Source organism: Bubalus kerabau, chromosome 11 (assembly GCF_029407905.1).
Source record: "Bubalus kerabau isolate K-KA32 ecotype Philippines breed swamp buffalo chromosome 11, PCC_UOA_SB_1v2, whole genome shotgun sequence".
Lineage (NCBI taxonomy): Eukaryota > Metazoa > Chordata > Mammalia > Artiodactyla > Bovidae > Bubalus > Bubalus kerabau.
Window position 1 is genome coordinate 9,499,779 of NC_073634.1, and position 286,510 is coordinate 9,786,288.

Here is a 286,510-nt window from a genome sequence, read left to right on the forward strand (position 1 = left end):
TTCTGGGTTCCCCAATTGCCAAATGGGCATAAGCTTTTTTTGTTTTTTTCAACCATTTACCAATTAGACGTCTAACCGTTTCCTTCTTCTAAGACATCATTGCATCCCTTATGGGTGTGTCCCTATATAAGAGCATTCACCTTATGGCATCTTCAGGGGGTTTTCAGATGAGAGTGGAAGCACCTTCAATCCATCATACTTAACTCAGTGCTCCCTGTTAATTTTCATTAGTATTTGCTTGCTCTATCTTTGCTTGTTCCTGTATTTTAAAACTTAAAACCTGTCATTCTGTTTCAGCTGTCTCATAGAGTAGCAAGGGCTGATACCTCTTGACACTATCTGCTAGGCACTTACATATACCTGTGTCTTATTTATGACTCATGACAATGCTCTGAAATAGGTCCTGCATGGTATTCTTATGCTCACGTTACATGTATCTAGTAAGCAGTGGTGTGCCCAAGATGCAAACCCACAGCCTGTACCACTGTACCCATCACCATAGTACCAGTAATGGCACCTGGGTTTTCTTTTTAACACACTAGAGTCTTTGTCCTTTAATAGGGGAATTTCAACCCATTGCGTTGATTGGGCTAAGGTATGTATGAATGTATTCTTACTGTCTGTGGTGAATTATATCATTACTAGTAAATATTCTCTCTCTTTTCCAACTGAGGGATGGTTGTAGTTCAGTGCTCCTCAGATGCTGAGTTTAGATATGTCTTCGTTTTAGTCCGCTGAATGTAGGTGGCTTCTCTCTTCTTTCCCCTCTGGCATAAACAGGCATATCTCAGATAAGGATGCTCCTTCATGGCAAGCCCCAGAGTGAGAAAACAAAGGAAAAGGCCCACAGCCTGAAGTAGAGCCATAGCCAACCCATGGCCCTCATACAATGTGAGCTGAAAATAAATGTTTACTGTCATACGATACAGAACTTTTTGAATTGTTTGATATGGCAGCTCTTTTAGCTTCCTTTAAAAACTTGTTTTCTCTTGCTGAAGTACACTCTTAAATACTGTCTAAAGGGCTGATGGGATATAAAATTTAATCTTTGAGTGTCTAAAAATGTCTTTATTTTGCCCTTCCACTTGAATGTTAATTTGACTGGGTATAAAATTTGACATATTCTCTCTTGGAATTTTGAAATTATTTTTTTCTTTTTTCCCCTTTTGTGTCTATTGTTTCAAACGCCAACCTGAGTATCACTTCTTTCTGGATAACCTGTTTTAGTCTTCTGGAAGTTTTAGGAATTTCTCTTTATCTTTGGAGATTTAAAATTTTAAGATGACACTTCTGGATTTTTTTTTTTTCTTTTTGTCTCACTCTGCACACAGTGAACTCTTAAATATGAAAATTCATATTTCCCACCAGTTCTGGGACGTTTTCTTCAGTTATTTATCTAACATTTTTTCCCTTCTTTTGTCTCTTACTTTCAAATTCTTGTAGGAAAAAATGTTCAGTTCTCTCTCTTCCATGTCTTGTATTTTCTATCTCCTAATTGAAAATTATCATTATTTTATACTTTAACACTATATTGGGGGAGAATTTCTTGGGTTGATTGTACACTTTCAGTTGAATCCATGCTTCTATTTAGCCCATTTATATTTTTATTTGATGAATTTTATAAGCGTTGGAGCCAGGATTCAAATCCAAGGCAGTGCTATTAGTTACTACATGACTAGTAAATGGTATAATGACCTTTTTTTTAGCCCAAAGAGAGTCTTTTTCCTATAAGAAAGATATTTTAACCCACCAACATTTATTGAACAATTGATATGTATGAATGCACATTAACAATCTTGATTTAAGAACATGGAAACATTTCTCTGAGTATATCATTTATAAAGATTTTTCCCCCCTTCCTCTATTGATGGTATTTACCCAGGGTTTGTTTTTTCCAGTGGGATGACTTTGATGTATTTCTTTCCTCACTGTTGCTTTTTCACAAGTAAGTATTAGAGTGTTCATCCTTGATTCCCTCTTCACCTGTCATTGAATGTCTTGATTAGGATAGTCTGCCTCCTTCTGATCATGAAGAAGGATTGGAATTTAGGATTCAGTGTGTGTGAGGGGCTGGCTTCTGCATCTCCGTCCCTTCTGCATTTTGCTAATTTTCTGAATCCTTAGCCCCATTACCTATGCTATGGGTCTCTGGTGTCAGATTCCCACATAGGAGAAGTACTTTTATCCTCTGGAAATAAATACTGAATCAGAACTTCTCATGTATTTCCTCCAATGTCCCTGCAAGGCTCTGGAGGTGCATCCGAGTTCACCTGTATCTCCCTTTGCTGCTAAGTCACTTCAGTCGTGTCCGACTCTGTGCGACCCCATAGACGGCAGCCCACCAGGCTTCCCCGTCCCTGGGATTCTCCAGGCAAGAACACCGGAGTGGGTTGCCATTTCCTCCTCCAATGCATGAAAGTGAAAAGGGAAAGTGAAGTCGCTCAGTCGTGTCCGACTCTTCGCGACCCCATGGACTGCAGCCTCCCAGGCTCCTCTGTCCGTGGGATTTTCCAGGCAAGAGTACTGGAGTGGGGTGCCATTGCCTTCTCCATCTCCCTTTAATTCACCCAATACAATAAATATCTCTGCTTTGAGAAGAGTTCTAAGGGCTCTAACCTGGGAGCACGTGCCGCTGCCACCACCGCTGTGCAGAGTGAAGGAATGGGAAGAGAGAGCACTTCTCCGATTAAATTCACTTAACTGATTGCCCTGCCAGTTGATGGAGGGTCCAGGGCTGTTCATCGTAATTGTTTACACTGAGTGCGGAGACATTTCAGAATTGCTTCTGCGGCCCTGAATGTTAAACAGGATTTTTCCTGTGCTTGTTTTGCCATCCATGCAGTCTTTAGTCCCTCTTTGTCTTCTAGGAATCCCTAAAATGTCTGGACGGTGGAAATTTCTTCTGTGTTTCTTGTGCTGTTGTTGTTTTAGCTGTTTCTTTAATGGAGAGAGGGATAAAACATGTCTTCCATTTTTCCATTAGTCACCTTGACTCAGTACTCGCTATTTCATTTTGAAAACGTTTTTTTTGGTCTCCGAAACAAAGGAAATAGGGGAAGAGAAAAAGGGTATATTTGTGGGTAAATTGCCTCATCACAGCCACTCCTGAGGGCTCATCTGAGGGACCTTTCTCATCAGTCTCATAGCCCACACCCAGTGGAGACTCTGATGCTTGGTCAAACCAGCCAACTAGCTTTTTGATATCGTAGAGCACTCTCCCTTCTCACTCATCCTTCTCCCTCCACCGCCTTTCACTTCACTTGAATGGTCAGAGTTGTCAAGTAGCCTACTTTCTCCTGTAGAGCAAATCATCCGAGACACCAACTTGCATTAAAATGTTAGCAATTTAATATATTTTCCCTACCAGTCATATGCGTTCTTTGAAAATGATGAAAGAAGAAAGCAAGGCTCACGATAAGGGATTGCTGTGGACTGAATGCTTGTGTCCCCGCAAAATTCACATGTTGAAATCCGAATTCTGACTTCCCTGGTAGTCTAGTGGTTAAGAATCTGCCTGCCAATGCAGAGGACACAGGTTCAACCCCTGGTCCGGGGAGCGACTAGGGTGATGTGCCACAAGGACTGAAACCCGTGCACCCTGGAGCCTGTGCTCCGCAACAAGAGGAGCGACTGCAGTGAGAAGCCCGTGCTCCGCAACTAGAGAGCGCCCCACTGCTACTGAACCGGCATGCAGCAACAAAGACGCAGCACTTCCAAAAAAAATCCTCCTAATGCTAATGTGAGGGTATTAGGAGGTTGGGCCCTTTGGAAGGCAACTAGGCATCAAGGATGGGATGAGGCCCAGGGATGAGATTAGGGCTTCGCTGGTGGCTCGGATGGTAAAGAATCCGCCTGCAATGCGGGAGGCCTGGGTTCAGTCCCTGGGTGCGGAAGATCCCCTGGAGGAGGGCATGGCAACCCACTCCAATATTCTTGCCTGGAGAATCCCCATGGACAGAGGAGCCGGGCAGGCTATAGTCCATGGGGTTGCAAAGAGTCGGACACGACTGAGCGACTAAGCACAGCACAGAAATGATACGAAAGCCCTTGCTTTCGCTGTCTGCACTCTTTCTGCCTTGAGGATGCAGTCAGTCAGCAGTCAGCAACCTGGAAAGAGGCCTGCATCAGAACCCTGATCTGACTTCCAGCCTCCAACTCTGTAAGAAATGAATTCCTGCTGGTTATAAGCTACCGGATCTATGGTATGTGGTTACAGCAGCCAAGCTGAGACAGGAGTAAATAGGCATTAATAACAGTGGTACTTCAGGTATTTTGGAGGGAGAGCTCATCAGTGCACAGTTTTCAGGCCCCTGTCACTGTGCCTGCTCTTAAAGGCAGCCCTGGGACTTCCCTGGGAGTCCAGTGGTTACGACTCTGCACTTCCAGTGCAAGGGACAAAAGTTCTATCCCCAGTCGGGGAATTAAATCCCACATTCTGTACAGATGCAGCCAAAAAAATTAAAAAACAAAGGTAGCCCTGACTCCTGCCTTCTAATAGGAGTCTGCAGGGTGGGTTAAACTGCTGATGGTCATTTATGTTCTCTCTTTAGTCCTTTGTAGTTAAGGATAATCATGCTTAACTATTAACATTTTAGCAAAAAGTCAGGGGAGGCCCCTGAATACTTGTTGGGGTGACCCGTCAGGTAGTTATAAACGGGCAACTCTGGGTGGGTGGAAGGCACGGTGGGTGTGCTGATGGAGGTCGGGGCGGGGTGCGGAATGTTATTTTTATTTCCATTTCTTTTGACTTTTCTCCAGAAGTGAAACAGAAGCCCCACTCTCTGCTTTGTGGTTTCCCATTGTAGGAATTCTCCTGTAAGGAGGTGATTGCACTCTGCACCCCTGTGGTTGGGAGGAGGAATTCATATTGAAGTGGTCAGCCTATCAGGTGCATCACTTCGCTGGGCTAGGCACACGAAACATGTCAGTTACTCCTGATAATTCTCCCTGGTTATTGGATCCCCTCTGGGCTTCCCACGTGGCACTAGTGGTAAAGAACCTGCCTGCCAAAGCAGGAGACATAAGAAACAGAGGTTCGATCCCTGGGTTGGGAAGTTCTTCTGGAGGAGGGCATGGCAACCCACTCCAGTGTTCTTACCTGGAGAATCCCATGGACAGAGGAGCCTGGCAGGCTACAGTCCATGGGGTCCCAAAGAGTTGGATACAACTTAAGGACTAAACAACAACAAAATACAACACAAAGGGTTACAGCATCTGCGTTAGCCATACTGTTTCGCTCGTGCCCCTCCCCTGCCCCCCAACAAAGTCAGCATCAATGGTCAGGACAGTCTTTTCCCCTCTTGGGTCACCACATCAGAGGCACCAAAACCCAGGCATCAGCCAAGCGCCTGCAGAGCTGCAGTTACAACTCATTTCATTTACCACTTGTCTCTTGCACTTTAATATCGTGTAAGGGAAGAAGGTGTTCAGTAAAGTTTAGATCGTGTGTGTGTGTTTCTGTGTGTATGTGACATATCAAACACATCTGAAATGAGCAGGCAAATCAGGGAATACTTTCCAAGGTTATCTTTTTGTGCATCTTTAATGAATTTAAGTGTACATCACACAAACTGATCCCTGACATTCCAAAATGGCGCACAGAGTCACACTTAGGGTCCAATCTGTTTGCCTTTGTTCAGACCAACAAACTGGGCATTGTCTTTGCACAGTCAGTCAGAGCTCCAAATAGCTGGCAAGAATGTGTAACTAGACATGTAATTACCCAAAGTGCTCCCTTTTCAGACAGCCACGTTAACGGAGTGCTTTCCCCTCGTTTCTCACGTTTGCCAGCCTTGCTGGCTTCTGAAGAGTGAAAGCCCAAAGGACCAGAACCATCTGTATCTAGAACAACATCTATTATGTGGCTGGAATTCAGCAAATGTTGAAAAATAATGATAATTACATGTAGAGCAGGTTCAAGGATTCCTTAATATAATGCCAAGTATTTCGCTTGTCAGGCAACCGAATCTCTGACATCGAGGCTTTCTTCTTGATGAGAGGCTGTTGATGGGCCACAGCGAGACAAACCAGATGTGGTCCAGGCTCCTTTGCAGAGAGAGGTGTGAGTTTCTTCTCTAATTTTTATTTTTTAATTGAAGTATAGTTGATTTGGGGCTTCCAAAGTGGCACCATCTGCCAATGCAGGAGAACCCACCTGCCAATTCAGGAAACATAAGAGACTCGGGTTCAATCCCTAGATGGAGAAGATCCCTTGGAGAAGGGAATGCCAATGCACTCCAGTATTCTTGCCTGAGGAATCCCATGGACAGAGGAGCCTGATGGGCTACAGTCCACTGGGTCGCAAAGACTAAAGCGACTTAGCACACATGCAACTTGGTTAAAATGCATCAGTTACCTGAGCTTACTGATCAGAGGCATGGGTTGTTCACATGAATCTGGGTTTTAGTCCTGGATTTGCTACTTTCTGAAGGTGCCATCGTGGTCACATGACTTCATGTCTCCAGGTCTTGGTTTTCTCTTGTCTGTGAAATTATGAAAACGGGAGGGCTGGCTGCATAAGTTTGTGTGAGGCTTAAATGAAATGAGCAGGAAAAGTGCTGAGCTGAGTGCCAGGCACAGGCAAACAGCCAGCCAAGGGGAGCAGCTCGTAGGAAGCGCGGTGGTGCCTGGACTGCCAGCCGTGCCTGGGTAGCCTGTCAGTGTAACCGAGGCCCTTCTTGCAGAGCCCAGAAGAGGAGTCTAAGAGTCCAGGGACTCAGGAAATCCCACATCCTGGGCACAGAGTGGGGAGAAATAGTATTCTTTGTATCTCAGCAGTCTTCACTGCCCCATGTAACTTTTCTGACATACCACGTTCAGGGTAGGCAAACACCAGCTGCTGGGAGAGCAAGTCCTAATTTCCGGGCATGTGCGGTGAAGCTGCCTTGCACTGACATGGCTTTGTGTTTAATTTCCTTAGCTTTTTAGACACAAAGCATTGTCTGCAAGAAAGTGGAACTAAAAAGGAATAACTGCACAGTGGGAGACACATGCTGATCTGAAGATGTCACCGAGAGTCTCAAAAACACTCATTGTGTAAATGTGTGCATGTAACCAATGAATATTTCTGCTTCTGAAGGCACAGAGCAGCAATGGAATCGTCTTTAGAAAATATAGTCATGCTTGCTTTATCTGAGCCATACTATAGTCCCTTATTTATATTTTTATATCAAGCAAATTCTGACAAACTTAGCAAAAGACAGCATTTTTTTGAAAAATTAAATAAACATGCTGAAATTTATATTAAAAAAAAATGAAAATATCTTCCACCATGCTGGGGGTAGAAGTCCCCCCAAATAGTTCAAAGCCAGCAAGACACTATTTTAAAGCATTTAGCTAATTCCTAAATATCCCAAACAAACCCCAAATTACTCATTGCTGAAGAAACATTCTATCTTTACAACAAGCAAAATTGATTTCTACTTGGATTTATTTTTACTTTAGTTTTCTTCCTTCTTTTTTTCTCTATCATCCGTTTTATATTTGTAAGAATGTCTAAGAAATTTTCTGTTACAATCTAACTTAAAGGTAATTCTTTATAGTGATTTGTGGACTGAAGTCATTGATTATAAAGTCAGACTGCTTGAAAATTACTGTGTAGATGAAAGCAACTTGTTAGAGTTTTGTGTGATTTTTAATTTTGATAGATCTACACAGTGCTATGAACTCAGTACGAGCTTAAAAAATACACGTTAAGAGACTGAGAGGGGGTGGCAAGAGAGAAGCTGAGGAAGTCTTAGCAAAACCTACCAAGGTGACCCTTCCTGAACGTACCCACGTGCTAAAATGTGGAAACGAATAACGGTCCTCAACTTCTGTAAAAACATCAAAATTGTTAATGTGGTTTGAAAGGATACGTGCACCCCAATGTTCACAGCAGCACTGTTTACAATAGCCAAGACATGCAAGCAGCCTAGATGTCCATTGACAGAGGAATGGCTAAAGAAGATGTGCTATGTACATACAATGGAAAACTACTCAGCCATACAAAAGAATGAGACAAGGCTATTTGTAGCAATATGGATGAACCTAGAGACTGTCATACTGAGCAAAGTAAGTCAGACAGAGTCAGACCCAGACAGAGAACTATCATGATATTGCTTATAGGCAGAACCAAATGATACAAATGAACTTACTTAGAGAACAGAAGCAGACTCACAGACTTAGACAAGGAACTTGTGGTTACCAGGGGAGGAGGATGGGGGCAGGGATAGTTAGGGAGTTTGGGATGGACATGTACCACTGCTATATTTAAAGTGGATCACCAACAAGGACCCACCATATAGCACAGGGAGCTCTGCTCAATGTCATGTGGCAGCCTGCATGGGAGGGGAGTTTGGGGGAGAATGGATACATGCATATTTATGGCTGAGTCCCTTTGCTGTGCACCTGAAACAATCACAAGATTATGAATCAGCTGTACCCCAATATAAAATAAAACATTTTAAAGCAAAATTATCAAATCATTGTTACAGATTTAATTGTGTCCCCCACCCAAAAGGTATATTGAGTTCCTAACCCCCACTGTCTCAGAATGTGTCCTTATTTGGAAATGAAGTCCTGGCAGAGGGAATTACTGTAGTTAAGTATAGCCATCATGGAGCAGGCTGGGCTTTCCACTCCGACTGAGGTCCTCATGAGAAGACGGCCTGGTGAAGACTGACACCCAGGAAGGCCCTGGCCTGGAACTAAGGTGCTGTCAGCAGCTGCGCTGTAGATGGGCAGCCGCCCCTGATTAGCCAGAAGACGCAAGGAAGGCTCAAGTCCCCTGCAGGTGTGGGGAGGATGTGGCCTGCCAACACCTGCTTTCAGACCCCTCACCACCAGAGCCCCGAGACAGCACATTTCTGTTGTCTGAAGCTACCCAGACTGTGGTACTTTGTTAGGTCAGTCCTAAGGAAATGAATGCAATTAGTCTTATTTATTTAAACAGTGGTTTCTTTTATTTATTTAAATTTTTATTTTATTAAAAAAAAATTATGTTTGGGTTGTCCCTGGTGGTCCAGTGGCTAAGACCCCATGCTGTTAATATAGGCGGTCTGGGTTCCATCCCTGGTCGGGGAGCTAGAGCCCACATGCTGCAGCTAAGGCTCAGCTCAGCCAAATAAATATTTTCAAAAAAGAGAAAAGTTTAACACAAAATTTAAAAAAATGTTTATATTCTTTATATCATAAAATAAGACATGGTAATAGAAGAAATTTTCAGAATTATATGTCCTAAAAGAAGGAAAAAAAGTTACAATTTCCATCTGTCAAAAACTACTATAATTTGATATATTTCTTCCTTGTTTTCCTACACATAGTTTTAAATTTTCTGCAGCTATAACTATAACCTCCTACCAGTTTTGTAAAATGATGTTTCCAATTAACATGACAACACACATCTCTACATTACTACAAACGTTTTGTAAATACCTCTTAAGTTTTTCAGTATAAACAATGCCCAGATTATTGTTGGATAACTCTGCTATTTTCATCTTTTCAGTCAGTCTTTTGGTGCTAAGGAATTAAAAATATTTTTTATTATCTCATCAATTCTCTGTAAAGTGTGCTGTGAGAGACAGGAGTTAGGTGATTTTGTAAAAAAAAAACAAAACAAAAAACCAGGCCCTTGAATAGACCCTAATAGGTTTCAAGTGTACAGAAAAGTGATTCAGTTATACATATATATGCAAATATTTTTTCCAGATTCTTTTCCCTCTTAAATTATTACAGAATATTGAATAGAGTTCCCTGTGCTATACAGTAGGTCCTTGTTAGTTATCTGTTTTATATATGGTATGTGTGAGTGCATGCTCAGTTGCTCAGTCATGTCTGACTTTCAAGACCCTATGGACTGTCGCCCGCTAGGATCCTCTGTCCCTGGGATTCTCCAGGCAAGAATGCTGGAGGGGGCTGCCGTTTCCTCCTCCAGGGATCTTCCCGACCCAGAGATTGAACCCACCAGTGTACCACATGTCCTGCATTGGCAGGTGGATTCTTTGCCACTGAGCCACCCTGGAAGCCCCATCATAGGCTGTGGTCACACTCAAATAGTCGAGACACAGCTGACCCTCACATCTGTGTGTGAGACCTCGTATGAGACTGAAGCTTGTGCTAATGACTGAAACAGCAGTTAGTGAATGTTTGGTCCCGTGACACCAGGCTGCCCCCTGACAGCACAGATTCCAGTAGCACCAAATCCAGGGCCTGGGTTCCCAATTCCTCCCTGGGTATCTTCTCTCCGTCTCTGCTCAGGTCATAGCAATGATTTAAAAAGTGCCTCCAGGGCTTGGTTTTGAACTCAGCAGAAAGAGATCTCATAGATACGTGCCATGGGATCATGGAAATCTGGTTCCAAGGGTACTTTAGCTTGTGATTTGCAAACTTTTCTTAGTGGTGGAAATCTTGTCTTGGTAAACTATTACTCATATTCCTAACGTATAAAAACATCTGAAAGCAGAACCTTGGTGGTGGAAGGAGAGAGGACTGAGCGACCAGCTCAGCGGTCCCCTTACTAAGTCCCTCTGACCCTCCTTGGGAGACCCAGGGAGACCCTGGGAACCCAGTTTGTAGTACAGAGCACACATTCCAGTTCTTTATCCACTCTGCACAAATGGCCCCACAGAAAGGAACTTTCTTAAGGCCCAATGTGTGTAAAGAATTAATAGTTATCACACATGGCTTTTCAGTTTTTCCGAGGCGCTGGTTCTCCCTTCTGAGTGACTGCCATGTTCCCATTTCCTGGAAATTTCAAGATGGGGGTTGACACATACAAGTGGGTGTCTGTTGAGTCCACATTCACATGGCTCCCTTTTCAATTCCTCTTGCCAACTACTGACATCCCACCACCTCTGCGCTTCTCCTCTGCTAAGGAGCTAAGTTGTGATTCTAAAGACCGTTATTGTGTAGAACTTCTCCACAAGTACTATTTTAACTCTGAATACATTTTTTACAAGCAAGGCAGCTAATAATAATTATACATTCGAAAGCCATTAAAGATGCAAGTTTGTGAGAATAAGTGGTCTTCCCTTTTTGTGATCCTGAGGTGCATTTACAGAAGACCCTCCACTGATCCAGACACACTTTCTTGTCCAACTCTTCCCCTCTCCCATTCCTCAACCTCCAACAACCTCAAGGAGCCGTCTGTAGCCAAGAATTAGGGCAAATCTGGGTGATCCAAGTCAATTGGTCAAGGCCAGCCTCTTGACCTGGCCCTGACTATATTTTCTAAACTAGCTGGCTATTGAACATGGGATACAGACAAGGAAAAGAAGATGAAGCTGATAATTATGTTTATTTAAGAGAAAGGGACAGGCATCACAATTTTGTAATTCATCAATGACATGTATGGTTCAGAGTTTATCATTGGTGTATCGCCACTTAATCTTTTATCATAGGATGTAGTTTAGGAGATTTTGAGACTGGAGTCAGTATAATTAATTTAGAACTACAAATCAATAGGCCTGGCCAGCTTGCAGGATCACTAATGGAGCCTTGTGGTTCATTCATTTTTAAAGGGATAAACTTGATTATGACTGACTCCTCTCCAATGGCAGTGCTGATGCAGGCTGATGTGTGTCAGATCCCAGAATCTGATACATCCTATTCAAACTCCAGATTCTTTCTTGGTTGTGACATACTCAATGGCTGAGCATCAGAGAGGCCCACTGCTCAGGTCACTTTCTGAGATTTAGCTGCAGAGGCTTAGGACACAAATATGGACTCAAGGATAGAGAAGCCTGTTCTCTTCAGCTACCAGGACTGACTTGCCTTTCCTTTGTCAAAGCCTGTTGCCCACTCAACTTTTGAAACTCGACAAACCTGCAAACTATTTAAGGTCCCCACCCAGCTCCTCCCAACCACTTCCAAAGGCTCCTATCTTGATTTCTAAAACTGTAAGGCTACCTCTGGGCTTCTCAGGTGGCTCAGTGGTAAAGAATGCCTGCCAATGTGGGAGTTTGATCTCTGAGTTGGGAAGATCCCCTGGAGAAGGAAATGGCAGCCCGCTCCAGTATTCTTGCCTGGGAAATCCCATGGACAGAGGAGCCTGGTGGGTACAGTCCATGGGATGGCCAAGAGTTGGACACGACTCAGCAACTGAGCACACACACACATACACAAGACTACCTGTGACCTCATTTTTGAGGCCCCTGTGAGATTTTTGCAGGTTATGGCTGAACTTGATTTAAACTAACCTTACATATAAAATAGAAACTTACAAAAGAGACTGAGACTTCCCCAATAGTCCAGGAGTTGATTCCATGCTTCCACTGCAGGGGGTATGGATTTGATCCCTGGTGAGGGAACTAAGATCCTGCATGCTTCATGGTGCAGCCAAAAAGAAAAAAGAGAGAAAAATGAAAGGCTAAATTAAGGAAAGTACTTCTCTTTACAGAAGTTTCGAATAGGTCTCTAAATAATTCTGCATGCAAAGAGCCAACTCATTGGAAAAGGCCCTGATGCTGGGACAGATTGAAGGCAAAAGATGAAGGGGGCGACAGAGGATGAGATGGTTGAATAGTATCACTGACTCAATGGACATGAATCTGAGCAAACTCTGGGAGACAGTGGAGGACAGAGGAGCCTGGCGTGCTGCAGTCTGTGGGGTTGCAAAGAGTCAGGTATGACTTAGCGATTGAACCACAACAATGGTATTTAAGATACCATTTATGTTTACAAAACCCTTTTCTGTGATCACAGGTACACATAAAGTAAGGTCAATCGGCAATTTCTCATTTCCTGACCAGCTAAATACATTCAGCCCAGCTGCCCAGTGATAACCTGTCTGTGAACACTCTCCTTGTTGATGCGTCTCCATCCCAGGCTTCTCTTTCCCTTTTCATTCACTTATGTTTCCTGGCATTGCCTCCCAGATAAACCACCAGCACCCAAACCGTTGTCTCAGGATCTGCTTTTGGGAGACCTCTGAGCTCACACCACTTCCTCATCACGGAAGTGGCAACCGTAGGGCCCTGGTACCGTGTCTGTCTGGCCTCTGGCCTGCTTCTTCTTTTGTTGCCCTTTGATCTGCTTCTGCACCCCACGCCTTCCATCCTGTTGTGTACTAGAGGAGTTACTTCCTTTTAAATTAACTGATCAACTGGTTTGAAAAGATTCTCTGCCAATGCTCAAAGATAGCCTTTAAGGGTTGAGCTTGGCTGCTAAATCTACAGCATGCCATGGGTTCTAGAAACTTCCACTGGCCCCATCAATCCTCTTCTACTCAGATAGGAGGGGTGAACAGTTCCAGGGCTGAGGCCAAGGTTCTAGAAATCCGAGTCTCTAAGTTTCCTAGAGGACCTTTTAATCATTTCCACCCAATTCCATGTGACAGACAACTGAGGGAGGTGGGAGGGAGGTTTAAGAGGGAGGGGATGTATTTTAGCTGATTCACATTGCTGTGCTGGAGAAGGCAATGGCACCCCACTCCAGTACTCTTGCCTGGAAAATCCCAATGATGGAGGAGCCTGGTAGGCTGCAGTCCATGGAGTTGCTAAGAGTCGGACACGACTGAGCGACTTCATTTTCCCTTTTCCCTTTCATGCATTGGAGAAGGAAATGGCAACCCACTCCAGTGTTCTTGCCTGGAGAATCCCAGGGACGGGGGAGCCTGGTGGGCTGCCGCCTATGGGGTCGCATAGAGTCAGACATGACTGAAGCGACTTAGCAGCATTGCTGTGCAGCAGAAACCAACACAATATGGTAAAGCAATTGTCCTCCAATTAAAAAAAACAAAACTGAACGGCAGGGAGGGTGAACATTTGCAACACTTTGTCCATCAGAGAGTCAGAACTCAGATCTCTGACCCCCCAAATCTCTGCTTTTCCTTTTCTGAGCTTCTGAACACACTCCACCATCATCTCCTTGTTCTACTCGGCTCCCCTCACTGATCACTACTTCCAGCATTTATTTCCGGTTGCTCTAAGGCTTCAAAGACCCTGAACCCTTGAATTACATTCATGTAGTTCCGTTTCATGGCTCTGCAGCCCCCCTTTCCCTGCCCCATTCTGAGGTTGAAAATCAATTGCTACCAATATTTTTGCAACTAAGAAAAACTAAGAAATAAGTAAAGTGGATGTCCAAGGGACTGTCTGTATAGACTGTTTCCATAATTAAGATCCCCCTGGAATTTCTGTGACTGGAGGGAGATTATTGCTAGTCTGGTCCACTGTACCCTGAGAAGATGCAAATGTGAATCCGTGGCCTGCTGAATTCAAGAGCATCTCACCTGCCATCTGAGCTCCTCAAAGCCAATGCTCAGCTGTTTTTCCCTTGACTTGGCTGATAATCTCAGGTCAGCCAAGGCCTTGGTTTTGTCCCCTGTTCCCACCTGGCTTTCTCAGAACTGAGTTCCCCTAGCCCAGAGTTGGAGAAGGCAATGGCAACCCACTCCAGTACTCTTGCCTGGAAAATCCCATGGACGGAAGAGCCTGGTAGGCTGCAGTCCATGGGGTCGCTAAGAGTCAGACACGACTGAGCAACTTCACTTTCACTTTTCACTTTCATGCATTGGAGAAGGCAATGGCAACCCACTCCAGTGTTCTTGCCTGGAGAAGCCCAAGGACGGTGGAGCCTGGTGGGCTACCTTCTATGGGGTCGCACAGAGTCGGACATGACTGAAGCGACTTAACAGCAGCAGCAGCAGCAGCCCAGAGTAGCCAGTTTCCTCATTCTTTCAACTTCTCATTCTTTGTCTAAGCAAGCTGTTTTTTCCTCCAACCTAAAATGCCAAATTAGTATTTATTTTCCACATTCTTATCTTGATCATCTTTTGGGTGGGTTTATTTGTGTTCTCAGATGCTGGAGGACAAAGCCCTGACTTTGATCTGCTTTCTGGCATCACATGTAGCTTGTTAGAGACCAAATATGTCTCCCCCACCCCCTTCCCATGCTGAAATCCTAGTTCCAGTGTGGCTGTATTATTAGGTGATGGGGCCTTCACAGAACTAATTAAGGGTAAATTCATAAGGTCATAAGGGAGAGGCCCTGATCTGATAGGATGGGTGTCCTTATAAGAGACACCAGAGAGCTTGTTCTTTCTGTGACGGTAGCGCTGAGGAAAGCCAGTTTCCGGACAGAGTAAGAAGGCAGCTATCTACAGGCTAGGAAGAGAGCCCTCTCCCTGGAACCAAATCAGCTGGAACCTTGATCGTAGACTTCCAGCCTCCAGAGCTATAAGAAAATAAAGCCCTTTTACTTAAGCCACCCAAGGTATGGTATTCCGTTATGGCAGCCTGAACTAATACACAGCTGTTGATTGAGAATGTGGTCCCCAGCCTCAGAGCTGCTTCTGCATGAAAAGCTAAATTTGTAGAGTCCCAAACCAAACCTTCCTTTGCTACCATCGTTCAGGAACTCCCATCCTTGCCTTGCTGTTTGTGACAGCCTCTTCCCAAGTGTGAACAAGGATCTGTGCTGTGCTAAGTTGCTTCAGTCATGTCGGACTCTTTGCGACCCTGTGGACCGTAGCCCAACTGGTTCCTCTGTCCAAGGGATTCTCCAGGCAAGAATACTGGAGTGGGATTGCCATTTCCTCCTCCAGGGGATCTTCTCAACCCAGGAATCGAATCTGTATCTCTTACGTCTCCCGTATTGGCAGGTGGGTTCTTGACCACTAGCACCGTTGGGGAAGCCCTTCCCAAGTGTGAACCAGGTTCTGAACCACAAGCAAATCTTTTACCTCTTTGTCTGTGCTGCCTCTGGCATTCCATTAGATGCGCCGTCTTCAGAGAGCCTGGCCCGACACCTCTTGTATCTCCTTTTTCCAGGCCTTATTACCCTGCCCTGTGCTCTTGAGATGTCCTCTTAACAGTCCTCACTGCCATCATTATCTAGCATACAGAAGAGGAAATGGCAGGGGCTCAGAAGTAACACGTGCCAGCTTGCATAACTGATAAATAATAGAACTAGGTTCAAACCCAGTTCAGTTTTGCCCCCAGTCCAGTATACTTGCTGCTAGACTTGTTTAGTGCTCTTTCTACAGCGCTAGAGTTTTTAACGTTCTGCCTTTAACTGGAGTGATTTATGAAACTGACCTACACCCGTCAGCAGATGGTAAGCTCTTGGAAGGTAGCTTGTCCTGATCGCCCTTATACCCTGGGCGGTGGCTAAGCCCTTGCCCTGGGGAGGGACTTAAGAAAAGGTACTGAATTGAAACTCAGAGACAGTCATCACAATGCTGATACAGGGAAGAGTGGCGTACGAGATTTAGAAGGAGCTGGTAGAAAGAGGAGTCGGTTTCTGGATTAAACTGGAGGTGATGAAGAGAATTTGGCTAGGCAAAGAAGCGGGTGGTCTGGGGTGGGCCTCAGCGTCATGAAGTTACATTTGAGGCAGACACTGAACTTGTGGGCTTCCCTGGTGGCTCAGGCAGTAAAGAATCTGCCTGCAATTCAGGAGACACAGGTTCCATCCCTGGGTCGGGAAGATCTCCTGGAGAAGGAAATGGCTACTCACTCTAGTATTGTGCCTAGAGAATCCCATGGACAGAGGGGCCTGGCGGGCTGCAGTCCATGGGGTTGCAAAGAGTTGGACACAACTGAGTGACCAACACACTAACAGTGAACCCATGGAAAGAGGCTGACTTGATGGACCCTGGCGTTTCTGCATTGGGTTCAACTGTGAACACCGGTGAGCACCGAGCAGATCAATTAATTTCTTTAGATGCTCGTTTCCTAATACAGGGGTCCCCAACCTGTGGGATCTAATGCTGATGATCTGAGGTGGAGCTGATGTAACAATAATAGAAATAAAGTGCACAAGAAATGTAATGCATTTGAATTATCCCCAAACCATCTCCTCCATCCCCCGTCCATAAAAAAATTGTCCTCCACGAAGTTGGTTCCTGGTTCCCAAAAGGTTTGGGGCCACTTTCCTAATGTGTAAAGTAAGAAAAGTAAGAGTACCTCCCCTTTTGGGTTAATGTGAAGAATAAGGAGGATAGCACACGTAAAGGATTTAGTACATTGTTTGGACCCAATACATGTTGAGTGAGTGAGTGAGTAAAGTTGCTCAGGCGTGTCCGACTCCTTGTGACCCCATGGACTATAGCCTACAAGGCTTCTCCGTCCATGGGATTCTCTAGGCAAGAATACTGGAGTGGGTTACCATTTCCTTCTCCAGGGGATCTTCCTGACCCAGGGATCAAACCCGGGTCCCCCGCATTGGAGGCAGACACTTTAACCTCTGAGCCACCAGGGAAGCCCTCTTGTTAATAAGAAATACTACTAAAATATTATTACTAATACTACAATCTGAAAGTTCACACTGACACCAATCTAACTCTCTGAGTACATTATTTACTTTATACTTATAGATAAGTCCACTGCTGTTGGTAGATTAAAAACCAAAACTATTTAAAAGCACCACTAAGAATTCCCTGGCAGTCCAGTGGTTAGGACCAGGTGCTTTCACTGACATGGCCTGGGTTCAATCCTTCGTTGCGGAACTAAGATCCCACAGGTTGAGCTGTGCAGTGCCACGCCCCCCTCCCCCCCAAGAAAGGCACCCTTAAATTGACAGAAATACTTTGCTCACTACGATTTTCCTGATCAGTGGATTCCAGGAGTCCCTGAATATGTTTTAGGAGAGAGTCTCAGAGTTGGAAATCTTGGAGTTTTGGGAGACAGAGGAGTGGGAAACACTGTTTGGTCCGAGACTAACTTGGCTCAGGCACTTGGTTTGGGAACAGGCTGGTGGGAGCCCCTGCTCCACTTATGGGCTACGCCTTTAAAGACTTTAGGAAAATCCCTTCTCTTTCAATACTTTGGCCACTAGATGTGAAGAGCTGACTCGTTGGAAAAGACCCTGATGCTGGGAAAGATTGAGGGCAGGACGAGAAGGGGTGATAGAGGATGAGATGGTTGGATGGCATCCCTACTCAATGGACATAAGTTTGAGCAGGCTCTGGGAGACAATGAAGGATAGGGAAGCCTGGCACGATGCAGTCCTGGGGTCACAAAGAGTCTCTCAGACCTGACTGAGAGACTGAACAACGACTTCTCTTTCAGCTTCCTCAGCCCTAAAATGAGGTTAACATCACCCTAGGGCCATAGGAGGGGTTCAGTAGACACTGTGTGTAACCTAAGGATTGGTAGGTTGGTAAGATTGGTAGGTTGGTAAGATTGGTGAAGCCTGATCACAAGGGCCTTGGAGTTTCATCCTGTGAGGCCCCAGTTCTCAAACTTCCCATCACAGCAACTCAGCATCGCCTGTACAGAGAATGAGGCCTCTCTGGCCTACCCCACACTTGGTGGATCCAACTCTGAAGGTGGGGTGGGCAATCAGCGCCATTGCAATCCCTTTCGGTGATTCTTGGACCCTCACGTTTGACACCCCGCTGTGAGGGAATACGGAGCCATTAGGGTGTTTGGCCAGTGGAGTGACAGCGCTGCAATGCCTGCAGACCATTTATTCACGGTAACCAGGATGAAACTAACTGCTGACTGGCTTCCAAAGTTGGCGGAAGAAGCCTGTCCATCGCTCCTCAGCGATCTCTAGGCACAGAACTTGGGGCAAGACTCCTGGTCCACGCCTCGTCTACAGTGAGGGACTCGGCACAACGCAGTGAATGGAGCGGTTCGGATTGTTTCCGCCCAAAGTCTCGGGACGCGTCGGCCGAGTGATGCTCGGCGAATCCCCAACTACAACCAGGTCACCGGTTCAGCCTGGAAAAGAAGAGAGAGGACCAGAGAAGCCGGTTCGGAAACCGGAAACGAGGGTCTTCAGGGGCCAGACTCGGCGGTGGGGGATGCGATGGGAAGAAGCCGGGGCGCGGGGGCCGGGAGGACCCTCTCGCTCGGGGATCCTGGCGGGGCGGGGCGCGGCGGGGCGGGGCTCCGCGGGGGCGGGGGTCGGCCCGCCCCTCCGCCCGAGGCAGGGAGGTGGGGGGTCCGGGCCGGCTTCCCTTTGTCCCGGGCGCGCCCCCCTCCGGCCCCGCGTGCGGTCGCCGCCCGGGCCCCACCCCTGCTGGAGATTCGCGCGGCTCCCCGTGCCCCCCGCCCTGCCGCCTCCGGGCGCGAGCGCGCTTCCGCCCGCTTTTCCTGCCAGAGGAGGAAAGGGGGAGCTGTTCGCTCTCCTCCGAGTGCGATTTCGGTGTCCCGTGTCTCCTCCTCCCGCGCCGCCGCCGCCCCCGCCCCCCGCTCATCTTTGTCTGGCGGCTTCGCGCTCCGGGCTCCACACTCGGCGGCGCCGCGGCCCCTGCTCCGGGCCGCTAGTGCAGGCGCGCGCGGGGCGCGGGGCCCGGGCCTGAGGCGCGGGCGACGCCCGGGGGCCTGCCGGCCGCCCCGGCCATGGAGTGAGCGCCGCCGCCGCCGCCCGCCCGCGCTTGCCCCGCCCGCCGCCCCCGGCCTCGCCCGCGGGCCCGCGCCGCCGGCCGGGCCTCCGACGCCCAGAAACACGCCGGAGACCTACTGATCGTGGCCGATCCGCGGAGGCAGAAAGGGAAGATGGCGAACGACTCCCCTGCCAAAAGTCTGGTGGACATAGACCTGTCCTCCCTGCGGGTGAGTGGCGGCCCGGGAACACTCGGGCGCGGGGCGCGGGGCGCGCGGGGACCCGGGGCCGCGCCCTGGCCGCCCGGGCGCTCGGGCGCCGCCGCGGGAAGAACCGCGGGCACGGCGGCCCCTTTGTCTGCCCGCGTGGACGGGTGCGGGGGCCCCCGGGGCGCGACCCTTCGCCGGCGCCGCTGCCGCCCGAAACCCCCGGCCCCCGGATCGCGGCCCTTGGGCTCCGGCGACCCCACTGCGCGAAGCCCACCGCTGGGGTCGCCGCCCTTTCTCTCCGGCTGCCCTGCTTCTTTATTCATTGTTGTGCTGCTTTCCGACGCTCACCCCTCCCCTCTTTCTCCTCCAGGATCCGGCGGGGATTTTCGAGCTGGTGGAAGTGGTGGGAAATGGCACCTACGGACAAGTCTATAAGGTCGGTGCGGGCGCCTCCTTTGTTTCCCGGGGACGGGTTGAAACTTCTGGTCCGGGGGCGCGGGGGGATGGACACGCCGCCGCCCGGAGGCCACGCCGCGCGGCTGAAGTTGGGAGAGGGGGCTCGCCTCGCCGTCCCGCTGTTTTTTAGCCGAGTTTATATTCACACTGGCCTGAAAAGACCTCATTTCCTGGCTCTCAGATAAGGAAATAACGCTCCACTCTCAGGCATGCACTTCCATAAAATGGGAAAGCGTTGTGTTTTTTTTTTTTTTTTGCATCAGACAGCCTACATGTCCCCTCACCGCCGCCCCCCCCACCCCGTTTTTCCCAGATGTGGCCTTCGGAGTTGGTGTGTTCATTAAAATTCAGAATAGGCAGGCCTCGCCTGTGATTATCCCAAAGCACTGCCTTCTCCTCCTTGAGAATTGTCTTCGTGTTGCCCCGTTTGAATGCTCGCCGGGAGTCCAGGGAGCGGAGTTTGCTGATACCTGGTTCTGCTTTATCACCAGCATACGTTCTACCGATGGGCGCATATTTTGGGGAACAGGGGAGGGCTGTGTGTTTGGGTAGCAGGAGCAGGAAGAATTACAGGGTGAGGATTATACAGTCTGAATTCCAGGAATAACCTGTTTGACAGGTGTGTAATTGAAACAGAAATGAGACAGAGCTCAGGAGTGGCGAGGGTGCCCAGATTTCACACCTACCCCAGGTCTTTTTCTCTCTCTTTTTTTAACATGATCTCCCCCCACCCCCACCCCCCAATCGCTTCAAACTAACAATTCGGAGACTCTGAGTGGGCCCTGAGTAATAGGCACCTGATGAGACTAAGGGTGTTGCTGGTTTTGTTCAGTGCACACTGTGGAGATTACCCAGAGCTCTGGCTAATGGAGGCAGGGCCCTTGAATGTTTGAAACAGAACGTGAAATTCTCCCTTTTCTGATTTGTTTCTTATTACTGAAGGCTCTCTCCAAGTTATCTGTGTCCCACCGGGGGTGTTCATAGCTGTTCCCTGTTTTCTAGTTGGATTGGGATAGGAAAAAAAAAAATCTTATGAAGCAGGGCTTTGTGGTTCGCTGTGAAGAATTGTCATTGTCTGGTGAAAAGTGGAGGAGGGGGGTGTTGGAAGCTGACTGTAGACATTTTCTTCGGCCAAATTAAGTGTGGATCCCATTGTCCCTTTTTCTGCTTTGTGAATAGGGTTTATCTATCCACAGCCCCAACTTTCCCCCGATCCCGGCCGTGTACTGGCCTGTGGTCTGAACTGGACGGAGTCCGTCTTTTTAGGTGATCTCAAGTGAATCAGCATGTGTTCTGTTGGCTAACAGTTGGGGCCAGGGCCAGGTTTTTGAATTTGAAAGAGAGCCCTGTTAAGCTCGGCCTGCCGGGCTCAACTGAATTTGGAAGCTTTTGGAAAGTTTTGGAAACGGTCGTGTTGCAACTCCCTGAGTAGCCTGCTAACTGGCTCCGAGACCCTCCCCAGCCTCAGCGTTTGTTTATGCACTGGTCGGTTTTTCCTGACCGAGTTTTATTGGCCAGGTCCGAGTGGTGACCATCTTCGTCCAAGTGAGTTAGCCAGGGCTTGTTTTTGACCTGGTTACACAGAAGTTGGATTGTTTGGGTCTTCAAGGGTCAGCACGAACGTGAAGGCTGGTGGAAGTAGACCAGAAGCTGTTCTTGTTTTTAAACTGTAAGAGAAAAAGAGAGTGAACCGTGGATGTGTCTTCATGGGTTTAGGAGCTGGGGGTTCTTAACGGGAGCAGCTGGGGCAGGTTCACTCCCAGGGTTTCCCCTGCTCCTTCCCTCTGGTTCCACACTCTCCCCCCAAGCTTTTGGGATCGATTTGCTAAGCACCAGGTTTGGGAAGCCGTTGGGATTGGGCAATAACAGGCTCTCTGGCTCTCTCCTTACAAAGTACAATTGAGAAGAAATTCTCAAATTATGCAAAGCCGAGGAAACTATAGGAAATCTGTGCAACAATGGCCTGCAGTCTGAAGCAGGAGCACGACGGGAGCTTTTGCTCGCTTGCAGTTGTTTTATTATTACAGAGAATTTGAAACAGACACCGGAGAGAGAGGGAGATGAAGAGGCAAGCACCGGCCTCACAGTGACCAGCACGTGACTGATCTGGTTTTCTCTGCTGTCCTTCCTCCCACCTCCATTATCTTCACACAAAACTCAGATGCCATTTCCCCATAAATACTTCAGTTGGTGTGTTTTTTTTTTTTTTTTTTTTAGGTAGTCTCCATGCTCTTCTCATACCAAAAAAAAACCCACGAATTCCTTCCTAGCACATGTTCAGTTTTTTTTTTAATTGAAGTCTGGTTGATTCCCAATGCAGCGCTGGTTTCAGGTGTACAGAAAGATGATTCAGTTATGTGTGTATATATGTATGTACGTAAATATTCTTTTCCAGATTCTTTTCCCTTGTAGATCATTACAGAATATTGCATTACCTGTGCTATGTACTAGGTTCTCATTAGCTGTCTATTTTATGGATAGTAATGTGTATATGTTAACCCCAAACTCCCTAATGTATCCCCCGTCTCTGCTTTGGTAACCATGTTTGTTTCAGATGTTGAGCGCTAAATTTTCCTGATCGTCTCATATATGTTTTCTTACTCTCATGATAAAGTCTTTCATATTTTTGAACTGACCCTGGGAGGTGGAGAGAGCAGAAACTGCTAACATCTCCATTTTCCCCCTCCCTTTGTTGTTGTTTCAAGAACCATTTGCATCATGCCTAGAAGCGTGTTTAGGGTTTCTGCTGGTATGATTTGCATACAGTGGTTTTGTGATTAGATTATTGACACTCTAGCATTTGTTTACTCTTCCTGAACTTCCATCAGTGTGACTAGTGTCAGAGTTTGGAAATTAAAAGAACAATTTTAGGTGAAACACCTGTAAGCTGAGCAACCTGTAGGCCTAGTTTATTTCATTGTTATATTTTCTGTTTTTTTTTTTTTTCTGTGAACTCTTTTAGTGATTAGTGGTTGCTTGTTTTTAGAAGATTGTGTTTACATGAAGTGAATGAGTTGAGAGAGGGAGTTTGCTGAGTTTTGAGATGTTCTATGAAAATGGCTTTCTTGGGGAGTTTAGAATTTTCTCCATTCCTGACTAAAATGGTATAGTTGAACAGTACATGACTTTGTTTTTAAAAAAGGATGTGAGACATAGGCTGTATTCTATTTAGAGAAACTTAGTTTTTGCTTTAGGTTTTTGAGTGATCATAGGGAAGGATACTTATAAATTAAAAAGGGGAAAACATTGTGAATTTCTGTTTGCAGGGTTTCATTCAGAGTACCATAAATTTATAAAAGAAGTGTCTGTAACATGTTCCTGTGCCTGTCGAGTAGTGAATGTAGTAGATGTAGTGAATTTTAATTATTGTCATCAAAAGGGGATGGTGATAATGGGAAGAATCCAAGTCAGGATTGATAGATCGAAGTTCATTTTTGTGTCATTGGAGTTTGTTATTTTTAAATTTGGCTGCCTGTGTTTCTTTTCTTGGGATAGCTACTCTTATTTTGCTTTTTGTGTGCATTCAGTGGCCAGTGGTCCAAAATGTCTTGGCTAAAGACAGGAAAATCCTGCACCGGCGAGGCCTGGGGGGTGGGGGTGGGGTGAGGGGGTGGTTAGGGAGCTGAGAATCCAGCAGCCCCCTTGCCTGGAGCCAGGGCTTCCTCACTGGAGGGACGGATGAGCATCTTGACTTTGACCCTGTCCTGGGCTGGAGGCCTTGAAGGTTGAGGAGGAGGCTCCTCCAGGCCTGAGGATGGGGAGTAGAGTTAACCTGAGAGTTGGCTACCTGTTAGGCGCTGTGCTGGTGCCGTCCCCCTCTTTTATTGAAAGTGGGGTATGTGTGGCCAAAGGTGACCCTCTGGGAGTGGTAGGAGGGCTAGGGAGTGGTGGGCATCTGGAGGAGGGTTTATTCCTGTTGATGTTGAGGACGCCCCTCATTCCTTGGCATCAAGGATCCACTGGAAGTTTGGGGGTCTCTGAGAATAGGAGGCTGGCTCAGATGAGATTTGGAGAAGGAGACGGTGAGATGGTTGGCCTGGGTCAGCAGTCCAGGGGAGAGGAGGGGAAGGCCAGGCCTGGGCAGGGAGGGCATCAGAGAGGAGAGTTGGAATGAGTATTTGGGCTTCCTTCTTTGATCAATTTACTCCATGTCTGCAAGCTTTGGTGTGGTCCTTTACATGGGTCCGCTGTTTGCCCGCTGGATGACAAGGAGCCTTGGGATTTTTGAAAGTGCTGAAATTGCTTTCGATTGCTTAGCAATAAAAGTGCCATGTAAATCGTGTAGCTTTAAAAAATCATCAGTGTAACATTTTGGAGCAGGCACTTAAACTTTTGTTGTGGGGGTGGGTTTCTGCAAGTGTTACCTTGTCAGGATAGCGACTCTTGCTCTTAATTGAGGTGAAGACATTCACTGGGGCACAATGAACTTTGTAGAACTGCATGTTTTCCTTAAGAGGAGGGTTGATCAGCTTCTGAGTGGCATGTACAGACTTGTTCAGAGGCACAGAGTTCTTCCTGCTGGTAAGATTCTGGGCCTGGGTTGAAGGGAGGCGGAGAGGACACACACAGGCGAGTGGCTCTCTTAGAAAATAATTATCAACCCGAACTTCCAAAAACTTTTGAAATGAAACTAAATCAGGAATGTCAAAAGTCTTGCAGAAAAGCCAACCATCAGATGACACCCTGCTGATGATAGGTTGTTTTAAACTACTTATTGTTTGAAACTTTGTAATACAGTGTTTATTTCTGTAGCTTGCAGACTTGTATTTTGTCTCCCCCCCCTTAATGGATCTCAGATATATCTGTTTCTGTGTATTGACATCATCCAAAAATATTATCCGGGGGCCCTTTTGGTACAATGTGTGTGTTCATTGATTTTTGTGGACTGACCCTGGAAAAGCAAAGATGATTTTTGGAAAAACAGATCCTACTTTGGAAGTAATGAGCAGGTGTGCTAAACCAAGGAATAAGGTGTTTGTTTCATCCCTAGGGAACAAAAAAAAAACTATAAAATGCATTTTAACCTAAAGGTGGATGCTTTGACACATGCACTTCATATATGGTCTTTTATTTTGTTACTTCTCTTTCTTAGTAAATATATACTTTCATCTTGTTATGAATAGTAGCTTGAGGCAAGGTATAAATCCAGAATTGGTTAAGAAAAGGGCAAAAAATGCAAGTTTGCAAGCCGAAGGGCTGCCTGCCCTCAGAGCTGTTGGGCATGCTCTGTCTCTAGGCTGCGCTGACTTTAGGGTGCCTGTGCTTCTCATCGTTAGCAACAGTGCTTTCCGCTGTCTCTGTTCTGATGACTTACATTGGCAGACAGCAGTGCATACAGATTATCTCGCAAGTGCACGACTTGCAGACCCAGGTGGCCCGGGTACCAAACGGGACTGTTGCCCAGAGTGCAGCACTGGAAGCTTCACTCTCTATCTTATAAAGGAAAATGTGCAAGAGTGCAGACCAAGAATTGATGGTAGTGGAGTCAGGAACTTAATCCGCACTGGGTTCTCAAAATCGAACACTGCCTGTTTAGAACTTTTTGTGATGATTTTAATGGTCGAAACAATTTTAGGTCGTCACCTTACTGTTTGAAAATCAGGGTTTTAAAAACTTTATTTCTCCCACAAGTAGCTAGATATTTAGCTAGTGGATCGCAGGTCATCTTAAAAGTACTTGCGAATAATTGCTGTAAATATTTAGTATAAACAGATTTTTTGTGAATTCAGGTTGGTTTTAATACCGCTCTGAATTATCAGTGTTAACATATTAAAAAGCTGTGTTGAACGTTTAATTTGGGACCTGATTTTCATCGGAACATGATTATCAGGGGGTAGAGATTCCCAAGTACTTTTAGAAGATTCTGTTTACAGTTATTAATATTTTGGGCTCATAACATGACAACACAAGAATTGAATCATCAGGATACATTTGTCGGTCACAACTGAACAACGACATTTTTCGGACTTAGGGGAAGGATGGTGAGGAAGAGAATGGAGACCAGGGCAACGTTAATGTCACCGGTGACCAGCGTGGTGGCTGAACGAATGGTCTCAGGTTTTTATGATACTCTGTTAGGAGGCTGGCTCAATAATAAACGTCAGCTGGCATCGTTCACAAGCAGAGTGCACGATGTATTGGCAAGCGCTGAGTTGCACGGCACTGTTTTCTGTAAAAATTTCAAAAGGAAGGACCAAATGGTAAGTTTTAGAACTTCTCAGCTTTTAAAACCTGGGATCTTAGAAACTGACATCTGTGTAGCATCATGAGGAACTTGGAGCTAATTTCGGGAGACAGGTTAACCATACGGGGCTGGTGTCCTGCCTCTCAGGGCACTCACTGCCCTGCAGCCCGAGCTGGGCCCTGCCTGATGGTCAGGGTCTGCGCACGGTGCAGGCAGAGCGTTCACCCTCCAGGAGCACAGGGAAGACAGGGTGGACACCGTGTGCCAGACGTGTGACATCCTGAGACGGCTCTGTCTCCCCAGGCCTGCACCCAGACACAGCCCATGCACCCAACCCCAGCTTTCCAGCCTCCACAGGGCTTGGGCCATAAAATACGGTACCAACTAGACAAGGAAAGAGACAGAAAATCAGGTACAGAAAATACCATCCCGAATCTTTTTTTTTAAAATTTAGTTTATTGGAGTATAGTTGATTCTACAATGTTGTGTTAATTTCTGCTGTATAGCAGAGTGATTCAGTTTTATAAATATATAATACACATCCTTTTTCATATTATATACACATTCTTTTCCATTATGGTTTATTATAGCGTATTTAATATAGTTCCCTGTGGTATATAAAGTACTACTATTTAAGGTCCTACAAAGATAAACAGTTTCAAAACTTAGAGTTGTCCTATTCCAAGATGCTTTTAGTTGATCCATCTGAAATTGACTGCCGTATTTTTAAATTATATGCTTGCATGGCTTTTTCTTGGTTTATTAGTTTTGTAGACTTAACTGACTTCTAGAGATGGTAGTTATGGTTTTTGAACTACTGTTGTGATCTTTTGTGAAGAATTAGCTGTTATACCTGCCCGCCTCCCTTAAATGAGTATATCATAATTTGGGGTTAAAATGATAATTGCATTATACCGCTTATCTCTGAGCCAAGTAGTCTAATAGGATTCTGTTTTCTGTTTTAAACACTTGAAAAGTTACATCAAATGCCTAGCAGAGTTAAGCTTTTACCAACAGTTTTTTTTTAAAACACTTAAGTATGACTAATGACTTATTGTTTCAGATAACTTATTTTTTGTTGTGTGTCCAGCTCTTTGCGACCCTGTGGACTGCAGTATGCCAGGCTTCCCTGTCCTTCACTATCTCTTGGAGTTTGCTCAGATTCATCTCTATTGAGTGGGTGATACCATCCAACCATTTCATCCTCTGATGCCCGCTTCTCCTTTGGCCATCAAGCTTTCCCAACATCAGAGTCAGAGTCTTTTCCAATGAGTCAGCTCTTCACATCAGGTGGCCAAGGTATCCGAGTTTCAGCTTCTGTCCTTCCAATGAATATTCAGGATTGATTTCCTTTAGGATTGACTGGTTTGATCTCCTTACTGTCCGAGGGACTCTCTAGAGTCTTCTCTAGTACCACAATTAGAAAGCATCCACTTTTCGGTGCTCAGCCTTCTTTATGGTCTAACTCTCACATCTGTACATGAGTACTGGAAAAACCATAGCCTTGACGATACGGACCTTTGTTGGCAAAGTGATGTCTCTGCTTTTTAATACGCCATCTAGATTTGTTATAGCTTTCCTTCCAAGGAGCCTGTAGACTCACTTTTTTCTCCCTGGAGGGGAGCTGTTCAGGTATACGTGCCCCAACTTTGGTGTGTCATAGCTCTGGTCCCAGACCATCTATTTCCTGGATACCGCAGCCTTTTTTTGTTTTTGGTTTACTGCCTTAACTTTCCTGAAGCACATCCTCCAGGTGCAAAACTTTTGTCTTTGGAGAGCTGAAAATGTTTGCATTCTACCTTTGCATGGGATTTATATATTAGCTGGTGGAAAATACTGTTGGCTGGAAATCCACTTTTCTCTTGGGAGTTTTGAAGACACTGCTCTTCTATTTGAGTGTGATCTGTTGTAACTTCTTTGGGGAAGCTTTTAGGATATTCTCTTTATTCCTGATGTTCTTAGATTTTGTGGTTGTCGTGTATTGTCATTCACTGTTCCAAGAGCTTGGTTAATTCTTTTCATTAGGAGCTGCCCTTTTCTTCTGGGAAATTTTTCTTTTTTTCCCCCTCCAAATTCCCAGCCTTCTCTTTCTGAAAGTCCTATTAGTCACCTCTTTGATTTATTTTCTTATCTTTTCCTCTATTGTTATGTAGTTTTCAGTCTTTTTTGTCCTACTAGTATGAAATGCCTTTGACTTTCCATTTCAATGTTTCTATTGAATTTTAAGCCTTGTCATATTTTTAATTTATGAGAAGGCCTTTTACACAGGTTTTTTTTTTTTTTTTTTTTTGTAAACTGCATCTATTCTTTCTTGGATTTATTTCTTATCTCTCTTAGGGTGTTGAGTGTAGATATTTTTGGTTGGTTGGTTTTCTTGAGCTCCTGTATTATTTTCCCTTTTCCTCCAGATTTCATTTTTATTATTTGTTTATTTGGGTCTCTGTCTATTCGTGTGTGTGTATTCTTTTTCAGATTCTTTTCCCTGATTGATTATTATAAAGTATTGAGTATCGTTTCTCGTGCTATATATTGGCTATCTGTTTTATGTGTAGTAATGTGTATACGTCATCCCAGCCTCGTAAGTTATTGCCGTTGCTCCACACCGGCCTCGTCCAACAGGTTTGTTCCTTTAACCAGCTCTATTGAGGTACATTTTATGTATTCTGGGGTTCACCCGCCGCACGCCTGCATCTCAGGCATCTTTGGTAACGTGCTGAGTGGCGTGACTGTTACCACAAGTCAGCGTTCAGCATGTCCCTTGCCCTCGCAAGGTCCCCCCTCCCCTTTCACAGTGAACCCCCCTGTTCCATCCCAGGGCCCCAGACAACGGCCCACCTATTTTCTGTCTATAATTTGCCCTTTTTGAACATCGTGTATAAATAAAACCATGCCGCATGTGGTCGCTGGTGTGTGCTTCCTTTCTCTTCGCACGATGTTTCAAGGTTCGTCCCGCTGCTGAGCGTGGTGGTGTGCCCCTTTGGCAGGATGGCATTCAGGCTGCGGACAGGCTGTGTTCTGTCCACCGGTTTGCCAGCTGACGGATGTCGCAGTTGTTCCTAGGTTTTGGCTGTTGGGAGGAGCGCCTTCTGCAGGTGTCTGAGCCTGGCCTCTGAGATGCTTCCCGAAGAGCTCCACCTGGAGCCTTCCACAGAAGAAGAGAGGGGGCGTTGGTCTGCCCGGGTCTCCTGCCTCGTTGTCAGCATAACTCATCACCTCCTGGTTCTGATGACCCAGCCCCTTCCCTTGAAACCATTACCTTTCCCGCCCTCTGTGTTAGTCATCACTGTTAAGTTTAGCTCATTCCTTTAAGCATGAAGAGTTTCTTATCACTGTAAAGACACACTGTGCACTATCAGTGAGGTCAGTGGTATCGGGAACTAGACCAAACCAGTTCTTCCTTCTCACATGTGTTGGGGGATTCCCTTGTCCAGAGCCAGCCATTTGCCATGTGATGCTGAAGACTGGAGTTTTCCTTTATCTCAGACAGAAACCATTGACTCACCAGGATTTTAAAAAACATAACAAAATCTATTATCCTTGGTCAGAAGGGTGTATATGAAGTTAAAGAAATGATTTGTTGCATTTTGTGGGGGAATACAGGACTTCCCAGGTGGCTCAGTGGTAAAGAATCCGCCTGCCAATGCAGAACATGCAGGAGTCATGGGTTTGATCCCTGGGTCGGGAAGATCCCCTGGAGAAGGAGGAAATGGCAACCCACTCCAGTATTTCCAGTATTCTTGCCTGGAACATCCCACGGGCAGAGGAGCCTGGTGGGCTGTGGTTCATGGGGTTGTGAAGACTTGGATGTGATTAAGCATGTGCGTGCGCACACACACACACGGGGTTGGGGGGCATACAGTTACTCATTTGATTATCCTCAAGTGTACCTTTTCGGGTATTTTTTCATCTTTCACTCTAAAGAACTCTTATGCTATCTTTTATTAGAGACTTGAATGCATTCAGGTCAAATCTAAATTTAATACGAGGGTACTTTTGGAAAATTCTTGTACTTAGAGCTTTCAATCTTACCTGCTTATGATACTGACAGTCCAGAGAGGGTTGCAGAGAGTCAGACATGCCCGAGCACACACACGTAGATAGTAATAGAATGCTGTTAATGGGGACTTCCCCGGTGGTCCACTGGTTAAGAATCCATGCTTCCACCCTAGGGGCAAGGATTCGATCCCTGGTCGGGGAACCAAGATCCTGCATGCTGTGTGTTGTGGGCAAAAAAAGAAAAGAGAGTACTGTTGGCAGTCAGAACCTACGCCACATCAGCGACTCTGGGACCCTCTGTGTAACTGCGGGGTGGTTTGCTGACTATTCAGTTGGGAAGTCTCAGGTCAAAGACTAAGTGTTACCCTGGTCAGGTCTGTGCATCCAAGGGACATAGGACTTACTGGGCCCCGAGTCAGGCAGTGAGGACGGCCAGGGGTTGAGGATGTGCACTCAGGTGGTGCAGGCTTTTCTGGCTGTATTCATTCACCTGCGGGGGGCCTGCCTGCTGTTTTAGGGCCTTTCCTGTTTGAACCTGGCGAGTGAGAATACCTCAGTTTTCTCTTTGTGTGTCTCCTTCTCTTAATTCCCAGAACAGACTTGTAGATGTTCAGCTCTTTATTCTTCCTGACTTGTGGGCTTAGCGTCTGTGCGGTGTGTTGCTGTTTGTGAGAGATCTGAGCCTGCTTTGCTAGCAGCAGCCCTTTAGCTCTTGCCCTATTGCTGGCTGTGGACATGGTGTGCCAGGCACCGTGCCGGGCTCCTTCTTGGTTTTGTTCAGTCGCTCAGTTGTGTCTGACTCTTTGCGACCCCATGGACTACAGCACTCCAGGCTTTCCTGTCCTTCTTTGTCTCCCGGAATTTGCTCAAACTCATGTCTGTTGAGTTGGTGATGACATCCAGCCTCTCCTTTTCTGTTGCCGCCTTCTCCTCTGGCCCTCAATCTTTCCCAGCATCAGGGTCTTTTCTAATGAGTTGGCTCTTCACATCAGGTGGCCAAAATACAGCATCTGTCCTTCCAATGAATATTCAGGGTTGATCTCCTTTAGGACTGACTAGTATGATCTCCTTGCTGTCCAAGGGACTCTCAAGAGTCTTCTCCAACACCACAGTTCAAGAGCATCAATTCTTTGGTGCTCAGCCTTCTCTATGGTCCACGTCTGTATGGACCTTCTTGGTGGCAATGAACAAGAAAAGTGTTCAGTGCGCCATCGGGCAGCAGGTGGCCCTCAGTTTGAGGCGGGTGATGTGGCCGGTGGGAAAGAGCAGGGGGCCGTGGGAGCCTATTACTAAGCTAGATCTGATAGAGTAGACATTGTGATATACGGTGACGCTTTATGATTTAAATTCTGTCTCTGGCTGAGGCAGAGAAGGGTGAGGAGCCTTGGAGGTGATGACTCATCGGCCTGGTTAATGGAATAGAGATAAGAGGGTGTGTCCCATTGATTATGGTAATTCCGGCCCTTTCTGCTTTCCCGGAGCACCTGTCTCTTTGGAGACCTTGCGTCCTCTGTCCGCTGCTCTTGTGGTGTCTGGACTGTGCCGAGTTAGCAGCTCTCCGTGGAGCCCTCCTCAGCACCCCCATGGGGAGTAGGGTGGGGAGGGCGTGCTTGTCAGACCTCGGGGTGCCCTGTGAGCAACCTGCGGCGCTCATAGTTGGAGATGAGCGACATCTTCTGTCATTTTTTTCGCCTCATCTGTGTTGTAGTAGGGCTTCCCTGGTAGCTCAGCTGATAAAGAATCCGCCTGCAATGCATGAGGCCCCGGTTTGATTCCTGGGTCGGGAAGATTCACTGGAGAAGGGATAGGCTACCCACTCCAGTATTCTTGGGCTTCCCTGGTGGCTCAGCTATTAAAGGCTCCGCCTGCAATGTGGGAGACCTGGGTTTGGTTTCTTGGGATGGGAAGATCCCCTGGAGAAGGGAAAGGCTACCCACTCCAGTATTCTGGCCTGATGAAGTCCATGAACTGTTTCACGGGGTTGCAAAGAATTAGACACAGCTGAGTGACTTTCTCTTTCACTGTGTTGTAGTATGTATTGGTACTTCATTTCTTTTTGTTGCAGAATAACATTCCATTGAATGTAAGTACTAGTTTTATTTATTATTCAGTGGAGGGTCTTGTGGACTGTTTCTACTTTTGTTCAATTAGGAATACTGCTGCTGTGAACACTTGTGTGCACGTTTTTGAATAGACTGCTTTCCTTTTCTTGGTTGTCTACCTGGGAGGAGAATTGCTTTTACTGTCACGTTAACGCTCACCTTTAGAGAAACTGCTAGTTTTCCAAAGCAACTGGACCGTTCAGCATTCCCACCAGCAGTGTATGAAGGTTCCAGTTTCTGTACCTCCTTACCATACTTGTAATTATCTAATTATCTATTTGATTAGAGCCATCCTAGTGGTATTTCATTTTAGTGGTTTAGATTGTTTTTCTTTGATAACTAATAATGTAAGCATCTTTTCACATGCTTGTTCGTCATTTGAATATATTAGGAGAAATGGTATTCATATCCTTTGGACATGTTTAAATTGTGTTTTTTGTTTTTTAAAGGTTTTCGTTTCTAAGAATTCTTTATGTATTCTGGATACATGTCTTTTGCCAGATGTATGAGTTGCAAAGATTTTCTCCCATTCTGTGAACTGACTTTTTGGTTTCTTGATGATGTACTTGGAAGCGCAGAAGTGTTTTTCATTTTGCTAAAGCTCAGCTTACTGTCTCTTTCGCTTTGGTGTGCTCGTGGTGTCATATCCAAGAACCTACTGCCTAAGCTAAGATTATTGAAGATTTCCTCTTATGTTTTCCTTTGAAACTTCATAGTTTTGACTCTTATGGTTAGCTGTTTGATCTACTTTGAATTAATTTTGTGTAGATTCTGAAGTAGGGGTGCAGCTTCATTCATTTGCATGTGGATATCCGGTGGCCCAGCACCGTTTGTTGAAAGGACTAATTCCTTTTCCATTCAGTTGTTTTGATACACATGTCAAAAACCCATTGACCTTAAATGTGAGCATTTCTGAACTTTTTTTCCCTTATTTAAATTTCTGAACTCTGAATTCCATTCCACTCCATCCTCTTGATCTCTGTATTTATCCTGTTGCCAGGGCCACACAGTTTTGATTACGGCAGCTTTGTGGAAGGTTTGGAAATTGGGAAGAGTGAGGAGTAGTCCTCCAAGCTGTTCTTGAAAAGGACTACTGAATTTCTGTGGCACATACTTTCAAGATGCTTTTCTGGCACTTGACAAAAGTTCTGTCGGTTAGGACTTACTCCTCTCATGATGGAAGATCTATTGTTTTGCAGACTAATGTGTTCACCTCCTCAGTTGTGCCCAACTCTTTGTGACCCCATAGAATGTAGCCCACCAGGCTCCTCTGTCTATGGAATTCTCCAGGCCAGAATGCTGGAGCAGGTTGCCATTTCCTACTCCAGGGGATCTTCCTGATCCAGGGATCGAACCCGTGTCTCTTGTGTCTCTTGCATTTGCAGGCAAATTCTTTACCAATCAGATCACAGACAGTTCCCACCCCATCCCCCAGTATTGGTGAGAGAACATCTAGAGATACTCTCAGTTCCTCCTGCAAATGCCTTAAGGAATGACTTGATAATGTCACTGATTCTTTCAAAACCTTTATAAATTAAGTACCATACAGTACAGCAGAGGGGAAAAAAAAAAGAGGCAAGGAAATGGAACCACACCAAGCTGTCTAGATATGAAATAGCTCTCCCTAGATTATTTTATCATCTCTTACAAAATTTTCAATGTGGAGAATTTCACTGTAGAAAGTCTATTCCAGATATGTACAAGTATATACTTAGGTAACATACCTATCATTATCAGAAGCATAGAGAACTGTGTTTCTTAAGGAAGATCAAAGACTCTGGCCCTGAAACACTAAGAATAGTTTGCCTTGAACCTCAAGGGTTGATGAATGAAAAATGTCTGTTACAGCAGAATCTTTGGTATGCCTAAAATATGTCATCTAAGAGGAAAAAATGTGCATTGCTAGTGAAGTATTTCAGTTTGAATGATAAATGAAGAAGTTCCTACCTCCCATCACCAGGAGTAACAAATACCCAAGGATCTTTCCATTGCAGTTACAGTCTGGAAACTCAGCTGGCCTTGGGACAGAGCAGGTTGTTGAAAATCTTCAGGGCCTTACTCATACATGAGTGCAGATAAATCTCAAATCTAACCCAGTGCGGTGCTCTAAGAAACTGTAGTGACTTCAAGGCACTTTGGAAATCTGATGGTGCTGTGTAAATGCTACATAATGGTCTTGTCAGATTTAGTTTAACACTTACTATTCTTATACTCTCAAAACATAGTTTTTAACTTTTTAAACTGCTTGTTTATAAATAACTAGCAAAAGAGGAACTACCCAGAACACATTTCACCCATGCAACCTGCTCAGACTAAATTACAGGGAAGGGAGCTTTTGCTAAAATGCATTTCCTCTACTTGTGAAGAAACTGTTGAGAAATGAACTTTAACTCTGAGAAGATTATGCCATCTCGTACAACATGTTTTGGGCTTCCCTGGTGGCTCAGTCAGTAAAGAGTCTGCCTGCAAGGCAGGGGATCCAGGTTCAATCCCTGGGTTGGGAAGATCCTCTGGAGAAGGAAATGGCAACCCATTCCAGTATTCTTGCCTGGAGAATTCCAAGACAGAGGAGCCTGGTGGGCTACAATCCATGGGGTCACTAACAGTCAGACATGACTGAGTGATAACACACACACACAATGTATTTATACTTAATGGTTGTAATTATCTTACATTTCAAATGAGCCCCTCTTCCCCCAAAAACAGTTTAAGAAATATATTCCTCAACCGTCTTCTGTAATTAATCAAAGAAATGTGCTTTCATCAGCAAATTGTGCGAAAACTATGAAGTTCATCACTGATATCAATCAACCCTGAATAAGCATGGAAATTAGGCATTTATGGCATTAGTGCCCTTATAAGAAGAAGAGACCAGGGACATCCCTGGTGGTCCAGTGGCTAAGATTCCACACTCCCAATTCAGAGGGTCTGGGTTTGATCCCTGGTCAGGGAACTAGATCCCACATCCCACAACTAAAGATACTGCATGCTGAAACTACAATCTGGTGTAGACACATAAATAAAAATGTAAAAATCTTCATTTTACAAAAAATGTCTAATCAGTAATTGCAGTGTTATCAGCTGAGAGTTAGGAGTTTCATCTGTGTGTTTGAATGGATGATAATAGGAAAAGGGTAAGTCAAGTCATGGGGCTTCCCTGGTAGCTCAGATGGTTAAGAATCTGCCTGCAATGCAGGGGACCTGGGTTTGATCCCTAGGTTGGGAAGATGCCCTGGAGAAGTCAGTTATATGTCAGCTTTGGTTTTAGGTGGTCAGATGCCTGGATTCATATATGGCAACACGAGACCAGCTTTACTTAGCTCAGCAGGAAATGAGAGTGGGGCCTGGAGGAAACCATGCGTCTCTGGCATGTACTTTGCAAGCCTCTCATTGGTGTTGAGGAGAGTAAGTGAAGTGTACTTCCTTCCCTAAAATGCTGATGATGAAGTGGAAATAAGATCTATATACAGGTGAACTAACCAGATTGTGTCTGATGTTTACATGTCAGAAGATGGAATTTGGAGATGAGTTCCAGTTCTCAGGAAGAATAAAACAAATGATGAGATTTGAGGGTTGAGTGCCAGAGATTAAGGTTCTCCCACATGACGCTTAATTTCTTTATGTGGATTGCTTTTTCATGTCAGTGGGTCACACAATGGGGCAATGTCCAGGGTGCTTGAGAGCTGAGGGTATTCTGCACACTGATTTTGGTAGGTTTAGGGAAGAATCAGGATGTGCTGAGCCCAGCGAGGACTCCTTAGACTTTGCTCTAGAAATGTGACTGTATAAATGAATGGGAATGTGCAGATGAACACTCACAAGAGAAAACAGGTTGGACATTGGAGACTGGACGGATCTGTGGGAGTTTTGGAACCGATATGATTTATTTGAGTTAGTAAAGAGAGGGGCCATCTTGGTGGTATGTTAAAAAGATAATTGCCCTCTTGAGTACTGACTCCATGAGATCTTTTGTGTATATATATATATTTCTTAATTTTAATCCTTATTTCACATGTGAATAATATGTAAGGTTAAATAATTTGCCTACAGTCACATAGCTAGCAGGCAGTGGAGAAACTGAGTGTTAAGGCTTTTCAGTTGACTTAAGTTTAGCACTTACCCATTTTCCAGGCTGTTTCCCAGAGTATTGGCAGGTTGATTCGATAGGCAAGGTGTGACCAGGTGGGAAGGCGTGGGGCCCTGGAATCCCAGTGGGATGAGGGACGGATGGGAGTTGGGCAGGGGTTGAGAGGCAGAGGGGGCAGAGGTTGCCAGCCCTGAAGGCGCCCCCCCCCCAACCCTGGTTTTCTGTGCCTCCTTTATTGCTGTTGTTCAGTCACTAAGTCGTGTCCAGTTCTTTGCGGCCCCATGGACTGCAGCACGCCACGCTTCCCTGTCCTTCACTATCTCCCTCAGTTTGCTCAAACTCTTGTGCATTGAGGTGGTGATGCCATCCAACCATCTCATCCTCTGTCACCCTCTTCTCCTCCCACCTTCAATCTTTCCCAATCTTTCCCAGCATCAGGGTTTTTTCAGTGAGTCAGCTCTTTGCATCAGGTGGCCAAAGTATTGGAGCTTCAACATCAGTCCTTCCGGTGAATATTCAGGGTTGATTCCCTTTAGGATTGACTGGTTTGATCTCCTTTGGTGCTTTTCAACCTTTTTTTGGGAAAAAAAAAAAAAAAAATTTTTTTTATTTGATTGCACCGACATTATTTGTGGCAGGTGGAATCTAGTTCCCTGACTGGGGAGCCAGTTCCCAGACCAGCATCGAACCCAGGCCCTCTGCATTGGAAGCGCAAAGTCTTAGCCACTGGACCACCAGGGAAGTCCTGGTGCTTCTCAACCTTTAAGGTGCACTTGAGTCAGCTGGGGAGCTTGTTAAAACGCAGGTTGTCATCCAGCTGTCTGGGATGGGGCCTGGGAGGGTCTGTGTGTCTAAAATGCTTCCTGGTGATGCTATAGTGGTTTTGCACTTGGCTTACTAAGGACCTAGAAAGAGGTTCCAGGGGGAAGTCTTGGGAGGCAGCTGACTTAGACCGACCTTTCATTGGAACACAGCTGTTAGGGTGGCCTGGTCGGGCGGGGATTCTGTCTGATCTGTGTGGTGTCACGTGTCTTGTGTTGTGGTTTTGTGAAGGGACCTTGGGCTTTGAGCATCACAGAATGTGGAGGTAGAGAAGGTTGCTAGAGATTCTGCCTCCTGACCCCGTGGGTGACAGGTGAGCGCAGTGAGGGATCTTGGGGCCTGGTCAGGACTAGGGTGCCCCTCCCCCCCACCTCGGGCGCTTCCTTTCCGTCTGTCTGGGTTGAAGGCAGTGCAGTGGGGCGCTGCCCCACCCATCCGGTTTGGTGATTTGGTGACATGATGAAAGGCAGAATAGGAAACCGATGATGGTTCTCACTCTATTTCAGTTTGTAGCGAGCTTCCTGACACAACAGTTAAGTGTTTCAGAGGGTGAGTGAATAGAGGGGAGAGCCAAGTTTCTGGATGAGGTGGTCATGGAGTGGCCGGCGGCTGGGATCGTGCCGGAGCCCTGGTGCTGGTTCCTGGTTAATGTAGACCCGATGGTGGGGGCCGCGGAGCCTGGCAGGAGCCTGCCAGACGGCAGCTGGGTTCTGACTTGGGCTGGGGCAGGTGTGACTATAATCAAGTGGAGAGCTGGAGAGAGACCTGCTCTTGATCACGTGCTCTTGCAGAACTGGGGAGCAGGCAGCAGACGGTGTCCTCTGCCTGTCGGTCGTTGGAACAGAGGGCAGGTCGCTGGAGGGAGGGTGGGCAGAGTGTGGAGATGTAAAATGCTGTGCAGAGAGAAACGGGAGAAGTGGGCGGAGCGATGTGTGGCTTGGTAGTCTTTAGGTGTGGGTCTTTTGTGGGGCCTGTGGGTGAGGCCAGTGGTTTTTATGCTGATGTCTCAGAATCGTATTCATAAGATGTTACTGGGCTGGCCAAAAAGTTCATTAGGTTTTTTCCATGAGATGCTGCAGAAAAACCCAAATGAACTTTTTGGCCAACACAGTAGTTCTGGGAAGAACCTGAGGCAGCCTGTAGTTCCGTTGGCCCAGAAAACCCCACCGAAGGACCCTGAGAGGTGCGGGGCACAGGGGCTCACAGTAGGAGAGGCGGACAGGCCGAGGGGGAGGTTGCCATAAAGGACGTTGACCTTTTTTGCCTAAAATGGCTTGTTGCCACTCTCACTCTTACTGATTAAAAAACAAAACAAAACACACTTTTGCGGAGTGCCTGTTACACGCAGGCACTGCCGTAAACGTGGCTCTTGCTGTCATTTTCCTTTGACTTTTGGATGGTGCTTCCTGAAAATTCAGGGATGCAGGCTCATGAATTCAGTCATCTTTTGTGACTGTTTGCTTAATATAAGAATAATTACTACAATTGTCTTAGGCTTTAATTTGGAAAGCAAGTGGAATTATTGCCGAATTTCTGGTTTTGGCAGGATTAATAGCATATTTTGCAGTCTGCTGCATCAGGCTGGTCTTTAGAGACCATTTTTTTAAAAAATTTAAATTTATTTATTTTAATTGGAGGCTAATTACTTTACAATATTGTATTGGTTTTGCCATACATCAGCATGAATCTGCCACGAGTGTACACGTGTTCCCCATCCTGAACCCCCCTCCCACCTCCCTCCCCATACCATCCCTCTGGGTCATCCCAGTGCACCAGCCCCAAGCTTCCTGTATCCTGCATTGAACCTGGACTGGCGATTCGTTTCTTATATGATATTATACATGTTTCAATGTCATTCTCCCAACTCATCCCCCCCTCCCTCTCCCACAGAGTCCAAAAGAGTGTTCTATACATCTGTGTCTCTTTTGCTGTAGAGACAATTTTTATTACTCGATTTTTCTGTGAGGCACATTAATAAAAGCCATGTTTAAAATTCTGTCCTTTGAAAGCTTGGTGCTCTAGGTGGATTGTCTTTAGCACTAATCGCAGGGGCTTTCTTACCACGAATTCAGCAATCTCAGCATCTAAAAAGCACAGAAGTAACTCTTCCATTTTACAGATGTGTGCTCAGCACTCAGTTGTGGCCGACTCTTTGTGACCCCCATGGACTGGGGCTCGCCAGGCTGCTCTCTCCATGGGATTTCCCAGCAAGAATACTGGAGTGGGTTACCATTCTCTTCTCCAGGAGATCTTCTCAACTCAGGGATTGAACCTGCCATTCTTTACCACTGAGCTACTGGGGCTTCTCTTATGGTTCTCTTGTTGTTACTGAAGTTCGTTTATAATAACTCACTGCAGGGGAACACAGGGCTTCCCTGGTGGTTCTTATGGTAAAGATTCTGCCTACAGTGCAGGAGACCAGGGTTTGATCCCCGGGTTGGGAAGATCCCCAGGAGGAGGAAATGGCAACCCACTCCAGTATTCTTGCCTGGAGAATCCCATGGACAGAGGAGCCTGGTGGGCTACAGTCTGTGGGGTCGTAAAGAGTTGGACACAACTGAGCGACTAACACTTTCAGGGGAACACACAGTTCAGTAGATTGTGGAAATCTGATTATTAGCTGTTTGAGAGAAAAAAGTAAAGCAAAGTCTGATTTTTTTCCCCCCTTCAACCCATTATCCACCGCCTCCCTGCCCCCCGCCCCCCCCATCCCCTGGATGAGAAGTTCATGAATTACTGTTAATTTTCTGACTAGCTTAGTTTTCAACTGTGTTATGTTGGAGTTCCTCCCTTTGGGAGTTTGCTATTGATTTCTGTGGTTTATGTAGACGTCTCTCCTCATAGCTGTGACTTTATATGTATTAATATCAGTGCCTTTATTATTATTATTTTTTTTAATTTTATTTTATTTTTAAACTTAACATAACTGTATTAGATTTGCCAAATATCAAAATGAATCCGCCACAGGTACACATGTGTTCCCCATCCTGAACCCTCCTCCCTCCCCATTCCATCCCTCTGGGTCGTCCCAGTGCACCAGCCCCAAGCATCCAGTATCGTGCATCGAACCTGGACTGGCAACTCATTTCATACATGATATTTTACATGTTTCAATGCATATCAGTGCCTTTATTTGAGGGTATTTCTGGAGGGTGCCTGTTCTGTTTCTGGGGGAAGAGCTGTGGAGTCTCTGGAATAAAAAGGTTTCAGAACCAGCCATTTCCTGCCCACGTTCTCTGTGATCCATGAGATGGGCTTGAGCTTGCGTGCACCCAGCCTTAACACAGTGGTGGACGTGGACCCATCTTATCTGAGGATGTTGCCCCATGTTTTTTGTGTATAATAAGCATCTTGTATAAACTAACATACTAGTAGTTGTAAATACCTGTAGTAGACATGAAGTAAATGAAGATGTTCAATTGTATATAGTAAGAAAAATAGGCTTTGGATCAGCAGACAGCATGGGTCAGGCAGATTATGATCTGCTTTTTTGCACAGCCTCTCAGGACTCCTAGAATCACCATTTCTGTTTTGAGGGGGCGATGCCTGCAGCAGCGTGCGCCCTGTGTGGCTGGTGTGCCTTCTGTGTGGACCCCTCACCTGGAGGGTGCAGCCTTCAGGCTTCAAAGCTTCACGGCATTAACTACTTATTGCTAAATTCTCTGTTGTCAGCCCTGTTCTGTTCTCAGCTTAGTTGGGAGAGGTTGAGAAGGAAGCAGTAAGTTGCCATGACGGTGTCAGATGGGCTTAGTGGCGAAAGGGCCCTGAGCTAGCCTGTGCCTCTCCCTCCCCTCCGCTTTCAGAAAGCCCTCCCCAGCACAGTGTCCTGGCTGGCCCCTGGTCCTCATTCCTGGCCAAGTCAGGGTCCGGAGCTCACGGTCGCTGTCGTGTGCATCACTTATGGTTGGAGATGGGGGCTAGTGTTTTCTTCTCTGCAGCCTCTGCCCTGGTGAGTGATGACTGACTGGCCAGGTGATGGAATCCTCATTCCTGTGTCCCAAGGGCTCCTTAACATTAGACTGGGCATCTTCAGTCCTTCCAGCGCTCTTCGTGTGTCTGTGCGTCCCTTGTAGGGATGATGGCTCTGAATGTGTTCCAGTGGATCACGACCTCGGTGACGCCCATGGTGCTCAAGAGTGGACCTGTGTCCATGGAAGCCCTGGACGGTTCTGATGGACTCCCATAGCAGGCAAAGCCCTGAGGTCCGTGCCTGACAGCTTCAAGGTCAGGGATTTCCTTCAGTGCTGCGGTGATAGGATCAATTGTGTTGGGCTGGTCATGTCCCCTCTCTGGGCCTCAGATTCCTTTTCTACAGAAGGAAGCGGTGGGCCAGTGTGGGCCTGTTCATTTCTAAAATTTGGAGTGCTTGCACAAGGCAGCCTTTTTTTTTTTTTTTTTTTAAAGCTTTTTATTTTGTATTGGAGTAAAATCAATCAACAATGTTGTGATTATTTCAGGTGAACAGAGAAGGGACTCAGCCATACATACACATGTATCCAGTCTCCCCCAAGCTCTCCTCCCATCCAGGCAAGGTGGCCTCTTTTGAAACCTCTAGTACAGGTTCATTAGGTGGGATTGAGACTTAGGGTACCTGGTTCCACTCACAGGTGATCGGTCTGCAGATAGTGTTTTAAGTCTAAGTTGGTTTCTTGGTTTGGTATTTTTGCCACATTTTCTGCAGTCCAAAGATTCTCTCTTTTAGAGGGAATGACAGACAAATCAGCTTTGGGTCTAGAACTTAAAGGATGGTTCTGTCTCAGCTGTGGGACATTGACCCTAAGAAGTTACAAAACCCGCCCCCCCTCCCTCCCAGACCTGTGAATGAGATGAGGCCCAGAAATGGGTTTTTTGTTTTTTTTTTTAAATAAGGCTCAGTAAAGTACTTGGAGAAGGCGATGGCACCCCACTCCAGCACTCTTGCCTGGAAAATCCCATGGATGGAGGAGCCTGGTAGGCTGCAGTCCATGGGGTAGCTAGAGTCGGACACAACTGAGCGACTTCACTTTCACTTTTCAGTTTCATGCATTGGAGAAGGAAATGGCAACCCACTCCAGTGTTCTTGCCTAGAGAATCCCAGGGACGGGGGAGCCTGGTGGGCTGCCATCTATGGGGTCGCACAGTCGGACACGACTGAAGCGACTTAGCAGCAGCAGCAGTAAAGTACTGCACCTGGGCTTCCCAGGGGGGCACAGTGGTAAAGATTCCACCTGCCAGGGCAGGAGATGTTCGATCCCTGGTTTGGGAAGATCCCCTGAAGGAGGAAATGGCAACCTACTCCAGTGTTCCTGCCTGGAGAATCCCATGGACAGAGGAGCCTGGTGGGCTGCAGTCGCTAGAGTCAGACACGACTTAGCGACTGAACATACACACGCAAAGGACTGAGCAGCCAGGTTCGGAATATCCTCGCTTCAGATGCACTTGCTTCTTCTAACTAGTGAAGTATTTGAGTATGAAATGAGACCTGTCTGGGACTGACTGCAGAATAGCCCAGTGCGAGGAGGAGGTAGTTGGGAGCAAAGAAGCCGCCATCACGGCTGCATGTTGATGGATTAAAGCTGGAGGTCTCATGGGTGTTATTCTCCTGCTCTGTGCGTTTGTGGTATGTTTGACGTTTCTCAGACTAAAAGGTAAACAGAAAAAAGTTGTACTTTTTGAAACCATTTACTCTCGCCTGTCATTGATTCTGTAGTCACAAAAGGTAAACGGTGAGGTAGGCCCCGGGCTCATCTCACCCGAGACTGAAGTCGGGTCTCCTGGGTCCAGCCTTTCTTCCCCTCGGCCCCTGCACACACGCCCGGGATGTGTTACTCACTGCCCCCATCGCCGTGTTGGCTTCAGGTCTCCAAGATAATGCGAAGAGAGACGTTCTGGCCCACGAGCAGTGCCCGCACCGGCATCGCAACGCTGTTGGGTGCGAAAGGAGACCAGCTGGATGGCACGTGTGGTTGATGGCTTGGGGAGGAGCCAGGACTCCTGTGGTCAAGTGGCGTTTGCACTCGGGCTCAACATTTTTGCAAGACCCAGCACCTCTCTCAAGATTATCCGCTCCTCAGAGCCTGTTTTTTAAAAAGTTATTTATTGGTTGTCCTGGGTCTTGGTTGCTGCTCAAGGGCTTTCTCTAGTTGTGACGAGCAGGGACCGCTCTCGAGTTGCAGTGCGCAGGCGTCTCTGGCTGCAGCTGTAGCGCACCCGTTCAGTGGTTGTGGTGCAGTACTGCGCTGTTCTGCGGCGCGTGGGATCCTTCCGGCCCAGGGACCGAACCCGTGTCCTGTGCATTGGCAGGCGGGTTCTTATCCACTGCGCCACCAGGGGGTCCAGCGCCCGTTTCTTGGTAGCCACCTTCTGTTTCTGGTGGAAGTCTGGATAAAAGTGAGTGCTGCATGAGTTCCTTTGCATGTCCGATGACCCGCGTCGGGACTCCTTGCCCAGCCCTTTCTCATCTTCACAGCGTCCTCGGGTTTGGGTGCCCCTGATGCGATTAACTTGGACTCTGATTGGGGTAACTGAGAGCCCTTTTGTCTCTCACACATTGTGGAGATAAGCCAAGCAGATGGATTTCTGTGTTAGAGAGGTGTGAACTTGAGAGTTTTGAAACAGCTTTATTATCTCTGGGTGAGGATTCAGAATTATAAGGGGTCTTTGGGACTGGCGTGTGTTTCTGGTGGTTTCTTTGTAGGAATTGTCATGAAAATTGCCTTTGAGTTAGAGCAGGTTCATCACTTTGCTGTCACAGGTCAGTAGGTCTTTGTTAGGTCGGCAGGCAGAGAACTGCCAGTAATCAGCTAATTTATGAGCCATTCCCTTTTCGCATTTTAGTTGGGAATTTATTGTTGACTGAAAACCCATGAGGTTTAGCTAAATAGCAGCTAACGTTAGCTGACTGTCTTGGAGTTAATTGTGGGTTTTTACTGGCTGTGGGTGGAGTTTTCTGCTCCGTTTTCTGCTTTGCAGTTGGCCTGGCTGGGACTCTCACACAACATCATCACCAAGGCTTCAAGGCTTCCTTAGGACACAAGTTACTTTATTTTAGAATTAAAGGGTCTTTGTGGACAGGATTATAGAACAAGTTCCTTACACCAGGTGGGAAGGGCAGGATGTTCCTGTGATGTGTTTGGCCTGATTCATGAGATAGAGGAAGAATTAGCCTACAGATAATCTGTAGAAACAAACAGAACACTCAGCATCAACTCATGTAGTTGCTGTTTTCAAAAAGGAAAATTTATTTCTGTAAAACTCAGTGGAGTGTACTTTAAAGGTCCTGTGAGAATTTAGGAAAAAAAATATTATTTCAACAAACACTGTTATCTCAAAATACCTAGAAGTATAAAGAACCTTGAATAAGTCAGTGAGATTTGTCTTTCGATAGTTGCTGAACTGCTTAAAGTAAAGCCAGTTTTATTTATTTTATCTGAAAAAAACCAAAACCAAAAACAGTACTTTTTGTCAAACAAAGTGTAGTGCTAGTAACTCAGTTGTGTTGTCCGACTCTTTGTGACTGCATGGACTGTGGCTGTCCAGGCAAGAATACTGGGCTGGGTTGCCATTTCCTTCTCTAAGGGATCTTCCCAACCCAGGGATCGAACCCAGGTCTCCCACATTGCAGTCAGATTCTTTACTGTCTGAGCCACCAGGGAAGCCCTTGTCAAACACAGCTTATTGTCAAATAAGTGATCTCTGTTTTAGACTCTATAAATTCTTTTTCTGTTAAGTACAGATGAATAAAGAACGAGAGGACTAGGAAGACTTGTTTGTTGGTTTGGCAGTTAGCGCTCGTGTAAAACATGGTAAAACAGAAAAACAGTGGTGAGACTACAGAAGTACATTTAGGGCTCCACACAGGAAACGCATGGAACCAGAGAGCTAGGAGATGATTGGTTCGGTTTGCTCCCATGAAATAGCCGAAACGCCCAGGGGTGGTGACTTTAAGGTTACAGCCGATGCCATTTCCCCGTCTAGTTGTGGCTGGGTTTTGGGTCATGCTGGTCTGTGCGGCATGCTGGGACCGTCCCCACCAGCGTCCTTCAGCAGGTGCCAGTTGCATATGGCTCACCAGGCCCCCTCCACAGATCTGGTACAGTCGGTCAGCAGTGGGTTTAGAGTCCAGTTTCCCACAGGCTGCCATGGAAGCGGCTGGTCTGGGCACTGCACTTGGAGGAAGTGCCTGTATGTGATCGTCTGGGGAGCTTTCCTCCCAACGTTTTATTCAGAAAAAAAATCTAAGCCTACATGAAAGTTAACTATGAAATGAACACCCGTCCCTATCTACTTCCTAGATTTTATAACTATCGTTTTATTATATTTGCTTTCTCACAGTTATCCCACCTGTCTGTCCATCAGTCTTTTTTTTTTTAATATTTTAATTTGTTTATTTGGCTGTACCACCAGGTCTTAGTTGCAGCATGTGGGGTCTTTTTTTTTTTTTTTTTGGTGACATGTGGGGTCTAGTTCCGTGACCAAGGATCTAACCTGTGTCCCTTGCATGGGAGCTTGGAGTCCTTGCCACTGGACCACTAGGGACGTCCCCTTTTTTGTTTTTTTAAAGACATGATTTTCTTAGAGCAGTTTCAGGTTCACTATAAAATTAGAAGGTCCAGAGATTTCCCCTAGAACTCCTGTCCCCCCGCCCCTTCTAGCTCATCCCCTGTATCAACATCCTCTCCGAGGTGGTACCTTTGTTACACTTGATGAACCTCCATGGACACATCATTGTTATCAGAGTCCAGAGTTTACCTTAGGGGTTCACTCTTGGTGTTGTGCATTCTCTGGGTTTAGAAAAATGTATAAGCTGTGCATCCACCATTAGGGTATCTAACTTAATGGGTTTTTTAATTTTAATTTTTTTGTTTTTTAAATTATTTGGCCCATGCCAAGTGGCATATGGGATCTTAGTTCCCTCACCAGGAATTGAGCCCTCACCCTCTGCATTGGAAGCATGGAGTCTTAACCACTGGACCGCCAGGGAATTCCTGAGATTCCTTTTAAATGAAATATGCTTTGGTTCCTGTTGGTGGGTTTTACCTTTCTTGCACCGTCCAGTAATGAGTAGGAAAGTGATTAAAAGTCCCGTATCTCGTGTGGTCTCACAAGTACAGTGATTCTTCCCCTTGGTGTTGAGTTACTCTTCAGAATTGGGGAAGGAAAGCTGGTTCTGCAAGTTTCTGTGCTAACACGTGTAGTCAGACCAGCCTTGGAGTAGGTGTGGATTTTAATATATGTTATCATTAATTTTAAAGTCGGTGGGAGGGACTTCCCTGGCAGTCCAGTGGTTGGGACTTGGCTCTTTCACTCCTGTGGGCTTAGATTTGATACCTGGCCAGGGAACTAAGATCCTGCAAGCTGCCTGGTGCAGCCAGAAGGAGATGAATAAGCGGGAGATGAAATGGGCTCAGAAAGTCTGCATGGCTAGCTGATGTGTGATGCGGTGCTGTGCCAAGGTTGGTCGAGACTGCATGAGAGAATTGATTCATTATCTATTATACAGGATACAGGGACTCATACTGTAGTTTCTTTAATAATAGAGAAGATCAAAATTTTGAAATTACTTTTGTTTGAAAATCTGTATGAAATCAAGCACTATAAAAATAAAACGACCTGGTACACGTTGTTTACCTCAACTCCTTTATTTTTTATGATTGTGTTTACTGTTGTATTAAAAAAAAAAGACCAGAAGACTCACAGGCTCAGTTTGAGGCACATATTTATCTGTATGGTGCTTTTGTTTTTGTTGTTCAGTCGCTAAGTAGTGTCTGACTCTTTGTGACCTTGTAAAGTGCAGCATGCGAGGCTTCCCTGTCCTTCACCGTCTCCTGGTGTTGGGTCAAACTCACGTCCTTCGAGTCGGTGATGCCATCCAACCAGATACCCTCTGTCGTCCCCTTCTTCTCCTGTTCTCCATCTTGCCTAGCATCAGGGTCTTCTCCAGTGAGGCGGCTCTTGTGCTGAGTGATAATTTAGTCCAACCGTCAGGCAGTTCACTTAAAACATTATAGTTAGCCTTATCACACAGTCATGCAGAATTCATACATGTGCTCACACTGTGTGTATTTTTCCCTCCCCATTTCCATTCTGTGGTGTCTGTGCTCCTGCCCCAGTTCAGCCATCACTGATTTACCAGGCACACAGGGCAAGGGGAGCTCGGGAAGACCTGGGCGTCGCTCTCAGGGCCGCCTGCCCTCCCCATGCTCCTGTGGCCCCACCTGCAGAGGGTCACCTGATTGCTGTCTCCCCTGCTTCTCTGCTAGCCTTCCTGGGCTGCTTAGGGAGAGAGGTTTTGGGTCTATGCACGGGTTACACTGTTCAGGGAACAGCATGGTCACGCTGTGTTTGGCTGGAGCTGAAATGAAGCCTGGGGTGGCATCCTCAGCATCCCAGACGCTCAGAGTGTTTCTAGTGAGACAGTTGAGCTTCTGTGGCCCCTCAGGGAAGGGATAGGGGTCAGAAGTGCCAGGCCCAGTCAGCTTAGGTTTGGACTTGTGTTTGTGGCCAGGGTGATGTTCAGAGAAGGCACCAGGCTGAAATGGCACCTCCCCTCTCCCAGGCCAGAACCAGAATGTCTTGTCCAGCACCGAAGCTCTCTAGGTTCCCTTTATATACACACAGCAAAAGGCTCAACACACAGATATGTGGTATAGCGGCTGGGTTTCAGTTCCTGTTTAAACAACATAAAGAAGACTGAATGCCGAACAATTGATGTTTTCCAATGTGGTGCTGGAAAAGACTCTTGAGAGTCCCTCGGACAGCAAGGAGATCAAACCAGTCCATCCTAAAGGAAATCAACCCTGAATATTCATTCATCGGAAGGACTGATGCCGAAGCTGAAACTCCAATACCTTGGCCACCTGATGTAAAGAGCTGACTCATCGGAAAAGATCCTGATGCTGAAAAAGATTGAGCGGTGAAGGAGAAGGGGACGAGAGAGGATGAGATGGTTGGATGGCATCACGGTTGGATGGCATTCAACTCAATGAACGTGAATTTGAGCAAACTCCCAAGAAATGGTAAAGGACAGGGAAGCCTGGTGTGCTGCGGTCCATGGGGTCGCAAAGAGTTGAACATAACTGAGCAACTGAACAAGGCATAAACAAGATCACATTAAGATGGCACCAAGGAGGGCTTAGGTTGGAAGTTCTAGGTCAGAAATGGGGAGGGTGATGGGATTATAGGGGCATTCTTGCACAAATGGGGTTTCCTGGGGCAAAATTTAATTGGTTTGGCCCTATTTATCTTTATCTCTGTGCTAGACCCAAGATAGTTGGCAGAGGGGAAGGGTCTTTATCTCTCAGACAATGGCTGAGCAGGAGGCCTCTTGCATAGCCTGGCCAACTGGGCACCACCTGCATTATTTCTGTACTTGGGTTTCCTGCTGAGGTCAGATGAAAAATCTGTAGGTTTTGGAGTAAACACTTCCCAGAACACCCTACGTCACCCTTAGTCATTCCTTGGTGGGTGGGGCAGGGCCGAGGCAGAAAGGCGGGCAGGGCCAGTGGCCCTTAGGAGGGCCCTGAGCGTTTCAGCCAGGGAATTCAGGCTTCGTCCTGAAGTTACAGGATGAAGGCTTTGAAGTGGGAGAAGTTTGTACTTGGGAAGAATGCTCCATCTGCAGAAGGCAGAAGGCAGATGGCATGAGGTGGAGTGTGGCTGAAGGCAGGGAGATTAGCGAGGATGTTGTTGGAATGGGAAGCAGAAATGGAATAGGCACTTCCATTTACACCTGTTACACCTTCTGGAAGCCTGCTATTTGTAGGTGTTTGACTCCACTAAAAGCACGTTGATATCAAATCCATTCAAAGCTAAAAATCCTAGAACTGCTGCTGTTCTTGTTCATTTGCTGAGTTGTGTCTAACTTTGTGACCCCATCAAGCCAGGCATGCCAGGCTTCCCTGTCCTTCACCATCTCCCACAGTTTGGTTAGATTCATGTCCATTGAGTTGGTGATGTTATCTAGGCATCTCATCCTCTATCGCTCTCCTCCTGCCCTCAATCTTTCCCAGCATCAGGGTCTTTTCCAGTGAGTCGGCTTTTCACATCAGGTGGCCAAAGTATTGGAGCTTCAGCATCAGTTCTTCAGTGAGTATTCAGGGTTGATTTCCTTTAGGATGGACTGGTTTGATCTCCTTGCTGTCCAAGGGACTCTCAGGAGTCTTCTCCAGCACCACAGTTCCTTCCCACTGGTTCACACAGCCACCAGCAGGCGCCTTCATTCTAACCAGCTTCTCTGAGAGCATCTGATCTGTTCTCTGCAGCTCAACTAGAGAACTCTGTTCAGAACAAGACACAGATGGTGTCATCCTCTTTGAGTGGTTGCCCATCACTCATGGGATCCAGATACTAATGTGACTCTCGGGCCAGGCTCTGCCAGGTGCCACAGTCCGTCTTCACGGTTGTGTCCCCACCACACTGGTCTTCTCGTCCCGCTGCCGTCTCCAGACATTTAGGACCCTCACCCGTCTTGCCCCGATGCCCCCAGCTGGGTCCTGGTCACGGACGTATGCTCTGAGCACTTGCTGTCGTGGCACTTGGCAGAGTTGCGTTTTCACATTTGCTGGTGGAATCTTTTGGTTTGTGTAAGAGAAGGATCACTTTCCTTGGCCTGGCACATACCTGGTCCTTATGTGTTTTGAATTCACGTCCAGCGCATTAGAGTAACTCATGCTATTCATTGCAGACCCTCAGTCATTCAAAAGGGTGTGTTAAGTATGTTATTTTTCCTGGTTGAAACTCCTTTGCAGTGACTCCCCAGTGCCCACTCTAACTTGGTGCCCCTGCTCACACTTTGCTGAATGGATGCCCGCCCCCCTGCCCCCCGCCAGGATGTCAGCACTCTGAGGGCTTCAGACTCGGTGCTGGACACTTACAGCACTGTGTCCCTGGTGGGTGCTTGGCGCAGGTTGGCTGAAATAGCACTAGAGAAAGGTATCCACTAAAGTAAAAGTAAGGTGAGTCCTGGCATCAAAAAGGTTAATCAGTCCCTCTCCCCCTCCCCCCCTCCCCCTCTCCCTTCTCCCCTCCCACTTCCTCCCTTCCTCTCTCCTGACAGCTCATCTTTACTCTCACACTTCAGCGTGCCTGACTGCGCCATCCTGAGCTGTCCGCACGCAGGAAGAAGGGTCCATTGGGCAATTTGGAGTTTTGATTGTGAGAAGTTAGTCATCATGACAAACCCGTGAAACCCAGATGATAAAGCCACTAATAGAGCTTAATCTTGTGAAATGATGTGTCACTCGGAAGATACCCAGGGTCCTTTCTTGCAGTGGGGGTGTGCCTTTCCATGGGTTGTGAACTGCGTTGGGCCCCTGGGAGATGCGAAGTGGGGTCAGGGCTGTGCTTTAGTGCTGCGGTGATAAGCCGCCATCCTCCCTGGGGTGATGAGATGAGCCGGATCCTCTTTTTAATTCTTGGATTAAATTAAGTTGGTTCCGTGGTTCCAAAGAACTTAATGAATGTACGTTATTGGTCCAAATGACTTTAAGTTGTGGTAGTGGTTTAGTCACTAAGTCATGTCCAACTCTTGTGACCCCATGAACCATAGCCTGCGAGGCTCCTCTGTCCACGGGATTTTCCAGGCAGGAGTACTGGATTGGGTTACCATTCGTTTCTCCAGGGAATCTTCCTGACCCAGGGATCAAACGCGGGTCTCCTGCTTTGCAGGTGGATTCTTCACCGAATGAGCCACCAGGGAAGACTTATTTACTGTGAGCTTTCTCCCCCTGTTGCTAACATTGTGTGTATTTCCTTTCACTAATAAATCTTGTTCATGGATCTTAGTGTGAGGTTGGGGAATGTTCAGAAGAGAGCTAGACCAGGACCGTCCTGGAGCAGCCCGAGGGCTGGGCTGCGTGGCGCCCCGTAAAGCATGCCGGTGAGCATGCACATTAAAGACTGCAGGCGAGTCTTTTTCTTTCTCTGCCGCCCCTTGGGAGTTGCTCCAGGCTGGAGGCTGTGTCTGAGACAGGTGACTCAGGTGAAAGAAAATTTGAAAAGGAAAGAGCCTGTCATTTTCTCCTTACTCACGACCATTCAGGCCTCAATTATGCCTTTGTCACTCCTCTTTCCTCTCCTTGCTCCTTCATTTATCTTTTTTTGTTTTTCTTTTTTAACTGTTTATTTTGTATTGAGGTATGTAGCCCATTAACAGTGTCGTGATAGTTTGAGGTGCGCAGCTAAGGGACTCAGCCATATGTATACATGTATCTGTTCTCCCCAAACTCCCCTCCCATCCAGGCTGCCGCATGACTTGCTCCTTCATTTAGATTTGTGTCTCCTAGAACCTTTTCTGCGCTTTTCCAGAGTTGACCAGTAATGAATGGAAATGGGAAAGGAATGCCACAGACGAGTATTTGTTGATCCCTTGCTCCACTGTGCCGGCGTCACACAGCTTGTGGGTGGTGGGGTGAGCTGATCTGGACTGAGGTGGGCTCAGGGCTCCCCTGGACCACATGCACACTCATCGCCAGGGAAGATCCATTCACTGACAAGTCAGCAACGGCCACTGCCTGCCCTGCTCATTTTTTCCACTTCTTCTCTGAAGTCGTTAAGATATACCCCCAGATAAAGACTGGGCTTTTCAAACACCAAGAAATAGCGGCATAAACCTGGGTCCTCTCTTAATCCACCGAATCACAGGAATTAGAACCTCACCTTCCGACCAGGAATTCACTTGGGCTCCTTGCAAACACAGGCCAGCCAGAGGGATGACATCCTCCACCCGGCATCCTGAGCGAGAAGTGCCTTTGGTCAGATCGGGCAGAGCAGTAACTTAAACGCTGATTGACAAAAAGGCAGCAGGATGCCTTTTTTTATACAGGGCAATTAAAGTCAGTTTCAGTTGAACAGAATTGATAGTAGTTGCCTCTGGGAGGCGATTTAGTGCTTTGAGATTCGTGGAGTGAAAGAAACGGGATAATGATCAACAGAAAGTTTTTTCGGTTCAGTGATTTTTTTTTTAGACGTCTCGACTCTGTCTTCTCCCTGTCCCCTCCTTCCCTGATGTTGGAGTGCCCTGGGGACCTGGATCCGGCGCCTGGTATCCTGTGCAGTGTCTAACCACCTGCCTTTGCTGTCTCGGCCCCTGCTTCCCTGGTTGTCCTGTCCTTGGGCTGATGTAGGTTAGAGGACTGGTGGGGAGGAAAGGTGACCACCTGGACTGCCACCAGATGGGTGGTGACCCGGGGGAAAGAGACTGAACCCCAGGGCCCATCTTTCAGCTGTGAATCAGGGTTCGTCACAATCGTACCTATTGTGTGAGGTGGTGAGGATCGTCAGGGGTGAACGGAGCCAGACGCTGAAGTGGACAGAACAGACTTTGATCTGTAATAACGGGTGTGACTACAAGGAAAAGAGTCCAACATGAACGGGACCTCAGGTTTTACAGAAGTGACCGGGCATTTTAAAAGGAGAATGAGGACTTGCCTGGTGGTTCAGTGTTTAAGAATCCACCAGCTGGTGCAGAGAACATGGGTTCGATCCCTGGTCTGGGATGATCCCACATGCCATGGGGCAACTAAGCCCATGCATCACAGCTACAGAGTACCTCTTGCTTGCCACAACTAGAGGAAGCCCACATGCAGCAATAAAGACCCAGCACAGCCAAAATAAAGAAGTTAATTTAAAGAGAATGAGGGTTTCAGGAAGGGGGTGAATGGGCCCTCTCTGAAGTCCAGCAGGTGGGGGTGGGTCCATGGAGCTCCTGACCAATGCTTTCTGAACTCAGCTCCCACCCTCCCTCGGAGCCCAGGACAGGCCCACTCTCCAGGCGTTGGCTGAATGGTCAGTTCCCTTTGCAGCTGGAGTTTTCTCAGGCAGGCACTTTTCGGTTGGGGGCGGGCAGGGTCTTCCTCGGGATGTGTCCTTGAGCTGTTAGAAGTGATGCTAGTGTTTGTTCAGGCTCCACAGGCCTAGTTGAGAAGAGGCTCAGAGCAGCCGAGGAGGGGGTCTTTGTTAGCATAGACAAGGTAGTTGATATGGGGTGTGTGTGTGTCGTGTGCTGGCCACTGGCCATCTTGGCTGGTAGGACATCTGCCTGACCGTGCTTTTCCTGAGGCTTCATCCCAGGTGTGCAGATTCTGTGATGGTACCTGGCCCCGGAGGAGGCAGGACAGGAGGCTGCACTCATGGCCCCTGGACAGGCTTCCCCTAGCGACTCCGCGTGTGTGCGTGCTAAGTCGTTTCAGTCATGTCCGACTCATGGACTGACTCCTGTCCGAGTCATGTGACGTCGTGGACTGTAGCCCGCCAGGCTCCTCTATCCATGGGATTTCCCAGGCAAAAATACGGGAGTGGGTTGCCATGCCCTCCTCCAGGGGATCTTCCTGACCCAGGGATTGAACCCGTGGCTCTTACGTCTCTTGCATTGCAGACGATTCTTTACCACTCGTGCCACCCTGGAAGCCCAAAAGTTGGCAGGTAGTGGCCCACTGCAGTGACTCTCAAATCAGCTGGTGATCAGCATGGTAATTCCTTCCATGCACAGAGCTGCTGTTCTGTAATTAAGCAGACACGTGAGGTCAGGATGGTGGGCCTCTGTGCCTAGATTTCTGTGTGGCCCCGGGTCCTGCTGCCGTGAGCTCCAGCCCCAGTGCTGTCCCCTTGGCTCTGGGAGCTGCTCCTCTCTCAAGAACGCGCTGCCTCTGTCTCTTCAGTGGACAGCATGGGTGACCCCAGCGAAAGCGCACGTGTGAAGACAGTTCATATAGCATAGAAGTGAAAACATTACCTTCTTCATGGATAGCAGTCCTAATGTTTCTTCCCCTGAATGAGCATTTGATTTTAAAGGTTGTTTTTGGGTTTTTTTGCGCTTTACTTTTGTAATAATTCAGTACAATTTAATAAAGCAGAGGGTACGGCTCAGCGGGTAAAGAATCCACCTGCCAGTGCAGGAGACACAGGAGATAATGGGTTTGATCCCTGGGTCAGGAAGATCCCCTGGAGGAGGAAATGGCAACCCACTCCAGTATTCTTGCCTGGGAGATCCCATGGACAGAGGAGCCTGGCGGGCTCCAGTCCATGGGGTTGTAAGAACGGGACTCGACTTAACGACAAAGCACACACACACTTCTGTAATAGTGGGTGCGCCGTGCCTCTGGTTCTGAGTTGTTGAGATTTTAAGTTCCCTGGAGGGCGCCTGCTGCTTTCTCAGTCTGAACACTCCATGCCTTATTGAATTTGGGTTTATTATATAGATTTCCCTTTCATAAACTCTGTGGACTCAAGGTTAAAAAAATAAATAAAGCTGACTCTGAAAACTTGTTTCCTTTACAACATTGCCAGTTAGGAGAATTTGTCTGTAAGTTATTTAAACTCCAGAAATGAATTCAGAATTCATGCAGACAGTTAAGAATTGCTGATCACTTCCAGGTTTATTTGAGGGGTCAGCTGTGGACGTGTTGGAGAACAAGGCTGGGCCCTATCAGAGTGGTTTCTGCCTCCTAACCTGTAAGTGAAGAGGCCCCCTGAACCTCTGTTGGCAAAGTCCTTCTCCCTCCGAGTGCCTGGGCCTCTGGCCTATCCTGTGTTCTCTGGGGACCCCAGGACACCCACCAGCCTGACTGTGGAGCCTTCAACACGGTATCTCTCACGTCTTTGGCTTCCAGTGATCTGTATCATCACCTTGATGTATCGTCCCTTGGCCCTTCAGTCGAAAGCCTACTTTATTGTCCTGAGCCTCCAAGGTCTTATCTCAATTGGAGCCCCACACAGTTAAGGTCATTCGCCATCTCCAGCCAGTGAAGGAAGTCACCAGGACTTGAAGGGTGCTCTCTGACCCCGATGCCTGCGGTAGATTCTCTTTTCCAGCTCCCTGCAAAGATGGGACGGAGTGTCGACCTCAAATGGGAAAAGAAATATTTGCAGATAGAGATTAGTTTTCTCACTTTGCGCTGTCAGCATCAGCAAAGCCCTGTCCCTTATTTGCTTTGAAAAGAGCCTTATTTTTAGAGGAAGGAGAAGGAAATGTGTCTGTTGAGAAAATCCTGTTGTCTTGTGGAAGTGGAAACAGTTCTGCCCTCAGCCCTGCTTTCCTTTCCTGTGGCTGACGATAATAGCGGTGATCGCAGTCCGCACGTGCGTGAGTGTGAGCCAAACGTTATGCTGAGGGTTTTGCCCTGAGAATAATACCCTTTTGGCTGTTATTCCCATAGTGCAGATGAGAAGACTGAGGCCAGTGGAGGTTACTGCCCTCAACTGAGGCTGTAAAGCGTTTAAGGAAAAAATGAAGGGTCTGAGAGTCAGGGACGCTCGTGGACTCTTAACGCTGTTCTAGTGTAAGCTTTGCAGTTTTGACCCTTTCATTTTATATGGGGAGGGGTGGATATTTTCCCCATCAGCACGGGTTCTGATGATGTTCCTGAGCTTTCTGTGAGGAGGTGGAGAGGTCTGAGTTGGCCCGTGGCCTTTGCCCTGCACCCCCATGAACCTCACGGCTGAGCGTGGCCTGGTGGCTCTGATGTCACCCGAGAATGGGTGGAGGTGGCATTTTCTGATCATCCGCTCTTTGCTGATCTCACTGCTTCTAAGAGCAAAGTTGCTGCTGCTGTTCAGTTGCTGAGTCGTGTCCAGCTCTTTGCCACCCCATGGACTGCAGCACGCCAGGCTTCCCTGTCCTCCACTCTCTCCTGGAGTTTGCTCAGATTCATATCTGTTGAGTCAGTGATGCCATCCAAGAGCAAAGTTGGGTGTCTTGAAACTGCAGTACAGTGAGCATGTGATTCTGAACCCCTGAAACCTCAGTTATTTGAAAAAGGCAGGAAATGAGTTATTCTGAGTTGTGAGTTTCTCAGAGATCGGCAGAAGTTTATTTAGTAACTTTTTTGGTGAGAAGAGTTCTAGGTTCTCTAGAATACTTTTAATTTCACTCTGTTGCAAGTGTAACACTACTTTTTAAATAGTCTAGTGGTTCATCAAATGAGTAGCTAGTATAGCAGATTGAAATAGTGTGAGACAAAGTTGCGACTTGATTAGTGGAAAAAATATTTGAGAGTGTGTTCCTTTAGTTTATTTGTGTCTTTTTTTAATATGAAATGTAGCATATGCAGCCTGTACAGATACATGGTTTCAGGTTATGTGTCACCAGGATATTTTCTGTAGTAAGATTTCACGTTATAAAATAGGTTGAGTCAGAGGAGTAGCCAATGATGGAAAAAAGCATCTCCTCCCCAGTGATACTGCTTCCCTCCTCCCTCCTGCGTAACAGTGCTGGTGAGCAGAGTGAGGTGTCTTGTCTCACACAGTGCTCGTTCATTCCAGGTAAAAAGAAAAGTAATGGGGCGACGGAGGATGAGATGGTTGGATGGCATCATAGACTCAGTGAACATGAGTTTGAGTAAACTCCGGGAGATGGAGAAGGACAGGGAAGATTGGCATCCTGCAGTCCTTGGGTTCGCAAAGACGGCACTGAGGGACTGAACAACAGCAGCAAAGAACTCACAACTGTGAATCCTGAGTTTCTGCTGAGTTACGTAGTTAGCTTTGTGTATGTAACTCTCTGATGTGTCTAAACTTGGAATGTGGCACACAGGCACTCACTCACTCAGCCACTCACTCACAGGGGCTTTTTTGAAGCTGTGGTCTGAAGTGCATCCCAAATATCAGGGCAGGGTGTGTGTAGACCTGAGCACTTGTGTGTGAGGGCGGTTAGAACAGTCCTTCTGGTTGTGAACTGGGTTGATTTCTGGAACCATTAACTCAGGCAAGCAGAGCCCTGGGGCGTGGGTGTGCCCTCTGCCCACTTGTGTTGCCTGGTTTTTTCCCTCCTAAGCGGGGGTATCACCCAGACTCTTATTACGGTGCCCCCACCCCCAGCTGGCTTCCCTGCCGTTTCTACTGCCTGGCATCTGCATTCAGGCCAAATAGCTTGAAATCCAGTTTTCACGTGTCCTTTGTTTTCTTCTTCTCACTGAATAAAATTGTATGCTGATATTTTTATTGTTGGTACGGTGGATGAATACGGTGTTCATTGTTTCAGAGCACTTGAAAGAAACTTGTTTCATCTTTTCTAAGTTTCAGAAGTGGCTTTGTTTGTGGCTTGATTTGTTGATCTGGGGCTTCCCTGGTGGCTCAGTGGTAAAGAATCTACCTGCAATGCAGGAGACCTGGGTTTGATCCCTGGGTCGAGAAGATCCCCTGGAGAAGGGAATGGCACCCCACTCCAGTATTCTTGCCTGGAGAAGCCCATAGATGGAGGAACCTGGTGGGCTGCAGTCCATGGGGTGGCAAAGAGTCGGACAAGGGTCAAACACGCTTTCACTTTTGTGTCTGCCACCATAATGTATATTATATTCAGCAGAATTGACTGCTTCTCATGGACAAGGAGCTGATTTGTACATCCTGTCATGGGATTTAATTTGATGGGGTAACTAACTTTCCTTCCTGCAAGATGAAGGCTTACTGTAAAAATGCTATTTTGGGAATCTTCTACATTTCAGACTATGCCTTTAAGTATAAATATTTATTTAAGGAATGGCTCAGTGGTAAAGAATCCATCTGCCAGTGTGGGAGACCCGGGTTTGATCCCTGGGTTGGGAAGATCCCCTGGAGAAGGAAATGGTAACCCACTCCAGTGTTCCCGCCTAAGAAATCCCATGGATAGAGGAGCCTGGTGGGCTGTAGTTCATGGGGTCGCAAAGAGTCGGACATGACCAAGCGACTAACACTTTATCTTGTTTTTAATTTTTTTTCTTTCTCCAGTTGTTTCTTAGACACTTGAGACTTCTAGTATGGGGGGTGTTGTTGCTAAAGCATTGAGGAACCCAGGTTTTACTCAGAGGGCTTTTTGTCAGCAGCAGCTCCCTTTGTATGTAAACACTATGTCCTCACGTCCCACCCTCTCCCGCCAGCACATTTTGGTGTTGGCATCCGAACAAGAGTTTAGGGTGAGCCCAGGAGAGAAATCTGAGGACTTGTCCAGGGGCCGCTTTCACACACACACTCTTGGTCAGAATCGGTGTCTGCTCCTGCTGGGTTTGAGAAGGAGAGTGAGGGGTTAGGTGCCCGTGGCACAAGGAGGCATTTCAGGTGTGGCCTGATTAAAGCCTTCTTTAAAGGGACAGGTTCCCACCTTCTAATTGGAGACAGTCTGCAGAGCGGGGACCAAAGACAGACAGCTCAGTTGGGACAGGATCGTGGATGCTGGATCTTCCAGCAGCCTCATCTGTCTTCCTTTCAGGAGGTTTCTTCCCCCCTTCTAAACCTTGATGAAGAACTAGAAAAGTTGACAGAGGAAGTGAACAAACTAACCAACACATAAAAAGTCCCTGAATGTCATTTCATTCCTAGATGTGCCACATTTGGAATGTAACGTGGGCTTGGTCAGTCTTTGCAGCAGCCTTTGGAAATGACTGGAAACACCAAGGAGAGTCTTGCTTGCCTGGCAGCCCGTGGTCCTGTGGTGCTATTGGGAGATGCTTTACAGGCACTTGGAGCCCCGAGAGACATCGTAGCTCTGTTCAAGCTTGGGGTGAAGTTAGTGCCTTTGGGGAAAAGGAAGGACTTTTGATGTCTTTTTAGTATGTTGGGAAAAGCTATGACAAACCTAGACAGTGAATTAAAAAGCGGAGACATCACTTTGCTGACCAAGGTCTACATAATCAAAGCGATGGTTTTTCCAATAGTCATGTATGGATGTGAGAGCTGGACTTAAAGAAGCCTCAGCACCAAAGAATTGATGCTTTTGAACTGTGGTGTTGGAGAACACTCTTGAAAGTCCCTTGGACTGCAAGGAGATCTAACCAGTCCATCCTAAAGGAAATCAACCCTGAATATTCATTGGAAGAACTGATGCTAAAGCTGAAGCTCCAATACTCTGGCCACCTGATGCAAAGAGCGAACTCACTGGAAAAGACCCTGATGCTGGGAAATATTGAGGGCGGGAGGAGAAGGGGACTTCAGAGGATGAGATGGTTGGATGGCATCAGCGACCCAATGGGCATGAGTTTGAGCAAACTCCAGGAGATAGTGAAGGACACGGAAGCCTGGCCTGGGGCTGTGCATGGGTCTCAGAGACTTGGACACGACTGAACAACAGCAAAATGTTGGATGTATTATGTGTTTTCTAGATCATCTAGTTCAAAGGAGCAGCTACAACCTGAGTCTTGAGTGGAAAGCAGAGCATCTTAGTGTTCTGGGGGAGTTTCTAGAGAAAGTGGGTGGTATTGCATGTAAATAATGTGTAAATAATGGATCCTGCTGTTTGACTTCTGAATAAGAGTCTGGAGTCCACTAAGAAGTTGTTCAAAACTGGGCAGCCAACAGAGTCGGTTCCCGTATTTGCACAACCACCTTAAATAGTTTGTAGTCACAGGAATGCGCCTGTGTGTGCACCTGTGCGTGCATGGGAGCAGCACATGCTCAGGTGTTTTCCTTGTGAGAGCACAAAAATGTAATAACAAAAACCAGCTACCGCTGTTCTGCTTTGGGATTGAAATTAGTTATTTACTGTTAGATGAGAAATTTATGGAAGACCCTTGCTAGGTCCACTTGCTTTATGTTTTTCACTTAAGAAATTATTTAGGCTGTGCTTGGGTCTTAGTTGTGGTACTTGGGATCTTTCGTTGTGGCACGTGGGATCTAGTTCCCTGAGCAGGGATCGAACCTGGGCTGCCTGCACTGAGAGCATGGAATCTTAGCCAGTGGACCAGCAGGGAAGTTCCTGTGTTTACCATTTCTTGATGCTGGACTTGGGCTGAAGTTGGGAGAGCGCTTTAGGAGCGAGTCGTGAGGGGACCTGCCCAGGGTCCGCAGGCCGGCTTCAGGAAGAGGAGGGGACGCACTGCCAGTGCCCAGGCCTCTTACTCTCCCGAGTCCCACCCCCAGGGCCCTCCACCTGCCCGCGGCCCCGCGGGCCGCCCAGCACCTGCTTCTGGGGTCCAGTGGCCTCCCGTCGTGTCTCTGTGCCTCTCCCGCTGCTCTGCTGGGAAGTGTAGAAGGGCTTCAGTCGTGGCTTTCCTGCAGGGAAGTCAGGTGTGGGGGTGTGTGTGTGTGTGTGCGTGCGTGCGTGCGTGCGTGTGCTTCAGTCGTGGCTTTCCTGCAGGGAAGTCAGGTGTGTGTGTGTGTGTGTGTGTGTGTGTGTTTAGTTGTGTCCGACTCTTTCATGACCCCATAGACTGTAGCCCACATGGCTCCTCTGGCCATGCGGTTGCCCAGGCAAGGATACTGGAGTGAGTTGCCATGTCTCGGCTTTTCCTGCAGGGAAGTCAGGTGGGTGGGTGGTGGGGGGGTGAGTGTGTGTGTGTGTGTGTGTGTGTGTTTAGTTGTGTCCAACTCTTTCATGACCCCATAGACTGTAGCCCACATGGCTTCTGTGTCCATGCGGTTGCCCAGCCAAGGATACTGGAGTGAGTTGCCATTTCCTTCTGCAGGGGACCTCCTGGCCCAGGGATGGAACCCGCCTCTCCTGCATTGCAGGTGGATTCTTTAGCACTGAGCCACCAAGTGAGCCCTCTGTCTTCGACAGGAACCCACAGTCACGTTCTCATTGGATGGCGGAGCACGAAGATCACAGAAATAGGAAAGGAGAAAACGAACTTCAGAAACTGAAACATTGCAGTATATATTAGGAAGAATCCCAGCTTTGTAGGCTTGCTCTCCCCATTTGTTTTTGTAAATAAACTGGGAGACAGAATACTTGGTCAGGAGACTGGCTCTCTGTCTTCCTGGGCTGCATCCCATTCTTGCCTGGGGACCAAGAGACGACATGGTTTAGCCAGTCTGCCTGTCGTCTGCAGAGTGGGGTGCAGATGAGAGACTCGATGGGCCAGTTCCTGATGTCCCTGTGGTCAATCAGCAGAAACTTAGAGGGTCCCTGCTGAGTGAGGCTTGGCCTCCAGGTGTTCAGATCTCAGGACAAAGGGAGCAGGTGGTGGGAAACGGTAGTCAGTGATGCTGTGTGGGTGTGAGGGGCTGCTCAGAGGTTTTGGAAGTGTCCCCAGGACTGGCGTGTCTGAGAAGACAGGCGACTCGTCCTTGGAGCGGGAGGGGCCTGACCACAGGCAGTTGCAGGTGGATGAGATGCTGAGGATGATGTGTGAGGGGCATCGGTTCTCTTGGGACGCGTACGATCCTGGTCGGGTGCCCAGGTTTGCGTGTGTCTGAAGTTCCATGTCAGCTGCCCACAGCAGAGGTGTTGGTTGGGCTGCCGCCCTGGTCACCCTGTCACTTCTACCCAGGTCACTTGGGAAGATTCCTCTTTTCCTGAGAGGCAGGCCTGCTAGTTTGTAGCGGATGGAGGCTGTGTTTTCTTTGGGTTTGTTCTTGTTTTTTGATTTGCGGCTTGACTCACTGCTTGGAGAAAAACATTCACAGCTTCAAGGATAGTTCTACCCAGAGAGAATTATCTGCAGGTCCTCAGACTAAAGGTGCTTGTGTTGAAATTTGCTTTGCAGTGAAAGTGGTGCAACCTCTACATCCTCGTGGGTGAAAGCGCCAGGTCTGCAGGCCATGGTGGGAACTACGGACTGTGCTGTGGCCTGTGGGCAGGTCCCACAGCAAGACAGGGCCGGGCTAGGCGTCTGCAGGCCAGGGCTCGCCGCGGAGTTCTGGGGTAGGCAGTTACCACTGAAGTTTCTGCATTGGATGCAGTGAAGATGAGGCACTTGCCCTATGGCCTCTCAGGAGGAGGACCTTTGTGAGCAGCACCTTCGGTGTCCGGGTGTCTGGATGGTGGTCTGGGCATTCTCTTCATTGTCCCAAAGCCCAGCCACGCCCGGCCCGCTCCGGGCCTCGAGAGGTCCGCAGTGCCATGTCTGGGGTGTGTCTATGGGACTGATTTTAGGTCTTTAAATAGCACAGGCTCAAAGCACATTTCTGGGAACAGCCCATGGTTTGGCTGGGCTGGGGGCGGATACCGTTTGTCAGGCTTGAGTGGCCTGTGGTCGGGACTTCTCTGGAGGCACTGTCCTCCCTGGGGACCAGCTCCCTGGCCTGGTGCTCCCACAAGGGATGCTTTTCAGCGCACCCGGCCTTCCCTCTCGGGTCCTTACTTGGACAGCGAGGGAGAGACGGGCACAGAGGAGGAGGCATCTCTTTCTTCCCAGAGTCTTTTCTCTTTCTTCTTAAAAAATCTTCTTTCTTACATGCGGCTTCCCTGGTGACTCAGATGGTAAAGAATCCACCTGCAATGCAGGAGACTCAGGTTCGATCCTTGGGCCGAGAAGATCCTCTGAAGGAAGGGCATGGCAATCCATTCCAATATTCTTGCCTGGAGAAGCCCATGAACAGAGGAGCCTGGCGGGCTACAGCCCGGTGGGGTCACAAAGAGTCGGACACGGCTGAGTGGCTTTCTTACCCAGCTTTCCCAGAATGGGGTTGGAGGGACTTGAGTGCAATTTGGGCAATGAGAGGGTGAATTTGGGTAATAAGGGGGTGAACGGTGGAGGGGGTAGGGTGGCTAGGATACTTATATGGAACTGATTCAACAAGTACCTTCAAGCTGCTTTTTGTCACTGAGCTGTTGAACCTTGAGCCCCTCAGAAGTGCGTGTCACGCCCACCTACACACTTTCCATACACACCAGACTCCACCTCTGTGTGGTCCTGGAGGAGCCGATGGAGGGCAGGCATCAGCTGTCCTCACTGGGCTGGTGGCTCACCATCTCCTCCCAGGACAGGTGACCCAGGGTCTGGCAAGCCAGCCTGCGACTGTCCTCACGGAAAACAGCACTTCCCAGGCTCTGTGGGGTTTGGTTCTCTCTGTGTTCTCTGTTATCTCTTCTTCTGAACCTCCCTCCTTTCCAGGGTGGTCGTTCAGTTGCTCAGTTGTGTCTGACTCTTTGCAACCCCATGGACTGCAGCATGCCAGGCTTCCCTGTCCTTCACCATCTCTTGGAGTTTGCTCAAATTCATGTCCATTGAGTTGGTGATGCCATCCAATCATCTCATACCTCAGGGTTGTAAAGTGGGTTCAAATTAATTTTCCCTTGGACTTTAAAGTTTTCTGACATGCCGTCACCCTGAGGTACTGAGCCTGGTCTGTGAATGAAAGATAAGTTGACTGTCAGTAGTAATAAAACAAACAGCCCCGGAAGAACCACGTGACCACACAGGTTTAAAGTTCTCAGGCTGTGTTCACAGGACACCAGCCAGGCTTTTATTGAACAGTTAGCTTCTCAGAGCCTCCTGTTCTTATCTGACAGGCTGACAGACTCATCTCATCTGTCTCATTTGTGTGCTGTTTCATTCTTGGCTCAGGGCAGAGTGCCACGCCCTACACCAGCCTGCATTTTCCTCAGGTCCCTTTCTTCTTCATGGAACAGCCCGCCCAGGTTCTGATTATCAGGGTTGACAAAGCTCCCGCCTTGTGCCAGAGGCGCTGGCATTAGGAAGTGCAGGGAGGAGGAGGAGGAAGGAAGGACAGCGATGCTCCCGTGCGCCGAGCCGGGTGCTGCGCCGTCACCAGCGGGGATTCGCTCGCACCCTGTGATCTGGGTCCCCACGTAGCCCGAGAGAAGACGGGAGGCTTTCAGCAGGGCTAGTAAGTTAGCTGTGTGTGGTTGTGGACTTTAAGGTTCAGAGTTGGAATGCAAGTTCATCCCCTAACCTGCACTGAGAGTTGTGTATGGTCATCACTGCCCCGCATCCGACCGTGAAACCATGTCACTTCCAGAACTCTCTCTCTGGGTGCCAGGCTCCTGCTCCGGGTGCATCAGCAGCTTCGCCCAGAGGCCTGGCGTTGCAGGACACTGCCAGCCCTGTGCCCGTTGCAGAGTGAATGCTGACAGTGACCCGCATTTACTGCATGTTTTCTGCCTGCCAGGAGTCGCTTAGCTGCAGCAACGGAGCTTCCTTGCACACGCTATTTCATCTAGTCCCTCCAATTAATGCCAGGAGGCGAGCACTCGTATTATTTCCATTTTTTATGTAGATGATGAAACTGAGGCTTTGAGATGCTTTTTCAGTTTGCCTGAGCTTCTGTAGAGCTGGTCAGTGGCAGAGCTCTGATTTCCTTGTTAAACTCACCCGCTTTCCCAAATCGGCCTCTGATGAAAACAGTCTCTTCAGCGCACACTCCTGCCAACATCCCCATGTTCTTTCAAAGCAAGTCTTTGTTGGAAATGAAAGTTTTTGAAATGTGCCTTTGGCATTTTGCACAGAAGCATTCTCACTGTGCTGCTCACAGGAGGCCGTGGAAACACATTCCCCGAGGACTTGGTGAAGCAGGGTCTGTATCCATCTTCTTTATGGAGGTTCTGGATCCTGAGATATCAAGTCACTGGCATCCTGGGGTTTATGCAGCAGGGGTGTGGGTTTTAACAAGTAGGTAGAGCACTTCGAGCATTTTATTTTAGACTTCACTTCATGTTTATTATTTTTTCTTGGCTGTGCTGTGCGGCATGTAGGATCTTAGTTCCCTGACCAGGGATCAGACCCATGCCCCATGCAATGGAAGGTGGATTCTTTACCCCTGGGCTACCAGGGAAGTCCCCACTTTCAGCATTTCTAAGTGTTATTCCTTCCAGACAGTTTTGTCTGCAAGGATCCACTTGAGGTTTGTTTAACCCAGACGTGTGACTGTAAGATACCCAGTGAAAACATTTCCAAGGTCCAGTCTAGAAGGCAGTCCATTTGTTTGAAGCAATACTCATAATAGAAATTGCCAACACACTAAGGGATTTGGGTGATTGCTATGGATTTAATCAGTTATGCATATTTTTAAGACAGGTGTATAACTGATTAAATGTGGTTTAAAGAGTTAAGGGCCATTTGCACCAAGATGATTTAACTCTTTAAACCACAGAAGGTTGAGGCAACAGTGTCTTGTGGGGGTGAGGCTTTATTGTCGGTTCCCGTTTCTGGTGAAGCAAAGAGGAAGGGCAATTGACCAGCCAGGTGTGTGTGGCACTTTGAATTTTTTTCTGTTAATGGGAAAGTTTCAATTAGAGAGTTCATTGCTTTTGTTTTCCCGGTGCTGGATGAGCATCTGATGCTGTCTGCATCTTCTGTTTGAGTGGACGTGGGCTTGCTCTCAAGGGTGGAGAGAACCCGCAGGTCATCTCTCAGCTTCAGGCACTGGCTGCGCATCATTCATGCTCCATTGCTTCAGTCATGTCCTGCTCTTTGCGAACCCATGGACTGTAGCCCGCTAGGTTGCTCTGTCCGTGGAATTCTCCAGACAAGAATACTGGAGTGGGTAGCCATTTCCTTCTCCAGGGGATCTGCCCCACCCAGGGATCGAACCCGTGTCTCTTACATCTCCTGCACTGGCGGGTGGGTTCTTTCCCTCTGGCGCCACCTGGTTTTGTCCTGGTCACGATATACTGGGGGCTCTCAGTTGGGGAAAGCATTGTTGATCTGTTTCCACTAAGCAGAGTAGATTCAACAAAGCCGTGGAATGTGGGGTGGCCTGTTGGCTGGCTCTAAAGGGAGCAACGTCCCCTCAGTCCTCACCAGCTGACTCTGGTTGCTGACGATTTGTGCGGGAACGGAGAAGGCTGTGAACACGGTTTGGGGGGGCGGTTACACGACATTGTTTGTCATGGGGACAGAAACCCGGCGGCTTGCTTGCCACCCCCAGACAGCTTGTGTGCTGTGGCCACGTGCATTGGTGTTCATGGATTGGTGCCTTGCTCCAGGAGTTTAAGATGACTGTCCTCTGTCCAGTGAACCTGCTCAGATGAGACGTTCATGCCAGTGAGTGGCTGTTCCCTTAGGAATACGATGTTTGCTCAGAAAACCCAGTGCAGCGTGGACCTTACTAGCTAGATTTGGGAATCACTCGTGGGTAAACATTACTTTGGCCACCTGATGCAAAGAGCCAACTCAATGGAAGAAACCCCAGTGCTGGGAAAGATTGAAGGCAAGAGGAGTGGCAGAGAATGAGATCATTAGATAGCATCACTGACTCATTGGACATGAGTTTGAGCAACTCTGGGAGATAGTGGAGGGTAGGGGAGCCTGGCAAGCTGCAGTCTGGGGTTACAAAGAGTTGGACACGACTTAGTGGCTGAACAACAAGAAGTAACACTAATCACTAATGAGTTAGTTTTGTCAAATCCTTTTTAAAATTTTAATTTGCTGTGTTGATGCCTTTTTTTTAGAGCAGAGTGAAAAATTCTCAATTCTAAGCTAGCATCCTTAAAGGTTCCCTTGTGGGCTTCCAAGTAAAGGCCCTTTGTGTGTCATGCAGACTGAGTTCACATGACCGGTGCTGGGAATAAATAGCCCTCAGAGGTCCGGAGTGTGGAGGCCGGGCTGGCCTCTGCTCCTTTCATGCTTGTGCTTACTCCCAGCCCCCACCCGGCCACCGTCCTCATCCGGGAGCGCGGTCCAGGGCACAGAAGCTCCAGAACACGACCCTTTGCGCCTCATCCCTGTGTCTGCAAACTGCAATTTTTTGCACATTGTTTTGCACGACTCCTTTCTCCCCTGGCTCCTCCTCATCTGCCTTTTTATGTTTCCTTGTTAAACAGAGGCGCCTGTTAGTGGGAAACACGCTGCAGTGGTGCGGAGTCCTGTGGAGTGGTCTTTCTCTTTGAAGGTGCCAGTGCATCGGGGCCTTGGTTTGGGCTCCAGGGGCTGCTGGACGGGGTGGCTTGCGGTCTGCCTGCTCTTTCCCTGGGCGATGTTACTAAGTGCGCATCTGTCTGTAGTGACTTCCCCCTGGCTTTGTGCATGTCTGGGCAGCTTTATTCATAGCATGATGCTCACATTTTGTTGTTGTTCAGTCACTGAGTCGTGTCCGACTCTTTGTGACCCCATGGACTGCAGCACGCCAGGCTCCCCTGTCTTTCACTGTTTCCTGGAGTTTGCTCAAACTCACGGTCCATTGAGTTGGTGCTGTCCAACCATCTCATCCTCGGTCGCCCCCTTCTCCTCTAGCCTCACATTACAGGTGGCCTTTTTTCTCTTGGCCCTTCTTCTGATCTGTTAATCTGAGTTGTAGGTTTGCAAAGTCTTTTGCTCCAGAACCAGAAATTTCAACCTAGGGCATTTCCCCATCACCCTTTTGCTTTTCCTTTTCAACAGTTTTAGTGTGCTTTCTTCTAACTAAGAAGCAAAGCGTTCATTTCTAATTCAGATCTTGTTATGGACCTGTTTGCAGAATTTTGAGGGGGATTCTTTAAAATTATCATGAGAACATTAAATGTATCATGAAAGGACTTAAAACTTAATTGTGTATCTTAAATCAGCCGATTAACCTCTGAGCCTTGTCATTAACCTCTGAGAAGGATCTGATTGTAGCACACTCTTACTGAGGCCTCTTCCTTAGTAGGAAAGAGGGATTAAAATTTGTTGTTCAGTGTGACCCCCACAGACTGCAGCACGCCAGGCTTCCCTGTCCTTCACCATCTCCCAGAATTTGCTTAAACTCATATCCATTGAGCTGGGATGCCATCCAACCATCTCATCCTCTGCTGCCCCCTTCTCCTCCTGCCCTCAATCTTTCCCAGCATCAGGGTCTTTTCCAGTGAGTCAGCTCTTTGCATCAGGTGGCCAAAGTTCTGGAGCTTTAGTTTCACCATCAGTCCTTCCAGTGAATATTCAGGATTGATTTCTTTTAGGATTGACGGGTTTGATCTCTTTGCAGTCCAAGGGACTCTCAGGAGTCTTCTCCAGCCCCATAGTTTGAAAGCATCAATTCTTCAGTGCTCAGCCTTCTTAATGGTCCAACTCTCACATTCATACATGACTATGGAATTACACAACTCAGCATTTTCTGTTGGAGGGGATATATTTGCCCGTACGCACACTTTTGTGCTTGAGCTGTAGACACAGCCTGGGCCCCTTTTTGGTTGATGGCCTGGGGGGGCCTGGGTGTGTCCATGCTGTGCTGCTGTCTCCGTGCTTCATGGGGGTCAGGTCGCCGAGGGCCTCTCGACTTCATTGATGGACCCACTCACAGTGAGCGTGGCTGGAACGGGCTGAGCTGGGCTTTGTACCCAGGCTTTCTGGGCACATGAGAGAAATTTCCAGGCCTCTGCTCCTCTCTGAGAGACTGTTCAGTCGTGTTTCTGGTTGAGATGGTGTTAGGGGAGGTTGTCCATTGTGTTGATGAGGTTTCTTTCAAGTAAGCACACTACAGTGAACAATTTTGAGTAGAAAGGTCTGGTCATTTTCAGTTAAAGGCAGAGTTGTGTGCATCACCTCCACCTGTTTCTGAGTCCGCTGTGTGTCAGAAGGGCCGTGAAGACACCGTGATGTGATGAACTCACAAGATCCCAGTGCTGCTTCAATTTCAGCATGAGCCATAATACAAGGCTCCTTAAAGCTAAGAGGAATCGCTGATGCCTTCTCATCTAAACTCTTGTTGTTTTGCTGCTGGCAACACCAGCACCTGCCTCCTAGCAGCTGAGAGAGACTGTTGGAACAGCGTTGAAAGTCAGGGGAAAGAGGTGGGTGGTGAAGGACTGAGGTCCGAGTCGTGTCTGCTGGGGCCCCTCCTCTGTCACCAAGTGTGTCTAATCTCTGCCCGGCCTCCCTCACTTGCTAACTGCCCTACTCTGTTCTGGAAAATGTTCACGTCAATATTTACTCGCTGGGTTGTTTTGGGGGAAGGTCCTGAGTGCTGTTGCTATTTATTCTTCCTTTTTTTTTTTTGACTTCACGCAGAGTGTGACGGGTTTGTTGGACATTTTAAAGGACACATGACTAAACAGCAACAGATTTCACCTTTTTAGACCATCTTCTGTCGGTGACCTCAGTATTTTGTACAGGATATAAAACAGGGAAACTTCTTTCACGTGGAAAACTTAGTGCGTAAAGAGCCTTGGGACTTTGCTTTATACAGTGATGTTGTATCCAGAAAGTATACATCTTATACAGAAAGTCATTGGAATAATTACAGTTTGACAAGTAACTTTTTGCAATAATGATAGTCTTCATCCCAAAATGAAAACTTAAAGGCTTTGTTCCTTTTTTTTTTACAATTTTATTGAAAATGTTTAAAATATGTTTTATACAGTTTTTTTTTTTTTTAGGTAATGTGTGTCAGAAAATTTGAAAGCCACCAAATAAATAGCAAAGGAGATTTTGTATTCATTTCCTTTTCTGGCGTAAGGTTAAATTGTATAGATTATTAATGCATGTCCACTGAATATAACTCTGATTTTGTGATAAAAATGCTTTGATTTTATGGGTGACATTCCATTAGTGGTTGCATTAAATAACTAAATTGCCATTGTGATAATTGAAATTTGTCTGTAAGCACCAAGTTATTTATGAATATAAGCTTTGTCCTTAGCATATGTGTTTTTATGTGTCGGTATGAGAGGATATCGGAGAAGGCAATGGCACCCCACTCCAGTACTCTTGCCTGGAAAATCCATGGACGGAGGAGCCTGGTAGGCTGCAGTCCATGGGGTTGCTAAGAGTCGGATGTGACTGAGCGACTTCCCTTTCACTTTCACTTTCATGCATTGGAGAAGGAAATGGCAGCCCACTCCAGAGTTCTTGCCTAAAGAATCCCAGGGAGGGGGGAGCCTGGTGGGCGCTGTCTATGGGGTCGCACAGAGTCAGACATGACTGAAGTGACTTAGCATAGCATGAGAGGATATAAACTCTTTGCATCATTAGTGAAAAAAATGAAATGATAAAACCTTAATAAATCATGAAGGAATGGCAACCCACTCCAGTATTCTTGCCTGGAAAATTTCATGGACCGAAGAGCCTGGAGGGCTGCAGTCCATGGGGTCGCAAAAAGAGTTGGACATGACTGAGTGACTAAACAGCTAACTATTTTTTTTTTTTTTTTTTTAACCTCGTCTTCTGTTGGGAACCTCAGAATACTTTGTACAAGATGTAAAAAAAATGCTGAATATAGTGTCTGTTTCTCTCTCTTTCCATAACATTTGAGAACACTTTCCTGGTAATTAATAATTGTAAGTAGATCAGATCTGTAGAAAAGCGATTGGTAGCTTGCATGTGGTGAAAATCAAGACTTGAACACAGTCCAAAGGCTTTTGTTCAGTAAACAGACGTGGCAGTGATAGGTCATTTAATACAAACTCCATGGAAGAAAGAACTTTGAAAATAGTTTTTCTAGTGGTGAAACTAGTCGTGGAACCCTCAATTCTTGGACGGTGATAAATCAGAGCTGGCCGTGTGTCAGAACTGTTGCAGCGATAGCCGTCTTACTTATTTGAAAAGGGGTTCGGGGACTCACTGGACATTGTCAGGGTTGTCGTGTTCTGCGTTTATTTTACGTCTCAGTTCAGGTAGGTACGAAGAGCTGTAGGGTTCATTGTTGACTGCAGATCTCCCAGGACTCGGGTTTCCCAGCCACTCTCCCGTGATCACCTTCACACTGCCTGATGCCGCAGCTTTACTGTGAGTGCTCATCCTCTTAAAATGAAACGTGTGCGCCGGTGGGCTTCTCAGGCGGTGCTAATGGTAAAGATCCCCCCTCCCAACGCAGGAGACACAAGAGAGGCAGGTTTGATCCCTGGGTCGGGAAGATCCCCTGGAGGACAAAACGGTAGCCCACACCAGTATTCTTGCCTGGAGAATCCCCACAGACGGAGGAGCCTGGTGGGCTGCAGTCCAAGGGGAAGCGGCTTAGCATGTATGCACGTGATCCAGAAGGAGGAAAGCAGACACCTGGGAAACCCGGGAGAGGTTAGAGATGATCACACCCCTCAGGTGACATGTTCTCTGGGGTCAAATTGACCTCGTGGAAGCTGGACACTGGAAAGGGGTTGTTGTAATTTTCACTTCGGATGTTTGAGAGTTGTGGTTTAGTTTCCAGTGGGCTGCAGAGGCTCGTTAGCTAAGGCTAGACTTTGCTCTGTTTGAACATAGTTTGCTTCCTTGGGTTTCCGTGGGCTTTTTTCTCCTAGAAAGAGGTCTTACCCATTTCCCTTTTCCATGCGGAGTCTCGCATGACACCATCTCCTTGGCATTTCCTCCCAGTTTGCTGTCTGGAATTCTTCAACCTTAGTGGACTGGGTCGGTCTGTGAAGAGGAGATGTAATAACACAAGTGAAAATCAACTGAGCTTTTTCTTCCATTCCTTTAAAAAAAAAATTAGACTCTATTTCACTTAAGCCTTTAAAACATTTTTGGGTTTTCATGCCCTCTAGGTTCTTTAAGAGCTGGCTCCCAGACACAGAGATGCCTGTATACAAACTATCAATAGATAAGATGCTCCGCTTAAAAAAAAAAGTGGTGGCAAGGCAGGCGTCAAATACTATTCGAATAATACAGATTTTGTTTTTTAAGCTCAAAATGGAGTCTTCCACCTTGTTGGCACTTAGATAGAGACTAGATTGACTCCAAAGAACCACCTTTCAATCTTAGGAATTGTCTGAACTCCAGGAAACAAGTGATCATGAAGCAGTAGTAACTGGAGTTTTAAAGTGAGGCATTTGTGTTTTGTGAACTTGCTGTAGAAGATCAGGTCCTGTTGTGGCAACACGGGTATCTTTTCACTTGTAAATTAAGATTTGGGGGGGTTTGCTGTCATTAGACTTTTTTCCTCAGACTGTTCTGTGGTTTCGTAGATCATGGAGATGGTGATGCTCCATCTTCTCCAGTGATCTACCTGAGACTTCGCTCCCGCCCAGACATCCAGCAAGATTGCTGTGGCATCTTTGTGTGGCTGTCAGTGGGGTTCCGGGGTACAAGTGTGAGAGGGGTTCAGCCCTTCCCCCCAAGACGGTCTCACTTTGCAGGCAGCTATTAAGATTCCAGCAAAGAGTGGGGACTTGGAGAAGAAAGGGGCGCTGAATCTCTTTAGCTATCACTTCCTAGTTGCAGCACCTGTGTGGAGGTGAGGGGGTGAGCCCCTGTGTGAAGGTGAGGGGGTGAGAGCACCTGTGCGGAGGTGAGGGGGGTGAGCCCCTGTGCGGAGGTGAGGGGGTGAGAGCTGTGCGGAGGTGAGGGGGGTGAGCCCCTGTGCGGAGGTGAGGGGGGTGAGCCCCTGGGCAGAGGTGAGGGGTGAGCCCCTGTGCGGAGCTGAGGGGGTGAGCCCCTGTGTAGAGGTGAGGGGGGTGAGAGCACCTGTGCAGAGGTGAGGGGGGTGAACCCCTGTGCGGAGGTGAGGGGGTGAGAGCACCTGTGCAGAGGTGAGGGGGGTGAGCCCCTGTGCGGAGGTGAGGGGGGTGAGCCCCTGTGCGGAGGTGAGGGGGGTGAGCCCCTGTGCGGAGGTGAGGGGGGTGAGCCCCTGTGCAGAAGTGAGGGGTGAGCCCCTGTGCGGAGCTGAGGGGGTGAGCCCCTGTGTGGAGGTGAGGGGGGTGAGAGCACCTGTGCAGAGGTGAGGGGGGTGAGCCCCTGTCCGGAGTGAGGGGGGTGAGCACCTGTGTGGAGCTGAGGGGGTGAGCCCCTCTGTGGAGGTGAGGGGGTGAGAGCACCTGTGCGGAGGTGAAGGGGGTGAGTACCTGTGTGGAGGTGAGGGGAATGAGAGCACCTGTGCGGAGGTGAAGGTAGGTGGCTGCAGCCAACTGACTCCCAGTGGGTCTGTTAGCCTGCACGAGAATTAACCCTTCTCCATTTGCTTATTTGTCTGGAAAAATAGACCCGGGGGTCCCTGCCAAGCAGAATTGTTTTCAGGACTAGAAAGTGTGTGGAAAGTGAGTTGACCTTTCATTCAGTATTAGGTAAATGGTGTCTCGATTCAGGTCATAACCTTTGGCATCAGGAGTTGTGACACCCAAATTTCCAGGTGCTTTGTTTTGAAAACCTACAAGAAGTCCTCCCGGAGAGACATGGAATCTGGGAACTGCCACTTCCTGATGAAAAACTGGGTGTGCCCCGGCCTTGCTGGGGTGGTGGGTTCATGGCCAGCTCCGGTAGCTCGGGGGTGCTGTCCCCTGCCCCCCGGGGCAGAGAGCCCCCCTCCCCCCAGTGACTCGGGTTCCTGGGGGTGTGGAGGACCAGGGATGCTGTCAGAGGAGGGCCGTCTGAATAGACCCTCTGTCTGCTGGGCCCTCATAGTCCCATTCAGGCCTGAGCACAGAAGTACTTTTGATCCCGACTGCTGAGTTGTCAGAGCTTGTGGAGGTGAAATGGCCAGAGTGGTGCAGGGGCGGTCAGCAGGGGCTCAGGCCGTCTGACTGGGGGCTCTTTTAACAAAAGCCTGGCAGGGGATGGGGTTTCCTTATTCCAGATCTCTGTGCAGAACCCCCAAGCATGTGGCGGACAAAGCAGCTCTGTTGCCCGCTGAGACGCCTGTGACTCGACAACTCCCCACCCTGTGCGGGTGTGAGTGGGACTGCGCCGAGACAGGACGCTGAGAAGCAGAGGCCTGCTTTCTGCGGGTTTCTGGTGTTTCTGATGTTTTAAATGTTGACTCCAGACATTCAGTAATCATCTCTTCATTCTATTCGGGGTCATTCCTTCTCCTTTTCTGTATGTTTAGAAATTTCACAAAGAAAACTGGAGTAGTACTTCCCTTTTTGAGGCAGTTAGTCTTTTACTTTTTAAATTTATTTTTACTTGAAGGATACTTGCTTTCCAATATTGTGTTGGTTACAGGTTGTATTTTAAAATGTAGACTCATACTTTTAAAGGTGTTTCCTTGCCACAGTGACTCTTGGCCTTTTTAAAGCTGACTTGTTTAATGTTTCACAGTAAAAGAGAGCACCCCCTCCTCCAAGGAATGGGAGGTGGGGGGTGCTCTTGGCAGCCCCCCATGGGCCCTTCTTATCCTCTACTGTTGCTGAGGAAACTTTCTCCCTTTAGCCCGTGAATTAAACTGTTGTAAGCCTCTGTGCAGTGCAAGTCTTTGAGATGAGGTTACAGAAAAGTGAGGTTACTGGGCTGACTGGCCCTCCTCTTTCTGAGCAGGTGGGGGCTGCGGGTGCGGTCTCATGGGTAGCTGGGTAGGGAAGTTGGGGGGCTTGTGAATTGGGGAATTTGATTTGGTTGTTGTGTTGGGGGATCATATTCATGTCTTAGAGGTGGGTCGTGGGAACTCTCAGTTTTGTGGGGTTACCTTGGCATCATCGACTCCATGGACATGAGTTTGAGCAAACTCCAGGAGATAAAGAGAAGGACAGGGGAGCCTGGCGTGCTGCAGTTCATGGGATCGCAAAGAGTCGGGCATGACAAAGTGACTGAACAGCAACAGCCAGGTGTCTTTCAAGTGACCTCTCAGCAGTAGAAAGAGACAGCCAATTTGAATCCATTGGCAAGTTCTGAAGGAGATTCTTTTTAAGCCTCCAGTTTCCAGCAACAATCAGATTTAGAACTTTATTAAGAGTTAGATTTTTTTTTTCCCCAAGTTTTCTTAAACATTGCGTGTTGTTTCCTAACTTGCTTCCGGCTTCACTTTGTGTTTCCCTTGCTTGGAAATAATTCTTGCAAGCTCTGTCTGGTTGCAGAGGTTGAGGTGACTTCTTTGCACAGGAGAGATTTATTGATGACAGAAGGGGATGACTGGATGGAACGGTAGGCAGGAGACCCCATCTGGAGAGGAGAATCTTGGAGATGTGTTTGGGACTGTCTTTCAGAAAGAGCTGCTGCTGCTAAGTCGCTTCAGTCGTGTCCGACTCTGTGCGACCCCAGACGGCAGCCCACCAGGCTCCCCGTCCCTGGGATTTTCCAGGCAAGAACACTGGAGTGGGTTGCCATTTCCTTCTCCAATGCATGAAAGTGAAAAGTGAAAGTGAAGTCGCTCAGTCATGTCCGACTCTTCACGACCCCATGGACTGCAGCCTACCAGGCTCCTCCTTCCATGGGATTTTCCAGGCAAGAGTACTGGAGTGGGGTCCCATTGCCTTCTCGGGTCAGAAGGCCTTACTAGCTAACATTTGTGAAGTGCTTGCCCTATAGCAAACAACAGCAAATGTGAACCCCCACTGGACGTAGGGAGAGACGCTCTGAGTTTACTTAGAATTAAAAATTTTTTTTTTTTTTTTACATTGTAAAGAGCTTCTGTCTTCTCCCACATGTAAGGCTTTTCAAGAAGCTCTTCTTGAACTTGGAGTTCAGGAATTTTCTCCTCCTGGCATGTCTTTGGCTTTCAGTGCAGTTCAGTTGCTCGTGTCTGACTCTTTTTGACCCCCTGGATTGCAGCACGCCAGGCTTCCCTGTCCATCACCGACTCTTGGAGCTTCTTCAAACTCATGTCTATCGAGTCGGGGATGCCATCCAACCATCTGATCTTCTGTTGTCCCCATCTCCTCCTGTCTTCAATCTTTCCCAGCCCCAGGGTCTTTTCCATTGAGTCGGCTCTTCGCATCAGGTGGCCAAAGTATTGGAGCTTCAGCTTTAGCATCAGTCCTTCCTATGAATATTCAGGATTGATGTCCTTTAGGATTGACTGGTTTGATCTTGCAGTCCAAGGGACTCTTAAGAGTCTTCTGCAATACCACAGTTCAGAAGCATCAATTCTTTGGCTCTCAGCTTTCTTTATAGTCCAACTCTCACATCCGTACATGACTACTGGAAAAACCATAGCCTTGACTAGACGGACCTTTGTTGGCAAAGTAGTCTCTGCTTTTTAATATGCTGTTTAGGTTGGTCATAGCTTTTCTTCCAAGGAGCAAGCATCTTTTAATTTCATGGCTGCAGTCACCATGTGCAGTGATTTTGGAGGCCAAGGAAGTAAAGTCTGTCACTGTTTCCATTGTTTTTCCATCTGTTTGCCATGAAGTGATGGGACCCGATGTCATGATCTTTGTTTTTGAATGTTGAGTTTTAAGCCAGCTTTTTCAGTCTCCTCTTTCACCTTCATCAAGAGGCTCTTCAGTTCCTCTTCACTTTCTGCCATAAGGATGGTGTCATCTGCGTATCTGAGGTTATTGATATTTCTGCCGGCAATCTTGATTCCAGCTTGTGCTTCCTCCAGCCCAGCGTTTTGCATGATGTACTCTGCAGTCTTTGGCTTTGGTTGTGCTGAAGTGTATTGTCTCCAGGTTGACCTTGTCCGTGAACTCTCAGACCCTGGGAGAGAATACCACATACTGAGCACTTGCTGTGAACACGTGTCTCACCTTTGGAGATGCTTCTGTCTGTTTTCATCCAAAGCAGAGTCCTTCCCGGGCAGAGTTCTTGGGTTACCTCAACTGAACTGTCCCTTTTAAGTGGAACTCTCTGTACTTGGGGTACATGGTAGGTTGTCTCAGCCTCTCACGAGGCAGGAAATTTGCTCTAATAATTGTTGTGACAACTTGGTTTACTAATAACTAGGTTACAACAGAGCTGTAATGTTCTGTTGCTTGTGCTTAGACCTGTTATTTTTTCCCCCTTTTTTCTTACTTTCCCACAAATAAAACAGACATTTAGATTTGGTGGCTTATGATAAAGTGGTACTGTTGTTCCAATAAAAGTTTGACTTTCAGACATTTTGGAGTTGCTTATTGAAACACAGATTTTCTTTCCTTTTTTTCTTTCTTAATTGTTTTACTTATTTGTATGCGTTCTCTCTGCACGTGGTTTATTACTGCAGTTACTCAAAGTGGCCTCTCCCAAGTACATGATTTTCTTGTATCGTGATTATAGTAATATTTTAATACCATAATGATTTGGGGGCACTAAAGTAACTTTGTGTTTGCATCCCCACATCCAGTTGGGAGGTACACTTTGTCCTTATCAGTAAGATTTCCACCTATTTCCTCTATAATTGACCAGTGGGCGTGGGAGACAGAGGACATTACAGTAAGTCCCCTGCATACGAGCCTTCACGTCTCACACTCGCAAAGATGCGCCTGTGCATCCCGTCAGCATCAGGCGTGAGTGAAACTGCAACTCTCCCTCCGTCTCCTCTTGCTGGTGATCCTTCAGCTCCTCCGTCTCCCACCTCCCCTCCCTCTTCCGGGAAGTAACTCTCTTTGTTCATTCGAAGCCAGCCCCTGTACTCCAGCAGTTGGACTGCTATTACTCTGCTTCTCAAGGTACCGGACTGTAAGCTTAGAAATGCTTTTTGTTTGCTTTTAATGTATTATTTATGTGAAAAGTATTATAAACCTACTCCAGTACAGCACTGTGTAGCTGACTGTTAGTTGGGTACCTAGGCTAACTTTGTTGGACTTTGGAATGCATCCTCTGAACAGAACTCATTCACATGTGGGGGGCTTACTGTATTTAATGTAGGCTGCTTTCCTTTTAAGAGTCGAAACTGTTTTTGCCAAAGGATAAAGTGTTGGATTAGAAAAAACAAAGCGAGCTTTTCAGTGAGCCGAAAACACTTGCGTTCTGACCCGCGGTACTCTGTGGCCAGATTTGGCTTAGCCACGATGTGCTTTCGGTTACGGCTTCCCAGAGACCCAGGTTCGATCCCTGGGTCAGGAAGATCCCCTGGAGAAGGGCATGGCACCCCCACTCTAGTATTCTTCCCTGGAGAATCCCTCGGACAGAGGAGCCTGGCGTGACTCCCACAGAGTCTGACATGGCTGAAGTGACTTAGCATGCACGCACGCTTTTGGTTAGAGGCCCACATTTGAGACATTTCCCGATTTCCCTTAACATTAGTGTCTCTGCACAAACCCCACTGCCTGCTTTTGTGTGTGTGTGCCTAGAGAGAAGGCAGTGACACCTCTGTCCCCTGCCCCCAAACCTCGTGTGTGTCTCCTCTGATGGAAGAGGGTGGGGAGCAGGTGGAAGAGGTGTTCACAGCTGGTGACGGGCAGTCTAAACTTGGGGTTTTAAGAGCTGCTGGGCTTGCCCCCGTGGCTCAGACAGTAAATAATCTGCCTGCAATGCGGGAGACCTGGGTTTGATTCCTGAGTTGGGAAGATCCCCTGGAGGAGGGCATGGCACCCTACTCCAGTATTCTTGCTTGGAGAACCCCATGGATGGAGGAGGCTGGTGGGCTATAGTCCATGGGATCACAAAGAGTCAGACAGGACCGATCGAGTAAGCACAGCACAGCTGCGTGTGTGACACAAGACAGCCTCTCCTGGCCTGCCGGTGTTCCTGCTGCTCCTCTCCAGGAGCACAGAAGCCTTTTGTTCGCTCCTGGTGAGAAATGCCAGTTCTCCGGAGGAGCCTGGAGCCAGTGCCCAGCTGCTGTCAGCCTGTCCAGACCCTTCCTGTTTAAAGCTGAGGTGGCGTTCGGTTAGAAAGCTAAAAGAAGAAGCTGGGATTTTATGTCTTACGTGCTACTTTTGTAATTTTAGATGAAAGAGAACGTCTTTGCTTTTTGCTTTTGCCAAAATCTTGTGCCTGGGTCTGCTGCATGGCTTCTTGAAAATAATTGTAATTAATTGAATCTTAAGTGCTGTTATGTGACTTGGCTTTTTTTCTTTCTCTTAAAAAAAATTTTTTTTTAATTGAGTATAGTTAATTGGGGCTTCCCAAGTGGCTCACAGCTTATTAAAAAGTAGAGACATCACTTTGCCGACAGAGGTCCATATAGTGAGAGTGAAATGGTTTTTCCAGTAGTCATATACAAAAGTGAGAGTCGGACCATAAAGAAGGCTGAGCGCTGAAGAAGTGATGCTTTTGAACTGTGGTGGTGCAGAAGACTCTTGAGAGTCCCTTGAACAGGAAGGAGATCAGACCAGTCAATCTTAAAGGACGTCAACCCTGAATATTCATAGGAAGGACTGACGCTGAAGCCCTAATACTTTGGCCACCTGATGCGAAGAGCCGACTCATTGGAAAAGACCCTGATGCTGGGAAAGATGGAGAGCAGGAAGAGAAGGGGGTGACAGAGGGCATCACCGACTCAATGGGTACGAGTTTGAACAAACTCTGGGAGATGGTGAAGGACAAGGGGACCCTGGCATGCTGCAGCCCATGGGGTCTCAAAGAGTCGGACACAACTGAGCGACTGAACAACAGCTGTAGTATCTGAAGTTGGAGTTCATACACATAGAAAAAGGACACCCCCAGTGGTTCCTCTCATTTGGTGGACTTTAGTGAATATTGCAAAAAATTTTTCTAAGTCCCAGTTCAGGGAACAGACCTACTAATTGAGGAGAGGCACGCCTGTAGAAGTACTCGTCTCTAGACGAGCTGTGTCCCTTGTGAATTGCTGGGACCCCCTTTCCAGAGACCGTGGTATTCTGTCCAGGAAAGGATGAGAAAGCGAAGTTGCTGCAGAGTTTTGTCCGCTGTCTCCCCTCCCGGAGGTATCTGACAAGATGGAAAAAGTAGGGCAGAGAGCAAAAGCCAGGGAGCCAAGGCCGCTGGGATTTGTGTTTGTGTGTTTCATCACTTTCATACCAAGTGAGGCATTGTGTGTGCGTTTCTGCATTGTGGCATGTGCTGGGCTTGCCACGAGCAACCTGGGAGGTGGACAGTGCTGCATTACCTGGTCGGCAACGTTCAGTCTTGTTGCCTTGGGTTTTCACAAAGCTGGTGCCCCACAGATGGGGGGAGGGTGGTGCTCTTTTGTAAATGCTGTACAATCTCTGGGTCCTCAGGGGTTCTCCTGGCTGCCAGCGCATCCTTTTCGATGGCAGCATTCAGGACTGGAGTTCAGTCCTGCCCTGGCATACAGGTTTTACCCTGAAATGCAACTTTGTGGTGTGGGGACGTCCTGAGACGAGGAAGACGGGAGGGAGTAAGGACAGTGAGTAGTGACAGAGCAGAAGCCCTCCGTGGGTGTGCCTGCTGCCTGCCTGCTGCCTCCCTGCTGCCTGCCTGCCTGCTGCCTGCCTGCTGCCTGTGGGGCCCTTGAGCAAACAGGAAAGAGGCCCCAGGTCCGGAAGTGTCCTGGGTTTTAAATCATCCCTACTTCCCTTTAGGATTTAAATGTTACTTCAGAAATTGTCCTGAAGTTGACTTCTGTTTTCTTTTGCGCGTGAGGCTGTAAGTGAATTCATGTAACCACAGCTGGGACGTGGGATGAGTCACCTTGACCCCTTGTGCAGTTCCTTTGGTTCAGAATTGGGGGTTTACAGGACCCCCTCCCCAGAAGTCTCACCCTCAAGTTTCCTACGTGTTGCTGGGAGGTGACTGTCCAGGGCTCCTGGGGGGTAACAGGTCAGGAAGGGACGTGCCTGGGGGCTTCTGTCTTTTAACCAGCCTGGGGTATGGCTGTTCACTTGCTCCGGGAAAGGACAGCCCTGACTGGCCACCCCAAAGCCCTGCACCTCGAAGTGGGTCAGCTCGGGGTCGTGTTGGCCTCTTTCTCTCCTGCACTGTATTTCCTGGGAAGGGCTTGTATCTCCCAGTTTATCTGTGGAAAGTCTATTGAGGTGGGGCCAGCATGGTGGACTTGCTGGGCAGCTCTCAAGGGACTTGAAGGATGGGCATCTATTGGAAGGTGGCTTGTGAAGGTCATGCCTACACAGCAGTGAGTGATCCATCACACGCGCATCCACCACTCATGACTCCTCACTGGCCCCTGAAAATCTTTGGCTGGGTCCTGTGGTGTGTAGACCCTGGCCACGGTACCGGGTGTGGGGGATGGGGTGTTACTCTCCTGGCCTCTGACTTAGAGTCTCATAATTAGTGATCCATCGTCTTGGGTGGCTTTTTTTCCCCCTAAAAGCAGAACATCTTACAGCACGCTTGGCGGAGGGTGTGCAGACCATCTGGGAGAGGGGGTACAGACCGCCTGCGGGGGTACAGACCATCTAGGGGACGGTGTGCGGACTGTCTGCTGGCCCCAGGGGGTACAGACCGTCTTGGGGAGGGTGTACAGGTCGTCTGGGGCAGGGGATACAGACCGTCTGCTGGGTCCTGGGTCACACCTGCTGCCCTGGTAGCCTCTTGGCAGCTCCCTGATCCTGCTCCTCCTCCTCCTCCTAGGTCCTGTTCAGGTGATGGATTAGCATGATGGTCCTGGTTGGGGGGTGAGTGGGGGGGCGGGTGCTGCCAGGGAGTTTGTGGCCTGGTGCTTCTGCTGGACCGTGTGTGGTGCCTGATGCTGGGGTTTCGCTCTGCTCTCACACTGTCACCTGTGTTTCCCATGACCGGGAGGTGACAGCCACCCATTCATTAGCTATAGTGTAAGGCTGAACTTACTATATAGCTTATGATCTAGGGTAGGGGTGTTTTGGGGGTCTTATAATTTTTTTATTGGCAAAGAGGGTTTTGCTGGTGCTGCTGGGGGATTTTAAGGACCTCCCAGATGGTGCTAGTGGTAAAAAACCCATCTACCAAAGAAGGAGACATAAGAGATGCAGGTTTGAGAACATTATGAAGATCTCTTAGAGGAGGCCATGGCAACCCACTCTGGTGTTCTTGCCTGGTGAATTCCGTGGACAAAGCAGCCTGCTGGGCTGCGGTCCCTGGGGTCACAAAGAGTCGGACACGACTGAAGCAGCTTAGCATGCTGGGACCTTTCTGCCGTGGCTCCTCCTGAGGCCATGCTTAGGGTTATTCTGAATTATTTAGGGGCGATCACAAGGTACAGATGCCCAGGCCCCACTCCTTAGAGATTTTGATCCAGCAGATGTGGGTGAGGCCCAAACATGTATAATTATAAACAAAGCAGAAAACCCCCGGCAGCAACAACAGACGCTCTCCTGGTGACTGGTCGTCAGCCTTGAGTCTGCTGCTGTAGCCTGTGAATTGAGGACGCTGGGTCCAGACCAGCGAGTGCTGGTGTGAAGGTCCGGGTGGGGGGCTCTGCGGTAGATGGAGCACCCCTGCCCGCCCCAGGGGCCGCCTCCAACTCAGCCTGCTTCTAATCCACGTGGTCTGCCGGGTCCCCAGGGCCCAGCTTTAACAAATCAGTTTTTCAAGAGAAACTAAAAGTCTGGGTTTTAGAAACGTGCAGACTCTTCATTTTTAGAATATTCTATTGAAAAAGATGAAAGCAACCATTTCCAACCCCGTCCCACCCCCACACCCCAAAACCACTAAAGGAAAGGGATGTCCAGTTGAGGCGATGAGTTATCAGGGAGAGCCTGATGTGGGCATCTGGAGAGTGGTTTCTGGCTGTAGAACTCAAAGTTTTGCCTTAAGATACCAGGCTAATCTGAGATGGTAGAAGTGTGGCCATAGTAAGACAGCACACGAGCTGTTTTTAAAACGACTGTTCATTGGTTTTCGCTCCTATCCAGTAATTGAATTTTGAGTTTGAGCAAGCACCGGGAGATGGTGCAGGGCAGGAAAACGGGTGTGCTGCAGTCCAGGGGGTCACAAAGAGTTGGGCACAACTGAGCGAGTGAACAAACACAGCTCAGGAAGCCGCGTTGTTCAGTCGCTCGGTGTGTCTCACTCTCATGTCTATGGACTGAAGCACCCCAGGCTTCCCTGTTCTTCACCATCTCCCGGAGTTTCCTCAGAACTCACGTCCATCGAGTCGATGAGGCTATCCAACCATCTCATCCTCTGTCGCCCCCTTCTCCTCCTGCCCCCAACCTTGCCCAGCATCAGGGCCTTTTCCAGTGAGTTGGCTCTTTGCATCAGCTGGCCACAGTGCTGGAGCTTCAGCTTTAGCATCAGTCCTTTCAGTGAATATTCAGGGTTGATTTTCTTTAGGACTGAATAGTTTGATCTCCTTGCTGTCCAAGGGACTCTCAAGAGTTTTTTTCCAGCACCACAGTTCAAAAGCATCAATTCTTTGGTGCACAACCTTCTTTAATACTTGGTATGTGGCTAATAAAGTATCAGTATTCAATGATGTGGACCATCAATCTAGGGATTTATTTTTCAGTCAGAAGCATCTTTTCTCCTCTCACTGTTGTCTTGAGAGAAAGAAGGGAGACTGGTTTCAGTGCTGGGTTGAGAGATCACAGCCAGGCTCTGCCAGCAGAGGCCTCAGACCGCAACGCTGCAGCCGAGTTTTGCCGAAGAGAAGCGGTATAGGCGGGTGGTCAGTGGGGAAATCTTGTAGCTGCTCTTGGCTGTAGCCTGTGGTCCTGCCTCTCGCCACTTCCTCTCTAACTCAGCTTTGCAGGAGGTGGTGGGCAGTGCTGGGTCTGGCCTGCTGTGCCCAGAGAGGGCCCTGCCCTCCTGTGTGCTGGGCAGGCCCGTTTCACAGACACCCTGCAGTGGGATGTCCTTGGAGTTGTTGACAAGAGGGCATAGAGTGTGTCACCGCTGTGGAAGCCGCCTAGGACCTTCCTGTCACCTGCAAGCCACCAAGGGTGTGGCTCTGGCTGAGGAAGGGCTGGCAGCTAGTGCCTGCGCGGTGGTTTCTCTGTAAGTCAGTTGTGGGTCCCAAGATCTGCAGGCAAGTCGTTGATCACTCCTCCTCCAGCTCTGCCCAGATGACGGGGTGCTGGAGAGGCCTCCCTGGCTACCCAGGATAAAACAGCAGCCACCCCCACCCCTGGCACACCCTCTGCTCACTTGGCTAGATTTTTCTCTAGAAAAAAGGAGGAAACCATCAGTGGATTTCCTCATGTATGGCTTGTGTCTCCTCTTAGAATGAGGGCAGAGCCTTCACTGCTTCTTCCATGGGGCATCTCTGGTGTGTGGACCAGACTGGTGAGCACAGTACCAGCCCGGGGAGCCGCTCGGGGCCGTCGACATCTCATGCTGAGATGGCCGTGCTTCTTGAAAGTTAAGGGGCTCATTCAGCCATCAGTCTGTTCAGTGGCTGAGTGAGCGGTTGACTCAAGTGATCAAAATTTCTTTCTGCTTTGAAGGTCATGGGTTTATCAGTTGCTGAGCTGTGTCCAACTCTTTGCGAAACCATGGACTGCCAGGTGCCCGACTCCTCTGTCCACCACTCTCTCCCAGAGTTTACTCACATTACTGTCCCTTGATTTGGTGATGCAGTCTACCCATCCCATCCTCTACTGCCCCCTTCTCCTTTTGCCTTCAATCTTTCCTAGCATCAGTCTTTTCCAGTGAGTTGGCTCTTTGCATCTGGTGGCCAAAATATTGGAGCTTCAGCTTCAGCATCAGTCCTTCCAGTGAATATTCAGGGTTGATTTCCTTTAGGATTGACCTGGTTGATATCCTTGCAGTCCAAGGGACTGGTTTATCTTAGGGAAGCAGAATTTGGTGTATTTGTGGCTTGGAGAGTTTCAATTCAGTTCCATGGGTTAATTTTGGACGCTTGTGGCTGTAGGTTGAAGAGAGGAACTGCCCTGGATTAGCAAGTCCTTTCACAGATTGTCTCCAACGGGTTGATGAAAGGGAAGGTGGGCTGCAGCTCTGTGTCCCGGGGAGGCAGCAGCGGTGCTCGAGTTAATGGCATGGATGCGTCATTTCCGGTGAGGGATCCTGTCAAGTGGAACCTCAAAGGGAAACTTTATAAAGAGGGGTTTTCTCTTTTACTTCCTTTTAAAGGAGGAATGGGGAAATTATGGATAATGAACGAAGTATCAATGCATATTCAGCAGAGGCAAGTTAGGAGATTAGTATGTAGAACAAATCTGTTACCTCTTTTTAGGAGGAAGAGTGGAGTTGTGAATAATCTTGTGAATTTTTAGCACAGGCGAATTGAGTTGTATGCAGACGTTGAAAAACAGAAGAAAAACAAACAGTGCCCCTAGAGACCGCATGCCAGGACCATAGACACAGCAGCGGAAGTGGTTCGGGTTCAGAAACCGGGTTATTCTTGTATTTAGAAGTCATTCAGTAAGACCCAAAGCTGACTTTATATAAATACTGGAAATACACCCAGGCTCAAGGGCCGTGTTATTTTGGAGTCAGCATCTTGAAGGGCCGAGAAAAAGCAAGGAACAATTTGAAAACCTTAATTGAAGGTTGGGTTGGTGATGACTGGGAAGGTCCGTGGGCGGAGCAGGAGCCCAGAATGGAACAGAGTCCCTTGCATCACTTAACCTCTTGCCTTTTGACTTGTGTCTGAAACTTCTAACCTTTTACTCTAAGCCAATGACACGAGCTCAGTTTGAGTGCTTTAATGATGCTTTAAAGTATTATTTCAATATTGAAATGACTCTGTAGGTGTAATTCGAAACATTGAGTGTATTGTGAAGTCACAGGGGAGAAATGTAGGAAAACATCTTGAAGGGGTGGGGTCGTGGTGGGAGAAGGAAGAAGACGACACAGAATCCCATCTCTTCTTTTGCTCTAAGCGGTCAGCTGCTATGCCGAGCAGTGCGTGCGTGCTAAGTGGCTTCAGTCGTGTGAGACTCTTTGCAACTCCATGGACTGTAGCCCACTAGGCTCCTCTGTCCATGGGATTCTTCAGGCAAGAATACTGGAGTGGGTTGCCATTTCCTCCTCCAGGGGATCTTCCTGACCCAGAGATTGAACCCTCGTCTCTTAACATCTCCTGCATTGGCAGGTGGGTTCTTTACCAAGAAAAGAGACAATATGCCCTAATTTGAAATAGGGGACTATGGATTACCCTACATTTTGGCTGAGGGAAGGTTGAAGAGAGAGGTGTTCACACAAAGAATTATAGATAAACATGGATCATTACTCTTGCAGCAATTGAAGTAAAAGGACTTGACTTGAAGTAAGAAAAATATATCAGTATCTGACTAGATATATGTATTTGGTATGCATATATATCAAGTGCTATTCATTTGACATCATTTTGCTGACAAAGGTCCATCTAGTCAAAGTTATGGTTTTTCCAGGAGTCAGGTTACTGATGTGAGAGTTGGACCATGAAGAAAGCTTAGTGCCGAAGGACTCTGGGGAGTCGCCTGGACTGCAGGGAGATCAAATCAGTCAATCCTAAAGGAAATCAACCCTGAATATTCACTGGGAGGACTGATGCTGAAGCTCCAGTACTTTGGCCACCTGATGCGAAGAGCTGACTCATTGGAAGAGACCCTGATGCTGGAAAAGATTGAGGGAAAGAGGAGAAGGGGACAACAGAGGATAAGATGCTTAGATGGCATCACTGAATCAACGGATGACATGAGTTTGAGCAAACTCTGGGAGATAGTGAAGAACAGGGAAGCCTGGCACGCTGCATGCAGTCCATGGGGTCACAAAGAGTCAGACGACTTAACAGCTGAACAACAAACATCTTCATATGTGAAATAAAACAACTAGTGAAAAAATAGTTTTTTCCTTTCTTCTTTAAAAATTTAACAGACATTTTAATCATAAAAATATTGATAGCATAGAAAAGTAGAGAAAGAGGAACTTCTTATTTTTAGTAGCTTCAGACAATCAGCAAATAGGAAAATAATATATTTTATATGCAGCTCTTCCTGCGAGAGCCTGTCAGTAAGGGAGTATGTGTTTTGTGGGTCGTGGGTGTCTCCTTTGGTGTCTTTTCTTTTATCCACTGCAGAATCATGTCACCTTCAGGAGAACGGTATTTGAATTTATATTGTCTGAGTCCTGTGATGGATGTTAGGTGTAGTGTTTCCAGAGTTTTGACTGATCTGCTCACCTGTGGAACAGGGTGCCTTTTGTGTTAGTGACTGAGATAGAAGGTAACTTCATACAGAGATTGGCCCCCAGTAAAGGGTTTGGAGTTTTGTGTGTGTGTTTATCCTGTGCTGTTAAATCCTTTGTTATTTTAAAGTTGTTCAGTCTCAAGTCATTTGGGTATTTCTGGTGAGCTGAGGAAAAGGCAACTCAGCCCAAGTGTGTAGTAAATGTTGAGACTTCCCAGGTGGCTCAGTGGTAAAGAATCTGCCTTCGATGCAGCAGACGAGCCTTCGATCCCTGGGTCGGGAAGATCTCCTGGAGAAGGAATGGCGAAACCCACTCCAGGATTCTTGCCGGAAAATCCCATGGACAGAGGAGCCTGGCCTCCTGCAGTCCATGGGGTCGCAGAGTTGGACATGACTGAGCAGCTCGACATGTGAACTCTTGGTTGTGCGCTGGCGTGTGGGATCTTGCTCCCTAAGCAGGGATAGAGCCCAGCCCTCTGTATTGGGAGCATGGAGTCTTAGCCCTGCACCACCAGGGGGCGCCAGGCACCAGACATTTTCATAGAGCAGCTGCCCTCTCTTCCCACCTGACCCACTGCCCGGACAGAGACCCGAAGGCACACACGCACAGACGCACACACGCATGCGTGCGCACACACAGACACATGCACACACACACACACACACGTGTGTGCACACACACACACACACCTCCTCACCCCCCAGGACACTTGTCGCCTCCCTCCGGCCCTTTCACTCCATGCACACCCAGGCTGTCTCCACTTGGCAACCGAAGGAGGTGTTTGCTCCAGCGCTAGCTCACATAACTGGAACTTAGCTGTCTGGCCAGCCCCCACCCCATGTCTGTTCTAGAACACAGCTGAAAGTGACCGAACAGGCCTGCAGAGCCCAGATGATGGCCTTTTCTTTGCTGAAGTATTCCTGCCTGACATAATATTCCCTGTGGCTCTCACTTAATTGCAAGGACAGGATAGTAATTGATGCTCATAATGATTTCCCTGAGCCATTAAGAAAAGCATCTTTAATGTACTCAAGATTTCAGGCTTTAGGAAGATTTCCATCCAGATCAGTCTCTTAAAAAAAAGATGTGGTGCATAAATTATTTCACTGCCTGCCAGCTCAGCCGTGCAGCGAGCCTCTCCTTCGTTGCCCTCTCGTTCATTACGGGTGGGCGCTGGGTCTCACTGTGCTGTCGGTTTTGGCTGTTTTAGTTTTTGTAGAAGTCAGAAGTCTGCACATTCTCTGCTGCTGCTGCTGCTGCTACTAAGTCACTTCAGTTGTGTCTGACTCTGTGTGACCCCATAGACAGCAGCCCACCAGGCTCCCCCATCCCTGGGATTCTCCAGGCAAGAACACTGGAGTGGGTTGCCATTTCTTTCTCCAGCACATTCTCTGCTATTGAGGCATAAATTTCTTTAAAGAGAGCATTGTTCTCCTTGTGGCACCTCCAGCCTAAGTCGAGCAGAATTCTGTTGTTGTTCAGTCGCTAAGTCAAATCTGACTCTTTGCAACCCCATGGACTGCAGCACGCCAGGCTCCTCTGTCCTCCACTCTCTCCCTTGCTTGCTCAGATTCATGTCCTTTGAGTTGGTGCTGCTATCTTACCGTCTCATCCTCTGTCGTCCCCTTCTCCTCCTGCCCTCAACCTTTCCCAGCATCAGGGTTTTTTTTCCAATGAGTCAGCTATTTGCATCAGGTGGCCAGAGTATTGGAGCTTCAGCATCAGTCTCAGGCCTTCCAGTGAATATTCAGGGTTGATTTCCTTTAGGATTCCTATAGAATTTAGAATTCTCTATGGAGGTCTTTTAATTTTCAAGGAATAGAAGCTCGGTTTTCTTATTAAATCACGCTTCTTGACCGCATGCCACTCACATTTTCCTATGTTTTCTCCTGCTCACCCACAGCCCTGAGCATGGAACGGAGGGTGAGGTAGATGGACAGGTCTCGATTACAATAGATGGTAGTTACAAGGTCGCAGCACCTACCTCACTGTGGATCTGGAGGACTGTGATGAGAAAGTGTGTGCCCTTACCTGCTCTGGTGTCAGGAGGTGTTCAGGCGTCTGAGCTTCTTCCCAAAGGGCCCTGAGCTGTCTCTCTCCCAAGTTAATTACCTGGCGCCTTACCTCAGGTGGCTTGGGGATGCTGTTTGGGTAATATGCCCTCTTCCTCTGTTGCATTTTGTTTTTGTTTTTTTGCAGATTCTTCCTGGAAAAGAGCACTCATAAGTGGGGTGTGGCTTGGGGGGTTTTCAGTGCAGAACCAGGCTGGTCTTGGCTTAGGGGTGGATGACCATGGAGCCCTAGAAAGTGGTCAGTGCATCGCTGGGCGCTGAGCTCTTGCCGCCCATCACATGGTCAGCGAGGTTCCATGTTTGCCCTTTAAAGTGAGGGCATGTGAGGGGGAATTATCCTTAGAATTAAAACATTTTTTTAAACACTTTTTTTTTTTAGAGCAGTTTTAGGTTCACAGCAAAATTGAGAGGAAGGTACAGGTATACCTGTTTTCACACGTACATTTTCGGCGCTCCCCTTCCGCCGCAGCTGTTAAGACTGAGGAGCCTGCGTTGACACATCGTAGTCACTCGCTTTACACTGCGGGTCACTCCCGGTGTTGCACAGTCTGTGACTTTGGATAGATATGTGGTGACATGAGTCTGTTGTTAGAGTATCATGCAGAGGGTTTTCACTGCCCTAGAAATTCTCTGTGCTGTGCCGGGTTCGTCTCCCATTCGCAGCTGGAATTCTTAGGAGTGAGACGTCTGGGGAGAGAACTGACACAGCAGGCTGAGCCCCTGGATCGTCTCCTGTTTGCATTGTGGGTTGACTTTCTCATCTGTTCATTGACCGTTTTGATGAACTAGGCTTGCCTGTCCTTTGAGCTTTTGGACCTTTCAGAACATAGTTCTGTTTCTGTGATAAACATAATCAACATTTGTTAGAGCTCATTTGTTATAAGTCTCACCTTCCCATATCAAGACCTCAGCTAAGACGAGTGTGTATCTTCATAGTAATAAATACCAGAGAGGATATGAGAACTTGAATTTGGGCTTTTTCATGCAAGCGTGGAGAAGCGATTTTCAAAATTCAGAATGCGTGAGAATCGCTAGTCATGGACTCCTGCACCTCTCTTAGAGAATTCTTGTGTTTGGTCTGAATCTTTGGGTTTTCTCCTCTCCCCTGGTGACACTTGCGTGTGTGTTCCTTTCTGGGATTTGGTGAGGATGGTCTGCAGCTCATATCTCAAGGGGACCCTTCCTGCCCCCTGAAACCTTCAGGCTTACCAGGCAGGCCTCAGGGTCTCCAGCACTGGCGACATGGTGTGTCCCATCTGACTCCGCCTTTAAAGGTCCTTCGTGTCACCCAGGGTGACCCGGAGCACTCCGCATCACCCTGTCCCGTTTGCTAAGTGTTTCTGCTACAGACTGCAGTGTTTCTCTGTCACTACGTAATGCTTCTTCTTGTGGACCGTTCTGCAGCCCTCTCAGCAACCCCCCCAGCTCCCTGCACAGGGGTGGTGGGCTGTCCCCTCAGCCTGCAGCTCACATCCTGGCCGCCCTCTGCTTGCCCAGGCTGGTGTTGATGGGCTTTTTGTGCTCTATCGCTCAGTTGTGTCTGACTCTTTTGTCAGCCTGTAGCCCACCAGGCTCTTCTGTCCGTGGAATTCTCCAGGCAAGAATACTGGAGTGAGTTGCCACTTCCTCCTCCAGGGGACCTTCCCAACCCAGGGATTGAACCCAGGTCTCCTGCATTGCAGGCAGATTCTTTACTGTCTGAGCTATCGGGGAGCCTGATGATGGGCTTTGCTCTTACGCAAATAGAAGATCAGTTTCAGGCAGTTAATCTGTAAAGTTGTCTCAAATTAAACTCAACAGAAAGCAAAAGCATTCTGATCTCCAATATTTATTGAAAGAAAATTTGTGAGATAAAAGAAGGAACCAAGAAAAACACATTTTAGTTTCCCAAATCTGTGGGTGAGGGGCTTGAACTTTGCTCACACTTGCCTTCACATTCCAGAGAGGGTTCTTCTGGGGTGTTCTTTCGTCGACTTTTCCTGATTTCTCACGGGAGAGAGGAGGCCAGGGACTGACAGCCAGCTTTTATTTTTGGCTTCTGCATTGCCAGTTATGTGGAAGCAACTCCACTGCAGGAAGGTGTTCCCCGATGGCTCAGAGTGTGAAGAGTCGACCTACAGTGCAGGAGACCCGGATTCGATCCCTGGGTTGGGAAGATCCCTGGAGACGGAAGGGAATGGCGACCTACTCCGGTATTCTTGCCTGGAGAATCCCATGGACAGAGGAGCCTGGTGGGGTCGCACAGAGTTGGACACAACTGACCCACTGAGGACACCATTGCAGGAAGAATAACAGGCTTGTGTGTCCAGTTTTGAGGGCCACCCTGGTGAGGAGGAGCTGATCTTGGTGTCCCCTACATGGAAGGGCCTGAAGAGTTATCTGTCCTCTTAAGCTCTCCTCTTTCTGCATGGATTCTCAGAAATTATAACTTGGCTTCAGGATTGTGTGGTCACGGCCACCTGGCTGCTGAGTCTCTGCTGGTAAGTTCGTCTTCGGTCACTAGCGGGGAACAAGGTCCAGCTGTACTTGATCAGCGGGGCTGCCCTTGACCCTGTGCTGAGTGCTGCCTTGGCCCCTCCGTCTCTTTCCCATGACACCCCCATGACGTGGGCAGCGCTGTCACTGCCGACGGAGGAGGCAGTTTGTGTGGGCATGGCCGTGGTGCTCGTGCTGGGCGCCCTGTCCTGCAGCCAGAGAGGGTCATTGGCTCTGAGTGTCTGTGTGTCTGTGGGCACCACGCTCCGGAGGGGCTGAGCTTCCAGAGCCCGGAACCCTCGGGTGAGAGTCAAAAGGTGGACACGTCAACAGACGCTGAATGGTGTTTGGACAGGTAGTCAACCATGGCCACTAAGCCAGTTCCCTGACCCATTGTTAGGGTCCACCCTCTACATCCAAGGGGGAGACAGCCCCAGAGGTCACGTCACATGCAGTGTGGGGCTGGGATTGTGGGTCACCCAGCTGTGTCCCCCTGGTGGCTCAGATGGTAAAGAATTTGCCTGCAGTGCAGGAGACCCAGATTCAATCCCTGGGTCGGGAGGATCCCTGGAAAAGTAAATGGCAACCCACTCCAGTATTCTTGCCTGGGAAATCCCATGGACAGAGGAGCCTGGTGGGCTACAGTCCTTGGGGTCACAAAGAGTCGGACACGACTGAGTGACTAAACACAAACAGCTGTGGCAGCCTGGCCTTGTGCTGTGCTGGATGCAGGAGGATGTGGTGGGAGCATGAGGCTGGTGACTCAAAGGGCACTCGGGGACTGGCAGTGGGGTTGGGTGACAGGTCTGGAAACAGGGCTCCTGGGACTGGCCCACGAGGAGTGCTCTTCCCTCCCCGCCCCGTGCCACTGCAGAGGTGGGGCTTCTACAGACATTTGACAGTGGCTCAGGTAGGGGTGAGGTGGCGGGTCTGCAGGTGGGGGAGGTTGGAAGGAGGCTCCGGGCCTGTGGGCTCTGTGTGTCTGGCTTCCCTGCATCCAGGCTGTCCCCAGCCCTGCTCAGAGAGGGACTGCTGGAGCCCATCCTGCCGAGACCGCAGAGAGCTGAGACTCTGGTAATTCAGTGTCATTTTCATGGAGTTGTTTTGTCCGAGTTGGAATTTGAGTCCCTGCCCAAGCTTTCCAGAATAAATGGAGAGCTTCCCCTCTCGGGTTTCAAGTTCTAAAGTTCATAACTCTTTCCATCACGAGGCCACAGTGAGGCAGCCTCTTGGAAACTCTGGGGACGTGCCTTCTGTTTCACATTTGCGGCAGAAGGACCGTTTTCTGCAAAGCCCTTAAGGAGAGGGCGCTCACGGTGCAAGGCAGCACATTGTTGCTGGCTGGGGAGATGCCCGCATAGCAGAGCCAAGAGGGATGGGAGGAGAACCAATGGCGAGGAAGCTCCTCGTCAGGGCAGGGGATAGGAGAGCAGCGTCCAGCTTGTCTTGAGATGCTCGTGATACATGAGTAAGAAATGCTTATGTCCTGGGCCAGGAATTGTGACACAGCTGTAAGGCAGTGCTCTCTCTGCACCTCTCTGCATGCACCCCCGCCCCCCAACCTTGTTCTGAGTAACCGTGCTGGAGCCTCCCTGCATGGGGGCCACAGGAAAGTGTCCGGGAAGATTCTCCGTAAACTCTTGGAAAATCAGGTGCTATTGGGGGGTGCATCAGCAGAAGATGACTGTTATACATTTTTAATGGTAAATAATATAATATCTGGGCTTCCCAGATGGCAGTATGATATCTAGACTTTTTTTTGTTTGTTTTTTGGTTATTTCCTTCATGTGGAATGTTGAGAAGAAAAGACTGATCAACCTGAGGTATGGAAGGAAAGGTTTAAGATGTTCTGATTGAAAGGTAATGATATGTAAATGAAACCCAGGAAAAGAGGGAATTGATTTTTTTTTTTAATCAAAACTTGTTTGTTATGCTGTTTGTTTGGTTCATTCAGTGCGGTTCACGAAGTCTTACAAAGCTATAGAACCATATGGTTCTCTTGGGACAGCCTGGGACTCGGTCATCATCACTTTCGGGGGAAAAGAGGTGATTTGTCGAAACTTCAGCCATTCTGTTCTCATCATGGTGCAGAGCATTTGTGCCAATTATCTTTCTTTTTTTTCTGTTTTTCAGGGTCGACATGTTAAAACAGGTCAGCTGGCAGCCATCAAAGTTATGGATGTTACCGAGGTAAGGTTGGGTCACAGATGTTTTCAAAGAAATCCTTAGATAAAAAACAAGGATCCCCCTGTCCCCCTTCAGCCTCCCCCTGTTGAAGAGGAGTTGTTCTGTTTGGAGAATCGATCTCGAGCAAATTACCCTCATGTGGCACTGTGGGTTCGGAAGGCTCAGCAGACAAGCTGGCTTAAGTTGTTGCAGATGGGTCCCAAGTAACTAAGAATCAGTAGCGTTTTCTTAAGGAAAAAAAAAAAAGCACATCGGAATGATGTCATCCTTGGCAGCATAATGGAGCATAATTGGAAACATCTTCTCTAATGGAAAAGATTTGAGAAGTCATCCCGGAGGTCATATGAGTAGGGAGGTTGAGGGGGCGGGTGGGGAAGAGGTTCTCTGGGGTATTGGGCCACATTTGGGCCATTTCTTTTATTTTTGACATGGGGGAAAGAAAACAGATCCAGCCAAGTTCCCAGAGGTTTGCAAACAGAAACATCTGCTAGAATGCTGAGCAGATTGTTGGCAAAATTTAGTAGCAAAAAATAGTTTTCAGAATGGCCACATGAGGATTTTACCATGTAGCTTTGGATGGGAATGAGGAGAAGTGAACTCCAAGGAAAGGTAAGTGTGTGTGTGCCCGTGTGTGGTCATGTGCACATAGGCCTGAGTCCACATTCAGTTTATAAAAGTAACCATGGGGTATAATGAACCAAATCCATCTTCTTTTAAATTTTCATCTGAAACTTGATCCTCTCGTGATTGCTTTTAACTTGCTTAATTATGAATAGGGGCTTCTCTGGTGGCTTAGATTTAAAGACACTGCGTGCAATGCAGATGCAGGAGACCTGGGTTCGTTCCCTAGGTTGGGAAGGAGAAGGGAATGGCAACCCACTCCAGTATTCTTGCCTGGAGAATTCCACAGACAGAGAAGCCTGGTGGTCTACAGTCCCTGGGGTCTCAAAAGAGTCAAACACGACTGAGCGACGTTCAGAGAGAGAATTATGAGTGAGATTTACATCATAGATCACAGATTCTAGAGTGAGCTAACCAGAAACCATGGGGATTCGGGGTGTCTAAATCAAGCTGTAATCTCCCCAAGTGTGGGACCTGTTGAGGGAGAAGATGGCTGAACTATTCCTGGGTGTGCAGTTGATCACCCCTTGGAAGGTCTCCTCCTCTGCCTTCTTCTCCCCTCCGTCTCTAGTAATGCTCATTGCCAGCATGTGGGTTGCTTAAGTGAGAATTAGAAAATGTCATCTCTGGACCAACCACCAGGCAGCTGGGAGAACTTTATAGAAGTATGTGAAGATGTGGTATTTGATGCAGTGACTGCTCTCTTCTCTCTCTCTCTGTTTTTAATCTTTTTGGCTGCGTCTTGCAGCACTTGAGATCTTAGTTCCCCAACCAGGGATCGAACCCATGACCCCTGCATTAGAAGTGCGGAGTGTTAACCTCTGAACAGCCCAGGAAATCCCACTGTCATCTTTTTTTTATAATAAAAAGTACCATTGTTTGTCTGGCCAGAGGATTCTTGTAACCTCCTAGGTGATTTCTGTTGTGTTCTAGTGATCCCATTGGATTCTTTTCCAGTTAAATGTTAATTTTAAGATCACAGAGTGGTGAGGGAGCTGCAGATGCCGACTTCCTGTGATTGAAATGGCACAGCGGGTTACTGATGAGGTGCCCCCTGGACGGACCAGTGGGGCCCCTTCCTGCCAGCTTGTTCACGCTGCCCGGTGCATCTCCAGCCTCTGACATTTACCAGTGGCCCTCCTGACTTGGTTGTGGGCAGACTCTGGGTACCGTTGTGGACATCATCTCTGGAAATTCTGTGAGGCATCTGCCGCCCCCCTGAGAGCTGAGGCGCTTCGCTGGGTTCAGCCCACGTTGCCCTGCCGCCGTCTCCGGGAGCTGTCGTGAGCCTGCCTGTGCCGTGGACATCCTCTTCACCCCTGCGGTGCACACTGCACGTTGTTTCTGTGCAAGGAGCTGTTGTTGCTTGTTGGTTTGTTTGTTTTAACGTGTAAAATACAGGCAAGTAAAGGGTACAGTAAGTCCCCTCCTTCCCCGTGCAGCAGTCGCCATCGTTGGTGCCCTCGTGCATCTCCTCACCAGCACGGCTCTGAGCACGGCTCTAAAACATGGACCTGTGTGTGCACCAGACACTAGCAGTGAGTTGCATGCAAAAGGTAGGGCCTTCCCAGGTGGTGCTAGTGGTAAGGAACCCGCCTGCCAGTGCAGGAGATGCAAGAGACATGGGTTCAGTCCCTGGGTCAGGGAGATCCCCTGGAGGAGGGCATGGCATCCCACTCCAATATTCTTGCCTGGGAAATCCCATGGACAGAGGAGACTGGCGGGCTACAGTCCATAGGGTTGCAGAGAGTCAGACCCGACTGAAGCCACTTAGCACAGCATAGCACATACAAACGGTATTTCCTTGCCTGAAAAAATCAAGCAGCAATGGACAAATGCATTTTCAAGACTCCTTTAATAATAATTATGCAAAACCCATGTGTTCAGGTGAAATGAAAACCAGATGGTGAGTCTTCAGAGCAGATAAAAACCCAACCAACCGTTTGCTGTGTTGCCTCTCAGTAACATTTCTTGTGTGCTGTGTCAATGCGGCGACCTCTCTCCAGAGGGCCCTCTGACCCGCGAGCAAACGTGATGGTGGGTGGAGAGCTGGTGCAGTCGCCGCCCCAGGGAGCATGCCCCCCAAACCTTCCCTTCCAGGGGCCCACCTCCCTGCCCTTCTTGCCGAGCATTAGGAGCAGGAGGGAGAATTGGCCGCGGGCGTTTCTAGGAGGGGCTGTGGGAGAGGGCTCGGGTTGAGAGCAGGGTCCTGCCTGACTTCTGAGTGCACTCGGGAGCAAAAAGGTGTGGGTGCTGATCCTTAGGAAGAATCCCAGACTGGTCCCGCCTGTCGAGCCTGTTCCTTGAGTGACACTGAGAGGCAGTTGTTAGGCTCCTGGTTGTTGCTCAGGCTCTGTAAAGGCCAGAGGAGCAGCAGCTGTGGGGAGCGGGTTGGCGGGGGTGGTGCCGTCCCCAGCTGTCAGCTGTCCTCAGCTCTGAATGAACCCCTCCAGGCTGGCTGCCTGAGTCCGCCTCACCTGCTGCACTCGATCGTGTGACCCTGGAAACCAAAGCAGATCGAGAATCCCCACTTTGCCCTGGTGCTTTCTGGGAGACCGAGGGGTCTGGGAGGGAGCCCTTTGTTTGCTGGAGGTGTACACATGTCTTGATGTTTCTTCTTGAGTTTGAGCTCTCTCTTTTTTTTTAAGAATTCCTTTTCTTTAGGATTTGAAAGAGTTCTTTCTAATGAAAGTGTGTCATATATCTGATTGCTGGTGGAGAGGTTTTGAAGGGTGTGTTCAAACAGGACAATATCTCACCAGGCCATGAGATCTACAGTGCATAACTTTCGTGATAATTACAGATTCACAAGAATTTGGAGAAAAATGTTCAAGGAGGTCCCACGTATCTTGCACCCAGTTTTCCGCCAGGGTAACATCTTGCATAACTGTAGTACAGTGTCGCAACTGAAGTCCTGCACAGAACTGACCTGGACTCCAGTGTCTGCCTGCATGGCTTAGATCCAAGGTGAGCCATGGGGCTCGGCACTGATCCAGTCCATAGAGCTTATTCAGAATTCCCCATTGTGACAGGTGTGTGTTTGTGTGGTGTGATACATTTTGAGGGTTACTTGAAGTGGTTGAATTGGCTGTTTGAATTCTTGATAGCCCCTTCATTTCAATCTGTGTGTCTATATATGTGTGTGTGTGTGTGTGTCAATTTTTTATATCTTTTGTTTAGTGGGAAATCATTGCCCCTTAAAACCCCACGTGCCATGCTAAGTCACGTGTTGGGTGTTAGCTGCCTGTGCTGTGCTTAGTCACTCAGGCATGTCCGACTCTTTGCGACCCCATGGACTGTAGCCCGCCAGGCTGCTGTGTCCATGGGATTCTCCAGGCAAGAATACTGGAGTAGGTTGCCATGCCCTGCAGGGAATCATCCTGACGCAGGGATTGAAGCTGCATCTCCTGTATTGGCAGGAGAGTTCTTTACCACTAGTGCCACCTGGGAAGCCCCCGTAAAACCCTGCTATTTAAGCACAAATGATAATGTTTACAAAGTATTAGCAATTTTAGTTGTCTTCTTTCATATTTTAAAATACATCAGCTCTCCGGATTGGCGGCAGCAAGGAAAGTCTGAGCCTCAGGAGGCTCACTGCAGCCTCCATCCCCCACCCCGCACCCCCGCATCCAGTCACCTCCCGGCCGCAGTCCTGTGTCTTCATGTCACACTTGCATTATTCCTATTACACACAAGAGCCTGATAGTTTGTCTCTTGCAGTTGAGGTACCTCTTGTTTTTATTTAACACTCTGGAAGGTAAACAAACAAAAGAATTATCTAAATCAGTAATTCTCAACTTGGGATCCGTAAATTCTTTAGGATTTGTTTCTAAGAAGTGAAATTTATGTTTTTATTTAAATAATATGCAACCAACTCTTATGAAAATGTTCATAATTACAGCACTGTTCAGAAAATGAACACACTCTACTCTTTGCTGAATTCAGGAACTTTTAGCATTTCATTTGTGTGTGTGGTATGTCTGTATTGTGATACCAAGACGCAACACTTGTAAATACTTGAGCACACTTCTCTTAAAATAAAGCCATAATTAAAATACCACTTGAGAGGATGAATCATTTCAGATTGTCACCTAATGTGGTCTATTTCAAATGTACTCAGTTATGCCAAGGATGTTTTTATAACCATTTTTTTCCAAGCATGGTCCGATGGAGGTTTGTGCATTATATTTGGTTATCTTATCTCTCTTTTTTAAATATCTTTTAAAAAAACGAAGTATAGTTAACTCACAATGTTGTATTAATTTCAGTACAGTAAAGTGGTTCAGTTATACATGAAGTGAAGTGAAGTCGCTCAGTCGTGTCCGACTCTTTGCGACCCCATGGACTGTAGCCCGCCAGGCTGCTCTGTCCATGGGATTTTCCAGGCAAGAATACTGGAGTGGCTTGCCATTTCCTTCTCCAAGAGATCTTCCCGACCCAGGGATCGAACCTGGGTCTCCCGCTTTACCGTCTGAACCACAAGGGAAGCCCAAGTTATACATACATACATACATATAGATTCTTTTTCAGATTCTTTTCCATTATAGGTTATTATAGAATACTGAGTATAGTTCCCTGTGCTATACAGTAAGTCTTTGTTGTTTAGCTGTTTTATGTATTGTAATGTGTTTAAGTCACTCCCCACCATCTAATTTATCATCCCCCTCAATCCTCTTTGGTAACTATAAGTTTGTTTTCTATGTCCATGAGTCTGTTTTGTAAATAAGTTCATTTGTATCATTTTTTAAAAAAGATTTCACCTATGAGTCATATATGATACTTGTCTTTTCTCTGTCTGACTTACTTCACTTAGTATGATAATCTCTAGGTCCATCTAGGACCTAGAGATTCTAGGTTGCTGGAAATGGCATGATTTCATTCTTTTTTATGGTCAAGTAATATTCCATTGTGTGTATATGTGTGGGGGTATGTATATCCATTGATAGATGAATGGATAAAGAAGATGTGTGTACACACACACACACACACACACACACACACTGGTTAGCTTATCTCTTAAGTCACTTTTAATCTAGGTCAGTCCCTCCTACTTTTTTTTTTTAATAGAGAAATTGACTTTTGGAAGAGCCCAGCCAATTGTTTGGTGAAGTAGCCCCCATTCTGGATTTGTGTGATAGTTTCCTCATGTTGTGCTTTAACTTGTTCTTCTTCCTATATTTCCTGTAAACTGGAAATTAGATCGAGGCTTAATTAGATGCAGAATAAGTGTTTTTGGCAAGAACACCTTGGTGGTGTTGGATCTTCCTGTTGCGTGACCTCAGGGGGCACGTCCATCCTGATTGTCCCAGTGTTAGTGAAGCCATTTGATGGAAGAGGCAGAGTTCCCTGTGCTGTTGGCTACAGTCCATGGAAGTAATCTACATGTAGATACTATGTTAATAATTATGACTGCCAAGGGTTGATTTTCAGATTCTATCTTCCAGGCTTCTTAGCATACATCAGTCAGTAAAGAGTTTCCTTTCTTACCTACCACACCCTTTGTTGTCTTCTTTCTTCTAGATATTGCTATGGACATAGGCAGTTTTATTAATATTTCTTCAATGTGTATCCATCAGTTGCAGCTGCCGTTGTTATTATCTAATGAAAGCATGCCACATCTAGCCAGGGGAGCTCTTTAAAGACTGCCTTCTGCAGCCCCCTGACACGGCCCAGTAGTTTTTGAATATTTCCTTGCCTTTTGGGACAAGTAGGTATTTGAGGCTCATCTTCCAGAATGCAAGTCCCTTCCTCTGAGGAGCCTTAGTTCCTTTCAGTGGGAAATGCACTCAGAAACCAGCATCTGGACGCTCAGTGAGCTCATTGCTGCAGAGGTTTTCTGCTTTCCTGTGTGGGTCACATTGTGTCTTCGCTAATCGTGTCCAACTCCTTGCAACCTCATGGACTGTAGCCTGCCCAGCTCCTCTGTCCGTGGAATTCTCCAGGCAAGTGTACTGGAGTGGGTTGCCATTTCCTTCTCCAGGGGATAGCCATTCCCTTCTCCAAGGGATTTTCTCAACCCAGGGATCTAGCATGGTTCTCCTGCATTGTAGGCAGATTCCTTACCGTCTGAGCCACCAGGAAAGCCCTTTTTGCTTCTAGACCCTCTCAGTAGATGGAGCTTGGGAATATATTTTTCAGAATCATTTTTTCCTTAATTTCTAAAATCTTGTGTATTTTATAGTTTTCTCTTTGCCTAGACTGAAAACTCTTAGTTCCTAATAGAACATTACATTTACTTATTTAATTTATCCTCCAATAAACATAGATCTGCTGGAGAAGATAATGGCAGCCTACTTCAGTATTCTTGCCTAGAGAATTCTGTGGACAGAGGAGCCTGGTGTCCTGTCTATGGGGTCACAAAGAGTAGGGCTTGACTGAGCGACTTTCACTTTCAGCAAACATAAAATCATTTCAGAATTACAACACCGATGTTACCACTTAGCAGTGAACACAGAGGAGAGTTTTATTTGTCTGAAGCTGTTTTTGTCCTTAGACTTTTATCTGTCAAGGACTTGCAGAGTGCTATATTCAGACGTTACTAGGAATACTCATCTCCTCGTGGGGTTTATCAGTCGGGTGTGTAGCTGCTAGCTTCAGTTTCTATTTTAATTCATTCATAGGGTTTCCTTTTTCTCCTGATTTAATTTTCGAATGTGTGAATCATTTACATGGTTTGCAAGTCAAAACTATATAAAAAGGCGTATATTTCAAAAGCAGTTTTAGAAAGCTTAGGCTAGCCTGTCTGGATGGTGAACCACATTAAACCCAAATACTGCTGTGCAGTTCAGGGCCCTTATGTGTGTGTAATAATTGTTTTGGGCAAAGGAGGTCTATCGTCTTGTGATGATGCGGAGAAAACAGAGATAAACAGTATGTAGTGCTTTATGTCAGAGAGAGAAGGAATGGTGCTCTGTCTAGGTTGGGGGCGTCTCCCTGCCACTCATCACCCACCCAGTCCAGTCTTCTGGTCGGAGTGGTCCCATGGTCCCTGGTGTCAGGTGGGGTTAAAGTGGTGGATTCTCTCACAGCAGCACACCTGGAAATTTGTTAGAAATGCAGTGTCTCAGGCTCTACCCCAGACTGTTGCATCGGAAGTGCTGGATTGGGGCCCAGCAGTCAGGGTTTTAACAAGCCCTCCAGGGGATTTGAGGCACCCTCAAGTTCAAAAACCTTTAGGAGAGAAGACATCCCCTCAGGCCTGCAAGTGAAGGATTCCAGCTCGGAGACACTGACCTTCATGCTCAGGAGCACATGGCTAGTTAGGGGGCAGGGACTAGAGCCCAGATCTCTTGACTCTCAACTTACAGAACCTTTGAAAGTATTAACAGTTTCAGACTCTGGCTTCTCAGTAGGCTGTTGGGAGAGCTGATATGATCCTGACCTTAAAGGATGGGTGGATAGAGAGTGTAGATTCAGCCAGAGCAGACTTTTTTTCAGTCCTCATGACCTGAGTGTTGGTGATGAGACATATTCCTTGGAGGTTGGGAGGATACTGGGCCCAATGTGTGCTGGAGTGCAGAGTGCCGGTTGGCAGGATTTGGTGGGTGCCCGCCCTACTTTTGGCACCATGCTCCTACAATAAGAGCATGGGAGAGTTAAAGCTGTGTAAAGCCTAGCCACTAACCCAGGTGCCCCAGAAGAAGTGGCCTGATGGTCAGCCACGTAGGTTGAATCTGGGGAACAGGACTATGAGCATCGTCTTGAGCCAGCTCCACGGAGCAGACAACAAATTCTTGCTCCTGGGGCAGTCACACTCTGGCAGGAGGGAGCACACACGCTCATTCCAGAGACCAGACAAGGCCCTCTGAGGCCTCCTAGCTTTACCAGTTTTCAGCTGGAGGTGAGCACGGCGTGATGGACGTGTGAGAACAGGAGGGAGGTGGGGAGAGAGTGCTGTGGACTGGGACTTACTCCATTCTGCTGCTGTTCGGAAGACACTTCGATACTGCAGCCTTGCAGCCTGCTCCTGGTTCCTTCTTCCCACCACCTGCGACTCCCACAGGCCGTCCCGTCCTCAGGGAAGCGGTCAGTGCATCAGAGTCAGCTCTCAGCTTCACACAGCTGTGCGCACGCTCCTCCAAATATTCTTCTTTTCCCCTTGACTTCTGTTTTTTACTTGCCTTAACAAACCACTGTCTTTCTCTCAGCTTGTTGTTCATTCGCTGAGTTGTGTCTGAGTCTTTGGGACCTTATGGGCTGCAGCACGCCAGGCTTCCCTGGCCTTCACCATCTCTTGGTGTTTTCTCAGACTCATGTCCATTGAGTTGATGATGCCATCCAACTATCTCTTCCTCTGTTGCCCTCTTCTCCTCTTGCCCTCAGTCTTTCCCAGCTTCAGGGTCTTTTTCAGTAAGTCATCTCTTTGCATCAGGTGGCCAAAGTATTGTAGCTTCAGCATCAGTCCTCCCAGTGAATATTCAGAGTTGATTTCCTTTAGGATTGACTGGTTTGATCTCCTGGCAGTCCAGAGTCTTCTCCAACACCACGGGTTTGAAAGCATCATCCTTCAGCACTGAGCCTTCTTTATGGTCCAGCTCTCACATCTGTACATGACTACTGGAAAAATGATAGCTTTGACTGTACAGACCTTTGTAGGCAAAGTGATATCTCTGTTTTTTAATACCCTGTCTAGGTTTGTCATAGCTCCTGAGAGAGAAACTGATGTGCCAAGTTTGTGGGATGCTGAATTTCCTTATCTGGCATTTTCTTATCCTCGGTAACTTCTAACTTAATTTAAATGATTTTGATATTAGATTTCAGCTTCCTAATTTGGATTGTCTTCCTTCCTTAGCCTTCTGTAGATGAAGGTCACACGCTGTACCTCTTCATTGATGTTATTATTTTAATAATGGTGTAAGGCAAGTCCTTGAAGAAAAGCCCTGAAAGTTAATTAGAAATTGATTAAGCTTTGGTTAATTTTAATTTAAAAATATGACAGTAACTTTGAGAACCACTAGTCCCACTGTGGTGTTGGAGAAGATTCTTGAGAGTCCCTTGAACTGCAAGGAGATCCAACCATTCCATCCTAAAGGAGATCAGTCTTGGGTGTTCATTGGAAGGACTGATGTTGAAGCTGAAACTCCAATACTTTGGCCAGCTGATGTGAAGAGCTGACTCATTGGAAAAGACCCGGATGCTGGGAAAGATTGAGGGCAGGAGGAGAAGGGGACAACTGAGAATGAAATGGTTGGATGGCATTACCAACTCGATAGACATGGGTTTGGACACAACTGAGTGACTGAACTGACCTGAACTGAGTCCCACTGTGTTCCCAACAGATCATGCCCTCATTTTCACAATCACCTCCCTACGAAGACTCATAAGATTTTCTTTCTAATCACACTAATGGAAACGATAGTCTGCATGTGTGTATCTTGTGCTTTATACATAAAAGTGGTAGGTTTCTTCCCCCACCTCTTGGAACCACTTTTCATCCCCTTGGAGGGTGATTGGAATGCTCAGATGCTCAGTCGTGTCTGACTCTTTGCGACCCCATGGACTGAAGGCTCCTATGTCTGGGATTCTCCAGGCAAAAATACTGGAGTGGGCTGCCATTTCCTTCTCCAAGGAATCTTCCCAACCCAGGGATCAAACCCACATCTCTTGTGGCTCCTGCATTGGCCAGCGGCTTCTTTACTACTAGGCCACCTGGGAAGCCTTGGAGGGTGATGTCACCCCCATTGTGGACACCTGGTGTAGAGTAAATAAACATGGACCTATTACAAAAGAACCAGAGGGTGCTTTGTACTATTTATGATACTTTTTTTTTTTAAGAAGTTCTACTAGAATTAAAAAGATACTAGAATTCATCTTCAGTGATAAAGTGTAGAGTGGATGAAGTGAATTGATATTTGTTAAGGACTTGTACCAGGCTCTGGGTGTGCCAGGCTCAGCTGGAACGTGGATGCCCTCCTCCCCTGCATCTAATGGAGGAGCAAAGGCTGGGACCACAAGAATAGACGGACTGTGAGTAAGTGTAGTTGATTTGTAGTGAATTGTGTTAATTTCTGGTTTATAGCCAAGTGACTTAGTTTATACATATATATATATTCATCCTATACATTAATAGTTGGCATCTGCTAATCCCAACTTTCTAGTCCCATCCCTCCCCTGCTGCTGCTGCTATGTCGCTTCAGTTGTGTCCAACTCTGTGCGACCCCATAAACGGCAGCCCACCAGGCTCCCCTGTCCCTGGGATTCTCCAGGCAAGAACACTGGAGTGGGGTGTCACTGCCTTCTCCAATGCATGAAAGTGAAAAGTGAAAGTGAAGTCTCTCAGTCGGGTCCGACTCTTAGCGACCCCATGGACTGCAGCTCACCAGGCTCCTCCGTCCATGGGATTTTCCAGGCAAGAGTACTGGAGTGGGGTGCCATCGCCTTCTCCCTCCCTCCCCTAGACTTACTCTTCTTCCTTCTGAATGCCACTATCCTCCTTTCCCTGAAAATAAATATGAAGTTAACTTGGGGTTAAGGCCAAACTGCTCAACAAATAAGCCCCCGAGGATGTGTTTTAAGGACTTCCCAGGTGGCACAGGGTTAAAGAACCTGCCTGCCATTGCAGAAGATGCAGATTCAGTCCCTGGGTCAGGAAGATTCCCTGAAGAAGGAAATGACAACCCACTCCAGTATTCTTGCTGGAGAATCCCATGGACAGAGGAGACTGGGGGTCTACAGTCCATGGGGTTGCAAAAGAGTTGGACAGGACTGAGCAATTAAAAAACAACAAAAAATAGCAAATGTGTTTTAAAAGTAACAGAGTCAGACCCGACTGAGCCATTGAGGATGTAAATAACAGTGAGATTTTTGTAAAGGTTTAGTTTTTTTTTTTTTGGCGGGGATAGAATTTGTTTTTATCTGTGATTGATTTACTCTAAGAATGTAACTAAGGATTTACAAAATACGAAAATTCTCATGTACTGTTCTTGTCTATTTCGTAAGTGAATAAGTAGAGGAAGATTAAGACTGGATGAACTCTACACCTCAGATCTGTTACGTTTGTCACAGTGCCTTTATATACGGACGACAGCACTTGATGATTAGAATGGAGATTGACTCGCCTGGAGTTCATAGCTCCTTGCCAGAATAGCACTCTGATCTTTACATTGTGCTCTGGTATCCCCTAGTTCACTCTGAGAGTATAGCTCTGCGTCCTGTACTTGGGGTCTGCCTAGCGCCAGATAACCAGAGGCGATACCCAGTAAGTTTTGTAGGCATTCAAATCTTTGAGTTGAATGGGATGTTCTGGTTTTGGTGGGCACTTGGAGAAACACATAATAGATACACAGTATTGGTTCTTGAGCACCGAAGAATTGATGCTTTTGAACTGTGGTGCTGGAGAAGAGTCTTGAGAATCCCTTGGACTGCAAGGAAATCCAACCAGTCCATTCTAAAGGAGATCAATCCCGGGTGTTCATTGGTAGAACTGATTTTGAAGCTGAAACTCCAGTACTTTGGCCACCTCATGCGAAGAGTTGACTCACTGGAAAAGACCCTGATGCTGGGAAAGATTGAGGGCAGGAGGAGAAGGGGACGACAGAGGATGAGATGGTTGGATGGCATCACCGACTCACATAGTATTGGTTCTTGAGTGCTGAAGAATTGATGCTTTTGAACTGTGGTGCTGAGGAAGAGTCTTGAGAGTCCCTTGGACTGCAAGGAGATCCAACCAGTCCATCCTAAAGGAAATCAACCCTGAATATTCAATGGAAGAACTGATGCTAAAGCTGAAGCTCCAATACTCTGGCCACTTGATGCAAAGAGCCAACTCACTGGAAAGGAAATCAAACCTGAATATTCATTGGAAGGACTGATGGTAAATGTCTAATACTTTGGCCACCTGATGTGAAGAGCCAACTTGTTGGAAAAGACTATGATGCTGGGAAAGATTGAGGGCAAGAGGAGAAGGGGGTGGCAGAGGATGAGATGGTTGGATAACATCACTGACTCAGTGGACATGGGTTTGAGCAAACTCTGGAAGATAGTGAAAGACAGGGAAGCCTGATGTGCTGCAGTCCATGGAGTCGCAAAGAGCTGGACATGACAAAGCGACTGAACAGCAACAATTGATTTCATTGTCCAGGAACATTCTAGTGCTGTTTTGTTGTAGTAAAATACTCGTGGGGGTATGGCCACTTTTTACAGTTCTCATATTTTTGTAATAAAAAATGTTAAAAGCAACCATAGGTATTGCACATTAATCATAAATAATAGTAAGACCTGCCCTTCACACTTGAATTTCATCCCTCTAGGAAAGAAAATAAAGGAGTCTCTTAAAATTATTAGTGGTTAGAAAGAGTGAGTACGTTTCTGGCTTTTGTTTTTAGAATGGTCACTGAACTAATAAAATTGATTTATTTACTTTTCTCCTTTTTCCTGTGAACAGAAATGTGAGGCCCATAAATATTTTTCAAAGTGAATTTATACTTTATGAGCCTCATCGAAAGTCAGCCGTGTTTATTTAATAGTCATATCCTGGCTTTTACTCTAAGACAGTGTTAATGTCCTTTGGCAGGCTAGAGCCTAGAGTTAAATTTAATAAAGCTCCAGTTTCCTCATCTGTAAAATGGAATAATAATTCCTACTTCACAGGCTTTCATCAGAATGAAAATAACATAATAGATGCACAGTGGCCAGCATGCAGGTTCTGCGTGTAAATGGCAGTTTCTTTGTTCCCTTCTCCTCGTTAAAGTTAATAAAATAACATCACTCGTTGCTTCTGCTGAAAGCCTTCCGACACAGCCTGCCCGCCTGAGCAGCTGCTCTCTGGGCTCTGCAGGCGGCCCGCGTCCTCGGCGTCCTGCGCCATCTGCCTCCTGTCTCAGGAGGCGTCTGTGCCCCGGTAGAGTCACACGGTCTGCGCCTTGGCGACCACTTTGGTCCCGCCTGTAAGTTCTCTCCTCGTACTGTTTCAATGGCTACCTAGGGAGCAGTTACTTCATGTTCCTTCCATGCTTAATGTTATTCCGTCCTGAGCTATAAACGCTGTGGGAAGCTGACTGTTAAAGGGTTCTCCTCGCCTTTCCAGGCCTAGCACGGAGTCCTTCACATGGGTGATGCTCACCTTCCATTTTGCTGCAGTGTCCTGCCAACTTTAAAAGAGAATTTCTAAAAGCATTTTTTGAGTGTTGGCAAATACATATATTCCCTTTTATAACAATGGAGACAGCGCTAATTTTCATACATATTATTTCTGTCGCTGCATGGGTTAGAAAAAAAAATCGGAAAGGGAAACTATTATCATCCATTCTTAATGGAAGTAAGAAAAAGTGCTCTTGATTTTGGTCAGGTGCAGTGGGACTGGAAAGGGAATGTGTCAGCCATGGTTTCTGGGCTTTTGTTCTTGTGCCTTTAAATGCTGTTCCTGAAGTTGCACTAATTCATTCATTTAAACAATTACTAAACACTTAGTCTTTTAATGCAGGCTCTTCTCAGAGGTAGGGTGGAATAGAAAGATTAATTATGCTCCAGAAGGAGCTATTCTTGAGCTCCTGGTAAAATAAAACTTGCCGTGAAAGGGAGCCCTTTGTAATTGTTGATGAACCATCTCCAGGCGGATACGGCTACCTTGTCACTTCATGAATCGAAAGCATTTTTCTAAGGAAAATAAATAGTTCAATTGAAAGAAAAAAACACCCACCAATTTTTCAATCACATAAATTGCTATTTTTTAAATGTGGGCACTGTTTTGTAAAAATCCTGTCCTCCCTTCCCACCAGCTTTTCTTTTTTAAATTTACTTGAGGGCTATAAATGCAAAATTCTACTTCTTATCTCTACACTTCCCTTCTTGCCTCCATTCCTAGCAAACTTACTTAAAAAGATGTTCATCGGCATGTAACTCTTGCTCAGCGTTAGGTGGTAGCCTGGACGGGAGGGGAGTTTGGGGAAAGAATGGATACTTGTATTAATATATGTATGGCAGAGTCCTGTTGATATCCACCTGAAACTATCACAACATTGTTAATCAGCCCTGTTGTTCAGTCGCTAAGTCCTGTCTGACTCTCTACAACCCCATGGACTGCAGCACGCCAGGCTTCCCTGTCCTTCACTATCTCCTGAAATTTGCTCAGATAAATTCATGTCCATTGAGTCCCTGATGCCATCCAACCATCTCATCCTCTGCCGCCCTCTTCTCCTTTTGCCTTCAATCTTTCCCAGCATCAGTCTTCTCCTGCTTGCATCAGGTGGCTAAAATATTGGCCAAAATAATTGGTTATACTGTGATACAAAATAAAAAGTTACATAAAAAAAAACACATATGTGCATTGGCCAGGGCTTCAAGACCATCCTCAGGCTTAATGGCTCTCTAGGAGGACTCAGGCGGAGAAGGCAGTGGCACCCCACTCTAGTACTCTTGCCTGGAGAATCCCATGGACGGAGGAGCCTGGTGGGCTGCAGTCCATGGGGCCGCTGAGGGTCGGACACGACTAAGCGACTTCACTTTCACTTTTCACTTTGATGCATTGGAGAAGGAAATGGCAACCCACTCCAGTGTTCTTGCCTGGAGAATCCCAGGGACAGGGGAGCCTGGTGGGCTGCCGTCTATGGGGTCGCACAGAATCTGACACGACTGAAGCAACTTAGCAGCAGCAGCAGCAGCAGGAGGACTCAGGAGTCAGCCTATAACTGGCCTCAGCTTCGATTTGCAACCAGGGAAGGACGTGAAGCAGTCAGCAGAGCGCAGAGACGTGTGGGGTGAAGTCCGAAGGAATCCAGGCACAGACTTCCAGGAGTCCTGGCCCCCTGAAGTCATCATAAAAGACAAGCTTAACTCCTCCAGCAGCAAGAAGTCCTACCATGCGGGCAGCGCTGTCCACCAGGGAAGCTCCTTGGACACCCAGTGCCTGGGGTTTTATTTGGAGATGGTCACATAAACACTGTCTGCCTGGCATGTCCCCCAACTTTCACTCTCCCCGCTGGGAGGTAGGTGTTCAGCATAAACCCCGTTGTTTGTTTAGACAGGCAAGGAACAGGCAGCTGCTCGTCTCCATCTGAGGGGTGCTGGGTACCCTCCCCAGTCCAGGCCCCAGGTGCCAGCTCAGGGCTGCTGGGCTCACCGGCCTCTGCAGGGCAGCTGCCCCTGTGTCCACGCTCTCGTGGTCACCGTGGTGTCTGGGGCCTCTGGAGGCTGGGCGATTTCTCCCGGCCTGGGAGCCCTGTGCTGTTTCTTCTCTGCTCTTGTTTCTCTTACATCCGGACCTTCTCGGGCCTGATTTTTTTTTTTTTTCTCTTTAATGTGCTGTGCTGTGGCCACAAAGTGGAGAGGCTTGGTAGCGTCCACTTCTCAAGGACAGCTGTGTCCACTTGCCTCTGTGTGTGTAGTGTGACATGCATACAGAAAAGTGCACAAATGACAAACCCAGGACATTTCCAAAAACTGAACTCGCCCCACCTATGAGTCAGCAGCTAAGTCAAAAAACAGAGCATTGGTAGCAGCCCAGGAATGTGCCTGGCAGCCCCTCCAGTTACCAGCCACTTCCCCTGGGAGGAGCCATTCGCCTGACTTCTAACACGATTGATTATTTTTGTTTGTGTTTGTGGTCGATGTAAAAAGTCATAGGCTCGCATTGTGTCTGCTTCTTTGACATCCCCTTACGTTTGTGGGAGCCATTCGTGCCTCTGCACGTAGTGGTAATTTACTCTCCCTGCTCTCATATTCTTTGATGTCCCACTGGCTTCTGAGAGAGCAGTCTCATCCATGGGTGTCAAGCTGGCCGTGCAGCCTCGAGGAGTCTTGCATGCATGTAGCAGGTGCTGAACTGAAATTGCTGCAGACACAGAAGGAAATCCACCTGTGGAAGAACTTCTTGAACCGAGAAGAGATGCTCAGGTGCCTGTCCTAGGGAAAACAGACCTTGGCTTTTTAATTTCTTATGTTTGGGACATGATTAAGTATTTCTTTTCTGATTTAATCTTATCCATTTCACTGCAAGAGTCGAGAGAAAAATCAGGAATATTGCTCACTTCTGATGACTAGAGACCTAGTGTCCTGCAGGAACTTCTCTCAAAAATCCCATCTTCCTTGGCGTTGAATGTCCCTGCAGCCACTGGTCTTCACCAGGGACTAATTACCCAGCGCTTCTGGGGTGTCACGATGTCACACCGCTGTTGACTGTTCATTCTTTTAGAGCCACTGGTCACTTTTCTGCTGACTCTGTGAGCTTGGGTTCCAGGCCAGCCTGGGTTCTTGCCTGTTGCTTCACTGCCCTCCCCTCCCCCATGGTCCCCAAGACACCTTGGGGGGAGACCCTCTCAGCCCTGCCCATCCTTTCTGATTGATAATAGGGCTGTTTTAAAATAACACACACCACCAAAGCCTACCTGTAAGCTTGTTCCTAGTGTGTGTTTACACTTTATAGTGATGTAATGTAATCTGAACACTCATTAGCTTTTAGCATTTTCTTTATTCCTTCTGTATTTTCCATGATCATAATCAGTGATGAATCTGATGTAATGACCTTCAAAAACAAGATAAAATAAAGTAGTCTACACTATCAAGGACCCCACTTCCTGTAATGAAAACGATCACGATTGGATCTCATTAAGTTGGATCAGTTGAGATTGGCTGAATTTAAGTGAACAGTGGTAAAGAGCCCACCTGCCAGTGCATGAGACTCGGGCTCAATCCCTGGGTCAGGAAGAAAGGGCAGCCCACTCCAGTATGCTTACCTGGGAAATCCCATGGTCAGAGGAGCCTGGCGGGCTACAGTCCGTGGGGTCACAGAAGAGCTGGGACACAGCTCAGTGACTGAGCAACAAAGTGGTCACCCCTGTCCATGTATTGTGTGTGGACAGTGTATCCTTTAGATCGTGAGCTACTGCAGAACAGGCCACTTTAAGTGACTTCGTGATACCATGTGATGAGAAGCACTTCTTTCTTTTGTTTTTAATAAGATCTTGAAAAGTGGGCACTAATCACCACTGTACATTCTGATGACTTAATGTATTTTCCTTGACAGATGCTCCTTAAATAACAAGGCATTTGCCATCATCTTTATTATCATAACTCATCTGAGTATAAGGAACAGTGGAGTTAGGGAAAGGAAGCAGCGTAAGACTTTAAAAAGCCTGACTGAAACATATGTACTGTTTGAAGCCGCTGGTCGACTCTATCTCTGTTGCCACTTGACTTAAATCTCCCATCTATCGCATTGACGCTGTGGCTCAGTCCCAGTGTCTGTTACCGTACCGTTTCCAGCATCTGTTGCTTCGCTTGCATGGGAGGGAGATGCTGGCTGCCAGGCAGTCTCCGAGTGGAGCTGTGACATCATGTCTGATCGATGGACACAGCTGTGGGGTTTCCATGTGTGCTTGGCAGCACCCACACAGACACATCTGGTCTGAGCATGCAGTTACCTTCTCCTGCGATGCTGTGAAAATTATTCTGCGTACGATGGACTAATGCCAAGGGTATTATTGGTACTTACTTGATGTAGAAGACATGAGTGATTCAAGAGCCCAAGATGGTTTTCTGTGCAGGCTTGAAGACTGTGGTGAAATCAGACTACCATCGTCTTACCGAGTTTTTGCCTATAGATCACTTAGTCCAGTGCTGATGGAGACTTGCTGAGCTTCTCCTTGTTCTAAGTTTAAGAAATGGACATTTTGGTAAAACGGGTGGTGACGCAGCAGTGCAGACGGTGGCCAGTCAGAGTGAATTTCGTTTGGTTCCAGTCTCCGAAGGTTTGCTGTGTCTGAGATGCATTTCTTAGCAGCTCCTGTGCATTTTTGGAGTGAATGCTTAGGGAAGATGTCTGAGGATCACTGGGTTTTTTCCCTTATATAGTTGTAGAAGGTGTATATGTGAATTCAGCTTCCCTGGTGATGCGGCGGTAAAGAATCCACCTGCCAGTGCAAGAGATACAAGAGATTCTGGTTTGATCCCTAGGTCAATTCCCATGGACAGGAGAACCTGGTGGGCTACAGTCCGTGGGATCACAAAGAGTCAGACACAACTGAAACAGCTTAGCACATAGCGCGTGTTCACTTGGCCTTTTTCTGTTGGGGATTTTATCTTGGATCTTGTGAGATGGACGCTGATTCATTTTAAAGGATGTGTCCTTCCTTCCTCTGACTAGATTCCGTACCTTCCTTCTGCCCGAGAATCTTCCCTGCAGAGTTGTGTTCGCCTCTGTCTGGTTGAATTACCAGTGAATTTAAGTTGTAGGACTTTTCATGTATCTGAGTCAGAAAACTTAACTTTGGTTCATTCACCTTGCTGTGGTACTGAGTAATATTCTCAGATGTCACTGGGATTTGCAAGTCAAAGGTGATCTTTCCTCATTTCTTTACCAGTTAACAGTATCATGAAGAAGGGTTTGGTGGTTGTTAACTAAAACAAACTTGTAAGCTGTTTTTTTAATGGATGTTTTCATTTTGAGTATGTGTGTGTTTATATGACTCAGTGGTGAAATCTGCTAGAGGTATTTGCATATGTCATTTTATTATGATTCTCTGAATCTGGTAAAGAGTGAATAATGAATTGCCCTTCCTGTTTTTTGTTGTTCAGCTATTACTGAGTAGGCTTCTTTCTGTAAGGGGTGTGCTGGGAGAACATTCCCAGTCCTCTTGGATCCTCCCAGTCAGCTGAGGTCCACTTCTGTCTCTTCACAGTTACTGCCATCAGTGGAAGGAGACAGAATTCAGGTTACAAGAGTTTAAACAGCATTTTGGTGCATGTGTGCTCGGAGTCCAAGCATTTTAAGGAGCCATTAAAAAACCCCACTAGTCCTCTGCCCTGCTCCACGCTCAGAGTGTGGAGTGGACAGGGCTCGTCAGGTGACTCCCAAACCCCTGGCTGCTTTTAAAGATGACCACGATGCTCAGAGGTCCTCAGTAGCCAAGGAAGGCAATGGGAAACTCCTCCCCAGCCTTAGCCCAGCCGAGACAAAGGCCTTTTCTGTGGGAGCTTGCTCCCAGTGGGAGAGTCCAAAACTCTACTTGGCAGCAGCTGCCTGGGATCACAGGGGAAGCGGGGCGGGTCTGGCAGCTGCTTGGTCCCTGGGGGAGACCAGGAGCAGGCCCTCCCTTTCTTCTCCGCATGTCCCCTCTCCTCTCTCAAGTGACACTTCATTTTTTTTTTCCTTCTTCATCTGTACTTTACTGTGGCCCCCTAGAGATGAGCTAGGACTCAACCAGGTTACTTGCCGGTTCCCCTTTCTTTGCAAATGTGAGGTTTGTTATTTGTTTAGAATTGTTAGCCTGCTCGGAGTTTGTTCTCTGTGCATCTTCTCTGGCAAAGTGAGGTGTGTGTTTGTGGTGGTGATATGTGTAAATATATACTGGGGCGAGACCACCAAACCTGTATTTTACTAATGACCAATGGGAGATCTGAACTCGCATGTTGGTTCATTATTATCCTAGAGACTCATACATTTAAAAACACCATACTAAAAGCATTGGCTTCCCAGATGGTGCAGTGGTAAAGAATCCACCTGCAAATGCAGGAGACAAAAGAGATGTGGGTTCGATGCTTGACATTGGGAAGATCCCCTGGAGAAGGAAATGGCAATCCACTCCAGTATTCTTGCCGAAAATCCCATGGGCAGAGGAGCCTGGTGGGCTACAGTCTATGGGGACCGTAAAGAGTCAGCCTTGACTGAGCACGTGTGTGCACATACACACACACACACATGCATGTGTTGTGATGAGGGTCCCAGGTGTACCTGGGTCAAAGCTGTTGAGAGACACTACATTTCTGATGCTTAGACAGGGCCTGACAATTAGTGGTGCTGAATGCCTTTTTATTTTATAAACTGTGCAGTAACCTTCTATTTTAAAACCAGAGAAGCCAGAGAAGGGATGATTCAAAGAATATACAATCCTTATCCCAAAATGGTGGTTTGACAGGACAGTATGCCTTCCTCTGAACACCCATTTCATCTGGCTTTCATGATTTGACTACTGAAGACCCAGAAATACTCTGGCAAGTGACACTGATCTGATTACTATATGTCAGAAAACATTTGGATGTTTCAGTCATATTAGAAAAGCTGTTCCCAAACTGTGCTGAAGCTGTTCTTAGGTTATATGTCATCATTTCTAACTTGCAGCCCCATTTCAGACCTGTGACCGTATGTCTTACAGTTGGTCGTGAATCATCGTTTCATTATGAAATGTGATGAGCGGCTGCCTAGCTGCATCTTAGGTTCAGGGAGCTGCATTGTGTGTGAGGGTCCGCCAGCAGTGGGACCTGTCTGTGTATTGAGTGCTGTTCACACCCACAGACAGTACTCAACTCACGTCTGTAAGGATTTCTAAGCATGTAAGATGTGTCAGGGTTTTAATTTGGTGATCTCGGCAAACTTCAGGTGCCGTTGGAGGGTCTTGGTTGTTCTTATACAGAGAGGTGAACGAGTTAGAAGACACTGCTTTGTGCAATCGCTAGAAAGAAATATGTAAAAACCAGTCACATTACATTGTTTAGTCGCTCAGTCAGTCCGACTCTTTGTGACTGTAGCCCACCAGGCTCCTCTGTTGCAGGCAAGAGTACTGGAGTGAGTTGCCATTCCCTTCTCCAGGGGATCTTCCCAACCCAGGGATTGAACTTGGGTCTCCTGCATTGTAGGCAAATTCTTTACTGTCTGAGCCACCAGGGAAGCCTCGCTTAGTCCATGACATGTTTAAATCATGCATTTGGTATGATTTGCACATGCATGAGGTTTCAGTGAGAATTACCACACAGCCCAGTGTCTGGACTGCACTTGGCCATCTGGCTCTGCTCCATATTCACGGCCGTCATCTGTCAAAGTCACGTGACTGCTGTGCCCATCAGCAGCGTGCTGTAGTGTCCTCATGGTTACACCTCCGGACTGAGCCACCACTCGGTGGCTGCAAGCCACTGCAAGCCACCACTGTGAGAATCGCTGGTGGGTGATGATTGTATGTTCTGCTGTGTGTTTGGTTTATAAGCAGTAATGAACAATGGCAAGTTCTGTTTTTAAAAAGACACTTTCTTTTTCATTTAGTCTCCTGGTTAATATCTTAATTGTTCCCCTTTCATGGATCACAGCCTTATCATGGGGAGGAGGCTGGCATAACTCAGTGAAGCGCTGAGCTATGCTCTGCAGGGCCTCCCAAGACAGACGGGTCGCAGTGAAGAGTTCTAATGATCTTGTGTCTTTTATATTAAAGAACAGTGTTAGTGAATCAAACTTAGGTTCATTCTGTGAGGCTGTATGGAAGGTTCCTGGAGATGCTTGGCTGCACCAGTAGGTTTCGTGTGTGTGTGTGTGTGTGTGTGTGTGTGTGCATATGAACACACACGCACCTCCATGGCTTGCAGTCTTCCATGGAGAGGGAAGGGCAGCACTAAAGTGGAAGGAGCCTGTCAGTGTAGACAAGTCAGGAGGTCTTAGAGAACTGCTCATCACTTCATGTTGAAAATACATGAAGCAGAGGGAATTCTAGAGGTCTGGCTATACAAAGCTTCTCTCAGAGCTCTTCTTCACCTTCCCTCAAACGTCTCTTTCCTAACCGAGGCTTGCTTCCTCTCTTCCTCTCTTATTTTCTCTCTTCCGTTTTGCTCTCCTCCCGTCCTGTTGGTTGTGTGTAGTCTTCCCTCAGATGACTCCCTGAAGGTGTTTGGCGTCACCCTGTGTCCAGGCTCAGCAGGGGACAGGACGCCTCGAGGAAGCGGGGACCTTGGTACACTCACAGGAGTGACTTGTATCACCACCTGTCTCCTGCGCGCCCGCTCTGATTGTCCCTCACAGGCTCTTCCTTCCTTGCTTTGCTCATCTCATCTCAGAGTAGTGAGAGGCCAGGGAGTGAGCCCAGTCCAGGACAACCTGCCAGCACCCAGTGGTGCTTGTCTCCGGGCCCCCTGCCTGGCCTGATCTCTTGGGGGAGCCCCCTGTTCAGGACTGAAGGGCTCCTGGGCTCAGCCCCTGCCTGTGCCCCGACCCCGGGGATGCTCCTGTGAGAGGCTCTCAGAGGTGAACCTCCTCCGCCTTAAATGCTCTGGACAGTTTGTACTTACAAGTGCTCTCTAGAAAAGAAACAGCCCTTCCTGGTAATCTGTCGAAATAATATTGGCCAGTTGTTCCCCCCTTTCCTCCCATTTTTACAGGTGAGCAACTTGAGGCTCAGAGAAGTAGAATGAGCTGCCTGGGGGCACGTGGTCAGCGAAGGAGCCTGGTCCACACATGCCCTCTGCTGCCTGTTCATCTTTACCTTGTGTTCTTGTTGTCTTGTTTGCTGAGCTTGTGATCACCTTGCAGAGGGTGAGCCCCCAGTTCTTGGCAAAGGTCACAGCACCTGTCTCCCTTGTTGGAGGGGCCGGGACCCTCTGATGGCCTGCGTGTGGAGGAAGTCCAGTCATGCCTGTCATTCAGACACTGCATGTTTTATTTTTTTCTTAAGGATGAAGAGGAGGAAATCAAACTGGAGATAAATATGCTGAAGAAATATTCTCATCATAGAAATATTGCAACGTATTACGGTGCTTTCATTAAAAAGAGCCCCCCAGGACACGATGACCAGCTTTGGGTAAGCAAGCGTCTTCCTGCATGTTTTGTGGGGTTTCCTTTTTGGTTGTACTAGAACGGCATTAAGAACCTTCCAGAGGAAGGGGAGAGAAAAGCAGAGGGGTAAAGTCTGGTATCTTCCCTGGACTTCTCAGTGGAAGGCATCCTGAATGTTTATTTTGGTGTTGATTTCACGTTGCAGGGAAAAGAGTTTGTGTTTTGGGAATAAGGTGGCACAGTGAGAAACAAGGGAAACACGTAAAATAGCAAGGAAGTTAGGAGCTTGAAATCAAAAGCAGTATGATGAAAACTTTATGAAATTAGTGTAGCATCTCAGCAACATGCATTTTCTTTACTTCCGTGGGAGTGAGAGACAAGCTGCAAGACAACAAGCTTAGTTCTGTGATTTACTAAGAGCGGTGAATTTCGGGTAAATTCGTGGAACTTATACATGTTCAACCTCACCTCTTATTGAACATGGTTCAAGATGTGACACTGAGATAATGCTGGCTCTGTAGTGATCACATTAATTCTACCAAAAGTACTGGATTTACAGAGAGGGAAGATAAATGAATATTCTTCTGATTTTTTTTTTTTAAGTCATTGTAGAATATTTGCAAAGTTAGGAAAGTTTTAAAGGGGAAAAAAATACCTTTATTTCTATTACCCATATCTAAACATAGTTAAAATTTTAGAATAGTTCATTTTCTAAGTACTTTAAAAATATGCTTTGTTCATATTGTTCAAACATCTAAGTATTGTAAAGAGTGTCTAGTGAAAAGTTCTGTGCTGCTTAAAATTAGTCTTCCACCCCAGTTAACATAAAATAGTTGGAGAATCACAACGTTGTGGAAAATAGAACATTTCTGATGCTGGCAAGTGAGACGCCTGTTGGGGAGTATCTGGGTCAGGCTTCTGATGACTGGGTGTTGGTTAAGGACAGACGGCCCATCTGTGCCTGTGCTCTGGCGACAGGGGCTGCAGGGCCTCTGCCCAGGCTGTGCTGTGGAGTGAGGACCCCAGAGTCCTGGACCCATGTGCCTGCCCAGGAGATGGGGTGGTGGAATACGCCCTCAGGGGTTTGGTGCCTCCACAGTGATCACTCGCCCAGTGATCGCCTTTTAGGAAAAGGGTGGGAGTTGGACTGCCCCCGGCCTGCCCGGGGAGGGTGCTGACGCCTGCGGTGCTCTGACCGCCAGCGGGATGCGCCCGTGTCTTGTCTCCCTGCAGCTCGTTATGGAGTTCTGTGGGGCCGGATCCATCACAGACCTGGTGAAGAACACCAAGGGCAACACGCTAAAGGAAGACTGGATAGCCTACATCTCCAGGGAGATCCTGCGGGTAGGCCGCCCCCAGCTCCGCTTTCTCTGCATTTGCTGCTTGTGCTGGTCGTTCAGTCGCTCAGTCGTGTCCGACTCTTGGCGACCCCGTGGACCGTAGCACGCCAGGCTTCCCTGTCCTTCACCAGCTCCCAGCACTTGCTCAAACTCATGTCCATCGAGTCGGAGATGCCATCCGACCACCTCATCCTCTGTCATCCCCCTTCTCCTGCTGCCCCCAATCCTCCCAGCATCAGTTGCCACTGTACAGATTATTCTTTTCACAACAACCAAGGGTTCCGTATAGCCAGTTGGCTTCGACAGTTGAAGCCACATCACGATGTTGACTCTGGCCTGTATCTAAAGAAACCAGACTTAAAATAGTTGTGTGTGTGTGTGTTTTTAATGTAATTTATTTCCCTGAATTCATCCTGCAGTTATTCAAAAGAAAATCAGAGTGCAGAGGACGAGAAATAATCTTTAGCTTGTGTTGTTTATGGAAATCCTGTGTCTGAGCTTGTAAATCAGTATTAATGGTGCTAAATGCTGGCTTTCAGAGTCATCTTCTGGGCTTTGGCATTAACAGAATCTGCTGCAGTATTTACGAGGGAAAGTTCTTGTGTTTAACGTTATTTACAGCCAGTTGGAAAGCTGGTTTATGGTCTTTGAGCCAGTTTGGGAGCTACCAAATGATGTTCGCAGCTTCTGAGATTCTTTTCAGTAGTGGAGCCATTGTGGCAGCGCAGTGTGTCTGAAAATAATGTATTTGAAAACTGCTTGTGAGTTGCCCGTGGGCTTCTTCTCTTCTGTCACAGTTTTCTCTCTACTTTACCTGTAAATCACACACTTAAATGACTTGGTTGGATTTCATTTACGGACCACATTTTGAAAAATAAAGACTATGGAATTGAATTGGAATCTAATTGTAAAAAAACCCTGTTACTTTATTTTTTATGTATAGGTAAATTTATGTTTAAGCTTCACAGAGGACTGCAGGTTTTTAAAAATGCTGTCTAGAATTCATGGCGACAGTTTGAATTTCTTTTTATTTTGTTTACAGAGCTCTTGAAAATAGATAATTCTCTTAAGACGACTAGTTGGATAGGGAGAGGTGGGAGACCTGTCTTTGTACCATCACATTCACATTTCATTATAAAAGCATGAGAACTCTTCTGTGGTTACTAAAGGAGCCTTAACTTGTGAGACTGCGCCCCCCGCCTCCCGCCGCTGTGGGGGACTTCAGTGAGTGGGCCCCTGCAGTGTCCTGAGAGCAGAGTTGTTGTTGCTTAGTCACTCGGTTGTGTCTGACTCTTTGTGACTCCATGGATTGTAGCCCGACAGGCTCCTCTGTCCATGGGATTCTCCAGGCAAGTATACTGGAGCAGGTTACCATTTCCTTCTTCAGGGGATCTTCCTAACCCAGGGATCAAATCCACCTCTCCTGCTTTGGCAGGTGGATTCTTTACCACTGAGCCACCTGCGAAGCCCTATGATAACAATAAAAAACCCCACTAAAATGTTAAACACGAAAAATCAAGTAAACAGTGCATTCTCATCTACCCTTTCTCAATTGCCGCATCTTAGACTGGATAGGTCGGTTGTGCCTTGGGAGGCAGCTGCTTATTAGGTTCTCTGGCAGAAGTCGGGACAAGTAGAGTTGTGAGAATGCTGCCTTTTTGTCTTTCTGACCATATTTGGATGCAAACTGCGTTTTTGTTCTCCCACCACCTCTCATCAGAGGCATGCTCTGGGCTTCATTCCAGACACGAGGTCATCAAAAAGTGCTGTGTGCCCATTAGGGCTTACTTCCTTGGGAGAAAAAGAAAGATGCTTGATTGGCACATGAAGCTCTGTGGATGGCACAACGGTTGTACCCGTGGGGTAGAGGTGGGGTCAGTCAGTAGTTCACAGCTTGTGGCTCTTTGGTGGGAAAACTAGGCTGGGTTCAAGGGCCAGACCTTAAGCCCACTCTCACCCTTGCTTTTCCCCGGAATGCATGCGGCTCACATCCCCCCAGGCTCACCCACTGCACGGTGGGCGTGCAGCGTGGGAAAACAACCGTCCCGTACACAAATAGCACACGTTGCAGGAGAGACGCTGCAGATGGCCACTAAACACGCGCCTTCGGGAAAAGCTAGAGACTGGTAGTGCTCCCCTCAGCCTGGCCCTGGCCCCTCGGGACTGGGCGTGTGTCTCTTTATGGTGTCACTGATGATACCTTGCTGGACACCCACTGAAGTTGAATTCTGTGTGCACTTTATTTTTCAATATTTGTTTGTTTGCCTGCTCTGGGTCTTAGGTGTGGCACGTGGACTTAGTTGCCCCACAGTATGTGGGGATGTTAGCTCCCCAACCAGGGATAGAACCTGCGTCCCCTGCATTGGAAGGTGGATTCTTAACCACTGGACCACCAGGGAAGAACCAGAGAATGTTTTTTTTTTTTTTTTCTTTCTTTCTTTCTTTTAATCTTTTGGCCACACTAAGTGATATGTGGGATCTTGGTTCCCTGACCAGGGATCCATTCCGTGTCCCCTGCATTGGAAGATGAATTCTTAACCCCTGAACCATGGAATATTATAAGGGGTGCATTCTGGACTGTTCACTGGCAGTATCAGAGAAGTAAATCTCTCTGTGTCTTGCCTGTAGGGCCTGGCCCATCTCCACATCCATCACGTGATCCACCGCGACATCAAGGGCCAGAATGTGCTGCTGACCGAGAACGCAGAGGTGAAGCTGGGTAAGTGTGATCTGATGCCCGCTGGGGTGCAGTCCTCTGCTGGCATCACCCCCGTTTCCCCTTCCGTCCTGTTGGAGAAGTGGGAGCCAGGCTTACCTCTTAGCGTGGCTCCAGGCCCACTTCATCCATGCCCCAGACTCCCCCAGCAGTCCCTCTGGTGGTCTCTGTGGTAAACTCAGGGACCTGTGAGTACAGGCCCCTGGGGAAACCCCCAGGCTGGTCGAGCATCTTGGCCTTATGGTGACTTGGCTCTGGAGGGGCGCTCCTTATCTGTGTTGCTGGAGGGTCGCGCATCCACGCCGTGCTGGTGTGTGGCTTACTCTGAAGACCCTGCTCTGCTCCGTGTCTGCGTCCTGTTGTTTACTGGTTTGCTCACTGTGGTCCCCTTTCCTTCCTTCCTCTGGCCGCAGTGGACTTCGGGGTGAGTGCCCAGCTGGACAGGACCGTGGGAAGGAGGAACACGTTCATAGGCACCCCATACTGGATGGCCCCTGAGGTCATTGCCTGTGACGAGAACCCGGACGCCACCTACGATTACAGGGTAAGGTGCCGCCAGCCTGGCCTTGTGGGCTGTGCCGGTCCTGGGCATGGGTTCTGCCCCCACGTCCCCCTCCCTGCTCCAGCGAGGACCGCATGGACTCCTGCTATAGGGCACATCTGCCGGGACAGTATTTTGAGGCTTTTTGTGTGTGTGTGTGTGTGTGTGTGTGTGGTCCATTTCTACATCAGCTCTGTTCTAAGTCAGGTGCTGCTTTCAAGGTGGGAGGGGTCACTCTCAGTCTCAGAAATTTTTTTGTCCCAAGTCAGTTCAGTGCTTCTGCTCTGTTTACTGTTCTTTTTAATTTGAAGAGTATCAGGTATTTCTTATTTCAGAAATATTGTCAGATTACATAGCAAGCACCTTGTGAAATTTCAGTCTTGCTAAAGAGCTGTGCACCTTTGCTTTGGTCACAAATGTGTTCAAACTCTGAGAGTGACCTCTAGAGACGTGTGTCAATAATGCAGTTCTTGGTCCTGATGAAAAGTCTTATTTGATCATCAGACTGTGGCTGAGAGTTGGATCGTAGGTACGGCAAGTGGTTCTAATTAACGATCATTATTATCATTATTGCATAACTTTTTACAAAGCTGTATAATACAAGGCAGATTGTATAGCTTTTCCATCACCCTCTTCATGAGTTGACTGAACTTTATGAGCTGATCATTTATTTACTTGGAAGGTGTTCTTCCAGATGTGTTTGTGCTCGTAATTTCTTGGCAAACTTCCTTTTGGTTCGTACCCCCCAAGAATGCATGTATGTGGTTTGTGTGAATGCCCAGTGGTGGCGAGTCCCAGGCCTCACAGTGAGGATGGTGCCCTAATGTCTGCTTTGTTCTGCAGAGTGACCTCTGGTCCTGTGGCATCACTGCCATTGAGATGGCTGAAGGCGCTCCCCGTAAGTAGCCTGCCTGCCTTGTCAGCCCAGTTCTGTGCAACGTAAACCTGGTCTCGTGGCTTCAGAAACAGTGGCTTCATGATGGAGTTGTTCCTGGTGGGGCGTTCAGATGAAGGAATCATAAATACAGTGGAGTTTTAGATGTGAAAGGAGTTCTTGGCACACATCAGTCCTTCTGAAGGTCTCCCTGAGGTTCATGGGCCTTTTAAGTTGTAATTAGATGTGTGACCTGGATTTACTCTGACATCAGATAATGACAGCCCACTCCAGTATTTTTGCCTGGAGAACCCCATGGACAGAGGAGCCTGGTGGACTCAGTCCATGGGGTTGCAGAAGTTGGACAGGACTAAGCATGCACACACACACACAGTAATAGGCAATAATGTTTCTTTTTATAGTTTGAACTTAGTATTCAGTGAAACTGGTCCTAACACAGGAAATTTCCATTTTACTTATGTTTTAACTTTAAAAATAGAGGCACAACCTTTTATCCATGGAATTTATTTATTTATTTTTTTGGTATTACCTGTGAAATTTTGCTTCTGCTTTGGATTAAATCAGTGACAACTCTGTGAAATTGATTTTTAATGAGGAATAGAGTAGACTCGGAGAAGGCAATGGCACCCCACTCCAGTACTCTTGCCTGGAAAATCCCATGGACGGAGGAGCCTGGTGGGCTGCAGTCTGGGGTTGCGAAGACTCAGACACAACTGAGCGACTTCACTTTCACTTTTCACTTTCATGCATTGGAGAAGGAAATGGCAACCCACTCCAGTGTTCTTGCCTGGAGAATCCCAGGGACGGGGGAGCCTGGTGGGCTGCCGTCTATGGGGTTGCACAGAGTCAGACACGACTGAAGTGACTTAGCAACAGAGTAGAATTGCAGAGAGCAGAGGAAAAAAAGAAACCCATTATTTTCTGCTGGTCCCTCTTGAATATATAACATTTGGTACATAGCTGCTGACTAAATATTTGTTGAATGAATGATCCCAGGTTGCCCCCAGCTAGGGATTGGTTGCACTGCAGAAGTGGCCGTCTGTGCTGATCACCCTGTGCTCCATCGTGTCCCCCGAGGGGCTGAGATGGGGCAGGACTGCCCCATGCTTTGTCCGGTTCCCTTTCGCAGCGGGAACAGCACCCTCCTTTCTTTGGCCCTATCTCCCAGCTGTCTTGTAAGGTGCTTGTGAAGGTAAATAAACACACGGAAATACCTGTTGTGACATACTTGTGTGTCCAAGTGCACCTCTCACGCCTTCACTGGGCCAGTGATCAGAGGGTAAACAGTCATCGAACAAAATTAAACAATCCCATCACTCCCCGATTTCAGGAACACTCACTCGTAAGCAGTGGACATGCCTGCTAGTACTCCTGAGTTCAGGCATTGTGTGAAGGCCATTACAGCTGCATCTCATTTAATCCTCATGACAGTCCTATGAAAATAAAAATATTTTTGTTGTCGTCCGATAGCTGACTTAAGCTGTTAACTCCTTTAGGACTTTGAATCAGTATTTATCTTTGATTTATGAATGCTTTCCAGTGTCTGTTCGAAATGGTCTGTTCTTCTCATTGCTCTGGTCCTCCTCGTGTTTTGCTGTGCTTCAGTGGGGGGTTCGGGGTATGTTCTCAGCTGCATAACTAGATGTGCAGGCTGCTTGACATGAAGCAAGTCGATAGGACAGCAGGCAGAGTATGTGATGCCCCGAATGGGTCCCGGAAACGAGACCGAGTGACTGAGTGCATAACTGACACGCCTCTCCTCTCCCCAGCTCTCTGCGACATGCATCCCATGAGAGCCCTGTTTCTCATCCCCCGGAATCCTCCTCCCCGGCTGAAGTCCAAAAAATGGTAAGATGCACGTGCTTTGTTGTTGTCATTCTCTTCCTTTAAAAAAAAAGTGTTCCTTTTTAGTTTGACTTCAGGACAGAATCCTGGCCATTCTGACTGCCAAAGAACACAGAAGTCAGTGTTACAAAGTGTATTGCTTTAGTTTTTAATGTTTTTTTTTTCCTCTTGATCCATTGTCCTCGAATGGTAAAAATAGCACCAAGTGACTCTATGAAACACCAACACAATATTTTAAAAAAGGTTCAGTTTTAATATTTAAATATACCTCTTAGTGTAATGGGCTTCCCTGGTGGCTCAGACAGTAAAGAATCTGCCTGCAGTGTAGGAGACCTGGGTTCCATCCCTGGGTCAGGAAGATCCCCTGGAGAGGGGAATGGCAACCCACTCCAGTATTCTCGTCTGGAGAATTCCCTGGACGGAGGAGCCTGGCGGGCTGTAGTGCATGAGGTCGCAAGGAGCCAACACTTGTACTTCAGCAGCTGTTAGGTCTGCTCTTCTCGGGGGCATGTCCTCTGGTGTCCTGGAGCAGCGGTCCCCAACCTTTTGGGGACTAGGGACCGGCTTCATGGAAGACAGTTTTTCCACTGACTGGGGTTGGGGGGAAGGTTTTGGGGTGATTCATGAGCATGGGGTGATTACATTCAGGATGCGAGCTCCTCTGAGAATCTCATGCTGTGGCTGATCTGCCAGGGGGTGGAGCTCGGGTGATAGAGCGATGAGGAGCGGCAGCAAATACAGGGGAGGCTTCATCCCCCCGCCCGCCGCTCACCTCTTGCTGTGTGGCTGGTTCCTAATGGGCCGTGGACTGGTATGGGTCTGGGGGTTGGGGTGCCCTGTTTCAGAGTCCCTCTAGTCCACCGGTGTAGACACGCGCATGTATTTTCACCCTCGTTTCTCCTCTGTTCCCCTCTGTCTTCCTGTCTTCCCCCTTTCACCTGCTGGCGAGATTCCTTCTCCCTTCATCCTTTCTTTCACCACATTCAGCTCCAGGGAACCAAGGTGGTCTCGTCCCACTTACCAGTTCTTGGAGAGGTTCTTTAAGGCAACGACTGAGCCCCAGTTGGTCTCCTGTATTAAAACATGACAGCCATGTGCGCCCACGGGTGGCCAGCCCTGGAAACCACGTGTGAACAGTAGGTGTCACTAGGGAGTCAGCTGCGGGCTGGGTGACGCTATCCGGCTCACGCTAAACTGAACAACACTCATTTTCTCTTTGCTTTTTCTCAGATTTTACTGAAGGGAGTTTATGCGCCGTCTTCAGGGTATTTTCACAGTTTGTAAGTCAGTCGGTTATTCCGTCCATGACTTGCAGGCGTGGGTCAACCGCTGTGTACAGCACGGTGAAATAGAGAGACATGTGTAGGTAACAGTGGAGTCTCCCGTGCTCTTTCATCAGACTGCCTTGAGCTAAGCTGGATCAGACGCATTCTCAGCAGTTCACATCACTGCCTCAGCTTCCCCGGGCGTTCGAAAGGGTCGAGAGGGTCACAAACGTGAAGGCCTTTTTCCTTTACGGATGCAGTCTTCCTGTCCACAGGTTGTGAATTTCCATGACCACTTTGGCAGAAGTGGCCTTTGGAAAATGATCAGCGAATTCTCAGCAGAAGCTGACAGTTGTGTTTAAAGACTATATCGTAGCTGATTGTTTCTCTGATGTTAAATCTGTACATGGCCCGTGAGAAGCCCTTTGGAATTCTTTACCTTAGGGCTCCATCCTCAAACTCTCCAGTGTGAAGGTCTGAGGAGTGACCCAGGCATTTGTATTTTTAGTAAACTCCCCAGATGATCCTCCTGGGCCCTGGGGTTTGGGAATCCATGTGCCGTAGCATTCCTCTACCGCTGTGTAGAATCCTGTGCATTCCTCCTTAACCATAAAACAAGGCCACAGCTTCTTCAGGTGACTGAGGGCCCTTCTCTGCCTTGACCCTGACCTAGTTCTTTTAACTCTTTCCACTTTTCATTGCAGCATCAGAAAGCAATTCACTGTCCCGCTTGGACTCTGCTGCCTTGTCACTCTGGAATGGTGGCTTTTCTTGGGAAGGTTAAATATCCTCCTTTTTCTTGACATTGGACCCACTCCACTGTCTCAGTTCTTTTTTCTTCCTCACAATTTGATTATACATCCTCTATTGAATATACATACACTGTTTCCTATGTGTATGTCTTACAGAGCCCAGCATAAACAAATGTAAATTGTTGACACATAAATATTTGTTGGATTGAACGAAAATAGTAAGTTCTGAGTACAAATAGAAGACAGTAGAACTGATTCTCTCTTTTCCAGTTTTTTTTTAAATATTTAATTTTATATTGGAGTACGGTTGATGTACAATTATCATGTTAGTTTCAAGTGTACAACAAAGTGATTCAGTTATTCATATACATATACCTAGATAGCATATTGAAAAACAGAGACATTACTTTGCCAACAAAGGTCCGTCTAGTCAAGGCTTTGGTTTTTCCAGTGGTCATATATGGATGTGAGAGTTGGACTGTGAAGAAGGCTGAGCGCCAAAGAATTGATGCTTTTGAACTGTGGTGTTCGCAAAGACTCTTGAGAGTCCCTTGGACTGCAAGGAGATCCGACCAGTCCATTCTAAAGGAGATCAGCCGTGGGTGTTCTTTGGAAGGAATGATGCTAAAGCTGAAACTCCAGTACTTTGGCCACCTCATGCATAGAGTTGACTCATTGGAAAAGACCCTGATGCTGGGAGGGATTGGGGGCAGGAGGAGAAGGGGACGACAGAGGATGAAATGGCTGGATGGCATCACTGACTCGATGGACGTGAGTTTGAGTGAACTCCGGAAAATGGTGATGGACAGGGAGGCCTGGCGTGCTGCGATTCATGGGGTCGCAAAGAATCGGACACGACTGAGCGACTGAACTGATACCTGCCTTTTCAAATACTTTTCCCATTTAGGTTATTACAGAGTATTACACAAAGTTTCCCTGTGGTATACAGTAGGTTCTTGTTGTTACGTTTTATTCGTTTATTTTTTAAACTTTTTATTTTACATTGGAGTGTAGCCAGTTAATAATGTTGTGATAGTTTCAGGTGGACAGAAAGAACTCTTAAGGCATGAAGTAACTGGAAAAGACTGAACTCATTCTCTCAATCACATTTTTAAAGACTGAATAACTCATTCATTCAACAAAAATTTATTGCACACCTATTGTAGTTGACATGCTCAGAGCTGGGCCTTGCTGAGAAATGGGAAAGCGGGAACCAGTCCTGACCTGTATGGTTATAAACCAGGAGAGACAGAGACATAAATGTGAAGAGTGCAGTGTGTTACATGCAGAGAGCCCCAAATGAAGGGCTCCTGGCTTAGGGCGTGTGTGGTGCAGTGTTGCCAGGAAAGGTTTATGGACAGGAAGCTGTCTGAGCTGAGTCTCCAATAACAGGGTGGCTGAGAGTGTCTCCGCTGAGGCCGCAGAGGGGTCACCATAAGACAGAAATGGAGAAATGAGCAAAAATAAAGTGTCTGGTAGGGTAGATGTTGGCAACAGGGTCACTGCCCTTCTCAGCACTGTTATTTCTGCCTTTGTCCATTAAGTTCAGGACTTCTCTGGTGGCTCAGTGGTAAAGAATCTGCCTGCCAATGCACGAGACACGGTTTGATTCCTGGGTCGGGAAGATCCCCTGGAGGAGGGAATGGCAGCCCACTCCAGTATTCTTGCCTGGGAAATCCCGTGGCCAGAGGAGCCTCGTGGGCTACAGTCCATGGGGTTGCAAGAACTGGACATGACTTAATGGCTAAACAGTGACATTAAGGGTAGAGAGCTGACGCATAACTCAGCCTAAAACTGATGGACATGTTACCCTAACAAGATCCAGAGCCTCAAATCACTTACTTGGGTCCGTCTCTCGCTCTGTGTCTGTCCTTGTCTGTAAGGATCCACCATCTCTCCTCTGTCACCTTTAAGTTAGCGAGGACCTTCCTGCACTCGCTTTCCTCCTCCCCGATTCCACGATCAACAAGCAACATTAACTCCCACTGCTCCTGCGGCTCCCCATGTGCAGCGTGATTCCTAAACTGTGTTGAAGTGATGCTCTGGCCCCCAGGGTCGCTGCTTCTTTCCTGTTTTATCCCCGCGCACTTGCAGCGTTGCTCATAGTGAATCCTGAAGCCCCGTCTCATGTACCAGCTTGTAAGTTACTGATACTTTGGAGCTTTGCTCTTCATGGTAGAAATCTGATGATCTTTTTTTCACTTTCTCTTTTAGGTCCAAGAAGTTTTTTAGTTTTATAGAAGGATGCCTGGTGAAGAATTACATGCAGCGGCCCTCCACCGAGCAGCTTCTGAAGCATCCTTTCATTAGGGATCAGCCGAACGAAAGGCAGGTTAGAATCCAGCTTAAGGACCATATAGACCGGACCAGGAAGAAGAGAGGAGAGAAAGGTATGAAGTCTGGTTTTATTCTCATCTTAAATATTCTTTTAGTTTTTTGCCAATCAGAGTAAGTTATTCCTTTCCTACTCGAGTTTGGGCTCATCTGGCCCGGGCTTGAGTGCCTAGACCAGGTTGGTCTAGGGGCCAGCCTGGCTCCGGCAGTGGTGACCCCGGCTAGCGGGGCCCTGCGGCCGGTCAGTACATGATGCCGTCACCTCAGGTCACATCTTGATGGCGGTGCTTTCCACTGTGCTGGGGGCCTTGCGCTCTGTGTGGGCCATGCAGAGCTCGGCATGTGGGCCGCACGTGTCAACCATTGGTCTGTTACACGCTTCTCTCCTGCTCAGGGGTTTCCAGAGCTTGATGCTGCTGTGGGGCTGTGACAAGCCTGTGCTTTTGTCTCCTTTTGCTGTTCTTTCATCAGTTTTTCCCTGGTCCCACCTTTATACTTATTAGCTTATTTATTTTAGTTGAAGTATAGTTGATTTACAGTGTTGCATTCATTTCTGATGTAAAGTGATTCAGTCATATATATATATATATATATATATTCTTTTTCATATACTTTTCCATTATGGTTTGCTGCAGGATATTGAATATAGTGCCCTGTGCTGTTTAGTAGGCCCTTGTTGTTTACTTTATATATAGTAGTGTGTATCTGGCGGCTTCTCAGGTGGTGCTAGTGGTAAAGAACCTGCCAGCCAATGCAGGTAGACGTGAGAGACTCAGATTCAATCCCTGGGTTGGGAAGATCCCCTGGAGGAGGAGGGCATGGCAACCCACTCCAGTATTCTTGCCTGGAGAAGCCCATGGACAGAGGAGGCTGGTGGGCTACGGTCCATACGGTTGCAAACAGTCGGACACAACTGAAGCGACTTAGCACCCGGTGTGTTGTGGTATCTGCTAATCCCAAACTCTTAATTTATCCTGTCCCTCTCTTTCCCCCTTGGTAACCATCAGTTTGTTTTCTGTGTGTGTGATTCTGTTTCTCTTTTGCATGTAAATCAGTTGATTTGTATCATCTTTTTAGATTTCACAAATATGTGATATCATATGGTATTTGTCTTCCTCTGCCTGATTTACTTCACCTTTATAATTTTGGGGAACATGTGATTTTGGTTTTCTGCTCTGAGTACCTACTTTTTCTCCATCCAGCAGACTTTTGCCTGCTTTTGTCTAAGATGATCCCTAAGTGCTAAAAATAACTGAATATATTCTTTTATTGCCTTAGTTTAGGCAGTTAAATCTCTGTCTTTTTTGTTTTGACATCAAAATGGACTTTGTGAATTTGTTGATGCTCATGGCCCATTTTTCTTTCATGTCGCGGCTTCTGTAGCCCCTCGCCCAGCCCTGCGCCCCCTGAGCCGAGCATCCCACAAGGGATTGTCACGCGTATAAGGGAATCAGCTCTTCTGCTGGCCCAGGGCCTGAGCACCCATCACAGTGGGACTCACCGTCAAGGTCCTCCTCTCCGCGAGTTCCCCACACTCGTCACTGTTTTCTCCAAGAATCTGTGGTTTATACTCAGTAGTGATGCTTTCGGAGGTGCTTGCCCTACATGCAGCGTCGCCATTTGTGAACAACCCGCTCATCCTGTCCTTTTCTTTACAGATGAAACCGAGTATGAGTACAGTGGGAGTGAGGAAGAGGAGGAGGAGGCGCCTGAGCAGGAGGGCGAGCCCAGGTAAGGACAGGGCGCTGTGTCCCTGCTGGGGTTAGGGTTGCCGGAGACGCCCTTGTCATGTGAAGGAGTCGTCGGTTTTTCTGAAAATGCCTTAATATCTTCCCTCCTTCCATTCTTTCAAAGACTCTTGTAAAACACTGTCCCCGCTCTGGAGCTCCCTGCTGATTCTTTGCTGAGACTGTGCTGCCTCCTCTCCCCACGGTTTGGAAGTGGGCAGCTGTGCTTGGGTGGACTGGGGCAGGGCAGCTCACCCATGGCCATTCTCGCTCCAGGAGGTGTGGGTGGAAAACGTCTTGTAGCGTGTGACCCAGTCCTGCCCAAACTGAATTGTCCTGCTCACATGCTACTTAGGGCCTCCACTGAAAACACTACAGTCTTCCCCAGTACACACGTCTGTCTGTTGGTTGGTTGGTTGGTTTTCCTCTTCCCACCCGTGTGGTCACCAGCATTCACTGCCTTTATGAGGATGCTTTCTGGACTGATCCATTCTGTAGTCTGTTTTGGCCCTCTCTGGCTCCCCAAGACACAGGGAAGCAGAAGATGGAAGATTTGGTAGCAGGAACCTCATAGTGACTCGTTAATCAAGGAAGAGAAGATTTAAAAGCTTTAATAATGGTCTTGTCTGCCTGATGTCCAATGTAGCCGACTAGCTGGACACAAGGAGGGCCGGGAGTGTGGTTGAGAGACCACGTGTGCAGAGAATGGATGTTTGAAGAGAGCATATCAAGACAGAAGAGAATTTATTGGGGAAAACTCCATCGTATCTTTTTGTAATTACATGAAAGATTGTAATCCATTTGAGGCAAAGTTTTAGAGCAATGTGAACTGATTGCACGAGCAGTATAATTGTTTGGAGTTAGGGACATGATATAATGGAAGAGGCAGTTGAGGAAGATTTCTTTGCCATGTGATTCTGGGGGTTTGAGAGTGGAGAAATGACTCTCCCCCGGGAGACCAGCTGGGAGGGATGTGGTTCAATTTCCCTGTGCAGTGGTGCATCCTTGGGACCCCTTGGGCTGGGGAGTAGAGAGAGCGAGAGGGAGTAGAGAGAGTGAGAGGGTTACATGGCAGGGAGCAGGGGACCAGATGAGAACGTGAGGATCGGTACGTGCTGACGGTAACTCTGTTGTGACTACCTGTCTGGCCCGAAATGTGATGATGCTGTTCCTGATGGGAAGTCAGGTGGTCACAGAGGGTCCAACAACGGGTGGAAGATGGTGGCTTCAGCTTTCCACTGCACAGTTTGAGTGGACGTGAGAATCTTACCTAGATACCTCCTGTCAAATCAGACACCCAGGACAGTTTTATGGTATTTATGACCATATGAAAGAAAGATGAAAGGTGATGCTATTGAACTGTGGGTGCTAAGTCGCTTCAGTCGTGTCCGACTCTTTGTGAACCCATGGAGGTCTGCCAGCCTCCTCTGTCCGTGCGATTTTCCAGGCAAGGATACTGGAGTGGGTGGCCATTCCCTTCTCCAGAGCCTACCTAGAGATGTCCTATCTCTCTTAAAACTCAGGACTGAGTTTTAAGGTATTGATGATGCAGATGAAAGAAGAGGTGATGCTATTTAACTGTAGGCTTTAGTTATCCCCGTGAGTTTGTCTGCCAGGTCTCGGGGCGGGAGGAGCCCAGCGGATGTAGATGTGGACATGGACTGGCTCGCGGCCCTGAAAGCCCCTCACCTGCTTCCTCCCTCAGCTCCATCGTCAACGTGCCGGGGGAGTCGACGCTGCGCCGGGACTTCCTGCGGCTCCAGCAGGAGAACAAGGAGCGCTCCGAGGCCCTGAGGAGGCAGCAGCTCCTGCAGGAGCAGCAGCTCCGCGAGCAGGAGGAGTATAAACGGCAGCTGCTGGCGGAGAGGCAGAAGCGGATCGAGCAGCAGAAGGAGCAGAGGCGGCGGCTGGAAGAGGTAGAAGGACAGTGTTCGAGCCGGGTCCCGCTGTCTAGTCCCAGGGGCATCCCGGCGTTCTGAGGGCCGTTCTCCATGGTCCTCACCCCAGCTTGGCCACTCCGGGCGCGCTGATTCCCTCCGGCAGGACCGCACACGCCCAGAGGCCCCAGGAATGTTTTTCTCCCTTGTATGGTCTTAGGGACCTGCTCCGCCCCGTTACTCATCCTCTCTGTGCAGGTCGTGGGTGGCATCACCCTGGGTCAGTGGAGGCCGTGTCCACTGCGGTCAGAGTCTCCTGGCTCAGCCTTGACCTCGTTTCACTTTCACTCTTGGCCCCGGGGTCCAAGTTGGTGTGTCATAAGTATTTCCCTAGAACTTTTAGACCTTTCTACAGGGAAAACATTTGTTTTCTACAAATGCCTTCACTTGACATACATTTAAGAGGGAAGGATAAAGAAAAGAATTACACTGGGCATAATACAAGTGCTGTTTTGTAATCTGGCGGTTGTGTGGGGTTAGTCCTTGTGGGGGACACTTTTTGTACCACAGGCTCCTTTAACTCAGAGACTGTCAACACTGGTAATGTGATTATTAGGCCTTCTTCCTTTTTACTTCTCAGAGACACTGTTCCCTATATTTCACTTGAGGCTCAAAAGACCCTTTTTCTTTTTTAATCTAATTTTAATTTGTTTTAATTTTTAATTTCTTTTCCTGACTGCCATTTACTGTATACTTCACAGCTTTGGATTTCTCACTTACAGTAGTTTATTTCCATTTACTTGATCTTATTGTTTCACCTTTATCCTCGATACCAGAAAAAGAACCCCAAAGAAGAGTCAACCTGTTGATACTGTACAGTGGAGTTTAATTTAAATAACAGCACATGGTGGGTTTTTTTTTCCTCCCAAAGTTTGTTTTTTTTTTTTGGTGTGGATCATTTAAAAAAATTTTTTTTTTGAATTTGTTATGGTATTGCTTCTGTTACATTCTTTTTTTTTTTGGCCAAGAGGCATGTGGGATCTTTGTACCCTGCATTGGAAGGCAAAGTCTTAACCACTGGATCGCCAGGCAAGTCCCACCACACATGCCTTTTCCCAGGTTACTTAAGGGTACATTTGGTGGAGAAAATCGCTGCTTTGTTCTGTGTGTTATCTGGTAGCTCAGTAGTGAAGAATCCACCTGCCAGTGCAGGAGACGTAAGAGATGTGGCTTTGGTCCCTTGGGTCGGGAAGATCCCCTGGAGGAGGAAATGGCAATCGTCTCCAGTATTCTTGCCTGGGAAATCCCATGGACAGAGGAGCCTGGCGGGCTACAGTCCACGGGGTCGCAAACGAGTTGGACGTGACTCAGCGACCGAGCCTGCATGCACACGGCTTCTGTTAAAGTCAGTGAGCCAGTGGGGTATCTGTGAATGGACCCCGCTACTATCAGCACCGACCTAGTGAGAAAAGTTAGACTTTTGAGATGAAAGCACTGCTTTTAAGTGTCGATCTGGAAAGAGAGCTTCAAGATAATTAAAGCATAGTTGGAAAAGTACATATTTACTCAGGCATGCTTGGAAAAATTTAAGAAGGAGATGTCTTCATAATTTGAGAGCTTTGGAAATCACTTTTCATGCAGGTTTTCAATTTGTTAGATTTTGTTTTTAAAGGAAGAGTGATTTAAGAAAATAGGAGTGACATCAGTTTGAAAATACTTCAAAGGATTTTCATTATGTTTATCATCCTTAATGGAGTAACCTGAGCAGGCATGCTTCTTAGACGCTCTTGGGTTTTGTTGTTTGAAATCACAGGCATAAGGTTAATCCAGTGTGGATTGATGTTGCTGAGTTGGTGGCTGATGGTGTGTATGTTTAATTCTGGCCATTTTCTTTTAAAGTTCTATTGTAAAAGGCCAGCTTTTCACCTTAGTGATCTCTTAAGGTATTTGTTTACTAAGGGCCTTCTTTAACCTTTGATTACCCCGCAGCACACACCCCCCAATTAAGGGCCTGTCCTGACTGTAGTGGTTTGTACGGTTGGAGTTTAAATGTTGGCTCTTGATCCGGTTTACAGCTTCAAGTACTAGCACTCGATGTGGAAGAGGCATTGGTGACTGCACTGTTCTTTGCCGCGGCCATCAGCCTCCCGGCCAGGACTTGCTTAGTGAGTGAGTCAGGGAAATGTACCACGTGCCACATTATCCTGAGGATTTTTAAGACGTGTGTGGCTTATCTTACCTATAAGATTTGGACGAGAGGGGCTGTGTCTGATTCATTTTGTGTTCCCACGATGCTTCGTGAGTATTGCTCAAATGAAGGAATCAGCATTTGTAGTTCAGGTGTAAGTGTTCTGGAAACCCGCACCCATTCTTCATTGAACTTTTGGGCTTGAGATCTCTTGAGTTGAGTTCCAGAGCCACCTTTGTTGTTTAGACGCTCAGCTGTGTCCAACTCTTTGCAACCCCATGGACTGTAGCCCACCAGGCTCCTCTATCCATAGAATTCTCCAGGCAAGAGGACTAGAGCGGGTTGCCATTTCCTTCTGCAGGGGATCTTCCCAACCCAGGGATCCAACCTGCATCTCCTGCATTGGCAGGCAGATTCCTTATTGTTGAGCCACCGGGGAAGCCCTCTAGCCACCTTAAAGGACCTGGCAGAACATCCTTAGCCACAAAGGATGTGTTACTTTTTCTCTGAAACTTTCCCTTGTCTTCTCTGGAGACAGGAATTTGAACGCTGAGGCTGGCGTGAGGTGGACCCTTGACCTTGTCTGGACTCCATGGCTGTGTGGTGGGCAGGGTGTGCAGGTGCCCAGCTCTGCTGCTGCTGCAGCCTGTCTGACTGACTTGGAGGGGAATTGTTACATATCCACAAGCCTTCCTCTGTTGTGGTTCTTGAACTATGCTAGAGACTTTGTTGCTGTTCAGTCAGTAAGTTGTATCTGCCTCTTGGGGACCCCATAGACTGCAGCACTGCCAGTGCTGGAGACTGATTAAATTAACTTTAGTGAAATAAAGTGGAAAGCTCAGTTCCTCCCAGTTGAGGTGCTGGGTTGCAGCCTGGGGCCAGGGCCGCTGTGCTGAGATAGGGTACCTCCCCATCCCAGGGGCGCTGCAGGCCAGCGTTCTGCACGTTTGTAGGAGGAGTTGATTTGTACTCCACGCGGTGGCCCTGCTTTACTGACAGATGCACGTCTGGGGCCGGATGAGAAGTGGCCAGATGTGCACCAAGGGTCACACTGGTACTCAGGTTAGCCGAATGGTCTGTGTTAGGAAAGGCTGTGAGAGCAAGTCTGCTGCCTCAGTAGCACCTGTAATAGCAGGCAGAGTGCTGTCTGGTTAACGGTGGGAGTCAAATGTGGTCCTCGACCTGGAGCCTGCCACCCTGTCAGCATTGGACGTGTGACTTATGTTTTCTGAACCCGTTTCCTCTGTGGAGTAGGAGTGAAGGGCTTCCTGGGTTTGTCCTGAGAATTGTAGTAGGTAAAGGGACATGGAAGGATGATTGTCAGATACTCAGCACCGTGCAGAACAGAGTGAGCTTGAGCTACAGTGGCTTTTATATTCATGATAATAATCATGACATCTGTTAATTTTGTTGATGTTGCTTCCTCTTTCCCCAATGTATGCTTCTTTTTTCCCTCTTTTAAGTATTTCTCTCCTTTTTTTTTTTTTTTTTTTTTTTTTGCCCTATTTCTGTTCTCCTGTATTCATTTCTCTACTTTTCCTTCTGACTTAAGAGCCTTGGGTAACCCTGTCAGTGATACTCAGGGGTACAGAATTCGTCATTCCCGCGTTGCTGTGGTTCAGTGAAGAACAAGGAATAACTGATATCAAAATGAAACCCAGCTCTGACCTGTGGTTATGAGGATGCTGGTGTGTGTGGGCACAGGATGGTGTGGAAATAGTTGGCTGGTGGAGGCGGGGTCCCCCAGCTCCCGCTCTCGCATCTCGCTGTAAGTGGACAGCACATTGTCCTGGGCACCGTGGCCGTGCAGTCTGCTGACGATGCGAGTCCCCCAGTTCCCGCTCTCGCATCTCCCTGTAAGCGGACAGCACGCCGTCCTGGGCACTGTGACCGGGCAGTCTGCTGATGACGTGCCATCTTGACTTTTGCAGCAACAGAGGAGAGAGCGGGAAGCCAGAAGGCAGCAGGAACGTGAGCAGCGGAGGAGGGAACAGGAGGAGAAGAGGCGGCTGGAGGAGCTGGAGAGACGACGGAAGGAGGAGGAGGAGCGGAGGCGGGCGGAGGAGGAGAAGAGGAGAGTGGAGAGGGAGCAGGTCAGTCCTCGAGGGTGTTCTGGCCTGGACTTCGGGACTTTGTCGCTTGGCAGAGTTGGGGGATTGGGGGCAGAAGGCATGCATAATGCACATGCACACACACAGAAGTTTAGGACTTTAGAGGTTTGAGAATGCACAAACAGTTGGAACCATTCACTTTAGTAAATTGAATCTCTTGTCTTTACCAACAGGTTCATAAATCATTGCACTTTAGACACATCCCTCAAAACCAGCAGGGTGGTCTCCACTAGTATGATGCCTGAAAGATTGCTAAATGTGTCCTCTCAGGTTTGGCTTAAATGCTTTGAACCTCAAATATCTGGATAATAGAAAGTGAAATTTAAAACCAACCATGAGATATTTCCTATGAGAAATGTTTGAAGGATCCAATGACTAACTGATTATTTTAAGATATATTTGCACTTATTAATAATTCAGTGTGTACATATGTAACATTAGAACATTAGCCAAACAAATGCCATCGTGTTTTAGTGATATTTATAGCATGTTAATGTCAGATTCAGTTGTCTTTGGGAATCTGATTCCTGAACCACCCCTGCAAACAGAAACTCTGTGTTCTGTTGCCTATGTCGTCTGTGTGAATCCTGTCATTGCCTCCCTGGCTTGCGTGCCGTTGAGTCCATCAGTCTTTGTTACGAGCTTTGAATAAAGGAAAAAGGATATGAATGGGGACCAATTTAAATGATACCTGAAATTCATGCTTAAAATGCTTATAAACAATGGTATCATCATCCATATTTGATTATTCAGCTACTATCCTTGAGACTCATCCTTTGTCTTGGGTTTTCCTAGTGTTGGATCTACGTGACATTTTTTTGTTGCTGTTGGAATTCAAGTTATTCTCTTTCTTTCTTTACTGACTTTGTTGGCCAGTTGACTGTGGTGTGTTTAGGTTTCCTATTCTGACTTCTACTTGGGGACTACAAAGAAGAGAAAATAGACGCTTGAAAAAATTAAGTCACCGAGGGATAATTGTTGAAACTTGATTGGGAGAGGAGGGTGTGACTCCAATACTAACCTTCATTGTTCTGACAGAGTCACTGACTTTCATGTATAGCACATGTTCATCACCTCCTCTATTATAAAAATAGCATGAAAGGTCAGTTTTCTTCCAAAATATTCCCCGTGTCAGCTTGCTGTAGAAACGCATCATTTCTGTGTGAACGTCGGTGTTTGTATACCTGTGTCCTTGTCCAATTGTCCCTGTGACGTGAAGGCAAAAAAACAGCGATGTCCTGGCTGGAGCTTGAGGCTGTGGTTCAGTTCTGTTTGGTTTGAAGAAGTGGGGAGCCGGGAGTCAGGGTCCTCTCAGTCATTAGGGGCGGGGGGTGCAGTGGTGGGCACACGCCCCAGGGCAGGTCTTGGCCATCCTGGGGGCGTGGTGCAGGGGAGCTTCCGTGTCCAGGACTGGAGCCTGGATTAGAATCCAGGGGCCTTTAGCCCACTGGCCTGTGGATACACTTTACCCAGACTGAGTTTGGTTTGTAAAGAAAAGCTTTCTGAGGAAATTTATGCCATGATTTCTGCTCTCTAGTGTTCTCTCCACCTGTTCAGCACAGCTATATGGCTGCTTTTAAGGTGTACAATCCGTGGTAGACACTGTAAAGAAATAATCTGAATAATCTGAATTTCAAAATAAAATCTCTTCTCCCAGACCCCTCAATCTACTCCTTTATTAGAGTAGTGAGCTTTTCCCCTGTTGAAAGGGAGCATTTTATTTGTAAAATCTTTGTGCTTTTTGAAGTAATTTCATGTCTGTTTCATATATGAACCTCATAAAAAGTCCTGAGAGTTGGGAGAGAATATTCTTGGTGCTCATTTCCCTAAAGAGAAGACTGAGAAAGTGGGTGGTTGAGGCCTTGTTGGAAACTCGTCTGATTGTTGGTAGGTCAAGGTCTCCTGATTTCCCATCCCATCAAGCACGCAGCCATCTCCACAGTTGGGATTTTCCTCTTTACATCATATATTTTGGATGTGTTTACCTGGTTATTTTTGTTTGTGTTGTTATAGAGGTTTATCATTCTCTTCCCATTGAAAAGAAGTCACCCCTTCCCATAGACACACACAGACACACACACGGGTCAGCTTACCCCATAGAAACACACACACACACAAGTCAGCTTACCCCATAGACACACAGACACACAGGTCAGCTTACCCCATAGACACACACATACACACACAAGTCAGCTTACCCCATAGGCGCGCACGCGCGCGCACACACACACACACACACACGTCAGCTTACCCCATAGACACACACACACACACACGTCAGCTTACCCCATAGGCGCACACACCCATCACTATTCATCTGGGAGAAGCCTCCTGTGTCTGGTGTTCCCATGCCAGGACTTTCAGAATGTACTCGTTGTCTTTGTGCGTTAGAGAAAAGAACAAAGCATGGTTGTTTAATATTAAACAGCTTTTGGTTTGGGGTTTTAAAAATTAGCAATTCATTCTTGTTATAAATAATAATTATCAGACGTATATTAACGTGAACACTCTGGTCTCCTCATTAGACTCTCGGTTGCTCAGGGCTTACCTTCTGAAGAGGAACAGCCTGGTCCTTTCAGAGCTTCCGTTTGTGTACAGCAGCCGCGTGCAAACAGAAAAACTCAGCCATGCCTTTGTGGTTGTCATTGGCGTGCACGTCATTATTTATGAGACTCTCTAGGTCTCAGAGGCCAATTCGAAGTTCCTGGGGGGGATAGCCTTGGCAGTGGGCTTTTTCAGCCATTTGTGACTAAATGAGTCACCCCCAGACGGTGGGGGCGGACAGCTGTGGGCCCCGCACGCAGGGAGTCTTGACGCTTCCCTCGGGGATCCGCTGATCGTGGGTGCTCTCTGTGCGACAGGAATACATCCGACGGCAGCTGGAAGAGGAACAGCGTCACCTGGAACTGCTTCAGCAGCAGCTGCTCCAGGAGCAGGCCATGCTACTGGTAACGCCCCGCGCAGCCCCGCCCCGTGGCTAGGGCATCCCGAGCTGGGCAGGGCCCTGCTGACCCCCTGGGCCCCTGTGGCCAGTGCCACAGGGCTGGCCAGCTCTCACTGACATGTCCTCTGGGCTCCCACTGCTGTTGGGCACATCTAGAGGCGGCTTTTCATCCCTTCTTTCCCGTTGCTGAGTTCCCTGTTCTCATTCAGTAGATAGACAAGGTTTTGCACAGCACACCTGGCATTTGGTGAACAAGCTAGGATGCTGAGAGTGGAAGGTTCAAGGCTCATGCCTTAGGGACTTTTACCTAGACTCTTGCAAGTGTCTTTTGAAGCCACTGAAGCCAGCATCTCCAGGGGAGGGGTTTCTCTCTACCTGTCCAGTGACCTTATGCGTAGTGGCACGCGGTCAGATTTTCCTGCAGGTAATCCGCCATTCTGCATCCCAGCTGATTTGCTTTGTCATGAAGCCAGCGTCAGCGCACGCTGTCCTGGGGAGAAGTGGAACCGGGGTGAGGCGGCCGCCCCAGGGCCCTGGACTGAGTGTCCCCTCTCCCCTCAAGGAGTGCCGCTGGCGGGAGCTGGAGGAGCACCGGCAGGCAGAGCGGCTCCAGAGGCAGCTGCAGCAAGAACAAGCCTATCTCCTGTCTCTACAGCACGACCCCCGGAGGCCGCCCCCGCCGCCAGACAGGAGCAAGGCTGGCCTGCACGAGCCCAAGGCCCCGCACGAGCCCGCTGACCGGGCCCGCGAGGTACGGTGGGCGCCCCTCGTCCTGTGCCCTCCCCAGGGGGTGGTGGGCGGTCAGGGGCTGGGAGGGGCCCCTTCTCTGCTTGGTGTTGTCTCGAGAGGACCCAAGCGCCTCTTTGACAGTTCCCAGACCTAGACGGGAAGACAGGAGGTTGTGTGGCAGCATCCTTCTGTCCCTGTACACGGGGGGACAGTGGCCTGCTCAGCCGTTTTCCCAGAGCTGCTGAGTGAATGAAGCGTCCCTGGGCCTGACTCACTGGGTTTTCGGTGAAAAGGGTTTATTTTCTGAATTGGGGCATGTGGGCTCCCAGGGCCTCTGGCAGGGATGTGACAGAGCAAGACGGTTGCTAGAATATGAGCAGGATGGACTGGGTGGCCCGTAGGGTATGGATGCTGGCCCGTGGGGGGCATCCTCCAACCAGGCCCTCACGTGGCACCTTCTAGGAGCAAATGTCCTGCTTGTTCGGCAGTGCCTTGATTTTTGCTGGAATGAAACATGCTAGATTCCTGGTGATATTCAGTGGGTTTAGTTGGTTGCAAGAGATTAATTTCCTTTCTTGGCTTATCTTCACATGCACTCCTAGCATCCACCTGGTGGGGGGAGGTCTTAAAGGCTGCCTCTCTCAATTTTGATCTTTGTGAAGATTTCTTGAGTCCACCTCAGGTCGCTGTCCTGTGCTATCTGCCTCTGTCTCTTTTCTTGTGGTTGGAGAAAACAGAAGGCTTCTCCTTAGGGCCCTTCCACTTTCAGGCTGTCTCCAGCGTCTCTGCTTTTTTTTTTTTTCTTTCTGCTACTAACCCTGAGTTCTGTCTCCTGATTCTCTGACGCAGGTGGAAGATAGATTTAGGAAAACTAACCACAGCTCCCCCGAAGCCCAGTCTAAGCAGACGGGCCGAGTATTGGAACCTCCAGTGCCTTCCAGATCAGAGTCTTTTTCCAGTGGCAGCTCCGAGTCTGTGCACCCTGCCCTGCAGAGACCCGCCGAGCCACAGGTAGAGCGGCCCGTGGGCCGTGTGGGTCAAGGAGACGCTCACAGAGGCTCGGCGAGCTCCCAGCCTGCTCGAACGGCTCAGTTTGGTTTGTTTAGAAAGAGAAGACGTTAGCAGAGTGAGTTAAGACTAAGGAGAACCTGGCCTCAGCGGGTAGGGAAAGCCAAGGTTCTCTTTGTTGTTCTTACTAAGAACATCTAGATTCTGTGATTTCTTCTTTCTGCCTAACTTTTCGTCCTCACTGACTCAGATGTTCATAAAGCAGTGCCTCCTTACTGAATGCAAAGACTTTTCTGTTTAGGTTATAGAAAGTTACTGTTCTAAGTATGCAAAGGGAGACCTTGTCTCAACCTGGGGAGTTCTGTGAGTGGGAGGCCCTGAGATTCTTTTATTTTTTAAAATTTTTATGTAAACATACGTATTTTTGGAGCGGGAAGGGGGAAGGAGACTTTTATCAGACTCTCAAAAGGTTCAGCATCCAAAAAAAGTTTACGACCCAAGTAGGTTGGGTGTGGGTTTCCCTGATGTAGGTCAGGGTAGAGGTCACTGGGTCGGCCCTAGCATTCGGCCCTGCCCAGCTTTGGGTGGAGGGGACCTCCACGCTCTCTGGAGGATAAAGCAGACAGCAGAGATGACCCGGGTCGGTGATCTCAGAGATCCTTAAGACGCTGGTCCCCACTCATGCTGAAGATAGCTGGCCTTCAGGCATTTCGCTCCCTGCAGCCGTGCAGTCCAGAGTACTGGACACTTGAGTCCTTGAGGCTGCGTTTACCTGTCAGCTGCTGTTGGCCTGGGTTGGGGGACAGTGGAGGTAGCAGTGGTGTTCAGACAAACCCACATGAGGACTGGAGCATACTTTGCCGTAAATACCCTTGATCTGGAGCAGTTTTACAGGGAAAAGAAGACCTGGGGTGAAGCTCAGTGGGGTCAGTATTGGGAGGCTGGTGTTTATGAGACGAGCAGTGTCCTGATTCACAGAAACACTGACCCAGAAGCCAGCGGGCAGCTCCAGAAAGTGAGGAGTGGAAACAGAGAGGGTGTTAGAGGAGAGCAGGACGGAGGACGGGGAGGAGGACGGGGAGAACAGGTTTGCTGAAGGTTAAACGTCCCCTAAATGCACTCTTTGTCTGGCCACTACCAGTGCAGAGAAAAGGAGCTCCTGCATTGTGCAGACTACTTTTTATACTGATGACTAATTAACAAAGTGCCTGGAAATAGGCTCTATGTTCCCTTTTCTGTCTAAAGTGACTTTTAGCCAAAACCTGCACTTACGAAAACATGATTTGGGAGAAACCTTTTTTCACGTAGGACTTCATTTTAAAACCTATATTTTATTACACTTAACAGATGATGCTTTTAGTTACATGCTTTCCCCCTGAAAATCTTAAATATTTTGGAAGTCTGGGATTATACCAATAACGGAACTTACATGACTCTCACCTAGAAATCATGAACTTGGAACTATTTCTGGATCTTACACCTGGCAACGTTGAATCAATCCTGATTGAATATTTCCAGTTCTCATCAAATATGATGATGTAATAGCTAGAATTATACAAATTTTAATACTGGACCATTATTTTAAAACAAAAAGTGTAGTCTTAAGAAAATACAGATTGTTTCAGAGATGGCTTTTTCAGTTTAAAAGTGACCAGATGGTTTCAGTTGCCAAGGCACTGTCTTATTTCTTCCAGTGTCAAGTAGACGGAATACCTGCTCAGCGGTCCATTTAGGGAATTCCACTGCTGACTATTTCTAAAGAAATTGAAGTCCTTTTCTTTTTCTGACTAGTAGAAAGACATGTAAAGTTCTCAGGGGATTGGAGTGTTTTAAGTTGTGGGACAAAAAAGAAGGAAAATGGTTGGTGTATTTGACAATCTGGCTGTTTTTAAGTTAAACTCGTACAATCTATCAAAACACGCAGGGTTGGTCTTTGCACAGTAAGCATGTGACTCTGTTGTTACTTGCCCTGCCAGGCCGTGGGAGGATGGGCAGACAGGTGTGCACGCGTGGCAATGTCCATCCTGTGGTCTCCCCACTCTCTACCTGTCCAGCTGCTTTGACTCAGAAATGCATGCCGCACGTTGTCCATCAGACAAGAACGCTGTTTCTTTTTTTTGATCTTCACATTTACCACTCTCTGTAACGTTTGTCTGGGTACTAAGAGTTTTCCTTATAAATGTACATTTGTTCTTTTCTGCATATTATGTTGCCTAGACCACCTTGTGCGCCACCCCCACCAAAGCATAGCTGTTGTCCGCTTGGCTGACCTAGTCCTAAGCCGCCCCGTGTGGGTCCCCCACCGCCCTGGCGCTCTCTCTGGATTTGATATTTACCAGAAAAGCGTTTTCTGCAGAACGCATTGAATGTGTTGTGTTTTGTTTTCTCGGAAGGTACAGTGGTCCCACCTGGCATCTCTCAAGAACAATGTTTCCCCTGTCTCGAGATCCCATTCCTTCAGTGACCCTTCTCCTCCCAAATTTGCACACCACCATCTTCGCTCTCAGGACCCCTGCCCACCTTCCCGCAGTGAGGTGCTCAGTCAGAGTTCTGACTCTAAGGCGGAGGTGCCCGACCCAGCCCAGAAGGCTTGGTCTAGATCAGACAGTGACGAGGTGCCTCCAAGGGTAAGGAGCAGAAAGACAGACGTGTGCTGCTTTTTCCTTTTCCTTATTTCCTTATTTATTTTTTAATTAACTGATTTCAGTGAAGGGTGTGGTGAAGTCACCAGAATTAATGGGTGATGAAATGGCAGAGGAACTTCTCGCAGTGGGGAGAAAATTCCGTAGTGAGGTAGCCACATTCAGCCCTCAGCCAGTTAGCTCTTCATTGGTGTCTCTCACTCTGTACTGAAACACAAGATGCCAAAATAATTGAATAAGAGTACATCTACAAAGAGTATGCATCTAGAACAGACAGGATCAAAATATATTTTACCAGCTGTCTTATCAAGTTTATACAGAAGCTATAAATGACTCCGCACTGCTAAGTAATACCAAAACTTTCAGAAAAGATCTCATAAGGGAAAAAACGAACATAAATGTTTCCCAAAACAGGCTCTTTTTTTTTAAATTGAGGGATTTTGGGGTTTGTTTGGGTTTTTTTTTTTCCCCCCCAATTTTAACGTTTCTGAAATTTTGGGTTTGGTCATTAATGTTGAAATTCGACAAAAAGTCACATTTTAATTTTTTTTCCCCCTCCACTTGGAACTTGCTTCCTCTGAATATTTTCTTGCTTCCAACACCCTTTGTTTCTCGCCCATCCATTTGTAAGCCATTGTTTGGTTTCTTTGAGCTTATTTCCCTGATTCTCACAGTATCTCAGCAAAATGCTTTTGTACGTCCCCTGCCACCACGCTTCACGCCAGCACCATTCAGACGTGACGGGGCTTAGAAAGGCGGGCCTGGCGCCTCTGCCCATGTTTCCTCTTCCTGTTGCGTCACTGGAGGGCAGAGAGGCTCGGCGGGTGGGGGTAGGAGTGTGACAGAGGGTGGAGACCTAGGACGACCTTAGAGGGGGTTGGTAGGAAAGCCTCTGTTCTTCTCATGTTTTCAGTAGTTTAATTGCTGTATTTGGTACCCAAAGGTCCCTGTGAGAACAACGTCACGGTCCCCCGTCCTGTCCCGCCGGGATTCCCCACTGCAGGGCAGTGGGCAGCAGAGTAACCAAGCTGGTCAGAGAAACTCCACCAGGTGAGTGATGAGCGAAGCTCAGGACAGGCCTGCCACCCCATGTCCTGCGGTCTTTTTTTAATTGGAGGATGATTGCGTTACAATGTTGTGTTGGTTTCTGCCGTACAAAAATGTGAATCAGCTTTAAGTATACAGTTATCCCCTCCCTCTTGAGCCTTGCATAAAGTTTTTTGTGCTGTTAAACACGGAAGTTCTGGGGCAAAGAGGGGATCCTTTTATAAAGAAAATGCCATAAAATCCATTTATGTGAGTAATGTCAAATTGATCTGTGGGGGAAAGAGAAAAAATCTGACCATATATTGTGGCAGTTTTAAGATGAAAAATCCCTGCCTCTGGGAGTTTTAAGTGGGAAGGGTAGGTTTCTAAGGGCACTGTGACCTGAGAAGGTTTGTTATCCAAAGGATGTTAGGGGGCCCTGGGAGTGGCATATAAATTACACACGGGCCACGAGAGAAAGACAGAGGTTGACTTTGAGTTGGTGGTAAGCTTGTGGATTGACCACAATATGTTTTCAGGTTCTAGAGCTGTTGTATAGAGTAGCTGTTAGCCACGTGGGTGTTGGTAGCAGTTTAGTCACTAAGTCCTGTCCAACTCGTTGCGACCCCATGGACTGTAGCCCACCAGGCTCCTCTGTCCATGGGATTTTCCCAGGCAAGAATACTGGAGTGGGTTGCTTTTGCCACATGAGGCTGCTTAAATTTGAAGTTATTAAGATTACATAAAATTAAAACTTAATTTCCTGAGCTGCACTGGTCACATTTGAAGGGCTCTGTAACCTCATGTAGTTGGTGGCAACCGTGTTCTCCAGCTCAGCAACTCACAAGAGGTCGTGTGAAGCGCTTTATACCCTGATCATCAGTGAGTCTCCAGACTTGGTGTCTCGGGATAACTTGAGGCAGTGGAATGGGTGACAACCCAGGAGCTTCATGGAGAACTTTCTCAACTGTCCGCAGTCAGGGTGGGCTGCAGGGTCCTCCTGTGCCCGAGTCCACGTGTTAATTCTTTAACCTAGAAAGCCGGTGCTGTGGTGTGTCCACGGCAGGGGCGTGCCGCAGCCCATGTGCTGTCACGCTCCCAGTCCCGTCACCGGAAAAGGACTGTCAGTTCTTGACAGCAGCAGGTACTGGAAACAGTAGGGTTTTGTGTGTAATCACATGGGTGGACTTTTTCGTAATAAGAAACTGAGTTTATAGCTGAGACAAAATACTGACACTTGTAGATGGAGCAGTAGCATCTCCTCTTCACACCCGAAGAAGATGCGGCTCCACTGATGGTTAGGTGGGCTTTCCTGCTGGCTCAGTGATGAAGAAGCAGCCTGCCAGTGCAGCAGATAGGGGTTCGATCCTAGGTTGCAAAGATCCCCTGCTGCTACTGCTACTGCTGCTGCTAAGTCACTTCAGTCGTGTCCGACTCTGTGCGACCCCGGAGACGGCAGCCACCAGGCTCCCCCGTCCCTGGGATTCTCCAGGCAAGAACACTGGAGTGGGTTGCCATTTCCTTCTCCAATGCATGAAAGTGAAAAAATAAAGTGAAGTTGTTCAGTCGTGTCCGACTCTTCGCGACCCCATGGACTGCAGCCCACCAGGCCCCTCCGTCCATGGGATTTTCCAGGCAAGAACACTGGAGTGGGTTGCCATTTCCTTCTCCAATGCATGAAAGTGAAAAGGGAAAGTCAAGTCGCTCAGTTCTGTCCGACTCTTAGCGACCCCATGGACTGCAGCCCACCAGGCTCCTCCGTCCATGGGGATTTTCCAGGCAAGAGATAATGGCACCCCACTCCAGTATTTTTGCCTGGGAAATCTCATGGGCAGAGGAACGTGGCAGGCTGCAATCCAGGGGGTCGCAAAAAGAGTCAGACATGACTTAACAACTGAACAACAGCGGCAGAATGTCTTTCACGTTTTCGGTGTGTTCAGCTCTGAGGTAAAACCGATGGATAACACTGCTGTCTTCTGGTGACTTTCATGTTACATCTGTTTGTGGGCTGATGTTCTCATTACTGCTGCATCTCAGTGATGACACGGTGCTCATGTTTACGGTCTGACACTCTGTCTCGGGACAAAGCCTGAGTGGTTCTCTTGTCTTCTTCTCCAACAGTAGCATCGAGCCAAGGCTGCTCTGGGAGAGAGTGGAGAAGCTGGCGCCCAGGCCAGGCAGTGGCAGCTCCTCGGGGTCCAGCAACTCAGGGTCCCAGCCCGGCTCCCACCCAGGGTCTCAGAGTGGCTCCGGGGAGCGCTTCAGAGTGAGATGTAGGCTGCCTTTCCTTTCTTCTCCCTCTCCATGCTCACACACGGGGTGACCCTTGAACACCCAGGTTTAGGGACACTCCTCACCCCCACCCCCACCCAGCAGTTGAAAATCCTCTTCCGTAGTCAGCCCTCCATCCCCGTGGTTCCTTTGCATCCATAGCTACACCCCACAGATCCAACCACCTGGGGGTCCTGCAGTACTGAATTATTGACTTGTTGAAAAAACTCCACGCATGAGTGGACCTTCAGAATTCCACCCCATGTCAATTAAGAGTTGACTGTGTTTTGGAAATCCTTTTCAGTCATGGAAAAGACCTGGAGTTTTTCACAGCTGCATATTACCATACAGTGTTTCGGTGTAGGTTTGCTAGTGACACAAATAGCCATCATAATTTTAACAGGAAGAGTTAAGTTTTTAGAGTTGACACTTGTTGAATATCTTCTCACTTAATCCTTATAGCAACCCCCAGGAGATGGATATATATTGTGTCTCCATTGTATACGTTCAAATAACTGTACTTTAGTTCCCTGACTCGTCCAAGGTGTTTAGCTAAACGTCCAAACTGAGCTTTGAACCCACTCTTCTCAGCATAAATTCCATCAACGTTGTCATCAGTATTGGTTATCTTCACCTACTCTTAATAGTAGGTTAGCGGAAATTCCCTCTACTGTATCATTGATGTAATGTAACAAGTTGTGAACACGTATTAGTGCAGTATGACAGTCAGGGATTCTCAGGAAGGGTCAGAAACCCGGGGTTCGGACCTGTGTGTGGAGGGAGCCCTTGCCGTGAGCATGGCTGACAAGCGGGCAGGACCACCAGGAGGTGATCGTGGCCCGGTGGGCTGGGTGGCCTCGTGGGCCATGCTCGGATGTTCACGTGTCTCTGTCTTTCTCATCTCTGAACCTCACAGCATCATCCAAATCTGAAGGCTCGCCATCTCAGCGCCTTGAAAACGCAGCAAAAAAGCCTGAAGATAAAAAGGAAGTGTTTAGACCTCTCAAGCCTGCTGTAAGAATTGCACAAAATCCGTTTTACTCATTTCAGGCTCGAGCGAGAGCTTTCTTTGAAAGCCGTGTCGTTGCGAAGGCTGCAGGCCTCCCTGTGGGGCCTTGCAGATTTGAGGGGTTATAAGGAAAGCTGTAAACCTCAGACACAGTGTGCACTGCACCCCGCTGCCCGCCCAGTCGTTTAAAATGATACAAAAGAAAAGCTTTCTATCTCTTTGCTTGGCATCGACCTTTACATGTTCTTGGTGAGTGGGCATCTAAAACACTGGCTTTAAGAAGAGATGTTTTTCCCTCGCCTTCTTAAGCTCCCCAGGGTTTGCATCCTGCCCCTGGCCTGTGGGGCAGCGGTGTGGCTGTTCTGTCTCTCGTCCTTGATGTGGCAGCTGCCCTGTCACTGGGCACACTGGGGGTCTGAGGCTTCCAGGTTTTGCCTTTTGCTTGCACTGATTTCTGTGCCCCCTCCCCCTTCTCTCCTCTCTGCTCCCTGTGCTGTGCGTTCCTTCTCACCGATGGCTTCTCTGGCTCAACGGACCCCCGCCGACTGCAGGGTGAAGTGGTAAGCCCCGTCTAAACAGCTCAGCACCCGAGCGCATTCTAACTGCTGTTAAACTCGGCCTGTGTTCCACCTACATGCCTCTTCCTTCCTCAACTTGCTCTTTTCTCAAACTAAAAAGCCCTAAACTTTTGCTTCATCTTTCTTAACACCCCAAATTCGCCTTGTGTGCTTATTATTAAATACAGCTTTAAAAAAAAAACTCTAACAAAAAACTGCAGCTGTACTTATGAAGTTGCGAGCAGGAGGCCAGGCCAGTCCTTGCTTACTTGTCTAAGAGGCTCAGGCGCAAAGGAAAGAAGCAGGTTCTTAACTGGCGAGAAGAGACTCTGCCAGAAGGAAGTGGGGCCATGTAGTCTGCCTTCTAAGAAGAATTTTAAGTGGACAGGTACATATTTTGAGCTTCCATATGAAGATGTAGAATAGAGATAACAATCAAGCTCGAAAGTTGTATTTGGATAATTGATAATTGATTAACTCTAAAAAATCTTCACATCGAAGAGTAAAGGGGGCTGATGCGCTTGTGAGTAACGCCAGGCAGCTTTGTCTCCTGCGCCCACGGTCCTGTCGGTGGTAGGGAAGCCTGCCCAGCCACACACGCTAGGCACTTTCTCACCTAACACGTCAGGAACTTTGTTCAGGAACGTGGCAAGTGGTTGACAGTCTGTGAAGCCAGACGTGAGGCGTACACTATAATCACTTCACCGTCTTTCACTTTTCTGCAAGTTGGACATTTTTCGAACTAAAAGTTGGAGTTAAAAACCTCCGAAAATAAATTGTTTAAATCACCCCTCTTTAACTAGAATCTTCCTGCTTTTTGGAACATCTCCTTAAAAGAAGACTTTGCCACAGGGCCAAATATCTTGATAATAAACTACCAAGATCTATCTTGCACATGTTCGTTGATTTAGAATTTTCTGTCTAGCAGAGAGGAAGAAGCAATTGCTGTAGTTATGTCAGAATGCAGCATACATTTTTTTTTTTTCAATGTTTTTATTTTGGTAAGAGATATATATATATATATATATATACACACACACACACACACAATGTAGAATTTGAAACAAAAAAATAGAATTTGATAGTTAGAAAAATATTCTCAGCTCATCATAAACAGATGATTGCTTTTTATGGCCGTCAGGTTTAAACTGAGTACAGCATCTTGAACTTCTAAAAAAATCTTTTCTGTTTCTTCCAGCTTTTTGACTTTTCTTGGTCTTTCCTATCAAAAGCATTAAGGGCTCCACTCCACGACACCAGTAGACTCCCTACAAGACAGTTTTGCAAAAGCGAATGGCTGTTTGATGGATGGTTGGGACGAGGCGCTGGCCGCTGTGCTCTGCCCCTCCCGCCTCCCTGACCCTCCTCTGTGCCCTGCGCTAGGACCTGACGGCGCTGGCCAAAGAGCTGCGGGCCGTGGAGGACGTGCGGCCGCCGCACAAGGTGACGGACTACTCCTCCTCCAGCGAGGAGTCGGGGACGACGGACGAGGAGGACGACGACGCGGAGCAGGAAGGGGCCGAGGAGCCCACGTCTGGCCCGGAGGACACCAGAGCCGCGTCAGTCCCACTGAGCGTTAGGGAGGATGAGTGTCCCCGTGGGCTTCCCAGGGGGCTCGGTGGTAAAGAACCCGCCTGCCAGTGCAGGAGATGCGGCTTCGATCCCTGGGTCGGAAAGATCCTCGGAGAAGGAAATGGCGATCCACTCCAGTATTTTTGCCTGGAGAGTCCCATGGACAGAGGAGCCTGGTGGGCTACAGTGCATGGGGTCGCACAGAGTCAGACACGGCTGAGCATGCACTCACGAGTGTCCCCCCCCCGGGCCTTCTTTCCTGTTGGGACAAGGTGTCTAACCCTGTCCTCTGATCCTGTGAAATGGAGTGTGTCACTGTGGTGGAGCGAGCCTGTCTGTCTCCCCTTCTTTTGGTTGCTGTGTGTGTGCATGTCAGTGCCTCTCTCCAGGACTCCTGGTGTCTCATTTTCTCTCTTTAATTTGAGGCTGTGACAAAAGGGAAATTTCAGTTCATTTTCCTTGGGGAAACTTTATACCTGTAGCCTTAGGTCCCTGAGAAGGTAAAAAACGTAACCACTGTTTCTTTGGCTTGTGGGTCACGGCCCCTCACGTCTGGATTGTGTCTCAACAGATCATCTCTGAACTTGAGCAACGGTGAAACGGAGTCCGTGAAAACCATGGTTGTCCATGACGACGTGGAGAGTGAACCAGCCCTGACCCCGTCCAAAGAGGGCACGCTGATCGTCCGCCAGGTACCCATGTGCTCCGCGCGGTTAGAGGCCGAGCTGCTCCTGTGGTCATTAACCCACTTGCTCATCCACTCACTCATGCTGTTTCTGCATCGTCATCTGTTCTCACATTAACCAGGCCCGGAGGGCAGCGGGGCCAGGGTGTGGGAGGCAGGCGTGTGCCCCACACCCCCGGGGCGGCCGGCAGCATCCCACAATCCTGCCCTCTTTGCATGTTGTGTGGCAGCCCCCCTCCCAGCCCCATGCGAGCCCCGCAGTCTGTGTCTGAAGCAGGGCAGCCAGGAGGTATGCACAGAGCTCTCGGCTCCAAGAGGCCGTGGGGCTGAGGCGGGAGCGGCCGGGGCAGGCAGGAGCACCCAGGAGCCAAGAGCCTCCTGGAGCCAAAGGGGATAGGGGGGCGGTCTCTGCTCTGTGCTTGGGTGTTAGTCTCCTCCTATGTGGAATATTTAACGTGTGCCCCCTGAGATGTGCTCCTTCTGCCAAGTTTTATAACTGCCTATTCACTTCGTAGCTTAGAGGGAAGGAAAGTGATGCTCTTCTCGTTGAAGCAGAGCAGGGCTCCTGTCTAGAACTGCAGGCCTCTTCCTGAGTGTGTTTCATGCTCTGGCACCACATTTGGATGGAAAGTGGGACGTGGCCCAGGAAAGATGAGGGTTCAAAGAAGTGACAGTGCGCTTTCTAAGGCTTTAGAGAGAAAGAAAGGAGACAGAGCCAGTAGTTTTGGTAATAGCAGCTCCCGTGGCAGATAAACCAGCATGGCGTGGGTTCTGCCGTGGCTTCCGCTGGCTCAGCTGAGGCACTTGGCGAGGAGGCGGGAGCAGACCCAGCTGATGCCCTCCAGTCTTGCCTTGATGGCTCGGCAGAGCTTGCGGAGCCACCCAGCACCGCAGCAGGCAGGGTCAGCAGGGTCTTCGGCATTGTCAGCGGTGCTGAGCGAGACCAGTGTGCCTTTTTCTCTGCAGAGTGCAGTTGACCAAAAGCGCGCCAGCCATCATGAGAGCAATGGCTTTGCGGGTCGCATTCACCTCTTGCCAGATCTCTTACAGCAAAGCCATTCCTCCTCCACTTCCTCCACCTCCTCTTCCCCATCCTCCAGCCAGCCGACACCCACCATGTCCCCACAGACACCCCAGGACAAGCTCACTACTAATGAGGTATGTCTCGCACCACAGCTGGCTGCTCTCCCAGGGTTAGACCAGCACCGCTTAGGAGCTAGTTTGCAGAGACCTTCCCATGCCCTGCCCTCACCTCCCCTCCCCGCCCGCCTTCTGTCACCTCCCCTTCTCTCCCGCCCCCCACCCCCAGCCCCAGTAACATGTTCAGGTCTGTATACAGACCCCTTAACCCTAGAGTGATTGCCCTCCAGACTTGCCAGTTCACCATTTGCTTTTCCCTAGATAAGTAGTTGCATGGCTTTTCTGATCCAGTTCGTTTTTCAAAAAAAGTCTAAATAAAACGATTGTTGTGTTCTCAGATCCTTTATGTATTTGGCATGGAATTCTGGTAGTCTTTTGTGGAATCTGCCCTTTTCATTCTTTTTATCCAGTAAATAAAACACAGAAACATTTGGTTGAGCAGATTTGGCCTTATCAGGACAAATGTGTCGCTCTGTACAGGAAATTCCCTCAAAAAGGGCTGGATTTTTTTTTTTTTGGAGAGGTATTATTGGTTGGTTACTCTTATTTATTTTTGCCAACCTTGTTGAAAGGGTTTCTCTCCTTGAAATTTACAATCACTCATAGTTTAAGAGGCCAGATACTTGTGGGGGAAAACCTAGAAAATTAAGATGTTAAACAAGAAGGGCAGAGAACTGAGCGTGCTTTTAATTTCAGCTTTTGAATGGGAAATCCTGTGTGCTTATTGGAGGACATGGCTGTGGTCTCAGTCTGGGTGCTGGTGGGTGACTCTGTCTCCTGGGGGGACAGTCATGGCCCCGAGTGCAGTGGCAGCTCACCACGGGCCCATCCCTAGTCACACAACTGACCGGCTTCGTGGGGGGGTGTGTGGCTGAAATGCCTTTGTTGAAGGTTGCAGTGGCATGTGGCTTCAGCCGATCTTGTCAGCGTAAGCATTGAGCTGCCGGCCTGCCCACCTGCTCCTGTTTTCATTCTCTTATTAGAATAATCCTCTCCCCTTGAGGAGCCAGGGGAAATCAGCGGCTTCCAAGGCAGGCTCAGCATCAGACTGATTGCCACTGGGTGGATGGGCCCCAGCTGTAGACCCGGGGATCGGGGGTAGTGCTCAGGGGCAAAGCCTGCCAGGAGACAGCTGTGCCAGGTGGGAAGCAGGGAGCTCAGGAGGGGGTTGAGGGGGTTGGCTGCAAGACTTGTGATTTCAGCTGCCCCGGGGAGTGAAACGGTTACAGGACAAACACAGCGGTCAGACGTGTCTTTCCCTCCACTTATATACCCCCCCTACAATTACATTCCTTCTTACGTTTAAACTCGGCTCCATTTTGCTCTAATGTACAGTATGTACAATAACCCTTAACTCACTAAACTGGCAAGTTTATATTTGTTTGTTTTTAATTGTCATTACATTTCCACTTAACAATTTGTTTCACTTTCTTTGTGTTTTCTTTTTTTTTTTTGTCTTAAGCTACATTATTAACCAAAACACTCCTCTTCCTAAAAGAGCAAAAAATATGCCTTTGCACCTTTCACTAATGAGCCCCGCTGTTTGATATGGAGTTGATGATACACACCTCAAACAATGGTGGCCGAAGCTTCTGTAGTTTCTGGCAAGAGGCTCACTTTAAAATAAGCGATAGAAGACTTAAGATTTGCCTGTATTCCAACATACAGTCATTGGACTTTTGGGGGGCAGGAGAACAAACTCGAAAACGGATGAATTGAGATCAAGACATTTCAAACTTTCTTTAGGAGTTTTCATTATGATTATTTATTAAAAACCCGAGGAGGTCGTGAAGTATAGATGTTGCTGGTAGCTTGCGCGTTCTGTCTTACTGGAACGATGTTTCTGGAAAGAGGGGTTGCTGTCTTTGGCTCCTGGTTAAATAGCCTGTTTTGGGGGTGTGGGGTCCACACACACAGGTGCCTGCAGAGCATTTGGCGGGGGAAGAAGCAAGGGGACCGGTCTTCTGTATTGGGGAGCAGAGCAGTGCAGCAGTGGGTTGAAGTATTTTGTGTCTATTCTTTTACTGTCATTGTATTAATACGACTGAAATTTACATTGCAGACTCAGTCCGCTAGTAACACACTCCAGAAACACAAATCTTCCTCCTCCTTTACACCTTTTATAGACCCCAGATTACTACAGATTTCTCCATCTAGCGGGACAACAGTGACTTCTGTGGGTAAGTAATACAGCAGCAAGCAAGCAGCCACCGGCAGGGTACTTCTCACTGTTTGGTGTGGTGAGCACGCATAGTGGTGGTCGGCAGGCTCAGACCGCAGACCAGATGCACACCTCACTGGCACTGTCTTTTGCAATGAGCACCATAGTCTCTGTTTTTCACGTCCATTTCTTACGAGTTTCTCTTCCTCGGCAAAGAGTGGGTCTCAACATGAATCTTTCATGGACGCTTATTGGGTAAGGGAGCAGGCCCAGCCCTCACGGAGACAGAAGTAATTCCAGTGTCATATGTTTCAGTGGGGTTTTCCTGTGATGGAATGAGACCCGAGGCCATGAGGCAAGATCCTACGCGGAAGGGCTCAGTGGTCAATGTCAATCCCACTAACACTCGGCCCCAGAGCGACACGCCAGAGATTCGCAAATACAAGAAGAGGTTTAACTCTGAGATCCTGTGCGCTGCCTTGTGGGGTAGGTGTCTCTGGGCCACTCCAGCCCTTCTGCTTTTATTCTCAAGGGTGGACCGGTCATTTGGAGAAGTACAGCTTGGGATGTCGGGGGGGCTTGGGGAGTGTTGTTCGTGGGTGAGGTGGAAGACTCTTGACATCCCTTGCGCATGCTGTCCCATGGAATCCTGCAGGCATCCAGACCTGCCCTTGTTTCAGCCATCATGTACTGGACAGAGTGACTCATCTCCATCACTTCGTATAAAAAAGAAGGAAAAAGATGAGAAAGGCATTTGATTTGGCCCATATTTATAGGGAGAATGAAGAAATCTGTCAAATTGCTTTTCTTTAAATGTTTCAGTTTAACAGTCTTTCCTGACTCTTTGTGACTTAAGAAGACATCTAAGTGAAACTTTGGGGGGTTTTGTTTTTGTTGTGTTTTTGTTGTTGTTTTTGATGTGGACTTTTTTTTTTAATTCTTTAATTGGAGGAAAATTGCTTTATAATATTGTGTTGCTTTCTGCCATACAACAGTGAGAATCAGTCATAATTATACGTATGTCCCCTCTCTCTTGAACCTCCCTCGCCATCCCCCAATACCCACTACTCCCACCCAGTCCCACCTCTCTAGGTCATCATAGAGCACCAGGTTGGAGCTCCCTGTGCTGTACAGCAGCTTCTCACTAGCCATCTATTTCACACGTACCTGGTGAAAGTGTTAGTCGCTCAGTCGTGTCCGACTGTTTGTGACTCCATGGACCGTAGCCCCCCAGGCCCCTTTGTCCATGGGATTTCCCAGGCAAGAATACTGGAGTAAGTTGCCATTTCCTTCTCCAGGGGATCTTCCGAACCCAGGGATCGAACCCATGTCTCTTGTGGCTCCCGCGTTGTAGACAGATTCTTTACCCCCGAGCCACCAGGGGAAGCCAGAGCAGGTGTGGGGAAATGGGGAGGGAGATGGGACACGGCTGGAGAGAAGGGGCTGGGGTGTGCCTGATACATACTGCTCCTAAGAAAAGAGGGACCGAGGATCAAATGCAGCTGTTTGTTTCTTAAAGATGATGGAGCATGGTCTTTAAGAAAACCTGAAACTGAGTGATAGATGCCGGGTTGATCACAAACCGTTAGGAACAAAGGGGGCTGTGTATGGCTCGTTCTATAAGATTTCCCGAGCAAAGACAGATGTTGAAGGAAGCAGGTGGGGATCATGACACTGGACAAAGGTTTGTCTGTCTGGTTGTTTGATAGGATAGATAAGATGGAGAGTATGTGGTACCCAGAAGATGGTGGGCGTGGATGTTCTGGGGCTACTGAGGAAAACCCAGAAGTTGGAGGATCAGGAATGAAGCGAGCTTATTGCCCCCTTAGATCCTTTTTACATTAACGTGTAAATGAATATTCCATCCTCTCCCCTCCATGGTGATTTGTTGCAGTTTGGGTACTTTAAGCTCTGACCATCCTTAGCTTTGGAGAAAAAAATGGCAACCCACTCCAGTATTATTGCCTAGAGAATTTCATGGACAGAGGAGTCTGGCGGACTATTAGTCCATGGGGTCCCAAAGAGTCAGACATGACTGAGTGACTGAGCGCACATATCCTAAGCATCTCTGTTTGTGGGTGACTTAAGGAAACCACTCTTATCCTGAGAGGTGGCGCTGTTTGCTCCATACAAGGCCATCTGCCACGCACAGTGTAAAATTGTGGTCTTTCTGTGTCCTTGACATAGGAGTGAACTTGTTGGTGGGTACTGAGAGTGGCCTGATGCTGCTGGACAGAAGTGGCCAAGGGAAGGTGTATCCTCTGATCAACAGAAGGCGATTTCAGCAGATGGACGTCCTGGAAGGCTTGAACGTCTTGGTGACGATATCTGGTAAGTGTGGGTTTGGGAGAGCAGGCCACCAGCACTGCTTAAAAGTGCGGTGCTTCCCCACATGGAACTTGAGTGAGCTCGTTTTCCGAAGTGATAGCTCAAAAACAGAACCATAATGTGATAGGAAAGCATATTCAGACGGGACCCACTGTGTGTACTTGTGATGGGATGGGGCTCCTCTGAGCTGTCCTGGAGCCCGCTCCTGCGCTTCCTGCTCGACGTCTCCATCCCTCCCCACACCCCGCACGCCCGCCCGCCCCCTCCATCCCCATCTCACCGCCACCCCCCGCAGCCTGTCCTGGTCAGGGTGTGGGTTTGCGTCCACTTCTTCCTACAGGACTCTTTGATGCAAAAAGAACTGTTCTTTGCCATTGCCAGTAAAACCATGTTTGTTTGTTTTTTTTTTCCATGTCTGTCAGCACTTGCTCTAAGTTTCTTTTTAGGAGGAGCATTTTTCTTGGTATAAATTATATATGTTGATTGTAGAAAGTAAGAAATACTGCAGAAGAGCAAACAGGAGGAATAAATCGTAAAATCAGTTCATCCAAAGAAACTGTTAACTTCACTTTGACTTCCAGTCTTGTAAGCGTATACACACTCAAAATACATACTCGGGGGAGAGAAGGTCTCTATAAAAATAGTTATGCTACATATTGAGGGAAGACTGTGATACCCGTATACTGACGAGATGGTTTCCCCAGATGTGTGAATACACTGCTGTCCATACAGTTGGCGTCTACTCACACTTGGTAACCTCTGTCCTGAAGTTGAGGTGTATCCCTGCCATTCTTGTTTGTCCAAACCTGTAGGCTGTTTTCTGTATTCCTTCATGATAGCCATTCTGTGCAGCTACAGAATGTTTCTCTGCATGGATGGCACTAAAGTTTATTTACTTCTGTTGTAACTTCCATTTATTCCTTTTTCACCTCTCCTGTAAACATTTGCATAAGTATCTTTGTAACTCACTTAACCATTCAGCATTTGAATCCATGTTGCCTGGATCATAACGTCCTAATCTGCATTTTTGCTGGGGTTAAAGAGTATGCACAAGTGTAAGACCTGTCTCCTCATTACCCACAGTGATTTTGATTTAATCGTCGGCTAACTCAAACTTGCTGTATTTATTTATATGTAACAAATTTCTTGCAATAAGTTTTAGTTTTCAAATAGGTTTTTGGTTTTAAGTAAGATGTCTGTTGAAATGCAAAAATTTCACCATCCATCTTCTACTTAAATGAGGAACCAACCATTTAAGACTTGAGTGCTGATGGAAAATAGGTTTTTGAATTGGAGGAAAAATAAATCTACAGCTGAAAATGGTTGAAGCTTCATTTTGTGATCCAGCGAGCAAGGTGATTTGTGTGGATCAGTAATCAACTGATACCATTTTTTGGGACCACTTTTTTTGTGTTCTTTTTATAGCTTTCATTGGTTTTCAAAATCATAAAAGCAATAACACGACAATTGTAGGAAACTTCAGAAAAAAGGAAGCTTAGGAAAAAGAAAATAAAATGTAACCCCTATCTGAGAGAGATAGTTCTTGTTAACTTTTTAATATATTTCCTCCTCATTTCTATAAATGTATCTGACAGTATGGGAATAAAACACTGGACATAAAACAGTGTTGTCTTTGTTTCACTTAACGTATTGAGTATCTTCCCACGTTCAGAAATTCTTCAAAACTTAAGATAGTGTTGAAGAATAAGACATAATATAGAAAGTGCACAGATTATAAAGAATTACAGGTCCACGAAGAGTCACAGTCAGCCATCGTGTAGCCCCTGGCTCCTCCACCCGCCCACGGCGCTCCTGCATTGCCTCCATCGTCGGCCACCCCCCCACCCCCCCACACAGACACACACACACACACACACACACACACACACCCCCACCCACCCCCCGCCCCAAGGAAGCGCTGTCCTGACTTTGCACCTTAGTATATACTAGGTATGATTTGATGTCTGTTTTTTTGCCTTCATTGAACTGAACTCAAATAAATGGCAAAAATACTTCTTTTGTGTCTCACTTTTTTTTCTAGAGCAGTTTTATGTTTACAGAGAAAGTGATCAGAAAGCATAGACAGTCTTATATTGGCCCCCTCCAGTTTTCCCTCTTCTCTGACACTTGTTACAGTGGATGGACCAGTATTAATGCATTATTGTTAGCTGAAATCCACAGTTTAGGTTCTCTCTGTGTGTGTCCTCTGGGTTGAACACACGCATAATTTTATCTACCTTTACAGTGTCATACAGACGAGTTGCATCACCCTAAAAATCCTCTGTGCTCCAGCCCTTCCTCGAAGCCATGGCGACACCTGACCTTTTTTGCTCTCTGTTGCCTTTTCCAGAATGGCCTGGGTGGGCTCATGCAGTGTGTAGCCTTTTCAGACAACTGAGAGCAAGTACCTCTTTATGAATCAATGTGATGACTTCTTTTGTCTGTTCTGGGTGCTTGCTCAATACTTCTGCTAGGTTTGTTGTTGTGGTTCAGTCGCTAAGTCATGTCTGACTCCCTGCGACCCCATGGACTGCAGCACGCCGGGCTTCCCTCTCCTTCACTATCTCCTGGAGTTCCCTCAAAATGAAATTATTTAGCATTGCGTGCATGCTTGTCCATTGAGTTGGTGATGATATCTAACCATCTCATCCTCTGCTGCCCCCTTCTTTTGCCTTCAGTCTTTCCCAGCATCAGGGTCTTTTCTAGTGAGTGAACTCTTTGCATCAGGTGGCCAAAGTATTGGAGCTTCAGCATCAGTCCTTCCAGTGAATATTCAGGGTTGATTTCCTTTAGGGTTGACTGGTTTGATCTTCTTGCTTGCTAGGTTCTCTCTCTTCTAACTGACATATAGGAGTGCTTCACATGTTCTGGGTAGGAGTCTTCTGTTAGCTCTGTATTGTGTCCATTAGTTTATGGCTTGCCTTTTGCTGGACTGAAGTCCCCAAGTTGGGTGATCTGTGAAACCCTTTTGTGCTCTTAAATGGGAAACCGTAGTCACTCCAGAAGGTTTTAAGAATCAGATGACCTAATATCTTGAGTTGAGTTTGTAGTGAAACTGATACAAAACAATTCCCTTGCAGTGGGGGAAGGGGGTGGTATTTATTGTTTATTGCAGTTTATTTTGATTACTGTTGTTAACAAAGATACCTAATTTTGAATATGTGTGTAAATTACTGATTATTTGTTTTGCTAGGCAAAAAGGATAAGTTACGTGTCTACTATTTGTCCTGGTTAAGAAATAAAATACTTCACAACGACCCAGAGGTTGAGAAGAAGCAGGGCTGGACGACAGTGGGGGACCTGGAAGGCTGTGTGCATTATAAAGTTGGTAAGTCCGCCACGGCTGCAAGGGCTCTGCTTTTCAGAGGTTCAGTTTATCTTTTGTTTAAAGTTTATGTGTTTTTGAAGCTTTTAGTGAGAAACCTGTCTCTGATATTCCTAGCTCATTTGAAGCACCTTCTAATCCTGAGGTCCACAGGGCTCAGTTTGAATCATAATCAGGTTCACTTCAGCCGTCCCCGACCTCCATCACCTTGACCTTGGACAGTCCACATTCTTCTCTGTAAGATGGGGTTCAGAGGAACCTTGTTAAGGAAGCATTGCCTGAAGAGTGCCAGGCCCCTTGGATTCTTCCTTGGCCCTGCAAGCTGGTTCTCACTTGAAGCACTGTGGGTCCTTGGCAGTCACTGATGGAATGTTTGAGAGTTTGCCTAAAGAGTTTTGGCCTTTCGGTTTGAATAAAATGCGCTGTGCACAGCTACTGCGCTCACCACTGAGGAAGGAATCTTGCTGGCCGGGCAGCATTTTTTGGCAACATTTTTGTTCTTTTCTCTGCAACATTCATGCCCTGCTTCTCATAAGATTTCACAAGAACAAAACCAAAATACATTTTCTGTGTGTGTTGGGGGAAAAAAAAAATCAAAATACTGGCTCTAACATTGGAAATTAAGGAGGAACGATGGCGCTTAGCCCAATTACAGTTTTATGGGTGAGGTGGTGTGTTCTAATTGCATTTGAAAGGGAAAGTTGAGAAGATGAGCAACTGGTGTCTCTATATATTTAAGACTGAGGATGTGAGGGGCCTACTGGACATTGATTTCTGCTTGTGTGTTTTCTGTTCTTCTGGGTTTATGAAACGACATACTGTGGTCAGTGCTTCTGCTCTCGGGGATATTCCAGTCCTTGGTGGTGTCATCTTGTTGGTGTAATCTGTTCACAGCCCTCAGCTCACTGGTTGCTAATGAGTGTGAATGCCACCCCGATATTAGAGTGATTCTGAGTGATCCTGCAGGGCTCTAGCCCCTTGGTGTAGGTTTGGGGCTTAGGATTTTCTGTGTTGTGATCTGTAACATTTTTCCTTGTTGAGAGTGGTAGCTGGAATCATCTAAGGCTGAATGTAATGAACTGGCTCATAACAGCTGAAATGTCCCTGAACAGATGATCCCACAGGGGAGTGAGGGCAGATGCATTAGACTGAGCTGGACTTTTCCCCAGGACAGCATGTCCACCCTCACTCAGGCCCGTCGTTCATATAGGATGAATCACAAGCATTCATTTGTTACGTTTAGACTTCTGTTGTTCAGTTGCTCAGTCGTGTCCAGCATTTGCAGCACCATGGACTGCAGCTTGCCAGGCTTCCCTGTCCTTCACCAGCTCCCGGAATTTGCTCAGACTCATGTCCATTGTGTTGGTGATGCCATCCAACCTCTGCTGCCGCCTTCTCCTGCCTTCCATCTTGCACAGCATGTGTCTTTTCCAATGAGTCGGCTCTTCGCATCAGGTGGTCAAAGTAGTATTCAGTTGACCCAGACGTGTGCTGTGTAGTATGGTTACCATCAAGAACAGGGAAGGTGGGAATGGGTATATACATTTATTTGTAAATTAATTAACGTGAAGTAAACTTTAAAGTTTCGATCCTCAGTGACACTAGTACATTCCAAGAGTCCAATAGCCCCATGTAACATAAAACCTTTCCACCGTCACGGAAAACTCGATCCCATCAGCCCTGGATGGCCTCTTAGAATCGTTTGTATCATCATAGTCCTGTGCTTCATTTGAATAGTGACAACACCTGGAATTTAACAAGGAGAGTTATCAAGACAACAAGCTGAGTCTCACGGTCAAAGTCAGGATCAAGTAGTGCTGTGGTTTAGAGTGGCTGTGCAGACACTGGGGTCTACACCAGCCAATAAGTCAGATGTGGCCAGGGCCATCTGGGTATCTGCTTTTAGCAGACATGCTGGCTGTTAGAGAACTGAGACCGCTGTGTAAAGAAGGCCTTCATATATAAATATAAAGTTACAGAGAGATTTTCTTTACTTTTGGTACAGGATGTAGAATCCTATGTAGAATCCTACCAATTACTACTATCTCTATAGCTGGAAGTGCTGTAAAGTGATACTTGGTCTTATACACAGAAACAGATAGAATTCAAATTCAGTTGATGAGTATTTTGTCATAGTTTTTCCATCTGTAAGCTCCACGTGGGACTCGGGAAAGCCCACGTGGAAGATTTGACCTCTTGCTGATATTCAGGAGCCTCTTGGCTGGTAAATCACATCATTATCCTTTGGAATTAATGCTGAGTCCTGTGGACAACAGGGTGGAAAGGTCGACACTGTCCTTGATTATTAAATACTAAGAACGGTAGGAGCAGCATTGAAATTGCTTATTGATAGTAATCAGGGTATGGAGTGGAGTCCAGCACAACATTGAGGAAGATGGGGACAGCCTGAATGTATATTCAGGCATCTGGAAAGGGAACCAATGGCTGGCCTGCCAGCATTGTTCTCTCACTGGTTTGGATGGATCAACAGGGAAGGGCATGTTTGCAGAGTTTTCAGAAGGCCGCAGAAGGGACTGAGAGGTTCACCATGATACTGACCTGTGTTCTTCTTACTGTTTCAGTAAAATATGAAAGGATCAAATTTCTGGTCATTGCTTTGAAGAACTCTGTGGAAGTCTACGCGTGGGCACCCAAGCCATATCACAAATTCATGGCCTTTAAGGTAATAACGACAAGTGTGCTTAAAAATAGTATCAGCCATGCACACTGTGACCAAGAGCCAGGGAATAAATCGGCTGATCATTTATTTAAAACTGCGTTGTTAGAAGGGGGACAACAAGCCAAGGAATCAAAATTGAAATATATGTGTATGTCTGTGATACCGTGGGCTTCCCTGGTAGCTCAGCTGGGAAAGAATCCTCCTACAGTGCAGGAGACCCCGATTCAATTCCTGGGTTGGGAAGATCCCCTGGAGAAGGGAACTGCTACCCACTCCACTATTCTGGCCTGAAGCATTCCATGGACTATATATACAGTCCATTGGGTCACAAAGAGTTGGACACGACTGAGTGACTTTCACTTTCAATTTTTTATCAGCAGTAGGCAGCTTCCAGGTACATCTGTTCAACAGAGGACTAATTAAGAGCGAAGTTACAGAAATTTTTAATGACTTAATGACAGAAATTTTTAATGACTTAGTGATATATATTATACATTAAATAGAATAAGTATTAAAAATATGTATAGTATACTATTTTTTGTTTCAAGAAAAATACTGTAGAAAAATACTGGCAGTTATTTTGTGGGTGTTTTTAATATGTTTTTGTAATTCTAGACTGCACTAGATACAAATTTTATAAACTTTTTAGTTAAAAATAATATTACTATGACACTAGATATTATAAATCACTTAATAAACATTTCTGATATTAGACACAAAACTTTAAGTATCACCCCTTGGCCTATTTTAGTGCAAGGTGAGAAATTAAGAGTTTTTTTTTTTTAATGATTGTTTACTTATTTTTTAAAATAGTTTTGACATATTAAGGGTAGGCCTCCATTATCTGGAAAATTGACATATTTAGATAGCTTATTTGATTCTCCAGTAAAGCAAGATAAGTGGGATTATCATATTTGCTTTAAAATAAAGCCACATATTATTGACTAAAAGCAACTGATTGTAAAGTTACAATTATCTTTTGAGATCTGATCTTAATCACCTTCATGGACCAAGTACTGTACTCATTATTTTATAAATAAGTAGCTTATTTGGATCTGTCTCATGAGCTCTAGGTATTGACGTTACCGGCCACCCCGGCTGTTACAGTACATGGTAGCCGCTCATTACCACTATTAAACGAGTTGGAGAGTTAAAGTGGAAATCTGTGTAGCTCTGTAGAGACTGATGACCACACTGATAAAAGTCTCCATGTGTGTTTCTTGCACCGCCCCTCTCTTTCCATCGTCTGCATTAGAGTAGTTGCTGCTAACTGATAAAAGCAAAATAAAGACTCACCGTATTTTTGCTTATGGTTTTTGCCAGGGTGGTTCAGTCAATGAGTAACTGAGTGCCTGGGTCTGGCTTCTCCAGTTGGAACCGTCAGACATAAGTTCTGCTCATCTCACTGCTGCTTCTCGCCTGCTTCTTTGCAGTCGTTTGGCGAGCTGGTGCACAAGCCGTTGCTGGTGGATCTCACTGTTGAGGAAGGCCAGAGGCTGAAAGTGATCTATGGATCCTGTGCTGGATTCCATGCTGTTGATGTGGACTCGGGATCGGTCTATGACATTTACCTACCAACACACGTAAGAAAGAACCCACACTCTATGGTTGGTTGACTGGCTTCATTTTGTTTTGACTTTTCTCCTTGCTCTGCTCAGTGCACTAACACGGGCAGGGGCTCCTCGCTTCCCCTTTGCAGTGGGGGTGAGTATTTCAGTGACGTACCCTCTTCAGTAGCTCTCTGCTCCTGTCTCTGAAGCCCTCCCGAGACCCGCCTAGCCCTGCTTTCACTAACCCGGGATGGGAGGGGGCAGCTGCTGGCAGGTCAGGACAGCCACGGGGTGGGACTGGTTAGAGGAATGTAATGTATTAAATGGAGCCCATAGTCCAAATATATTCCAGGGGCGTCAGGAGATGTGAATGAGTAGTATAGAGGGTGTATCAGAGGTAGACTTTGAGATACATCTGACACCACGTGGGTTCTCCACAGTGTTGCCCAGTTGCTGTGTTTATCACCAGGAAGCTCAGCCAGTGCCCTTGCACAAGACACTCGTATTCAGCCCGTGTGCAGGAATAGAGGTGGCCACCGACGTTCTTCTCTGGGCTTTTTCCCCTTCTCCAGATCCAATGCAGCATCAAACCCCACGCGATCATCATCCTCCCCAACACAGACGGCATGGAGCTCCTGGTGTGCTATGAAGATGAAGGGGTTTACGTAAACACGTATGGGAGGATCACCAAGGACGTGGTTCTGCAGTGGGGAGAGATGCCGACGTCTGTAGGTACGTATCCCTGAGCGGAAGCGGTCGTGTTTGTTAAAGTAGGGCCTTTCTTGAGGATGTGTATGTTTCAGATACTGGTGTTACATGGTGTTCAGACCGTTTGACCATTTAACAGAGTGGTTGGCAGTAGGTGTTGGGAAAGGTGGATTGTACACTGTGATGCATCATAGTCTTATGTTAGGACAAACTCTTAATAGTTTTTGTTTTTTTTAATCAATTCATTTATTTTGTTATTTAGTCGCTAAGTTATGTCCAGCTGTTGGTGGCCACATGGACTGCAGCACGCCAGGCTTCCCTGTCCTTTACGATCTCCTGGAGCTTGCTCAAACTCATGTCCATTGAGTCAGTGATGCCATCCAACCATCTCATCCTCTGTTGCCTTCCTTCTCCTCCAGCCCTCAATCTTTCCCAGCATCAGGGTCTTTCCTAACGAGTTGGCTCTTCCCATTTTTTTTTTTTTTTTTTTTTTGGCTGTGCTGGGTCTTTGTTGCTGCAGGGGTTTTTCTCTAGTTGTGGCGAGTAGGAGCTACTCTTTACTTGTGGTGTGCAGGCTTCTCATCGTGCTGGCTTCTCTAGTTGTGGCTTGCAGGCTTAGCTGCTCCACGGCATGTGGGATCTTCCCAGATCAGGGATCGAACCCATGTCTCCTGCATTGGCAGGCAGAGGCTTTACCACTGAGCCACCAGAGAAGCCCCAAGTAATCATTTCTTAAAGCTCTGTCTCCACAGTCCTCCATTTAATCCAAGGCAGCCAGGGACAGTAAGACAGGTATAGTTGTGAGTAATGGGTGGAAGGCGAGGGGAACAGGAAGGTGAGTGATGCTGTGGCGGTCTCATGGCCCACCGCAGTCCACACACAGCCTCTGACCTTCTCTGTGCATGTCCTAAAGACTGACGTCTGGAACCCTGTTGGCTCCAAGTTTATTTCCCCAAACTACTTTGGTTTTATAGCAGCCAAGTCTCTGGCTCAGTCCACTTGCCTTTTCTTCTCCCTGGTAATTGGTGTGAGGAAAATATAAGCCAAACTATGGACAGGGACTGGGGGTAATGCTCCCGCATGTCCTGCTCGGAGGCATCAACAGACTCAGCTGATAATTGAAAACATCACCATCCAGGATGACCCCCAAGGTTGCACGTGTAGAGTCCCTTACATCAGTGGTCCCCATCCTTCTTGGCACCAGGGGCCCGTTTTGTGGAAGCCATAGGAGAGGAGGGAGGGTTTGGGGATGAGTCAAGCTCATTATGTTTATTGTGTACTTTATTTCTGTTGTTAGATCAGCTCCACCTCAGATCATCAGCCATTAGATTCCGGAGGCTGGGGACCCCTGTCTTGCAAAAACCTCCAAATGCCAGCTGTTTAGAGGGGTGGTGTGTGTGTGTGTGTGTGTGTGTTTGTGTGTGTGAAACCTGAGCAGCTTCTTTCCATGGCTGTTCCTCATCTTTAACAATATGTGTTTTCCTCTCTCAAAAAGCATATATTCGATCCAATCAGACGATGGGCTGGGGAGAAAAGGCCATAGAGATCCGATCTGTGGAAACTGGCCACTTGGATGGCGTGTTTATGCACAAAAGGGCTCAAAGGCTGAAGTTCTTGTGTGAACGCAATGACAAGGTAACAGTCTCCTTAGGGATTCTTTTTAGATGTTATTTTTCAGCAGTGGTTTATTTTCCATGGAGTTCGGTGAAGCCTTTCCTTGGCATTTTGATAGATTTCTGAGATAACTTTGTCAAGGAACTTTTCAGTAGTGACTTTTTAGACCCATTAATGGAGGTCAGGATATATTTTATTTTGTTTTTGTTGAGGGGGTGGACATGTTTATCTCTGCAGAAATCATTCTGTGTTGGGTTTTTGTTGTCTTTTGAGGGGTTTTTTTTTTCCATTAGGTGGCCTGTCCGGGCTGTGTTTAGTTTAGGGATAGAAAAGGTTAAAGCTCCCAGTTTAGATGGATGGAGTTTTGTTGTGATTAGAAAGAACCCTCATGCACATTTAAGTAACAGGGGAAATTTTCCTTCCCCTGATGTATGTTTGAAATACACCACTTGTTAGTCTGTCTTTCGAGTATTGGCGTAACTGCATTGTTTTCCTGGCATAAGTGCCTAAGAGGAGAAATTATTTTATGCAAAAGCTGGAGTGCTGCCTACAGGTGAGACCTGTGAGACCCCAGAGCATCAAAGCCCAAGTTAAAACTTTTGCTTTCCAAACTGGCCACATCGTTTTCTTCTCTAGGACTCCCTTCCTCCCCAAACCAGCCTTGGAGTGGAGCAGACAGCTGGCCAAGGGTGTTGACCCCTATGGCCTTTTCTAAGCTTAGATTTCCCTCTCTTCTGTCACTTGGATGAAAACATGACTACCTGAGGCAGCCCACTACAGCCTTAGAAACACTGCCACCTCTTGCTTCACACTGAGATGCATTAGGCCTCCAGTCAGCAGCCTCAGGCTGGCGTCTCAGATGGAGAGAGCTGCCGTCTCCCTTTGGCAGGCAGGCCTCCCGCCCAACCAGGTGCTCCCCTCCATCCACAGCCCCCGGGCCACTTCCTCTGCAGTGCAGTCCTCTGGCTCATTCGCCGGTGCACTTGACCTACATAATATCTCCCAAATCTTTTACCTTGGAAATCCACGCAACCTCAGAGCTAACCGAGGATTTTACCAGCTTTGGGGTTTACATTTTCCTAAGTATGTTCAGTGGAACCATAACCACGGTATTCTTTGAACTTCAGGCATTTAAATTTTTTTTTTAATCATTCATGATGTCACACCCGTCACGGTTTATTAATAAAAGGCACAAAACTAAATTATTTATTTTTTGGACAGTAGAGTCCTATGAAATAACCAAGACATTCAGTTTCATTTTTTAAAAGAGAAAAACAAGGCGCTGAGCCGCCTCCCCACTGATCACTGAGTTTGCCAAACACGTTGATCTTTCGGAAGGTGTTAAGGGTGGAGGTGAGCACAGATGGTCCAGTTTGGGGAACATCCCCTTGTTTCCTCTGTGTTCTCACAATAGGGCATGGGGTGCACAGAGTCACCCCTTGGCTAAGGAGTCTTCCTAAGTTAAGAAAATGTTAGTCGCTCAGCCTCCTCCAGCTCTGTGTGACTCCCTCCCTGGGCTGTAGGCCCACCAGGCTCCTGTGTCCATGAAATTCTCCAGGCAAGAATACTGGAGTGGGTTGCCATTCCTACTCCAGGGAATCTTCCTGACCCCGGTCTCCCTGCATTGCTGGCAGATGCTTTACTGTCTGAGCCATCAGAGAAGCCCTCCTAGTGGAAATGAAAACTGGCTCCTTGCTGATGAATGGACATCACCCCAGATTTCTTTTGGGAGGGGGCCTCTGGGCTTTCGGGGTCCCCCTCACCCTTCTCCCCGCTCTCCCCCTGCAGGTGTTCTTTGCCTCGGTCCGGTCTGGGGGCAGCAGCCAGGTTTACTTCATGACTCTCGGCAGGACCTCTCTTCTGAGCTGGTAGGAGTGGCGGGCTAGGCTGCGGCCCCGGAGGTGTCGACCATGAGAACCCGGAGATCCTGGCAACTGGAGTGTGGAGCTGCCCGGGCCGCGTGGGCAGGGGTCTCCTCCCTGCCCCCACCCGCTCTTACCAGTCATCCCCATTCTCTTCTTGTCCTGTTCGAAATAAATCGAGGCTGCATCGCAGCTGGTGCTGTTGAGACTGCCATCAGGTGCTATCCGTGCTGGGATGGAGCGGCGGGCAGAACGCATGCGCATTCCCTCCAGCTCCAGCGTTCCTTGTCTGCGGCTCCATGCTGGGGCGTCTGCGGGTGGAGACCAGACGCTGGTGGGGGGGGGGTTGGCAGGTGTAAACGTGCGCTCGGAGGAGCAGGTCGCTGAAGCCAAGAGCAGATTTAATATAGTAACATTAACAACGTATTTAATTGACATTTCTTTTTTTTTTTTTTTGTAATGTGACCATATGTGGACAAAGAAGAAGGTGCAGGTTTAAGAAGTTAATATTTATAAAATGTGAAAGACACAGTTACTAGGATAACTTTTTTGTGGGTGGGGCTTGGGAGGCGGGCGGGTGGGTTTAGCGACCCATTTGGTTTCTTGGGAATTTTTTTTTTTTTGGCCAAGAACTCAAGTCGTTTTTCTGTGTACCAAGTTTTGCCTAAAATCACGTGCAGATGATTCTTTTAAAAAAAAGGAAAAAGAAAGGGTGTGCATTTGTATCCTGCCCAGAACCTTGTTGTGTGACAGTATTAGCGCTGCCTCGGTCAAAGGTTTAATTTTTGTTTAAACCTGGAAGTGCAACAGCAGTTTCACCACGATCGGCACTTGCAGAGGGGAAAAAAATCTTTTTCAACCACGTGTTTATTTTTTCGCCTACCTCATTGTTTTTAATGCATTAAGAGGTGGTTTAGTTTCTATGTCTTTGGAGAAAAACATTAATGTTTAACCTTAATACCAAAATGATCCAATTGAAGTTTGACTGTTATTTTGTCACGTCTCAGTAGGCACAAGAGAAATTGTCCCCGAAGGTGGGAAACAGCCACGAGGCTTGTCCGCTGATGGGCACGTCTGCTTTCTGAGCTGAGAAAGCAGATCACGTCGTTTTCCACCAGATTCATCAGGGGTGGTGGTGGATGGATAGACGGCCATTGCCCACAGCACGCGGGGCCTCGCTGTTCGCAGCTCGGAGTTTGCAGACAGGTGGTCATATGGGGGACAACCCCACGGACTGTCAACAGTGTTGCCGGAACCTTTCCTTGGGGCCGGGGGTGTTTCCCTTTTTCTAAAAATGCAATGCACTAAAACTATTTTAAGAATGTAGTTAATACTGCTCATTCATAAGATAGCATCTTCCTGCGTTTCAGGTGTGATATCAGAGCCCTGGCTTCTCGAGTGCTCTCCCTTGCTCACTCTCTCTGCCCGCTCTCTCTGTTTTTTAAACCAGTTTTACTTTATGAATATGTTCATGACATTTGTAATAAATGTCTTGGGTAATAATTGGTTTCATGGCTTCTGGTCACTGGCTTCCTCTGAGCATGTTGGTTATATTGATTACTTGTTAAAGGGTGGCTCAGCCGTCGGCCTGTCCTCTGGCAGAGTTCTGATGGGAATCTCACTCACCAAACAAAAGCTCGGTGTGGCCTAGGCTTATTCCTCCTCCGTGGTGAATTTGCTTTTATGACATCAAAGCGGAGGTTTTCCACCTTGAGAAATTAACAATCACTTGCACCTGTTTGCTGAGTCTGCCCCCACCCCCCACCCCCAAAGCCGCATCCCGTTTGGCATCTGCCTTGACCTGTTGTTCTCTTCCTCCTGGGTCAGCATTTTTTCCAGAGGCTCCCCCTTTGAATTTCAAAAATGTAGTGAAGAGTACACAGGCTCACAAATGCAGAAACAACAGCTGGTCACGTACACCCACCACAGCAGCACCCGCTGAGAAAGCCTGTCTCCATGTTGGAAGGATTCAGGCTGAGGAAACAGGCTTTCCATGCGTGTTGATTTCAGTGTAGTGCTGGCGTCTAAGGCAGAAAGAACCAGTTCTGTTCCGGTCATTTGTACTTAAAGGAGAGAAGATCTGGGCACTAATCCCGCCCTTGGCAGGAGTTCTGAGACTGGCCAGACCAATCACTGCGGGGCTGCAGTCCTTGCCACATCACTGCTGGTGATTCCCTTCTCGGATTGGCTTTTGACGGGAGACGAAATGTGCCCCAGCATGCGCCAGGAGGAGAACGGACTGCATAGTGGGGTCAGTTGTAGCCCCTCCCATGACTTCAGCGAAAGGCCAAGTTGGGCAGGTGTCTTTCAGAAAACTACTGAACTTCTGATACCAACATGAAAGATATAAAAAGGTTGAGGATGATGGGCTCCGAGTTCAGGTCAGCGTGGGCCTGTCCTACCTGGGCAGCAACTGGTGGTGTGGGAGTGAACGTGATTGAATCCGTCACTGGGCTTGGCTGACCGAGGTCAACCAGCCACTGGTCCCCTGGTCGGGTGCCTGTGGTCTCCTTCCTTGTCTGGGGTGTCCCTTCCTCCTTGGCCTTCCCGCCGTGCAGACCAGCTTAGGTTGCTACAGCTTCAAGCAGACGCCGGGTTAGCTTTCTCCGTGGAAGATGGCAGGCTCTCTCCATTTCATTGCTAACAGGGTAGTGACTTCACTCAAGTGCCAAGATGGCAAAATTAGCAGGAGAATTTAGTCTTGTGCCGATACCACTAAATATGGAACCTAGAAAACCATGACAGCTCTTCCAAACAAAATACCAGTATGGCTCTAGGTTTAGTTGAAGCTTTAATAAGTGATACTTTTCTGTATTTAAAACGGAGTCTCTATATCGAGTGCAGTTTTTTGGTTTTTTTTTTTTTTTTTTTACTTTTTCTCATGCACATGTTGTGTTGAAGAAAATGTTTACAAAAAATAGTTTTGTTACACTAATGGGCATCACATATTTATGGTCTATTTTTAAGTGATTTTTTATGGGTTATTTAGGCTTTTGTTTTAGTTGTAGTCCACTTAAATGATGGTTCATAATCCCTAATTTTGCCAATTATAAATTTGCTAAACGGTAATGCAAATGACAAGCTGCATTAAGTTTACTAATCAGAACTGCGAAGCAGACTGGTGGCAAGTACACAGCCTTCTTTTTTCAGTGCTAACTTGTCTTCTGTGTATTATGAAAATGACTGTTGTCCCTCTTCTCCCCTTTTTTTTGTCCTTAAATAAAGTAAAAGTGACACCTGTTTCATGTGGCATGAGTTTCAAATATATTCTGTTCCTGCAGAATGTTCACTTTGTATAAGGATCCTCCTTCCCCGGTGCCACCCCAAGGCCTGAGTGAGCAGCTCCCAGATTTTGCCACCTCCCTGAAAGGGGTGGCCCAGGGGATTCCCAGGCACAAGTTACAAAAGTGGCAAACATTTGTTCAGAGATCTTACAATGAGGGACTTCTCTAGGGGTCCAGTAGTTAAGAATCCACCTCCCTTGAAGGGGACATGGGTTCGATTCCTGGTCCAGGAAGATTCCACTTGCTGTGAGGTGACTAAGCCCCTGTGCCTCAACTGCAGAGCTGGAGCAACCCACTCAAAGGAAGCGCTTGTGCCGCAAGGGCGGCTGCGAACCCACACAGCTAAATAAATAAATACTTTATTTAAAATCTTAAAATGAAGTGGATAGTGAGCTCTTGATGGCCATGTTCCTGAAACCAAAAGCAAAAGTAAAGCTTCTTAGGAAGAAACCGGCTTGTTTTTCCAAGCCTGAATTGAATCAAGAAGTAAAGTACATGCTGTCTGTTCTGTACTAATTGGACGTTGGAAGGAACTCTTTCTCAAATTGGTGCATAAACAAGAACCTAAGCCTGATCATTGGAGCTCCTCCAGTGCAAAGTCATCATGGCCCTGCCGTGGATGTGTTCTGTCAACACCCATACACCCCCGGCCCACAGCTTGGCAGGAACATTCCACATTGGGTACATCCCAGGTCAGCTGTGGGTGTCAGCACTTTGCCGGAGCCCCCGAGTTGGGAAGGAGTAGCCATGCAACTTCATCATCAATTACACGTGTTGGTCAACTAGCTCCTCTCTGCTTCATGCTAGAAACACGTTCCTGCTCTAAGGTGAAAATAAACTTAGGAATACCTAGGCCACCAAATGAATGAGTTACCTTCCTCCTCATCTGTTGCAGCTGGTGTGGGGGACGGGGAATAAACCTCTGGTGCTCTGTTGTTCCAGTTTCCCTCTATTGGTGGGGGTTTCACAGGAGGTCCAGTGGGTCAAGTCATCCCCGCTAAGGATGAATTGGTGTCACTGCTGCTCTCTGCCATCTAGACTTAGACAATGCCCATGCTTCGCTTTATCAGAAGTAGTTGCTGCGTTTTGCAAAGTAAAATTGCTAAGGAATTAAGCCATTTTCTCAGGAGGGAAGTAATAGGTGTTCAGGTCGGAGATGCTCACATCTGGTCCGCCCCGCCCTTCGCTGAGATGCTCATATCGTGTGGGATGTGCGTTTCAGAAGCTGCCTGGCACTCCTCCACCTCTGCTTCTGTCTGACCTCACTTCCTTGTGCTCGTAGTTCACCTCACCTCTCTCTGATTCCCTGATGATGGCCCGATGTTACCTTGTTCGTTCTGTTTGTATCTGTATACAGACCCAGCATATGACAGTATTCTGGCAAATCCCATGGACAGAGGAGCCGGGGGTGGGGCTGCAGTCCATGGGGTCGCAAAGAGTCGGATGTGACTGAGTCACCCAGCATGCATTTGAGCTGTGATTGGTTTTCACTGGTTTGCTACTCTAATTTCCTTCTTGTTCGCTTTAGTAGCTTGAAATGAAACCTCTGATGTTCATCTGAAGAGGAAGCCAGGCCCCTGTGCAGCATGGGGCTTGTAAGAAAGCGCCCTGGGGCAGCTAGGCCCCAGGAGGGCTGCGAGCCCTGCCTACTCTAGGCACGGACCACCCAGTCCTGGAGCAGACCACCAGCCCCATCGGCTGCAACTTGGCTTCTTGTGAAGACACTGGGACCTCAATGCCTAGGTCTTATCTCCTAGTTTCCTTGGTTACAGGAAATTTGAATTCGATGGTCCAGCGCAAGATTATTGTTTTTATTATGGTCTGAATTATACAGTTCTGGCAGCTTCTCCCCTCAGAAGTCCTGCTGCAGAGAGATGACGTGGATGGAGCATCAGCCAAGCAGCGCTGCTAGTTCCTTACGTGGAAACCAGTATTAAACAGCTTTTCTACAATAAACTATATTAAATACTGCCTTTGATTATTTTATTGACAATTTTATTGAGGTGATCCATACCACACAATTCACCATTTAAAACATGCATGTAACTCAGTGGCCTTTAGTCCTTCAGAGTTGCGTATACATCCCCACAGTCCCATCTTTAAACGTGGTTATCACCCCAAGAAGGCAGCCTGTACCCCTCTGCCGCCATCCCTTGGTCTGCCCCGCTCCCATGCCCCTGAATGCCATGCAGTCTGTCCTCCACCCTCGTGATGCGGGCGCGTCTCTTGGACATCACTCGTTTGTCACTGGCTCCTTCAGCTTAGGACGTCTGGAGGTGCACCCTGTTGGAGCACGTGCGTTGTTTCTTTCTCTGTGTCTGTCTGCCTTTGTTTTGGCATCCTCTGTTCATCATAGTTGCTATTGCTGCCTTCTTTCAGCCTTAGGATCCAGGGACCACCGCACTGAGAGCAGAGAGATTCATTTACTTTTTTTTTTTTTTTCCACACCAAGACTGAAATTGTGGATTTCACCCAGCACACCTCAGTTCCGAGCCACTTCCTAAGTTCTCCATTCCACCTTTGTGTCCAGACTCTGATTCCTGCCACTGTGCGATTCACACAAGCACGCAGCCTGTGCAGAAGTTGAGAAACACGGGAATAACTGCAGCATTGTGCATCACGGCACGTTCGTGTATGGCCCGGTGACTAACAAGAGCGAACTGTTCCATTCCTCTTGACTCCCCCTGTCCTGTGGCTGGAATGCAGGGTGGGGTAGGTAACTGTCGCTAAGAGTTCAGGTTGTAATCTCCCTTTTGTTGAAGTACAACCCTCTTGTTAAACTCCTGATGCTTTGGTGGGCTTCCCAGGTGGCTCAGTGGTAAACAAATCACCTGCCAATACAGGAGACGCAGGAGATCCCTGTGTGTGTTCAATTCCTGGGTTGGGAAGATCCCCAGGAGGAGGAAATGGCAACCTGCTCCAGTATCCTTGCCTGGGAAATCCTATGGACAGAGGAGTCCATGGGGTGGCCAAGAGTCGGACACGACAACAAATGCTTTGATACCATTCTGGAAGATCAGATGCAGTCGTTCCAGCACAACATTTATGTTGAAGCACTGTGGTTGTGAACCGGGTGTAGCCTAAGTGAGTGCTTCTGGAATATGCCGGAAGTAGGGGCTTCTTGTGGAGGACCAAACTCTTGTCTTAGAAGATAGTTCCCCAAGATCAATTCATCAAGTTCGACTGAGAGCATATTTGTAACCTCCATAAAACTGAACATGTATAACATGAAGGGAGAGGATCCAGTTGTGGCTCAGACTGCAAAAGGAAGTTTATTATAAGGAATTGAAAAGAGATGCTGGCCACCCTGCAGCCATGGTGTTGCAGGAAGGGGGACCCCTTCTAGGGCCCAAAACTGGGCTCGTGTCTAACACTGGGAAATGAATTGTCCGAGGAGACACATGTGCTGACAAAGCAAGAGATTTTATTGGGAAAGGGCACCTGGGTGGAGAGCAGTAGGGTAAGGGAACCCAGGAGAACAGCTCTGCCGCTTGGCTCGCAGTCTCAGGTTTTATGGTGATGGGATTAGTTTCCGGGTAGTCTTCGGCCAATCATTCAGATTCAGAGTCTTTCCTGGTGGTGCATGCATCGCTCGGCCAACATGGATGCTAGTGAGAGGGATTCTGGGAAGTGGACGGACACGCAGTGTCTCCTTTCGACCTTTCCCGAACTCTTCTGGTTGGTGGTGGCTTATTAGTTCCGTATTCCTTAACAGGATCTCCTGTCATAAAACAACTCGTGCGAGTGGTTACTAAAGGGCCTGTACAGGGTGGGCGGTTTCAGTCAGTGTGCTTTCCCTGACAATGGAGCACCCCAAGGCACCCTGAGGACCCACAGGGTTGCAGGTGTAGACACCTAAGTCCTGTAGAAAATTCCTAGCCTGTATCACATCACCTGGAGGACTTGTTAGAACCCATTGCAAATTCCAAGCCCAGAGTTTCCGGGGCTTCTGATGCTGGTCTGGGACTACGCTTAAGAACCCCACCTTCTATAGAAATTAGTAAAAACAAGAAAAGTAAGGACAGTGAAAAATGCATAAGATTTAGCACAGTTACTTGAGCTAAGTTCCACGATCAGAGAGAAGTACAGAGAGCACCCAGAGGGGAGATGGGCTATCACTTGCCCGTGTTTTTCTTAATCCCTCTTTAGAAAGTTCTTAATGAGAAGGAATCAAGGGGCTAACACCCTGGTGGTTTATTTGGCATATGTACATTTATTGATACAGTGGATGTTTTGCTCTTGAAATAGAAATCCTACAAGGGCTTGTATTGGTCCTCTCACCTCGAGGCAGCCAGGTGTCTGCCTCTCACTTCCCTCCAGGGTCAGTGATGGGTTTGCACTTTAGGCTGGATGGAATTGTGTGTGTAATTGGGACTGTGGATCTTCAGTTTTGTTCCATTCATCTACTTACGCACAAGTGCTACACTCTTCATGGTAGAGACTTTCTAATTTTTTAAAATGCCTCTTGATTTATCAACTGTAAATGTTTATTTGTTGTTAAATTGCTAAGTAGTGTTCAACCCTTTTGCAACCCCATGGACTGTAGCCTGCCAGACTTGTCCATGAGATTTCCCAGGCAAGAATACTGGAGTGGGTTTCCATTCCCTTCTCCAGGGGATCTTCCCAACCCAGGGATTGAACCTGTGTCTCCTGCATTGGCAGGCGGAATCTTTACCACCGAGCCACCTGGGAAGCCTTGTAAATGTTTAACTCCTTATTAAGAAAAACAAGACTTTGCCTAATTTACTCCCCCTTTCTCACTCCTTTCTCCAGCTTTTCAGAATTACACGTTTTTATTGTTAGTTATATTTTTAATTGTAAAATATATTTCTAAAGGCAGATTTAATTCTAAAATGTTTTTAATATTTTAAATTCTAAAACGAGAATTAATTGTAAACTTCTGGCCTCTAGGGTGCATGTGCTTCAGCAGTTGTGGCTCCCGGGCTCCAGAGCGTAGGCTCTGTAGTGGTGTATGGGCTAGTTGCTCCTCGGCCCTGTGGGGCCTTTGCAGGTCGGAGACTGAACCTGTGTCTCCTGCATTGGCAGTGGATTCTTTGCCACTAAGCCACCAGGGAAGCCCATTTTGCTATTTTCTACCTCTCAAATTTTGCTTTACAAATTTTTTTTAACAGTTTCATGCTTAGTAACATTTTTCTATGGGTTGATCATGAAATTTGAAAATGGATGTATGGTGTATACATCAGTTCAACTCTAAATGCTATTCTCTACCTAGTCGAGGAGTTGCTAGAACTACTTTTCCCTCCTTAAAGTCAAATGTTATGTCCTCTCTTCCACTGAAGGGAAGATACTTCTTGTATCTGAATCAAATGGATGATCTTTTTCCATACTCTATTAATCGCTCCAACTGTGGCCCTTATTTTAGCCATGGTTCCCTACATAGATCTCCCCCCAGAATCCCCAAACACTTCTAAAGAAAGATATCTGCATCTTAACTTGCAAATCTTCCAGACTTTCATTGATAATCACCTACAGAGTACAATTCACTCTTCCAAGTGAGAGACATCCCACTTCCTGCTCTAGCCTGGCTCTGTTGCTGTCTAGGACAGCTGGCCATTTCTCATTCTGAGACTTCCCTCTACTGATCACTGCCCCTCCCCCTGCCTGGGTTCTACTGTTTTCTGGATTTCATTTCCTTCTCTTTCTTGTTTTCCTTCCTTATTTTCTTGATATCCTTGAGTAACTTTCTCAGAAAGGGTATATGGGAGGAAAATTTTAGGTCTTTGTCTTTCTGAAAATGTCTGTGATCATTCCATCTCTATTATTTGATTGATAGTTTTCTTGGGAATAAGATGCTCTATTAACATAAACTTCCCTCAGAATTGTGAAGGTATTTTTCCATTGTCTTATATTATTTGATTGTTGGAGGTGTGAGGACTTGTTTTTAGTATGATTCTCATTCTTTGATACTTGAAAGTTTCTCCTTCTGGAAGCATCTAGAATTTTTCTTTGTGGTATTCTGAATATTCATGAGTCTTCTTTCCTTTATGGATTTTTTTCCCAATTACTCCTTTAGTGGTGCCTTTCGGTCTGAAGTCTGGTGACTTGATTTAGCACTAGGCCTTTTTTTCCCAGTTTTCCTCCCACTTTCACTACCTCTGACATCAAAGGGGCGCCTATGAGTGGGATGTTCTGCTTGTTGGATTGACTCATTTTTTTCCCTTTTTTGTTAAAGACTTTAGCATTGTCTTTCAGCTTACTTGCTAATTTTTCTTGACCTTAACTTCCAGCCTGTGTACTGATTTTTTTTTTTTTTAATTTTAGAAATCATGGTGTTATTTTAAAGTGAAGGTGAAGGCATTAGGTAATGGCAGAAAAGCGTATTCTAGACCACTGAGAACAGCTACAAGTGCCATGCTAAGTCGCTTCAGTCGTGTCCGACTCTGTGCGACCCCAGAGACGGCAGCCCACCAGGCTCCCCCGTCCCTGCAATTTTCCAGGCAAGAACACTGGAGTGGGTTGCCATTTCCTTCTCCAATGCATGAAAGTGAAAAGTGAAAGTGAAGTCGCTCAGTCATGTCCGACTCCTAGCAATCCCATGGACTGCAGCCGACCAGGCTCCTCCTTCCATGGGATTTTCCAGGCAAGAGTACTGGAGTGGGGTGCCATTGCCTTCTCCACAAGTGCCATAAAAGAATACAAATCAAATGAGTTCAAAACCACTGGAGAGCTATTAATGCAGGCAGGACGTAAGGGACCATAATGCTATAGATTGAGTTGCGTACAGGTAAGCCCAATATTCATTGCTTCTACCCTTGAGGGATTTGCTAATTAAAAAGTCACATGGATCCAAGATTGAGGGTAGGAGAAGAGGGTGACAGAGGATGAGATGGTTGGATGGAATCACCAACTCAATGGATATGAGTTTGAACAAATTCCAGGAGGTAGTGAAGGACAGGGAAGCCTGGAGTGCTGCAGTCCATGGGGTTACAAAGAGTCAGACACGACTTAGCAACCGAACAAGAACAACGTGTCCAGGAGTAGAAAATAGCAGCTAAGAGACTGGGAAATGGAGTCAAACTTTCAGCAATCTCCTAGGAACTGAAGAGACAAAATATTACAGCTATGAAAACAGCCAAGACTTCACAATCTAAAATCCCAAAGGAGGAAAAAAACAGCTACATCAAGCTGAGCTCAACATTTTGTTCCACTGTTCCCTTCAAACATTTGTTGATTCAGAAGCAGTATGGGTGGAGATGGAAATGGCAACCCACTCCAGTGTTCTTGCCTGGAGAATCCCAGGGACGGGGGAGCCTGGTGGGCTGCCGTCTATGGGGTCGCACAGAGTCGGACACGACTGAAGCGTAACTAAGCTCATCATAGTCGAGGTAATTCAGTATAACCACCTCTTTGATCACAAGTGTAGGGAGAAATTGGAAGAAGTCACTGAAGCCCTGGAGGGGTACTTGCTCCCCTGGTCACACTCTGTAAGCTGTGCAGGGAGGGAAGTCTGAATAGCTGCTGCCTGATGGTTTCTTAATGCCTTTTATGTCTGTGTCCAAATCTGCAAAGTGTTATAACCGTCATCCGACTAATAACCACTTTTCGTAACTTGAGATTTCCCCAAGCCCATGCTTACCAGGGGCAGTTGTACAGTTGGGGGAAATGGGATCTGAGGGGAAAATGGTGCTCCTTGGGGTGGGTAAAAGTTAAATCTCTGTAACAAGAGACATGATGTCAGTCATTTCAAACATTTAAGAACTTAAAATGATGAACGCATCATTTGAAAATACAACCAGAAGGTTACCTGAGATTGTTCAAGCTTGTAAAACAACAACAGCAACAAGGTAAAACAACATGAGGCAACGCGTTATTCATTACAAAGAGATTTGATTCTAAATGAGAACGGGCCTCAAGCCACTATAAAGCATTATACTCATCAGCGATGTACCTTTCCCTCTGGAATAAAAAGCAGTTGAGTCTAATGTATAAACTGTTATATTTAAAATGGATAATCACCAAGGGTCTACTGTGTTGCACAGGGGACTGTGCTCAGTGTCATGTGGCAGCCTGGATGGGAGGGGAGTTTGGGTAGAATGGATATATGTATGTATGTATGACTAAATCGCCTTGCTGTCTACCTGAAAACTATCATAACATTGTTAATTATACTCCAATATAAAATAAAAAGTCTAAAGAAAAAGAAAAAAAAAAAAAAAGGCAGCAGCAGCATGGGTGCAAGCAACTAAGAAGCTGGGAACCTGAGCAGAGCTTTTGGCAGTTGCATGAGTCTGGGGAGTCAAAAATTTCAGTTAACTGCCCAGTAAATAGGAAAAGCCTTGGTGAATACCCCAGGCTTCCTGCTGATGCTGTGGGAGGGCTGCACTTGAATTAAGAGGAAACCAGACTGGATAAGGTGGTGTGCCTCTACTTTTACTGCCTGCCAGAAAATATGTGATTTGTGGAGGAACGTAACACTAGTGAACCTCAAGTATGTCTGCTGCTGCTGAGTCGCTTCAGTCGTGTCCGACTCTGTGCGACCCCATAGACGGCAGCCCACCAGGCTCCCCCGTCCCTGGGATTCTCCAGGCAAGAACACTGGAGTGGGTTGCCATTTCCTTCTCCAATGCATGAAAGTGAAAAGTGAAAGTGAAGTCGCTCAGTTGTGTCTGAGTCTTTGCAACCCCAGACTGCAGCCCACCAGGCTCCTCCGTCCATGGGATTTTCCAGGCAAGAGTACTGGAGTGGGGTGCCATTGCCTTCTCCAAGTATGTCTACTTATACACTATGTCCAGCATGCAATAAAAAATTATCAGACGTTCCAAGAAATAGCAAAAAGTTTAACAAACTAGGGGGAAAAATGTATTTGAGAACCTACAGGTACTGCAGATTTTGGAGTTACATTGGATCATATGTTTAATAGATGAAGAAAGTGAAATTTTCTGCAGAGAACTGAAACAATGAAGTAGAATTAAAGTTTCAATAACAGAAACCACTGTCAGAATCCCCATGGACATGAGAAGGCAACCTATGGAATGTGAAAAAATGTTTGCAAATCATTTATCTGATAATGATAGCAGATAATATTATTATCTGATATACTTTACATATCCAGAATATGTAAAGAACTTGTTTAACTCAACAGTTTTTTAAAAAAAACCTCAGTTAAAAAGTGAGCAAAATCTTGAGTAGATATTTCTCCAAAGAATATACACAAGTGGCCAATAAAGGCATAAAAAGATGGTCAACATAACTATTCATCAGGGAATTGCAAGTCAAACCACAAAATGCCACTTGACAGCTATTAGGATGGCTGTTATTTAAAAACAACAACCACCAAACAACCCTGAAAAATAACAAGGCTTGGCAAGGATGTAGAGAAACTGGAACCCTTGTGCGCTGTTGGTGGGAATGTAGAATGATGCAGATGCTATGGAAAACAGTATGAGAGTTCCTCCCCAAAATGAAAATGAATTACCATATGATCCACAGCACATCATGCAAAACGCTGGGCTGGAGGAAGCACAAGCTGGAATCAAAATTGCTGGGAGAAATATCAATAACTTCAGATACGCAGGTGACACCACCCTTATGACAGAAAGTGAAGAAGAACTAAAGAGCCTCTTGATGAAAGAGGAGAGTGAAAAAGTTGTCTTAAAACTCAACATTCAGAAAACTAAAATCATGGCATTCAGTCCCATCACTTCATGGCAAATAGATGGGGAAACTGAAAACAGTGAGAGACTTTCTTTTCCTAGGCTCCAAAATCACTGCAGATGGTGATTGCAGCCATGAAATTCAAAGACTCTTGCTCCTTGGAAGAAAAGCTATGACCAACCTAGACAACATATTAAAAAGCAGAGACATTACTTTGCCAACAAAGGTCCATCTAGTCAAGGGTATGGTTTTTTCAGGGATCATAAATGGATGTGAGAGTTGGACTATAGAGAAAGCTGAGCACCAAAGAATTGGTGCTTTTGAACTGTGGTATTGGAGAAGACTCTTGAGAGTCCCTTGGACAGAAAGGAGATCAAACCAGTCAATTCCAAATGAGATCAGTCCTGAATATTCATTGGAAGGGCTGATGCTGAAGCTGAAACTCCAATACTTTGGCCACCTGATGCAAAGAGCTGACTAATTGGAAAACACCCTGATGCTGGGAAAGATTGAAGGCAGGAGGAGAAGGGACCGACAGAGGATTAGATGGTTGGGTGGCATCACCGACTCAATGGACATGAGTTTGAGTAAGCTCCAGGAGTTGGTGATGGACAGGGAAGCCTGGTGTACTGCAGTCCATGGGGTCAAAAAGAGTTGGACATGACTGAGTGACCTAAACCGAACTGAACTGAACCATATGATCCAGCACTTCCACTTCTTTGTCAGTTCAGTTCAGTTCAGTCGCTCAGTCATGTCCGACTCTTTGTGACCCCGTGAACTGCAGCACGCCAAGCCTCCCTGTCCATCACCGACTCCAGTATACACCCCCCAAAAATAAAAAACAAGGTCTTGAAGAGATATTTGCATACCTATGTTTACAGTGATATAATTCCCAACAGCTAAAAGGTGGAAGCAACCCAGTGTCCACTGGTGGATGAATTGATAAGGAAATGTGGTCTCTAATATGCTGGATAATTATTCAACCTTAAAAAGGAAATTCTGACACATATTATGACACGGGTGAACGTTTAAGGACATTAAGCTAAGTGAACAGCCCCAAAAGACATGTATTACATGATTCAGTTATGTGTGGTATGTAGCTGAGTCAGGTTCAAAGAGGCAGAAAGCAGAATGGTGGTTTCCAGGAGCTGCAGCCGGGGGTTGGAGGTAGAATAGGAAGTTACTGTGTCATACACATAGAACTTCAGTTTTGCAAGATGGAGATTGACTGCACAACAATGTGAATGTACTTAACCCTACTGCTCTGTACACTTAGAATGGTTAAGATGGTCAATTTTGTCATGTTTTTTAAAATACAAAATAATTGCAAAAAATACAGAGGCAAAGTAACTCCACAAATGAGTTTAACAGTAGATTAGAGACAGCAAAATACAAGATTTGTAATCTGGAAAATAGATCAATAGGAAATATCCAGAAAGAATCACAGAGAGGAAAAGCATGGGAAGTACAGAAAAGCGTGTAAGGGACATATGAAATGCAGTATAAAAATCTAAATATGTAGAGACTGGAGTCCCAGAAGAAGAGAAAAGTAAAAATGAAGCAGTATTTGAAGAGAGGACAGGTAACAATATTACCAAGTTTATAAAAAGACATAAATGACTAATTGAAGAAGCTCCATATCCCTGCTGCTGCTGCTGCTGCTAAGTCGCTTCAGTCGTGTCCGACTCTGTGCGACCCCACAGACGGCAGCCCACCAGGCTCCCCTGTCCCTGGGATTCTGGCAGGGAGAAAAGCACACCTAGATAACATCATTATAAACCTGTTAAAAACCAGATGAAGAGGAAATCTTAAAAGCAGGTGGAAGACAAATTACAGCCCATGCTCATTATTTTCAGTATGCATATTTGAGAATTTGCCTAATTGCTAAAATTCATTTGTAACCTCAAAAATGAACTCTCCTGGTGTTTTCAGAGACATGCACGTAGGAGCAAAAACCCTGAGCCACCCCAACACCCGGAACCTCATGACTAGGCTTTTTTACTGCCAGCATAGTTTTGCCTTTTCCAGAATCTCATGGAATTGGAATCATAGGGCACATACCCTTGTAAGACTGGCTTCTTCCACTTAGCAGTTTAAGATTCTCCCATGTCTGTCTTTGGCTTGATGGCTCTTTTTTTTTTTGTGGGAAAATTTTTCATTGTATGAATTCACCATGGTTTCTTTATCCAGTCACCTATTGAGGGGCATTTGGATTGCTTCCAGTTATTGGCACTTGCGAATTAAAGCTGCTGTAGTGCAGGAGACCTGGAGAAGGAAATGGCAACCCACACTAGTTGTACAAAATTCAACTCAGCATGTACCATGAGCTTCCATGTGAAACGTAAGAAATAACACTTTTGTAAGAAAACAGAGGAGACCACATTTGGCATTTAGGACTAGATGAAGAGTTCTTAGACATAACATCCAGCACGTTTTGAAAAAAAAAGAATTCATTGATTAAACTTATTCAATATTAAAAACTTCTGCTCTGCAGAAGACCCTCTTCAGAGGATGAAAATATAAGCTTCAGAGTAAGAGATTGTAAATCTTATAGACAAAGGACTCATATCTAGAATGCATAAAGGATTCTGAGCAATAAAAACACATACCATTCAATTAGAAAATGGACAAAAGACATGAAGAGACATTTCACTGAAGAGGAGAGAGAGCAAATAAGTATTTGAAGTTATTTTCGGCATCAGTAGCCACTAGGAGGCACAAAACCAAAGTGAAAGATCAGTGTAAATGAACCTATTATAGCTAAAATACAAAATAGTGAAAACACTGGAAGCTGGTGAGCATGTGGATAAACAGTCTCTCCTATGTGACCTATAGGACTGTAAAAAGATTGTAACCACTTAGGAAAAGAATTTGGCCACTTTGTAAAAAAAAAAAAAACAAACAAAAAAAACCAATATGACCTAACACTTGCACTTCCTTATTCTGGGGAAATAAAAACTTACGTTGCACAAACAGACCTGGATGTAACATAGCTTTTTGCTTTATTTTGTTGAAAACTATTTATTGGAATATAGTTGATTTAAAATGTTGTGTTAGTTTCAGGTATATAGCAAAGTGATTAAAATGTATATACTTTTCTAGATTCTTTCCCATTATATGTTATTACAGGATACCAAGTGTAGTTCCCTGTGCTTTACAGTAGGTTCTTGTTTATTGACTATTTTGTATATAGTAATGTGTATATTTTAATCCTAAATTTTTAATATAAATTTATTTATTGTAATTGGAGGTTAATTACTTTATAATATTGTATTGGTTTTGCCATACATCAGCATGAATCCGCCATGGGTGTACATGTGTTCCCCATCCCGAACCCCCTTCCCACCTCCCTCCTCGTACCATCCCTCTGGGTCATCCCAGTGCACCAGCCCCAAGCATCCTGTATCCTGCATCGAACCTGGACTGGTGATTCGTTTCTTATGTGATATTATACATGTTTCAATGCCATTCTCCCAAATCATCCCACCCTCTCCCTGTCCCACAGAGTCCAAAAGACTGTTCTATACATAATCCTAAATTTTAATCTCAAGCTCCTAATTTATCCTTCCCCTATTCCCTTTCCCCTTTTGTGACCTTAAGTTTGTTTTCTGAGTCTATTTCTGTTTTATAAATAATTTCATTTGTTTCATATTTTTAGATATTTGTCTGTGTCTGACTTACTTCACTTAGCATGATATTCTCCAAGCCCATCCATATTGCTGCAGATGATATTATTTCATTCTTTTTTATGGCTGAGCAGTATTCTTCTGTGTATATATACCACATCTTCTTTATCCATTCATCTGTTGATAGACATTTAGGTTACTTCCATGTCTTGTCTATTGTAAATAGTGGTGCTGTGAACATTGGGATGCATGTGTCTTTTTGAATTATGATCTTTTTGTCTTTTTGAATTTTTTCTCTGGAAAAAAAAGTAAATCTAATTTTCCTGGTGGCTCAGAAGGTAAAGCATCTGCCTACAGTGCAGGAGACCCGGGTTCAATCCCTGGGTCGGGAAGATCTGGAGAAGGCAATGGCAACCCACCCCAGTATTCTTGCCTGGAAAATCCCATGGACGGAGGAGCCTGGTAGGCTACAGTCCATGGAGTCACAAAGAGTCGGACACGACTGAGCGGCTTCACTTTGACTTTCTTTTCTCTGCATATATGCCCAGGAGTGGGATCGCAAGATCATACGGTGACTCTATTTTTAGTTTTTAAGGAACCTCCACGCTGTTGTCCATTGTGGCTGCTGCCCGGAGTTACATTCCCACCAGTAGCGTCGGAGGGTCGGTTCTTTCACACCAGCATTTATCTGGAGGCTTTTGATGATGGCCATTCTGGCTGGTGCGAGTCGTGCCTCATTGCAGTTTTGATGTGCGTTTCTCTAGGAATTGGTGATGTTGAGCATTTTTTCGTGTGCCTGCTGTGCATCTGTGTTTCTTCTCTGGAGAGATGTCTGTTTAGGTCTTCCAGCCAGGTTTTGATTGGGTTGTTTGTTTTTTTGATATTTTGAAAATTAATCTCTTATTGGTTCCAAATATTTTCTCCCTTTCCATAGGTTGTCTTTTCATTTTGTTTATGGTTTTGCTGTGGAAAAGCTTGTAAGTTTAATTAGGTCCCACTTGTTTATTTTTGGTTTTATTTCCATTACTCTAGGAGATGGATCCAAAAAAATTTTGCTGTTATTCAGAGTATTCTGCTTATGTTTTCCTCTGGGAATTTTATAATATCTGGTCTTACATTTAGGTCATTAGTCTATTTGAGTTTATTTTTGTATAGGTATTAGAGAATGTTCCAGTTTTATTTTTTACTTATAGCTGTCCGGTTTTCCCAGCACCATTTATTGAAGAGACTGTCTTTCCCTAGTGTATACTCTTGCCTCCTTTATCATTGACCAGAAGTGTGTGCTTTTGTTTCTGGGCTTTCTTACGTGTTCCATTGATCTATATTTCTAACATGTTCCATTGATCTGAACTTTGTTTATAATAATAAAAATAGGAAACAATCCATATGTCCTTGAGTGAGTGAATGGTTGAACTCTGATACATCCCTACCATGGAATACTTCTCAGCAATGAAAAGGAAGAAGCTATTGATTCGGGCAACAACTTGTATGGATCTCAGAGGCATTCTCAAAATATTACACACTTCAATATTTATTTAATATGACAAAATTTAGAAATAGCAGGATAGTAGTTGCTGGTGTTTAAGGATGTGAGAGGTGGGTGCGCGTGATGATAGAGGACCCGCTCGAGGGGCATCTTTGTGGTGATAATTCAGTTCTTGCAACTTGATTGTGGTGGTGATTATGTGAATCTGCACATGTGATAAAACACATAGAACTTTCCACACACACATAAATAAGTGCATGGAAATCTGTGAAATCTGAGCAGATTCTGTGGATTTCCCAGTTTTGATATTGCATTATAATTAGGTAAGGTGCTATCATTGGAAAAGACTAACCTGGAACCTGTACTATTTTTGCAACTTCTTATGAAAGTACTATACTTATAGTGCCATCATTGTTTAAAAACAAAAAGGTTTAAAAGATCAATTATGTTTCTGTTTAGCAGCAGAAATTCTAAACTGAGAGGAAACGAATATAGTATTTTCAATAGCTTAAAAAATTAAACTCCTAACTTCATTAAAGTGCTAATAGTTTCAGTGAAAAACATGCACGTCCTCTACACAGAAAACTTTTTAAAGAATTTTAGAAAACTACATAAATGAAGTAATACGCTGTTTGTTGATCAAAGAATGAAAAAGATGTCAATGCATCCTAAATTATATGGATTTAATACAGTCAAAATCAAAATCCCAGTTTTTTTCTTTTTTGTGTGTGTATGTGGAAGTAACTAACTGGCTCTAAAATGCATATTGAAATGCAAATGGTCGATGTATCCAAGATGGTGATGGAAGGAGAAAACCTGTAGTATTTCCACTTCTCTCCCACTTATTACGGGGGCTTCCCTTGTAGCTCAGTTGGTAAAGAATCCGCCTACAATGCAGGAGACCCAGGTTCGATTCCTGGATCAGGAAGATCCCCTAGAGAAGGAAATGGCAACCCACTCCAGTATTCTTGCCTGGAGAATCCCATGGACTGTAGCCTGCCAGGCTTCTCTGTCCGTGGGGTCGCAAGAGTCGGACACGACTTAGCGACGAAACCGCCACCACCACCCACTTATTATAGAGTGACAATGTGATATTGATACAAGAATAAGCAAATAGACCTATAAAGTAAAAGTTCAGAAATAAACTCACATATATGCACCCTGAAGTTTATGACAATACAGAATATTTGCAAAAGAAAGTCCTTTTCAAATAGAATTGGATCACTTTTGTACTTCACACATGAAAAAATAAGTATTCATCCACACCCCAAACAGTACACAAAATCATTTCTAGATGATTGTTCTACATGCAAAAGGTAAAGACTTCTACAGCGAGATACAAAGAGCAGTGTGTATTGTTTTCTTGAGCTCTGTATGGATTTGATTCTTTTCTTGTTCTATGGATATAACGTCTTCTCTGTGGTGATAGAAATTAGAATTTTTAACTTCTTGATTTTCCAAGTTCAGCTTTTTTTGCTTGTTTACTTTTTCACATTCCTGGTGTCCACGTATGTCTGATGATTCTAAGTTTTCCTCGTAGTCGATTGCTTATAGGTGACTGATGTAAGTTTTCTCTGCTGTTGTGTAAGCAGGTTTGTTTCCTCATTAGGCCTGAATGAGAAGGCTGATGGGGAGCTCAGGGTACATGGCTGAATGGACAGCCCTTTGGCTGGGAATCTCCAAAATTTCAGATTTCCTAAACCACTAGCCCATCCCCACCCAACCAGGTCCACAAATCTCTTTGACTTCTTTGCTTGGTGGGAAACACTGGACTGCCAGCCTCTGGAACCTCACCACCTTTGGGTCTGAATCTCTCCAGGAAGGATCTCTTCCCTGGCTCCCTTTAGCCCTTTTTTTAAATACAGCCTTCTCTCTGGCTTCCTCATTATAACTTCCCCATCATACCTTCATCCACTTTCCTTCTGTCTAGTAATATGTTAAAACCTCTCATCCACTGAAGACCCCTCCTATTTATTTAATTATCATTGTTGTTCTTTAGTGGTGACAAGTGGAGAAAAACGTGTTTTCAATCTACCCTCTTAAAATAGAACCTTCTAACTTATCCTTCCTTTACCTAGCCTAACCTAGTGTTTGCCAGCTTGACCTGGACATAGTATCTTGTTGTTGTTGTTATTTAGTCACTCTGTCGTGTCCAACTCTTTGTGACCCCATGGACTGCAGCCCGCCAGGCTCCTCTGTCCATGGAATTCTCTAGGCAAGAATACTGGAGTGGGTTGCCATTTCCTTCTCTAGTGGATCTTCCCAGCCCAGGGATGGAACCCACGTCTCTTGCCTTGGCACGAGGGTTCTTTACCACTGAGCCACAAGGGAAGTCCAATATAGTATCTTCAGTTCAGTTCAGTCGCTCAGTTGTGTCTGATTCTTTGCGACCCCATGGACTGCAGCACACCAGGCTTCCCTGTCCATCACCAACTCCCAGAGCTTGCTCAAATTCATGTTCATCAAGTCAGTAGAATCTTAATAACACGCAAACAGAACATATATTTAGAAACAGTGTTATATATAGTTGTGAGGGGATCATGTGAAGGATGACCCCAGAAAACCAGGTAAGCATGTCCACTTGTAGACTTTTTGATTGTTCTACATATTTCAGTAATATACCTTAGGCCTCCTGTTGTTCTCAGGCTCTGGGATGTGAAATCCTGATCCATGAATACTTTTCCCAGGAGGTAAAGTGAATCTAAAACTGGTTCAAGAAAAATTCATGTTCTGTTCACTGCTACTCAATTCTCTTTAAGGCAGGAAGCCTGGTTAGGCTTCAGAACTTTCACAAAAGAGCACCAAGTCACTTAGTCGCTTAGCACTTCTCTCCATCTGACTCTCTGCCTTTGGCCACGTGGAAAAGCAGAACCCTGACTTGTCTCAGAAAATCTAATCTCCGCCTGTCAGTTTGGCCACTCTGATTGAAATCCAGGCTGAGGAAGATATCTTTAAAAAGAACATCTAGAGTAGGATTGCTACATATACACTACCATGTGTAAAATAGATAGCTAGGGGGAACCTGCTCTACAGCACAGAGATCTCAGCTCGGTGCTCTGTGATGACCTAGAGGGTTGGGATGAGGGGCTAGGTGGGGGGTTCAAGAGGGAAGGGATACATACAGCTGATTCACATTGTTGTACAGCAGGAACCAGCACAACATTGTAAAGCAGTTTTCCTCCAATTAAAAAAGATAAACTGTACACGTTTTGAGATGGGCTTCCCAGATGGCGCTAGAGGTAAAGAATCCGCCTGCCAGTGCAGGGGACTCGCGTTTGATCCCTGGGTTGTGAAGATCCCCTGGAGTAGGAAGTGGCAATCCACTCCAGAGTTCTTGCCTGAACACTTCCATGGGCAGAGGAGCCTGGTGGGCTACAGTCTCTGGGATTTCAAAAGAGTCAGACACAACTGAGCACGCGCACACACACATTTGAGATAAATATGAATGGACTTATCTTGATTTGTGAGACAGTTAATAAAAATACTGAATTTTTAAAAAAATAGAAAGCAAGAACGTCTAAAGTGAGTTTCCCAAAGGCTGTTCTATGGGACACCTGTTCTGCCTGATGCTAGGAGGTCTTCATGGACCAAAGTCCCATGATTAACCAAATGTACACTGAAGAGTCTGAAAGGAGAGCCCCCATAGGAAACAACCTGTTTTAACTTGGTTTAAACTGGCTATTCCCCACAGTATCTGACTAGGGACCTTTCCTGGGGGTTTTACCAGAAGCACACACAGGAAATCACTTCTCCATTTGTTATGCAATGCTGCTGGAAAAAAGAATCATCTTCTGTGATACTTACTGTCCAAAACACTCCACAAAACCAGCATCTTTCTGAATTTTGCAGATGAGTGGGTGGGAGCGGGTGCTTTTTTCCTTCTGATGAGCAGAGCTGTGTAACTTCTGTTCCCCTTTTTTGCTCAAGGAAGCCCTGAGTCAGACTAGATATTTAGTGTTTGTGAAGCTATCAGGCTCTGTGATTAACATACTTCCTTCCTCTTTCCATGTTCTTATTGTTTTGATTTTATTTAACACTGTTACTATGTCCTTTGGGGAGCCCTCTCAAACACATTTTAGGAACAATTAAGGTCACCTTACCAAACTATGACATTTTGTTAATATATGATCATATCCCCATTCAGCAAGACAATCATCATCTAATCACACATGGTGACCGGCTATTCAGACTTCAGCTTTATGTGGGTTTCCACTGGGAGAAAATAGTTGGCTGTAAAAAATAATCACTCCCATGTTCTTATGCCCTGGTGATGTATTTGATGGCAAAAAGGAAAACCCTTGGGAAGTGATAATTTTATATTTCCATTTAATAGGGGAACATGGACTGCATTTAACTACAAGAATCATTTCGACTGGTTTTGTTTTATTTTTTAAAGTAGAGTTGATTTACAATTTGTGTTAATGTCTGCTGTACAGCAAAGTGAATTATTTATATATGTAAAAGAATATGAAGAAGAATGTGTGTATATAAACACATGTTCTTATTCTTTTACATTATGGTTTATCAAAGGATATTGAATATAGTTCCCTGTGCTACACAGTAGGACCTTATTGTTTATCCATCCTACATATTAATATAATTGTTTCTATCAGCTAATCCCAAACTCTCAATCCTTCTCTCTCCCACCTCTCTCTCACTTGGCAAACACATAGCCTTGTTTTATTCAAAATACAAATTCATCCTCTGTCAGGTGGGGGACTGTTTTCTCTAGGCTTCCCTTGCACGTATTACCACACATGGCACACATGTTGAGGTGTTCTTAGGAAATGTCTTCAGTTAACTCTAAAGTGACAATGCATAATCCTGGCAGGTGGGGGAGGGTTAGCAAGGAAGGAAGAAGAACATTCAGAACTGAGGTCTTCAGTGACAAATATGGACAGATTAACTGGCCATAAGTGCATGGGTTTATTTCTGGGCTTTCTGTCCTATTGACCTATGCCTCTGCTTTTGTGCTGCTACCGTATGTTTTGATAACTGTAGCTTTGTAGTATAATCTAAAGTCAAGGACAATGATTCCTCCAGCTCTGTACTTCTTTCTCAAGATTGTTTTGGCTATTTGGGGGTTTTTGTGTTTCCATGCAAAGTAAATTTTTTGTTTGTTCAATTTCTGTGAAAAATGTCATTGGTCATTTGACAGAGATTGCGTTGAATCTGTAGAGTCCCTTGGGTAGTTTAGTCATTTTAATTAACAGTATTGATTTTTCTAATCCAAAAACATGGTATATCTTTCTATCTGCTTGTGTCATCTTCAATATCTCTCATCAGTTTTCTCTCTTAATTTTCTAAGTTTTTTCTCTTAGTTTTCTCTTCAATATCTCTCATAGTTTTCAGTCTTTTTGCTTTCGTAGGTAGGTTTATTCTTAGGTATTTTATTAGTCTGCTCCCTAGAGTTCATATGGAGTTAAACCATTTTATGTAGGACATTAAATCATGGGATATAGGAGGGATAAACCTAAACATTGTATAATATGGTACAAGTGAACAGTTTATGGTGGAAATAGATCAAATCATGAATATGACCTGAGGATTGGGGCTCCGTTGGGAAACCATCTAGTCCCAGGTACTCTTTTCAGTAGTGAAGTTTTAATTGCCTTCTCAGGTTCATCTGTAACGTTGATTTATTCAAGGCCGCCTTTTCTTGGTTTAATTCTGGTCGATTTTGCATTTTGCGAGGAAACCATCTGCATCCACGTATGTTGCCCGCAGCTTATGGTAGTGTTGTTTTACAGTGGATTCACTGGTCCCTAGTCTATGATTATCTGATATTCTCATTCTACTCATGTATACTTTTGCTGTGTTTCTTTTTGTCCTTATCAGTCTCACAAGAAGATCATCAATGTTATTGGTCTTTTCAATGAAATGCTTTTGGATTTGTATATTTTTATTACATAGATTTTAGCCCTTACCAATTTTAATTTCCTCTTCCAACTCTTTGTGGTTTGATATTTTTGTTCCATTACTAATCTTTTTTTTTTAATATTTGTTTATTTATTTGGCCGCATAAGCACTCTAGTTGTAGCGCTGGGGCTCTAGAGCACACGGGCTTAGCTGCTCTGCAGCCTGTCGGATCTTAGTTCCCGGACCAAGGATTGAACCCTGGTCAGATTGAACCCTGGTCGCGGGTTCAATCCCACATCTTCTGCATTGCAAGATGCACTCTGAATCTCTGCACCACCAGGGAAATCCCACCAAGTTCTTAAAATGAGTTGAATTGTGTCCCCACAGAAAGAAATATTGAAGTCCTAACCACGTGCTTCAGAAGGAGACCTTATATAGAAATGGAGTCATTGTAGATGTAATTGGTTAAGGCCACACGGGACTTGTTTGGGCCTAGTCCAGGATGACTGGCGTCCTTGCACAGAGATGGGCAGGTGAAAATGCAAAGGGTGAACACCTTGGAAAATGGAGGCAGAGAGTGGCCTATTTATGCTGCCACAAGCCAAGGAACATCTGTATCCACCAGAAGCTGAAAAAGGGAAGATCTTTCCCCAGAGACTTTGCAGGAAGTCTGGCCTGGCTAACACCTTGGTTTCAGATTCTAGCCTCCAGAACTCTGAAACAATAACTTTCTGTTGTTCTAAGCCACACAAGGGAAATTAGACAAAGAGAAGAATGGAAAGTAAAAGTCAGCATACCTAAATTTATGGGATACAGTGAAGGCAGAGCTCACAGAGAAATATATAGCTGTAAACACCTACATACAAATATAAGATTCCAAGTCAATTACCTATTGCAAAGTATAGAAAATTCTTTTAAAAATCCACAAAAATTTTTGTAGCTAATAAACTGATGCAGCAAAGTAGCAGGATATAAAATTAACAAACTAAAATCAATTGTATTTCTCTAGATAGAAATGAATGATGCAAATGAGACATTAAGGAAACAATTTCATTTATAATAGCATCAAAAAGGACAAAATACTTAGGAATAAATTTAACTAAGGAGGTGTAAGGCTTGTACATGGAAAGTGACAGAACATTGCTGAAAGGTTAATGGATGCTTAAACAAATGGAAAAAATCCTGTATTCATGGCTTGGAAGACTTAATATTGTTAAGTGATAATACTACCCAAACTGACCTAAGGATTCAGTGCAGTTCCTACGAGTCCTAGTGGCCTCTTTTTTCTTCTTCAGAAATGGAAAAACTGATCCCACAGTTCACTTGGAAAGCATGCGTGCATGCTAAGTTGCTTCAGTCGTGTCTGACTCTTTGTGACCCTGTGGACCGTAGTCCACCAGGCTCCTCTGTCCATGGTATTCTCCAGGCAAGAATACCGGAGTGGGTTGTCATGCCCTCCTCCAGGGGATCTTCCTGACTCAGGGATCAAACCCACATCCCTTATGTCTTCTGCATTGGCAGCTGGATTCTTTACCACTGAGCCACCTGGAAAGCAGTGATAGCCAAAACAGTCTTGAAAAGATGAACAAATTTGGTAAAATGGATTGAAGACTTAAATTTAAGAGCTAAATCCATAGGGCTCTTATAAGAAAATATGAAGTTAAATCTTCATGACCTTGGGTTTGACCAAAAATTCATAGATAGGACACCAAAACCACAAGCAACAAAAGAAAAAATAGATAAGTTGGGCTGTATCAAAATGAAAAACTTTTGCATATCAAGAAAATGAAAATACAACCTGAACAAAGGAAGAAATATTTCAAGTTATAGAACTGATAAAGGTCTAGAATATAGAACTCTTAAAATTTAACAAGAAGGAAAAAAAAAATTAAAATGAGCAAACGACTTGAATAAATATTTCTCCAAAGAGAATATGCAAAGATCCAAAAGTGCATGAAAAGATGTTCAACATCATTAGTCATTAGGGAAGTTCCATTAAAACCACAATGCGGTACTTCATTCTTTGAGGCTAATTCTGCTAGAAACAAATTCTCTTACTTTTCCTTAGTCTGAGGATATCTTTATTCCTCTTTCATTCTTGAAGAACAGTTTTGCTAGATGTAGTTCTTGGTTGACAGTTCTTTTCTTTCAGGACTCGCTTGCAAAATGTGCCGGTTCTTCTGGCTTCCATGGTTTCAGATGAGAACTCGGCATCATGCCAATCATTGTTTCCTTCCAGTGTGCTGTATTTCTGTGGTTGCTTTAACATTTTTGTCTATGTTTTCAGTTTTTAGAAGTTTAATTATAATATATCTTGACATGGGTTTCTTTAGGGTTATATCCTGTTTTGTATAAAGTCAGCTTTCTACATCTGTAAGATGTTTGTCTTTCACCATATCCGGGCATCTTCAGCTTCCCTGGTGGCTTGGTGGTAAAGAACCTGTCCAGCCACTATTTTTGTTGAATAGTTTTTAAATCCCACATTTTTTAAAGGTGTTTCTTTTATTTATTTATTTCCTTTGGTCCTGCCACAAGGCATGCGGAATCTGAGTTCCGTATGTTTGCATGCATGCTCAATTGGTCGGTTGTATCCAACTCTTTGTGACCCCATGGACTGTAGGCCGCCAGGCTCCTCTGTCCATGGAATTTCCCAGGCAGGAATATTGGAGTGGATTGCCATCTCCTTCTCCCGGGGATCTTCCTGACCCAGGCAGGGATGGAACTCACAACTTTTTTTGCAGGCGGATTCTTTACCACTGTGCCATCTGGGCAGCCTGACCAGGGATCAAACCTGCAATCCCTGCAGTGGAAGAGTGGAGTCTTAAGCACTCCGTGGTTAAGGACAGGCAAGTCCTTAAAATTCCACATTTTCGCTCCTTTCCTTCTAGGACTCTGATAACATAAATGTTAGATCACTTGCTGTTGTCCCACAGATTCCTGAGGCTTTGTTCATTTTTTTTTCAGTCTGTTTTCTCTGTTGTTCAGACTGAATGAATTCCATTGATCTCTCCTCTAGTTTGCTGATTCTGTCTTATGTCACTGCACTCTACTATTGAGTCAATTCAGAGAGATTTTCATTTCAGTTATTTCATTTTTCATTTAGATCATTTCCACTTCATTATTTTTATAACTTCTACTTTGCTGAGATTTTGCATTTATTCATTTGTTTCAAATGAATCTGTAATTACTTACTGAGGCAATTTTAGGATGGCAGCGTTCCATCTTTGTTAGATGAGTTCAGCATCTCATCTGTCTGAGTGTTGACATCAATCCTGATTTTCCGTTTCCATTTAGGTTATGGCTTACCTGGGTTTTGGTATGATGTTGTTGTTGTTCAGTCGCTAAATAATGTCCAGCTTTTTACGATCCCGTGGGCTGAAGCACACCAGGCTTCCCTGTCCTTCACCATCTCCTGGAGTTTGCTCAAACTCATGTCCATAGAGTCAGTGATGCCATCCAACCATCTTATCCTCTGTCATCCCCATCTCCTTCTGCCTTCGATCTTTCCCAACATCAAGATCTTTTCCAATGAGTTGGCTCTTTGTATCAGGTGGCCCAAGTATTGGAGCCTCAGCTTCAGCATCAGTCCTTCCAATATTCAGGGTTGATTTTCTTTATAATAGACTGGTTTGATCTCCTTGCTGTCCAATGGATTCTCAGGAGTCTTTTTCTATCTTGGACATTTGCCTGTGATATTAGGAGAGTCTTCCCTTGTGGCTCAGCTGGTAAAGAATCCACCTGCAATGTGGGAGACCTGGGTTCAGTCTCTGGGTTGGAAGATCCCCTGGAGAAGGGAAAGGCTACCCATTCCAATATTCTGGCCTGGAGAATTCCATGGACGGACTGTATAGCCCATGGGGTCACAAAGAATCAGACACGACTGAGCAACTTTCGCTTAGGAGAGTCTTGATCCTACTTACATTTTTATTCTAATCAGTCATTATGCTTTGGTTTAATGTTTAGGTTCTGGTCTTATTTTATGGGCTGTAATTCCAATGATGACTTAGTCGCTGAGCCTCTAAATGCTATTCTGGTCTGTTTTGTTTTTCTGGCTCCGCTTGAGCTCCTGTTTAAGTCCCTGCTGGTGCTGCCCCAGGGAGTAGAGGTGGCCTCCTGGTGGTGTTAGGTGGGGGTGGGCCATGCTGTATCTGGTAGACCTGGTGCCAAGGGGCTTTGCACTCACTCTGCCGGTGCTGCTATGGAGGGAAGCCTCACTTGGGCCACCTTCTACCACTGGGTGGAGGACAAGAGTCATGGAGTTTAAGATGCTGCCAGTCCGTCAGTGGAAGTTTGGAAGACACTCGGCTGTGGGCTTCCCGGGTGGCTCAGCTGGTAAAGAATCTGCCTGTAATGTAAGGAGATCCGAGTTTGATCCCTGGGTCAGAAAGATCCCCTGGAGAAGGGATTGGCCACCCACTCCAGTATTCTTGCCCAGAGAATCCCATGGGCAGAGGAGACTGGTGGGCTACAGTCCATGGGGTGGCAAAGACTCACGTATAACTGAGTGTGTACGCGCAGGACAGGGCCTGCTGGTGCCCCTGGTGTGTACAGACGGGCTCTCCTCCCCCACCTGGGGAGGGGATGGGCCCTCTGCCTGGGCTACATTGTTGCCATCCCTGCTGCAGGCAGGTCAGGGCTCCTGCTGCTCCCTCTGGTGTTCCCACCCACACCTCTGTGGGGCTGCTCCTTTCCTGGGCCTTTGGCAGAGACCATGGCATTTTCGTATGTTTATTCTTTTTTTCTTGTCTTTGTTGTTTGGCAGTTCTGAGTTGCAGGGCTCTCCAGTGCCCAGTTGGAAGATATATAGAAGATTAAAAAAAAAAAAGGAAAACTCAGGGAGCTCCCCACGGTGGTGTTCCTAATGCCCCAAGACCTCCATTCAGGCTGCCTTCTTTCCAAGTTTCATAATCCTTCGATGATTGGCAGTTGATTTGTGTCCAGAGAATTTAGTTGTATTTAGACGGAGTAATAGTAGTGCTTAATTGCTCAATTGTGTCCTACTCTTGCGACACCATGGACTGTAGCCTGCCAGGCATCTCTGTCTATGGGATTCTCCAGGCAAGAATACTGGAGTGGGTAGCCATTCCTTTCTCCAGGGAATTTTCCCAATCCAGCGATCAAACCCAAGTCTCCTACACTGCAGGTGGATTCCTTACTGTCAGAGCCACCAGGGAAGTCCTGTATTTAGATGGAAGGAGCAGGGAAAAGTGGGTCTGTGCCATCTTGTCCCCAAATGCTAGATAATAGTGTTCTTATTAAGCTCTCCTATTTATGTTATTAAAGGCTTGCTTCTGTATTTAATCACACAACGTGTTGTTAACTTGTCACCCAAGTTGGGATCACTCGCACCAATTGTTTGGTTTGTTAATTAGAACCTTAGCATTTCAGAGTCCGTGGGGACCGTACAGATAAAAAAAACCTTGTTTTATTTATTTTTTACTGGGATATAATTGATGTATATTATGTAAGTTTGAGGTGTGAACCATAATGAGTCATGGATTTGAAGGTTGCATTCTGTTTATAGTTATTATGAACTATTGGCTGTATTCCCTGTGTTATATAATATGTCCTTGTAGCTAATTTATGCATAGTATTGGGTTGGCCAAAAAATTCTTTTGGATTTTTCCATTATATCTTATGGAAAAACCCGAATGAACTTTTTCACCAACCCAATAGTTTGTACCTCTTAATCCTTACCCCTGTCTTTCCTCTCCCCCGCTTCTTTCTCCCCACTAGTGCATAAGTCTATGCACGCACCTTTGTCGGCAAAGTAATGTCTCTGCTTTTTAATATGCTGTCTAGGTTTGTCATAGCTCTTCTTCCAAGGAGCAAGCGTCTTTTAATTTCATGGCTGCAGTCACCATCTGCAGTGATTTTGGAGCCCAAGAAAAGAAAGTCTGTCACTGTTTCTATTGTTTCTCCATCTATTTGCCATGAAGTGATGGGACTGGATACCAGGATCTTTGTTTTTTGAATGTTGAGTTATAAGCCAGCTTTTTCACTCTCTTCTTTCATCAGGATGTTCTTTAGTTCCTCTTTGCTTTCTGCAGAGGTTATCTGAGGTTGTTGATATTTCTCCCAGCAATCTTGATTCCAGCTTGTACTTCATCCAGCCTGGCATTTCGCATGATGTACTCTGCATATAAGTTAAATAATCAGGGTGACAATCTATATAGCCTTGACATACTCCTTTCCCAATTTTGAACCAGTCTATTGTTCCATGTCCAGTTCTAACAGTGCTTCTTGTCCTGCATACAGGTTTCTCAGGTAAAATGGTCTGGTATTCCCATCTCTTTAAGAATTTTCCACAGTTTGTTGTGATCCACACAGTCAAAGTCTTTAGCATAGTCATTGAAGCAGAAGTAGATGTTTTTCTGGAATTCCCTTGCTTTTTCTATAATCTGGCAGATGTTGGCAGTTTGATCTCTGGTTCCTCTGCCTTTTCTGTTACTGTAGTTTGTGACAGAGTCCAAATTCTGGAGCTCTTCTAGCCTCCTAGGCAACTAGATTTTGCCACTAGATTCTGAAAGATCCTGATATTAGCAGAGGGCTTAACCCATGTAGGGGCTTCATTGTTTAATCTGAACAAGAGAAAGCATCTTGAAAATTGCTGTGCTGGGCAATATTCCTGCTGGGACCCATCCTGGGCTTCTAGGAACAGGAGTGATGGGCCTGACTGCATCACTTCTCTCTCCGTTGTCTGGGAGATGTTTCAGGTGACCTATGTGGGGAGGGAAATTGACAAGTAGGGGGATACCTGCCCTCCCAGGAAGACAGTGGGTTCAGATGAAATGAGCTCCTCCCCACCACCTCTGGTGGTTCAGTGGTAAAGAATCTGCCTGCAATGCAGGAGATTTGAAGGAGATGCGGGTTTGATCCCTGGGTCAGGAAGATCCCCTGGAGTTGGAAATGGCAACCCACTCCAGTATTCTTGCCTGGAAAATCCTCATGGACAGAGGAGCCTGATAGGCTACAGTCCATGGGGTCTCGAAGAGTTGAATACGACTGAGCAACTGAACAACAACAAACATTCCAGAGAAGGGGATGGATCCTTTTGAATCCAGGAAATAGAGTTTGGGGGAGAAATATTTTTCCCACCCTTTCTTCAGGAAGGAAAGTCACATCTTGAAATATCCCCACTTCTCAGAACTAGTAGATCATGCTCACCGAGAAATGCGTTTTTACAATGTGAATTGTATTGCTTACAGGTTCTCAGAATTTTCCCACCAGCAGGCGGCTCCTGGTCAGAAGGGGATTCCCTGAGTGAGGGACCTGCCTACCGTGTCTGGGAAGTGATGCTTAGTGAGGCAGGAACTGCTAGACCCCCTGGTGCAAAACTCTCAGGGCTTATGAAAGCAGCTTTCCAAGGGCAATGCCAGAGAGCCAGGGGGTACTCAGCGGGCACAATGACCTGATGTTGGAGCAGGTTATTTCGGATGGGCCCTTGGAGTGAGCAAAAGCCCCCAGCTTTCCACTGACCCAGTTGCAGGAGAGGCTAGTTGGTGAGTGAAGGTGGGTAGTGTCATGCATGGAGCCCCCCTCCCTTTTTGACCAATGTCACTGGTGGGAATTGTTTGCTGGGCGGTTAAGAAGACAGGATTGTATGCATGCCTTTGGGCTGCAGGAGACGGGTCGTCCTTTCTCTGTGGACCCTTGCCTGGATCTCTCAGCCTGGAGCCAAAACTCAGTGAGTGGGAGGAAAATGCAGAGACACTCAATGGGCCAAGGCCTCCCACAACCCCCAGAAGCCAGGTGTTACTGTGCCTGGGGGCCGTTCTGATTAGGACCCACCACAGAGGCTGGTAGGAAGAAATCATCTCCTTCTTTGGACACTGGCCAGAAGACAACCCTGCCTTTCTGGGTGGTTGGAGCATCAGGCACTTGGGAGGCCAGTGGAAACCAGGCTCTCAACCCTCGGGTGGCTTTAAACAGCGTGCCTGCCTGAGTGCAGTGCGGTTGTTGGGTAATTGTGATGTGCAGTCAGACGTGAGGATGGCCAGGCTCCCTCTGAGCGTGGGGGGCAGCACGGGGACAGAGGGGGCATCTTTGCAGCCTGTGAATGGGAAGAGAGGATGGAGGCAGTGGGGGCTGGACCCCTGTCCTTTCTGTAGCTCACTTCATCCCCCCAACTCTGCATGCATGATGTGGCTTTTAGAAGAGTTTAACACCCTTGTAGAGAAGGGAACCTTCCTGTGCTGTGGGTAGGAATGTAAGTTGGTACAGCCACTGTGGAGAACCGTAGGGAGGTTCCTTAAAAAACTAAAAATTGAGCTAGCAAAATACCCTGTAATCCCACTCCTGGGCACATACCTGGAGAAAAACATGATCTGTTGTTCATTGCAGCACAGTTTACAACAGCCAAGACATGGAACCAGCCTAAATGTCCATTGACAGAGGAATGGATAAAGAAGATGTGGCACAAATTTACGATGGAATATTGCTCAGCCATTAAAAAGAATGAAATAATGCTATTTGCAGCAACATGGATGGACCTAGAGATTGTCATACTGAGTGAGGTACGTCAGGCAGAGAAGGAGAACTATCGGATGACATCCCTTACATGTGGAATCTAAAATGAAATGATACAAATGAATTTGCAAAATAGAAAAAGACTCACAGACTTAGAGAATGAGCTACTGGTTGCTGGGGGTGGGGTGGGAAGGATGGGGAGATAGTTAGAGAGTTTGGGATGGACATGTACACACTGCTATATATAAAATAGATAGCCAAGAAGGACCTACTGTAGAGCACAGGGGACTCTGCTCAATGTTATGTGGCGGCCTGGAGGGGAGGGGAGTTTGGAGGAGAATGGACACATGTGTATGTCTGGCCGAATCCCTTCACTGTTCACCAAAACTATCACAACATTGTTAATCTGTGTCGTGTGTGTGTGTGTTCAGTCGCTTCAGTTGTGTCTGACTCTTTGCGACACTATGGACTGTAGCCCGTCAGGCTCCTCTGTCCATGGGATTCTCCAGGCAAGAATACTGGAGTGGGTTGCCATGCCCTCCTTCAGGGGATCTGCCAAACCCAGGGATCGAACCCACTTCTCCTGTGTCCCTTGCTTTGCAAATGGATTCTTTACTGATGAGCCACTAGGGAAGCCCGTTAATTGGCTATATCCCAATACAAAATAAAAAAGTTCAAAAAATTTTTTTAATTAAAAAAAAAAAGAGACACCCTTCCCTCATCCTCATCTTCCTGGTTTTGGTATCTGAGCAGTTGCCATCTGCAGAGTGTACCCAGTTGGCCAGAATCATAAATTAAAACTAAGAAGATGACTGCCAGGTTTTATGACCTCCGATGATTTACTCACCCCGACCATTTCTAGGCCAGGTGACCTTTCTAACCAGGAAGGAGCTCAGGTTTGGAAGGAAAGGGGAATTTGAAAGATGATCCCATTCCCTTCCCACACACTGCTGCAGGCTCTTCCTTCCTCTCCTGAGTAGAGCTGGGAGGTGGGCCAGGGCTTGGTTCTCTCCCATTGGGCAGGCTGAGGGTCTGGGGCGAGGAGAGAGTTCTTGAGTGGAGATGCTGGGTCTTCCCGAGGGGCAACGATAGCTGGTGAATGGGAGTCTCTGGGGACGGCCTGCTGGTCTCCCTGCCCTGGTGTCCCACCTGGAACAGATTAGGCATCTGAGTCCCCCTTTTCCCTGAGGCTTGTACAGTAAGAGGCTTTGCAACAGGAAATTCATCGTTGTAAATGTTTCTCTAACTGTGGTCTGGGGACTGTGCTAAGCACTTACATTAGCTCAGTGAGTCGTCACCACAACTGCATGCAGTCGGGCCTGCTATGATTCTGTTTTACAGAGGAGGGCAGTGAGGAACAGAGAGGGTCAGCAGTTTACCCAAGGTCACACAGCCAGCACACGGCAGAGTGGGAACCCCAAATCTGTTGAGCGTGGCTTCTAAGCACTATGCCATGTTGGCCTTCTGAGGTCTTTGTGATTTGCAGTTTATTACCACCAGCCACTGATTGAAAGAAGATACATTTAAACTTCTTCCTTATTCCATATGCAGGGAGAAACTCCAGATAATTTAAATGCTAAATGTAAAACTAAGTTAACCAAAAGTCATGAAAGAGAATGTAACTGTTTTACCCTTAGGATGGGGGAGAGTTTTTAAGTCGGGACAATAAATCTGACAGGCGTATTAGAAAAGATAGATACGTTTGATTATATAAAATTTTCCTAGAGACTTTACTTTCACTTTTCACTATCCTGCATTGGAGAAGGAAATGGCAGCCCACTCCAGTGTTCTTGCCTGGAGACTCCCAGGGACGGGGGAGCCTGGTGGGCTGCCATCTATGGGGTTGCACAGAGTTGGACATGACTGAAGCGAATTTGCAGCAGCAGCAGCAGCAGCAGCAGTGACTAGTTATACTATAAGTTAATTCAACTTATAGTAATGATTAAATTGTGTGTGTGTGTTGGGGGTGGTGGTGTGTGGATATGTTCAATACACATTGAAAGATTGCTATAGGAAAGCTTTTAAATTTAAGAAAAAATGAGCAAATGTGTAGAAAAATGGGCAAGATATATTAATGAGCAGTCCACAGGCTCATAAACATATAGAAAATAGTAGAACTTCATTAGTAATTAGCTAAATGCAAATCAGAATAATGTGATTATCAAAAATTAAGAAGAGTGACACCATTATCGACAAGAACTAGAGAAAAGCTCTCAGGTAGTAGTGGTCGAAAAATGAATTGCGTAGCCTTTTAGAAAAGCAGTCTAGCAATAACTACTAAAGTAAAAAGGAGGACATATACCTCTTCCCAGTGACCTTACTCTTGGGACTCTATCCTATGGAAAGAAAACCACCAACATGTTAGGATTCATGTATATCAATTGGGCTGAAAACTAGATACAAGATCAATTATCATCAATTAGAGAATGCTTAAATAAACATTGTTTAGTTGAAGGAATGTTATGCAGCAACTGAAAACATGAGTTAGATCCATACCCATGACTAGGAAAGATTGTTTCATGCTGTATCCTTTTTTTTTTTTTTTTTTACATTTTTCTATGGAAAAAATTGCACCCTTCTGTTACGTTGCAAAAGTAATGCAAAGAATTCCTGTATTCCCCTTCAGTCAGATTCTCCAGTTGATAACTTTTTACCGCATTTACTTTCTCTCTATGGGTAGATATATAGACAATTTTTCATGATATTTTGTCTTTCTCCTGAATATTTCAGTATGTGTTTCTTAAAAAAATGAGGGTATTCTTTTACATAATCCCAGTGCAAGTTGCAAAGTCGGGAAAGGAACATTGGCATAATACTATTGCTTCTTCTGCAGCCTTTGGACCACTGATATATCCTTTATTACAACAACAATAAAAAACTCAATGTCTAGGAGACAACCCAGGATCCACCCAATTCAGGATCCACATTGCGTGTATTTGTCTTGTCTCTTTCATCTTCAGCCTGGGACACTTCCTCAGCCCTTCACTGTTTCCCTTGACCTTGACATTTTTGAAGAGTACAGGCCAGTCGAGTGTCCTCCGTTTGAATCATCTGATATTTTCTCATGATTAGATGTGGGCCATGCATCTTTGGCAGGAATGTCATAACTGGATGTTAACCTTTCTGAATGCCATGATACATTAACTTCATATTTTAAAGTACATTCGCAAAATTGTACGACTATTATCGTTATCTCACTTGAAAACCTTTTTGCCAAATGTTTCCTAATAAGAAATCCCATATTCTTTAGCCTTCATCCCCAAATCACCCATGCTCCACTAAATCCACTTCCTGCCACTGTATATTTGCTTATTCTGAACATTTCATGTAAACAGGATCATGCATGTGGTCCTTTATGTGTCTGACTTCTTTTCACTTAGCATAATACTTTTAAGAATCACCCATGTTATCACATGTCAGTACTTTCTTCCTCTTTTTTTTTTTTTTTTTTTAATTTTATTTTATTTTTAAACTTTACATAACTGTATTAGATTTGCCAAATATCAAAATGAATCCGCCACAGGTATACATGTGTTCCCCATCCTGAACCCTCCTCCCTCCTCCCTCCCCATTCCATCCCTCTGGGTCGTCCCATAATATTTTGTTGTATGGATTTGTCACATCATCTTTATCCATTCAGCTACTGATGGACTTTGGTGTTGTTTCCACTTGCTGGCTCATGTCAATAAAGCTGCTGTGAAAATTTGTACAAGTTTTTGTGTAGACATGTTTTCATTTATCATGGGTATATACCTAAAGAATCCGCCTGCCAGTGCAGGAAATGAGAGTTCAGTCCCTGGGTTGGGAAGATCCCCTGGAGGAGGAAATGGTAACCCATTCCAGTATTCTTGCCTGGAAAATTCCATGGACAGAATGCCTAGTGGGCTGCAGTCCATGGGGTTGCAAAGAATCAGACACAACTTAGCAAAAGACTCTCACTTGCACTTTTATATGCTTAAGAGTGGAATTGCTGGATCATACGATAATTCTGTATTTTAAGCAATTGTGTTTGTTAGGGTACTCTGAAGAAATAGAACCAATAGGATGTGCATATACAGAGAAAGATTTATTGTAAGGGATTGGCTCATGTGTGACCCCATGGACTGTAGCCCTCCAGGCTCCTCTGCCCTTGGGGTTTTCCAGGCAAGAATACTGGAGTGGGTAGCCATTTCCTTCTCCAGGGGATCTTCCCGACCCACGGATCGAATCCAGGTCTCCCACGTTGCAAGCAGATTCTTTGCCATCTGAAGCACCAGAGAAGCCCTGTGACCATGGAAACTGGGTAAATCCCAACCTGCAGTGTGGGCTAGTAATGGAAGGTTGGAGACCAAGGAGAACCGGTGATGCAGACAAAGTCTGGAGGCATCAGCTGGAGGAGTCTCTCCTGCTTGGGGAGGCTGGTATTTTTTTTTTTTTCCTGTGAGGTTGCTTGTCTCTTCTGGTTCCTCTCTTTCATGTTGGCACTTTCCTGAAATGTTTGATGATTCATCAGTAACCATTCATGTTTCAGAAGGAGGTGTGAGATGGCAATTAGGAGCCTCCTGCCTTATGTGGACCTCAGAGGGGTTTTGTTAGGTGACCAGATGGACTTTCATCAGAAGATCCTCTAAACTGGAGATGCTTTCTCTGGGGGATTTGAGATGTGTTGAATTTCTTACAAACCCTCTGACTCCTGGTGGTGGAGGTGATATAGACTTGGCTAAGGGAATTCTGGAGATAGAATTTTGTCTTGATCAGATTAAAGTTTACTTCTCTTGTCTTTTGCTCTGAATTTTTACTGCTGTTAGTATCGCAGAGGGGCTTCCCCAGTGGCTCAGTGGTAAAGAATCTGCCTGCAATGGAGGAGATTTGGGTTTGATCCCTGGGTCAGGAAGATCCCCTGGAGAAGGAAATGGCAACCCACTCCAGTATTGTTGTCTGGGAAATCCCATGGACAGAGGAGCCTTGTGGGCTACAGCCCATGGGGTTCCAAAGAGGCAGACACAACTGAGCAACTAAACAACAAGAAGTATCCCAGAGTCTGGCACCTCCATGGTTCAATCTGCTCAGTGAATATACGTCTTTCTGCTTTGGGCCGGGTTGCAGGTGGAGAAGGGAGTGTGGAAGTCAAGACGTCACCTTACTGTTGGGGTTGGAGGAGGCACCTGCCCATTCTTGGTTGGTGATACTCAACTCAGCCCTTACATGTCCTGCCATGGGCTTCTCTCCAGTGGTTTTTGTCTGTCTGCTCTCCTCAATGAGCATCATTCAATCAAAGTTTTTATTGGGATGATTCCAGGTGTTACATATTAGGTCAAGTGTTGGGAGAGACCAAAAGGAACAGATAAAGTGCCTGTTTTCAAGGAGGTCAGCATCATAGAAAAGGGACTGAATGTGGATAGCTACAAAGGCAGATGTGTGTCCCACCTGCTAAGAGAGAAACTGAAATGAAGCTGCAGGGGTCACAGAGGAGAGAGCGCTGCCAGCATGCCACTGGGCAAGGTTTCCTGGAGGACGTAAGATCTGGCTGCGTTGTGAGGGGTGAGTTGGATTTCAATAGGCAGAGATGGGCATGGGGCAGAAAGTGAGGAGTGAAGTGAGAAGAGGGCCTGTTGGTCTTTCCATGTCTTTCTCCACCTGGCTCAGCGGCTCCTTTCCTCGTGGCCGTGGTGTCAGCTCGGTCATTGGCACATGCGGGGGTGTGTGCAGTAGAGGGGCGGGAGCAGGCACTAGGAGAAGCTCCATCTTTGACTCCCAGAGCATCTCTGTAGAACTGGCCCACCAGGGCGCCCGCTGCCTCTGCCATGGTCAGGCAGTATGAAAATCTGGAGACCAGCCCTGGAACCCTTGAGTTAATGGCTTGTCACACAGTTTGCTCTGGGAATTGGGAAGCTGTCCCTGTAGCCACTGCAACTAGCTCTCACTTTGTGAGTGGTCCCTGGAATGCTTTTTAGAAAAATTCAATGTCTCTTTGGTCATACTTGCCAGAAACAACGCTGGACAATGGCTGTTGTTTGCTGTTCAGTCACTCAGTCATGTCTGACTCTTTGTGACCCCATGGACCCCATGCTTCCCTGTCCTTCACTGTCTCCTGGAGTTTGCTCAAACTCATGTCCATCAAGTCAGTGATGCCATCCAACCATCTCATCCTCTGTTGTCCCCTTCTCCTTCTGCCTTCAGCCTTTCCCAGCATCAGGGTCTTTTCCAGTGAGTCAACTCTTTGCATCAGGTGGCCAAAGTGAGCCTCAGCTTCAGCATCAGTCCTTTCAATGACTATTAGGGTTGATTTCCTTTAGGATGGACTGGTTTATCTCCTTGCTGTCCAAGAGACTCTTGAGAGTCTTTTCTAGCCCCATAATTCGAAAGTATTAATTCTTCAGCACTCAGCCTTCTTTATGGTCCAGCTCTCACATCTGTACGTGATCACTGGAAAAGCCATACCTTTGACTGTATGGGCCTTTGTTGGCAAAGTGATGTCTCTGCTTTTTAATACACTGTCTAGTTTTCTCATAGCCATAGAACTATAGCTGTAGCACTCTTATTCCTTCAGAACCATGAAGAAATGACTCTAATTGATGGGACCTAATTTGCATCTAAAAGAGGCTTTTATTTTATTTTTTGGATATGATGCATGGCATGTGGGATCTTAGTTCCCTGACCAGGGATCAGACCTGTGCGCCCTGCATTGGAAGTGTGGCATCTTAACCACTTGACTGCAGGGAGGTCCCACAAAGGCTCTTAGAGCTGCAGTTCAGGAAGGCAGGGGTGGGTGCAAACACCATGATCATAAAAATAATATGAGTGGTCCTGGGCCTCTGCGAGTCCATTAACAGTGTTTCTTGCAATATCTACTTCAGCTTATAAAGAATATTTATACTGATAACTGGGGACTTCCCAGTGGCTCAACAGTACAAACTCCACCTGCAATGCAGGAGACCCAGGAGCCTTGGGTTCAATCTCTGGGTTGGGAAGATCCCCTGGAGTAGGAATGGCAACCCACTCCAGTATTCTTGCCTGGGAAATCCCATGGACAGAGGAGCCTACATAGCTCGTACATGGCTACAGCCCATAGGGTTGCGAGGAGTCAGACACTAATACTTGTGTCCAAAGTTATATATTGAGTCCTGCAGAGCAAGGGCTAGGGTCCAAGGCTTCTGATTCTCTATATTTCCTTCACAACCCCGGGACTTGCAGCATCTTGCTTCTAGCTAATAAGGTTGTAAGGGAGATGCCTTTTTAAAAAAAAAAAAAAAAAAAAAACAATTTGTAAGAGCAGATGCTGTGATCTCCAGCTTTGTATGCCTGAAGGTAATGTGGAGCCACCTGGACACTCCAAGGATGCTGGCACCTTCATGGCAGGGTGGGCAGGACTTGCTGGCTGTGCCTGTCGCATGTGAGAAGGTGAGAATCCAGGGAGGCAAAGTGACTTGCTCAAGGACAGATGGTAGAGCAGGCCACCTTCTGATCATGATGAAGGTCACAGTGTCTGCTTACCATCCTGGGAACACACAGCTTCCTGAAAAATGGCTGCTAGTTTCCTTGGAAACTGGCTCCCACCCCAATCCCGGCCATGGCCCTTTGTGTCAGGGGGCCTGTGAGCTGACCTCAGAGTCTAAGGAATCTGAGGCCTCTGGGCCAAGGCTCATGTAATAGCTTGGCCTAAAGCAACATTTCCAGGACCCGTCCTGCAGCCTCTTCCCTGGAGCTGGGCACAAACGGTGGCCACCTGGGCTCTAGCTCTTGGATTTCACAACGTGTTTCTGTTTTGCATCGAGTAATCTGCACGCGCTTTCTCAATCAGGCAGAGAAGTTCTGGGCTTCGCTTCTTTGTAAGCATGATGCTGTTAGGCAACCCCTGTGTCGAAACAGCCTCTAAAGGAAACCCGGTGGTTTTTGGCTTTTGTCCCAAATCTCAGCCCTTCACATGTGGTCAGCGAAGACCAGCCTGACTCTGAAGGCCCAGAGACATCAAGAGAACTGATAGACTGGGCCGCTTCCTGGTGGGGGCTCGATCGGGTCACTGCATACCCTCTGGGTCTCAGTCTCCCCGTCTTTAAAATGGGGCTCACAGCACAGGCTTCCCAGGTGGTGCTAGTGGTATAGAACCCTGCCAAGGCAGGAGACATGAGATCAAACCCAGGGTTTGATCCCTGGGTTGGGAAAATCACTGGAGGAGGGCTTAGCAACCCACTCCAGTACTCTTGCCTGGAGAATCCTATGGACAGAGGAGCCTGGCGGGCTACAGTCCATGGGATTGCAAAGAGCTGGACACGACTGAGCACCCATGCACAAAGCACACAACCTGAGGAATGCTAGAAAACGAGCTGGTTCATGTCTTTGCAGCACCTAGCTCTGCCGACTCCCTTTCCAGCTTGCCCTCCGCAAGCAGCTGAGTCCCCAGGTCCGACCTCGTGAGGGGTGGAGCAGAGTCACTCATATCAGCCAGGGTGGCTGGTGCTGGGTGGTGGGAGACAGTCCCTGCTGCTCCCCCTGCTGGGAACAACTCTGTGGGAGGGCACGCACCTGGGCAGTGAGATTCCAGCAGCTGGAGCTGAGAGGCAGAGGCAGGTTACTTCCAGCCGGGTGGCGTGGTCAGACCCCTGGGGCCAGCCAGAGTCCCTGGGGAAGCAGGTCTGTCCCAGGTGTTTCTTGGACAGGAGGGCTGCTGTCCAAGGGATGAGCAGGGGTCGGGGAATGGGGACCCTGGAGCAGCCAGAGACCCGGAGCAGGGAGAGGCAAGCAGAGCAGGAGCGGGGATGCCCGCCTGTCTCCTCTCACCTGCTGGGCCCCCTGAGGGCTGCACTGTCGTGGGTGGGCTCAGCATCACCGACTCAACAGATGGGAATCTGAGCAAACCCCAGTAGATGGTGGTAAACAGAGGAGCCTGGTATGCCGCAGTCTCCGGGGCTGCCAAGACTTAGCACACAACTTAGCGACTGAACGAGTGCCTTCCATGTGTATGACTTTGGTTTCATTTATTTGTTGGTGTGTTTTGAGGTTTATTTTTTAAAAATCATTTTCAAAGAACATTCACAGGCTCCATGCAATCTGATCCCCACCTCAGCCTGGTGAGTCAGCTGACGAGGAACACAGGTATTGCTGTGTTTTCTTTGAGGGAGGAGACTCAGAGAGGCTGTGATTTCCTCAAGGACCACATGCTGGGGAGTGGCAGGGCTGTGCCTGAAACAGGAGACTGCTCACTCCTGTTCCCAGAAAAGGCCAGGGGAGCCAGAGCCCAGGGGGCACTGGCAGGGTTGGGGGTCTCCAGATCCTGGCTTGGGAGCTCAGGGGCTGGTGGCATTGGGTTGGCCAGAAAGTTCGTTTGGGTTTTTCCATAGGATGTTACAGGAAAATCTGGATGAGCTTTTTGGCCAACCCAATATTTGTGTATATGGTCTGGCGGTTGTCTGTCTGTTCAGCCTCTCAGCCTTTCCTCCTCCAGTAGATCTGAGCCCATTAAGAGGATTCATCTGGGTTGATCCAGATGTGGGAGGGATGAGTATACAAGGGTGGAGCTTGGTGTGATTTGGTTGAAGTAAAACAAGTTGTGTTTCAACGGGAAACTGGTTTTTGTTCAGCCGCTTCCATCCTTCCATCCTGGGGCACCAGTTTTCAACCCCATTAGTGCCCTAGAGTCCCCCAGATGCTCAGTTGTGTCCAACTCTCTGAGACCCCTTAGACTGCAGCACGCCAGGCTTCCCTGTTCTTCGCTATTTCCTGGAGTGTGTTCAAACTCATGTCCTTTGAGTCGGTGATGCATCCAACCATCTCATCATCTGTCACCCCCTTTTCCTGCCCTCAATCTTTCCCAGCATCAGGATCTTTTCCAGTGAGTTGGCTCTTTGCATCATGTGGCCAAAGTATTGGAGTTTCTGCTTTGGTATCAGTCTTTCCAGTGAATATTCAGTGTTGATTTCCTTTAGGATTGACTGGTTTGATCTCCTTGCAGTCCAAGGGGCTCTCAAGAGTCTTCTCCAGCACCACAATTCGAAAGCATTAAATCTTTAGCATCCAGCCTTCTTTATGGTTCAGCTCTCACATCTGTCCATGTCTATTGGAAAAACCATAGCTTTGACTATACGGACCTTTGTCGGTAAAGTAATGTCTATTCTTTCTAATATGCTGCCTAGGTGTGTTATACCTTTTCTTCCAAGGAGCAAGCGTCTTTTAATTTCACAGCTACAGTCACCTGGGAATTAATTCCTGTCCTGTAGGGATCTAACTAACTTCCTCCTATCCTCTTGGGGAAAAAAAACAGTTTTGTTTCCATATACAATTCATGCCAACGTTGCCTTTTCCACACACATCTGTGCTGTTTTGAGTTTTTCCTTGATCCTGTTATAAAATCTGCATGCTTCCCTCATGTCTTTTAAATACATATTTATTTGTATATTTGTATGAGAGTCATGGTTTTACCTTTTTTTTTTAAGGCTGTGTGTTTGTATTTGTGGGCTTCCCTGGTGGCTCAGCTGGTAAAGAATTCACCTGCAATGCAGGAGACCCTGGTTCGATTCCTGGGTCAGGAAGATCCCCTGGAGAAGGGAATGGCTACCCACTCCAGATGGATGGCCCCAGGTGTCCCTGAATACCAAGTATGGAGCAGCATGACTTTGAAAGTGATGAAGGGCTCTGGGGCCTGGATTTGTCTGTCCAGAGAGAGAAAGTTTTTCATGTGGCCTCGGGGCAGAGTGAAGATATTGGCAATGAGGTCCTTCCTGTGGATTCTTGTTTGATCCCAGACTCAACTGAGATTGAATTTCTCAGCAGCTCTGACTGAGGTATGTGTGTCTGTGGTTGATGGGGTGGGGGTGGGGTGCAGACTCAGGGCCAGATGTCATTTGGTGTGGAGAAGTTGAGAAGTGTGAAGTTTCCTGCATCCAAGATTGATGGGGCAAGTGTCCTGGATGCTGGATCTTGGAGGCTGGTCTGGACTTGGTAGGAACATTTGTGCAGCCGGGTGTCTGCACCACAAATTCACTACAAGTCCGACTGGTTTGGAGATGTGGTATGCAGATGACTGGTATGGAGGTTCCTTAAAAACTGAAAACAGAGCTATCATATGATCCTGCAATCCCACCCCTGGGCTTATAGCTACAGAAAAATATAGTCCAGAGGATATATGCACCCCAGGGTTCACTGCAGTGCTATTTACGATAGTCAGCACACGGGAGCAACCTAAATGTCCATCGTCAGAGGAATGGATGAAGACGTGGTACAGGTATACAACGGAATAGTATTCAGCCACAAAAAAGAATGAAATAGTGCCATTTGCAGCAACATGGATGGACCTGGAGATTATCACACTAAGTGAAGTAAGTCACATAGAGAAAGATAAATGTATGATATCCTTATATGCAGAATGAAAAACGTTACAAATGAACTTATTTACAAACCAGAAACAGACTCACAGGCTTAAAGAGAAAGAATTGATGGTTACTAGGGAAGGGACAGCTTTCCAGTTGGATGTGTACATACTGCTGTATTTAAAATGGGTAACCAACAAGGACCTACTATATAGCACAGGGAACTCTGCTCAATATTATGTAACAACCTAAATGGGAAAAGAATTTGATAAAGAATACACTTTGTTGTTTAGTTGCTTCAGTCTTGTTGGACTCTTTTTCAACAGCACGGACTATAGCCCTCTAGGCTCCTCTGTCCATGGGATTCTCCAGGCAAGGATATTGGAGTGAGCTGCCATTTCCTTCTCCAGAGGATCTTCCCAACCCAGGAATCAAGCCCACGTCTCTTGTGTCTCCTGCGTTAGCAGATGGATTCTCTACCACTGAGCCACCAGCGAAGCCCACAGAATAGATACAAGTACGGGTATAACTGAAGCACTTTGCTGTGCATCTCAGACTAACACAACATGAATCAACTCTGTGCCAATCTAAAATAAAAAGTTAAAAAAACCCAAAAGGTATAAAAGATAAACAATGAAAAGTGAAAAACAGAAAGGAGGGAGGAGCCTGGAAGGTGAGTTTAAGGATAGTATTTCAGACTCTGAATGACTAAAAGCAGCAGTCAGGACCATCACAACACAGTAACTTTCCGGAATAGGACAGAATCGAACTCCGCACCCCTGAAACCCTTCCCGGAGAAAGAAGGGTGTGCAGGGCCCTGTCGTGAGCGAGGATGCGGTCATCCTTCCTGCCCAAGCCTGGGCCTGACTCCTGAGACCCGGGCCAACGTGATGGGCAGGGAGTGGGCTGGCTGGGCTGGCAGTGATGAGAACAGTGAGCCACCAGGAAGTGACGGCGTTTCGAGGGGAGGACCTGCCGGAGGGCTGGAACCTTGGTTCCAGAGCTCAGCGGAGATGCCGGGGCAACAGCTGCTCTCGGGGGCTGAGAGACGCTGCTGCTAAGGAGAAGCCCCGAACTCCTGGGGCTCACGCTGCAGTGTCTTTGGCTGGATAACCCAGCTGTGGGCACCTTTCAGGGACCTGGTCATTCTAGCTCCTTAAAAATCTTCCAGCTATGGGTTGAAATTTGGAATTTGAGATCACCTTTGATCTTGGAAATGCAGAGACTGAACGCATGCATGAACAATGTCCAGAATATATATTATAAATATAAAATACAAGTTAACATATAAATATAAAAACAAAACGGACCCACAGTCTGCAGCAAGCAGAAGCCAGCCTGTTATCTCTGTCAGCCTCACAACTGAACCCACTGTGGTATTCTTGCCTGGAGAATCCCATGGACAAAGGAGTGTGATGGGCTACAGTCCATGGGGTCGCAAAGAGTCAACGCTTCTGAGGATCCGAGCAGCCCTGATTTTTGTCCCTGCTTCCCATTAGGGCCAGGGAAAGCCACATACACGTGCCTGGCCAGCCACAAAGGATGCCCAGCTTCTAGTGCGGGGGCAACAGCCTCCAGCCAGGCCTCCCTGGAGCTCCCCTTTCCCCATTACAGAGCTTTCCCACTCCTCCGCCTGCTTTTGTGTCTGTGCCAAAACCAAGCGAGGGGGGCTGACTCCCCGGCTGTAGCCAGCTGTGAGTAAAGAGCCCTGGCTTGTTCTCATCTGAGTGGTCTTTGTTTATGGAAACAAAAGCTTGGATCTGACCAACAGCCAGACCTAAAACAGAGTGGGCAGGGCCAGCTCAGAGGACTCCTGACTCAGAACTTCTCCCAATTCCTGGAGTTGGGATGAGATTGGGGGTGGTGGGTGGGGGCGCGACCCAAGGCTTGAGGGATAGTTTCAGTGGGTACTTCCCAGGGCCCCGATGGCAGGGAGAGACGAGGAAGTTTCAGGAGGGTGGGGGGCCTGGAATTCCCTGGCAGTCCAGTGGTTAAGATTCTGTGCTTCCACTGCAGGGGGCATGGGTTCAGTCCCTGGTGGGGGCACTGTGTGCTCCACCGCATGCTACGGAGCAGCCAAAAAAAAAGAAAGAAAAATGAGTGGGAGTCCTGACTGTCACTTTGCGTTCCTGGGAATTTCAGAGACCTGGAAGCCCTTGAAAGCCATTTGCTTGAGCAAGCAGTCTCCGGAACCTGGCACGGGCCTTCCTGGATGCCCACAGTGGGGTGGCCCCAGGTGTGTGCGGAAGATCGAGGACTGCAGGAGGAGGGCCAGGCCCACCAACAGCTGAGAATACCAGCCAGGTGTGGATAGAATTACAGGTGTCAAGTTTTAACTTCAAAAAATGATCTGGCATAAATTTGCCTTTAGAAAAACAGTTGCAAGAATAGTAAGAAGAATTTCCACATGATTCATCCAGATTCTCCAAATCATTTCATTGTGTTTGTTTTATCCTTTTCCATTGTCTCCCCTATGAGTGTGTGTGTGTGCTTGCTCATGTTTGCTTTGGTTTTTCCTGAACCATTTATGAGTATGTTGTGTGACGCAATGCTGACGAAGTCTGGGAAGAGGTGACCAGATAGTTTTATAACTAGTAACTTGTCCTTGGGTTGAGATGTAGTTCCTATTGATAGAGGACCTGACGATACTCAGGTGAGCACCACTGTGTCTCCCTTAGGAATTCTTCCTACAGCATTGCTTGTGAAAGCCAAGAACACAACCTCAGCGTCCACTACCAATACGGCTGAATCAGTATGGCACATCTATTTAAGAGAACACTGCCAGTTGTAAAACAGAATGAGCCAGCTTGATGTATACTGATGTGAAATAATATTCTTGTCAAAATTGTGAATAACAATTCTTGTTGTTCAGTCGCTGTCTTAGTTGACTCTTTGTGACCTCATGAACTGCAACATACCAGGCTTCCCTGTTCTTCACTATCTCCCAGAGTTTGCTCAGATTCGTGTCCATTGATTTGGTGATGCTATTATATGCTAATATAAGAATATATAATTATATATATATATATAATATTCTAAGGTTTAAAAAGTTATGGTAACAAAAACCGTATAAGTTGTGGGCATGTCTTTTTATTCTTAAATACGTTAGGGTCTATTTCCTGAAAGCAAGGAATCCTTTTATATAACCACAGCAAAATGATCAAAACCAGGTCCTTCACATGATGTGTGCGTGTGTGCTAAGTCGCTTCAGTCACGTCCGACTCTTTGTGACCCCATGGGCTGTAGTCTTCCAGGCTCCTCTGTCCTTGGGATTCTCCAGGAAGAAAACTGGGGTGGGTTGCCATTTCCTTCCCCAGAGGATCATCTTGACCCAGGGATTGAACCTGCATCTCTTATGTCTCCTGCATTGCAGACGGGTTCTGTGCCACTGAGCTACCTGGGAAGGCCTTCGTGTAATATTTTTATCCAATTGTAGACCTCATGCCCATTCTCCCATTTGTCCCGGTGACCCCTGTTGGAGCAGTCATTCATAGCATCTGGTTGTCCTCTCGTGTCTCCTTCTGTGGAACCAGCTCTCCGTCTGTCTTTGTGTTTCTCGCTGTTTACCCTTTAGGAGAGTGTGGCTGAGGGCGTGTGTGGAAGGTTCCTGCTCTCTGTCTGATGTCTGCCTGGGGTTAGATTCAGGTTTGTGCCTTTGGTGGGAACCCCTGGGGTTAGGCCAACCTCCTCTCATGCCTCGGGTACCTGACTTTGAAACCACATGGGCGTCTGGGAGTCTGGGTGAGGTTCTGAGACGAACCTGTGCTCTGGGCCTGCATGCATTCTGGTCAGGAGAGGTCAGGCCAAAGGTCAGTTGGCCTTCTAGTGAAAAGGCCATGCCCCATCTCTGTCGCAATCAACAACCAACAGAATGTCAGGATGGATCTTTGAGGGGAAAATAGTGACCTCTTGATGTGTGTCAGAATGGATCTTTTGAGTGCTTACAGTGACCTCTTGATAACAATTGACTGAGTCCTGGACTCTCGCTGCTGAGGTGAACATTCTCCATTCCTGATAAACAGGATATCGGACTCCCCTCAGAGATGATGCCTGCTCACCTGACTCCATCCCAGATCACAGGTGGGTTCCAGCCACCCAGTCCTGGCTTGGCCTTGACTTGAATGGGTGTTCCCGCCAGGTGGTCTGCAGCACACTGGAACTTTCTTGAGCCTACTGAACAAAATCTATGAACATCATTTGTCCTTGCTGGCTACTGAATGCATTTAGTTCAACAACGTCTGTGTGTGTGTGAGGCAGAGTTGGTCCTAGGCTTGCTTTTACTGTAACCTCGTAGCTGGCTGTGGTGGGGGCTGCCGGCGTCACGGTCTTTGGAGTTGTCCCGGCTAATGTCACCTTCCAGGAAGTTCCTTCGGTCCTACCACCAAATGGGCTTTGTAAACATCAGCTCTCTGTCTCCCTTCGTGGGAACAGGGTTGTGGTGGAGCTGATCGTGAGTCATCGGGACCAGGGGTCTGTGGACCTGTCCCCAGAGGCCAGGCTAGGCACCAGGGTCACTCTGGCAGGTGCCCAGGGATGTGGCTGGGCCAACAGGGCCCATTTCACCCCTCCCAGCCCCCACTTTGCCTTCCACAAAGGTCAGTGCCTTGTAAGCACTTGCCCCATTTTTCCTGGCTCTGGCCTATCTCCTCTACCACCCACAACCTGAATGCCTGTGCACAGCCAGGGAGCAGCGTCTGCAGGTCCCAGCCTGACCTGGCAGGAGGGCCTGGAAGGAACCAGGTCAGAGGCCTGGCAGGGCTGACTCGACGTTGAGCCAGGTGCCCAGGCTCCCTAAATCCCCTCCATCTGCAGGAAGCAGGTCCCAGCCCTGGGGGTGTGGCCAGGAGCTGGGGGTGGGCAGGCACTTCCTCAGACCCGGGGACACAGTGCTGTTTCCAGGGGGATCTCACCCCCTGCCAGGGGTCTTTTGGTCCCTTGAGTCACTGTACTTCGGGCTGGTTTCTTGCACCCGGGATGCTCATGAGTTGGGCTTAGTTTTGGTGTGCTTGTTGGCATTTGGTGGGTGCTTCGCTTGTGCTCGGTCCTTTGCTACAAGCTGACTTAACCCTGCAACAACCCTGGAGAGATGTTGTTATTGTCCTGATGTACAGAGGGGAAAGCAGACCCAGAGAGGTTAGGAATCATGCCTGGCCATTAACCAGCAGAAAGCTGTAGTATGCTCACTCATGTCTGACTCTTTGCGACCCCGTGGACTGTAGCCCACCCGGCTTCTCTGTCCCTGGCATTTCCCAGGCAAGAATACTGGAGTGGGTTGCCATTTCCTTCGCCAGGGGATCTTCCTGACCCAGGGGTCAAACCCACATCTCCTGTGTCTTCTGCATTGCAGGCAGATTTCTTTAACCACTGAGCCGTCAGGAAAGAGTTCAGCTCCTTGAACTCTTAGTAAATGTGCGTTAGGTAAGGTTAGTGACTGATACAACTTGAGCATCCGTGCCTTTGTTTCTGGGTGACTGTCGAGGGTCAGGGTACAGACTCTTCTCCAGGAGCAGGGAGGGGGCTGGGCTTTCGTCAGGCACCCACCGTTGTGCTATGCTGAGGTGGGACCTGGCTTGAACCCTGAGAGGCGAGCGGGCTTGAGAAGGGTGAGTGTGGAGAGGGTATCTCACCCACCCGACCTAGGAAGGCATGGTGACTTTGGCCTCATTCCACTTTGGGAGGAGCAACAGAGCTGCTCACTTCTTGATGGAATGTGATAGGCTTAACTGGCAGAGTGAAATACAAGTTAGAAAAAGGAGATGGTAAACAAACCCCTCCCGTGTCTGCAGGGATGTGACATTCTGGAGCGAACAGTTCTGTTGCTACATGCCGGGAAGTAAGGGGGTGGTTTCAGTCTTGTTGGAGGTGTTTGCTGTCTTTCTTGGTGTGTGTTAATCTTCTGAGGCTGTGGATGGCCATCGGAGCCACGTGGCCAATCTCTTCTCAGCGGTAGTTCTCGGCTGCCACCTCCACCCCCAGGCATAAGGGCTAGACTGTGTCCTGTGATACATTGGCAGCTCCCCCTACAGCCTGTGGGTGGTGGGGCTGGGACTGTGGACTCCAGAGCCACAGGGCCCAAGGTGGAGGCTCATCCCCAACCCCAGCTACTCTCCTGGGTGGTTTAGAGCTGCAGCAATGAGCGTCTCCATTCTGGTGCCTGGAGGTCAGCGATCAAAGTGCTCGCAGGCTCAAGTTCCCTCTGGTGACTCCAGGGGAGGGTGCTTCTTTGCCTCTCCCGGCCTCCAGTGTCGCTGGCCCTCATCCTTGGCCTCGCTTGGCTGGAAGGTGCTTCCTTCCACTCACATGGCCGTCTCCTGCTTTTGTTTTCACATTGTCTTCCCTCAGGTGGGCCCATCTCTGTGTGCACACTTCTTTTTACAAGGACACCAATTACATTAGATTAGGGCCCACCCTAATGACCTCATCTCGGAGGAGGAAATGGCAACCCACTCCAGTATTATTGCCTGGGGAATCCCATGGACAGAGGAGCCTGGTGGGCTGAAGTCCATGGGATCACAGAGTCAGACACGCAATATCCTCGCTTTAACTTGATTGCCTCACGGTCACATTCTGAGCTACTCTCGGGGGTAGGAGTCCAATATATCTTTTTGGAAGAAGAGAATTCGACCCATAACTTGAGCTACTTTGGACAAGTTACTTGACATCTGCATACTTCATTTTCTTTATCTGCAGAACAGATAATATTGGGTTGACCAAGAAGTTCAGATTTTTTTCTGTGCCATCTTACAGGAAAACCTGAAGGAACTCTGTGGACAACCCAGTGCATCCTAATACTAACCTCACCGGGCTGTTGGGATGATTAACTAAGCGAATATGTAAATAACATGCTTGGAACAGAGTTAGGAGCTTCGTAGTTGCCCTGGGAGAGAGAGTAACTCCTATCATTATCCCTCCTCATGGTCACAGACCTGTAGGAGGTGTACATGCTTGCTGAGGGTGTGAAGTTGAATTAGGACCTGGAGGTGGCTCTGAGGGAGGCTGGCATGGAGTTCAGTGTCACTCTGTGTGGCTGACTGCTCCCAGAGAGCCCTGAGCCTGATCTGGAATTAACTCTCTCATTCTTCTTTTTCAAAGAATTGTTTTCAAAGCTGGTGAGGCTTGGATACTCCTCAGAGAGCCAGGGAGAGCTTCAGTCTTCAACCTGGTGAGATCCCACCAATAGGGCTTTATCATCTACAAAGTGGGGGGATTCCCTGGGCAGGGGCAACTGAGCCTCTTCCTACTCTGACAACCTGTGGGTCTATAAATCTCCAACTACAAGGAAAAAACCCCAGGCATTCTGGCCAAAGAAGCCCCAATGAACAGTTTGCTCAGTTCCACTAGAACTTGGTTCAAGGTGGCCCAAACTTGGACAGCTCCTTGAGGCTTGTTAGAACGGGTCCACTGCCTCCTTGTCTTTCAGGGTCTGGAGCCAGAACTTGGGGCTGGGTGGGACCCCTGGAGTGCTCCAGTTGCCCGAGGATTAATAGCAGATGGACTGAATCACGCGGAACTTGGCGGATTCTTCCCCGTCCCTTAACCAGGGCTATCGGACTCTGGAGGTGGGATTCCTTGGCACTCCTTCCTGGGTCGACTCCTCTGGGTTCAAGCCTAGGAGGGCAGGTCTGCCCGTGTGTGATCCTAAGACATTGTCTTCCTGGCCACTGTGGGGTGAGTGGTGCTTCCTTGGGGTATTAGGGAAGGGAGTCTTACTCCTCCATCCAACCGCTGGAAAGATAGGCACGAACCTGTGATTCAGGGAGGGGACCATTTCCTGCCCAATGATTCTCAGTCCTGGGTTTGAGAAGCATACCAGCTCCAGGGGAGGGGAAAGGCGTGTACTGAAGGCTGTTGGAAGCCTGTCAGGTTCACTCCGGAAGTGGATCCAGGCCAACAGAGTGTTCCGAAGAAAGAATCGATTATAATTTGCCATCAATGCATCCTCATTTTATGGCACATGGCTGTTTTTCCAACACATATAACATGTACTTTTTATAATTTTGTTTATTTTTCACTTAGCAACCCTTTCTGGTACAGATGGAATCAGAATACATTTCACCCGAGTCCTGTTTCAAGTGCCAGGACTACCTTTACTGGGCTAGTGTAGCCAGATCAAGCCTGAGACACCCCCAGGTGAGGCGCTGCAGACTCTGCGGGTGAGAAGGCATGAATCCCAGTTGCCAGACTGAATCCAGCGAGAACTGGCATATGAGTGACTCTCATGGAGGGAGTTGTCCTGCTCAGAGGACCTCAGTATCAGGTATTGACCCAGCATCTCGCTTGTTATAAAGTGAACCATTAACATAAAATGTTCTTTACAAAGAATTTGTTTTTTTAATTTTTCTTTTTCCAGTTAGCATCTTAAGTACCTGCCAATTTTTCCAGGAAATGGAGCTTTTAGCAAACCTTTTTTAGAAAGTTTTTATTATAATTGCTTTACAATGTTGTGTTTCTACTGTACAGCAAAGTAATCAGCCATACGTATACATGGATCCCCTCTTTTCGAGATTTCCTTCCCATTTAGATCACCATGGAGTATTGAGTCAGACACGACTGAGCGACTTCACTGTCACGTTTCACTTTCATGCATTGGAGAAGGAAATGGCAACCCACTCCAGTGTTCTTGCCTGGAGAATCCCAGGGACGGGGAAGCCTGGTGGGCTGCCGCCTATGGGGTCGCAGAGTCGGACACGACTGAAGTGACTTAGCAGCAGCAGCAGCAGAGTATTGAGTAGAGTTCCCTGTGCTATACATTAGTCATCTATTGTATGCATAGTGTCCATGGTGTACATATGTCAGTCCCAGGCTTTCACTCCTTTACTGTTGTCATTTTCCTCTGCTAGAATGTGAGTTCTTGGGGCTGAAAATAATACCTGACTTGGGGCAGGTGCTCAAAAACATATTAGAAAAATAAATACGAATGAATGAGCTGCCACCTCCAACCTGGGTCTTTTCTGAGCTCAGTGGCTGTGAACTGGGGTCTGCTACCCCTGGTTGGCCATTAGATCTGGAAGCTCAGCTGTCTGCCAGACCCCTCTGATCAAGCCTTGCAACCTGGCCTCACCTGTGTCTTTCTTAGGCCCTGTACTCCGTGAATCATGCTTGGAATTTCCTTACTTGTTGGTATTTGCCCCTGCAGGAGCCAAAGACATGGCCCTGGTGGTTGTGAGCAGTCCAAGTCCTCAGGCAGCAGCTCTCAACCCTGGCAGGTGGTACAGAGACCACGCGGGAACGTGAAGGTATTGCCTGGCCCAGCCCCACCTCTCCTGTCCAGGTCTCATTGGTGAGGAAGTGCCCTGGCATTGATATTCGTCAAACACCTATTAGGGGCAGCAGAGACGAGAACCCCTGGAATAGCTTGTCTCAAGTTTTGTCCACATCAGAATCGTCCGGGGGTTGGGGGGTGTTTCCCTAGCCCCAGTTGTTCAGTCCCTCATCTAGTTTCTTTTTTGGAAAAGTAATTTTATTTATTTATTTTGTGGCTGGCCTGGATCTTTGTTGCCGCAGGGGCTTTTCGCGGGTTGCAGTGAGCGGAGGCCCACTCTCTAGCTGTGGTACATGGGCTTTTCGGTGCAGCGGTTTCTCGTCGAGCACGCGCTCTAGGCACGTGGGCTTCCGCAGTTGTGACGCTGTGGCTGCGGTTCCTGAGCCCGAGAGAACAAGCGCAACAGTTGTGGCACAGAAGTTCAGTTGCTCCGTGGCACGTGGGGTTTTTCCCATATCAGGGATCGAACCCATGTCTCCTGTGTCTCCTGCATCAGCAGGCATATTCTTTACCACTGAGCCACCTGGGAAGCCCCCTTCTCTAGTTTCTGATTGGATGCTCTGAGGTGGGGGCTCAGAATCTGCATTCCCTGAACATTAGGGTATTATTTATTTTTTTGATCTCGCCATGTGCCCTGCAGGATCTTAGTTCCCTAAGCAGGGATTGAACCTGTGCTCCCTGCAGTGGAAGCGCAGAGTCCAAACCACTGAACCAGGGAAGTCCCCAGAATCTGCGTTTCTAATGAGCTCCCAGGATGCTCTGATGTCGTCCAGGCCACACTTTGAGAATTCCTGCCCCAGGGCTTGGTCACAGCCTCCCTGATTCTTGCTGAGCCAGTGCCCTCTGCTTCCTAGCCGTGCCCCTTGGTCCCCCTTCCTCCAGCTGGGGCACTTGCTATGCCCTCTATACTGGTATGGCCTTCGCTGAGCTCTGGGTTAGCCCTGACAAGATAGAGAAAAAAGTGTTTTGCTCTGCTTTTCTCAACCCAGAGGAGATGGGAATGCTTCAAAAGGCATTCTATCTGGGGGAGAAATGGGTTCCCTGAAGAACTGATGCTTTCAAACTGTGGTGCTGGAGAAGACTCTTGAGAGTCCCTTGGACTGCAGGGAGAGCAAACCAGTCAATCCTATAGGAAACCAACCCTGAATATTCATTGGAAGGACTGATGCCGCAGCTCCAAGACTTTGGCCACCTGATATGAAGAGCCGACTCACTGAAAAAGATCTGATGCTAGGAAAGATTGAGGGCAAGAGGAGAAGGGGACGACAAAGGATGAGATGGTTGGATAGCCTCGTCGCTTCACTGGAGATGAGTTTGAGCAAACTCCAGGAGATGGTGAAGGACAGGGAAGCCTGGCATGCTGCAGTCCATTGAGTTGCAAAGAGTCAGACATGACTGGGTGACTGAACAATAGCAACAACAACAAAGGGGGGAACTGAACGCATGGCAGGGAACACATTTGGGGGTGGCTGGGATGTGGGCTCTGGGCTGGTTGGTTTGTATTTGAGAGGCACACTTGTGGGTTTGTGATTGGAACTTCTAGGAACTGGCTAGTCCACGGAAGGGTCAGAGAGGCCCCAGATGTCAAAGCTAAAACACAGACCTGATTAATGTAAGACTTGGTTAATCCAGGATGGTTCGCAGAGAAATGGGCAGTGGGGAGTGGTGTTGGCTCTGAGGTTCAAATCCATTTTAAAGTCTCTCTCCTAAAAGCACTGTCCAGTCTATAAATTATGCGCTGGGGTGTCACTGCCTCTTGTCCTCCAAGCTCAGCCAGTCTCTCCGATGCCAGATTAGGGGTGTCCCCTTCCTTTTCCTCTTTAGGTGAGGAAGGGGTCCCTTGCTCAGGGTTTATGGACTGAGACCAGCTGTTGCCGTGCGAGGTCATGGACCCCTTACAAGCCCTCAGGGGACAAGTGTAACAGCGTGGGGTGTGCTGGGGCAAGGGGGTGACCGGAGCCACATGGAAGGTACCTCCTGACGGGACACCAAGGAATCTCTTCGTGTGATTCACTGCACCAGAGCCTTCCTTCCAGCTGCCAAAGCCTGCGGAGCCCGCCTCTGACAGCCTGCCTGGGGAGCTGGAGTGTCCCGAAAATGACAAATCAAAGCTGGCTCAGCCCGAAGCCTGCATGCCTGTTGGGAGGGCTGGCAGGTGCTGTGCCCAGGTGGGGTTTCTTATGTAACGTGACACATGGATGAGCCGGCCGTGGGTGCACCTGGGGCCCGGCAGGATGACTCAGGCCCCGCCATCACCGCTTCCCAGAAGCGTGGCACTTGGGTGTCAGCTGAGCACGTGCCTGTGTGTCACTGTGATTGTTAGAAAGCAAAGGAGGGTCCCATGATGCAGTGGGAGCGGGGCTGGGGGCGGACTGTGGAGACTGCAGGGGTATCAAGGCCAAAGGAGGTGGGTGGTGTGGGATGGGGAGGCAAGATCTGGAAACTTCCCTCTCCATTTGGACCAGACTGGGAGGCAAGGAGGGCTGCCAGCGGCACATCATCCTCCTACCCTGGGTGGGCGGACGCCTGGCTGATTCTCAGCAGTGGAATCCCATATGGTGAATAATCCTGTGTCACTCATTACAGAAATCAAGTCTCTGTGATGCGATCTTCCTCTTTCTGGTTGCAAGGCAATGGAGTGTTTCTTTACCCCTGCCACTGAGCAGGGAGCAGGGCTCGTCCTCCACGAGTGACCTGGCAGTGCCCTGGGGGTTCGGCTTCTAGGGGTCTTCTCCTGGACCGCCCACATCCCCAGTGCTGGCCCTGTGTCCCTGGCCTGAAGGTGGAGGGTAAGGTTAAGGGAGGCAGGGGTACAGTTATGGGACAGGAGGCCTCGAATCAGACCAGGAGGGGCCTGCTGGAGCCTCCCGCGCCCACGCAGGGGGAGGGCTTGGTCTGTAGAAGGAGGACCAGGGGGTCTGGGCTGGGCGCCCTGGGGAGGGAGCATCAGCGTGACATGGGTCCAGTGTCCAGCTGGCCTCTGTCCATGCTCCAGGCCCCATGGGCAGGTTGGAGGGGAGAATGGGCAGTGGCCCTTCGTGTCCTCATCCCGTTGAGTATCTGTCTCTGAAACCGGGGCGAGGAGGAAGAAGCCAAGGGCAAGCTGGGAAGAACAGGCCTTTCCACAATGAAGACTGATCTCTGAACTGAATACAAAACAAAGTCTCTCCTGTAGCTCTCAAGTGCTCTGTGCGTTCTCTCTAAGCCACACCATCTAGACAACCTGGGCCCATAGGTGTGATGGGAACCGCGTTGTTCCAGGCCACACGTGTGCAGACCAGTGTCCCACACTGGGTAGCGTCGTCAGGCACAGACTCTGAGAATGGAAAGGAACCTTTGCGCTTCTTGACGGTGAGCCATGGTCCCCAAAACACGCCAGCATCCTCCTCCCTGGGACCTGTGATTTTGATATCTTCTATAGCAAAAGGGATTTTATGGGTGTCATTAGGTTGTGGACTTAAAGGTGGGAAGATTCTCCTGGATTATTTTAGTGGGCCCCCAATAGAGTTGGGGCTTCCCAGGTGGCTCAGTGGTAGAGATCCCAGCTGCCAGTGTAGGAGATGTAGGAGACTTGGGTTCTGTCCCTGGGTTGGGAAGATCCCCTGGAGAAGGAAATGGCAACCCACTCCAGTATTCTTGCCTGGGAAATCCCATGGACAGAGGAGCCTGGCAGGCTACAGTCCATGGGGTTGCCAAAAGTTGGACACGACTGAGCCACTGAGCATGCACACACAAATAGAGCCAAGAGAGTCCTCAAAAGTGAGAGAGAAGGTCAAGAAAAACAGCCACCTGCTGCTGGGAGCAGGGAGGAGACGGTGATGTGCTGGGGAGAAGTGAGGACCACTCCAGAAGATGGGAAAGGTGAGAGGAGCGCCCCCTGGGCCTTCAGTAGGACCGAGGCACTGCTGCCCCCTTGACTGCCACCTCCGGGAGCCCACCGTGGACTTCTGACCTCCAGAGCGGTTAGAAGATCAGACGGTTTTTTTTAGCCATAGTTGGTGATGACTTAATATAGCAGCTGAAGTAAACTAATACAGCACTCACTGAACTCAGCCCTCTCTTTTTGTAGCGGAGAAGGCGGAAGCCTGTTTGCAGTATATATTTTCATTTTTAGTTTGCTAACTTGTAAAGTATTTATCGGAAGGGAATGATTTTCTCCTGCCTCTGTGAATAAGACATAGAGTTTTTTTTTTCTGTAATTGTCCCGCTGACCAGAGCAGGCCTTAGAATTTTCAGTTTTACGGGGTCTGATTACTAAATCAATCCTGTGGATTTGATGACCGTATTTTCTTGAATCAAAATGAAAGAACTCTGATCTGATAGGAATGAGTGAGACTCCCCTGGTGGCACAGTGGGTAAGAAGCTGCCTGCCAATGCAGGGGAAATGGGTTCGATCCCTGGTCTGGGAAGATTCCACATGCCGCGGAGCAACTGAACCTGTGTGCCACAACTATTGAACTTGTCCTCTGGGTCCTGGGAACTGCAGCTGCTGAGCCCGTGCACCACAGCTACTGAGCCCGTGCACCCGAGAGCCTGTGCTCTGCAACAAGAGGAGCCACCGCGATGAGAAGCCTGTGCGCCACAACCGGAGAGGAGCCCCTGCCCGCTGCAACTAGAGAAAGCCCTCACAAAGCACCGAAGACCCAGCACGACCCAAAATAAATGAATAAATAAAATTATATAGAAAAGAATGAGTGGATCTATGGGGATACTATGGCAGAGGCTGTCCCATTAAACTGGGGACCAGTAGCCCATGTTGTAATACACATCACAGTGGCCAAACCACAGCATTCTTGCCTCCAGCTCCCCTCTCATCACCCCCAACCTCTGCCTCCACATCATTGTAAGGAAGGAAGAAAAGGGAGGTGGTGGGGGGAATCTTGCTGCCAGGTTTGCAGAGGACGCTGCTGATTTCTGAACCAGAACGGACTTTGAAAAGTCCTCCTGAGTCTAAAAAGATGAAGACTCATTGCTTCAACCCTTGCAGTAAACATCCTGGGTAACCTTCACCTCAAACCTCAGAGGTTTCGAGATGGCACAGAACATGCTGTGCCGTGTTTATTTCCCATCACTTGGTGGAGAAACTCTGCACGGGAAGGAGGAGGCAGAAATGAAGCCCTGAAGGTACTGCAGGGTGGGTTCCAGACCTCCGCAATAATGTGAATCTCGCAATAAAGTGAGTCACGTGGATTTTTTTTTTTTGGTTTCGCAGTGTATATAAAAGTGTAATACACTGTACTGTAACCTATTAAGCATGCAATAACATTATGTCTAAAAAAAAGTACATCTCTTAACTGAAAAATACTTTCTTGCTAAAAAATGCTGAGCATCATGTGAGCTTTCAGTGGATCATCACCTTTTTGCAATAGTCCTGTCACAACTGTAATACTAATGAAAGATGTGAAATACTTGTGGAGAATGGCCAAAATGTGAAACAGACACAAGTGAGCAAATGCTATTGGAAAAGTGGCACCCCTAGACGTGTCCGAACCCAGGTTGCTGCAAACGTTCAATGTGTGATAGATGCAGTATCTGCTAAATAAAACAAAGTCCGGTAAAATGAGGTCAACCTGTGCTGCTGCGGGCCCCTGCAGACTGGCTTGAATGGCTGTGAGTCTGAGGCATTAGTTTTTTTGTTTTTTAATTTTATTTTATTTTTAAACTTTACAAAATTGTATTAGTTTTGCCAAATATCAAAATGAATCCGCCACAGGTATACATGTGTTCCCCATCCTGAACCCTCCTCCCTCCTCCCTCCCCATACCATCCCTCTGGGTCGTCCCAGTGCACCAGCCCCAAGCATCCAGTATCGTGCATCGAACCTGGACTGGCAACTCGTTTCATACATGATATTTTACATGTTTCAATGCCATTCTCCCAAATCTTCCCACCTTCTCCCTCTCCCACAGAGTCCATAAGACTGTTCTATACATCAGTGTCTCTTTTGCTGTCTCGTACACAGGGTTATTGTTACCATCTTTCTAAATTCCATATATATGTGTTAGTATACTGTATTGGTGTTTTTCTTTCTGGCTTACTTCACTCTGTATCCAACCATGGACTGAACTTGTTTTCCCTTGCAGTGGAAGCCTGGAGTCACGCAGGTTCTTTACCATCTGAGCCACCAGGGAAGCCCCTTAACCACCCAGCTGCCAGGGAATTCCCTGAAGTATTAGTTTTTTAAAAGGACTATTCAAACAGTTCTTGTGGCTTGAGGATCAAGGTTTCCCATAGAAAAAACTGAGGTTGTGTAAATTCCTCTTTATGGACCATAAGATAAGCAGTTACCCTGCAGCATGGCCAAAGGCACATGGTCTGATTTCAGTTCCTCTCTTCTGCACTATTCATGTGGGCTGCCCTGTGCTATTCAGTGACTAGGATCCCGAAGAGGCGGGTCAGCTGGACTTGTGTGTTTGGCTGACCACAGTGGCAGTATGGAGAGGATTCAGTTATTGACATGCCTTTCATCCGGGGGTGATGATGGTGTTTGGTGAGATTTACCTGCTGGGGTGAATGTACACCCTTGGAACTTCTTTGGCTGGACTGCAAATTTGTAGCATACTTTTTGATCTTACCATGTTAAAGTTATGGGACAGAAACAAATATTCCCCTTTCAACTGGTCCTTGGAAAAAGATTAAACAGGGATACAGTGTAACATTTACTCTTTGCCTAATAAACTCTTTTGGTGGGTATTCCCAGCTCCCGGAGACCCAAGTTCGATTCTTGGCTTGGGAAGATCCCCTAGAGAAGGAAATGGCAACACTCCAATATTCTTGCCTGGGAAATCCCATGGTCAGAGGAAGCTGGTGGGCTACAGTCCATGGGGTCGCAGAGTCAGACATGACTGAGCAACTCACACAAACAGACAGCTTCCATAAGAACCTCATCATGAAGTTATACAAACACTAAATTAATCCAGTAAGCTCACCTGTGGTACCCCATATGCCTGGACCTCAGTTTGTTCTGCTTTAAACTGGAGGATGGATTTGACCATCTCAAAGTCTCCGTCTTGCTCCAACATGGTGTTTTTCTTAGATTTTATTTATCCATCTGAGTTGAGACCCCCGAGAATTACCTTCCTTCTTGTTGTTCAGTCGCTAAGTCATATCCAACTCTCTTTGAGACCCCATGGACTGTAGCCTGTCAGACTCCTCTGTCCTTGGGACTTAGCAAGCAAGAATACTGGAGTGGGTTTCCATTTCCTTCTCCAGCAGAATCTTCCCAACCCAGGGATCAAACTCACATCTCCTGCATTGTCAGGCAGATTCTTTACCACCAGGGAAGCCCTACCTCCCTTGTCAGCAGAAGAATAAAACTAGGGTCAGTGGGTGCTTTTGACTCTGAACCATTTGCTCTGAGTATGAAATTCCTAAGATTTCTCTACAAAGATTTCTGTTTCTGCATTTTCACCTTTAAGAACATCAGTATCTGAATAAATCAGAAAGTATCCGTTAGGATAGTAACAGGGATTTTTAAGGACATTTGGAAGGGTGTTTTTCCTTTCCATCCCCCAGCACCAGCCTGGGTCCAGGCTCATCCTCTCCCTGGGACTCCATCCTTTCTAGCTCCAGGGACTGCTCCTAAGGGGAGAGTTACCGCCATCTGTCTTGCACAGACATGAATTTCCACCTCCAGGGTACAGATTACTCAGCCAAATTCCACAAACTCTGATAAATATTTGGAAAAACCACCTTCTTCCTTCACTAACAGTTAAACATCACATAAGACTGGGGGTGGGGATTCTCTACCCCCAGAAGAACTTCATGGGGGAAACAGCAACTCTGTCTCTGGTTAAAGTTCCAAAGTCCTCTTTTTCCTCTTGAACAGGACTGTGGCCGGGCAAAATACACATCCCTGTAAAATCACCTCGCAGCTGGAAGTACGCAAGTTTTAGCGAGTCACAAAAAATAGGGAAACTCACACAGAGTTTCCTTGCCACTTCCCCATTTGAGTGATCACACACCCAGAGCTGCAGCTCGGAGGGCGCTCTCAGTGAGAAGGGAAAAGGTGTGTTCACAGCCACCCAGTCGGGGGAGGGACGCAAGCCCGATTGGGAAATCCCTGGACAATGAGGATATAAATTCCTGCCCGACATCTGAGCTTCCACTGAAGGTGAAAGGCCTGGCAGCCTTCCCAGGAGACAAGCTCCAGGTGAGCACTGCAGAGCAGCAGGTAAGGGGGGGAGGGCTCAATCTGGGAGTCAGGGCGCCTGGGCTCCATCATTTCTCCAGGGAACCTCAGGAAGCTTCCCTGATGTCTCTAGCCCGCAGATGGCTCCTCCAGGTGGCTCCCCTCTCTCTGTGACCTTCCCACCCATGGGAAGGTGACCTGGACCTTTTGCAGTTTCAGTTTCTCTATCTGTCAAGAAAGGGTCTGGATCAGAGGATTTCCAAGGACTTTCTACGATTGGAGTGACTGAGTGAAAGTCGCTCAGTCCTGTCTGACTCTTTTGTGACCCCTTGGGCTGTAGCCCGCCAGGCTCCTCTGTCCATGGGATTCTCCAGGCAAGAATACTGGCACGGGTTGCCATGCCCTCCTCCAGGGGCTTTTCCTGACCCAGGGATCGATCCCAGGTCTCCTGCATTGCAGGCAGATTCTTTACTGTCGCTGTGATTGGAGTGACAGGCAAAACTGCCATGGAATCAGGAATAGGGGAGGAATGCCTGAGAGGGTCTGTCTCTGGCTCAGGGGAGGCTGTGCCTCTGGGACTTACGCTGAGCTTAGAGGCTTTCCTCTTGGGAAAGATCACGGGATGCTTTCTTTTCCAAAGTATGAGTAACTTTTCTAACATCTGAGCTCTCAGGGTTGGCTGAGCCCCAAACCTTCTGGCCGCCTTGGAAGAGCAGAAGGCAGAGTGTGTTTAAGTGCCAGTCCCAGAGGCTGAAGGGCCCAGGTTCAAGTCCGGCTGTGCCTGTTATAATTGTATGACATCATGCGTGTGTTTCTATGGTGACTGTCTTTTAAGAACCCTGTACTTGAATGAATCAGGAGTACCATCAATAGAGATGGTCCACCCAAAGGCCAGCAACCCACCAGTAATCTGCAGTCAGGAAACGTTAAGCTTACCTTTATCCCTTGCTCTATTCCTGTGATGTAATGATAAAACTGGGCATGATTTTCTATAAAGTCATTTTTACCTTCAATTATCATTAAGTACACCACGCAATTTATTTTTACCCTCTGGCTCCTGCTGTGTCCCCACCTGTAAATCGTAATGCTAGTGGTGAGGATGCGTGCATTCATGCCAAGTGGCTTCAGTTGTGTCCGACTCTTTTGCCACCCCATGGACCGTAGCCTGCCAGGCTCCTCTGTCCATGGGATTCTCCAGGCAAGAATACTAGAGTGGGTTACCATTTCCTCCTCCTTTAGGGGATCTTCCCAACCCAGGGATTAAACCTGCATCTCTTATGTCTCCTGCGTTGGCAGATGGGTTCTTTACCACTAGTGCCACCTGGGAAGCCCAGCAGAGTATGAATCCAACCCACATGGAGCTTTGGTGCAGTGCCAGGCACAGGGGGCGCCATCTGAATGTTTTCTCTCTGTGTTAACCGTCCTCCTTCTCAAATCCAAACTCCGCTTTGGAAGCCTGTCCTCTCCCTGGCTCCCAGCTCCCTTGGGAGCCCCTGGCCCCACTCTGCCTCTAATGCTGTGTGATCCCGGGTCAGGGCTTGTCATCCTTCTGAGTTTCTGGTAAACTGAGGCCGTTGAGTGACCTGCCCTTCGGAGTTCCTCCCGCAGCTCGCTGTCTGCAGTGGGGTGATAGGGCGCCCTCCATGCCCCCCAGTTCACCCTTCCCTGAGCTCTGCCTTCCAAACAAGGCAGGGGTGGTGAGGGGGGCTCCTCCCACATGCATCATAGAAGGTGTACCTTCCTTCAAACCTCATAACAATCTTGTCCGTTTTAATGGTATTTCCCACTTTTTAACCTATCTGGTTATCCTAATGGGCAAGAAGGGAATTCAGGTGGAATGGGCAGTTCAGTCACTGCCTCATTTGTTCCCAGCTGGTCTGCGACCCCTCTTTCCATGCTGCCAGCTGACCTTCCCCCTCTCCCCTCAGTGTTTCTACTCCCACCAGCCCCTCAAAGCCAGGCTGTTTGACAGTCAACACCTGGGTGATCAGGAATGCTCAGAGCTAGGATGGCAGAGGTGGCATCTAGCAATAGCACAACCGAAGTAGTAAAAGCATGCAGTGTAGCTTCAGATGGGCTTTTTTTTTTGAAGATTTATTATGTTTGGCTGTGCTGGGTCTTCGTTGCTGCGTGCAGGCTTTCTCTACTTGCGTGAGTGGGGGCTACTTTTCGTTGCAGTACGCAGGCTTCTCGTTGCAGTGGATTCTCGTTGTGGGGCACAGACTGTGCACGCGGGCTTCAGTAGTTGCAGCTTCCGAGCTCTAGAGCACAGACTCAGTGGTTTTGGCACACGGGCTTAGTTGCTCCGTGGCACGTGGGATCTTCCCCGACCAGGGATCGAACCCCGCGTTGCAAGGCACATTCGTAACCACTAGACTCACCTGCTCTGTACATGGGGGATACTTGATCATGACAGTGCCTTTGACAAGAGGTTCTCAAACTTGAGCTTGTTTCAGCATCACCTGGAGGACTTTACTCAAATGATGGCTGAGCCCGCTCAGGGTTTTGGATTCAGCAGGTGCCGGGGAGGAAGGGGCTGAGGACCTGTAGTGCTCCTGAGTTACCAGATGGTGCTGAGGTGACTGGTCTGGGGACCTGGAGAACCGCTTCCTTAGGAGGTTAAGAGATCTCATGTCCAGAGGCAAGCAGCTGGAACAAGTGAGTATATCAGTGTCGAAACCAGACCTCAGGGTCCTCTCAATTTTGTTCCCCACTCACCAAGGCGTATTGCTTGAAGGAGGGAGGAAGAGGACAGCGAAAAGATGAAAGGGATATGGAAGTTTCCAGTTGATGGGGTCACAAGGAAAATAGTGATGAGGATGGTGTTGATTCTCTAGCTTCTCAGAATACCTGCTCCAGCGTTCTTAGCCCTGGTTGAGCATTAAAATGCCCTGGAGAGGTTTTAAAACTCTCTGTACCTGGGACCAATTACATCAGGACCTTTGAGGGGAGGGGCTCGGCATCTTTAGTTTTTAAAGCTTTCCAGGCACTTCTGATGTGTAGCCGAGGCCGATATCCACTGCCCTGTTCTACCTGCTGTGTTCCTCACTGCTGCACTTGTATAAACTGTTTAGGGACTTCTTTTTCTTTAACATTTATTTGCTTATTTGCCTGCATCAGACCTTAGTTGTGGCACGCAAGCTCTTTATTTGCAGCATGTTGGATCTTAGCGGTGACATGTTGGATCTGGTTCCTGGACCAGGGATCAAACCCAGGCCCTCTGCACTGGGGGCACGGAGTCTTACCCCCCTGGCCCACCAGGGAAGTCCCAGAGGAGGGATTCTTAATGTGGGGTCCACTGAAGGGGCTTAGAATTCTAGGAGTCTGTGAACTTAGATGGGAAAAAATTACATTTCTTTTTTCACAAACATCTAAGTCTCCCCTCAGAACCTGGGTTCTGAACCTGTTATGTATCTGATTGACTCTCATTAGATAAATGGGCATTTGATTCACCAGTAGCATGAACAGAGAGAAATCTGAGAATCTGTATGGAACTCCATGGAAACATTTCTGGAGCATACTTGAGTTAAGAACCTCCTATGAAACATAAATAATTTCCTAAACATAGGAGGTCAGTTACCATGGCACTTGATTATGGGCCAAAAAAGCCCCGTTTAAAACTGGGATATTATCTTGCTACGTGACTTGGACATATAACTTTATGTTTTTGGATGTTTCATTTATTTGATGAAATGGATGGATTAGAAAGCAGGGGTTCTTTTGTTATTTTAAAAATGGTTTGGGATAGTACCCATTTCACTCAAATTTTTCATGACACGTCAAGAGGAAATTTAAGAGTGCTTGGGCTTAATTGGGGATTGCTAGTCTGAGTGTGTTCAGGGGCCAGGAAGTAAGTCAAATCTGTGAGGTTGTGAGTGACAGGGCCTGTGACCCAGGGCAATGAGTCTGTCCCTTGGAAAGACATTTAACGGAAGACAGCGCAACCACTCTGACTGGAAGATATACACCCACATGTTGAACAGGCCTGTGACCCCCAGTCTGTGATTCCCAGTGTAGCTTTGACACCTTGTGACAATCAGATCACATCACCCTTAAGTTAAAGGGACGAGGGCCAAATCCTGGCTCCACCACTTCTGTTTGTATTTCCTTGGAGGTGTTATTGAACATCTGTAAGCCTCAATGTCTTTATCTCTAAAAGGAAAATAATAATATCTAGTTTATAAAGTACTGGGAACATTAAAAGAAATCATACATGTCAAGACTTCACCCAGTGCCTGGCACGTGGGGGGTGTTCAAGAAATGCTAGCTGCCATCACCATCCTCACCATCATCGTCGTCAGATTATGAGACATTGACCTCAAAGCTTCAAAACCACTCTGAGAGGGCTGGCGTGATCAGAGGCACAGGGACTTAGCATTATCTCTGCTCCTAATTCCTGTGGGTATCTGCCTACTTTGTTTAAGGATAAGCCAGGCCTAAATATCAATGCTTCTCAAATCACATGCGAGTCTTGGTGAAGAACAGCCGATTCTGGTCCCCTGGGTCTGGGCTGGGGCTGGAGATTCTGCATTTCTCATAAGTGACATATGTCCATGCTGCTGGTCCAGGGACCACAACTTGAGTAGGAAGGCTTTAGAATATTTGAGACAAAGTTTTCTTATCTGGGAGCAAGGAAGTTAACATATGGCTTTGGACGTGCCCTAAATTTTCTAGAGCTAATAGTCATCAGAATGCTTCCTTAACTGTCTGTGGTTGGCAGAATTATAAGACACCCCTCACTGATCATGCTTTGTCTAAGCCCCTCCCCTTGAATGAGAGTGGGTTATACAAACATTATGGAATGGCTTTCCCACAATTAGGGGACCATATGCAGCAAAGGAGAGGGAATTTTGCAGATGTATTTTAGGTCTCCAGTCAATTGACTTGAAGTTAATCAAATAGAAGACCAACCTGGCACAACCAGTTGGGCTCCTTATTTATTATTTTTGGCTGTGCTGGGCTTTTCTTGCTGCGAATGGACCTTCTCTAGTTGCAGTGAGTGGGGGCTACTTTCTAATTGAGGTGTGTGGGCTTCTCTTGTTGTGGAGCACAGGCTCTAGAGTGTCTGGGCTCCTATGGTGTGTGTGGTTCATGGGCTTAGTTGCCCTGCAGCATGTGGGTTCTTCCCAGACCAGGGATTGAACTCATGTCCCCTGCACTGGCAGGTGGATTCTTAACCACTGGACCACCAGGGAAGCCCTTAGTTCTTTAAAAGAAGATCTGGGATCAGAGTCCAGAGTAAGAGAGATGTGAAGTAGAGCCGAGATTGTCCCTTGGCTCTGAGGAATCAAACTGCAGGAAGTGGCAGCGGTCCCTAGTTGCTGAGAGTGGCCTTGGCTGACAGCTGGCAAGAAAGTGGGGTCCCCAGCTGCAGAGTTGCAAGGAACTGAATTCTGCCAACAGCCCCAGGCAAGTGGGCTGGGACCCCAAGCTTTGATATCTGCCTGTGGGGCTTCTCTGGTGGCTCAGCTGGTAAAGAATCCGCCTGCAATGCAGGAGACCCGGGTTCAGTCCCTGGGTTGGGAAGATCCCCTGGAGAAGGGAAAGGCTATCCACTCCAGTATTCTGGCCTGGAGAATTCCACGGACTGTATAGTCTATGGGGTTGCAAAGAGTCGGACACGACTGAGCGGCTTTCACTTCACTGTGGGACCCTGAACGGAATCTATCTAAGCAGGCAGACCCACAGTGATGTGAGCTTATAATGGGGCTTGGTTTCACGTCACTGAGTCTGTGATCTTTTGCTCCAGGGCAATAGAAAGCAAATCCAATGTCCTCATTCTTTCCATGGATTGCTGTGCCTAAAGAGAACTTTTGTAGACAACATTGGCCTCAGATTATCTCAACACAAGTGCTGGGGTGAAAAATTGGTGTTTCTATTTGTTGTTGTTCAGTTGCTAAGTTGTGTCCAACTCTTTGCGTCCCCATGGACTGCAGAACACCAGGCTTCCCTATCCTTCACTATCTCCCTGAGTTTGCTCAAACTCATAGCCATTGAGTCAGTGATGCTATCCAACCATCTCATCCTCTGTCTTCCCCTTCTCCTCCTGCCTTCAATCTTTCCCAGCATCAGGGTCTCTTCCAATGAGTTGGCTCTTCACATAGGTGGTCAAAGTATTGGAGCTTCAGCATTAGTCCTTCCAATGAATATTCAGGATTTATTTACTTTAGGATTGACTGGTTTGATCTCCTTGCTGTCCAAGGGACTCTCAGGAGTCTTCTCTAGCACCACAACTTGAAAGCATCAATTCTTGGGCACTCAGCCCTTTGTATGGTCCAACTCTCACATCCGTACATGACCAAAGGGAAAACAGACACTCAGGAACAAGGGAATGGACCCATGGATAGAAGTAAACCTCAGCCTCCTATCAGGGTGTCCTGACTATCCTAGGTGGCCGCCATCCAGCAACAAGGGCTCAGGGTTCACCATGGTAGATGAGAGAGCTGGGGGGGGTGGGCAACCAGAAATAAAACTCCTGGGGCTGACCCATGTCCTTCCTGCTTCCTTCTTATGATAACCAGTCCTGTGACCATGCCTAACTTCAAGGGTACAGAGAAGTGAAATTCCTTGTGCGCCTCAAGGTAGCACTGGTCCAGATGTTGGGAACCTGAGTCTGTCAACCCCTGTGTTGCCAGAGAGGAGGCAGAATTTCAGATAGCTCAGCTTCAGGATGCTTGTCTCACACCAGGGATGGATCTGGCTGTCCTGGCCGCCTGGGAGAAGCCAGAGGGAGCACATGTGTGTGAAGGGAATGCCGCCAAAATCTTGGCTTTCTCTGCCCACCGAAGTGGAATAAAAAAGCACAGAGTTTGGAGGAAATAGAAAGGCAGCTTTAATCCTCAGCTGGCGGAGGGGGAGAACATGATAGGCTCGTGCCTCAAGAACTGTGTCCCCCTTCCATGAGGAACCTGGGGGCTTATATTAGATGAGTGCTCACAGTCAGGGCTAGGTGATCCTGCCCTGTATTTTTTCTCTTGCATTGTTTTAAAAACAGTCATAGGCTGGCATCAGGGAGTCTGTTAATTGAGGCCGGCAGTCTGGTAGTCTGGTAGTTGGGTCTACTGTCTTTTGTGTGTTGTACTGGGCCTTCTTTCTATAATGTAAAAAAGAGAAAAGCTACAAGGGGTGATCTGTGGGGAGAGTGCTGTAAAGGTGAGCAGATATAGGATGTAATTAGCATAGAGTCAAAGGATAACAGGTGCAAAATGTGAGCTGGGGGGCAGAAACGCAAACCTAGTTACAGACTACAGATTAGGAGCAATTAAAGTAAAAACTAAGAGTGGCCAGGCCTGCTCACTGTTCTTTTTATCTTCTTTGGGCTCAGGAAAGAAAAGAAAAACTCATTCCTCTTTTTTCCTTTTCCCTCCAACAGAAACTCTCCCTCTGGGCCCAGAGGAGAGCAAAGAGTTTCTTGGTGGGACTTCCTGAGTTGGTGGACAGTCCAATCAGTTCTGGGCTGCCTTCAGGCTAATGACTGGGGATTCTTGTGCCAAGGACTCTCCCCACACCCAATAGACCAGAATCGCTTGGGTTTCCTAGAGTGATTGGTTTATTTTGGCTTGATTTTCACCTGCTCTCTTGTCTGTGCTGGGCACAGGGCTGGGGGGGGAATTATGCCTTCTGTGACCCTTAGGGGACAAGCCATTCTGGGTGGGCATATTTTCCAGGGAGTAAGAGATGATCTTTTGAAGCATAAAAAGAAAAATCTCCTCTGTTCTGACAGCTTAATAACTTGGGGAGGAAATATTTCTAAAATATATGTATGGGGGTGAATATTTGTACTCACTGCAAGCTGATGTCACAAAAATGAGCTTTTAATAATTTTTCTAATAAGAATCTCATTTGGTTCCTGAGGCTTCTGTCAACTTAAAAAATAGTCACAACCTAAAAGTTCAGAGCTATGTTTTATTTGATGGGAATTTTTTAGGACTTCAGGCCTGGGAGACAGCATCTCAACTAACCCTGAGAGAATTACTCTGAGGAGGTGGTGGGGAGGAGTTAGGTTGTATAGGAGTTTGCAACAAAGGGTAGGTAGTCTGAACATCAAAAGGATTTTTGTGAATTACAGAAAACCAATGTCAAATGAAGGAATCCAGTGCCCTCCTGTGTATGGGAAGATGCAAGAGTCTGGGCTCACTGAAATCATTCCTTTCATATGCATCTCAAAACACACAGCCAGTATCCTGTGTTTTTTCACATCCTGAGTTCTTCAGGGCTCACTGTAGAGAGTGGCGGCACCCCAGTGGTTGCCAGGGCATGAAGGTGTTCTTCCTGAGTGCCCTGGAGGGCTGGAAATGCTGATGAATGTGACATCCTCGTTTACTGATATGGCAGGAAATACTCCATTTCTCACTCCTATTAATGAGTAAAGGGGAATTTAAGCTGCCAGCTCATGTTATTCTGGTCTAGGTTGGTCCAACTCTGCCTCTCTGGGTTTTATTCAGTCTCTTTTGAGTATATGGCTCAGATGGCAAAGAATCTGCCTGCAATACAGGAGACCCAGGTTTGATCTCTGGGTCAGAAAGATCCCCTGGAGAAGGAAATGGCAACCCACTCCAGTATTCTTGCTCAGGAAATCCCATGGACAGAGGAGCCTGGCAAGCTACAGTCCATGGGGTTGCCAGAAGTCAGACATGGCTGAGTGACTAACGCTTTGGGTAGATGCTCAGTCGTTTAGAGTTTCTGACCTTGCCACCTACTTCTTGCCAGAGTCTGAGAAATGGGGAAGCCGTGTCCCCAGGGTGTGATGGGGAGGGTGGCTGGTCCCCATCTGCTGGCCTGGGGGCTCCTCACTGGCTTCCATGAAGATGCTCCTGGACCTGCTGGTCACACAGTGTCCCCCTACATCTCCTGCTGAAGTTCGTGGCTGGGAAACCCGGGGTCTGGTCTTGCCTGGGAGTCAGAGCCAATGCATTGGCTGACATGGCCCCACTGTGCCCCTTGATGGCCCCATGGTTTTCTGTGCCCCAGCCATGGCCTTGGCTCTCCCCTGGCTTAGACTGGCTACCTGTGCAGGTGATACCCAAAACATGTACCAACCAGCAGAGCAGGAGCACCGATCAGTTAGAGCAGGTGCTGCATGAGGTTTTGGACCATGAGGATCTCGGGTGCGTCTCTGGAAAGACAGAGTGTAGAGAGCTCAGGGCTTAAGTAAGTGGTTATTTACTAGCTGATCAGGATGTTTCTGGGTTTCCCAGGTGGCACTAGTGGTCAAGAACCTGCCTGCCAATGCAGGAGACAGAAAAGACATGGGTTCGATCCCCGGGTTGGGAAGATCCCTTGGAGGAGGGCATGGCAACCCACTCCAGTATTCTTGCCAGGAGAGTCCCACAGATAGAGGAGTCTGGCGGGCTACAGTCCATGGGGTCTTAGAGAGTCAGACATGACTGAGGCAGTTTAGCACACATGTTCGCAAGGACATGTTTTCATAATCGGCTGTACTGCTCCTTATGGACTGAGTGTCCCGCAGCCTCTAGGTCATCTTGTCCCCCATCATGGCAGCCCCATATCAGCTCACATCTCAGCTTGCCCCAGTTCTCCACTGGAAGCATAGGGGGAGCTGTATTTCCTCCCCATCAGCAAAGAACTGAGACTTGCAGGTAACTAACCCTGCCTCCCTCCACCTTAACATGCCAATGTCTCCATCCTCCCTGGGTGCTGCCGTCTTGATCAGGGCTCCCTACGTTACCCTGGTGGGAATTCCTCAAGGGGCCCAGTTGGAAAGCAGAGCTGTCCCTCTGCACTCAGATTTTGAGCCTGGAAGTGGGGGCAGAACCCACTTTCCCAACTTGGACATCCCCTACGTTGTGTCCACTTCCTGCCCTCCTTACCGAGCAAGCCTTTGCTCTTCCCCTCTTTTAGGGCCGTAGTGGCTGAAGACTCAGAGGAAACGGAAAGGGAAATACACTGGAAGATAATTCGCTGTTATGCCCACCACATGCATAATGCACTTCCTAAGCTTGAGAAAGAAGGTCCAGAGAAGATACATTCATTTGTATAATTTCTTTTTATGAGATTTCTCTTTCTCTGTCTGACTTACCTCACTCAGTAAGACAATCTTTAGGTCCATCCATGTTGCTGCAAATGACATTATATTCTTTTTAATGATGGAGAGCGGGATTTAAACTGTTCTTCATGATTCAGGGGAAATCATTACAGACACCAACTGTTTTGTGCTGGAACACCTAGATTCTTTCACGAAGCATGGAGAGGTGGAGGGGGACATTTGTGCCTGCTCTTACGGGGCTCTGTTGTGCTGTTTGGTTCTTGCACTCTTCTTACTAGTTTTTCTTCTCTGTCATTGGGCAATCAACTGCTGCATCTTTGTGGGTGTGTTTTCTTCCATCAGCTCTCCCTCTTTTTCTGAGTAGCTGCCTCTTCTCTATGTCTAGGCTATGACAAATCTAGATAGCATATTAAAAAGCAAAGACTTCACTTTGCTGACAAAGGTCCATGGAGTCTGTGATCTTTCCAGTAGTCATGTATGGATGTGAGAGTTGGATCATAAAGAAAGCTGAGCACCTAAGAACTGATGCTTTTGAAATGTGGTGCTGAAGAAGACTCTTGAGAGTCCCTTAGACTGCAAGGAGATCCAACCAGTCAATCCTAAGGGGAATCAACCCTGAATATTCATTAGAAGGGCTGATACTGAAGTTGAAGCTCCAATACTTTGGCCACCTGATGCAAAGAACTGCACTCATTGGAAAAGACCCTGATGTGGGAAAGATTGAGGGCAAAAGGAGAAGAGGCAGGAGAGGATGAGATAGTTGGATGGCATCACCAATTCAGTGGATATGAACTTGGGTGAACTCTGGGAGATGGTGAGGGACAGGGAGGTCTGGCATGCTGCAGTTCATGGGGTCGCAAGAGTTGGACTCAGCTTAGCAAATGAACAACAACCTCTTCTCTGCTTCTCATTGAACAATCTGGTCACCTTTCCCTGACCCTCAAGGCTCTTGGAAGATACACAAGGACTTCTTATGAGCTTCCCCCAGGATGGAATCTGGCCATTGAGTGGAGCTTAGGGGTAGGCAAACCTGCATCCTGAAATGACAGATGTTTCCAATGAGTTCTTTCTAAGACTGGAAGTGTCTGTCTTAAAAGGTGCCAGCGTGGCCATCTGTGGAGGATGCTGGTTTGGGAAGCCTGTGTAGGTGGGTTGCTAAGCTTGATGGCTCCTGGAACCCCCTCCAGCTCCAGGTGCTGGTGCTTCCACAGAGCTGAGATCCAGTCCCAAGGATGAGGATCGTGTAGGTCGAGGTTTACGTCCTACTCCATCACTCCATCAGCTCTCTGGCCTTGGGGAACCTGCTTAATGTATCTGAGTCTGTTTCCATTCTTCATGTTTACTGGGGATGACAGACTCTTACCAGACCCATGAGTTTTGCTTTGTGGAGTTGTTCAGAGTACTGAATCCCTTTTACACAAACCTCGGGCTGGGAGAATTTGAAGCCTGGTGGGTCTGTACTGTGGGTGCCAAGGGCCTCAGGGGTCCAGCTTCCATGTCTGTCCCACTGGCTGACTACAGGTGACTATTATGAGCTAGAGGAGGGCTTGTTGAGGGTTGGCCTGTGGGAGGGGCTGATGCAGGAGGAAGTGTCTTTGCTTGCTGGTCCAGAACCCCCAGGGGCTCTGAACGACTGCGGCTTGCTGGGAATGAAGCACGTGAATGGAGTATTTGAGTGGCAGGATGAGCTGGGCTGATTTGCTGTATCTCTTGGGTAATAGTTCCTGGGGCAGATGTTGGTCAAAGTTCAAAAAGTTTGACAGGGAATGAGTGATTTTATTTATTTTTTTAATTTAATTTTTAAAATTTATTTTTGTTAAAAAATTTTTTTTATTGGCATATAGTTGATTTATAATGTGTTAGTTTCAGATGTACAGCACAGTGAGTCAGTTATATATATACATATATTTGCTCCTTTTTATTTTTGAGATTCTTTTCCCATATAGGTCACAGTACTGAGTAGCGTTCCCTGTGCTGTACAGTAGGTCCTTGTTGGTTTTCTGTTTTATATGTAGTGGTGTGTATTTGTCAATCCCAATTTCCCAATTTATCCCTCCACCCTTCTTTACCCCCTGGTAGCCATAAGTTTGTTTTCTCCATCTGTAACTCTACTTTGTTTGCAGATAAATTCATTGGGAAAGGGTGATTTGAGAGAGAGAGACACTTACTGGTAGACAGTAAAATAGAGAGTGTGTGGCCCATGGTGGAGCTGAGTCTGAGCCTTACCAAGTTCTCCCCTGTGAGATTCCGCCGAATGGGGCCCAACGGCTGGTTCTGCCAAAGATGGGTCTTCCTGTGCCCTGGCTTCCAGTTAGCGCATCTGTCCCCCAACCCCATTAGGGTCAAGACTTGCCGCTGACACAGCCACGCAGACCTGAAGCAGTCCCCCCGTCCTGCTCCAAATTCCCTTAATCCCAGGAGGGAGGGAAATGCTGGCTTCTCTTTTCTACAGGACAAAAGTAGTGTGTGGACATCTCTCAGGGATTCCACTCTGAACCAACATGTTTGTCTGCCTCAAACCTGTCTTTTATTCTCTGCCTCTGAAGTTAACAGAATCTCAAATGCCTAACATTCTGTGCTTCCCAGAGACCTAGTTCCAAACACTTTTTATTTGACTTCGACATTGAATTAGTAATTGCTTTTCCAAGCTTAATTTTGATGTAAATATTTATTTCCCCATAGGTTTCAGGGGGTTTTGTATCACATGCCTGAAACACCCTGTTTAGATTTTTAGGAATTTGCGAACTGGACGTGACTCAGTGGTAGGCGTGAGGCTGGAGAGCTAATTTACTTCATTGATAGTCAAGGTTGGTCACCTCGACTGCGTTCGGGGTGACTGTACTTCCTGACTCACAGATGGAGGCGCTCGCAGTGGCTTAAAACCTTCCAGGAACAAGGTGAAGGTAGAAATAAAGAACAGTTTCATCTTCTAGGTGAATTAAGAGAGATACTCAAATATACTAGAGAGTAAAATTTTTGCTCCTTTTAAATGCCTGAAGATTTATCTCTGGAGCTAACGTTTGCTTATTTACTCTCAATAAATGTTCAGGTGTTCAGGGGAAAGTGTGTGTTTGTGTGTGTGTGTGTGTGTGTGTATGGCCCAGGTGGGATTGGGGTGGGTCCAAGCAGGGCTGGGGGTCAAGCCAGGGTTTGGGGGCCTAAGCCCCACTTCTGAAAACTATGGGAAATTACTATTTACATCAAAATTAAGCTTGGAAATTTTTTCTAAATTAACAGCTGAAGCAAAATGAAGAGTATTTGGATCTAAGTTTCTGAGAAGCACAGAGGTCATGAGGGGTCATGAAGGGGTCAGGGGCCCAGAAAGAGAGACAGACAGAAAGACAGAGAAGATGAGGATAAACCAAAATTGGTGACTCTGGGTAAGATACATTGGGCCTCCCAGGTGGCTCAGTGGTAAAGAATCCACCTGCCAATGCAGGAGACACAGGTTCGATTCCTGAGTCAGGAAGATCCCCTGGAGAAGGCAGTGGCAACCCACTCCAGTATTCTTGCCTGGAGAATCCCATGCACGGATAAGCCTGGTGGGCTACAGTCCGTGGGGTCTCAAAGAGTCAAACACGACTGAGCGACTAAACAATAATAACAAGGTAAGATGCATACTGGTGTTCTACTTTTTAGTATATATAACTTCCTGCAACTTTTTAGTCTGTTGGAATTGCTTTCTGCAACTTTTTAGTCTGTTGGGATTGTTCAGAATTAAAGGTGAAGTAAACACCTGCACAGCCGTAGGCTGCACGTCCCTCCTTGAGCAGGAGGCAGGCCCAGGGTCACCAGCAGGTACAGTCACCTGGGCCTCAGGGGGCCTGTGGTGGACGCTGCTCAGGCCTCCGCCTCCTTCCCACCCCTTCCCCTCCCTGGGCACCCCTGGCTTAGGTTGAACCATCAACAGTTTCTACCTTACTTCATTCTTTTTCTTTTTATCAATTTTTCCCACATTTTTGGTCATTTTCGGAGCCTGGCCCTGCTTTGCCTCCTATTCCTCCCTACTTTTACACTGAATTCAGCAAAACAGGTCATTTGACAGAAGAAAAAACTAAAGCTAGAACTGTAACTCAAATACTGGAACAAAATGCCTTTACAATTTCTTTCTTCCAGTAAGAAGGTCATCTCAGATTCAAGCAGAAATGTCAAATTGCCTGTAATTTAAAGACACATTTAAAGAAAGTAGGACAGGAAAACAGCATTTTGCTGCAAAGTGAATTCTTCTTCCTCGGGGCTGCCAAAAACTGATGTTTCCCACACTGCTGCAGCTCCGGCTCCAGCCTGCCTCTGAGGCTTAGATGATTGAAAATGATCACTGCTATGTGTTTGTGGTTTAATTGTCTGAAGCCACTTCCTGGAGAGGTCACAGGGAAGCTGCTGTTTTGCCAAAGTCCACAGAGAGGACTGGAGACAGCTGCCTTTGGCTGGGGGCCCAGGCGGGTCTGGGGGTCCAGGCCAGGGACTGGGGAGCCTCAGGGGTGCTGGGTGCCCAGGAGGGGATCCGTGGCCCAGAGGTGGCTGGGGGTCCAGGCAGGGGGTTGGGAGCCCAGGTGACACGGGGGGTGGCACGAGGTGGGGCTACAGGGGCCCTAGTTGTGGCTTGTGGAGCCACTGTGGGGCTGGGGGTCCAGGCAGGGCCTAGGGTCCATGTGGGGGTTGGGGGACCCAGGTGGGACTGGGGGGTCTAGGTAGGGGGTCAGGGGCCCAGGTGAGGCTCAGGGTCCAGGTGGGGGATCGGGGACTTTTAAGTTTTTTGGATACTTTTAAGTTGACGTCTGGGAGGATAATACATTTCCACTTAAACATTTCATTGGCCCAGATTTTGTCATGTGGCCACTCCTAGTTGCAAGAGAGGCTGGGAAATGTAGTCTTTGTGTGGGATGGGAGGTGTTCAGTTAAGAGTCGGGGGGTTTCTGTTATTGGGGAAGCAGACCCTGGAGAAGGAAGTTAGCATCTGTCGTAGAAACTTTGTTTCTGAAGACTAAGGGCTTTGGAATCACCAGTCCTGGGTTTAAACATCAACCCCATGTACTAGCTGTGAGATATTGGCCAAGCTACTTCACCTCTTTAATCTCTTCTACTCTATCATCCACGGATTTGGAATGATCTCTGGGTCAGAAAGATCTCTGTGTCAATATCTTTGACTTCATTCATTTATTCACGTGTGTGGTATTAATTGTTGTTGTTCAGTTACTAAGCTGTATCTGACTTTTTGCAACCCCATGGACTGCAGCACACCATGATCCCCTATCCTTCACCATCTCCCGGAGTTTGCTCAAACTCATGTCCATTGAATCAATGATACCATCCAACCATCTCATCCTCTGTCACCCCCTTCTCCTCATGCCTTCAATCTTTCCCACCATCAGGGTCTTTTCTAATGAGTCGGCTCTTCACATCAGGTGGCCAAACTATTGGAGCTTCGGTTTCAGCATCAATTCTTCCAATGAATATTCAGGGTTGCTTTCCTTTAGGATTGACTGGTTTGATCTCCTTGCTATCCAAGGGATTCTCAAGAGTCTTCTCTAGCTCCACAGTTCAAAACCATCAATTCTTCAGCCTTCTTTATGGTCCAGCTCTCACATCCGTACATGACTACTGGTATTGATTGTACGTGTGTTTAATTCCTATTTCTTTCAGTCCTCACTAGAGATCTCATGAGTCTGGCTAGGACCAGGACAACTAGGATGTGATTAGCTGTGTGTGTTAGTCACTCAGTTGTGTCTGACTCTTTGAGACCCCTTTGACTGTAGCCTTCCAGGCTCCTCTGTCCACAGGATTTCCCAGGCAAGAATACTGGAGTGGGTTGCCATTTCCTTCTCCAGGGGACCTTCCTGACCTGGGGATCGAACCTGGGTCTCCCACATTGTGGGCAGATTCCTTACCGTCTGAGCCACCAGGGAAGTCCCTGTCCAAAGAGGATAACAACATGGTAAATGTTGGGGTGACCTTTATGCTAAGTAAATGACCTAGTGAACCTTGGGTGGGGTTAGAGGTGAAGTTACAGGAATAGAAGCAGGATGAGCTGATGGTGAGACAGCCCAGGGTGGACACCCAGCTAAGGGGAAAGTCTCGGGTCCTCCATGTCACCTCGTGTCACCAGTAGGGGAGCTCAGGACACAGCTCTGAGCCCCCATCTTCTGATGGTTGCCCAGTGATGAGGTGGGGGAGGTTTCTAGAGTTCAAGGGTCACTTCTTCTGTCTGCCAACACTGCCCTGGCAAGCTAAGAGCCATGTGGGTTTACTGTGAGCCATTCTGAATGATAGCTGTGCCAGGAATGGGGAACAAGCCAAACTCCTTCAAGAATATGAAGGTGGGTTCTGGCAAGGGTGTTTCTGTCTGGATTCATTCATCACTCCCAGCTCCCTAGCTGACTTTCAGGTGTGCACATTCCCTGGTACTTTCTGGAAGTGGGCACCACGTAGTCCATGAAAACTGAATAAGATGGAGCCTGTGTCCTCATGGGCTTCCCAGGTGACTCAGTGGTAGAGAATCTGCCTGCCAATGCAGGAGATGTGGGTTCGCTCTTCCCCTGGGTTGGGAAGATCCCCTGGGAGAAGGCATGGCTACGCACTCCAGTTTTCTTGCCTGGAGAATACCATGGACAGAGGAGCCTGACAGGCTACAACCCATAGGGTCGCAAAGAGTGGGACACTGAGCCGCTGACACAATTGTCCTCAAATCTGTCCCCACCCCTGGGTCCACAGGTGTGGTCCAAGGCCTGATGGCACCCACTTCATTCCCTCCTGGGGAAACTCCTCCCTCTACAGGTGGGGGTATTTACCTGCCCCACAGATGGCAGGTTTGGCCACGTGTCTTGCTTTGGCCAATGGAATGTGGGCCAACAAGAGTGAGCTAGTTCTGAGCAAGCAAGGCCTCGCGTGCTTTTGCCCACGTTGTTTATGTTTTGCCATCACATGAGAACATCACCTCCCAGAAAGTCACTGGTCCAAGGAGAGGGAGACATCCATGGAGCTGACTTGGGTCCCACCTGAAGCTCGGAGCTGAGCCTAACCCAGCGTAATCTAGGTCGGCCAACCTCCATCTCACCCACAGACCTGTGAGCGAGAATGAAAGACTGGTGTTCTATGGCATGGGTTTGGGGCTGGCTTGTTAGCAGGATTGTTCTGGCAGTGGCTAGCGCTACAAGAGGCACCTGTGATAGAGTGTGAGCCGGACCAGAGGAGATGTGGAAGGTCCAGGGGGCAGGTGTGCGGGTCCCACGGGGGAGGTGCGGGAGGCCCGGGGTGGGGGGGGGCGGGGAAGTACAGGGGGCATCTGATACTCCAGCTTTGGGGAGGTTGATGGGGAGGAATGCTTTGTGAACTGGTGTAAAATATTCAGTTTTTGGCCCTCATTTTGCTTTTTCCTCTGGGATGCTCTAGACCACAGAATATATAGAATTCCTCAGGTTATGTCAGAATTGTGTGTAAAATAAGAGTTAATCCATAAAGACTATAGCAAAAGTTCTCTGACAAGTTAAATATGAGGGCCTTCTGACCTTGTGATTCATTCACTCATCCCTCACTCAACAGACAGGAGTTAGGAAACGGCTCTGAACAAAATGAATTAGAATCCTGAGCACCTGAAGCTTACATGCTGGTGAGAAGAGACAAGGTTGATGATAAATGTCAAGAGAGCAATAGAGCTGGAAAGGAAAGATGGAGTGTTGGGGCAGAAGGGGGTGCAATTATGCGGGAAGGTTGGGGAAGACCTTGTGAAGAGTGGTGTTTGAGCCAAAACATTAGCAGTGGCCTTAGGTGGGGAACGAACCTCTTGGGCCGAGGAGCCGGGAGTGCTAAGGCACGTTTCAGGAGACTTAGGGTACAGAACTCCTATTTCAAGTGAAAATTGCCAGAGAGGAAGAACAGATTAAAAAATTGAGTTTTCTTGTTAAAAAAAAAAAATCTAGGCTACAAGGTTTCTGTTGTCAGGTAAAAGCTCCAGAGACCATCCCGGGACCACCCTCACGGGTCCTCTCTTCTGGTGTGGTGGCTCCTGGTGATACCCGCTCCGTCTGTCTCCTCTGCTAGGCTCTGGTGTGCTGGACTGGCAGCCTCCCCTTCCTGTGTCCTCCAGAAGTTTCTGGGAGCCATGTTCCTCTTGTCTGTATTGATAATGGGTATGTCCACCTTCGCCGTGCAGTCTGAGGAGCACATGGGTAAGTAGTGACTCTCAGCTGGGAGGGCTTGCCTGCAGATTCTCTGGGGATGTTGTTGTTTAGTCACTAAGCTGACTCTTGGTGACCCCATAGACTGTAACCCGCCGGGCTCCTCCGTCCATGGGATTCTCCAGGCAAGAACACTGGAGTGGGTTGCCATTTTCTTCTCCAGGGGATCTTCTTGACCCAGGGATCAAACCCACGTCTCCTGCATTGGCAGGCATATTCTTTACCACTGAGCCACCTGGGGATAGGAGTTGCTTTTATCTAGGGAGTCTTTGTTGTTATCGAGAAGCAAGGTGTGGCCATCCATGCCTTGGTAGGAGACACAGTCTTCCCTTGCCGGTCTCCTCTGGTGGATGAGTTTGCTGTGGGCGTCAGTCACTCCTGCCAAAGGAACAAACCAAAGAGACTGTGCTTTTGCCCTTGATAAAAGGTGGCTTTGGATTTTTACCATCCAATGTGTTGGGACTAAGCTGAACTCAATCAAGATCAACTTTGAATGGCCAGCTGTCATAAAATAAAAAATAAGGCCAAACTTGAGACTTCCCTGGTGGCCCAGTAAGGTTAAGAGCTTGCCTTCCAATGCAAGGGCTGTGAGTTTGGTCCCTGGTCAGGGAGCTAAGATCTCACATGCCCCACAGCCAAAAATCCAAAACATAAAACAGAGACAGTATTGTAACAAATTCAGTAAAGACTTTAAAACTGGTCCACATTAAAAAAAAAAAAAATTCTTAAAAAAGACCAAAATTGTTTTGTTATCTTGTGAACCTAATTTAACTCTTCCCACCAAATGTAGATGGACCTTGTTAGCAGCCCTAATGTCATTATCTGGGAGCTTTGAGAGCATTGTGAGCTCTCAGATTTGTTGGTGGGGCCCCACATCCTCAGGGTACGTAGTGTGCCCGGAGAGACCCAAAACCTGACTGTGGATTCTCTGTCCTTCAGTGGCCGCAGGAAGCTGCCGATTTTACGGCAGGCACCCCAAAACAAGGTTCAAGGTAGAAGGGGAGCCTTTGGTCTTGACGTGCCCCCAGGTGCTCCACTGGGAGTCTACCAGCGCCCATGTCAACGTGACTTGGCGTAGAAATGACTCCGCCGTGGCAGTCCCAGGGGAAGAAGAGTCGCGTGTGTGGGTCCAAGACGGAGCTCTCTGGATCGTGCCAGCCTCCCAGGCAGACTCCGGCACCTACATCTGCACTGTCAGGTCAGCCCTTGGGGACAAGAAGAGGGGAGGGGGCTCCTCCACAACGGATGCTTGCATGGCATTGCCATAACAACCTGGACTTCCACATCCAGCCCATAGGTGGGAACCTACTTTCCGCCTGCCTCACTGTTCCTGAAATGCCTCCTAGCAGGGAGCCTGTCCCCATACGTCCTCACGGTGCCCGTTCTCCCCTTCACTGAAGTCTTTGTCTAAGTATCACCTCTAGGAAGAGGATGTCCCTGGTTACTTTGTCTAGAGCGGGATTCCTGTCACTCTCTCTCCTGAACCTGTAGTTCTTTGTCTCCATCTGACACACACGTACTGGTTTGATGTATTTAAGGACTTGTCCACCCCGTTAGAACATACACTCCAGAGCGCAGGGACGTGGTTTGTTTTGTTCACTGCTGAATCCACAAGGACTTAAGGAATACATGCAGAACCCTGAGTAGGATTGGGGACGGGGGTGAGACTTTAGGAAGCAGTTAATCCAAATGCTTATGGGGCAGGGAGACCCAGGCTCATAAAGTTCTCCCAGGTGGTGGGTGTGGAGCTGAGGCTGGAACCCGCAGTTCCTGACATGGGACTTAGATCCCCCTTTTTTGTCCTGTTGCGTTTTTTCCTCTTTAATTGTGGCGACACAAGGATAATATAACATTTACCATTTTAACCTTTAAAAATTTTTTTTTTTAATATTCAGCTGAATTTATTTTTATTTGTTTCTAAATTTTAACTGGAGTGTAGTTGCTTTAGGGCTTATCCAATGGCTCGGTGGGTAAAGAGTCTGCCTGCAGTACAGGAGACACAGGAGACGCGGGTTTGATTCATGGGTCGGGAAGATCCCCTGGAGGAGGAAATGGCAACCCACTCCAGTATTCTTGACTGAAAAACCCCACGGACAGAGGGACCTGGCAGACTCTAGTTCAAATGGTCGCAAAGAGCTGGACATGACAGAGTCACTAAGCACACGCAGCTGCTTTATGGTGTTGTGTCGGTCTCTGCTGCGCAGCAGGGGCAGCAGCTGTGCCTATGCATGCATCCACTCCCTTCTGGGCTTCTTCCCATTCAGGTCACCACGGAGCACTGAGTATGCTTCCTGCGCTATGCACTGTGTTCCCATCAATTGTCTACTTCACACATAGCATCAATATTGTATACGTGTCAATTGCAGTCTTCCAATTCTCTGTTTCTATTAATACCACCATTTTGCCTCTGCCTTTTCCCCAGTTCTAAGGTCTTGATAGAATGATGATATTGAGATTATTGTTAGACCAACCAAAAACCCAAACAAACTTACCAAGCTCATTTCCCCCATGCAGTACTGAAAAAAATACTTCACAGATCTTATCCAAAGATCGTAACAGTTTCCTGATATTTGATTTCAGTTGATACATGATTTCCAAGAGAAGTAAAGGGGATATTCTTTCTGTGGAAACAGTGGCTCTTCGGAAACAGCCTCTCCATCTGGATAAGGTTTCCTGGGCTAGGGATTTGGAGCATGCTGGGGCTGTGCTGAAGCACCCCCCAGAACGTGGGAGGGTGTAGACCCCTTTGAAGAGGACTTGGAGTTTCTTGTGTACATGTGCTAAGTCACTTCAGTCGTGTCTGACTCTTGGCAACCCATGGATTGTAGCCCGGTGGGCTCCTCTGTCCCTGGGATTCTCCAGGCAAGAATACTGGAGTGGGTTGCCATTTCCTTCTCCACTAAAAAGCTGGAATTTCTTCTTAGTGGCCTCGATGGCCTTGAAAGCAGGCTTGTGAAGGGTCCTTTGAGAAACATGCAGAATACATCACCATTCCTATATGGCAATTATGACGCGGTACTTCTTTTGCCCCCCAAAGATTTGGAAGGACAAGGGACAGAAATACGACAATACTAATGAGAAAAATACAGAATGAAGTATTCACTGAGATTGGGGAAGTTATTAATTTCATTTAGTTTTACTTTCATTCTTCCTTGCCATTTAGTATTCTTTTCTCCTCTTTTCAATCAGAAATGCGTCTTACTGTGACAAAATGTCCGTTGAGCTCAGGGTTTTCGAGAAGACAGACGCCTCCGTGCCTCTCATCTTCTACCCACAAATTATACCCTTGTCAGCCTCTGGGCTACTAGTTTGTCCTGATCTGAGCGAATTCATCGGTAACAGAACTGACGTGAGGATTCAGTGGTACAAGGTACGTCTCTAAAAGTTGCCATTTAATGAATACACGTTTGAAGAGCCATAGAAAAGACATAAAATACCCATTCTGAAGGCAATATGTTCACTCTTCTATTTCTGTTTTTTTTTTAAAAAGGACCATGATTAGTATATTCTATGCATCTTTATTAAGGCGTGAGTAAGCATCCTCAGATAGTGATTTGAAAAGACAGAGTGTGAAATGAATGCAGAATAAATAAAAGCTGAAGAAAGTAGCTTTTTACTCTATGCTGTGTCTATAGAAATTTAGAAAGAACTGTTTAACAACTTTATATACGTGTTAGTAGAGTTTTTGTAAAAGCACATGAAAGTTAGCCTTTGGGTTAAAGGAGTAAATATTGGTGTAAACACGATTTCCTATCTTGTTTGATAAATACCATTGTCAGCTCCCTTGTGTAGACCAGGGGTGGGCAAAAGACAGCCGCGGGCCAGTAGCTGCCGCTCCTTTGTTTGTTTTTTAACTTTTTATTTTGTATTGGAGTATATTTAATTAATGATGTTGTGATGGTTTCAGGTGGCCAGCAAAGGGGCTCAGCCATACATACACATGTGTCCATTCTCCCCCAGACTCCACCCCCCCCCAGGCCGCCACGTCACATTGAGCAGAGTTCCCTGTGCTCTACAGTAGGCCCTTGTTATTATCCATTTTAAATATTAGCTGCTACTCAATTTTGGATGTTAACTATCCAGTTAAGGATAGTGTTCACATTTTTAAATGGTTTAAAAAATTAAAAGAAGACTATTATTTCATGACCTGTGAAAATGATATAAAACTCAAATCTCAGTGTCTGTAAGTAATGTTTTACTGAGACGTGCTCATTTGTCTCTGTGTTTTTATGGGGCAGTGACAACTGAGTTGAATAGTTGGACAGAAGATATGTGGCCTAAAATATTTACTTTCTGATTCTTTACAGAAAAAGTTTGCTGACCCCTGATATAGACTGTGAGTTGATACTGAAAAGTACAGTTACTTTTTAAAAATGGATAGAAATGAACACTTCAGTAAAAAAAGTAGGTTGACCAATTGACAAGCATTCTAACTGCAAAATAGCCATAGTATGTCAAGTTAATATTGGAAACTTTTAAGTGATTTTCAGAGAAAATATTGAGTTGGCCAAAAAGTCCGTTCAGTTTTTTGTATAGGATGGCATGGCAAAGCCTAAACGACCTTTTTAATGAACCCAGTAAGTAGCCAGCTCTTATGAATTAGTCCGCCCAGTAGAGGAACTCTTGGTTTCGTCAAGTGAGAGATTTTGCCATAGAGGACAGAGCACCGGTTCTGGGGGTGACCAGTCTGGATTGGAAACCCTGCACCTTCAGTGACCTGTTGTCCAGCCTTGGTCAGCTTTTTTCCCTCTTTAACCTGTTTTCTCTGCAAGGGAGCAGTTCATCCCTCCCACCACCTGGGACTGTTTCGAGTTGACATGGAGCAAGTGTGTGAAACACCCTGGGCAGTGCTTGGTGTGTAAATGCTGGTGGACAGGGGCATCCTGGTAGCACTTAACGATGTCGGTTCCCGTCCTAAGAGTGCTGACCGTCGCTGAGCATGCACTGTGTCCAAGTCTGTTCTCAACTCCCCGACACGAACCCAGTGCAGGAGGGGCTGTTAACATCTCCATTTTATGGATTAGGAGAGGGAGACGCACAGATGTGAGTACTGTGCCCGAGGTCACTCAGCTGGCAGAGGGTGAAGTCAGACCTCTGACCATGGAGGCCAGAACGCGCACATCCCTGGCACACGGGGAACCCTGGAGACGTGTAGACCCTGGAAGAACCATGTGGCTCTGCCCTGTTTTAACTTTTTAAACTTAATCAACACACTAGAGACTGTTCACATTTGAAGTACACTAATCAGAAACCCACACTCTGTGTGTGTGTGAGTCGCTCAGTTGTGTCCAACTCTTTGGGACCCAATGGACTGCAGCTGGCCAGGCTCCTCTGCCCATGGAATTCTCCAGACAAGAATACTGGAGTGGGCTGCCAGTTCCTGCTCCAGGGGATCTTCCTGACGCAGGGATCAAAACCGGTCTCCCACATTGCAGGCAGATTCTTTACATCTGAGCCCTGTTTGAGTTTGTTCATATTTGATCACATGTGTTGGGAATGATGAAATCTCTTTTTAATTAAGTATATTGTTCAATTAGACTTAATGAGTCATGTGGCTGACAAAGTCTTCCAGTTATGCCCATGTTCTCATTCAGAATAAGTCTGTGAACTGACTCAGGGTTCTATTTGACGATTGCAATCGTCATGGTTTTGAAAGAGATGTTCCTGAGAACATTTTGTGCTCGTGAGGTATTTCCTCTGCTCTGCTCTGCAGTACCTTTGTCCAAAGTGCGGCTTCATGTCTCACACTGAGTTTTTTCTTACAAAATTTTCTCCATCTCTCCTAACTCTTTAACTAGAAATGATTCTTAATGTGATTACCGCAACATCAACTCTTGGGGGCATTCACCATGACTATATCATAGCACTCCTTTCTGGATGTTTCCCAGGGCCTATAGGCAGCAGTTAGGCCATAAATATATTTATATTTTAATGGCCTACTTTTTCAAAGAAGATAGTTTCTTTTTTTCCCATTGTGCTGAAGCAAACGTGCTTTAAACCTTGTGGTTAAACAGACCCAGCCATTTATTACAAACTTTTTATTTTGTATTGGGGTATAGCCAACTCACAAAAATCTTGTGATAGTTTCATGTGGGCAGTGAAGGGACTCAGCCATACATAACGTGTATCCACTGTCCCCTAAACGCCTCTCCCATCCAGGCTGCCACATGACATTGAGCAGAGTTCCTTGTGTTAAATAGTAGGTCCTTGTTGGTTATCCATTTAAAGTATATCTGTGTGCACATGTCCATCCCAAACTCCCTAACTATCCTTCCCCCCATCCTTCCCCCCAGCAACTATAAGTTTGTTTTTTAGGTCTGTGAGTCTATTTCTTTTTTGTAAATAAGTTCATTTGTATCATTTCTTTTTAGAATCCCCATATAAGCAATGCCATATGATACTTCTCCTCTTTCTGACCTACTTCACTCAGTATGACAATCTCTAGCCCCATCCATGTTGCTACAAGTGGCATTATTTCATTCTTTTCAATCCAGCCATTTTATTTTATATGCTAACAAACTCCCTCTCCTCAAAATACAGAGAAAACCATGCCTCAAAGGACAATATTTGCTAAGTGAATACCAAGGTGATTCTTGGGTTGCAAATTCAACAGTGATGCACAATACCGATGCTGTTCATAGCTTTTGAGATATCAGCTAGAATATAGTTTAACTTTTAAAAAAAACTTTTAATTTTTGCATTGGGATATAGCCGACGAACAATGTGATAGCTTTCGGTAGACAATGAAGAGATTCAGCCATACATATACAAGGATACAGTGTAACTTTGAAAACCATTTTCCCTTAAGGATTCTGTCCCTTTGGATCAAGACAACCAGAAGTTTCTCAATGTGAGGGGAACTCGCTTACTCGTAAACAATGTGTCCATGGAGGACGCAGGCTACTATACCTGTGCCATGACGTATGCCCACAAAGGCAGGCAATACAACATCACCAGGAATATCAAACTCCGAGTTAAGAGTGAGTACTTGCCATCAAGAAACCTCTGTACCCTGGTTCAGCAACAAGCATGGAAGGAAAAAATTAGGGCTCACGTAGAACTCTTTTTTACCCCCAGGTTGTTATTTCTTGATTGATTTTTTTAAAGAAATATTTTTAATTGAGGGAAAATTGCTTTACAATATTGGTTTGGTTTCATGTAGAATTCTTTGAGTGTCTTTGGTATGAGAGGAGAACAGATATGGCAAATCTCTTGGCACCAGGCTTATAAGACACTTGGAAGGATAGAAAGCTGGGTGATTTTATGAACAGTGAATCCCTGGGTAGTTGACAGGGTTCTAAGTCTGAAGTTAAAATATACACCACTAGAGGGAGCCTAACAGGAGTTCACTTGGAAGGTCTCTCCACAAGGTCCGTTTGGAAGGCTTGCACCTCGAGGGCGAGTCATCAGAATCCAGTTGCCATAACTTTCTAGGATGTGCATGCATGATCAGTTGGTGGGTTGTGTCCAACTCTTCGTGACCCCATGAACTGTAGCCCACCAGGCTCCTCTGTCCATGGGATTTCTCAAGCAAGAATACTGGAGTGGGTTCTCCTAATTCTAGGATACTAGGACTTTTTGGAGTTTTCAATGAGAAGTCTGTACATTGGTATAGCTGGTGAAAAAATCTCTCTTTTTTGATCTTCCCCAAGCATGTCTAGCCTGAAGGCTCAGACGGTAAACAATCTTCCTGCAGTGCAGGAGACCCAGGTTCAATCCCTGGGTTGTGGAAATCCCCTGGATTTGGAAATGACAAGCCACTCCAGTATTCTTGCCTGGAGAATTCCATGGACAGAGGAGCCTGGTAGGCTACAGCCCAGGGTGTCACAGAGTCAGGCACGACTGAGAAAACTGAGTGACTAACACACAAGCGTGTCTCGTGGCCCTTGAAACCAGGATTTGAAATAGCAAGGGCGCGCATTACATGAGTTCTACCTGAAAATAATGTGTGAACAGCACTGATTAGCAAGTCAAGTTTGTTCACTGTTTCTTCCACGCCTCCTACGTGCTGGGCATCAAGCTTGGTGCACGAGGCACACAAGCGGTGAAGTCCTGGCCCCTGCTCTGGACAGTATGGTGCTTCTCTTAATTTTATACGCTGAATAACTACACAGTCGGGGTCTTTTCAGGGCTTCCCAGGTGGAACTAGTGGTAAAGAATCTGCCTGCCAATGCAGGAGATGCACGTGATGAGGGTTTGATCCCTGGGTCAGGAAGATCCCTTGGAGGAGGGACTCGCAACTCACTACAGTGTTCTTGCCTGGAGAATCCCATGGACAGAGGAGCCTGGCGGGCTACAGTCCATGGGGTTGCAAAGAGGTGGGCATGACTGAGCAAGTGAGCAGACACACACACACACACACACACACACACACGGACATTTCAGATAGCTTTGAAACTATGTTCAGGCATATAATTAGTCTACGAAGGGAAAAGACTTTCTTCTCCCAGAGAATACAGAGATCCAGTCTTATTACAGGGGAAATCAAGTCTTCCATGAATGGAAATCTCTGTGTCTGGTGAGGATTCAATCGCATCAGCCCCTTGCTCCCCCGCAGAGGGGATCCCCTAGAATCCCGCCCCCCTCCACCGTTATCCTGTTCATGTGATACAGCACAGGAACACGAGGGGGCGCCAACCTACCTATTATCCTGTGTCCCGACCACACTGTGTCTCAGCCGTTTTCAAGGGTGGTCCTCCGCCAGCTGCGGCATCACTTGGGTACTCATCAGACACGCAGACTCTCAGGCCTCCTCCCAGACGTACTGAATAAGAAACAATGAGCAGCCCATGTTTAATAAGCTCCCAGGTGATCCTGACATGCCCTGGAGTTTCGACCCACGGATGTATCTCGTCCTTGGGGCATCTTTCTCCCCTGTCTGCCTCCCTGAAGCAGCCCTGTGATCTTGGAAGGAGGCGCAGGCTCCTGGTCGTGATCTCGGTCACAGTGGAGAAGCCGGCTGCTCTCTGGGCTCGCCGGGGATGCTGCCTAAAGCTTATCCCACTAGGGTTTCAGATGCTCTTTAGTGGAAGACATGAGGATGGAGCCGTGGTGGACATGGGCAGCCCTTCATCCACCCTTCGCTGTCCTTTCTGCCCCAGTTTAGATGCCCAGTTTCTTCAAGCTGCTGGGAGAACTGCCTCTTGGGGAGCTGGGCTCTGATTCCTCCACAAAGAGTCAATTTCCTCAATTACAAGCCCAGGTGGCCAAGCTGGGTTACCCCGTTTCTCTCTCAGTGTGGGGTTAGCAGGCTTCCCAGGTGGCCATTCCCAGTGGCACCCACCTGCCAATGCAGGAGTCTCAGGTTTGATCCCAGGGTCAGGAAGAGCCCCTGGAGGAGGGCATGTATTCTTGCCTGGAAAATTCCATGGACAGAGGAACCTGGTGGGCTACAGTCCATAGAGTCGCACAAAGTCTGACACAACTGAAGCGACTTAGCACACACACACGTGGGATTAGCATCACAAACAGGTGGTTCTGGATGTCGTGTGCCTTTTTTATTTTTCAGAAGTGACTCCAGGACTCTAGTGGCAGGTGTGGAGGGGGCTACTTTAGGGTGAGGAGCCTTTGAAGTAACACCCATCCCGTGGACATTGAGAACATTCCTGTTAAGGGTTCATTCAGAAAGCTGGGGAGTGGAATGGTTAATTGTTATCGCAGAGCATAGAACATCTGCGAGAGGAATGTGTGTATAACTGCGGCTTCTTCCAGTAATCTCTCTTCTGGGAAAAGCGTTGGCCAAAGAGCCTCAATTTTGTGGCTAGCCGGTTTCCTTTGCCAGACAAAAGCTGAGTCTCACAATGTCTGGCTCTGCTGCAAAAGAGAATTTAGCTAATTAGCTAAACAATAGACCCTGACCCTCAGCTCGCAATGAAGCGCTTCCTCATTGAATCTCCTTTCCTCCTGTCTTTCTCAGAAAGAGACGAGGAGACTATTCCTGTGATCATCTCTCCCCACCAGACCATCTCAGCCTCGCTGGGTAAGGACCATGTGACCCATGGGGGTGCCTGCAATCTCAAACCTGGGGCCCCGGGACCCCTGTGTCACCCACTGTGCCTGTCCTAGGGGATGCATGTCTCGGGTGGAGACCCTCCCTGCAAGAAATAACAATGTTGTTACCCCAGTGCGAATTAACAAGTGTGAGGGAACATTTTTCTTTGTCAAATGTTCATAGAAATGGCATTGTTGGGAAGCATGCATATTTAACTTCTTGAAAACTCTACCTACAAAAACACTCAATGTAAAAAATCAAAACATTCTAGTGGCCATTGTTAACTACATGAAAGGAATAATTGATGGCATGATGTCCCAGGCAGCAACTGAGGTGTATTTACAATATTAATAATTCACGTCACCAACATGTGGCTAATGCTAGCATTACAAGGCTCAGACTGCCCTGCTGGCTCCCTGGAGACAGTTTCTTATGGCTTCCTATCAGGTCAGTGGGTCAAGGGAGGTAATGCTTGTCAGAGGTTTTCGTTTTTCACCCTTTCACTGTTCCGGCCAGCACACACTTTCTTATCAAACACTGTGAAGTCTAATAAGATGTCTTTCAATGCCAACATCAACCCTGTGGGATGGTCTTATTTCTCCCATTTTCCAGAAGAAAAGATGCCTGGGGTGAGGGTGGCGGGGGTCATTGCCTCAGTGTCTGTCAAAAAGTCTCAGTTGAGTCTGGCTGGGGTTCAGACTCAGGCCTGTGTGTCTGCGAGGCCTGCACCTTTTGTGTGTGTTTGTTTTTTCTATAATCGTTTTTTAGGTCTTATGCTCATTTATTAAACCCTGGCTGCAGAGTTCTATCTATCCATCTATCAATCACATGTCTATTGATCCATCAATCATTTATCTATCCATCCATCCATCCATCCATCTATCTACCTACCTACCTATCTCTTCTGTTTGGTCTTAGGCTTATATTTTAAGGGCTTTCCTGGTGGCTCAGATGGTAAAGAATCTGCCTGCAATGCAGGAGACCTGGATTTGATCCCTGGATTGGGAAGATGCCCTGGAGAAGGGAATGACTACCCACTCCAGTATTCTTGAGGCTTCCCTGGTGGTTCAAACAGTATTCTCCAGTGTTCTTGCCTGGAGAAGCCCAGGCATGGAAGAGCCTGGTGAGCTACAGTCTGTGGGGTTGCAGAGTTGGACACAACTGAGCAACTAGCATTTATATTTTAAACTTTACTTGGTGACCATGGAGCCTAGGGGGGCTCTTGCAGATGCTAGGGTTGTGGTCTGACACCTGAGTTGCAGCTCCCAAGGCTATCTTGGCTCTCAGAAGAGCCTTCTGGAAGCCTGGGGCGGTGGGGACCCAGGTCAGTGCTGACCCTGGCTCCTCCATGTTCCCCAGCCCGCAAAACTGTACCTCCCACCCCATTGCTTTGCACGCATGGATGTGCCTGGCAGAGTCACTTGTGGCTGGATTGAATGGGCTGCTTCTGCCTGAGAAATCTTTTAAGGTCAGAGAGGTGTGCAGGAAGAACAAAAGCAGGTTTTCTGAGCCTGAAGTGGGGCCAGGGGGGCTAAAGGCCATGCCCCAGGGAGGCCCATCACTCGAGGAAGATACGCATGGGAAGGATTTCTTCTTTTGTTCCCCACTTTGGTGACTAAAAAAAAAAAACTTAGAGTGATTGAGGCAAGGGACTCAGGACCATCACATTGCACAACTGTAGAAGGCACCCCTCATGTAAAACGCAGTGGCTTTTTCTTTTGAAAGAAGTTTTGATTTTGTATTGGGGTGTCGTCAATTAACAATGTTGTGATGGTTTCAGGTGAACAGAAGGGGCTCAGCCATGCACATACATGTGTCCATTCTCCCCCAACTCCCCTCCCCCCCAGGCTGCCACATGACATTGAGCAGAGTCCCCTGTGCTGTGCGGTAGGTCCTTGTTTGATCCATTTTAAATATCGCAGTGTGTACTTGTTCATCCCAAACTCCTTAACTATCCCTTCCCCCGCTTCTTCCCTGCAGCAACCGTAAGTTCAGTCTCTAAGTCTGTGAGCCTGTTTGTGTTTTGTAAGTTCATTTGTATCATTTCTTTTTACACTCCACATATAAGGGATGTCATGTAATATTCCTCCTTCTCTGTCTGACTCACTTCATTCCGCATGACAATCTCCAGGTCTATCCACATTGCTGCAAATGGAGTTATTTTGTTCTTTTATATGGCTTAGTGATAGTCCATTGTATATATGTGCCACATCTTTGGGCTTCCCTGGTGGCTCGGATGGTAAAGAATCTGCCTGCAATGCAGATTCAATCCCTGGGTCAGAAAGATTAACCTGGAGACGGGAATGGAAACCCACTCTAGTGTTCTTGCCTAGAGAGTCCCATGAACAGAGGAGCCTGGCGAACTACAGTCTGTAGGGTCACAAAGAGTCAGACACGACTGAGCAACTCACACACACACACACACAATATTCCCTTGTATATATGTACCACATCCTCTTTATCCATTCCTCTGTGAACAGTTAGGTGACTTCCATGTCCTGGCTATTGTAAATGGTGCAGCAGTGAACACTGAGGTGCTTGCATCCTTTTGGACTATGAATGTAAAACACAGTGACCTTTGAAAGGGTTAATCGCAGATGAGCACGACCTGGGTGGAGAGCGCCCTGGGCAAACAGGAGAGCCGAGACCAGCAGTGGGCAAAGAGAATGCACACACACACCCGGATTTTTGGAGGCAGCGAGAATGAATTGTGGAGGAAGGTGGCCTGGGACTTTGGAATGCTCTGTAGGAGCCCAGTGGCCTTGGGAAGCTGTTTGCCTCTGGCTTTCCGTCTGCCACGAGGAAGGAGCTGGAGATGCTTAGTAAATACTGATGCTCAAGGTGAAAGCTTAAGGGAACTAACATTCCTTCTAAGAAAAAATAAGTGTGTTGAGGGTGTCTGAGAAGAAGTGAAAGGCCCACTGCTCATCCACATATAAGGGATGTCATATAATATTTCTCCTTCTCTATCTGACTTATTCACTCCGCATGACACGTGACCCCTGTCCGCCAGCTGGGTTCTGACGTCTGATGCGCTGTCTTGCTGTCACAGGATCAAGGCTGACAATCCCATGTAAGGTGTTTCTGGGAGCCGGCATACACACAACCACTCTGCTGTGGTGGATGGCCAACGACACCTTCATAGAGGATGCCTACCACGGGGGCCGCGTGACCGAGGGCGAGCGCCAGTAAGTGATGGGGCGGATCTTCCTTGTCCCCTGGGCACAGCTGTTGTGACCCTCCGCAGACGTCACTTCCTTGTACAGACAGTGTCCTATATGACGTACACACACACCCCACAGTACAAACCTATATATATATATTTATTCTAACCTGTTGGATTTTTAGCATGTTTGACATTGAGCTTTGCTAAGAATCACCAACTGCTTTTGAGAATCAAGGCTTGTAATGCTATGAGTTGAGTAGCAGCCTAATACTTGGTTGGTGTTGCCTCTTCTAGTTGTTTAATTAAACATTTTTCTCTTGAGTGTTGCAGTTTTCAAACAAATACTTTGAGCTAACATGTGTCCATTCCTGACTTTGCAACCTGGGAGTCCAACATTTTCATAGCCCTTAAAGAGACCCTGAGATGTAGCAGCTGGATCTGAGCCCCGCCTTTTTCTCAGGAAACTGTGGACTACCACAGTCTCTAAGGAAGGATGCTATGAAAGAAAGCGAGAACTCTGTTCTCATAAGCCTTCTTCTCTGGAAAACGTTTTCTCCCTCTGAACGCAGAACAGTCATGCCTTGTAAATGGGAACCATTTTTGTGTGAGGAAGGCAGACCCTTCCATATTCCAAATTATAAAGGATTTTAATTTATTTTTTTAATTTTATTTATTTATTTTTTATAAAGGATTTTTAAATTGTAGTGTCAGTACTCTGAATTTTTGCCTGCCAAATTCTTGTCTTTTTGGAAAGATCTATCCAACATGACCTTTCTAGATGCAGTTTAGTGGATAGAAATTAGGTGTGGTTAGCACGACCTTTTGCTTGTGGATCCTCATTGCAGGAAGTTTGGGCAGGACTCACATGCCACATGCCAGCTTGCTCATACTATCCATTTACTTAAAGGAGCCTATTTTCCCCCCCCATAGATGAGAAAGAAAAATAGTCCTAGTGGATCCACAGCCACGATATTTTTATTTGTACTAATAAATAATGTGAAGCATCTTTGGATTCCTGTAACATTACAAATGGCAGTGATGTTGACTAGAGCTCTCCCCCGCGTCTGCTGCCCTTGGTTCTGAACTTGAACTTCCAGAGTGAGAGCTGGCAGTGAATGGTGATGAGAGCAGATGCAGAGGAGGATGGGATTCCTGGAAACTCCCTCCCTCCCTTCAATATGCAAATGATTGGTTGGTCATGCAGTCCAATTTCCCCAGACTAGACATTTCTGTTCCCACCAATGGTTCATTGTTCATCAAGAGCCTTAAAAAGTGAGCCCCCCAACCCCCACCTGTTTATCCAAAGAAGCTGGCTTCTGTAAGTTCACATTGTCACAAGCATCCTATCACAGCGACCAGCATCTTGAGAGTTACTCTTATCTTCAGGAATAGGCTTAGAAGATCTCCCAAGTAAATAACAACTGTAATGGCAAGTCGCCCTAACTTGGTAAATTGTGCCATCAGTTTAAGTCCAGCGGAGCTCTGAGGATGTGTAGGTGTCTATATTGAGAAGACAAGCTGGCCTTTGACAGCGGATGTTGAACTGTTTTCTCACTCAGGGCATACTCAGAAAACAATGAGAACTACATTGAAGTGCCACTGATTTTTGATCCTGTCAGAAGAGAGGATTTGCACACGGATTTTAAATGTGTTGTCCGTAATACGATGAGTTCCCAGACGCTTCGTACCACGGTCAAAGAAGGTATGGATTTGGGGGGCGGGTCATGAAAGGGAAAGACTAGTGTTGGGTGCTCTGTGGATGTGAAACAAAGGTCCTGGTTCATCAGGTGGTTACTTAGGTGAATCTGTGAGTTTTCTGTTAGTGGAGCTCAGAAAACACATCTCTCCGTATTTGTGAATGTTTTTGGTAGGGTGGAGGCTGGCTTTGGGAGATTATACTCAAAGGAAAATTTAAAGAGGAAGCTGATTTTTTGGAAAAAAGACAAAATGGTTCTGGGATAGGTTAAAAAACAAAACCAAACCCTGTGTCTCCTGTGGTTCTGCCGGATCAGCAGGGCCAGTGTGCTTCCCTGACCCCTCGAGGTGGGTGGTAGGTTTTTCATCCTGAGGTTGAGAAACTTCATCCTCCCAGGACTGGGGATTGGGAGGTACCCAGAACTCAGGTGGTTTTAGGGTTAAAGCCATCAGTCACCAGGAAATAGGGCTTCTCTGGTTGCTTAGTGGTAAAGAATCTGCCTGTGATGCAGGAGAAAGGGGTTTGATCCCTGGGTTGGGCAGATCCCCTGGAGAAGGGAATGGCCACCCACTCCACTATTCTTGCCTGGAAAATCCCATGGAGAGAGGAGCCTGGCAGGCTATAGTCCATGGGGCACAAGGAATTGGACAAAACTGAGTGACTAAACAACAACATTAGGAAATAAAGTGCAAGACTGTAGCTAGATCAACTCACTGCTCATGGAAGAACATTGAAACAAGGAGGAAAGAAAAACCTGATTTATCCTTTTGACGTGGCTCAGCTGGTAAAGAATCCTCCTGGAACGTGGGAGACCTGGGTTTGATCCCTGGGTTTGGAAGATCCCCTGGAGAAGGGAAAGGCTACCCACTCCAGTATTCTGGCCTGGAGAATTCCATGGACTGTTATAGTCCATGGGGTTGCAAAGAGTCGGACACCACTGAGCAACTTTCAAAATTAAAAAAAATCATTTTGAAAGATTGATTTCTTCTCAGTGTTTGAGTGCTGAGCAGAAAAGGGAGGTGTGAGTGATGTAGTCTGTCAGCTGCTTGAAGGACAAGAAGGGAAGAGACAAAGTGATTCCCACTGGGGACCTTACCCTGACTTCTGGGCCATCAGCACAATCAGTAAACACAAGCCCCCCTACATTTGGGTGTTTGCAGAGGAGGCAGTTGCAGACAAGTTTTTTTTTTTTGTTTTTTTTTTTAAGTTAAGAGTTATTTCTGGAGGGCACCCAGAAAGAACAATACCTATGATCCAGGCCCCCACCAGGCTGCACCCACTTCCTACAGTGACCATGGAGGAGCTGGGGGTGGGTGGGGGGAGGATGTGAAAAACCACCAGATACTGGACCCAGAAAGCTGAGATGTATAGGAAGGATCGGTTTTAGTTAGCCCAGACTCTTGCATCTTCCCATACAGAGAAAAGCGCTGAATTCCTTAACTTGAAACATCAGGCAAGCTTTTAATGGACAGTTGAGGATCTGGATAAGCCTTAGGGCAGGAATGACCACACAGTGTAACTTCTCTGCAACCATTCTCTGTACACACCAGCATGCCCTGCTTGAGCCACTGGTTGACAATGCAGAATCCTGGGTTCACCCCCAGACCTACCCAGTGAAATTCTTTCGGGGGGAGGCCAAAGACTGACTGACCACAGAGCTCACAGCTGAAAGCGTCCACCAGGGCTCAGAGGTGCCTCCCAATAGCTGCTCCAAAAACGAAAGCTTCACTCGGTTTGTGGAATTTTAAGATGCAAGAATCATCTGGAGAAATTGCCTGAGAATGTGTTTTTTCCCGAAAATCTGCAGAGTAGGATAAATAGTATCTCAGAAATGTAGAATTCTGGCCTCCTCATCCATGTGTGATCAATAATCAGAGCCTCTTTTGTGAATCTAACAAGTAATATACTTGTTAACCTTTTCATCAATTTTTATTGGAGTGTAGTTGCTTTACCGTGTATTCATTTCTGCTGTACAGCAAAGTGAATCAGCTATATGTTTACATTTATCGCCTCCTATTTTGGATTTTCTTCCCTTTTAGGTCACCACGGAGCACTGAGTAGAGTTTCCTGTGCTATACAGTAGATTCTCATTAATCATGTTTTATACAGTGTCAATCGTGTATATATGTCAATCCCAACTTCCCAGTTCATCCCCCACCCCTACTGTTCCCTCTTGGTATCTATACGTTTGTTCTCTACGTCTGAACTACACCTTCTCTAATTCCATCTTTACTCTTTTTTGTGCTTTTATATTTATTTTATTGAGATATTATTCACATACCACAACAGTCACCATTTTAAAGTGTTAAAATATACTTGTTAACTTTCTAAAATTTAATTTTTATTATATTTTGGAGTATAGGTGGTTTATGATGTTGTATTACTTTCAGGTGTACAGCTCAGTGATTCAGTTACACATACACATGTATCTATTCTTTTCTGGATTCTTTTCCCATATGGGTTATTACAGAGTATTGGGTAGAGTTCCCTGTGCTGTACAGTATGTCCTTGTTAGTTATCTATTCTATATAGTGTGTATATGCCACTTCCAACCTCCCAATTTATCCCTCTCCCGCAGCACTTGTTAACTTTTAATCAACACTTGCTTCCTATATTTTCGTAACACAGAGCTGCAAAGGAACAGAATTAAAAATAGCTGGATCCAGGCAATAATCTTGACACCTAAAGCTCCTTTATCCCAAATGTTTCTTTTCCTTTGTTACTTTACTGGCTCTTCCTGACACCCAGGCTCCCTGGAAAAGGACCTATTATACCCTGGCCACATCACAGCCAGCAAAGACCTCGGTAGACCCCTTACTGCATACAGTCCAGCAGGTGGAACAAAATTAGACCTTGACACATGCCCCGCCCCCCGCTGAAATCTACACTGCTTCTCTCTGCTGGATATTTGTTCCACCTGACTTTGTTGTTGTTGTTATTTATTTCTTTACCCACTGTGGGGCGCATGGGATCTTCCCCAACCAGCGATCAAACCCATGCCCCCTACACTGGAAGCTTGGAGTCTTAACCACTGGTTGTTCAGTCACTATGTCTGACTCTTTGTGACCTCACGGACTGCAGCACGCCAGGCTTCCCTGTCCTCTACCATCTCCCAGAGTTTGCTCAAACTCATGTCCATTGAGTTGGTGATGCCATCCAACCAACTCATCGTCTGCCATCCCCTTCTCCTTTTGCCTTCAGTCTCACCCAGCTTCAGGGGCTTTTCTAGTGAACCACTGGATTGCCAGGAAATTCCTGTTTACCTTCCTTGTTTCCATAATGCCACCAATATCATTCTCAAGTACCCTTGATCCGGGCGTAAGGGACATACCTTCTGAAAATCAGTGCATATCTGTCAGAAAAATCAAACGCCATTTCCTTCTCTGTAGAGTGCACGGCAGTGTCCCATTTGGCCACAGGAGCTTGTTCACCTCTCATGTGTCTCTGTTCTTCCTACAGCCACCACGTTCTCCTGGGAGATCATGCTTGCCCCGCTGTCCCTCATCGTCTTGGTTCTGGGGGGCATATGGATGCACAGACGGTATAAATGCAGAACTGGAAAAGCCTATGGTTTGATGGAGTTAAAGACTGGCCATCCAGACTCGCAATCCTATCCGAGTAAAATAAAGGAAATAAAATAGTTCAAATCAAACCATGTCCTTTCCAACGGAAGCGGCTCAGCTTTGTGAAGGATGCTGTTCTTTTCCTCAGTTATTTACCAAAGCTACTGTGTTTATAATGGGTTTGTAGTGAAAGACTGAAATGTCCACGTAATGTTTACTGTGAAATCAGATCACGGGAACCAGTGTGTGTGTGGGTGGGTGTGAGGCGCTCTTTGAATAAGAGTTGAAAACATCAAAATGAGTTTTGAAATTCATTTATTCATTTCATAAAAATGTGTTAAAAGTTCTATGTTGACTATGTTCTATGGCAGATGTTCTAGATACAAAAATAGTAAAGGCGTGGTTTTCCTTTTGGAAAGGTGGGATTTTATCTCGAAACTGGAAAGGATGATTTAGAAATACTAAAGAGGAAGAATCTTCAAGAATTAGTAAATGCTTTTTAAAAGGATGATCCAGAAAATGGTAATTTCAAATAGATGGTCTGAAAAATACGTAACGTATCAGTAAATGGAGAAATGGATTCAGCTTTCATAATTAAACTTCTGAAAATAAAGAGGAAGAGTGTTGAGATGATTTATACACATTGTGAGGAAAAAAATCACAGCCTCTTTTATATAATATACCAAAAATAAATTCTGCTAAGTTAATGAGTTAAATTTAAAAATCAAATTGCAGAAAAATTGGCATGACTCACTCCTTTACCTATTCAAGTCTTTGTTCAAATGTGATCTTCCCAAAGGCCATTATAGTTCAGTTCAGTTCAGTAGCTCAGTCGTGTCCAGCTCTTTGCAACCCCATGAAACACAGCATGCCAGGCCTCCCTGTCCATCACCAACTCCCGGAGTTCACTCAAACTCACGTCCATCGAGTCGGTGATGCGATCCAGCCATCTCATCCTCTGTCGTCCCCTTCTCCTCCTGCCCCCAATCCCTCCCAGCAGCAGAGTCTTTTCCAATGAGTCAACTCTTTGCATGAGGTGGCCAAAGTATTGGACTTTCAGCTTTAGCATCAGTCCTTCCAAAGAACACCCAGGATGGATCTCCTTTAGAATGGACTGGTGGGATCTCCTTGCAGTCCAAGGGACTCTCTAGAGTCTTCTCCAACACCAACATTCAAAAGCATCAATTCTTCAGCGCTCAGGTTTCTTCACAGTCCATTTCTCACATCCACACAGGAAAAACAATAGCCTTGACTAGATGGACTTTTGTTGGCAAAGTAATGTCTCTGCTTTTGAATATGCTATCTAGGTTGGTCATAACTTTCCTTCCAAGGAGAAAGCGTCTTTTAATTTCATGGCTGCAGTCACCATCTGCAGTGATTTTGGAGCCCCCAAAAATAAAGTCTGACACTGTTTCCCCATCTATTTCCCATGAAGTGATGGGACTGGATGCCATGATCTTCGTTTTCTGAATGTTGAGCTTTAAGCCAACTTTTTCACTCTCCTCTTTCACTTTCAAGAGGCTTTTTAGTTCCTCTTCACTTTCTGCCATAAGGGTGGTGTCATCTGCATATCTGAGGTTATTGATATTTCTCCCGGCAATCTTGATTCCAGCTTGTGCTTCTTCCGGCCCAACGTTTCCCATGATGTCCTCTGCGTATAAGTTAAACAAGAGCCCCTCTACTTCCATCCTTCTGTGTCCCCCCACCAGCTGTGCTTTGTGTCATTTTCGCTCTTATCCACACCAGACCTTCCGTTTTATATTTGCTTGTTTGTTTTATATCTGTTTTCCCCACCAGCATGGGAGATCCTTGAGGGCAGAGATGTTATTTTGGTCCCTACTATATTCCCAGTACCTAGAATCAAGCCTGCTGTTCACTGGGCATTTAATAATTATTTGTAGAATAGAAGAAAATAGGATGAATTCTCTTTATAGCAATAGATGGACAGGATTCATTATGTTACGATTTCTGCATAATAGAACAATAAAAGCAAAATGTCAAAGAAACTGCATCAAGCAAAATCAAGGCATTAATAACTATAATTTGCAGAGGGATTCAAGGTTTTAGGAAAGGTGTCAGAACTGAACAGATGAAAGAACATGAGTAAAGAATTGCAGAGGAAACAAGCACCGAGGAACTATGGTTTCCGTAATAATCAGAGATGAATTAAAGAAGCACTCACACACTTTTGCTGTCATTCAGTTGCTAAGTCCTGTCTAACTCTTTGTGACCCCATGGACTGCAGCACACCAGGCTTCCCTGTCCTTCAGCATCTCCTGGAGTTTACTCAAACTCATGTCCATTGAGTTGGTGATGCCATGCAACCATCTCATCATCTGCTATCCAGTGTTAAAAGGTGATACCAAGATCATTACAAAACAGTCACCCTCACACCCTGTGATACCGTGTATACATTGGCACTGGGAGGTGACAAGGTATACCCGCGATGCCAGCGGGGTGCTGGGGCCAGCTTCCAGTCCTGTGCATGTGGGTTCAGTCACATCTGACTCTTTGTGACCCCGTGGACTGTAGCCCTCCAGGCTCCTGCATCTATGGAATTTTCCAGGCAAGATTACTGGAGTGGGTTGCCATTTCCTACCCCAGGGGATCTTCCTGACCCAGGGATCGAAACAGAGTCTCCCGCGTCTCCTGTTGGCAGGCAGGTTCTTTACCACTGCACCACCTGGGGCCAGCTTGAGCCTTCTTAAAGGGCCAGTGTGTATCTCCTCTCTGTTCAGTGATGTCATACTGTAGTTTAAAACCAACTCCGGTGGGAGAATTTACATCACAGAAATTGGAAAATGCCACAAGTCTCCCCTCTGCAGTACCCCACTATGAGGACCATAGAGATGCCCAGTACTGCTTGCTATTCCTGGGAACTTAGGACCTGATCCAGTAAAATAGGAGATAACGTTCAGTGAAACTTACCACCCTGATGATGAAACATTATGCCTCAGTAATAAATGATAATTATCAAGATTCTGAGACCAGGATATTTATAATATTAAAGTAAGTTTGTATGCGAAACAGAAGTTGTCTTACACAGTTGGACTGCACCCCACAGGTCTGCAAGCCTTGTAATTGCCCAGCCTGGAGACCCAAGAAAGCTTGGAAACGGTGGCAGAGACGTGAGTGGCTTGTTGGATGGGGCCAAGTGGCCTGGAGCCACCGCCCACCGTGGCGGGCTAGCAGCACAGAGTGGCAGTCTTCACTCCTGGGGGAGCAGGAAGTGTTGGTTGCTCAGTCGTGTCCGATTCTTGGCCACCCCATGGACTGCAGCCCACCAGGCTCCTCTGTCCATGGGATTTCCCAGGCAAGAATACTGGAGTGGGTTACCACTTCCTTCTCAGGGGATCTTTCCAACCCGGGGGTTGAACCTGAGTCTCCCATGTTTCAGGCAGATTCCTTAAGCTGAGCTACCAGGGAAGAGCAGGAAGCTACGGGTTCTAAAGGGAACTGATGCAGATTGGCTTATTGGTTACCCGAGAAACCAGTTTCGGCCCTGACCTCACAGGCCCTCAGGTTAAAGACATTTCCTCTTAATAAGCTAGCAGGTGGAGCCCTTCTGACCTAAGGATTAGAACAATCTTGGGCCTGGAGCAGAGGGTGCATAGGGGAAGTCCATACGATTCGCGTGTGGGACGCACAGAGAGCAAGAGAGGAGCCACTCTTGCGTCCTGGGCCCATGCAGTCAGTTTAAATGGTTGCAGCAATGTTAAAATTTGTTTGCATTGAGACAAGGAGAAAAACAAAGCCCAGAGACTTTGAACACATGTTTCTTAGGTTCACATCAAGCTGCCTTCGTGATCCTGCACGAGCCCTTTCATCTCATGGTAGATCAGTCTTCTTATCTGAAAAATGGGGATAGTAACAGGCCTGACCCTGGAGTCTTTAATAGAGTCTTTTGCTCTTTTTGTTTATTTATTTATTTATTTATTTGAGTCTTTGGCTCTTTAATAATCAAAAACCATAGTGGGAATTCCCTGGCAGTCCAGTGGTTAGGACCCCAGGGCTTTCATTGCTGTGGAGGTCGGGTTTCATCTCTGGTTGGGGAAACTAAGATCCTACAAGCTGAGTGGCAAGGCAAAAACAAAACAAAACAAAACACACCTAGGAATAGACAGAAGTAAATATAGTTGTATTGTTTAGACCAAAGGCCAGCAAATGAGTTTTCTGGCCAAATCCAACATGGCCTCTGTTTCTATAAATTCAGTTTTATCAGGACACAGGAAGGCCTGTCTGTGGATGGACCGTCCACGGCTACCCTGGCTCTTTGAAGGTGGGGCTGAGTAGTGGAGCTCTGGCTGGAGAATTTACCCTCTGGCCCTTTACAGAAAAGGTTTGCAGATGGCTGGTTTAGACAAGGAGATGATGGGCAGTTTTGACCCTTCATTTTAGATTCCCTGTTACTATCATCTCTCCCCTTCTTTGCCTGTTTTTAAAGCTGGTGAGGAGAGAGACGTGAGATGGAGCAGGCAGAGGCCTTTTGCATCCATCAGGAACTTTCACGTGAAGGAGTGGAAAGAGGTTGGAGATGGTGGACAGGTCAGAGCCTTGTGAACGGCTGCTCCAGGTGTTTCTCCTTTGCTGGGTCTTCAGCTCGGCGGCCACGTGGCATTCATCCTGCTTCCCTCCTGGGGCCCCTCCTTGCGGGCTCTTCACCCCACCTTCAGATCTGGGCAGCTTCAGCCACGGCCCAGAAAAGGAGCAGTCTGCAGCCTGGAGAGCCACCACTACCAGACTCTACCCGACAGCTCCCTTACGCATTTCCTCTCCTCTCTGAAGATATGAAGTCTGGGTCGTGGCGTCAGAGAAAGTGGGAGATACTCGGGGAGTCTGGGGCACAGATTTATGATCATATCCAGGGGTAAGTGGGACACCTGGGCTTCCCGGGTGGCCTTAGTGGCAAAGAACCTGCCTCCCCATGTAGGAGACTTAGGAGATGTGGGTTTGATCCCTGGGTTGGGAAGATCCCCTGGAGGAGGAAATAGCAACCCACTCCGTATTCTTGCCTGAAGAATCCTTTGGACAGAGGAGCCTGGTGGGCTACAGTCCATGGGGCTGCAGAGAGTGAGACATGACAGAAGCGACTTAGCACGCATGCACAGTCTAGCACTGGAGTGGGAGTGATGCGCGTGGAACAAGACTGGCCGTGTGCTGACCATTGCTTACACCGGTCATGTGTGCAGGACATTCCTCACACCAATCTCTCTATAAAAGTTTCCGTCAGAGCGTAGAAGCAACGCAGATACCCACTAGACAAGACAATGGCTACGTAAACTGAGATGTCATAGCACAGTGCAATCTTCTGCAAAGGTGAACATGAGTAAGTGACAGCTACCTGCAGTTGACTCTTAGAAAGATATTCTTGAAGAAATATCAAATCCCAGAAACATTGATTTATAGAATGATGTCCTTTTATATGATCTTCCCTGGTGGCTCAGCGGTAAAGAACCTCCCTGCCAATGCAGGATACCTGAGGTTTGAGCCCCAGGTTGGGAAGATCCCCTGGAGAAGGAAATGGCAATTCCAGCATTCTTGCCTGGGAAATCCCATGGACAGAGGAACCTGGCAGGCTACATTTCATGGTGTTGCGAAGAGTTGGACAAAACCGAGCACGCACATACATTCTTTTATAGAAAGTGGAAAACAACTAAAACTAAACTCTCTAAATACATACATGCACATATATTCACATACATTCAAATTTGTATCTGAACACATACGATAAAACTATTTTAACTGTATGTGAATGTATCTGTATTTAAAGAGCACATATGTGATTTGAAGCGTTAAAAATTGCCCGTACTTTTAAGAAAGCAGGCTTCCCTGGTGGCTCAGCTGGTAAAGAATCCGCCTGCGATGTGGGAGACCCAGGTTTGATCCCCAGGTTGGGAAGATCCCCTGGAGAAGGGAATAGCAACCTGCTCCAGTATTCTGGCCTGGAGAATCCCATGGACAGAGGAGCTTGGCGCGCTACAGTCCATGGGGTCACACAGAGTTGGACACGGCTGAGTGACTGACACTTAAGAAAGCAGGAGAATGAGAAATGTAAGTTTCAGGATAGTGACGTCATCAGGCGACAGGTAGGACCAGGGTGGAGATGTGGAGGGAGGTGTAAGTTTCCTCAAGTGCTGGCTGTCACACTGTTGTTTAGTCACTAAGTCAGGTACAACTGTTTGCAGCCCCATGGACTGTAGCCCACCAGGCTCCTCTGTCCGTGGGATTTCCCAGACAAGAATACTGGAGTGGGTTGCCATTTCCTTCTCCAGAGGGTCTTTGCGATTCAGGGATCAAACCCACATCCCTGTATTGCATTGCATTGCAAGTGAATTCTTTATCACTGAGCCATGAAGAATGCCCTGGCTTTTATACTGGGTGGTGGGCTTTTATTTTTATCAAACAGGTCAAGAAACAGGCCGCTTAAGAGTATGTGCCCTGAACCAAAGATTCTGATTAATCTAATTCTGAGCACCTGAGTCCAAATTAAACAAAAAGAAACAAGATGGTTTCTTAATGTGGCTGATCTCATCCATTTTACTTTGATTCCATTGGTTTCACTTTCTTAAGGTGAATTTTTTCACCTCCTCCTACAAAATGTGGGGGCGAGGGGAGATAGCATCTGACCACCTTGCACTTCTCTGCTGCTCATAGGAAAAACAAGCCCGAGATCATCCCATCCCACCAGCCCAAGGACTGCCGATGACAGTGGACACCTGGGCCAGGTATCAACAATAATTTATGCGTGAGAAATGAAATTTGATGTCTCAAGCATTTCATATGCTTCGGGAGCAGATAGGTGCTTCTCGGAGAAGGTGGGGTTGTCTGTCTACCGTGACGGCGAGGTGTTCTTGCTCACTGATGTATCCCCAGCTCCCACAGGCACTGAGGAAGTGTCTGCTGGGGGGATGGATAAATCGTGTGTGACCTGAGTTCTCTGGGGACTTGTGAGCCTGTGTGAACAAACGGGATGGCCTCAGTGAGACCCTTCGATTTTCCCTTTTCCTGATCCTGCTCCCAAACTCGCTGTGGTGGTTTCCATGGCTCTCACCATGGCTCACTCCGACATGAAACGGGTCTTGAGCTTTTGTGGTTTCTTACCTGTTCTTGTCCGCCCCTCCATCCCCACTGGCACCTGTCACTCATGCCATCTTATCAGGGCCCCTTGTTGCAGCTACTGGCCTCTGAGAACACTGTCACCCTGCAGAGTGTTCTGGGGTGACCTGACTGGAGAGCAAGCAGCCCAGCTGCCCCCTCCCCGGGCTGCAGCCTCTGTCAGCCATGGTGTCAGGAGCCGCCTCGTACTGTTGTAGGGCCCCCCGTTCCAGGCATCACAATGGTGGTGCTGGTGGCCTGATAGCCTCTCTCCCACGGGTCTGGCCACGGAGCCACCCTCCTCCTCCCTGGCTGCCTGCCGAAACCACTTCCTCATTCTTTGGCAGACAGAGAAAAACCAGATCAACCCTCCTGCAGAGAGACTCCCAGGGGTGCTGACTACTGCTTCTTCAGAAACGGCACAGCTGTAAGCCCTGAGGGAGGCCCAGGACCTGGGCTCCGCGAGGCCAGGAGCTGCTTGGCCAGAAGCAGGGACTTGGAGAGAAAAACTGTTGATGTGGGAGAGAGAGGAGAAAAAAAGCAAGAATGGGCAAGGGAAACAGACATTTAAGCGTCTGTAAATGTGCAAGATTTTCTATGTTTTACCTAATTTAATCCTCAAAAAAAAAATCTGCAAGGTGGATACTGTAACTCATGTTTGAGAGATGAGGAAACCAAGGAGTTTAAATATTATTTCCCAGAGAAGGTGGCCTAGATGTGCAGCCACAAAGGGTTGCCTAAGACTGGATTCCAGAACTCGGCACAGTTGAGAACAGCTGGGGGCAAGTTCTTTTCAAGAACGTGGGAGGAAGGGGCAGGGCAAATATTTGTCTTTAGGGGTGGGGGTGCAGAGCACAGCCTGACTGCCGAGAAGCGCTGAGCCACGTGCGTCCAGCTCCTCTCCCCACTCATCTAGAATCTGTGAGGGGACCAGAGTGACTCATGGGGGTCCCTCCACACGGGAGGAAGCACCAAACACCAGACATGGGAGCCAAGTGGTCCTGTCGCCTTCTCTGGGGCTTGTTCTCCTGGCTCATGGGACTCCAGCCGAGGCCCTGCTTACCCCACGGGGATGGAGGTGAGCAGCCCACCAATACAGTCCTGCTCAGTGCAGGAAATACAGGTGCACTTTCCGGATCATTCTGAGCCTGCTGTCGGACAACATTCATTTAGCCTCCAGAAGGCTCAGAAATGATTCAGAACATGATGGGAATGAGATTAGCAGCAAAACCACGCTCTACTCAGAGCTGGAAATTCACCTGACTGTGTTTCCTGTCCCCAGTAACCACATGAAAATGTAGGTTTTATTATTATTCAGGGCTGGTGAGGCCAGCAGATCAAGAGATGAGTGTCACTGGAAAGATGGCATGTTACTCACAGATCCCAAGAGAAGGGGCGTGCCGTACCTTGTAGGGTCACACGGGGAAGCACCAGTGTGGGTCAGGGGGCTGAGGAGAGAGCCCTTATTGTGGTTCCTGTGGAAGGAATGGGTGAGGCAGGGGAAGTAGGCTTAGTGGCAGCTCGTCTGAATCATTTCAGTGGGCTCTGGGGCACAGGGCTGTCCCTGGTGGTCTGGTGTGTGGGTTGGGGCAGGTAAAGGGTGGCCCAGAATGTGAAAGCTGATAAAGGACATATTTGGCGTGTGGACTCTGTTCAAAACACATGCTCTGGGAATTGGCTAGCCTGGGGAGGGGAAGTCCCTTCAGAGCAAGTGGGGCCTGGATATCAAAGCCTCAGAAACAAGTGGTTAATACATTTATGCCCAGTTAGTCTGACATAGCGCATCACATGATATGCAAGGAAATCAGACAGCCAAAAGTAAAGTGCCAGCCAAACAGAGAGGCTCCCAGTTTTATTCTTTTCAAGGAGATGGTCAAATATCCTTTTTGTTTTTTCAGTTTTAATATTTTAAGTATGGCTGATTTTTATAATGTTTGTGTTAATTTCTGCTGTACAGCAAAGTGATTTTGTTATACATATGTATACATTCTTTTTAAAATGTTCTTTTCCATTATGGTTTATCATAGGGTTAGATTCCTGAGTCGGGAAGATCCCCTGGAGAAGGATAATGGCAACCCACTCCAGTACTCTTTCCTGGAAAATCTCACGGACAGAGCCTTGTAGGCTACAGTCCATGGGGTCACCAAGAGTTGGACACGACTGAGTGACTTCACTGTCTTTCACTTTTATCCTAGGATAGTGAATATAGTCTGTGCTGTGCAGAAGGACCTTGTTTGTCCATCCTCTGCTAACCCCAGACTCCCACTCCACCCTCCCCAACCCTCTCCCCCTCAGCAACCACAAGTCTGTTCTCTGTGAGTCTGTCTCACATGTACATTCGTTCCTATCATATTTTAGGTTCCACATATAAGGATGTCATGAAATTTGTCCTCTTTCTGACTTACTTCACTTAGTATGATAATCTCTGGTTGTATCCATGTTGGAGCAAACGGCATTATTTTGTTCTTTTTTTTGGCTGAGTAATATTCCATTGTGTCTATGCACCACATTTTCTTTACCCATTCATCTGCTGATGGACATTTAGGCTGCCTCCATGCCTTGGCTATTGCGAATAGTGCTGCTGTGAACATAGGGACACACGTATTGTTTTGAATTATAATTTTGTCTGGAGGTATGCCCAGGGTGGGACTGCTGGATCACATGGCTGAAACAGCGTTTGTTAAGCACAGTCAAGCCAGTAGAACAGTCCCCATAAACCTGGCAAGCATTAGCAGTTGGAAGCTAGTGCTGCACGTCAATGGAGCCTCCTGTTTGTGGTTTTGACAGTATCCAACACACACACACCAAGTATTATCCTGTAGTCCCAAGTTTGATTTTCAGCCTTTTCCCATGGTCTAGTTCCTGAGAAGACATTAAAGTCCAAAGATTAAGTTACTTTGCTCTTGTAAATTGAAGTACAAGAAACTAAACCTCACACATGTTGAAATCAAGGTGTGTGTTTCCTCCTCATCAATTCCTTCCTCCCTAGTTCCAGCAGGGAGACTGCTCTGTCTGGGAAGGGGACCACAGTCCAGGCCGCCTTGTCTGCAGGGAAGGGTGTGGCTCCTTGGGCCTGCGTCATTGACTTGACCTCCCACACACCCCTTTATTTAAAAAAAAAACCAACTAAAAACCTTTTTCTGTTAAAGTAAAGCCGATTAACAATGTTGTGATAGTTTCAGGTGAACAGCCAAGGCACTCAGCCGAACATATGCATGTATCCTTTCTCCCCTAAACCCCTCTCCCATCCAGGCTGCCACATAGCACTGAACAGAGTTCCCTATGCTATACATAGGGGTCCTTGTTGGTTATCCATTTTAAACATAGCAATGTCTACATGTCCACCCCAAACTCCCTAGCTATCTCTGCGCCCCCGCTCCCCCGCCACCAGCCACCACAAGTTCATTCTCTAAGACTGTGAGTCGTTCCTGTTTTGTAAGTTCATTTGTATCATTTCTTTTTAAATTACACACAAGGGATGTCATATGATATTTCTCCTTCCCTGTCTGACTTATCTCACTTTGCGTGCATGCCAAGTTCTTTCAGTCACGTCCAATGCTGTGCCACATTATGGACTGCAGCCCGCCAGGCTCCTCTGTCCCCGGGATTCTCCAGGCAAGAATACTGGAGTGGGTTGCCGTTTCCTCCTCCAGGAGATCTTCCCCAACCAGGGATAGAACCCGAGTCTCTTGCATCTAACCTGCATTGGCAGGTGAATTCTTTACCACTAAAGCTTCACTTTACACACCCCTTGAAAAATGACCCTGATGTTAGTAGAAGATTATCACATCTCTGGACCCAATTACAAGAAATTGTAGTGATACCAAGGGAACATTTCTTGCAAAGATGGGCACAATAAAGGACAGAAATGGTATGGACGTAACAGAAGCAGAAGATATTAAGAAGAGGTGGCAAGAATACAGAGAACTATACATAGAGGATCGTAATGACCCAAATAACAAGGATGGTGTGATCACTCACCCAGAGCCAGGCATCCTGGAACATGAGGTCAAGTGAACCTTAGGAAGCATGACTACAAACAAAGCTAGTGGAGGTGATGGAATTTCAGTTAAACTATTTCAAATCCTAAAAGATGATGCTGTGAAAGTGCTGCACTCAATATGCCAGCAAATTTGGAAAACTCAGCAGTGGCCACAGGACCGGAAAAGGTCAGTTTTCATTCCAATCCCAAAGAAAGGCAATGCCAAGCAATGTTCAAACTACTGCAAAATTGCACTCATTTTACATTCTAGCAAAGAAATGCTCAAAATTCTCCAAGTGAGGCTTCAACAGTACATTTACGGTGAACTTCCAGATGTTCAAGCTGGATTTAGAAAAGGCAGAGGAACCAGAGATCATATTGCCAACATCCATTGGATCATAGAAAAAGCAAGAGAATTCCAGAAAAAACATCTACATCTCCTTTATTGACTATGCCAAATCCTTTGACTGTGTGGATCACAACAAACTATGGGAAGCTCTTAAAGAGATGAGAATACTAGAACACCTGACCTGCCTCTTGAGAAACCTGTATGCAGGTCAAGAAACAACAGTTAGAACAAGACATGGAACAGTGGCCTGGTTACAAACTGGGAAAGGAGTATGTCAAGGCTGTATATTGTCACCCTGTTTATTTAACTTATATGCAGAGTACATCATGAGAAATTCTGGACTGGATGAAGCATAAGCTGGAATCAAGATTGCTGGGAGAAATGTCAGTAACCTCAGATATGCAGATGACACCACCCTTATGGCAGAAAGTGAAGAACAAAAGAGCCTCTTGATGAAAGTGAAAGAGGAGAGTGAAAAAGTTGGCTTAAAGCTCAACATTCAGAAAACGAAGATCATGGCATCCAGTCCCATCACTTCGTGGCAAATAGATGGGGAAACAGTGGAAACATTGAAAGACTTTATTTTGGGGGCTCCAAAATCACTGCAGATGGTGACTGCAGCCATGAAATTAAATGACACTTGCTCCTTGGAAGAAAATCTATGATCAACCTAGACAGCATATTAAAAAGCAGAGACATTACTTTGCTAACAAAGGTCCATATAATCAAACCTATGGTTTTTCCAGTAGTCATGTATGGATGTTACAGTTGTAGAATAAGGAATGCTGAGGGCTGAAGAATTGATGCTTTTGAATTGTGGTGCTGGAGAAGACTCTTGAGAGTACCTTGGACAGCAAGGCAATCAAAGCAGTCAATCCTAAAGGAAGTCAGCTCTGAATATTCATTGGAAGAACTGATGTTGAAGCTGAAGCTCCAATCCTTTGGCCATCTGATGCGAAGAACTGACTCATAGAAAAGATTGAAGGCAGGAGGAGAAGGGGAGGACAGAGAATCAGATGGTTGGATGGCATCATCAACTCCATGAACATGAATTTGAGCAAGTTCTGGGAGTTGGTGATGGACAGGGAAGCCTGGTGTGCTGCAGTCCATGAGGTTGCAAAAACTGAACTGAACTGGTCTCTGGGGCATATTTCTCAGGCAAATGCTTCTCCCAGAGCCAGGTGCTGAGTGTCAGCAGAGCCTCAGGGGTACCTGAAAGAGGAAGGGAAGACAGGTGCCAGCACAGAGCATGGATCGCAGACCAGTAGCATCGGCATCCCAGGGACTCACCGGAAGTGACAGGGCTGCTGATGGGCTGGGCCCGGGACCCATTGCTCACGGGCCCTTGAGTGGTCTGGTGCTCCTCAAGGTCTGAGCCCCTCTGTGTTCTGTCTATAACCCATGGCCTGGGAATGTGAGTTCTATTGAGCCAGTTCCTCCAACAGGCATGAGCGACAGCACCACGGTGACCATATCTGCGAAATCCAACCTGTGCATTGTAGCTCAGCCTCTGATGCTTTCATGACTAATGCAGGCATTTGCAAAGGTAGTCTTCCCCTCCACGCTCATCTCCCAGGCTCTGGGCCATTTTGCAGCCTTTCTTCCCCACAAAGCATGTTCAGAACTTCTTACTGGGTCTTTTCCCCTAAGTCAAGTGTTCTGGGCCCTTTCTGGTGACAAACCGTGCCCAGGAATGTTACCATCGGGCACGGACAATCCTGGGCCAGAACACTGAGGACCACGGCCTCCTGAGCAGGACTTTCTTTCCTTCCTTTTGATTTTCATGATTTACCTTCAGTGGAACAAAGCAATGAATCACCAATTCAAAAAAAATACTTAATTTCTTTAGTTTTGGTTGCCCTCTATCTTGATTGCACGGGCTTTCTCTAGTTGTGGGGGGTGGCAGGTGGGGTGGGGTGGGGAGGTGGTCAACTCTGTTTCAGTGTTGGGCTTCTCACTGAAGTGGCTTCTCTCATTGCTGAGCACAGGCTCGAGGGCACAGGCTTCAGCAGTTGCAGTGTGTGGCTCTTAGAGCACAGGCTCAGTAGTTGTGGGGCATCAGCTTAGATTCTCCAAGGCATGTGGGGTCTTCCTGGAGCAGGGATTGAACCCGTGTCTCCTGCACTGGCAGGAGGATTCTCTACCACTGAGCCACCAGGGAAGCCTGTGAGAGGAATGTTCTAGGCTTTTCCAAGGGAAGCACTCTCTCCCTGCCCCACTTCAGCTACAGAACCACCCTCAGAAGATCAGTGGCCTCCCCTGTGCCCTCGGACCCATGAGGATGACCCTCTGGCCGTGTGGTGATGTTCTCTTGAAGTATGAATGGTCAGGACCCCATGCAACCTTGCTCCCTCATGCACGTGGTTCTGATGTGGAGGACCTGCTTCAAGTGTGTGTGGCCCAGGTGAGCGGGAGGTTCCAGCCTTGGCTGCTCACAGGACCATCTGGAGAGAGGAAGGAGGTGCTCTGCCCTCTGAGCTCACCACGTGGGCCCTGCTGCTGATGGCTGGGGCTCCTGGGGCCTCTGAGGCCCTGCGGGTGAGTCTAATGAGGGCCCGGCTGGGGTCCTGGTTTCAGCTCTTTAATTTTCTAAGTCAGATGCCACATCCTTAGCCTCTGAATTTGCCTTTCGCCAGGCACAGCAGTTGTCTGTGTCCCTGTCTGTGCGTTCAAATGGATCCTAAGCTCCCTGAGGGTAGGGTCTTTACGTTCTACACCTTGGCTTTGCCCTGGTGACTCAGGATTCAGTTCAGTTCAGCTGTTCAGTTATGTCCGACTCTTTGCAACCCCGTGAATCGCAGCACACCAGGCCTCCCTGTCCATCACCAACTCCTGGAGTTCACTCAGACTCACCTCCATCGAGTCAGCGATGCCATCCAGCCATCTCATCCTCTGTCGTCCCCTTCTCCTCCTGCCCCCAATCCCTCCCAGCATCAGAGTCTTTTCCAATGAGTCAACTCTTCACATGAGGTGGCCAAAGTACTGGAGTTTCAGCTTTAGCATCATTCCTTCCAAAGAAATCCCAGGGCTGATCTCCTTTAGGATGGACTGGTTGGATCTCCTTGCAGTCCAAGGGACTCTCAAGAGTCTTCTCCAACACCACAGTTCAAAAGCATCAATTCTTCGGTGCTCAGCCTTCTTCACAGTCCAACTCTCACATCCATACATGACCACTGGAAAAACCATAGCCTGGACTAGATGGACCTTTGTTGGCAAAGTAATGACTCAGGCTTAGCATGCATTGAACACCCACTAAGTACTAGGTGAGTTAATGAGTGAATGAATAAATGAAGGACAGTGCGAGGGTGCTGGGCATGTGAAGCACAGCCCCTGTTCCCCACCTCCGTGTCCATCTAGGAAGCTCACTCCTAACTCCTGGAGTGTCCAAGAATCAGCTCTTCCTTAAGGGCCCATTTATCTCTGCTCCTGTGTGTACCTCAATGCTTTAAATGAATCCATTCTCATAAATGTTCCTTAGAAAACAGAGGTCCGTAGATTTCTCAAAGACATCAAATGAATGGATGAATGGACTATGCTGGCTGCTGGGTGTTCATGGGAGTTGGTTGGTTCTGAGGGCTAATGAGGATGCTTCTCTTCTGTGATTGAAAGATAAGGTTAGAACCTGATTCCAGGAATCATTCCCTCCTGCATTTAGAGGTCAGAGAGGCTTTTTTTTTTTTTTTTTAAAGTATTTTAAGATGTATTGAATATAGCTGATTAACAAATAATGTGGTGGTAGTTTCAGGTGAACAGCCAAGGGGCTCAGCCATACAGATACATGCATCCGTTCTCCCCCAAGCCCTGCTCCCTTCCAGGCTGCTACATAACATTGAGCAGAGCTCCCTGTGCTGTACATTAGGTCCTTCTTGTTTATCCACTTTAAGTACAGCAGTATGTAGATATCTATCCCAAACTCCCTAACTGTCCCTTTCCCCCATCCTTCTCTCTGGCAACCATAAACAGAGAGGCTGTTTCTTGAAGAGGTAATTCTGCCAGGCTCTGTCTCTTCAGCCCGAGCCCACTGTGAAAAGAATCCTCAAATCCCCTCTTTGGTTTTAGGTGTAACATACCTTCTGTGTGAGGGTGGAGGATGACTTTCCGAGTCCCTGGCAGGGTTCCGAATGTTTTCTGTGCCATGGACTTAGAGCTTCCTGTTTTAAAGTCTGGGAGGATATCGCTGTCGGGCAACAGGGTACTCTGGACTCTGACTAATAGACACCTATGATTAAATTATTTTAGACTCTAATAAAAATATTTTTAGAGTAAAGTCTTTTGGGAATTATGCCGAGTGCTGAGCACACAGTTTTTGGTATATACTTGGACCTGCCAGGCCTTTTTCAGAAGCTTTTGCTCAGCGGGCACATCCTGAGGAAATTTAGGAGACTTATCTTCAGAGTCGGAAGCCAGGATTGATTTTAGGAACCTCCTGGAGAGAAAGGGTCCTGATGAGCTATCTCATGGGCAGTGCTTTAGGGTTTTTTTTAATGTTCTTTCATCTCTCTTTAAATACAAATTTCCTGAAACACACTTGAAATGACAATCTTTCAGGGAAGAAGATTTATGATGACACCACCCTCAGCCTCCCCTGTGCACAGAGCATTGGATGGCCAAGGTGGGGGTGAGTGGAAGGGAGTTGGGGAACCATGAGCCGCTTGACCTCCCCATGCTCACTGACCCCAGTATTTCTTACCTTACAATTTTTCTCCCATAGCCCAAAGCAGATTCTCTATTTCTTCCTGCTTGTGTTCTAAGTCACTTCAGTCATGTCCGACTCATTGTGACCCTATGGACTATAGCACACCAGGCTCCTCTGTCCAGGGGACTCTCCAGACAAGGGTACTGGAGAGGGCTGCTATGCCCTCCTCCAGAGGATCTTCCCAACCCAGGGATTGAACACTTATTTCTTGTGTCTCCTATATTGACAGGCAAGTTCTTTACCTGCTTAGAAGCAATTTATTTACCCAAAAACCTGTTAAACACCCACCGTGAGTAAATGCTGTCCCAGGTGAGGGTTTGGGGGGAAACTCATCAGGAGTGACCCAGCATGTCCTTGCCCACCTGGAGCTTGTAGAGCCAGAGCAGGCATGACATGTTCATAGTTTGCACCTGCTGCTGCAGACCACACAAGCCCTGGGGGCCGCTGGCGCAAGGGCACACATGAATGGCAACTAAAAATCTTCTGTAGCTCTAGATTGGTATCAGTTAGGGATGCTTTTGCTTGCAAGTAACAGAAAAAACAACAGAGTAGTTTATACAAAAACTGATGTTTATTTTTTCCCATATTGCTAGAAATATAGAGATTGGGCAGTTCAATGATGTCAGGGTCAGTGACTCTCGAATTTTTGACCTTTCCTCATGGTCACATAATGACTGCTAGAGCTCCAGACATAGTGCCTACATTCTAGGCAAGGAGAAGGGAAGGGAAACCTCAGTTCTGTATTTACCTTCATCTGGAAACACTTTGTGGAGCTCCCTGCAGGCTTCCACTGGGTCTCATTGATCAAAACGGCTCCATGGACTTCCCTGGCCCCAGGGGAGACTGGAATGCCATGTCCCAGCCTTGCACACTCAGTTTGCTACTATACAACAGTAAAACCCTGGCAGCAGCCTTTCTTTTTCACCTATTACAGCCCAGTTTCCTAAGAAGCTGGTACAGTGTTTCTGTGGGCTGGGTTGGCAGAAGGCTGGTGTGGCACAGCCAAAGAGGACGAGGTGTCCCAGACATCATAGTGTGGCAGACATGTGTTAGGACAGCAAGCGGGGGGAACACAGAGGAGAAGTGACTTCCAGGGTGGTTGTATGTTGGTTGGTGGGAGGCTGACAGTGCATGAGTCATAGAAGAAAGAACATTGAGTCCATTTATTTATTCATTCAATGGATCTTAGCTTTTCCTTCCTTAGCCAGACATGTCTCCTGCCCTGTGGGAGCTTAAGCCTCATGAAGAAGACCAAGATCACAAAGTGAACAAGATAAAATGTGAACTTGTGCAAAGTATAAGAAAGGAGACTAGATGAGGGACTAGGTGTTTCACCCACTCAGGAGGTCAGAGAAGGGTGTTCAAGGGCAAGTGAGGTTTCAGCAAGGGGAGGAAGGGCCCCATAGAAGAACAGGCTGGCCATGAGCACGGCTGCGGGGACCTGGACCCCAAAGAAGGCAGAGCGTGAGCAGGGGTTGGGGCAGCGGATACCAGGCTCTTGGCCAGATGTTTTTCGCGTTGTAAACTAGGTCGAGTTTATGCTTAGAACAGTCCTCTGAGGTGAGAGTCCTTTTAGTTTTGGCTCTCCTGAAAATAAATTCTGAGACACAGTGGGTGCTGGTAGTTGATGAGGAAGGGGATTCCAGAGCACAGGAGCCAGGGAACCCAGAGAGAATTAAAAAACCACACGAAGGGTGATTTATGGGGGTCATCTGCTGTGGCCAGGGCTGCCTGAGAGGTGTATGAAAGGTCTCCCACAGTTTTTGTTTTTTCGCTTGAGAGAATGACACAGATCAGTAACGATGGTCCCCGGAGACACCTGCTCCAGGTGTTATATGCATTTAAAAGATTAGGATCAGAAAATGCTAGCCTCTTGCCCAAATTTTCACAGCAAGTAGATGATAGAGAAGGGATTTGCACCATGGTGGGCCGTGACTGCAAAGTTCATCCCCTCACCACCATCCTCTTCACTGTATATTAAAGACACAATTATCAAGAGTACAGTGAATTAAGATGGATAGAAAGATCAGTGTTGGTGTGATATTTTTTATTTATTTTTAAGTTGAAGTATAGTTGATTTACTGGGTTTGATCCCTGGGTCAGGAAGATCCCATGGAGGAGGGCATGGCAACCCACTCCAGTATTCTTGCCTGGAGAATCCCATGGACAGAGGAGCCTGGTCGGCTACAACCCATAGGATTACTAAGAGTTGGACATGACTTAAGTGATTTAGCATGCACGCATAGCTGATTTACAATGTTGTGTTAATTTCTGCTGTACAGCAAGGTGATTCCATTATATATATATATATACACACACACACATTCTTTTTTAAATATTCTTTTCCATTTTGGCTTGTCACAGGACAGTGATACAGTTCCCTGGGGGTATGAAATTTTTCTCACAGTCACTGTCTCCCCAGGCCTAGAGGTGATGCTGAACCTCTGGTGATTCTAGAGTACCTGCAGAAGAGGTACCACCTCCCTGGGTGATAGTAAAGAATGATGTCACATGATCTACAGAGCAAACTAATTGACCCGTGAGGATTTAACCCAAGTGGACAAGAGTGAAAGGGTTGTCAAAATGGTCTCTAGTGGATTGAAGAGGACTTCCCAAGGGCACAGTGGTAAAGAATCCACCTGCCAATGCAAGAGACACAAGAGACGTGGGTTTGATCCCTGGGTTGGGAAGATCCTGTGGGGAAGGGCATGGCAACCCACTCTTGTATTCTTGCCTGGAAAATTCCATGGACAGAGGAGCCTGGCAGGCTACAGTCTAGAGGGTTGCAAAGAGACATGACCAAGCAACTGAACACCATCATATAAGATCAGATCAGTCACTCAGTCGTGTCCGACTCTTTGTGACCCCATGAATCGCAGCACACCAGGCCTCCCTGTCCATCACCAACTCCTGGAGTTCACTCAGACTCACCTCCATCGAGTCAGCGATGCCATCCAGCCATCTCATCCTCTGTCGTCCCTTCTCCTCCTGCCCCCAATCCTTCCCAGCATCAGAGTCTTTTCCAATGAGTCAACTCTTCGCATGAGGTGGCCAAAGTACTGGAGTTTCAGCTTCAGCATCATTCCCTCCAAAGAAATCCCAGGGCTGATCTCCTTTAGGATGGACTGGTTGGATCTCCTTGCAGTCCAAGGGACTCTCAAGAGTCTTCTCCAACACCACAGCTCAAAAGCATCAATTCTTCAGCACTCAGCCTTCTTCACAGTCCAACTCTCACATCCATACATGACCACAGGAAAAACCATAGCCTTGACTAGATGGACCTTTGTTGGCCAAGTAATGTCTCTGCTTTTGAATATGCTGTCTAGGTTGGTCATAACTTTCCTTCCAAGGAGTAAGCGTCTTTTAATTTCATGGCTGCAGTCACCATCTGTAGTGATTTTGGAGCCCAGAAAAATAAAGTCTGACACTGTTTCCCCATCTATTTCCCATGAAGTGGTGGGACCGGATGCCATGATCTTCGTTTTCTGAATGTTGAGCTTTAAGCCAACTTTTTCACTCTCCACTTTCACCTTCATCAAGAGGCTTTTTAGTTCCTCTTCACTTTCTGCCATAAGGGTGGTGTCATCTGCATATCTGAGGTTATTGATATTTCTCCCAGCAATCTTGATTCCAGTTTTTGTTTCTTCCAGTCCAGCATTTCTCATGATGTACTCTGCATATAAGTTAAATAAACAGGGTGACAATATACAGCCTTGACGAACTCCTTTTCCTATTTGGAACCAGTCTGTTGTTCCATGTCCAGTTCTAACTGTTGCTTCCTGACCTGCATACAAATTTCTCAAGAGGCAGATCAGGTGGTCTGGTATTCCCATCTCTTTCAGAATTTTCCACAGTTTGTTGTGATCCACACAGTCAAAGGCTTTGGCATAGTCAATAAAGCAGAAATAGATGTTTTTCTGGAACTCTCTTGCTTTTTCTATGATCCAGTGAATGTGGGCAATTTGATCTCTGGTTCCTCTGCCTTTTCTAAAACCAGCTTGAACATCAGGAAGTTCACGGTTCACATATTGCTGAAGCCTGGCTTGGAGAATTTTGAGCATTACTTTACTAGCGTGTGAGATCACAATGGTGTGATCACTGACCTGGAGCCAGACATCCTGGAATGTGAAGTCAAGTGGGCCTTAGAAAGCATCACTACGAACAAAACTACAGCACTGAACACCACAGTAGATCAAAAATGGTCACACATTCTTTGAGAAGTAGCAAATAACAAGGGGAGAAATTGAAGTTTCCTCCCCACAGCTAATCTGGTCTCAGTGACTGGTTCGACCAGTCAAATGAGGCAGAAGTGACCTTCTAGGAGCCCAAAGGTTTGCTCACAGGGGCCCTGCCACTTCCAGCTGAGGTGTTTGAAAGGGACACTTGCTCTTGGAGTCCTGGGCTGCCATATGAGCTGTCTAGCTACCCCGAGGCCACCATGCTAGAGAGGCCCCAGGTGAGTGGTCCAGGTGAGATGGACAGGTTCTAAATGAGAGCTCCAGGTGAGAGTTTCAGGAGTTCAGCCGACCAGTGTCTCTGCCCAAGTGCCAGATGTGGTAGAAACCCACCAGACCAGGCCACCTTCAGCTGGTACCACCAAGTAAGCTCTGTTGATGCCACAAGGAACAGATGAATCACCCAGCTGCTCATACTCCTGACCTACAAAACTGATATGAAATAACATCCTTGGTAGTTTAATTTTTTGTCGCTCAGCCGGAGATAACTGGAACATGAGCTTTACTTTCTATTTCCTGTAGGCACTGCAATCTTACTCTTGGTAGAAGAATTTTATGTTATATTAGTTGTATCCGACTCTTTGTGATCCCATGGACTGTAGCCTGTCAGGCTCCTCTGTCCATAGGATTTCCCAGGCAAGAATACTGGAGTGGGTTGCCATTTCCTTCTCCAGGGGACTTTCACTATCTAGGGATTGAACTCAGGTCTCTTACATTGCAGGCAGATTCTTTACCATCCGAGCCACTGGCAAAACCTGTATCGTAGAAGAATATGTACCATCATTAACTCTAGGCCCACATGGCAGGTTGAAATTCAGCTATTTGGACCAAGTTCTATAAATATTTAGAGGTCAGTGGGGAATTTGGGCACCTCTCTATTTCTTTCTGCGATTCATGGGTAGAATTTTGGATCAAATATCTGAGGGGTTTGCCCCACGGAGTGAAAGCATGTTCTGTTCTCAGCCCTGAAATGTGGATGGAAGTCCAGGAGCCAGTCTGTAAACATAAGCATGCAAAGCAGTAGCGAACCCACACAGTGTGAGGAGGCTTCCCTGAGCGCATAGCATCGTAGGCAAAGCAATGATTATGATTGTGCTTCTGAGAGAAAGTAATCCAGGAAGTGCAGGAAAAGCGTAGGGGGATGCCCGTAGTCAAAGCAGCCAGGAGTGAG

At 47.0% G+C, this 286,510-nt stretch overlaps 2 protein-coding genes, 1 long non-coding RNA gene and 1 other non-coding gene across 44 annotated transcripts; 3 read left to right on the forward strand and 1 right to left on the reverse strand.

The window, feature by feature from the left end:
- Nucleotides 1–18,962: 18,962 nt before the first annotated feature.
- MAP4K4 (mitogen-activated protein kinase kinase kinase kinase 4) lies at nucleotides 18,963–170,613 on the forward strand. 34 transcript variants are annotated; one of them, XM_055539463.1, is made up of 32 exons: nucleotides 18,963–19,484; nucleotides 19,834–19,899; nucleotides 92,834–92,890; nucleotides 115,870–115,995; nucleotides 117,204–117,314; nucleotides 119,939–120,029; nucleotides 120,440–120,570; nucleotides 121,411–121,465; nucleotides 123,232–123,310; nucleotides 127,539–127,714; nucleotides 129,317–129,389; nucleotides 131,091–131,301; nucleotides 135,382–135,543; nucleotides 138,423–138,509; nucleotides 139,068–139,256; nucleotides 140,084–140,245; nucleotides 142,636–142,869; nucleotides 143,828–143,934; nucleotides 146,032–146,183; nucleotides 147,098–147,195; nucleotides 149,131–149,306; nucleotides 149,891–150,011; nucleotides 150,971–151,162; nucleotides 153,207–153,324; nucleotides 153,621–153,791; nucleotides 155,493–155,636; nucleotides 158,827–158,961; nucleotides 161,541–161,641; nucleotides 163,072–163,221; nucleotides 163,761–163,920; nucleotides 165,392–165,531; nucleotides 167,299–170,613. In XM_055539463.1, the coding sequence occupies exons 1-32, from the start codon at nucleotides 19,428–19,430 to the stop codon at nucleotides 167,380–167,382; spliced, it is 4,116 nt and encodes a 1,371-aa protein (XP_055395438.1). In that variant the 5' UTR covers nucleotides 18,963–19,427; the 3' UTR covers nucleotides 167,383–170,613. The 34 variants fall into 34 exon arrangements, with proteins under 34 accessions (XP_055395438.1, XP_055395441.1, XP_055395440.1 ...); XM_055539466.1 differs by having other exon boundaries at nucleotides 139,161–139,256; nucleotides 146,035–146,183; XM_055539465.1 differs by having other exon boundaries at nucleotides 18,964–19,484; nucleotides 139,161–139,256.
- Nucleotides 36,938–37,029, reverse strand: TRNAG-UCC (transfer RNA glycine (anticodon UCC)). The gene has a single exon. It is a non-coding gene; the product is annotated as a tRNA-Gly (tRNA).
- Nucleotides 170,614–228,279: 57,666 nt separating the features above from the next.
- On the forward strand, nucleotides 228,280–265,349 carry IL1R2 (interleukin 1 receptor type 2). 8 transcript variants are annotated; one of them, XM_055539505.1, is made up of 9 exons: nucleotides 228,280–228,407; nucleotides 246,430–246,557; nucleotides 247,506–247,764; nucleotides 249,756–249,936; nucleotides 253,375–253,546; nucleotides 256,483–256,545; nucleotides 259,610–259,745; nucleotides 261,283–261,425; nucleotides 264,879–265,349. In XM_055539505.1, exons 2-9 carry the CDS (start codon nucleotides 246,491–246,493, stop codon nucleotides 265,058–265,060), a joined length of 1,203 nt encoding a protein of 400 aa, XP_055395480.1. In that variant the 5' UTR covers nucleotides 228,280–228,407; nucleotides 246,430–246,490; the 3' UTR covers nucleotides 265,061–265,349. The 8 variants fall into 8 exon arrangements, with proteins under 8 accessions (XP_055395480.1, XP_055395483.1, XP_055395476.1 ...); XM_055539501.1 differs by lacking the exon at nucleotides 228,280–228,407 and adding an exon at nucleotides 245,265–245,456; XM_055539500.1 differs by lacking the exon at nucleotides 228,280–228,407 and adding an exon at nucleotides 245,266–245,425.
- A 3,179-nt stretch (nucleotides 265,350–268,528) lies between these two features.
- LOC129622340 (uncharacterized) lies at nucleotides 268,529–272,725 on the forward strand. The gene is made up of 3 exons (XR_008699914.1): nucleotides 268,529–269,849; nucleotides 271,637–271,707; nucleotides 272,425–272,725. It is a non-coding gene; the product is annotated as an uncharacterized LOC129622340 (long non-coding RNA).
- The last annotated feature ends 13,785 nt before the right edge of the window (nucleotides 272,726–286,510 follow it).

Coding starts and splice junctions, on each gene's coding strand:
- MAP4K4 (XM_055539463.1), top strand. CDS start 19,428: ATGGCGAACGACTCCCCTGCCAAAAGTCTGGTGGACATAGACCTGTCC. Junction 140,246..142,635: donor AGAGACCCGCCGAGCCACAG/GTAGAGCGGCCC, acceptor TTTTCTCGGAAG/GTACAGTGGTCCCACCTGGC. Junction 153,325..153,620: donor GACAACAGTGACTTCTGTGG/GTAAGTAATACA, acceptor CATATGTTTCAG/TGGGGTTTTCCTGTGATGGA.
- IL1R2 (XM_055539505.1), top strand. CDS start 246,491: ATGTTCCTCTTGTCTGTATTGATAATGGGTATGTCCACCTTCGCCGTG. Junction 249,937..253,374: donor TGAGGATTCAGTGGTACAAG/GTACGTCTCTAA, acceptor TTTTCCCTTAAG/GATTCTGTCCCTTTGGATCA. Junction 256,546..259,609: donor GACCATCTCAGCCTCGCTGG/GTAAGGACCATG, acceptor TTGCTGTCACAG/GATCAAGGCTGACAATCCCA.